Raw genomic sequence first — 259,008 nt, 5'->3', positions numbered from 1 at the left:
TGTGGTTCTGTAAGCTGCCTGTGTTCATACGTTTCGTCGCTGGCAATACGCAGCCTCTCACCTTCAGGTATCTTCAACCAGGCCAACATCCGCTGGCCAACCAGCACTCCGACAATGCCACTCATGATAGCCACAGCAGCCACGGTGTTCAAATCACCCCCCAGGTTCTCTGTTGCAGGTAGCGCCAGCGCGAGCGTCAAACTCCGCGACGCAAACGCAAGAGACCTCTCCGCGCTGATGCCGATAGCGAAGCAGATCTTGGGGTAGGAGAAGAGACTGCCGATCGACATGAGAATATTAGGCAATACGATTGCCACAAAGTTTTGCTTCAGCTCGCGGCGGTACTGATACATTGGTAGCGCAAGAGAAACAATGCTTGCGTCGAGGACGGTGCTGAAGATGTCGCCGGCGCCGGGGAGGCGGCCTTCTGGGTTCTTGGCGTGGAGCCAGAGGTACGTGTAATTCGCTCCCGTGCGGAAGGATCGGAGAGTTTCGAAGAGGCCGGCGCCTCGGATCGCTGCGAGGGCCCATATGCCGAGGACGGAGAAGAGGGAGGTGACGAGGACGGGGTGGAGGTATTGTCGCCAGTTGGCGGGAACGGACATGGCGGCGAAGTAGACAAGGAGGATGAGGCTTAGGTGGAGGGGCATGGCGTAGCCTGTTGCGTAGTAAAGGGGAAGGCCGACGAAGGCGAAGATGGAGGCGTAGAGGACCCAGTTGAGGTGCCCGCAGATCCAGGCTGCCCAGAGCTGTGAGCGAGGGAGGGGGACAGGCTCCTGGGGTGGGAGAGGCGGTGTTGGCGGAGAGGAGGGGATATCGACGTTGATCTCGGTTACTGTCGCGGGGGAAGAGATTGCTGATGGGAGAAAGTTGTGCGATGCGTTTTGGGAAGGTGGTGGCGGAGCGAGGGTGTTGAGGGAGAGCGAGGATGGGGCAGCGGAAATGGTGCGGGAGCCTGGGACGGAGTCGACTCGCGGAGGGGTGTCGGCGAGGGGGATCTCGTCCGTCTCGTTGCCCATTTCTTCTGCGCGTTCGGTCATTGCGCGTTTGGAGGAGCCGAGGAGGAGTTGGAGGCCGCGGGTGAGGTATGCGGCGAGGGCCATCATGACGATGAAGCCGATGACTGAGGGGTGTTAGCTTCTGCAATTTTATGAAACACTAGGTTCAAGATGAGGGGCTCACTGAAGACGGCGATGATCTTCATGACTTCGATGATGCCTATCGAGGGACTTAAGGGTAGCATGATGAATGATGGTGTGAAGAAGATATTGATCCAGCGGAGAGACCATCCCGCCTGCGATTCATTAGCGATAGACTTCCCACATTGTCAATCGCCTCGCAAGAACTTACCGGCACGTCAATAATCGCAACGATTGCTCGCGTCTTGTGGTTTCCCAGTACCAGCTCCGACAGCAAGAGGCCGAAGAAGAGCAGAATCAAACAGGCCACAGAGGCAGGGAATGAGACACCGACGGCGTCGAAGAAGACACTGACACCGAAGCAGGCGGCCAGCATGACCATGATGCCCGCGGGCACGTAGAGCCATGAGTTGAGGAGTTTCGGGGCCGATTGAGACCCAGCCTGTATTGACTTGGTAAGTTCTCTTCACAAAAGAAGGGTGGACCCTGGGAATGAGCTTACCAGCTTTATCGCCTGGAGAACATCGATAGATGTCTTGAGCCATTGCGGCTCGCTACTTGGGCGTTTGTTCGAAGTCGTCATCGTTGCTCTGTCTTAGGTCGAATCTCATTATATAGAGCAGGCGGCTTCAATTTTGCAAGCCAATTCAGTTCCGAACGAAGCTCATATGCTCAATCAAGAGTCTATCTTACAGAGAAGAAGATTCGCGCGAGGTGAAGTGCGCAACATGAGCGAGAGGAATAAAGTTCTTGGCCGTCAAGTAATCGCTGTTCGCGTCGAACGATATCGCCGTTGAAATTAGTCAGTCCCCCTAGTCGCTTTTTCCCCAGCGAAATGCTCCGATGCCGCCCCAAGACAATTAAGGCAAGGCTTTGAACCGGAAATCGAAGCCACCGGGACCAGCATTCGGCGCCGAAATCTTTTCGTTTCCGGCGGTGGGATTTGCTCGTGATAAGACGTTTTTCGAGGGTCCGCCGATCGGAAGCCGAGCCGAGCGGGCGGATCTCACCCGAATGACATGACGACGGTCCACTTTGCTTTTGGAACTGATTCATCCTCAGCTTTCACTGAGTTCTCTGATCCTTCGTTCAATATTCTCACACCACGATAGTTTACTAAGTCAATGTGAAGCTTTCATGAGGTCTCATATCATGCACGTTCAAATGCACAGCAGTAAGTGGATCGTATCACCGCCTGGCAACAGCAATGGCGAATGCGACTTAGGTAATACCATGCATAAGAACCAAAAGGGTTCAATCGCAGCGATATGTACATGTCGAAACGACGATCAATGGCACCATGTCACTGACCGCATCATGAATACTGTGAGTTCCTCGAATTGCAATGATACGGATTTCTGAGCTAAGGTAATTGCACTTCCTGCCTCCTACCCTTTCTCAAAACCGAACGCACATGAGCTGAGGCCTTGTTTATGAACTGCATTATTCATTTATGAAGCCGATTCTCATGAAAGCCATGACCCTACCGCCGTGTTCCTCCTTGACTGCCCCCTTGGCAAACACTGCACTGCCTCAAAACCTTTAATGCAAGCTTGTTTGCGCACGTGACGGGGTTTAGTCCCAGAGTCCCAGCGTCTTGTTCTTGAAGCGCGAAGCCACAAGAATGCGGAAATGAACCTTGGGGGATCCACCGCACATGGTGCCAATTGCATGGTACAATTTGTCGGTCCGTCGGAGAAGGTCGCCGGCAGCTTGCACGGGGGTGCCGTACTGTCGTCTAGCCTTGTTCTGAGTGATCTCCACCCAGGTTCGATCCTTGTCCTCAAAGACCATGAGATCCTTGCTGCAAAGCTTCGCAATTGCTGTATTCCTGTTGTTAGTACAAATGAAAGTTATAATGGGCTGACCAGCATATCCTCTACGGAGCTGCCGTAGTACATACCAAGATGAATCTTCATCCACTTCTTCTGCTCAGCTTGACTGCCGTGCAACTTGACGAGAAGGTAGAAGTTCTTGACGGCACCGAGGTTGGTGACTAACATGCTGAGATCCTGGGAGGAGCAAGGGTGAATGGAGGATGACTGAAGACCAGCGCCCAAGCCCAGGCCGTAGAGGCGGTCACGATCGTACATGACGCCAATGTCCTCGATATCCGGAACGAAGTACTCGCGGTTATGCTTACGCTGAGTAGCGCCGTACCAGTTGAGGTGTCGGTCCATCTTGTTATCGAAGACAAGAACCATGAGATCCTTGCCCTTGCGGACGCCTTTCTCGGGGTGATAGGACAAGTCGTGGAACGAGACGCCAATCGTGCGCTTGACGTAGGCCTTGAAGCCGGGGATGCCCTTCATGAGCTGGGCAAGGCACTTGAACTTAGAGAGAGCGCCGTCCTTGCCAGTGTTGACGTCGATGAGGCCCGGGACTTTCTTGTTCGCCTTGCAGCTTGCGTAGATAATGGAAGGCTCAAAGTCGATATACTCGGACAGTACCATAGCCTTGATCTCATTGGGGAGACGGGGGAAAGGGTGGAAGGTGTCGAAGCGAGGATCCTCCTTCTCCTTGCCCTTCTCAACCTGCTCGGCCTTCTCGGCCTTCTTGATCTCCTCAACTTTGGGTCCGGTGGTCAAGCTGTTCGATCCCTTGGTGGTAGGGATAGCGGGGTCGGTCATCTTTCCGACAGTAGTGGCGGCACCGGAATCGTCTATGAGAGTCTGGCTCTGGAGGTGAGTGCAGCGAGCTGGACCCATGGCCGGCTTGAAGATAACCTGAGGAGCCATGGTCATGGATGCTTATGGCAAGAGGTCTAGCAGAATATTGATGATGGTTAGCGGAGATGCAGGCAAGAGATGATATCTGAAAAGTAAGAGTAAAACTGAGATTGAGTGAGACACTAGAGGAGAGCTGTACAGAGGGCTTGTCTTTCTGGCACTATTTGCTTTCTCTCTGCATACTTTCGTTTGGAGACTGAGATAGAAGGCGTAAATGACAGCTGCTATCCGAAAAACTGAGAAGAAATGAGGGAATTTTAGGGAAGTTCAAGGAGAGAAAGATGGCAAGAGTCAGAAAACACTTGTGTCGCTCGCTGCCTCGGATCGGGAAGCCCGATGTCGATAGTCGGGGAGAAAGAGCGGTATCGTCTCGCGAAAGCAGACCAGAAGAGCCGACATTTGCAAATCGAGAAGAAAGCTGATATGAGTGAAGAAAAATAAAGCAGCCGACTTACTGTTGTGATCACTGTGTATCGTTTGCGAAGTTTCTGCCAAGATTTCTGTCGTCTGTAAAATAGTTAGTCAATATTTGCAGTCAAGCGGCTCAAGCACCGGCGGACGACTGGTTTTTGCAGACCAGTTCGTGGTTTTTGACCTCCGCCCAACGCGAGGGCGCCGACAGGGAGGAGATGAAAGTTTTGGGAGCAGAAGAGGGAGAGACTCTGAATCGTATCGTGGTGATATGGGATATGGGAGAGATGAGTTTACTTACCTAGGCGATGGTTTTGAGTTTTGAATATTGCGGAAGACGACTGAAGAATGTCTACCAAAAAGATGTCTGGTGGAAGAAGTTGTATGAAGAGAAAAGTCTAAGGGAAGGGAATCTGGAGGAGGGGAAAAAAGGATCCATTGGGGGTTTATGGGCTTCAAGAGGCCGGGTCGATCTCTTAAATTCTCATAAGGCGGGTAGGACTGGTGAGATTTCACAAGGCGAGTGCAATCTTGGAGACTCCATGAGGCGGGTGCAACTATCCAAACATGGAGTTTACAAATAAGGCGAGTGCAGCTGTGAAAAATTGAAAAAGGCGGGTGCAACCCTCAATATTCGAAGAGGCGAGTGCAACTATACAAAGTTTACAAACAAAGCGAGGACAACTGTTAAGACTTTTAAGGCAGAAGCATCTTTGGAACTACGAAGGAAGGGTGCGGTCAGGATGCCTTTGCGAGGCGGGAAGGACTATCAAGATTTTGTAGGGTAGAGAAATTCATGGTTACTGAGTCTTCTTGGTCCTTTCAAGAGGCAAGTATAGATAAGGAAGTTTCACAAGAGTATAACTTTCAAGACTTTGTCTTATCAACTACTACATCATTTATCACTACGTTCATTCATTCTCTTATCGGCTCTATTTCCCTCATATTCACTGATTAATGATCCCGAAATAGAGAAACGTTAGTAAAAGGCTAAAAATCAATACAGTGACGCAATTTAGGTGCTGATGTATAGAGCAAGTATAGTTGTTGGAGGTTCATGAGGCGAATTTAAGTAAGGGAAGTTGCAGATTCAGTGGCGGCAGGACTGTTACGAGCTTTTGAGCATTTGGAAGACTTTACAAGGTGGATACAACTATCAAGGCATCACAAGGGCTGGAAATCCAAAGCTCTATGTGGCAGCCTGGAAGGTAGAAGTGTCGGGTCTTTGAGAAGCAGGATGAGTTGTCAAAGATTTTAGACGAAAACAAAGGGGAACCGATATTTGAAGCCTCACAGGATATGATCATTTGTTCTCAGGGCAGATTTCACCCAATAATTTCAAGTGTAAACTATGGCTCTTTGATTGACAGAGCCTTAAGGGTTTATGCAGTCCAACAAGAGCAACTCAAGGCTAGTTTTGTTATTCAGTCACTGGAGCCAGGTTCATCAAGTTCACAGCGTACCTAAGAAAGACGCCAATGGCTGCTGATGATAGACTGTTCCATTCACCAACCTGTTTCAATGGCATTAGACCTGTCTTTCGATTCTTGAAGATGCCTGTTCTGAAGAACACTAAATCGGTCTGTTACAAGTTTCACTCTGGACGGTGGGTCGAACCGTAAATGTAAGATGAAGCTAGGCCTTCATCGAAGCAACAATCAATCTCAAGCCCTGGATGAGATCTGCTTGTCTCGTACCAATCACATGTTAGAGTGACCATGATGTGTATTTGCCTTGAGAGGTCTCTTGCCATTTCTCAAACTGGCGTTGTCCTGCGGTTGCAATGCCCGTTGGCCAAGTCTTCATCGAAGAGTGTCTCAGCGGCCTTTGAATGTTGACAAGCTATCATATTAAGTCTTTGATAGTTATGATCACTCGAGGTGGAGAACTCTGAAGCTTCTAGGAGAAATTCCTGCGCCTGATACCATCATCGAGGTTACCGAGACCTACATGTACTCAACATCATATACTAATATTTCGACAGAGGCAAAGAGTTATGAATTCCCAAGAGGGAACCTCTCATTGTATATGACTTCATCATCCAGGTTGTTGTGATACGTCGTATGCATGTGGCTATCGCTTTGCAAATGCAGTCAAGACTCCATGTCAAGAACATGTTTTTATTCCCGTCTAGGAGGTGTCTGTATATTTGATTGACTTTCTGTGTTCAGCGGAAAGAATCGCTCGATATCAGCCAGTACACTATGTCTATCCTTTTCCGACACTGGCTCATAGTTATGCCTTGGTTTATTCGCGTCACTCTCCATTTCAAGAGTCAGATCTGACTTCATCCACCTGTCAACTTCCTGAAACACCTCGTTGACATCTCTGCAGCCAACGATCCTATCAGAAGAGGACAGCTTCCTTTTGGAACTACAAAGATTCTGGGTAAACTTCCGTGGTTGATGTCTTTGTTCCGACAGACGGCTCTCCAAGTTCTCTAGTCTCTCAGACTCGCCCTGATAATCTGTTTCACCTCTCGAAAGGTTTGATGCGACGCGAGTACTGCAGTACCGCAGCATCTGTCGGAGTTTCTCCTTGCAGAGAGTATGCAGTGCCTCCAATGTTCTGGCGGCGAGACAAGTGTCATTATCTTCTCGAATTTTGATGAAAGCCTCGGCAGCGCCGCAGATGATTTGATAGTTTCTTCCAACCGCCATGAGTCTTGTTTTGTACTCTCCAGAGTATTCATCCTTCAGTCTTGAGAAAGTCTTCAGAGCTTCCGTTTGCCCGTGTACGCAACAGAAGAAGATGAACGGTTCTAGGCTCGTACCCGCCAAGGTCGGGGTAAAACACATGTCTGCGAGCCAATGAACGGCTACCCAGTCTCTTGGTGCCAAACCCTCTAAGTCGGCCATCATCAGTGCTCCAAAGATGGCCTCGTTATCTGGACAAGACTTCAGGATGACATCTAGGGCAAACTTCGCAAGCGGCCGCTTCGTTGACTCTACGTATTGCTTAGTGGCCAGCAAGCTCGAATCTCGAAGCAAAGGTGTCAAAGCCACTTTCAGTGCTAGAATTGGGTCCCCCTTACCTTCTGCAGTGCTTCGGTAGCATATTTGCCCAGGTGATGAGGCTCGGATGCCAAGGTAACGGCAGCTTTGGGTTGTGACCATTCTTTCGGCGCTTGCTGGGTCAATGTAAAATTCTCCACTGCGGCCTGGAGTCTGTAAGAATGAATTGGCTGTTTGATGAGACAGCTGAATCGTCCAATCTTGTTTCGCGTAGCCGATCTCATGCCGTGAGTCCAGTCTGAACCTTTGCTGATCATCCAAGATCTCAATGAACGGACCACAGTACAGCTCTATGCTGCGAAAGAACTTGGGCCAACAGTTCTCTAGAACTACCATCCTGTGCGGTTCCAAGGAATCATGGCTGAATTCTCCATGTTTTCCCATCTCCAGCTGGTCGGATATCGCAATTATCTCCCGTAACTCTATTAATCGCAGGGATGACCTCCTCTGAGACCCGACGATCCATTCCAAAATTCTCTTGGTCTTTGCTAGTTCTTTGGTCGACCTGGAACCTCTAAGACTCTCAAGGAACTTGATGTAGAGTTCTTCAACCTCTGGTGGTGATGCAATAAGTGAGTCCATCAGATCCTGGGTTGAAAACCCTATCTCATTTTCGATTATGAGCAAAAGTTGTTGAATAATCCGGATGACCCAGAGTATCACACCTTTTGCGTGAGTTTCCAAGTGCGCGCGTATCTCGCCCAGCGTTTTCTCCTGTGTCTCGAGATCATTATTGGAGGACGGATTCTCACGGGAATGTGCGTTAGTTGATGCGTTTGAGTCCTTGGAGAAATTCGTCGGACCGGTGTCAGAGGCACCCCGCCAAGCCACGCGAAGTTTCTCGATACCGCCCTCAATCACGATAGAAATATCCCGGTCATTGTACTGCTCCATTCTGATCTGTGAGCAGTGACTGAGGGTCTTGGAGATGACAAACTCAGGCCTGCTTAGCAAGACGAAGCGGACGCGGCTGTTCAGAGAACCGCCAACTTCGGTAAACATTTCAAGCAAGTCGAAATTTTCATGCGTCGACTTCAGACTTGATAATTGCGTCACGCTCTCTGACTCGTCCAACGCGTCTACCACTGCGAGTGTTCGAGGCGTTGAAGCACTGAGTGCGAGTGCTGTGAAAAGATCTGACAGCTCCGACAGCACCCAGTCGTCGTTCTGCCGCCCAGCATCAAATCGTGCGCGATAGATAGCTCTTGCAGGCTCAAACGTTTTCTTGCCTGAGCTGAGGATGCTGAGAGTCAGGGCGCGAAGCATTGAAGCATCTTTTGCGCCAAAGGTAGGCCCTCGGGCCGAGTAGAACCAGTCACAAACGAAGAGATCGTCACTGGGATCGCCGTTTGAAACCTTCCTTTGAAATTGTTGCTGGATGTTCTTCGCTAGAACCGACTTGCCGCTTCCCGCTCTGCCCGTTATCCACAAGACCTTGCCAGAAGATTCCCATTGTTGGAACTCTTCAGTCTCCGAGAGCCACTGGTTGGTGGCAGGCAGCGGATCTACGATTTGATCTCGCCTTGTTTGCATGCCATCGAATTTCAGGCTTTCAATGCACTTTGTATGTTGTTAGTGCTCTAAGTTCTTTTGTAACACTTAAATACCCAGAATGCCTACCTCGCCACTCCGTAGTTTCGTCCACAATGGGAGCATTCAACATGACCTCTGACCACCTCGGTTGGCCGCCGGTGGTAAATTCACGGGTGTCATCAATACAAAGGAGGGCTCTGACTCCATGGCCAAGCTTGTCGATCCAAGTGACCAGCTTCGCGCAAGCGCTTTGATCTTGATGCTCTAGACCGTCGAAAACCAGCACAACACATTTGCCATCTTGCGTAATATCCTCGAGACAAGCGCTCATGACAGTAGTAAGCTCTGATATATGGCTCCAATCGAGACCTCTGGTCTCATGATACCAGGAAGTGACGGATCCCCACAATAGCGAAGCAGGATCATTGCCATCAGGGGTAGTAGGCGTGAAGGGACACTTCGACTCCCCGATTGCTGAGCAGGTTGAAATAAGAGCCTCTCTTGCCATTGGAGGAAGCCGTAAAAGAGTCTCAGCGAGTGAAGACTCGGGCCCATATTGCCGTCGAAGGAGCTGAGCGACGATGCACCAAGCAACTTGCGCTTGAAATGTTTGCTCATGGAAGTCTTGACGAGATGTTGGGGACTGATTCTCGCCAGCCTCGAATGTCTCAAAGGAGAAAAACGCCACAATCGGTGACTCTTCCTTGTCGAGGAGCATGCCTGAAGCAACTTCAAATCCAATAGCATTTGCTGCCAAGGATGAAAGAGGGCCTTTCCGAAGCCATAAAATTCTTGAATCATGTTGACTATCTGTTGGCCTTGCGTACCATGACTGTGCTGGCTTGCAATAGCGAAACCACGATAAGTCGTTATTGACAAAATGTGCTTGAGCCATCACGCCATGTTCCATAAACTTTCTCCACACTGCTGCTGTCTTCATTATTCTCGGAATGGCTTCTTGGAGTCCGAAAGCTGCTGCGACATCACTGGCTTTCAGGATAATTTCAGTCGTATCCGCTTCTCTTCCTAAACCCTTGAGTCGCTCCCCTAAGGAATTTGAAAGTTTTCCCGTCAAGACCCATTTCGTACGGGTTTTCGGGTGTTCACGTTGAAGCTTCTGGATGTGCCGTATAAGGTGAGACGCATTACTTGAGTCCGTATGATCCCCCTCGGTGCCTTCGAAGTCTATCCCGTCGATTGCGATCACAAGAGGGGTTTCTCGTATCTCAGCAAAACGTCGAAAAATTTCATCTAGGATGCGATGAAATAAGCCGGCTCGGTCTATTTCGTCTCTGTATGTTTTGAGCTCGTGCCCAAAGGTCCGATTCTGTTGCGTAAGGAAGCTCGAGTCAAAGCGCCAAAGCAGCCTAAGCAGGACACGGGCCAATCCGCCGAGGATGGTAGACGTTGTGACGAGTGGTCTTGGATCTCCTCCAGTGTCTTTACAAAAGAAGTAAGCCGTGGCGCAGTATCCGTCATTGAATGTAAGACGATTGACCATCGACAACGTGAACACGGAATGGCCCAGTCCAGTCTCATCGTCAACGAATATAAATGGGTTTCCTTCTCGATCTTTCAGATCCCTGGCAAGTTGCCGACAATCAAAAAGGCTTGCCGAGGTCTGGCATCCAAACAGGCGATAATGTGCTGCGTCTAAATCAGGATGGATGGAAGATAGGTTGTAGAGGAACTCGAGGTTAGTGAACTCCGACAAGCTCGCTATATTCGTTGAAGTCAGCATGTCAGCTCCAGCCAAAACGTGTTTCGCAACCAGAATTCGTGCGTACTGTCTTGGTGCAGTTTTGAGTCGATGCCCTCAAGGAGCTTGACTGCTTTCCCCGTCAAACCTACTTGGATGACATTAATTCGAGTGTCTAGCTCCGCTGTAGCATTGGCTAATCGGTTCGAAATGTAAGCCACCTCAGTCTCGTCCGCATCTTGGGTCACCAAGGCTTTTGTAAACCTCGGAAACTTGCGTCTCCGGCTCTTCTCCTGCAGGTTTTTGAAAAGCTGATCGAGCTCTCCCACGATTGCTTTCAATATCTCGAGCTGATCAACAACCGCAGGTGCCTGTAACCTGGGCTCCTCTCCGACCTGGCTAGCTGTCTTCAACGTGGTTTCGAGCACCGATGAGATGTCATCGAGTCTTTTGGGCGCGTTCTTCACCCGCTCTCGGGCTTTTCGAACCTCTTGAACGGTTTTCAGCAGTGCACCAACAAGGCCGACAACGCTCGCGGCAGTTCCAATCGCGTCTGCCTATTTCCATATGTGAGTCTGCAGTCGCGCGAACTGAAGTCGTGCCTAGGCCCTTTTTCGGTGAACGGGTACTTCACATATCCCTTGCTGTCACTGACACTCGTTGTGTTTTCTGTTGTTTTTCATCAGAGAGGAAAGTTTGACCAGAAGCAATGAGAGAGTTGGGCACCTTTCGCTCGGTTGGACCGCACTTCGGTTGGGCCCTTGGCGGCTAGAGAAGCATTCATGAGGCGCACAAGGCATACTTCTCGCCCAGCGAATCACAGCTGCAGATCAACAAGAAAAGAAAGCCTGGTTGCCCAGCATAACGCGACACCATGGCAAGATCTGCCCGTCGCCTGTGGTCTTCCACACATGGAGCACGTCCTAGCAATCTTCTCACGCCGTTTTGCCAAGCAAGACCTCAGATTGGCGCAGTAATACCTACAACATGGAAGCAGATCAGTGCTTCCACAGCCCATCGCAGAACGGCCGTGAGACAGCCATCCTTTCTATCCGCGGCTCTAGCTTCGGTGGCAACATTACACCTTGGCCTATATCATGGTGAAAAGAGCGCGTATCGTGATTGTTGAGATACATGGAGAATCGGCTCGGGAACTTCAAAATCGCTCTTCAGATGACTGCGGGCGACGATAGAGGCGGTTAAACATATCGAAACCGAACTATCCAGCCAGCGAGATACAGATACATTGACCATTAATACCTTTCTTTTCTACCCTCCTCAGACAGACGTACCGCTGATAGCGAGGCCAATGATGCGGAGCTTGACAAATGCAGTGGATTCAAAGACGTCGGGAAAAGAGCGAGGCTAACCGGTACGGGAATCAGGATCAATTGCATCGCCTCCTAGAATTGCCAGTGCGGATTAACCGGATAGATGCATATACAGATAAGCTATGGATACCAAATTTTCAGGCGAATAAATATCGCAACGGGTCCCCAAGCTTCTTCCCGTCTTCAATTTTTTCCTTCGCGCAAAGACCGTGTTCAAGGAAGAACACCAAGATCTCCCGCTCTACGAGCACACGGAAAATCCGAAGAAAGTTCCGTCGAGCGCATCAGAGGTAAGTCGCTCGCGCTCGCCAACAGCGCCAAGCCATCATCTACACCAGTCTTCCACCGTGACCGAGACCATGATTGTGACTACCGTGACCTCCCAAACCCGGACTTTTTTGTGCCACTTTGACCTCTCAAATGGTTATTTGGCTTTCACAGGGTCCGGAGATTGACAAAAACGGCGTGCAAAACACACATATTTCTACCCGAAATACGTGCGTACACACGCCGCGCGCTTTTAAAACTAGATCTTTTGCTTTCGAACACTGCGGCTCTTTCTTGAGTTTGGTGTTTTTTTGTGTAGGAGATCTAGGTAGCGGCGCGTACATGTATTGACTATGCTCTGATTCAATCGTTTCGCCTCTCTTGTATTCATGGGGAGGAGGGTGCCTGATTATAGTGTTGGAGGATGACGCTATCCACGCAGTCTTGAGACCTGGATCCCTAGACTGGGAGTGAATACTTTTGTTTGCCTTTCGTTGCCATCCATGAGTCTTACCGCCTGCCCCAAGAATGCGTCTTCAACTGGTCTTTCGACTGTGAAGTCGACTTAACCATGCCTCCATCGGCGCTTCCAGCCCAACGGTGCTTGGAGTTGCTGACACTACGTACCTTACCACGTACCATCTACCCGGCGCCGTGGCTTGTCTCGGCCCTGCAGCGGCCGAGGACGGCACGGCAGGAACATCGGGCGGACCATCCCGGCGTCGCAGCCATACAGACCAAAGATCAGGTAGCTAGCTGTAAACGAACCGCCACCAGCTAGGAAACCAAAGAAGCCAAGGCACCGCGCCATGGATCGATATCAACTTGGTCGGGAATGAGCTGGCTACAAGCATCCTTCGGCTTGTCACGCCACACCCGGATACGACATCACATTTCTAGTGAGGTGCTCTAAAAAGAGCAACTCTTAATCCTCAGATCCAACCCCAACCAGGCCCATCAACTTATGCATATACTACCTCAATTAAGCTCAAGAAGACGACCGGAACCAAAGAACGCACCGAATCGGGAAATGAGACTCATACCTGAATACTGGCGCGGATTGCCTCTCCCGTGGACGTTGACTTGCACTCGACAATGGTGTCTAGCGACAATACCAAACGATCACCGGGAGCTTACTTTGCTTTGATCCTGGCAGCCTCATCATTAATGGCACGAATGGTGCCATTATATACCAACCGCCAGCGCTCGAGACACGGGCCCCAGCTACATCAGGCAGGCCCCCTCTCTTGACACTATCGATGGAAGAAGCCCTCCCGAGATCGCCTCCTTGTGTGGGACGTAGGACCTATGCACCATCGATATAAGCGTTTCTTCATGCCTTGGGGCTTCATCTTAGGCCGCAGCCGTGAACTTTCTCTCCAGGAGTAATCAACAGCTCTCAAGTGATGAGACTGGTGACTTGAAAGCCCCGATGCTCAGCTGTGGCAACCCCCATCGCCATCACACAAGTTAACTGACAGCCTGGGTCGCCGGAGACATGATACTTAGGCTTCGTAGCCGTAATCATATGAAATGGAATCACGAGCTACACGCACAACCAGAACAACGTCAAGCAACGCATAGGAGATCACAGAAGAAATGGTTATGAGAGAGAATTGTGTCTTGATTGCCACTCCAAATGCTCAGACAACTATCTAGCCCACCAGTTCTGGTCCATGACACCCTGCCCATCAGCTGAGCTGGGTCATGCCAAAGACCACACCGGTCCGAAAGCCTTCTAGCCCATCCAGCGATTCTCTCCCAAAACGGTTTTTTTGCGTTATTTTCTTGTTGATGTGAGTACCAAAAGAGGCCGCTCGCTCTCCCGGCAACACCAAACTGAGCCAACACACCCTTGAGGCCTATGTCCACGCTCAAGGCAGACGAGACACACAAAAAGCTGGGCCAAGATGGTTCCAAGAGAGCCGATACAAGCATAATGATACTCGGGTATTTCTGCGGTCGTTCGTCGAGCCTGACTTCTCGCAAGAAGCAGGGCATAGGCGTAGAATGCGTAACGGATCATGTCGAAACCTCCGTTTTGAGTTCGGGCGCCAAGAAGCAATATCTTGGCTTTGTCAGTCGACCGACGACAAACGCTCCTCCTCCTACCCCGGACGGAGGGCCTCCAACCATATCTTCCCCTGCCAAAGAAATTGCACGATGATGAATATCGTGCTCCGACAGACGCCGTTGGATGCCAGCCGCCCCGTCGCCCTCCGTGTCATATCCCAACATCAGTCGTCTCCGCGATCAATTGATTAATACTCAAAAGACACCGCGGCGCATAAACCAGAGATGAGCTACCGAACCGCCCTCATCCCGTAGTATTGCCGCCCTCGACCACGAGGGCCAACTCCCCTTTTGTCCACCAGAAATCAAATGTGGCCCGCCATCCATGCGAACGCCGTTCCGGGCTGATACCGCTCAGCCGCTTGTTGACCCCTCCAAACGCCGTCGTTAAAGAAGCACGTGACATGATACGGTGGGAGCGGGTTATTTCCATGCCCGGGGTGTGGTGAATCGTCCAGGATCAGACGTCACGTCCCATGGTTGATGATATTGTTTTTTTCAATGGCTCAGCCTGTCGTCTTGCTCGTTCTGTCGTCTCCAGACAGCATGCATTTCCATTACGGGTAGAAAGTGCCCGTCATCAGAAGGCCGAAGGAAAAAGAAAAGAAGCCAAACAAAAGACCAGTAAGATCCGTTGGGGGTATGGTACAGGCCAAAAGTTTGCGAATATGTGACGAAGCTTTTGTTTCTTGGCAACGAGCTGTATAGGTCTGATCGAGTGTGTTTTTCGTGTTTCGTGATCGTGAGTGGTGAGGGGGACCTAAAAGCTCATGTTGAGCATGGATGAGATGCCCGACCCAGTCTAATCGTGCCGTGTCGCCTCCAAAATCAGGAGAAAAAAGAAGAAGAGGAACTATGTACAATCCAAACAAGACGCAGTCGCGTGTTCCGTCGCGACCGCATACGCCGTAACGCCTTTCTAAAGAGAAGAAATAGGTGGAACCCTAGGACGTTTGTCCTTGGGGTTGGGGGTGGCCCTGGCCTTGGCCTTGACCACGTCCCCGGCCGCCATAGCCGCCACGGTTCTGACCACGGTAGCCACCACGGCCACGGCCACGGCCTCTGCCGCCGCCCTGGTATCCATTCTGCTGGCCTTGCTGGGGCTGCTGAGTCTGCCAGTTGCCCGGTGCGGGGCCACCCTGCAGAGGCAATTGCTGGCCCTGGATCTGACCAAGCTGATGCTGCTGCTGCTGGCCTTGACCAGGCTGGCCGGTGCGGAAGTTGGAAATGGGTCTCGGGATGGACTCGGGGTTCTCGTAAACGTAGAGGGACTTGTCGATACTGGCGGGGATGGGCTGGATCTCGGTTCCAAGGTCCTTCTCAATGTTGTAGAGGTTGAACCTGTCATCCCAGTTGATGAGGTTGATAGCCAGACCCAAGTGGCCATAACGACCAGAGCGACCAATGCGATGCAGGTAGGTCTCGGCGTTCTTGGGGAAATCAAAGTTGATGACGACATTCACAGCCTGAATATCGATACCACGGGTGAGAAGATCGGAGCAGACAAGGTTACGGCACACGCCGTTGCGGAAGTCGTGGAAGACGCGGTTTCGTGCTTGTTGGGCCATCTTGGCGTGACTATAGAAGCATGAGTAGCCCAGTTCAGTGATCTTCTTGGCCAGCAGCTCGACGCGATTGGTCGAGTTGCAGAAGATGATGGACTGGTTGATTTGAAGCTTGGAGAAGAGGGTGTTGAGGCAGTGGACCTTTTGCTTCTCTTCGACAAAGGCGTAGTACTGGGTGATACCGCGCAGGGTGAGCTCGTCCATGAGGTTGATCTCGTACGGGCTGACCATGTTCTTGTCGGAGAAGTCCTTGACAGAGAGGGGGAAAGTGGCGGAGAAGAGCATGACCTGGCGATCCTTGGGGTGGAACTGGAGAAGCTGCTCAATGACAGGAGTGAATTCGATGGAGAGAAGCTTGTCGGCCTCATCCATGATGAACATGGGGCATTCGCTGAGGTCGGCGACGTTCTTGCCCGCGAGATCGAGGATTCTGCCAGGGGTACCGACCACAATATGAACGGGGTCCTGGAGGCGGATGATATCGTCTCGGAGACCAGTACCTCCGGTAGTGACCATGACGTTGATTCCAAGGTGCTTGCCGAGGGTCTTGCAGACTTGTGATGTTTGCATGGCGAGTTCGCGAGTGGGGACGAGGATGAGGGCTTGGATTTTGGAGACCTTGGGGTTGATCTTTTCGAGGGCGGGGATGACGAAGGCGGCAGTCTTTCCGGTACCGTTCTTGGCGCGGGCGAGGATATCACGACCGGTGAGGGCGACGGGGATGGCTTCTTCTTGGATGGGCGACGGCTTCTCGAAGCCAGCCTCGAAGATGCCCATCAACAAGTCTCTCTTCAATTGGAAATTTTCAAACTCCAGACCCTTGGTGTTTGTGACATCCTGGGAGCAAGCTTGTGAGACGGTGGGCAGAACAGATGAGAGGGGGAGGTTGGTCTTGCCGGTAACATACCTCAGTCTGGTGTCTGTTGTCCCTAGCAGGCAGGTTCAAGCTCTTCTTCCAGTCCTCTGATGCGGCGCCATCGCTGCGAAAGTCAGTCTACCGAGCCTTCAAACATGGGTTCCTAGGAGGGCAGTGAGGGAGGCAAACCTCAAGTTTGTCGCCCTGAGCTTGTCTGCGAGTGCTTCCGCCATTTGAATGTGTGTTTATAGAGTATGTGCCTTATGGCAGAGGAAGAGGGTGCGATGCAGTCGTTGAGGGGTGTTGCGCGAAAGGGCTTTGCTTTCCCCACTTCGCGATGTGAATCGAGGGGCGAGTCGTGCTCGGTAGGTATTAGGAAGCAGACAGGTAAAGCGGGAGTCGACGACAACAAAAAAGGGCAATTGTCGTTGAGGAATATTTGATATTTGCGGGATTGTCACTTGGGGGCGAGCAGGAGCGTCGCGTGGTTCGTCGTTGGTTCCGTGGCCGGAGGATAGCGGAGTGGAAGCGTGGATGACCGAGACTCGGGCAGAGTTTCGGTGCAAGAAAGTCGAGGGATGTGGTTGGTGGGTGGAGGTGGATTGTGGTTGTGGTGCGTTCGTGGGTTTTGCGCGATTGCGTAAATTTCAGGTCGTTTGTTGATGACTCGGGCTACTGAAACAGCGTAAAATGTGTTTCGTCCACGAGATGCAGCGCGAAGATGATTGTGGGATGGTTGGGTTTGCGTATGGTTGAGAGGAGTGTGGTTGTGTGTGTGAGTGTGGAGGAAGAGTTGTCTGCCCGGGACATGCAAGCAAGTTTGTGGTGGTGAATCCCCGTCCCAGTGCGTTCGGTGCGCATCAGCTGTGTCGTCGGGGCGGGACCCCTTGCCTTCCTGGTCTAGTGGTGTAGGTGGGGACACGTGACCTCTCCCTAGAGGAAGTACCTCCCTCACTTAGGCAAGTAAGGGAGGTAACTTGTGAGTTAAGGTAAGCAAGAGCCCAAGAGAAGCTCTTGCTAGCATTTCATAGAAAATCACGAGATCACGTCTAAGGAGAAACATGCAAAATAAGCTTAATATGCTACATGTCTCTCAACGCAATGATCATGGTGCTGAAAGTGTCAGGGTAGGTCTTGGATCATGGGTGGTGACATTGGCCTGAACCTGCTCACCGAGAGCTCCTCGCCTCTTCTCATTCGTTCTTTACCGAGCTCACCCCGGTTAGCTCTCCATCAGCCGATTGGTCTGATTCAATCCCTTTCTTCCGTCCCCGCTCCACTCGTTTCCTGCAGCGGAGCTATCGGATCGGCTTGGGGAGGGAGCACGGGAGGAGGACCAGCTGGGAGCCTGAGCACTGAGCAGGAGCACTGAGCACGAATGCGTCAATTGGACGAGTCACTGGTGCCTTAGCCACTGGCAGGTGCAAGTCGAACCACCGGCGTCCAAACTCTCTCACTCCCAGGCCACTTACATCGCCGAGCACTCGCCCGTCTACTTTAAACAAACCCCGACGACGACACTTCAAAAGATGCTCGTCCTCGATCCTCTCCCTCAACCTCCTTGAGATTCTCGTCCCACACGAACTACACAATTAAACCGCAGCCATGGTCCTCAAGACATCCTCAGCATTCGTCATCTGCTCATCCAACAACGTCCTTAACCTCCTCGCCGTCCCCGCACACCACACATCAATAACGTCACCACCCACACGACGACCCTCCTCCTCTGACCACCCCGCATCACAACACAAACAACCCTCAACCTCACGATCCTACGCAACAGTAAGCAATGGCCCAAAAACCAACCCTGGCAATAGGCTCTGGCCAACCTGCACAAATCCAACCCCCTACGACATCTTCGCAATACACAAAACAGCACCCTACACCAAATCCCGCTTCGCCGAGCTCGTAAAACAATACCACCCAGACAAACACCACGCCACAGCCCTGGACTCCCTCCCCGCCGCAACCCGCCTAGAACGCTACCGCCTTATCGTCCTCGCAAACGAAATCCTCAGCTCCCCGGATAAACGCCGCGCCTACGACGCCTGGGGCTTCGGCTGGCACGTCCCCGGCACCGGCAAGGAAGCCGCAGAAGACATCAACGAAGTCTACCGCCGCGCCGATAAAGCATGGCGCCACGGCTACGGTGCCGCCGGCGGAGGGCGGGGAGGTGATTCCCCCGCCATGAATGCGACATGGGAAGACTGGGAACGCTGGCACGAACGGCAAGCCAATGGCGGGAACGAGAAACAAAAGCCAATGTACATGTCCAACGCCAGCTTCGCGGCGCTGGTCCTTGCTGCGTTGGCGGTGGGCACAGTGGCACAGACGACGAGAATGGATAGTAGCACGGCGACGTTCCTCGAGAAGAAGAATGCGCACGAGGCCAACATCAGCGAGACGCTGAGGCGGCAGGGCCAGGCTGTGGCTGGTAAGGGGCGGGAGGAGCGTATTGAGCGGTTTGTGAGGGAACGGGAGAATATTAATTTTGGGTTCATGCCGAGTAAACTAGATGTTCGACCGGCGGCGTCGACGAGTCCAAAGTAAAGTTTCTTGGGACTGGGAAACAGGAACGTTGGGAATGCCATGCTATCTTGCACTCGTGTTATCGAGTTTTACTTATGATGTTATGATACATTGTACAATACAGCGTGCCTAGATGCACGTACACGGGTTCATATAGCCCCCTCCTGGCAGGGAGAGAAGAAGAAAACCAAAAGAGAGAGGAAATCAGTCCTGATGCGCGCCCGTCCGCTCCGTGATGAGCTGACGCATGACCTCTTCGGCGCCCGAGGGGTCGATCCGCTCCGTCTCGCCGATGCGCATCATCTTACCAACGAGGTACATGAGCTTGCCCTGGGGATACTTCTTCTTGTCCATGAATTCCCTCAAGACCTTGTCCTCTCCTTCAACGACCTCTTCTGCGAGCTGTCGGTACTCCGCGTCCGACATTTCCTTGAACCACAACCCGTGTGTCGTGATGGCGTCCGTGACGGAATCGAATTCGTCGAGGTTGCCGAGGTACTGGGCTACTAGGAGCTCCTTGGCGACTTTGCCTGTGATGTCCCGCTTCTGGAGGTGGAAGAGGATGCCAGCTAGTGCGGAGTGCGGGACTGTTTCGCAGGAGCCGTCTGGGGAAATCTCTAATGTCCGCTGAGCGGCTTCCGGATCGGCCTTGTCCGTCGTCAAGCGACCTAGCTCATGGAGGATCCAGTTGCCGGCGAGGGAAGCGTAGTCGTGTAGCTTGGTCTCCAGCCCCGCACTTTCCAATTGACCCCGGAGCTCATCGATGACCTTGTAAAAGAACTCTAGCCTGCCGCCGTCGTCGAGTGCCATGAGAGAGACCGCATCCTTGGCCGTCAAGCCGTAGTTTTCAACCAGCTCCGTTAGCTCAATGTCAGGTAGCTCCTTGACGGAGGCCCTGATATGGTCCACGAGATCTTGGCCGATCACGAGAGGTCCCAGGTCGGGGTCCGGCATATAGCGGTAGTCCACCTCGCCTTCCTTGCCTCGCAGACGGCGGGTATGCTTGGACCCCAGAGTCCAACCTCTCGTCTCGCTGGCAATCGTCTCACCCGCATCAAGAGCCTTGATCTGCCTGTCACGCTCTGCAATGATGGCGTCCTCGACAGCCTTGATAGTGCTCAAGTTCTTGATCTCCGTCCGCGTGCCGAGCGGGGTATTCGGATCACCTGTCCTCCGCACCGAGACGTTGACATCGGCACGCATACCGCCCGTCTCCATCCCAGATACACAGGCATCGACAGCGTTAAGCAGCATCTGGATCTTGCGGACGAACACGGCAGCAGTACGAGGGTGATGAAGCTCCGGCCTCGTGATGATTTCAATCAGAGGCATGCCGACGCGATTAAAGTCGAGCCAAGAGACGTCATTAGGCTGCGCCAGCGTCTTGGCGGTATCCTGCTCCATCTGTATCTGCTGGATGCCGATCGTGATGCTCTCCCCGTCTTCGGCAGCGATGCCGTCCCGCGCAGTGAGCTCGATTTCGCCGTTGCGGGCAAAGGGCTCGTAGTACTGCGTGATCTGATACCCCGACGGCTGATCCCACCAAAAGTAATGTTTCCTGTCGAACCGGCTGACGGGTTGGATATCGCAGTTGAGAGCACACGCCGCGCGCAAGGCCGGTATGAGGGTTTCCTTTTGGAACCTCGGCTGAGAGCCCGGCATAGCGACATCAAAGAGCGCTACGTGGGAGTTTGGGTCATCATTGAAGGATGTCGCGGCAGGCGAGAAGAGCTTTCGTGCCGTGTTGAGTTGGGCGTGGATCTCGATGCCGACGGTCAATTCCCAGCCGTCGACTGTCTGGTTGCTTCCCTTGGGCTTTTGGCCTCTTGTTTCCTTTTTCAGTTGTTTCTTCTCTTCCTTGAGTTTCTTTCTTAAGGGTACCGGCGGCGCTTCATGCGATGCTGCTGTTGCGGGCTGAGCTGTCGCGTATGTCGCCCTCGATTGTCCAAGCCGGGGAGCGGACGGCAGGGCTGGGGCGGAGCGGGCCGGTAGGCGGGTGTATGGTCGTCGGGTCGAGGCCAAGCAGCCTTGGCGGGAGAGCTGGCCATTGAAGAGGTAGCGGGCCAGCTCGCGGGTCGGTACGCGCGCCATGTCGTGGAGGAGGATCTTGTGTGAGGTGTTGTCGGTGGTGGTGACTGTCTTTTGCAGGTCTATTCGGGAACTAGCAGGCTTTGCGCTTTCGTGGGATTGGTCGGTCGACAATTCAATGTGATAGGAGTTGGGCAAAGTCTGGTTCCTTGACTTGTATGTTGCACACCCTCCAACGAAAGATTCGTGTCTGTCAACCAGTGGCTACGAAGCTACTGTAGGTTGGCGTGATTGGAGGGGTAGGGTCGGGCGAGCAGGAGGTTCAGACTGATTGGATTACGCCACTATCTGACCATTACAGGTTTGCATATTGAATCTTCGGTGGCTTAGATGGTAGTCGTATTGTATGTGTTTCCCAGACTGATCTTTGGGATAGCTGTGGATAGCTTCATGGGCAAGGTAACTCCCGTCGCATCGAAAAATGGAAGCTACCAGAGATACGTACCTGTTTTCTCGGGCCGCATGGGCTTCCGGGCGTCTTCGGTCCACTGGTCCGTCCCGCAACGGAAGTGCCAGGTTCTTGGGGATGAGGCTGACATAATGGTGCATTGCATCCCCTAAGGCAAGGCAAGAATGGCGCACATGCGCTGGAAATCAGTGGAGTGCCACGCAGTCCGCCATGCAGCTAACGGGTGCCCGTCCGTTGTGGAAACGTCCCGCGGCACTGGGATCGTTTTGGCCGCCGTTTGCTCTTCCAATTTCATGTCTTCTGTCTACTTTGGTACTTGGAGATTTACGTACAAGTTGCTCCTTTTCGCCTTTACCTTACGGTAGTCAAATTGTCCTATCTCGTGGTATCAGGTAATTCGATTTGATCGCATCTCATCTCCATACAAGTTCAGTCAATATGGAGTACCCCAACTTTCCCATCCCACCACTCGAATGCCACCACATCTTTCAGCTCAGCCCAACGCCGGTGCCCGTCCGTCACACACCACTCCTTGGACCTTGGTGCTCGCTGGTCCAGTCTTCCTGGTCATCTGAAACAAATCCGTCAACGGCTGACACACTCTTCACCCGATCATACGGCGCTGTTCTTCGATGTTTCCTTACAGTTCTCTTTCCTTGCCTCCCTTCCCTTACAGTACCTACCCCCTAAGAGAAGCAGCCCCTCCAACGATGACATTCCCATCCCTCCATGTGCCCTCCCTCCCTCCCATTCCGCTCTTCGGGAAATGATCCTTCAGATGCCAGTCGCCGTCGCCACACCACGCCACACAGATTCGATGCCCGCTTTCCTCACCGCGATGCTACTGCTGCCGCTGCCGCTGCCGCTGTCATCCTGAAGCCGCTCCCCCAGAATCTGAACTGAACATCCCGGGAGTTCCCCAGCCCGATCCCGTCCCTCCCAAACTTCCGAGCAAGCGTTTGAGGGCACACCCATTCTTCGACTCTCCTTTTATTTTCATCTTCTGCTGGAGCCCGACACTCCCTTGTGCGCTTCCCACCTTCACTGCCGACCCTACGACCTTCTAGTAATGTGTATTAAGCTATCGCTGCCTCGTGTGCGACTCGCAGTAGCCCTAGATCTACTAATCTGAGACATTCTTCGCCATACAACGGGCCACATTACAGCTCGTGTCATTCCGAATATCCGTACTTTGCTATACCTACTCAAGCAAGCAAGATACTCAACGCGAGGGACACCCCGACTTCGGATCGGCGTCCCGTTAAGCTTAACTCAAGGGAGACAGCATACTCACCCAACTCCTGATCCCAACGTCCATCACTTAATCCAGGCCGTACCCTCGAACACCAAAATGTCGACGGCTTATCACCCTCCTTCGGTGGCCGACGTCCCTGTCACCACCATGGACGACTGCGACGCCACAGATCAAGGGTGGCTAGCATCAGACCCGGTCGACGGACTCATGCGCGTCGTCGACGCCGTCCCGACGCCGGCCCCCTCGTCGCCGTTTGCCCAGGCCACCAGCGATAAAACTGTTGCGCCTAGAGACCATCCAGACCATCACATGCCGGCCGACGACACGTCAACGCCAGTTGGACTCCCGCGATCGCGCCCCAGGAGCGCAACTGTCCGGAGGCACTCGTCCATGCCCGCCCCCAGCCCAGACTCGCCGACGCGACGTCGCATCTTTGGCATGGAACCTGCACGATCTGTCTCCGATCAACTCATCACCACCGCGGATCAAGAATCTTCCTCAGATGAAACTGTGGTCCCTGCCGAGAAAGAGCAAGACGAAGAAGCATCAGTCCGCCCAGTGTCACCTACAGAGTCTACCCTCACCAGCTTCACAGCTCTCAGTGAAAGAACTCACGGCTCCGGCAGCTCCAGCGGCAGCGGCTCGACCATCACTCAAGCATCGTGGCCTAGGCGCAGAGGAAGTGAAAAGTCGCGAGCCCACGACAAGTCATACCTCAAAAGCCGTCGCCAAAGCCGCTCACCCAAGACCCAGCAGCAGCTGTCCTCTTCAAACGTTTTGAGCTACCTCGAACCAGACTCACCCAACATAACCCCGGAAGCCATCCAGCGCTCCGTCGAGCAGTCGTCCTACTGGAGGATGCCCGACCCCGCCGCCACAAGCTACCAGTCGCCCTCGACGCGGAGCACAACCTCGACAGCCTCAAGCAGCTTCCAGAGCGATGTCTTCTCCGAGATGGGTACCGCCGATCACGAGACCGACAGGAGCAGCAGCCCGGATCACAGTGCCTACGGCGACTCACCTTCCATGCCTGGCAAATTCGAGGTCCCCATGCCCCCCGGACACGGACACGGTCAACGGCAGCGCGACTACCGCCACTACGGCACCCCCGAGATGCCGCGCGGAACCGCAAACCTGCCTCACCTACCGCCCAACGCACTCCAGCCCCGTCTCCCCGGCACGCACCACGGCCACCCGAAGCACCTACCCAGGGCGGAGAAGCTCCCGCTCACGGGGTACGAGCTGATTGCCTCCAAGCTGTGCGCCGGCGACGACACAGAGAGGTCGAGCATCAAGCCCATCTACCGGCGGTTTGAGGCGCTCAACCACCGTCTGCTGCTCCACCTGCAGGACGAGCTCGCCGAGTTGGAGGAGCAGCTTCACCGCCTCGACACGGCTGACACGCAGACGCGCCGGATGCAGAATTGCTTCCTACCAGCGTCCAGGAGGCAGGATTCACTCACCGCGGGCGAGCTGCAGTGGCATAAGACGGATATCCTAGGCAAGGTTGGCTACAAACTTAGTCAGTACAGTAAGTCCCCTCATCTACCTCACCTCACATGTTCCGGTCTCGTCGCTAACACGCCGCAGACCACGTCCTCTCATCTTTCAAAGAAACCCAGCACCTCCCCAACCCAGACCCCCAGGACGTAGACTTCTACCGCGCCTACCTCGCAAACCACAACCCCATAGCCGAAATCGAAACACGGTTCCTCGATCCCCAAGACGACCTCGTCTCCCTCGCCCGCCCAACCTCCTCCTCCTCCTCCACCACCTCAAACTCCAGCTTCTCAAGCGACGATCTCCGCACCCCTCAACCGCGCAACGCAAACCTACCTTCGCCGTCCTCCCCTCTAACCCCAGAAAATCAGAGCGCAGATAGAGCAGAGCGTGTCCGCCGCTTATTAATCTCTGCTCTGACGGGGTACCTCCCTACCCTCGCCATCGCGTTCGCTGCGGCGTTTTTGCTGCCGATACTAGCGTTTGCTGTGATCCCGGGCTTCGTGGGGCGGATGGCTGTTGTGCTGCTTGTTGCTGTTGGCGTTGCTGCTGGTGTGGCACAGGCGGGGTTGTTTAGTAGTCTTGGGGCGGATCGTCCTGCGAGGGTGGCTGCTACGGAGGGGATGTTGGCTTCGGGGGTTTATGTTGGTGTTATGGCTGTTGTTGCTGGGATTTTTGGGTGAAGGGAGAAGTTGGGGTGGTGTTGTCTGATCGGTTTTGTGGTAATTATGATGTTAATGATGAATGATACCCCCTTATAAGTCGATATCGCTTCTCTCTGACCTCATCTATGTTGCCTGAATGACTTCACGATGACGACTTGTATTGCTGGAACCATCACACAACTCTTGAACGTGTATACTAAGTTGATGATCATGTGTTTCTGCTTCCGAACCACCGGTTTCTTCTGATTCATTGGTGTTATCGTGACTCCACATTTCTGAAACTACACAAGCATTTCCCTTTTCAATCATCGCATCTACACATTTAAGTTCGCCGAGGAAGACGATTCAACTCCAGTAACTCGTAGCATTCTTTCCAATAAGTACTATCCTCGTCAATTGCGGCATGATGTTATCTCGTCTACTTCCTCCCCCTGAGGTCTGCACTCGCAGGCAATCTAGTGTGTAGTTTACCTCATGGGCTCGGACAACAGCATACACATACAGGGCCTTCAAAGTCGTTTCGTTGCGCTGAAGATCATAGACAGAGACGCAGCCGTCATCGAGAACTTCTGGCCTTGGGGACTCTGCGTTATAGATGGAAATGTATGAAAACTATGGTGGGACCATTACCTCACCTTGTGTCTTTTCTTTATATACAGGTCTCAAGAGTGTGGAAATCAACAAGTCAATACTCCTCTGGTAGAATAGCATGATGCTTATTGAAGATTGATGGCATTTATGTTTATTTCCAACTTTCTAGCTTGAGGTTGAACTAAAGCTTTTTTTCTCAAATTAGACCGAGAGAAGAAACACGCATTTCCACAACGCGGCATATCAAACCACAACAGCTTGATGCTCTTATGAGATGGATGGATTCCTCAGGCTCAAACAATCAGCCTTGTTGACCATATTGCCAACCACAGTGATGCCCAAGCAAAACGTCCATCTGCTGAAGGCTTCCTTCGCTTTCTTACATACCGCCACTTCGCTCATGTTTTCTCAAGTTTGAGGGATAACTCAACACTTCTCTACCATAGAGGGCCTAGACGCTAGTTTGACATTATCAAAAACTTTCTGCTTATTCGCACGGCATTCAATTCCACAGTCGCACCAGAAAGCAATGGGACACCGCTGAGTTGGCTTTACACGATTATAGAAATGCTCTCAATATTGAAGCCATCACAACAAATGAGATACTTCTACCCTCGAAAAGATTTCCAAATGGTCTCAATTAATCCCAGAAGCTTCTGTAGTCTTCTGGAGTTTCCTGCGCTGAAGTTGAGTTGTCGGCGCTGAAGGGGAGTTTTGTGACCTCTTTGATAGCTCCCGTCTCCGCACAACTGCGTTCACCCAGAATATGAGCTAACGAAACTGCAGAACCCACCATCGCCCTGAACACTGCCTATTAGAGAAGCATTGCACAATGCCATAAGAAGATACCATAACAATTTGATCAAATGCACCCATTCATGACTGTGGCCACCCCCAAGCCTAGCTTTCCGTAATATTTCTGTACCCAAATTCCTTCATTGATCAAGCATTCACCCAACCTTCCACAGCTGTATTTCCTGTATTTCGTCTGTTTCTACTGCTCTTTCTCATGTGAGATATTCTTATCACATCTGACTAAACATCCAATGAAGCATTCCATCCAAACACGCCTCTAGTTGAGCTTCGTCCAAAGCTTAGGCCATACAATGTCCCATCTTGGAGTGAAGAAGTCATCAGAGGATTCCTTCTGTCTATTTAGAAAAACACAGGCCTAGGCAACCTAGTCAGCCCACCAATCTCTCCATGTTTTCTGTCTTCATAAGAAATAAGCTGAGGCAAGCAGTCCAGGAAACATGTCACTGAGTACTCTTACCAACCGAGGAACAGCCATTTAATGCTTTCTGCTTTCGCCTTTTCAGAATATGAGGCAGTTCATCTCCCCATAACCGTCTGCTCTCACCTTATTAAATTCCTCATCCACTGCTTTCTTTCCAACGAAACTGCCATCCCTCTCCATCTGCTTTCACCTTTTCGTCTGTTCTCGCCTCTTTAATCCTGCGTTGCCCAAAATCCCCTCAATGGGCTAGCTCGCCCATGTCCAGACTCACTGAAGCAAATCCCCTCATTGACATTCGGGCTGGGGATTCTTGATCTGCTCTCGCCCCTTTGAGACGAAAATGCCGCTCATAACCAACTGCACTCGCCTTTTGAGGCCCGCCTTCATTCTCCTTAGTTCTCGCCTGTTCTGTGAGCTAGCTGCTGCTGTGACCATCTCAAAAAGGCGAGAGCAAGTCTGCCCTACCTTGCAAAATTACCATTGTGAACCAGTACTTCTGCTCTCGCCTCTTTGGGAGGTCTTCCTCGCCCATGGTCCTTTGCTATCGTTCTTTGAGGATTGCAGAGTTTAGGTGCTGACCTCCGATGCCCTCAGCTCTCGCCTTACTTGTGAATTGCTCAGTCTACCTCTTGGCTCACTCAAGCAAGATTTCTACAGCCATAGTATGATGATCATGTAGCCCACATTGCCTACCCTCGCCCTTTGAAGCTCGCTCTGACTCGCTGGCTCTCACCTTATTTGTGAGCTTCTGTGCCCTGTTCTTGGGTAATCCCCATCAACAATTCCATTATCATGGATTCCAAGTGGTCTGCTCTCACCTTTCAAGATTGCCTCTGACCCCTTGGTTCTCGTCTTGTTTGTGAGCTGATGTGCTCTCTTTTTGGCTTATCCCTTTCACTAATTCCACAACATGTACCACAACCATTCAATCAATCCATGTCCTCTACTCTAGCCCATATGGAGGTTGGAGAACCTCTAACCCCTTGGCTCACGCCTTTTCTGTGATCTACTGTCCCAAGCTTTAAAGCAAGCTGTACACATCACCAATCTCATGGGCATGTGCTCCAGTTTGTCTGCTCTCGCCCTTTGTGTTACTCTTGACCCGCTGGCTCTCGCCTTGTTTGTAAACTTCTGTATCCCCTGGCTCTCGCCTTTTTCTGAGATCTGCCTCACCCGCCTCCAGACTCACTAAATCCGCTTTTCACATCTTGAATGTGTGACTTGAGCAATTAGCAATTAATCGGTCAATGAGAATATTGCAAAGCACTCTTTCCATTTATCACACCCCGTCCATAGCTCTCGCCTTCAAAAAGAAGATGATCAACCCGCAAAACCACCCCAATCGGCCAATCACAGGTTGACCCAGGGGTACGTACGTACCTCCTACTATCACGAACTTCCTCCTCGATGGCCTCATGGTTCACACGGCCTAAGGTATCGAGAAGGGTGGTTCAACCACCCAGGCTGCCTTGGGTGATCTATTCGCTTTCCCTTCCAGACTGCCCTCTATAAAAACGTCTTTTCCCTGCTCTCCCTCTTCCAAACTTCCTCTCTTCCACACACACACTTCCCACTTCGCTACCCACACACACACTTCCTTGCTCATCAGCATCTTTCATTCTTGCTTTCTGTATCAACAGATTCATCAATACAAACACACACACTTCCCCAATCAACTCATCCAATCGCAACCATGCGTCCCTCTACTATCGCTAAGGGCTACACCTTTTACCTGGGCACCAGCCCTACCTTCACTCCTGAGCCTATCATCGGAGGCCATGATGGCGATGCTTCCAGTAAGTTTCCCAATCTCGTGTTTCGCGCAGCATGGTCTCAAGGCTCACACACATATCCAGACACTGGCTCCTATGAGCTCGTCACCCTGAGTGAGGATCCCAGCAAGGGTCACCCTACCGGCATCATCGAGCCCTCCGTCTCCAGCAAGTTTCATTTACAGTTCTGCTTTGAATTCGCAATTTTCTAATGCGTTTGTTTCTTACAGTTGGCACCTCTTCGATCTGCTCGCAGGTCACCTCCGAGGTGTGCCAGGCCGTGTACATCACCGAGACCTTCGCCGTCTCTATCCCGGTTATCACCACTGCCATGGAGACCTCGTCCGTCGTCTCTGAGACTGGAACTACCTCCTCCACCAAGGAGTCTTCCACCAAGACTGAGACCTCTGTCTCCTCCACTGGAAAGGAGACCTCCACCACTGGCACCGCGACTCAGACTGTCGCCACTCCCACCCCTTCCTCCAAGGCTTCTAAGACTGAGGTTGTGGTTGTGTGCGCCATCGCCGGAGCCATTCTCATGTATTTCCTTTAAGGAAATCAAGTCTAGCTATTCGGTCACTGGCAGTTCTTCACTTGAAATAGCCGGAATGGGATGGATGGCTTAGGGAATTGGTATGGCTAAGGAATTGGAACTTCATCAAGGACTACAAGGGTTTCAGGTTCTTCAAGGCACAAGGTTTCGGATGCATCAGCTAGCATTCACTTGACCCAGGACTCAGTACAGAAAATTGACATTACCTCGTCACCAACTTCTCTCTGTTTTCTCATTCTGTGACTGTACTCTGCAATGCGCTTGATGTCTTGCTCTTGATGTATCTCATTCTCTTAAAACGTGAGGTGACTGTAACCCGCCATCGCGATGCTAGTTCGAGTGTTGTTATGGTGTTTTTCCTGAAGGCAGAGATGACGCCGTCACGCCGTTGCTACGATGTAACGCGCTTCTGGATTCGCAGTACGTCGCCATCATTCAAGGGCTCCCCTAAGTGATTGTACTTCGCTCGGTTAATCCTATGATGTATCGTCAAAGGCAGCCTCGCCTCGACGTATCGAAAGCGATGAGAATGAAACGCCTCTCAGTACAGCTTGCGGCCTTGAGGCTGGAGTCACAAGCAGGACCATCGCCGTTATTGAGACTCAACACCATACACCAAGAATACCTTGAATGAAGATATCCAACGATCAATACCGCAGAACTTCAGCATCCTCTAAATCCAACAGAGCTATTGCGGTTTTCACGCAGGACTCGTGAGAAAAAGTATAACCACTCTAGAGCTTCAGGCAAAAAAGGAAGTCGTAAATGGAGAGACCCATGGCTTAATATTAAAAGGCTCCAGTATCACTTCCAATTATCCACAGCCGTCGAAGGGACACGAAAACAGCGCTCACCGCGCGTCAAAACACCAAAGACGCCCTTGGTGGGATCCCCATACAAGCTACGCCCATCATGCAGAACCAACAGCCAGAAGATCGTCCCCGCGCGGACGGCGGTTGGAATCGCCATCGCCATTATCATCACCAGAGAATTTTATCATTGACCAAAGAACTGTTGTCTCTAAGCTTCCATCATCACGTATCTACATTGAAGAGAATTACGGAATCGCAGTGCCACTGGGGTAGAACCCAGCGCTGACCGCGCATCAGAACACCAAGGAAGCCTCTCGTTGTGACATCCACTCGGTCTGCTACTGCCCTCATCACATAGAGCCAGCCGCCAAAATTAAGCTTTCGTGTAAACGGCGGATAGAGGTTCAATCAACATCGTCATCAATGAACCGTCCTTTCACAGAGTAATCAAATCAACGTCTTATCTGCATAGAGAGCTATTTCGACATCGCAACATCACCAAAACATCCCCCATCGCCCACCGCGGGCCAAGAACACCAAAGGAACCCTTATTCCGCCCCCTTATTCAAGCTCCCTAAAGCACCCCCGGGAGCACCTACCAAAGCACCTACCAAAGCACCTAGAACAACCCACCGTGATCTCGCTCCTTCCACTTTCTCTCCATGTGAAAATACCTTCGTTCCCAAGGCGATGGATTCCCTTGTGGTGTGCTGAGCTTGGTGTGTCGTTCAACTGTGGTTGGCCCGGTGTGGGTCCACGGGGCCGAGAGCCCCGAAAACTACGGTGCACCACCGGCATGTCGCTCCGAAAGTGGCCGGAGTTGGCCCGGAAGGTTCCTGCCTGTTCTAGTTGTGTCAAATCTTGTTGCGCTTTTGGGGGTTATTTATCATTCTATGAATCGCAGGTCAGAAGCGCCGAGATGGACAGAGTCAGGCTTCGTGGAGATGGTAGAGGCGATTGTCGGCGCTTAGCGACAGAGGTAGGGGGGCATCAAGTTGGTTTAATGTCGTTCCCGTAGTAAGGGGACAGACACTTTGAAGGCTCGAAATTCATACTCGTAGTCTACCCCATGTATCGTGAAAGTATGGTGCCCTCTTGTGTGCCCAATATCATCAGCCTCATAGCCTCATGTCTCATAGACGCCGCAGAGCACAAGCTCACGATGCCCTCAAATCCTCGCCTCAAACAACCCCTCCCAAACCACCAAGCGCCGCCATCACCATCGTCAAGACCCTCAGTTCGGCCTCCCAACACCAACCTCAACCCTCCCCCTCTCAACAATCTCACAAACCCACCCTCCACACCCCCTCTCTCTCCCCTTCCCTTCCCCCGTGCTACCGCCGCCACCCGTCCCCTCCCAAAACCAAATGACCTCCAACCCCACCAAAGACCCCCTAACCTTCCGACTACAATTCCCAAACCCTTGGATCCCCCGAACACAAACCTCCCTCAACACCCTCCTCTGCGCAATTCCCATCCGCCTCTCCACAAGCAAATGCCGCTCCATCAACCCAGGCGTAGCCCAACTCCACGCGCACTCGCGGTAGGGTATAAGTTCCGTCTCGTGGTAGAGTTGTCTGCAGACTAGGACCAGAAGCGTCAGACCTCGTCCGAGGACCGATCGTGATCTCTTCTTCTTGGTCTTGGGGCTTTTTCTTTCTGGTTCTAGTATCTGCCTCGTCGGGGACGTGGTCGTGGGGACACAAGTCCAGGGATTCGCGCCGGCTCGGAGGGAGAGGCAGTGGAAGGATCCTGTTTTCGGATCGTGGAGGACGTGGATGCCCATGTTGGAGAGGAGGAGACGGTAAATTTTGTTGCGTATCTCTGGGGGGAGGCGCAGGAGGGGAGATTGTTTTCTATTTAGCTCCCATCTATTCCAAAAGCTCAGTTAGCGTTCGTCTTTGGTTGAACTTGTCATTCTCCTGTCCCCTGAAGGCATGGCATTGTAGGGGACGGGGGGCAAGGGCAACTCACAACTCAGCCTCTGTTGAGCCCGGCTCCGGTAGGTATCCCAGTACGCCATATCGTTTCCCCTTTGCATACGTCGTGGAATGCATGAGTTGGGGGAGGAGAGGTTAACGCAACACACTCTCCAAGCCGAGGTTGGAGGCGTGACGTGTTGTGGCGGCAGCACCAGGGGGAAATGGGGACGTGGGGTTCCTGGAACGGCGTGGGGGTCGGGGGAGAGCGAGACACCTAAGTAGATGATCTCCCGACCGGCCCGTGCTCCCTTTCCGCCAACCTAAGCACCAAGGTTATTGACAAATGGCGGACAACGACAGGGTTATATATGAGTCGCCCATTGAAGGATGGGAGTTTCTTTGAATTCTAACGTCAAACACGTAGAGTTAGGCGTCAGGCCCCTATCGTACACAATGGGCAGCTTCTGCAGCTACACTCGGGCTTCGCCACTGTGGCCAGAACTCCTAGTTAACACCTAATAATGGATATCCCACCACACGTATTTTCGATTAACATCCGGTATCGGATATCCAACATCTTCCAGAGCCTCGAAATAGTCCCCATATACTCCTCGATTTACCAATTCCAAGCAATCAGGTCCACCTTCTGGAAATCTTGTGACTCGCCCCCCTGCTGAGAACTCTTCAAGGATCCAGTTCACAAAGTCTTCCTCATCCGCTTGATTCCTTAGGGTGCAAGTGAAAAAGTCTGGGGTTAGCCCCCCGGAGCTTTCATTCCGTGCCAAAATTGGGCGCACCATGGCATGCTCCACGCCCTGCAGAAGGGAGATGATGAATTCTGACGGCCTAGACATCCGATTGCACAGCTGCTACAAGATGAAAGTGTCGTCAACTTCAAGAAACAGTTTCGCTTTGTCAGGCATGTCAATTTCGGTGAAGTTGCCAGGCCCAAATTCAGCGACTTGGCGAAGACTTGGTATCCTCCACATGTAATAATTTTCAACCAGGACCAGGTACCTCGGCGGTGGCTGTCGCTGTAGAACACCAGCTGTTATAAAAGACTCTATTACCGCCAATATGTCTTCTTCCCTTTTTACACCCTTGTCAATCGCATCTTCCAAATTGCTCAGTAGAAAACAACGCCATGCGATAAGAAGTTGACTGGAATCGTCCAAGTCCATCTTCAACACGACTTGTCCTAAGTAGAGGTAGTCTATGCACATTCGCATGAAACGATACCTTTCAGATTCATGCTCGTCGTCTTCATGCATATAGACACAGCAGCTTGCCCCCGCCAGAGCGGTAGCCGTCGTCGTAGCACAGTCGTCTCCCTCAAGCCGAAGGACTTGCGTAACGTATTTATAATACATACGACTTGAAGCGAGGAGTATGAAATAGTCATGACTGCTGAAAGATGGAGGTCCCGTTGAGAAGTCGTCAATTATGTCAGCGTGTTGATGAGCGCGACAAAACAAATCATAAACTCGATTCGAACGCTGCGACCAACCCCCAAGCCCATCCAGGACTCTATGGATCCCGGAGAACGGGTATACACGATGGTAGGGCGTGCATCCAAGGATGATAGCGGCATTGATGATTCTCGAGTGAATTGTGCCATCGCTTTTCGTGTATTTTCCGAATAGCTTCTGTCCTTCGACGCTGTCAAGAAAGTCCATCGCAGTTCTGTGTGTAAATGTGACAATTGACGCCTTGGAGTCCCATCTTTCCATTGCAAGATACAGATCGCTGACGTCGTTTGTTTGAAGGAGACTCAAATTGCCCCGATCGTCGCGATTGCCCAATTTGCTTTGGTGTGGAAACAAATCTGAGAAAGAGCTTTGGGTCTCCAACATTCCAGCACAAATCGAAAAAAGAGTCCTATGCATGTGGTTGCATCTCTTTACTAGATCCATTGGCGTAGGCAACTCATCCCGTTCCGTGAAGCTCTCCAGGCTGGCGTTGTCCGTGGCTACGGCAAGATGGGCAAGCGTCAATCCGGATCCTCCCCAACGCGTAATGTTGAAGTAAAGAGCTGCCATTTCGACATAGTTTTCCTTCCTTTGATCTAACCTTGACCACATGTCTTTGTACAGCTCCGTGAGTTCCGGCGGTAGCTCAAGGATACGTTGGTAAACATCATCCCAGTCTTCGTCAAGCTCTACAACTCCGTTTCTGACGTTTTGAAGCGCTAGATGGACCTAAAAGAAGACGCTATCTACCTTATCTAAGATTTAATATGCGATCAAATGCTGCATTCTATCATAAGGTATAAGGCCTAGGTCATTAAGGGATTTCATAGTGAAATCGTAAATATCTTCGAAGTTCATATCGTATATTTGTAGGCGTTGATAAGAAGAGAACTTTGTCAGGAAAATTCTTTCGGGACGACTTAATAGGCAGACTTTTACCCGCTCGTATTTCATCAATTTACTTAGGAAGTCGAAAAGCTCTTTTAGTCCTCGGTGTGGTTTAGCTATCTCGTCCAGTCCATCTAAGATAATGAGGTAGGAGCGATTACTGGAGCCAAGCGTTATGAGAAGAAGTCGTTTTAATTCCTCTGTATCCTAGTTAGTCTCATTATATTTACGCCTCAGTTTAGGCGTCTTGCGGAGAAGCTGGGCATAAATATCGACGTTTATATTTAGAACTTGGTGGGGTAAGGAGTAGAGTAAACTTTAAAAGTTCTGTTAAAGGAGTATCCCAGGCTTCTAGAAGAAATACGTAATTATCTCCGGTCTTGGACGCTAGTCACTTAAAGAAATCAATGTTCGCTTATCGGACATTATAGACTTGATAAATGTGCTCTTCCTAGATCCGGGTTTCCCACTAATCCAGAACCTGCCAGATCTATGTCCCTAGAGCCATCCTAGCAGATCGGCGTTTTTTTGATTTCGCCTGGCTTCTGCGACTTTCTCGCGTCTCTGGCACCTCGGCCAAGACATGTATTCAGGATCATTTATATCGCTAGTGGTCTCAAAGTCCCTATAGTCGTGGGGCCCAGAGTCAGAAGTTGAGTATTCACTAGAATCCAGCCCTTCGAATACCCATTCAAATGTGCCGTCGTGCTTCGACCCCCGATATAATGAGTCCGAATCGATATAAGCCGATGTGAGATGCGGATAGATATCAATCGAGATGCGGATGAAGCCTAGTGACCACTATAGACGGAAGAGTTGAGGGCTGGCCTGGCTGAGCGGTATGAGAAGTTTTCCTGTAAGGGGAAAATTGAAGGCGAGGTGTGGAGAGGAGCAATCGTCGTCGCGATGAACTGCGGCGTAGTAACCGCAGCGGTAAAATCATTGGTTGTGGTCACAACACGTGGAACGGGCACTTTGGATATCGGAGGCGTCTCATCTGCATGTCTGATTGATCAGGATCCTGGATAGGTGAAGCCCGGGTTGCGCCCCGATTATTTCTACAGGACAGTAACTGTTTCTTCAGTTACACAGCCTGATATTCCCTTGCTTGTGATCTCCTTCTGCCAGAGCTACTCAGTAGCACGAAGATCATTAGCACTTAGATAATCAAGAATTAGACGAGAAAAAGCTTACGCAGGAAACGTACTATTAAAGTCGGCCCAGGTTGTTCAGAAGTGGAAAGTGACCTAACTTACACCGCCGTCACCAAATGCATTTCATCGCTGGATATCACGACCTCCTCTACACCGGTAATTCCGCCCCATGCGTACAGACAGGACAACCTTCCCGCACTCGGTCCTTGAGCAAGCGCGCATGCGTAACCTTTGAGCCAACGCGGTACCCGCTCCGGATCGACTCCTCGCTAGCCATCCCAAAATCGGCCTCTTGTCGCTTGCCGGGGTAAAGCATCTCCATTAGATGGGACTGGTGGAAGACATGCCCGCAGGCAAAACCGACCAAAGTTTCCATCTCGTACTCTGTAAAAGACTCGAGGCACTGAGCGCAGTGGCCTGGCTTCGGAGGCTGATGTGTGTGGCCCGGTTGTTCCACAGCCTCTGGTGCTTTGAAGAAACTCTCTTCCACCTCCTCCGCACTGACTGGCGGATGTACGACATCTCTCACCTTGACGTCGACATGATCCGTTGATTGAACCACGACTTCAAACTTGATTCCCTTTCGCTGCCCACTGCGCAGGTCATTCTGGGCAGCCGCGACCTCGCTTCGGAGCACTCGCGCAACACCCGAGCTGATACTGTATTGAATCTCGTGTTCCTTCATGATGTGTTTCAAGCCCTCTCTTAGGCCTTCGATTTCGAGTCCTTCGGGGATACGCCTCACAAGCTTGATGGGATTAATGGCCGTTCCGACCTCTTCGAGAAGACCGCGGATGAAGCTCGGCTTGTCCATGCTGTAGTTCAACAAGTCATCCCAGAGATCAGGATCGTCTTGTTGCTTCGCGAAGTCGATGGCTTTCTTGACATCCTTCAGGCGATCAATGATGAGATAGAGGGCTCGCTTCATCTCGCCCGTCTTTGAGTACAAATGTACTAGCTCGTCGTCGTACCTGTACTTCTCGCACTCTTGAACAGCCTGCGGTCGTTAGTCTACAAACTGGACCTCGGTAATGCCAGTGCATCGCCATCAATAATGATCAACAATGATCACTCACCTTCTCGAATTTGTATGATGTCGACGATTTCAAGAAGCTCATCAGAAGGCCCCGATCGTACTTGGCGAACAGTTGAACGGCCAGGTCCGCGAATTCGTTAACTTGGGATTGGCTGTCCATCAATAGCCTGTCGCGAGTCTCCCCGGAATGCTCTTCAATGCCCTCACCCTTGTACAAACCGCGCAGGTAGAAGAAGAGGTAGAGATTGAGTTCCTTCTCTTCAAGCTGCGATACAACCACAGAAGGCTTGACAAGACCATGCTGTGCTTCGTCAACGAGGAGAGTGATGGCCTCCGAGGTGGCGGCTTCGAGCTCATCTGGTCCCATGGTACCAAGCTTTTTATTCGGCACGCGCAATCCGATGAAGCCGGGAATGTCGTCAGTCACTGCTTCGGCGAGATGGTTATCGCGAATCAGGCGGAATGCAGAGTCTGCATCTTGAAGCTTGATGTGGCATTTGAGCGATTCCCGGAAGCGTCCATTGGCCTCGTGCAAACGTGCCAAGGATTCCATCACGATCTTCCAGTCGCGACCCTTCTCGCCCCCCTCAACGCTGTCTTCTCGCACATCGCGGTACTTGAGCTGATTGTCCAAGGCTGTGGTAACCGTCTTGATGTCGAAGAGATCGGGCGACCAGCGGTCTAGCAGTTCTCTGAATCTCAGTTTGTCTGCCTGAATGTAGTGATTCAAAACGACTTCGTAAATTGTGCCTGGAATCGGCGGGTACATCGGCTCCGAAGGGATGTAGTCCGTGATTTCATCAAACTTGTCCGCGCCAGCAAATGTCCAAACCCATTTCTCCCATCTATCGGGGGAGCCGAGGACTCTGCTGCAGATTTTACCGGCTTCGGCCCAACTACCTGCCTCGATTAACTCTCGGATCCAGAGCTCGCCAATGCGTCTCTTCTCCCTCTGCGCCGAGGAATTAGGGTGTCTTGCCAGGCCCGTAGATCCCATGACTGACGAGGCGTCGTCAAAGTCCTCCTGGCTACTGTGCTTTCTGTCTGGCGTTGTTGGGACAAGTTCGTGAAGGTTCTCTGGTGGTGCAGCCATGATCTCGGGATGCTCGTCAAGTAACTCCCATGCTTTCTGATAATCCTGGTGCTCCAGCAGCCAGCCCAAGTGGTCGCCGAGGTCTCTCTTCGTTCCGAGAATGAAATCGAACGGGCTGTGAATGAAGATCTTGACACCAGGCTTGATGAGGTTGGGATGGATTGTAGGCGTTCCTGACCTTCGAGGGCCACCAACCGAACTTGGGACTTGCGTGCTCGAGACGCCATCTCCGCTGTGTCCACTCCTGATGCTGGCACCAGAGCTAAATAATGTCCTAGGGTTGATGGCCGCATTCCACATATCTGAGCCAAATCCAGTGATTGCTTCCAAAGCACCCCGGGAAGAAGCCACCGCCGAGGCTGCATTTTGTGCAGGGAGAACTCCGAGATGATAGTCACCTGATGAAAGCCTCTCATATCTGCTCACACTAAGGCCATCTTTATCGACTTCGGCTTGGGAGCTCAGGTCGATCAATCGAAGTTCTGGCGGTAGATTGTTCTGGCGGCGCCGTATCCCACCAGATGGCTCGCTGCTCGCGGATGTCGTTGAGAGTTTCGACTTGTGGCCCTTGGTAGCTTTCTCATCCTCGTCGTCTTCGTCGTCGTCTGGTAATACATATGCGAGTACAAGGAGAAGATTTTGGGTATATAACGAAATTCCAGAAATGATGCAATCCATACGAAGGCTGCATAGGTGTTAGCTACGAGTCTCTACGCAGCGCATGGAGAGTGTACGTACTGTTTGGCGATTTCGGCGCGTCCGATCGACTTTTCGCCATGCTTACCTGTACCGACACTGCCAGGGTGGACATGGATGATCCAGATCGTGCCTCCCCAGCCAACCAGGAGCCTTTCGATCTTCTTGGTACTCGAGGTTCCTTGTTGCGTTGAGCCCTCGGATGCTAGCGTTGCGCCAACGTCTTTGCGCCCGGCTTCCCCATCTTCGGTCTCGACAGCTTGCTCGTCAATCCACTCGACACGTCCTTTCCAGACGCTTGCCATGGTCTCCCACTCATCTGTTTGAGGGCGATCTACGTGACCGATGCGTTTCCAGGCATCGTCAGCGTCGGCACTCTCCAAGTGCAACTTTGACCGCATGATTTTGACGCCGTGTTCGTTTAGCCAGACTACGTACTTGCCGGAGAGTGACCATTTGATATTATTGATTGTGCCTTCGCCAGAGTGCAAAATTGTGTCCTTGCCCGTGTTGGTACCCAGGCCCATGCTACCAAGCCAGCCAGAAGCGGTGGCAGCTGCCGTTCCCACGGTCGTTGAGGTACTTCGACCCGGCTGACCGCCGGATGTTAGGATAAGTTGTCCAGCGAGACCACCCGAGAGGTAAGTCCGATCATTTTTGTAATCAGGGGAGAGTGCCACGGCTTGTACAGGGCGCGCAAAATTTCGCAGCTGAACGTCCTTTGTATCTACGAGGGAAAAGACGCAGACATTGCCGTCCATAGACGATGTAGCGATGTGGACGTTATTAGAGGGTGTATTTGAGACGGGAGAAGGATCCTTAGGCCTTCTCGAGGCTGCGGCAGGGGAAGCGCCCGACTGGCGGGAGGGTGGTCGTTGTTTTGCGACACTTTCGGCAGCTTCTGCAGCGAGTCTTTGCACTGCTTCCGATCTTGCTGTCGGTAAGGGAGGCGGATTCGGGGAAATGGAGATGCTGGTGATGGAGGCGGAATGGGCATGGTATACGCGAAGAGATTGGAACATGGGCAGTTGGATGACATGGATGTTGCCGTTATGCGTTCCTATGATCTATTGGCAGTCAGTTTCCGTTTGGAGTTGCACCTGACGTGCGACCTTACCATCTTGTCACCCGCGACGAGGAACGCGCTGGTCGCATCACCATTGCGGTAAATGGGCCCCAGGTGTTGAGTGAGCCTGGCGTACTTCAGCCGGGGCTCCTCGTCATCGTCTTCATCTTCGTCGTCTTCATCGTCGTCGTCATCGTCTTCTTCGTCATCATCATCGTCCTCGTCTTCTTCTTCTTCTTCATCCTCTTCCTCCTCTTTGTCGTCCGTGCCATCACCATCCTTCAACGCCTTCCCGGACTTGTTCGCGACCAATTCCCCCGGCGCAGTCACAGCCTCGGCCGTCTCAGGCCCTTTGCCTTTCTGTGCAGTGGTAGGACCATCGCGATCGGGATCGGAAGCGTCCGTCATTGTGCTGGATGTACCGTCAACTCGAAGCTCGCATTGGCATTGTCGTGTGGTCGATGAGTAGGAGAGAGAGGTGGCGGGTTCGGCCTGGAGAAGCGAAAGATGCAATGGAGGGATTTGGCGCAAAGGTGGGAGCTACCCTGAGCTTCGGATCGGGTTCGACAAGCTCCTTGGGCTGTGTCGGTCTGGTGAGGTCGAGAGGATGGGGAGCTTAGCTGCTCTTCGAATGAGTTGTCGCGCAAGTCCGCTACGTCACGAGGCGTGCTCGGTACGTACCCGAAGAGCTACCACAGCGGTGGGAGCTTCCACAGCAGTGCAGGTACCCTGGAAAGAACTGCGCTGCGGTGCACCTGCGCCTGAGGCACGGCGGAGAGCTTGTTCCTGACGAAAGGTACCTGAAGAAGTACCTGGTATCTTGGTGGGCCCTCTGTGAGCTTCTCCTCCAATCGCGTAGACACCGCTGTAGGGATGCCCCTCCCCCACCCGTCAACCCAAAATATAGTGGATTGAGCCTGCCCGTTGAACCTGTGGTCGCTGGCTGCAGTGCCGGAAGCTTTGATTCGCGTTCTTGGGCTACTGGGACGCGACTCCAACAGAAAAAAGAGTGGAAGCATCACCACCACCACCGTCTTGTCGCGAACTTCCAGCACAGCAAACTTCACACCGGTTGCCAAGGCTGTGATGGCCAACCCGCCCTATTCAAGAACTCCACCTCTCGGAATGCTCTGATTAGACCTCCGACTCTCCTCACAACTCACATGGGGGATCACAATGGCGTCCATCAAGTCTCTAGGCCTGCACCAGCCTAGCGGCCTCCAACACACAGCTCACGAAGATGCCCCGCCGTCGACCTACGCATGGGAGATATCAACCGATCCCGATCATAACGAATACGACGATACCACCGAGGTCGAAGATGAGCTACTGGTCACCAAGAACTGCGTCGTTTGGAGCCGCGGGGGCGTCTTTCGCAAATCCTACAAATTCGACCTAGAAAAAGAGCCCGTCACTCAGGCCCTACTCGCTTCCTTTCCCACTTCCGACTACAGCAAAAAGACGCCGCAGCATACCCCGAAGAGCAAATCTCCAGAAACACCGACCGAACCCCGTCGTCTATCCCGAGCCTTAGTCGTCTTTCTACGCACACAAGCACACGTTTACTTCCTCTCCGGCACGAGCCATGTTGTTCACATGCCTTTTGAGGTCGAGGCAGCCTGCGCAGCACCCCAGGGTGTCATCATCCAGCGCAAGCAGCGAGGAGATACCACTGCGCCTGTCTCCCTCAAGTTTCCGAAAGTGCCGCCCAACTCCTTCGTCTCTTCGCAAATCACCGTCACTTCCCCACGAAGCTCACAACATACGGTTTTCTCCGTAGAGGGTCTAAACAAGCCCAAGTCGTTACCCTTGAGGCTAAGCTCGACGCTCGGAAACATGTGGGAGGGACCATTGGAACAACCAGACTCACATTGGCCCCGTCTGGTTTGCTTGTTGGATCCTTTGCAAGAGTTGGGGCTCATCGTTGCTCGTCCGGATGGTGCCGCTCGAGAGAAGAGGAGGAAGAGTACGGCAAAAGCGCCGTGCTTTCTAGATCCAGCAGAAGAGATATTGCACGTGGAGGAAATCAAGCATCCCGGTGCACCCAATACCAAGAACGCCGAGCCACTCATTCTCGCCGTCACCATTAATCGAGAAGCCAGTACATACGCAGTGTGGAGAGTGACATATGTCAAGAACGAGGACCCCTTCATCGGCCGCCTTAAGAAGGACAAGAGCAGGGCAGAGCGGCGCCGTAGCTCCATGCAGCCGCACTTCGCCGCCAGTGGTGCCTCGACGCCAGTTCAGACAAACTTTCGGGAGAGCTTTGGTGCACCATTGCCGGGAAAGCGATCCAGAAAGAGTGAAAAGATCGAAAAGCCGGACAGAGTTGAGAAGCCGCTGGACTTGGTGTCGTCTTTCGATCTGGACAAGGAATCCGGTGCCAACCGGAGGCAGTCACGGCGAGTGAGCTCTATGCTGGCTCGCGCCGATCTCTCTGCTTCCCAAGAACGCTCCGTCTTCTCTGAGCAACCCTTGGCTGGCCCAGCACACGGTGGACCCAAACGAATCGAGTCTTATGGTAGTCAGGGGCCTAGACTTAGTGGTGGCTACAGCTCCTTCAACCACAATCAGACCATTCATCCAAGTCTTGGCAGCTTACTCGAGGCTCCCATCGACGGTGTTTTGGAAGAACTTCGAGCCGGCGGTGACTTTGAGGGCTTCCACACCATGGGCCTTGACGACCACGTCTTCGATGGGTTATCGCAGGAAATGATGTTTACAAAGATCCAGTCCATTTCTCTGGATAATTCCAACGTGCGATATTCCTTAACCAGGCAGCCTGCTCGTGAGCATTGCAAGGTCTTCATCTTGACAGCACCACAATTCGCCGTAGACGACCCCCTCCGCGGTGAGCTGCTCATAGGGATCCAAGACTCCCTCGATAAGAGACTTCAACTCCTGACAATCGACCTCCAACGAGGGCCACGTTTTCTTGTTCCACCCAAGCCGGGCAAAAGCTCAACCTCGTCAGAAGATCCAGTGAGGTTAGCTTGCGGCGCTCTTCGGCGGGCTCACCACGTTGTGGACTCATGCAAAGTGACTGACGGCGACATTTCGGTTATACTCATTCTATCTGAAGGGCACGAGGGTCGCAGGGAGCTCAGCATACAGGCGCCATGGAGTCAAATCACACCCATCAACCTTCCCCCAATGTCATTGGAGAACGTGAGAAGTTTGCATTACCGCGGCCGGGCTGTCGACAGAGATGTCCGGCATCGCCAATCTGAAAACATTGAGGTCGCAAACGGAAATGTCGGAGCTCTCAAATACTCCAAGGCGAGGGGCATCGTTGACATGGTTGATGGTGATGGCAGGTACCATCAAATTCAAATCCAGCTTCAGCCTCGCAATCACCAGGTGCGAAGAGTGCTCGACGCTTGTCGGAGCATTCTCCCTGCTTCTCACGCAGAGAAGATGTTCCCTGGCTGGTGGCATATCATGATATGGTTGAAGAGCGAGGAGATCGAAGCCGCTGATGCTGAGTGGTCAGCGCTGGTCATTCAGCTTCTAGCCATCTATCTCGCGCTAGGCAAGGCCAATGCCGCACAAGAATCTCTCACAAAGCCTTCGAGGGGCAAACGAAGACCTCAATCTGGCTCATTCGGGTCAATCCAAGACATTGAGGACTGGACCACTCTGCATTTATACGAAACCCCTAATGCTTTGGGCTGCCCCAGCTGGCAGCAAACAAGAGGCTGGGATTGGACTCTCGGTGAAGACGGCAGCGACGATTTTGCCAGTTCGCCCAATCCTGGTCTTAGAGACACCAAGTTCATGTCTACTCACATCCAGTACGCCAAGGGCTACTTGGCATCCCCGCTTGGCGAGAAGGCCGTCGGCGCCAATGGATACCTGCCGACTGGACAACAACGTAGTGCAGAGAACCGTGGCAATGCTGCCTGGAACGTATTCGTCGCTCTCCATCTTCTGCTCGAGGAACAAAAGTTGGAGATCATGACACCCGAATATGCTTCTCCGGGCACGGCGCCACTTCGGGTGGTCATGTGTCAAATCGCCCGTTGGTTGGGATGGCACGACTTCGTCGCAGTGTACGAGCTGGGAATTCAGGAAGAATGGGAGTCTCGCTACGATACAGGTTAGCAGTTCGTATGAGAGGACCTGGAGAGATACTGACCAAAACAGAACTTCGCCTCGAAGTCCCCCTTACGCAACCGTCTGGCGTTGACTTTGACATCTTCCACTGGATACAGACATGTCTTGCCGCCGGCCAATACCACCCTTACCTCACACTGGCGAATCTTTATCACTCACAAAATATGAAGGCGGATCAAGAGCATCTCAAGGATTCCAGATGGGCTTCTATCACGCCAAGGACACTGATGTTCAAGCGGCTCTTCGAAAAGCTCACACCAAACAGCAGTGCTGCTAACATGGTCGAAGTCATGCACTCTGCGGGCATCAGCAGTCGAGTGCTCGAAACCCTTCCGGAGGCTGTGCTTGCACCGCTCAAAGACTCAATTGCTAGATGTCAAGCTCGGCCACCTGCTTCATGGCCGAAGGACCTGTTGGAGCTCGTCAACCGTGGTGATATCAGCATGGTGCTGGCGCCGATCAAGAAGTTGCAGAAGAGCGGCGCCAACATTCTTGTCAGTATTCTATGATTTCGGCCTCTCTGACACTCTTTACTAACAAGTCACAGACGCCCACGCATAATGCGTCATGGGACTACCGAACTATCTGTCACAGCGTCGATGAGTACAACAATAATGGGTACGACGAAGGGCAGGGAACCGAGCGACAGGCTGTCATCCGAGCATTGTTCAAAGAAGACCGTCGCCTCAATGAAGCCCAGAATCTCCTCTCCACTCACAGAGCTCGTGTTGTCCGTCTGGAAGCCGATGCAGCGTGGTCAGAGAGTGAATATCTCGAAAGACAGAAGGAACTCGTATCCAGAATTGCTACGGGCACTCTGGCCATCCCTGCAGGTCGAGCGCTCCTGTATTACAGCTTACGATACCCGCTCTTGACGCAAAAATTTCACGTGGCCGGGTTCAACCTCAATTGCGTCGTTCGTCCAACAAACGTCACCGTCGGCGTCGACAAGGCACTTTTCACGGAAGAAAAGGTCTGCTGGGGTTTCTTCCACCAGGGCGTGGCGGCCGGGCTTGCCATTTCCCCAGAGGCCAAAGGTATCGACACCTCTTGGATCTTGTACAATAAGCCTGGTCACGATCTGAGCAATCGACACGCGGGCTTTCTACTTGCTTTGGGTCTAAACGGACACCTCAAGGGAATTGCGAAATGGGTTGCTTTCAAGTACCTCACTCCAAAGCACACCATGACCTCGGTTGGTCTCTTATTGGGGCTTGCCGCATCCTATAAGGGCACCATGGATTCTCTCATCACTCGTCTTCTCTCGGTCCATGTTACTCGCATGCTGCCTAGGGGTGCTGCAGAGCTGAACCTGTCTCCCTTGACCCAAACTACAGGTGTCATGGGAATTGGTCTCCTCTATTGCAACAGTCAACACAGACGCATGAGTGAGATCATGATGTCAGAGATCGAGCATATGGATGAGGAAGACGAAGACGAGCCCCTTCGAAGCGAGTGTTACCGTCTCGCCGCCGGCTTCTCCCTTGGCCTCATCAATCTCGGCAAAGGCAACGACCTCCGTGGGCTTCACGACCTGAGGCTCACCGAGAGCCTTATCACTATTGCCACGGCGACGAAGAAGGTCGAAATGGTACACGTTCTTGACCGAGCAGCAGCGGGTGCAGTCATGGCACTCGCCTTGATTTTCATGAAATCAGAGGACCACATCGTAGCCAGGAAGATTGACGTGCCAGAGTCAATCGTCCAGTTCGACTACATCCGGCCTGATATCTTGCTGCTACGTACAGTCGCCAAGAACCTAATCATGTGGAACGAAATCGAACCAAAGTTTGAATGGATCTTGGAAAGCCTTCCCAAGGCGTACCGTGGCCGGTACAAGCTGGTCAATACCACCAAGCTAAAGAGTACCGACCTACCATTCTTTAGCATCGTTACTGGAATCTGCTTCTCTATCGCGCTGCGTTATGCGGGCAGCGCGTCAGCGAGGGTACGAGACCTCTTGATACACTATCTCGACCAGTTTATCCGTATCTCTCGGATACCCGCCACGCCACGGCCACCTCCGCACGACTATCCCATGTACGACGAAGAGCTCGCCCGATCCAATGCGCGCATGTGTCAGGACGTTCTCGCGCTCTCCGCCGCCATTGTCATGGCCGGCACCGGCGACCTTGTTGTGCTGCGTCGTCTTCGTCTACTACACGGCCGCGACGATCCCGATACTCCGTACGGCTCGCACTTGGCTGCCCATCTCGCCATTGGGTCTTTGTTCCTTGGATGTGGAACAGCCACCTTTGGCACGAGCAACATGGCCATCGCCAGTCTCCTCATCGCGTTTTATCCCATCTTTCCCACGTCGGTTATGGACAACCGCTCTCACCTCCAAGCCTTCCGCCACTTCTGGGTCCTGGCCACCGATCCTCGCTGCCTGGTAGCAAAGGACGTCGCAACAGGCCAACCAATATCTGCCCCCATCGAGATCCGCAGGAAAATGAACGGGGCTCATGATGCAGAGGACGTTGCCGTCATCCGCAACACGCCCTGCCTCCTACCTCCCCTGGCCGACATTGCCAGCATCCGCACCGACGCAGGCCCAGCCTTTTGGGACCTCGAAATCGATTTTGAAAAGAACCCCTCACTCGTTGACGCCTTCAAGGAGAATCAGAGCCTCTACCTCCGCCGGCGCCCCGCGCAAGAAGCACCCTTCACGTCGACGCTCCGCGCCCTCGGACGGGATGCGTTGGCCGACGTTACAGACAACGGCACGCGCGATCCGGTAGAATGGATATTTGGCCTCGATGCCCTTCGCGACCTCACCTACGCCGAGCGCGCCACCGTTCTGGACCGTAGCACGAGCTCCGAGGGCGCTGCTAGCGAGACTTCAGGGTCCGCCGTTGACGCTCGTCTTGTGCTGGAGCGGAGTATGGACGGGTCTTCGCGGGAGAGGCTCCTCGGGCTGAAGATGCTGTTTGAGTGGGCGGATCGACGTGCGCAGCTTGATGGGGGTGCTTGGGCTAAGGGCAAGGCTGCCAGGGCTAGCGGCGGTGTTGGTGGGGGAGGTGGAGGTGCAGAAGGGGAGAAGAATCAGGAGTGGTGGATGCGTGATAGTGTTGTTGAGGAGCTCAAGGGGCGGGTGTTTATGGCTGGTCGGGAGGACGGGGTCGGGCAGAGTCTTAGGAGTATTTGAGGTTGTGTATGGACAAAGTAGAAGGGAAGGGAGAAAGAGGATGAGGTTTAAATTATCGTTATGAAGAAACGTCTTATGAAGAGGAGTTTATCCTGTTATCCTCTCCTCCTATGAGATTATGTTTTTCGAAAAGGGTCTTCCCTCGCACCCATTGTTGACCTCGATGTTGGTCCATGCGTATTCGTCCCATGGTGAGAGGCTTCATAGCCACAAGAAGTTAGAGTCGCAGGACCGCGCGGGAAGTGCTTGGTGAGGCTAGATCTCGGCTATCTAATGTTGTGATTATATGAAACTGTTGAGGATACGGCGTCCTTTTCGCACGTAGCTTCACATCGTCACGCGTATTCCATCACAAATACAGACCACATTTAATAACTTTGCGTCTCAGTGAACCCACTGCAATCACTACCCATCATCATCACAATCACCCACGACTAGGAAGAGTAATTCCTTTTTCAAACTGGTAACATTTCAATAAGTGCGGTGAATCTACTTTCATCCCCTATCTCAGGCTCTCTCTCTTTCCGCGTCTCGAGCCTTCACCCGTCTTCACTAGCCCTTTTGGGGGGTGTTCCCCCCCCGGTTTTTGCCCTGAACGCCGTGCCAATGCAAAAAGAAGCCTCGGGGATTCCTCTCTCTGTGTGTAATGTGTGTGTGATATGACCGGGATCCTCGATTATTTTCCGAAAACCGCCACACCATCCCTTTTCCACCAAATATCGTTGCCAAGAGAGCTTCATCACCCAGAGAGATGAGAAGCTTCATGGATGTCGTAGATTTGGCGGTGTAGGTCTATCGTGTCATGCAAAAGAAACCCGGGTTTCTTCCCTTCTTCTTCTTTGAATCACCAAAATTTCCCCATCTTTTTGTGCGGTAATCGTTTTTTTTCATATGTGATTCGTTGTGGCCATTAAGCTAGCGTCTTCTTCTGCTTGCCCTTCTCAGAAATCCCAAGGCATCTGCTGCTGCTTCTGCTTGTGCTGCTTCTGCTGCTGCAACTGCTGCTGCCCCCGCGTCGACGAAGCCAAATCCTACTTGGAGACGGCGGCGGTGAGCACCTGCGTGCGGAAGAAGCCGCCCTTTGTCTTCTCGATAACCTGCTGGTAGACATTGTTGGGCGGGTGGTTCATGATGACGGTGCCCTCCTGGCTGTCAATCTTCGCGTCGAGGCGGGTCTCGCGGATGAGGTTGACGATCCACTTCTCGCCGTCGTCGGGGTTGAGGCCGAGCTTGGCGGAGAGGTCGCGGATGTTCATGCGGGAGAAGATCTTGCAGTAGCTCTCGCAGATGAGGTGTCGCGCGGCGTCGACGAAGGCGTCGGACGACGACATGAGGAAGAAGTCGGCGCGGCAGACCTCCTCGGCCTTGCGGAGGGCCTCGCGGGCGGCGTTGAAGTCGTGGGCGACGTACAGGGCCGAGACGAACTCGGTGACGGGGTCGGCGTACTCGTAGGCCTCCTGGCGGACGTAGCGGATGATGTCCTTCATCTGCTTGGCCTGCAGGGAGGAGCTGCGGGAGCGGGAGCGGCCGGTGATGACGGCGGCGATAAGGTAGCGCAGGACCCACGGGCAGGCGGTCTGGATGGTGTTGATGTAGGCGGCGGAGAAGAAGAGGTCCAGGATGGGCTCGCGGGCAGCCTCGTGGTTGAAGAGGGGGAAGAGGGCCCAGTGGACCAGCATGGTGCGGTGGTCGAGCTGCGCACGCGGGTTGTTGAAGAGCTTGCTGTCGATGCTCTCCTTGACCTTCATAATCTCCTCGACGGCGGAGTCCCAGTTGGTGGTGAGGATCTCGGAGGCGAGCTTACCCCAGGTGGCAGAGGCGACGCGGTCGTTGTCGGTGGACAAGACACGGAACTGGTACAGCAGCTCGGCTGCCGCGCCGTAGTTGCCGCAGCGAAACTGGAACTGGCCAAACTCGTACAGGGCGTTGACCATCTCGATGGTAACCTGTTTGGTAGGATTAAAGTCAGCACATGCGCCCGCGTGTGAAGCTTTGGAAAAGTATGAAGGACACAAGGCCACTCACATCGTGATCCTTCTTCAAGAACTCCAAGTTGGCAACCTTGTCGCTGCGGAGGGCGCCAACGACGTCCTCGCGCGTCAACAGCTCCGAAATCTTGGCCGTGTCCTGCTCGTACTTCTCAAGCTGCGCAATAACCTCGTTGCGCTTCTTGGCGTACTCGGCAGGCGCCTCGGCGCCGCCGTTGAGGTCCTGGTACAGCTGGGCGACGTAGTCGGCCATGTTGGTCTCCTCGAGAAGCTTGATCTTGCCGGCCAGGATCTTGCGGGCACCGGCATCGTCACCCTTATCCTCGGCACGGCCAGCCTCGAATTCGATCAAAGGGAAGACAAGGTGGCGGGACAGCTGCGACGCGAGCTTGGGCAGGATGCTCTCCTCGCCGAGGGCGGCGTAGACTTCCTCCATGATGGGCGAGATGTGTTTTTCGGGTGGTGAATGGGTGGGATTTTTGTGTTGTCGGTCGGAGGACGTTGGACCTTTGGTTTCCTTCAGTGTTGGAAAATACCGGATTCGTGAAAATCGAGGTATGGAGTCGTCGCCTGAGGGGAGGAGGAGGAGGAGGGGGGGTGTGGTGTCGTCGGCCGTCCGGTTCGGGGTCTGCGCGATCGTCTTTTGCTCAATCTTTTCCTTTCCGCTGAGGGGCAGAAAGAGTTTTGGGCATTTTCGCCAAAGGGCAGGTTTGGTGGGGGGCTTTGTGCCGGGGTTTTCCCGCTCCCGCCTAACACGCTGAACCACTGGGAGGACAGTTTTGTGGTTCATTGGCTACCTGGTGGCCCACGGCAGCTTACCTAAGAACATCTGCACCTCTGGAAAGCTGTGGGGAGTCGGTGATTTCAATGTCTAGTGCACGGTCCATCGACACGCTCCCAGTTGATCCGAGCTTCAACCGGCGCGAATCCCTTCACCACCAGAAACCTCTGTACCAACTCTCCGTCACAGCTAAGATCCAGCCAACGCCCACCAGAGCCCTCCCCATACCGAAACCTCGCTCTCCCTTCGCCTCAAACGATACCCAGAGTTCCGAACCACGTACTTCAAAATGCGCTCAGCACTCAGGAGCGCCGCCCTCGCCAGGCCTCAAGTCACCTCCCTCCTGACCCCGAGAACATCCGCCTTCCTCCCCTCAATACGCTTCTCCTCCACATCCTCTGCCGCCAAGACAACGACAACGACGCCGCCCAAGACCACAGCGAGACCATACGTCATCAGCCTCACCCCGGCGAACCAATTCCCCGTCTATGCGCGCACAAAGGCCGCCGGCTCGTCCAAATTCACCATTGTCAAGAAGATTGAGGGAAACAAGAAGGCGTTTGCCCAGGACCTCGCCCGCGAGGCCGGCTTCGCCGAGGAGGAGGTTAAGCTGAACCCTATCACAGGACACGTTCAGGTCAAGGTACGTCGAAAATCTTCCTTTCCCTTTCCCTGTAGCTCGAGAGTGGCATGGGGAATGAAACAGTTCTTCCACCTTCAACTACCCGCAACCGTATTTGGCCAAATTCTAACAGTTACATAGGGCTTCCACGTTGAAAAGGTCAAGGAATGGCTAATCACCGCACTGGGGGACCCTGCGAAGTTGGCGTAGATGTTTGGGAAATATTGGGTGCGGTTCGCTATACAGCGAGGCCGAGTTGTATAATCACAAGTTGTATCATACCACCTGGAGCAAGAATGGCCAGTTGGTCGTTGCTCTATGCTGAGGTAATGGATTGAAAAGTTTGGTACGATACTGCGCCATTGACATAGACATATGGCGATGTACTATTTAGCTCTGAAGAGAGCCACATTTGACTGAAGGCTCCTTTCTCAACGCGTTACAGCTGAGGCATTGTGAAAACTGGAATGGTCCCCTCAATGCTTATATACCTGAACTCTTATCACAAACTCGTTATCGTCACATATCCCATCACTGGTGCCACTAGTGTTTGGATGTGATCCTTAAGATATTCTTGCATTTCCGCGTCATATATACACCTATGAAAGACGGCCCTTGGACCAAGTAGCCTCGCTCCATGCTCCCAGTAAACTCCCGTCAACTCGCCAAAAGTCTTTTTTGGTTACAACACTTATACAAAGACGCGTCATATACATCTAAACGCCTTGTTCGGGCGCACGCACAGGTCCCGAGCCTCGAACTTTTCTTCGGCCCACCAAATCCATCTGCTGAAGAGTCCTGCACCGAGCTTGCTTTTCCCCATCCTTTTGCTTCAATCTATACATGCCAAAGTCGTAATGATGCCTATGACTCAAGCGAGGCGTAGGCAGCAAGATTCCTCATCACCCCGTCTTTCGTCCATTCAGGTGATCGCATCATCATCATCTTGAAGAGGCTTTCTTCAGACGGTAGTGAGTCCGCGGGGACTAATGAGTTGGGGTCATTGGGATCCCGCGCCTTCTCTGCTAACCTGCGGAGGGTCGAGATGCCGGACGTAGCAATGTAGACCAATCCGGTATCTCTACCTGCGGGGTCTCCTTGGCCGCTCCGTGTTTGCCATGGCTGCTCAAATTGAGCTCCAAGCACTTGCACAAAGTGATACAGAGATTGAGCAAAGCCATTACCACTGGAAAGCCATGATTTAGCAATTCCTGTCTCATACCCGGGTGCGAGGGATGCGATGATATCTGTAGCCAATAGACCTTGCATCAGCCAAGGCTTCCGGTCTTCGACAAGCCTGAAGAACTTCTCCGGGGCCTCGATGTGTGCAACGATGGATTCTGGTGACTGGATGGGTATGACCGTTGTAGCCAGAGCAAACGAGCGTGTCAACAAGTCGTATGGCGGGCTGCTGTTGGCTTCCATGGCAAAGAGTGTCTTGTAGTGCGTCCTGTTCGGTTCATCACGAGCCAGGAACCTAGCCAACGCATCGACGGCATGGAAAGTGTAGGTGTGAACGCCAGGCTGATAAGGAGGAAAGTAGAGCTTGTTGTCCACCACAGCCGGTCCAGGTGCTGGTGCAAAAGCTAGCAAAAAGTGCAACAGACACAAGGCCTGCTCACGGCCAGGTATTTCGACTGCGCCTGCGATGTTGGAGAGTAGAATGATGGCGTCTTTCATGAACTCGAGGGTGTTTGCATTCGTTCGGAACAACAAGGTCCTCGTACCAAGATATCTGATGACGGCGCAGAGGAACTTTATGACTAGCTCGTCACCGAGGACTAGATGGTTTTCGTTTGAAGCTTCGGGGAAGGAAAGGTTGCGTAAGATGGTGATGACGCAAGAGAACCGGTCAACAGCACGATCGAGTTCGTACTCGGGAGATCCGAACTTGGGCAGCTCCTTCACGCCCATCTTATCGGTCCAGCAGGCACGAGCCACGTCCTCGTAGGGAGTCAATTGAATGTCTGAGGAAGCTTCCTCGGTGTTTTCGACAAGCAAATCGAGCTGGTCCTCAGCACACTCCAATAATGCTTCGATGAGCTCTTCGCAGTACTTGAGATGAATATGCAGGGCCTGGTGCTGGGTAGATGTGACAGCGGCAAGGGTATCAAGAGCAAGTCGTACTTCGCCGTGAATTCCAGACTCCAAGCTTCGTGTAAGAGCGTGCAAATCTACGTATCCAAGTTCATATGGGGGCGGGATGTCTGGCTTCAGGCCTTGAAGCTCCAAGCCTTTCAAGTCGAAAGCACGAATGTTGATACCACCGTAGGTCTCCAGGGGGCGAGCACTGGGCGTGTATTCGTCTGATTCTTGAGCCAGCCGCAGCATACGGGGCTTGATCGAGGCTGCCATGGGGTTCTGATCCAAGCCAGGAGGTGCAGGCATGGGCAATCCTCCGCCCTTAACTGACGCCGGAGAAGCTGCTGGGAACCCTTGAGGGTGGCCCGGTGTCGGTTCTACGCTGCGAGACAAGCTATTCCGAGCATGGCCTTGCTGCGCACTCGCTGGCGTATGTGGCCCCGGAGCTTGAGGAGTTTGGAAACCATTGACAGACGCAGGCTGACTGCTGAAAGACCCTTGCTTGACAGGAGTTTGAGCTTGAGGCGGCATTGGCGGTTGACCAGGTTGCATCATTTGCTGCTGCTGAGGCGGCATCGGCCCTTGAGGAGACATCTGCTTTGTGGGTGTTGATTGGGACTGCGCGCCTGGCGGCATTGGCTGGTTTGGCATAGCCTGCTGTTGTTGTTGTTGCGCCATCATGCGTTGTCGACTTTGCTGTGCAACCCAAGCCTCCTCAAATCTCAGGAGGTTCCTCTCGTATATCTCCTTCAACACCTGGGGCGCCTGGGGAATTTGGCCCGGGTGAAATCCAATGCCGTTGGAAACATGAGGCCATTGATTCCCAGCAGTCGTAGGCTTGTACCCTCCCTTGCTCTGCACGGCTTGGAACAACGTCAAGAGATTGACGGGCCGGTTGCCGATGACTGGGTTAGCATCGAGCTGTTGGCCCTTGGCAGTCATGAAAGTGGTGAGACTCTTCATAAACTGCTCTGGATCGGTTCGAGGCATCTGTCGCTGCTGGGGTTGAGGCCTCATGCCGCCTGAAGGCATTTGGCCGTTGGGCATCTGCATGGGCTGCTTCGGCATCATCCCACGGCCTTGCGCCATGTTCTGAGCCTGCATTTGGGCTGCCATTTGCATATTCTGCATATTTTGCATGTTCTGCATATTCTGCATGTTTTGCATTCCCTGCATTGTTCCTTGTTGCAGCTGCTTCTGGAGCCGTGCCTGGTAAGCTGCCATTTGTTGGTGCTCCATGGCATTGCGCGGTTGCATATTCGGGGGTAACATCTGGTTCGGCATCTGGCCCATTTGCTGGGGCATTTGTCCCATCTGTTGAGGCATCATGCCAGAGCCCGCCATCGCATTCGGGTTAGGTGAGGGTCGCGCAGGAGAAGGCGAGGGGTTAAAGTTCGGATTGTAGCCTTGAGGCATGTTGGGCATATTTTGTTGCATGAAGTGATTCGGTTGCGGTGTGCTGTGCTCGGAGGGATTCGGTGACGCTTGAGGCGCAAATTGTTGCGCACCGGGGGAGAAGGGATGTGGTGACGCGGTCGCAACTCGCTGAGGCACGCTTCCGGGTCGTAACTGGTTCGCCATGATGGGGGAGGGTGTCGCGTTCGCAGAGCCGTTGGCTTGGAGATGGGGATACGGCGAAGGTTGGCCTTGCGCCTGTTGGGGCATACCGGGCTGGTAACCGGGGAAGGTCTGAGGCGTTTCGGAGCGCGACGTTGGCAACATGCCGGGATTTTGTCGCGGTGAGCCGGCGAGGCTATCTTCGCGAGGACGAGGTCGTTTCGATGGAATAACGGGGTTTGTTTGATAGGCGGGATTCTGAAAGGATGACGGAGAGGCGTTGCGCATTTGACCATTTTGCATGGCAGCCATCTGCTGCTGCTGCTGCTGTTGCTGAACCTGTTGTTGCTGTGCCTGCTGAGCCTGTTGAGGATTGGCGAACTGGGCGGGATTGAAATGGGCAGGGCTGCCCATGAAGGCGGAGGGATCCATCATGGCTCCGGCCGCGTTAGGATCGTTCATGTGTGGGAAGCCGTTGCCATTATGGTTGGGGACCGCGGCTTCGTTCATCCAGGTGCTCATGGTTGAGGTCGTCTGGCGCGACCCATGGAGCGATTGCTGGGAAAATTAGCGACTGCAACGAAATGAGCCAAGGGCCATTGAGATGGAGCAGTAAATGGATGAGATGGGGAGTGACACGGCAGCGGCTTGTCGCGATGCAGACTTGTCGCGCGTCGCGGTTGTGTGTGGTGGATTGGACGTGGTGCGTGGTGCGTGGTGCTGGGGGGAACGAGCGAGCGGACGAGTCGCAGGTGTGTGGGAAATCAGCAGTGGAGCCAGCCGCTTTTGGGGGATGAAGTGCGCCGGGCTGGGCTGGGCACGACTGGTGCCGCTTTTGGGGGGAGGAACAGCCCGGTCCTTTCCTCAGTCGGGTCTGACTGTCTGAATCGGCTGGGAAGGTGACTCTGGCAGCTGGCCGTTTCTTCTGGGAGGGTACTGGGAAGGAAGGCTGTGGCGCGCAGGGAAGGGAAAGAGTGAGAGAGAGAGAGGCTGGGTAGGAAGGGAAAAAAAAAAATTGGGCAAGGCAGAGAGGGAGCATGAAATGAGAAACGCATCACAGCCAAGCCAAAAGGCAATCATCAGACTCACGAGACAGGCGAACAGAAGCCGTCTTGTAAGCTTAGATTATTCTCAAGTGACTAGCCATATATGGGCTGGGAAGTGCGCAAGGAACATAAGGCAAGGTAGTAGCAAAAGGGGGAAAAGGCAAAGAGAGGCCAGAGGCGATGTGAAGCCTGCAGCGCCCAGGATCGCGAACTCGCGCAACCACAGGCATCAGCAACCGGGTCGACAGGTGTCAACCATCAAAAAGGAGACATCATCGCATCAAATAGAGGTCACGAGATGATGGGAATAGCACTTACAACTCTATCGGCGGCCCGGGGATGATCAGGATGGGGGTGCGAGGATTGGGAAGGGAAAAAAAGGGTACGACTTTCGGGGCGGCGGCGGAGGGAAGCAGTACAGCTTCGGGTCGGGGCAGGCCCAGAACAGAGAGCAGAACAAGAAGAAAGCCTCAAAGCAAAAGCGATGGGGGTGGGCAAGCGACCGGCAGCAAGCAATGCCACAGAAAGGCTGAGAAGAGAATGAGATAGAGAGAGAGGGTGTGCCTGGTCTTACCTAAGAAATGCTACTCAAAAGCGATGAACAACAGAAAGCAAAGCAGCTTTGTTTGGCGGCGGGTGTCCCGAATTAGAGGTAAGACTGCTGCAGCTTGGAACACTGATGAGCGAGCTGGGCTGAGAGTCGTAGATTATTAGAAAGGAAGGGTGGATGAACTGCGAACTGTGAACTGAGCTGGCTTCGAACGCGACCTGACTGAGTGAGCGAGTGTGTGAGTGTCCTCCTTCCTGGCTGTGTCGTGTCTGTCTGTCAAGTCCTGCCTGCTGGTTCTTCGAACTCTCGACAAATCAGCAGAGACTTTGGGGGCTGTGCTGTTGCTCCATTGGTTTCATCCGCCCACCGCCCGGTAAATGCTCCCAGACGCGCTTCCCTTCCGTCTACGGACTAGCGCTGTTTGGACGAGGTGGGACCATAGCCCGGAGTGAACCGAAGAGCCAATGAGACATCTTTGTTACTGACCAGATACCAGACCAGTGACTGTTGTTAGCACTTTGGTTCAAGATCCTACCAGACACTACCAGATTGGTATCCACCAAGTATCGTCCGCGTATTACTTTCCTCTTCTTCCCTCCAGCAGATTTGCTGCTCATGGCCATGCTGCGGCGGGCGTGTGGAACGGAGCTTACCATTGTTGTCGTCGATTCCTCCTCCTTCGTCGTGATAGGTATCAACGCGAGTTCACAGTCACGGTGACCGTTTCCACCTCCCTCTCCGTCGACTATCGATCCGAGGTAGTGCCGTATGGCCGGGCCATCCTTCTCCTTCCTCTTGGTCGAGCCAGGAGTATCCTTCAACTTGCCCTCTCTTTCCAGTATCATTTCTCGTGTCCACATGCCGCTCAGAGAATTCACAGTTTCCTGCCTCCATGGCATTCCTGCACAATTCCCGAGACTTTGCCCAAGACTCCTTGGCATGCGATAATCAGCCAGACCATCGCTGGCGTAGGCTCCAGTATAACAGTGACGTAGAGAACGTGTCAAGTGCAATGGTTTCCGCTTTGAGAGAGAGTCCATGTGATGATCATGAAAGAACACCATGGGCTGATAAACGTTCTCCCGAAAGCTGATATCGCTGCCCCAGGAGATGCTCTCTTTGACCCGACGGTCTGCTCAAGGTGAAGGAGTATGAGAGAGGAGTAACAATAGAAGAAGCCTACCAATCGAAGGAGGATGGCGACAACGGTCCGTGGCCTCAACGTAGAGAGTAGGCAGTGCCGGATGCCCGGATGGGAAGATGTAAGGCGACGAGCTGCCTCGTGAGAGGAATTGTGCTCACGCCATTAGGCAATACTCGCGTCTGATAGCAATGCCAGATCACGGGGACCAGGTCGAGGAGCTGGAAGAAGGCCAGTGTGTAGGTAGGTATGTGAGCGAGAAAATGGTGATGTGACAGACTCAACTTGGTCCAAAGTCATGACAGCCAAGTTTAGCAAGCTGTAGTACGTCGCACATCGCTCTATCACCGTGCCGGGTTATGCGTTTCCCTATCACCATCTGCAGGGGGGGAGTAAGAACACGGCGTCTAGTGTAAGTGGGGAAGGCCTTGCCTTGTGCAGATATCAGAGAAATGTCGGAGGCGCAGACGTCTGCATGATATGCAAACTGAAGAAAGCAAACAAGTCGAGGAACGGAGAAGTAGACGGATTGCCGGGCTTGGTTGCTGTCGTCGTCGTCGTTCGAGTAATAAATGGTGCATCTCGAGACTGCCGCTGTCGTTCGTTGTTGATGGTTAATTGCTGCAGGATGCCCCGCCAATGAAGGCCCCAAAGAAGCTAATGCGGTTAAGGTGCATGCTTTCCAGTGACATGGCTCAGGTCGAAGCGGCCACCCCATCCCCGTCAGAATCGCCCAACATCAGCGCCAGTGGTTGTCGGGTCCGGGCAGCCCATCCTAAGACTGGTACCGTTACCTGGTGACGGTGATGATGGCATGGTCGTTGCTGTTTTTTTAGTTGGCTCGTCGGCAGACGCAAGAAATAGAAGCGTCGAAAAGTTGCGGCGGTCTCCGAATTGGCGTATAGCAAATGGACGGGACCAAGAGGTTTTGAGTCTCTCTACTGGCAAGGCGCCGCGGTAAGGTAGGTCGCAGTAGCAGTAGCAGTAAGGCAGACTGTAGCAGTAGCGGTAGGGTCCAGGCTGCTCTCAGGGTTGTTTCGTCATTTCTTTGGCGGGATCCCATGTCTGGCGCAGTTTGGCCTGGCCCGGTGCCGGCCCCGTCACGGTCATGGCCCGCATGGCTGGTCCTAGAAGGCTTTCTACTCGTGCCTGCGCTCGATAGTTTGCTGTTGCTGTGTCGCAGTGGTGCTTGGGTTTTTCGGGTCGATTGGGCTCGAACTTGTCCGGTTTTTCCTGGCCACTTTTGGCTTGTTGTTTTTTGCCTGCCGGTCAAATGTGTAGAGAGACGAAGGCTACCGCACTGAATGAAGCCAGAAGGCCTGGCCATTCATCGCAGTCGCTGGGTTGGAGACTGTCGCCCACTCGGTCCAGATACGGCCAAGCACCCCGGTCGACCCCGTCCGTCGAGTGGCCCCAGACAGGCCATGACTGTTTCGACCCTTTGTGGGAGGGAGTCTGCCCTCTGCGTCCTCTGCTGAATCGGCTTCTTTCTGGCGAGAGCGAGGTTTGCCCGAATTTCCCTCATTCTGTCGAATTCGTTTTCTAGCGACGGCCGTCTTTTTTGAGGTCGAATGATCTGTCGTTGGTGTTTTTCGGTCCAGCTGGTAGAACTTACAAGACCCCGACGGTAGGAAAACGGTAGTGAGGCCTTGTGAGGGGCTACCGTTTCCAGGTCAGCAAATTCCGGTGTAAACGACGTGACGGGCCACGAAAGAGCAGCAACGCAGAATACCGACAAATAAAATAACGTCAGAAACCAACGATGGACAGCATGAAGGGGAGCAGCAGAAAAGTAAGGGAAAGGTCGGAAAAGAGGAGGAAAGGGAACGGGGGCAGGTTGGGCGATTTATGTGAATTAAAGTACATGGCGGATGTACCTCCGTGCTGGTGCTGGTGCTGCGCTCCTCCCAGTTCGGTCCCATTACTTTACAGTGCCTGCCCGTCCCTGCTTCACGGTGTCGGACAGCTGCAAAACGGTAGGTAGCCCCTCCGATGAGCTGGGTATCTCCTGCCTTCCTAACCTTGGGGATATCTGGGCCCTGCTTTCCTCACTTCACCTTTGACTCTTTCCTCTGCTTTTGTGGCATCCCAGCTCTAGTTTAATTCATGGAAAGAAGGTGCAAATTTGGGCTGAGGAAGTTGCAGCCACCCATGTGTCATGCGGGTGCTGGTGGGAACGAGGAAGGAACGTTTGTGACCCGACCCAAAGGCGAGGAAGGTACCTGCCCACCCTAGAGAACTTGGCTACAAGGCGAGGCGAGAACGGGTGGTAAGTTGCTTCCCTAGGATACAGAACGCAGCAAGTTAAAGCAGGAAATACCGTGCCATCCTAAAGTGAAAATTGCCCTTCAATTAGAAAGAAGGAAATCCATCTTATGGTCGCCTTTCTGGCCGCGTTCTTTCCCTTTCTTTCCCATGGGAATGAAGTTGACGTCGGGCTTTTGGGGGGGAGAAAGGGAGGGGGGTAGGGAAGCCTCGGAAATCAGCCATCATCACCTCCCGTGCTCCCCCATTCTGATAGACGCCTCATTTAGTCCGTGTCAGTCGTTGTCGGTGTTATTTAGTTGTACGCACCCGTCAATGGATTCCGGTCCTGTTCAGCCGTCTATTTCCTTCTCCTCCTATCCTTCCCTTGCTCACGCCATCTCGATCATCCCATCGGGTTTCCCATCTTTCTTTACGTCGGACCTATGCCTCCACGGAAACTCTGTACTCTGGTGTACTTTCAGCAAGATCATCCAGCAGCAATTGGGGACCAGCTCTGCATATCCACGTGTGCCCCCTTTTCTCCGATTTACATTATTGCGAGAAACACGCCCTGTCAAATAGCAAAATGCAAATTCCTGCCTCATCTTATCTCATCGCTTGCTCCGGCCTTGCTTCCCCGCCGTTCCTCTCAATCTCGCGCCCTTTCCAACCCACAGCACAGTCCAATCTAAACCCCGTTCAAACGCACGGCTTCATCTTTCCCTTTGCCTTTGCGGCTTTGCCACGCTGGCTGTGTGGTAGCTGGTTGGTTGGCTGCTGGGCCCGGCCTGGCGCATCTTGTCTCTGCCACGCCGCTCATCAAGGATGGTAGCTTCGGATCCTCTTCTCTTTTCTATTTCCAATAACCTTTTGTTCCCTTTTTCCTGTCTCATTGCGGCCAGCCCCATGGAATGGATGTGTTGCTTCGCGCGAGAGCACCTTCATCTGCCTGGATTCCCATGGCTTGAACCCTCTTCGGCTATCTTTCCACTTTGTGTTGCCGTGCCTCAGTGCCTCAGGGTTCGGAGTAGGTATTGGATGGGGATGGAGGGCCAAAGTTCATGGATGTCACCAAGCCCAGCATCGGCCCCATCCGGGAGATGATGGGACGAGAGACGAGACGTGGATGCGCACACTGCACTACCCACACGAGATAGAAAACCACCATCAGCGCTTGCTTCGCATCCCTCCAGCTTTGCTCGATCAGGACGAATCCCTGTCAGCTGTGCCTCTGTTCGATCCTGTATAACCTCCATCAGGAAGAAGAACTTTCAAGTACGTATCAATTCCACCCAAGCCAGTGCAATTGCTACTCTATTTCGCTCGCATTTCCTTGCCCTTAGCTTCACCGCTCGAACCGATTCAGACTCACATCTCGACGGTTCCCATGTCTCCCCACTCTTGAACACCCTTGCTGTCATGGCCAAGCACCCAAGATGCCGGACCGCATGGATGGCCCGCCAGTCACATTTACGGATACAAAAGCGTCCCTCTATCTCGCCAAAGCCACCCTCATCAACTCTGAGGCAGTCAATGCCAAAGCCCAGGGACTGCTGAGAATGTCGCGGGAATCGGGATAGCTTCTCATTTCGCTCCCATTACAATGCAAGGAAAGCTTCAAGCTTTTGAGCACATTCTGAAACAAACCACCGCCACCACGGGCGTGTTCTGGTGGGTGCAGATCTACCCAAGAAAAGGCGCACCTTCCAACCATTCATCATCCTCCCTTCATCGACACCTAAATCTGACCAGCGAACGCCAAAGCTTTCGCGCCCGGCAGCCTTAATCTTGGCCCACCTCCCCTCTCCATGATGGAAACCCATGATGCCACGGTCTGTTTGTACTGTGGTGGTTTACTTCCCCAGGAGTAGACAGGTTTGCCGCTCTCCCGATAGAGACGAAGCCAGCATCCGCAACAAACTACATGAACAAGAACGCACTGGAAGGCCTGCCTTGGTCATGAAGCGCGATCAATACAGTTTCCCTCCCTCCCCTCTTAACGGGGTGGGTTCAGTATTTGACTAAGGCATCGGTGCGAGATCACAGATGACCATCCTCTTGACGAGCCGGGGGAGAAACTGAGTTTCTGGCAACACATGCATGGGCACCACACAGTGATGAGCAGAGTTCGTCAAGAGCATCCTGTCCTCCTCTTCCTCTGCAGTCCACGGATAGTCCACCGTCCCTCCCCGCCATCTCACCCTAGTGTTACCGTCCCTTTCCCAGCCCTGCACATCCATCCGCCCTGTGACCAATCTGCACTGGGCTGGTTCGAACGGAACTTGTCTAGCGTGAATGTCGGCTCCACTGCTTCTGTGGAGCACAGACCTTCGACGGCGCCGCCAACCTGGATGCCCGATCCTTGTTGTTGGTTCTGCTGCTCGTCCCTGGATCCCGATGCCCTTTCACTATGTAGATACTGTTATGCTGTGTGAGACAACATAAGAGTTGGAAGTACTGGTTCATATCATCCAACACTACTTCCGCAACTGGTGTTACGTTAACAATAGGTAGAACTGCGGTGTGATAGTGTAGTAGAGCAAGTGCTAATCAAGGTTCCTAAATGTGAATATGCCTTGAAACTCATACTCAAGTAGCCGGCTCTGCATCTAACATCGACAAATATGTATAGATCATCTTTCTCACAATCTTTTAGTACTGAAGTCATAGATTGTTAGAGGTCTGCCTCATGGTAGATAAGGTTACAGGTGAGCTAGACTAGACTTCACCACACGCTGGAAACGACCGTCTTCTGTTGTACTTTTTCGACCAACTTCTCGGTATTCAATTGAAGCATGGAAAACAGTTTCTTTTCAGTTCTGTTTGTATAATTCAGCTTGCTGTCTGACTTTTCCACTGATTGGACAACCTTCAGAACACGAGCCCGGAGAAGCGTCGAAGCGCTCAGAAATGAAGCTGTCATGAGATGCTACTCATTACTCACTGAAATGACTGGTTGGCGGTGTGATGTAATTCAATTGCTTGTTATCATGGCTACTCTGAACTTAGAAGGGGAACCTATGTTTGCCTAGTAATGCAAGGAAATTGTCAGTTGTACTAATGCGTTAAGCTATTCACTTCAAAACTACTCAAAATGCGACGATTTAATCTTTACCAATAGTGAGTTCAGGCAAAAGAGAAAACTGCAAGCACAATATTTATCATAAACGCCTGCAAAATGTATCTGAAATCTTGGATAGCATGTTACATCCTGTTGTGGCTCTGTGTCCTCTCATGACCAGTTTTACATGTGGCTCATGAGGAGGAACTCGGTGAGCGAAGAGATCACCTCGGTGTGTGGCACGTGAGCAAGCCTCGTTTCTCATCAAGGTGTGGCTCAAATCCACTTTACACGACTCACGGACCACCCCACCCCGCTACGCTGCCCGCTCCTCGTTGCCCTCCGCTGTGATCGAGGCACGCCGCAGACGGCAGGACCCCGGTCCCCTGAGGTCAAGTTCCGAAGGGCGTAGGCAGGCGGGCAGGCGGGCAGGCACGCCGCACGCAGAAAATAACCGGGCAGGTTCAGAGGCTGCACCGGCCATCATGCGTTATCGATAACCAAAAATTTCTTTACTTCCGACCGCGTCGCGTCCCGCCTTTCACTCTTGACTCTCTTTCTTCCCTCCCCTCCATTCTGCCAAACAAGAGTTGATCGCCACCAGACAGCCTCGCCCCCTCATCTTGAACGTATACCATACCCCTTACGAAAGATTTTTGTTGTCCTGTCGCCAAAAGTCAGCCATCATGCGTTACGTTCTCGTCTCAGGCGGTGTCATCTCTGGAGTGGGCAAGGGCATCATCGCCTCTTCCACGGGTCTGGTGTGTATCCGAACCCCTGTTAAAATTTCCTTATCTGCGGGCTGTGACTTCACACCTGAGAAGCTCTGCCACACCACCAAGCCATTGGGTTATGGCAGGGTGTTTTCTCCTTGGGATCTCACAGCCATATCATGCATGCATGCAATGCAGTCAAGCTCACGATGCATCATTGCTAACGGTTGAGGTTTTAATGAATAGCTTCTCAAGACCTTGGGACTGCGCGTCACTAGCATTAAGATCGACCCGTACCTGTCGGTGAGTGAAACTACCTCTGAACCCCTCTCTTGACTATGTGTTCCAGTGACTGACAATGACATGCAGGTCGATGCTGGTCTTATGGCCCCCGCTGAGCACGGCGAATGCTTTGTGGTTCGTACTCCTTGAACCCTGAAATGCTCTTCCTGGTCCGGAGGAATAGGGGCAAGTGCCCCTACCCAAGTCTCGTATATCATGACGAGACGTTGGTGATACCCGGAGCAATCTTTGATGTTATGACTCGACGGAAGAAGCTGACCATCATCAGTTGCACGATGGCATGGAGGTAGATCTCGGTAGGTGAACCTCTGGACGACATCTGAATCATGGCTTTTCCCCCTTTTTCGTCCCGGGGAAAAGGCCGTCGCCATTCGCATCAATCGCATTTCTCTGACACAGAGGCTCGCACATAGACCTGGGCAACTACGAGCGCTACCTTAACATCCGTCTGACGGGCGAGCACAACATCACCACCGGCAAGGTGTACAGACACGTCATTGACAAGGAGCGCCGCGGCGATTACCTTGGAAAGACGGTTCAGGTGTACGTTTGGCCTCCATAGGTCTACCTGCATCTTTCAGTTTGCTGACAGATTCTAGCGTGCCCCACGTTACCGATGCGATTCAGGACTGGATCGAGCGTGTTGCCAAGATTCCCACAGACGATTCTGGCGAGGAGCCCGATGTCTGCATTATCGAGCTTGGGTACGTCTCAACGGGTTCCCTTTGCAACTCATAACGACCTGCTTCGCACACGGATTCTTGGGTTCTAAGATCGTGTCGTTGCGGATATCAAGTGGTTTAGATGCTAATATGCTACTGCAGAGGCACAGTCGGTGATATCGAGAGCGTACGTTTTCCCAGAGACGTGCTCAACAAAGAGGACGTTCCACTTGAAGTAATCTAACACCATATCTAGATGCCCTATGTCGAGGCATTGACTCAATGTTTGTGCCATAAGCTTCTCCGGGCTGGTTCGACTGCTGACTCCTGATAGTGCGCCACAGAGCCGGAAGCGGCAACTTCATTCAGATCCACGTCTCCTACGTGCCCACCATCCACGGCGAGCAGAAGACGAAGCCCACACAGCATGCCGTGAAGACAGTCCGCAGTTACGGCCTGGTTCCTGATATGGTAGGAACGCATACTTCTGATGGTTCGTCCTACTGCTAACAACTACCCAGATCGCCTGCCGCTGCGAGCAGCCTCTCGAGGAGGCTACCGTGAGGAAGATCGCCCTCCTCTGCCAGGTCGATGTTCCTCAGGTCCTCGTCGTCCGCGACATGCCCACCATTTACCAGGTTCCCCTTCTCCTGGAGGAGCAGAACCTCATCCCCTGGCTGCGCAAGGCCGTCAACCTGGACGCCCTGTCCATCCCCCAGTCTCGTATCGCCGAGGGTGCGGCACTGTGGAAGACATGGGCTTCCGTTGTCAGCCGCCCGTACGATGGTGAGATCAACATTGCCCTCGTCGGCAAGTACGTCAAGTCCCAGGACGCCTACCTGTCCGTTGTCAAGTCTCTGGAGCACTCGGCGATGCACCTGCGCAAGAAGCTCAACATCTGCTGGGTTGATGCGGAGCACCTCGAGATTCAGGCCAAGTCTGCAGACCAGGCCCAGTACCACAAGGCGTGGCACGATGTCTGCACCGCCTCCGGTATCATCGTTCCCGGTGGCTTCGGTACCAGAGGTACTGAGGGTATGATGAAGGTTTCCAAGTGGGCGCGCGAGAACGGCACCCCGTTCCTCGGTGTCTGCCTTGGTTTCCAAACCGCCATCATTCAGTACGCCCGCGACTTTCTCAACGTCCCCAACGCCACCTCGGAGGAGTTCGACGCCCAGGCCGAGAACAAGGTCGTCATTTACATGCCTGAGATCAGTCGTGACAAGCTCGGCGGTACCATGCGCCTCGGCCTCCGCCCGACCGAGTTCCAGCCCGGCAGCGAGTGGTCCAAGCTGCGCGCCCTGTACGGCGAGGCCGAGTCGGTGGAGGAGAGACACCGCCACCGTTACGAGGCCAACCCGGCCTACGTCGAGAAGCTCTCCGAGGCTGGGTTGAACTTCATCGGAAAGGATGAAACTGGCGAGCGCATGGAGATCTTTGAGCTCCAGAATCACCCCTACTTCGTCGGAACCCAGTTCCACGCCGAGTACCAGTCCAAGGTCCTCAACCCCAGCGTACGTCTGCCCCCACATCCCTTCTTCCCGCGTAATGCTGACAAGCAGGACAGAGACCCTACCTCGGCTTCGTCGCCGCCAGCGCGGGATGCCTCGACCGCGTGGTCAAGGAGGAGCTCGCAGCCTCCAAGCAGACCAATGGCGTCAAGCACGTTGTCTAAGAATATTTCGTCCCTTTTTCTCTCGCATTTTTCTTCCAGTATTATTGAAAGACGGGATACACGATAAAAAATGTTTATTCCAAGGTAGACATGACATGGGCAGGCAAGGCATCCGAGAAGGCAGTTGGGATTTCTTTTACTCAAACCACTAGAGATTATATTGGGCTATCCAGAAATGAACCAACCAAAACAACTCATGAATGAACGCGCGTCTGATTAGATGGGGAACTTATCTTGGGGGTAAGGCGGATGGCATTCTCGGCGGCGCGGGCGTTTTCTTGTTTTAAAGAATGATCAAAGCTGCATATTAAAAATTCTGGGCTACAAATATAGGGGAAATTGCTCTCATTTTCAATCTTGACCGCATAATTACTCTCCCTTCTGCAAGTGAATTAGGACCAGCCTGTTTGCTTGGCTTTTCTCCATTCACTACTTGTGCGTTTCCTGCTTCGATATTCAAGCTTTGGTTTCGCCAAGCGGCTCCGGAAAAGGTAGACTTCAAGTGGTCTAGGAAAAGAATAAGTTCACGTAAATCTTGCCAATGCATCTGCCGAAGCACGGAAAAGCTACCATCCGCATAACATAATTCGACGAGGTATTTCCCGCCAATGAAGGTCTGGCGGTTATGTTTGTTGAACTGTTTGTTTGGATCCTACCTAAGATATGAATGCATGATACCATGGTCAGCTGCGCATGTCGACATATCGAGTAACACTACCAACTTGATGGTCCTGGTATTCTAGCAAGACGCGGTGATATGAAGTGCCGTCTTGGCGTGAACGTGGGATTCTCGTACATCTTGTCTATACCGTTGGTCTCTGCATCGTCACCCCGCAGTGAGAATGAGGGGTGCATGCGGCCACATGGGATGCTGTTGGAGTGAGGGATGAAGCAGCAGGGGGTGGGGGGTGTCGTATTACTCCGAACCGATCAGTTGGACTGCCCGATATTCCCAAAAGGTCTATTTGGGGGAAACGCCGTCTCGGCGACGGCTGAGAGATGACTGCACCTGCTGTAGAGTCTTTGATATAAAGTCGACGGGGGAGGACCTCACTTAGACGCTGCCTTGCCCGGCAAGAGACCACGACCATACCGTTGAGCCTCATGACTGCTTACGGGACTCCTTACATGGTATAAACTTTGAAGATGGCGAAACACGATGAAGCGACAGAGCACCGCGTCGAGGCGACGACCTCCGCCTTGGACGACGAAAAGAATAACGCCCTAACCCACCGCCACGCCAAAGAAGTCAACGTCCAGTCCGTCGCCCTCGCCGATGCCATTGCCAAAGACAAACCCGACTATAAATCAAAGTCGCAAATGACGCTCTATGCTATGATGTGTCTCTGCGTTCTAAGTGCGTATCCCAAACACCCTCCATCTCTTCCCAACGAGATGAGATATGTGAAACCAAGAATTTTACCCTAGCTAACCAACCCCACAGACGGCATAATGAACGGCTACGACGGCTCCGTAATGTCCGCCATAAACGCAATGGACCCCTTCCAATCCCGCTTTGAAATCGGCCTCACTGGCGAACTCAACGGCGCCGTCTTCTCCATCTACACTGTAGGCAGCATCATCGGCAGCCTCTTGTGCGGGTACATTATGGACCGCTGGGGCCGCCGCGCCTGCATGTTCTCGGGCGCGTCCATGATTGTCCTCGGCTCCGTGCTGCAGGCGAGCAGCTTCAAGCTGCCGCAATTTTTCATTGGGCGGTTCATTGTCGGTACGGGGACGCCCATGTGCGGGACATCGGCGCCGGTATTCTTGGTCGAGATTGCGTATCCTACGTGGAGGGGGTTGGCGGGGGGGTTGTATAATGTTTTGGGGTGGTATATTGGTGCGAATAGTAAGTCTGTTCTCCTTTGGGTAACTTGGTTAGATGTTTGAGACGGGGAGCTGACCGGTGGTGATAGTGGCTGCTTGGACATGCTACGGCACAAACTTCATCCACAACGACTGGGCGTGGCGTATCCCCTACATCGTTCAGCTCGTCCCGGCCACCATTGTCATCTCGGTCGTCTGGTTCCTACCGGAGAGCCCGCGCTGGCTGTGGTCACAGGGACAGACTGATCGCGCGACGGAGATTTTAACAAAGTACCACGGCGACGGGAACCCGCACTCGGCTCTTGTCAAGCTCGAGCTCGATGAGATTCGGATGTCGTTGGAGGCCGAGCAGGAGCTTCGCAATAATAACTGGAACTATAAGATCCTTATGAACAACAGGCCTAATCGGTACCGCATGTGGCTTATCATGCTTGTCGCCGTCTTTTCTCAGTTTATTGGGGGTTCCGTGATTTCGTACTATCTACCTGCGTCAGTAACACATTTCCAGCATTAAGTAGAATATTACTAATTGGATTTGCAGCATGGTGCGAGGCGTCGGTATCACGGACTCAAGCCGACAACTCCTCCTCAACGGAATCAACACCGTCATCTCCTTCGTCAGCGGCATCTTCGGCTCCTTCTTCGTCGACAAAGTCGGCCGCAGACCGCTCTTCCTTTGGGGCACCCTCCTCACGGGACTCGTCTACATCCCCATCAACATCCTCGCCGCAAAAGCAGAACACCACCTCGACGAAGGCACAACAGTCCCCAAAGCCCAAGCCTACGCCTTCATCGCCATGATCTTCTCGTACGGCATCTTCTGGGGCTTCTGCTGGACGCCGCTGCAGGCGCTGTACCCGGCCGAGATTCTGAACAACGAGATTCGGGCCAAAGGGATGGGCGCTAAGGGGTTCATTTCTGGTGTTGCGAGCTTTATTAATACGTATGGGACGTCTGTGTCGATTAAGCATATTGGGTGGAAGACGTATACGATTTTCTTGGTGTTGCATTTTGTGCATCTGGGCTTGATGTATTTGTCTTGTGTTGAGACCAAGGAGAGGACGTTGGAGGAGTTGGAAGAGATTTTTAGTGATGAGAAGCCGGTGAAGAGGAGTTTGCAGAAGACTACGGTTGTCGTCGATCGCGGGTTGGGGGCTAAGGTTAAGGATGATGCTTGAGTAGCAGGTTTCTCATGGACTACTACCTTGAGAAGAGAAAATTAGTTTACCTAGCTTGCAATGAACTATCAATATTTCTGCCTACATACTTTACGCAGAATAGAAGGCCTGTGGGCGTACTGACTTCTTGTCAGGGTACTTTCCACAAGGGTGCGGAAGCACTGAATAGATACTCCAACTATTCTACAGAATCCAAAACTTGTAAAGAGTAACAAGCACCGAGCCGATCGAGGGCCTACTTCGTCCCAAGAGCCGTTCCTATTCCTGAAAACCACTGAAGGCGTGACACAGCTAACTTAAAGGCCATGATAGTCGAATGAACTCATCGTTAAGTGCCTGAAAAAAGGGTTGAGACATTGATTTAAACTGGAAGCCGTCAACTTCGTGAATGTTTCGCCTGGGTTGATTCCGTAGAGTTAAGCCTCGCCCCGGCTCGCCAGCCCTTGACGCCATGGGACACGACTTGGGTAGCGAACTCGGGCGCTGGAAGTTCTACAAGCAGAAACTCTACAAGAGTCTTCAACACTCCTCCTCAACTCTGTGAGGGCTTGTTTAACTGGCCACAGATTTGAGACGTGTTCTTCATCTTCAAGCTTTGGAGTAAGCCGTGGATTTGCTGCTTCAACTGCCCGGTACCTATACGAAGCTCGGTTTCGGACTCGACTCAACTGTAAGCTCGGACCAGCTTTGATTTGATGCCGCTCATTACTTGATTCGGGTTGATCGTGCCCGTATTGGAGTTGCCTGAGGGTAGTAGTTGTGCCTGGCAATTAATTAGGTTTTTGACTCGTCCCATAGCTTCAGATTCTTCCAAGTGGCAATGCGTATTAACCATGCTCTAAATGGTTGAGACTCGCCGAGGTGTAGTTTCCCGATGTCGATGATTAGAAAATTGCCATGAGTCAGTCGTGTTTGCACGGTTATTGAAAGAACTGGTGGATGTTAAGCTTCAACCTGACGCAGCCAGTAATTTCGTATTAATTACAGCCATTTCGCGCATGCGGATTTGCGGATTATCTGAGCTCCATTTCCTTTTCAGGTCATCATATCCACGAACAAATTGGCGACAGGAATCTGAGGAAATGATTAGAAGGGCCTCTAGGATATCTTTCGTATATAAACAGTCAATTCTTGGCTTCAGTACACCTTGCTGCACTTGTCTTCCGCCGCTTCTCAAATCACGTACTCAAACACCATCCTGGATTTCTGCTGTTGAAGTTTCCATCAAGAGCTTTGTCCCACACTGCCAAAATGCAATTCTCATCAATCTTCGCGACGCTGATGCTCGCCATCACCGTCACAGCTATCCCCGCAGGCGATGGTTGCCGCAAGTCGGAGGGCACCAAGACCACCTGCGTCATGTCGAGCAACCGCATGGCCTGCGACTGGCCAGCGTCATGCCCCGTTGGTCAGAGGGTCAAGTTCTTGGACAACTCGCCGCAGTGCAAGGATAAACCGGCGGGTACGCCGTGTACCGGATACTGGAGCTGTTGCCCCCGGTAATTCGTCTTGCTCGACTGAAGTTACGAGGAATTGAAAGGTGAGTCTTCTAAAGTCTAACTTTGCGCGTCTACCCTTGAAACACTCAACTAAAAGTCAGCCTAGCATATATGTTTATCTAAGGACTATGTTGTCTAAAGTTCTGTGTACATGCATGTTCTGGGTCGGCGTTGGGAAAAGTTCATGATGGCCGTGCCTCCGAGGCATCGAGTCGATGGGACTTTTTTTCTTCTTTTCTTCTTTTTTTGTTTTTTATTTTTGTTTATAAGCTCTTACATATCAAGGTGTCTATTCTTACAAAGTCCCAGTCTGCGCTGTACTACTGGAAAAATACGAAGTTCCAAGGGCAACATTTCATTCAATATTATCGCCGTTTCCCGGCCGAGAACTTTACATCCCAATGGTTATAACGGACACCGTACCACTTATCGTGGAGAGGGTTCAGTGGACCAGTGAGCGCTAGCATTGGTGGCAGAGAGGAACCAATTTTTATGGATTTATCTCAAGTCGTTAAGCCGAACTGCCACTCATACTCATCCGTTTCCCCATTCTCTCCGAGGTGAGAGCACGAGCTCTTTGACGAACGATTTCCCAGCCCAATCATTTACCCGAGATGCTGACAATGGTTGGATCCGAGGAGTCGTAGTCAACGTAGTGGGTCTCAGACAGAGTGAGAACATTGAGCCTGTAGCTGTCACCGCTCTTGTCAGTAAAGCTGTAGTCGTAGGTGTCTTGGACGTTGATCGTCAATCTCCACTTGTAGATGCTGTACCACGGGGCTTGTTTGAGCTTGTACCAGGTGGTTGCCGTCTGGTTCTGGACATCATCGGGAGGGGCTCCTTCGCTGCCGACAGTCCAGTTGGCTTGGACATTGCTGAAGGGAGGTCCGCTCGCCGCACATTCGTCCGCCTCAACAGGATCCGAAATATCGTATTCATCTGCTTTGACGCGATAGGAGCCACCGTTATCAGTTTCCAGCTCCTGCCAACCGATCTCGGCATCAGGGGGTGCTTGCTCGTCGTCGGACATGGTGATATTGGGAAGTGAATTGACTGGAAGTATTTTCAAAATACAATACTTGTACTCCAGTTACACAAGAGATGTTTCTGAAGAGAACTTAGAAGGTGTGTTCTTAATTTCCAGAACTCCTCCGTTGGATGCGAATAACGCCTCTAAATATACGTGCTTTGAGGGTCTCTGCCCAGGCCGACACATGGACTGAAGAACCCCTCACCTGCCACCGTACTGACTTGAGGTAACTGAACCCCATACAAGCCAGCTCTGCTACTGTCTCAGGCTCGCAGAATGTGCCTACAAGTGGCATCATTCGTCGAGCTCATCATGCTACACGTGGATTGCATGCTCTGCGGATGGACATAAGTGGAAGTCATCATGCGGACGATATCTAGCGTGGCGTTCTCGGCCAGGAAACGGCGGTGACGTTGCGGGGGCGGGACGGCACGGCCTTTGCCGCCATTGGCTCACGTACGGCTGTTTCATCTCTCCGCAACCACTGTTCACGATCTATGTAGACTACTTAACTAGGGGACTTGCTTTAGATCGACAGAGTTTCAGCTCAGAGCTAGATAGCTCTCACAGCGATCACATATCGCTGCTGGTGAGAAGGCATCCATCCCGCTTTCGGGAAAATTCGATCCCGTTCAGCTAGAAGTTGGTCCCGGTGTTGTGTCTCAGATGGGCGGTAAAGCTCTGATAGCGGTGCTTGCTCTCCGACTAGCCCTCCGAAATTGTGTCCACATGTTGGCTTCGAGAGGCGTGATCTAAGCGAATTACAACATCTTGACTGGCTGATCGACACTGCACTATCGAACTGTGATTAGTTGTTTATGAGACAGCATCTCAGCCGCAATTAGGGACGGAAAAGCGCAGACTTCAAACATCTCGCTCGATTGGAAGAATTTCGAAGAACCAGATAAATCCCGACCACCAACTTCCCTTACAACCACCGCAAGCGACCCTTCAACGTTGGAGGGATTCTGACGGAGTGGCCGTAGGAAAACTCGCTATGGAGTGCACTATGCCGTTTCCAAGACCAGCAACCAGGTTATCACACTGCTGCTCATCTACGTCAAGCTCGTGGAATTTGAGGAACGGCAAGGGAGTATTTTTTTGCTCACATTTTCGTGGGACAGATAAGAGACTTCTAGCACCATTCCAATCTCCGAGATGCTCACACGGAGATGGAATACCCGAATCGCAAAGTAGCCAGTGCAACAGCGATCGACTGGTACTTCCAGTGGACCCGAGAATTGGACGGGGTTAACATACAGGATGGCCGTGATCTTGTTGCCAACTGTAACTTGCTTGAACACAAGTAAGTATTCAGGAAACGAGATCTCGGGACTGAAGCGCGCTATTCGAGCGGAGTTGCAGCGCTCGCTTACAGACTGATCCTTCGCCGGGGGTAAGCGTGCCACGTAAAATTGCTTAGTACTTTAACTTAGGTGACCCCATGACACCATCGACTACAAATCCATAACTCTCTCTCCCTTCCGTCAGCCAAAGCCCTCATCACTTTGTGCAGATTTCAGCAAGTTTTGCATCCCCCAATCTCTCAGCTCTGCCATGATACTGGCTACGATTTATTCGAGTCGACTGGCTAGCCGGTGTATCCGGATTTTGGTTCTGCAGCCTGGTCCTGACACTGACCCGATCCAGATTGGACTCCAAGAAGTCAGTATCGACGATTCCCCGACTTTCGAGGCCCTGTCATATGTCTGGGGAGATCCGTCACAGCGCCGAGAGGTCGACTGCTCGGGACAACCAGTCTCAATTACTGAGAACCTTAACGATGCTCTCCGGCACTTTCGGCGTCCAGACCGAGCATTGTTGATATGGGCAGATGCCCTATGCATCAACCAAGACGACATGGACGAGAGAGCTGAGCAGGTAAAACTTATGAGAGAGATCTATTCCCGTGCCGACAAGGTGGTGGTCTGGCTAGGCCTCGACGACGAAGGTCGGGCCCCCCGTGCGATATCTTTGATTGAGACTATCCATCAAGCTTGCGACGATCACGCACTCGCTAAGAATATTGAGCTCTTGAGCATGGCTCACTTTACACCGGCGACAGAGGCGCTGGAGGGACTTGCAGGGGTCTCGATCGAGAACATCTTCGCGGTCGGCGTGCGTTTGGGCAAACCGGATCCGGAGCCAGAAGATTGGGAAGCACTCAGCTGGCTACTGTCTCGACCTTGGTTCACCCGAGTTTGGTGCGTGCAAGAGATTGTTCTCGCCTGTTCATCCAGAGTTTACGTCGGCTCTGTATCCCTAAATTGGGTCAAGTTGGGGGTCACAGCTGCCTGGCTAAGAGAGCACCATCTCGCAAACGACTATGATGTATCGCCTGAGATCGAAGGTATGCCGTTTGACAATGCGCATGCAATGTTCGACACAAGCGATATACGAGAATCGACATTTTTGGAAATACTCATTGCGTTTCGAGATCACCATGCTACAAACTTGAGGGACAAGGTCTACGGGCTGCTGGGACTCATGCGCCCAGAAAATCTCGAGCTTTTCCCTAGCGTAGACTACCGAAAGAGCGTGGCGGAGGTTTACGCCGATGTTGTCATCACTGCTGTCAGAGACAGCGCGTCGTTGGCTTCTTTGTGTTATGTCCAACATGGTGTCGAGTACAACCGGATCGATATTCCTTCTTGGGTACCAAGATGGGATGTAAGTGGTGACATTTCAACTATCCTTGATAGCCGATCCCTAACAGCCTGGAAAGAGGGCGACAAGCACGGTCTTCCAGGACTGAAAGATTTCACGGCATCATTGGACGGCAAGCTATCCGTGCCTGGTGTCAGATTCGACACCATTGGTTGGATATCCCGCACTCTCGACGTTCAAGACTTCAGGGAAAGATCCACGGGAACTGCAGTATCACCTCACCCAATGATAGATCTCTGGAATCTTGCGTCTTCAAACAAGTCGTATCCAGGGTCTCAATTTGAAGACTCGCTTATGTCCGTGTTAATGATGGCCCTTACTCTGACTGCTGGGGTTACTGATGGATACGAGCGCGTCGATCAGCTCGAATCATCTGACGACCGTGAGCAGTTCCATGCAGACTATCTGACATACACACAAAACTTACTTGAAGTCTCTGGCCTAGAGTCTCCAACTTTCGAGCCTCTGAACATAGCGTTGAGTGATGGAAACGCCTCCCGGTTCAGAATCGCAGCGTCTCGTGCTTGCGACCAGCGACGAGTGATTAAGACTGCAGAGGGCTTCTATGGGCTAGCACCAGCTTGCGCAAGAGAAGGAGATGTAGTCGTCATGTTGTACGGTGGGCCGGTTCCGTTCGTTCTAAGAGAAATTGACGACGGATGGTGGCTATTGGGCGACTGTTTTATCGATCCGCTCATGCCCGAGACTGCCGACGACAAGATTAGAGCAAGGTTTGGCGAGGAGGAAGTCTTTGTGCTTGTCTGAGAACGACTCGAGGAGAACGCAGCATCGTGTAAATACATCATAGTTCAACAGCCTGATAATACTCATTTCGGCTTCCAATATCCTGGACCCCGTGAATTTAGGAAGTTCCCCTCAATCAAGAACTACCGAGGTGGATCTCGCTTTGCTGTGCCCCGGGGCTGCGTACCTTACCCCAACGAGTTACACACAGCCGATTACATCATTTTTTGGTAGGAAGAGCTCTATTTGAAGAAACCTGTTGGTCACCACGATCTTAAACCACGCGTATTGGCCGATGCCACGACCTATCATTTCCGGGCCGGAGCAGAAGGATCTTTGGAAAGCGGAGTTACTCACATAAAGTCGGGGAAATCCCAACGAGCCCCTCAAAAACGCTTTTAAATAATCTTTCTTCGGGACTAAAGACTAAACTTTGGACATCATACAATTAATAAGAAACAAACGACCTTTTTCAAAATGCACTCCATGTCAGAAACCCCCGAGATCGTCATCCCTCAGGACCAGGCGGGATCCACAGAGTACCAAGAAAACTGGAGCTTTATTGACGATGTAAAGGTTAGTAATCGCCTTGTACTGATTAATACCCAAGCCGGTCATGTGGATGGTGCTGATTCCCCCGACCAACATCTCAGCGACGCTTCGAGACAACTCAGCCAGAGGTTTATGCGGCCTTTATTCAGGCCTTGAGTAGATTCTACACTGCCACACAAAACAATACCGGAAACTCTGAAGGGGTGCTTTTTGAGACTCACGAGACCGTGAAGGCGTTGCTGCAAGGACACGATGACTTACTGGAGAGGTTCGAAAGCAGTCTTCCCCAAGATTATCTTTATCGGAGGCATGAAGCAGCCGCAACGAGGCAAAGCTAGGACCTTGCGAAGAAAATTATTTACTTTACCTATGGAGTTTCTCTTCGACAGCTGAATGATTGAATGAAACTGTCAGTGCCGGGTGATTTCATTTAAGTATACCTGGGTTAAGTTGTCTCTGATGAATCCTATTGACACACCTCAAGCTTGTTGGTCTCACACGATGATGTGAACCGGGCTGGGAAACTGGGAAGAGACATTGTTTTATAATGCGTCTGGCCTTTTTAGGCCGTCGTAACTCATCTCGTATCATGGCGACAACCTCCGGAAGCCTGTCTGAAATCAAGCCGCATTGAATGAACGTCATATGACAAGACAGGCTCGGCTAAGCTGTGCTTGCATGAGTCCGGGTCAATGGAGGCGCTCGGTACACAAGCATTCTGGTGTTCTGAGCTTATCCGGTCCAGGAATTGCATCCATGTTCCTTTTCCGTGCAGGCTGCCTCCATCGCCCGTGCGATATTTCTTTCTCACCCCAACGCCCCAACTTAACACTCCCAAGTTCTTCATGGAAAGCTGTTTCCAACTTGCGGAGATCCTCCGCAAACTCCAACCACACAAATCACTCAACCAACCGTAACTCGCCAATGCCGCTTTCCCCACAGCTCCCGGATGGTCTTGGCGTACTTCCCCCTCTTCCTGAACAATCCTAGAGTCTTGGTCCCAACGCTAGTCCGTGAGACATTGCTGTCGGCTGTTTCTAGCTTTCTCCAGGTTGGGCCTAAGAAGATCCCTGAGATTCATGTGCTTCCACTCATCAGTGACATCTCTGTGCATGTCAAATACGGGAATTCATATTGCCATCCAATTACAAGTCATACTGTCAGCCCCGGACTTTCGCAACTCTAGTCTGGGGTTGCGGGGTGGCTCAACCATGTGGGGGATCAAGAGCGAAGGTTTCTTGATACTCGCGCGACTCGAGAACCCTGTTATGTATCAATTAGGATGAAAGTACTTCTACCGGCCCGGTGACCTTCCAGGAAAACGGTTCGGATGCAATGTCATGCCGGTCGTTTGAAGAAATCCTAGACTGTGAGCCTGCTGTGTCTCTATATAGACCTGCCGGCAACCTTTTCGGTTCTAGATCCGACACCCCTAACTGACCACTGTGCCACTCAGAGCATTATTCCATCGCATTATTTCAAATAAGACCCAAACACCTTTCGGTCACAATGACCTCTAAGGCCGATCTTGAGGTCCGCCATCTGCGTAAGGCGGCCGAGAATGAGGTAGAAGAAAAGCTTGGGCAGTCTGCCATTTACGAAGCCAAGCAAGCTTCGGACGAGGAACATGCGCAGACACTTCGTCAGGCACTCAGCCAGAACCGCAAGGCTGTCTTTTGGTCTATCATGATCTCCATGTCCATTGTGATGGAAGGGTAAAAACTTTCCTGCTTTACTATTCACTATCCCGAGGCACGTGCTAATCAATGATTCCCTCTAGATATGATGTCATCCTGATTAACAACTTTTTTGCCTATCCGGAGTTCCAAAAGAAGTATGGTAGTTGGTACGGCGAAGAAATTGGTTATCAGGTCTCTGGGCCGTGGCAAACAGGCCTGACGATGGCTTCCACGGTCGGTGCCATCTTTGGTAAGCGCATGCATTCGGCTTTCCAAATCAACTAGCAACTAACATCAACAGGCGGGTTGATGAACGGATACTTCGCGTCCAAATATGGCTATCGATGGGTCATGATTGGTGCCATGTTCTTCCTGAACTGCTTTATCTTCGTCGTGTTCTTTGCGCACTCTGCCGCCATGCTTCTAGTTGGACAAATTCTCTGCGGCCTTTCCTGGGGTGTTTTTGCGACACTCAGTCCAGCCTACGGTGAATCTCATCTAAGATATTTGGTTTCTTGCCCCCTACTGACTAGTCATGCCATAGCCTCCGAGGTCTGTCCTACCAATCTACGCGGTTACATGACTACATATGTGCGTTGTCTCCAGGCTAATATGAGGTGTTACAACTAACCCGGCTCAGGTGAATCTTTGCTGGGCAACTGGCCAGCTTATTGCTGCTGGTGTTCTCCGCGGATGTCTAAGCATTGAGGGCGAGATGGCCTACCGGATCCCTTTCGCAATTCAATGGGTAAGTTTACCCCGACAGGCTATCTTCTAGACTTTGAGCCGCATCACCTAACAGAACACGTGGAACAAGCTCTGGCCAGTCCCTCTGATGGTTGTTTCCTATCTTGCCCCTGAAAGTCCGTGGTTTCTAGTCCGGAAAGATCGTCTTGAAGACGCTAGACGGTCCATCGAGAGACTCAGCGGGAATAAGACTCAAGACCAAATCAACGCTCAATTAGCAATGATGGTTCACACAACCAAAGTCGAATCAGGAGTGACCAGCGGTGTGACATACCTTGATTGTTTCAAGGGCATTGATCGTCGACGCACGGAAATTTGCTGCATAGCGTTTGCGGGGCAAGTCATGTCTGGCAGCAGCTTCGCTTACACCCCGACATACTTCTTTACTACCGCGGGAATGAGAACAGCGAATGCGTTCGAACTGAGTCTAGGAGCAAAGGGCATGGCCTTTATTGGAACCGTTTTGTAAGAACCTTCCGTCTGAATCATTCAATGATGATGATCGAGCTGACTTTAACTATTAAGATCATGGTGGCTCATTACTAATTGGGGTCGTCGCGCCATATACGTTACCGGGATTGGAGCTCTTACCGTCATCCTGTTCATCATAGGCATTCTTGATGTATCTGCTGGCGAGAAAGGCCTTTGGCCCTCTGGTGGCCTTTGTGTCTTCTGGCTATTCATATACGTGAGTGAAAACTCCTAATGCATCTGAAATACCAAAGTCAAGGGGCGAAGCTGACATTTTCAGTCTCTCACTATTGGACCTATTACTGTAAGTCACCAGGACTCAAGTCTCTAAACCCCGTCATCTTGCCTGTTGCTTTGCAGGTACACAAGTCCTAATAAACGCAACAGTACAGCGTCATCAGTGAGACTTCCTCGGTTCGGCTTCGCCCATTGACAGTCGTGCTATCACGAAATGCCTACCAGCTTGTCAATATAGTCTCTCAAGTCCTCCAGACTTACATGATGTGAGCACTACCTTCTTGGAACTGATAAATGTTGTGAAGACAGATGCTTATCGACGTCAAGGAACCCTACGGAGTGGAATCTAAGAGGCAAGGCCGGCTTCTTCTGGGCGGGTACTGCCGGGATCATCTTCGTTTGGTCATACTTTCGCCTACCTGAATGTAAAGGCCGTACGTACGAGGAGCTGGACATGCTGTTTGCCAGAGAGATCCCGGCCAGAGACTTCTCGAAGGCTCACGTGGATGCCTACGAGGAGGCTTCGGATCATGTCGAAGATGTTATGGAGGCAACGCCACGGAAAGAGGAACTTTAGATAACGCGCTTTGCTATGATAACTCGAGATAATCCACCCAAAGCTGCAAATGCCGAAAAGAGACCATCCAGCTGACTAAAGATTGTTGATCATTGCCCTAAAACTTGAAAAGGCTTCTGCCCAGTGACGACAACGAAGTCGAAGATGGGGTGAACGTCTCTCTTCCGTACTGCCGCTCGAACCCCAGCATTGAGAACTGTGACTTCCTCCGGACTCCACCCCAAAACGTCCTTGAATAATGCAGCAGTGAATGCCTCCACTCCTTCCAGGAAATTTACTCCCATAAGCGTGCCGACCTCCTTCAACCTAGCGTCTTTAGGCCAGCTGCCAATGGGCAGCTTGAATTTCTGCTCGCCCACCTTCTGGAAGCCAGCCTGTTCGGCCCAACGCTTGAAGGATGGTGCCGGGTCCATTGTTCTTCCGATCTTCTCACAGGCCTCCATGAGTCCGTCCATCATTTGAACCATAGCGTTGTCAGGCTTGAGCGAGCCATCCTCAGAGTATAGAGTGTTTGCAGATTCCTGGAACTCGACCCAGCCTCCGGGTTTCAGGTTCTCGTAGATCTGGTTTACCAGCCGAGGCCAGTCCTTGATGGAACCTGCCATGTAGCGGCAGTGAATGTAGTCGTATTGCTCAGGCTCCGCCCAGTCAAGCTCGACGTCGTCGATGATGAACTTGACGTTCGGTGGCACCCATTGCGGCTGGATGGGACTGAGGTCGTTCCCAACAATCACCTCTGCCTCGGGGTGCTCATCTCCAAATTGAATAGGCCAAATCCCTGTGCCGGTGCCGATGTCGAGAACCTTCAGCCCCTCGGTCTTGATTGGCGCAAGGTACAAGCGATCATTCATCAGCCTGAAGAAAACGTGATGGATCATATCAAGCCGGTCTTGTTCCTCCTCGTCGTTGGGAAAATTGTAGGAACCAGATTGATACCCATGGTACCGGCGACCGTGCTTCCATTCGTAAGTTGACGTGGCTGACTTGAGCGAGGTGCTGGCACGAGAAGCCTCATCGCCGCCCCAAGACGAGTCATTTTCTTCCCGATCGACTTCTACCTCCACTTCAGGAGCGGGCCGCTCGGGCTCGGGCTCAGCTACGGCTCCAGTCTGGGGGCTAGCCGGAGTCGAAGTGGCAGGAGTCGGAGTTGGTTCCGCCATTTTCCTTTCGTCGGGAGTAATGACAGAGCTTAAAGAAACAGATCAAAAGAAGAAGAAGCTTTGATGACTATGAGTCGGGAGTGTAAGGTGATCCGGGTACTCGGTAACGCCTCGTGGAGAAACAAAGGAAGATCAGAAGAAAAAAAGGAAAGCAACGCTGTCCTTCAACGGTCAGTCTCCAGTCTAGAGCCCGCTGCGGGGCACCGTAAAAGATGGTGTGGCACCCGACGGGGCATCGCGGACCTGTAAGGTGGAAGACTTGCGACGTCGGCGTCGGTTGTAATCTTGATGGAGCGCATAAAGCGGATCGTCCGGTTTCCCGATTCTAAGAGGTCGATTGACCGCTAATTCGCCGTGCTAAGTTCAGACTAGAGTTGCTGACGACAAGGATGCTCGTGGTGCAACGTCCCATCAACTGCTGACCGTTTAGAATATTCGGGAAATGATCGGCAAACTTAGGATGGAATGGGGGCTTCGATATGCCCGTCAACCATTTTTGGGGGATTTTTCAGAGCGACTTAAACCACTTCAATACAACTTATTCCACGGAGCCATCAAGTAGGTGAAAGAACGGGTTGTCTGCCGCTCAATGGATTCTGTCAACTTCTTTCTGTCTGCGACTAGTATTGCAATCGGGACTACAATTACCTTTCTCGATTACAGTGTCTCCCGGCAAGTTCTGGATGTGGCACGGCCACGCGGTACATGAAACTGAAGTACCTTATTAGTGGTGATGCGGAAACCTGCCGATAGATTCGCGGTAGGTTTTCTAGTGAATAAGTATTCCTTCCTATCTGACGGTGGATCCGTAGACAAGCCTATGGAGAACCACATGGAGATCAAGCGTCAGTTGCCCAGTGCAGACTAGAGCACTGAGCACAACTTTAGAAAGAGCCTTTCAGACAAGCCGAAAGTTGCAATATAAGTCCGCGTCGAATAATCGAGGATACACTAAGCATTATCAGCATACGAACGGCCCCAGTCATGCATATGTGGGTATGTATGAAATTCAGGAACTTGATATCTAGATTCTTTCCGGGCGCACTGGAGTCTGTGATTGAACTCTTGTGAGTTACGTTACTTGAATTATGGTCAATTACTTTGAAATTATTGGAGACACCAGTCTCATAGGACCGGCACTACATTTAATCCGCGGGAAGCACCAGCCCCAGCCTTACATCGCGATGAATTTTCATAAGTACATTTATGATGCATGAGATTTGACAAGTTAATGTGCATACGAGTCATCAGGGAAACAAACTGTTGGAAATCAACACACTTAGCTTCATCAAGAACCAGAAGTGGCCTCAAGATCCAGCGGATGCATTCAATGTATTCTAAGTAACACACAATATGAATTAGGCTGCAGACAACCACTGTGTGAGACAGCCGTGGACTAGCAAGTCTGACCCAGTCATTCAGCCAGCCCCGCAAGGGTTCCTCGAATGCAGCTAACGCGTGAATCAGCCCACCCTTTTGAGCGAGGACTAGCCACAAGCACGTATGTCTCAGGAATCATAGTTGCTGAAGAGAAACGGCTGGCGAAAAAGCGGCATACTGACACATCGCAAACTCTCCAATAAGGAGTCAAAGCCACAGTGTGATGGATCCGAAAACAGAAGTTCCAAAATAAGGGCCTGGGCCTTTGGTGACAACTGAGAGTGTCATCGAGACTCCGTCAACACGCATAATGGCCGAAGCCAAGGTCCTCTGGCTTCAACTCGTCTTATAAAACTGCGAGTCTCGACGCATTTCGAGGTTCCACCTTCCACCCTTGCTATCAAAAACACCGTTTCCACGCACAAGAACCATTGAGATTTTCTCGCACTTGGCCCTTTCCCTTCAACAAACTTTTAGTCAACTCTTATCCTGTCAGCCCAACCTTGGTAAACGATGCATCTATCTGGAACATCCTCGAGATTACCAGCTTGGCATCATCTCAGATTGTTGTTGGTGCTGGCAAACTTTGTTTCTCCGGCCATCAGCCAACTTGTGGCCAGCAACAGCTTGGCGACTCCTTTATTCCCACTCCTGCAGAATGAAAACACCACGGAACTTTTTCCCATGCCGGTTTGCGCGGGCACCTTCAAGTTAGAAGAAGCAACCATCGACCAGATGCAGAAGGCCATGACGGATGGCATCTTGACTTCTCAGCAATTGGTCATGTGTTACATGCAGCGGACTTTCCAGACCCAGGAGTACATCAGGTGAGATTCTATCCATTGTGCTGACTCTCCAGATGAAGCTTACTAACTTACCCTTTACTCCAACAGTTCCGTCATGCAATTGAATCCGGACGTCATGACAATCGCGGCCGAGAGGGACAAACAACGAAAGGCAGGCCAAGTTCTCGGTCCGCTCCATGGAATCCCCTTTACTGTCAAAGACAACATCGCGACGAAGGACAGTATGGAAACAACTGCCGGGAGTTATGCGCTGCTTGGAAGTATTGTCCCCCGCGACGCCTTCGTTGTTGCTCGTTTAAGGGCTGCAGGAGCTGTGCTATTTGGAAAATCCACGATGAGCGAGTGGGCCGATATGCGAAGTACCGGATACTCAGAGGGCTACTCCCCAAGGGGCGGGCAGCCACGAAGTCCTTACAATCTGGTATTTAATCCCATGGGAAGTAGCTCTGGGAGTGCAGTAGGAGTAGCTGCCAATGCGATCGCCTTTTCTCTCGGTACAGAAACGGACGGCAGTGGTAAGACTTTGTTTCATTCACACCATATAGACACTGCTGACTCGGTGCCAGTCATTAGCCCTGCTCATAAGAATGGCGTAGTAGGCATCAAGCCGACTGTCGGACTGACTTCACGAGACGGGTACGTCGGTCACACATCTGACTAACTAAGCTCACTTGCGGAGAATACTCGATTAACACGTGAAATCTTACATAGAGTCATACCAGAGTGCGAACACCAAGACACGGTTGGAACTTTCGGCCGAACTGTCCGAGACGCCGTCTACGCCCTGGATGCTATCTACGGTATCGATCCAAGAGACAATTACACCGATGCCCAACGCGGAAAGACGCCACCATCAGGAGGATACTCGAAGTTCCTCACCAACAAGACTAGTCTGTACAAGGCAACATTCGGTATTCCATGGTACAGCTTTTGGAACATCTCAAATGCAGAAACCAAGGCGCAGCTTGACGGCCTGATAACTCTGATCCAAGAAAATGGCGGCACCGTCGTTAACTTCACTGAGATTACCGATCACGAGAATGTCGTGAACAAAACAGGCTGGGATTGGAATTGGCAAGGCAAGATAGGTCACCCTGAAAAGTCAGAATATACCGTCATTTTGGTCGACTTCTACAACAACATCAAGAAATACCTCTCTGGACTCCAAAACACGAAAATTCGATCACTCGAAGACATTATCAAGTTCAATTATGACAATGACGGAATCGAAGGGGGCTATCCCTTCAACGGAAACTACACAATGCCTGGACGCTATAGGGTTTACCATGGCCTTCCAGCTTTTCGTACCGGTCAAGATGGCTTTCTAATGTCTAACGAGACTCAAGGAATCCAGAATGACACTTACTGGAAGGCTCTTGACTACATGCAGACCACTGCACGTGTCGGAATCGACGGTGCACTAAGTTACAATGGAACCCGGCTTTCAGGCTTGCTTGTGCCTGTATCAGTAGCCCAGACTTACCAGGTCGCGGCGCAGGCTGGGTATCCCATGATCACGATTCCTGCAGGAATATATACCGATACTGGCATGCCCTTTGGGCTTGGAATCATGCAGACTGCGTTTGCTGAAGGAGAACTTGTGCGATGGGCCAGTGCCATTGAGGATCTACAACTGCAGTCTGGTACATCGTTCAAAAGAACGCGGCCGAAGTGGTTGAGACACCTGGAAAGGCCTATCCCCATCGACCGGGAGCCAAAGGGTAACTGAAAATTTGAAGCAATCACTAGGGTATTCATTGTATTGTATAGAATAAGCAGTAGAAGACATCAGGCGACGAAAAAGAAGAAAAGAGTAATGAGGATGGAAATGGTCTTTGAAAACACAAATATCACTCCTACTTGCTGCTGCCTTTGCTGCCGTCACCAACAGTCTCTGCCAGGCCTTATTCGGACTTGTATCAAGCCTCCGTACGGTGTCGAAGATCTTCAGTCATACCAAGGATATGATTGTGCAGACCCCCCGTACCTACTCCCATTGTTTCAAAAACTCCGCAGCCGCACCGAAACTTTGTTGGATGACCTCGACATGCTTCTTGCTTCTCGGCACAAACTTCACCTTGTATTTCTTAGGAGTGTGCAAGAGCCCCTCCACGTATCCTTCAGGGCTCGAATCTAGTTCAATATCCTTTCCATCGGTCCCAATTGCTGGCTCAATCTTGAACGCCCAGAGTATCTGAGCTACCATGCGCCATTGGGATCTCTCGGCAAGATGTAGACCAACGCACATACGTCGCCCTGCACCGTACGAGTAGTGATCACGCTCTTCGTACTTGGGTGAAGCGGCGAGTTCAGGTGCAAGTTTATCGGCAACTGGGATATAACGGTCTGGGTTGTATGTAAAGGGGTCCGGCGACGAGTCGCTATTATGGTTAAGTGCGTATGCTGGTATGAAGATGGAAGAGCCAGCTGGGATGAACATTTCACCGTACCATCGGTCTTCCTTGGCTGCATGAGGTATGCCGGTAGGTACTCTGAGTGCACAGCCTAATATCAGCACCATATCTGGAGAGTTTGATCGGATTGCTTACACTGGTTTCAGCCGTAACCCCTCTTTCACAATACAATTTATGTACGGCAAGTCCTTGAAGTCGGTCCAATTGGGAAACCTCTCCACACCACAGACTCTGTCGATTTCGACTCTTGCTTTCTCCTGGGCCTCGGGGTGCTTCGCAAGGAGCATGATGTTGGTGAGTGTTGCCGTAGCTGTCGTATCGGCAGCTGCCATCTGTAGGCCCCCAAGGAAATTATTGAATTCTGTGTCACTGAGTGGCACATCGCACTTCATCTCCTCGTCGAACAGTTTATCAATGAGAGATTCTCTCCTGATACCCTTGCTACGCCGCATTTCCACGTCTTGGCGAGCCTTGGTCCAGATGTTTGTGATAGTATGGTATAATTCCTTCCCTTGTTGCCTGGACTTGGATAAGCGATCCGGAATCCATTTAAGAATTGGGAACTGCTCCACAGGTAGGTAAGAGCCGGGCTCGAGAACGGTCGAAACCTTCACAGGATCAGCTCAATCTTTTCAAGCTTCATAAAAATAAGTCTATGGTGCAGATCTTACCCCATCCATGGCAATGTAAACCGCCTAGTTTGTATTAGCTCTTGTAAGATGATATACTTGATTCAAATTGGAATAACTTGCATATGCCCAAAAGCTTTCCCAACTGGGAGCACGCTGGCCGAAAATTGTGACTGTTGCGATAGAAGCAGTGGTACGTTTCACACTCTCCATAAAGCCATCAGGCCTCTTCAGTAGATCGTGTATCAAGACAGCAGTCCTGCCTACATTAGACGCAATGATTCTAGAGGATACGTGCAAATGTTTCGCAGTTGTGACCGAAACTTACTCAGACTCTTGTACTTCCCTCAGTGCGCCGTCGAGATTCTTTGGAGAGAAGTATGTGGCTGCAATCTTCCGCTGTGCTCTCCACTTAGGACCATCATGCATCAAAGAAGTGTTCTCTTGACGCATGGCGAGGTCATACTGCTGATCGATGGGTCTGTCGTTGTAATAAGCCCCTTTTGATGTCAAGAGTTCGTGAACGGCATGTCTGTCGTTAAGCACAATCATGGTACTTTGCCCGACCTTGAGAGAATAGATCGATCCGTACTGATCGGCCCATTCTTTGAATCTGTCTTGAGTTAGCGAGAACGATAATTCCCATGAGCCAATTTACTTACTTGCTGTACATGCCTTTCGAGGGAATCAGATGAGCATTTCCAAGGATGGGAAGAGTTGGTGGACCGGGCGGAAGATGTTTCTCTCTACTACCAAAGGTGAGGATTTTGAATGCGAGGAACACCGCTGGAACGATCCAAATGAGTGATGGGTAGCTACCCAGCACGGGCAGATCGATTGTTGTCACGGTCATGGTGAGTGTTCTGGCAGGAACTGATTAAAATCGACGATGAAGGATCACGGAGGATCTAATCTCAGCCTTAAATATTTCCTTTAGAGAGAGGCAAATACGTGTAATCAGAAGCTTCATCCACAAGGCCTGATAACAACTGCCGACATTCCATCAGGCTTTGCACATCAGATCTGCCTTGCTCGGTCTAAGAAGCCTACTTGGCGCATGCCTGTCAAGGAGTGGGGCACAAATAGTTCCCTTGCAATCGCGTCCCGTCCCGTCCCTTGTCTTGGCCCGTCAGCTGTCTTGCTATAGCGGAGATAGATTGACGTGATTGTGCAACACTGACTGCATGTTTCCCTTAGTCAAATGGATGTTGCCAGGCTCGGCAACTAAATCGTAGAAAAGTCGTTTTTGGATGGTCTCTGCCGGGCACCGGGCCGAGAAACGTATAAGTGGGCTATCGGATATCATCTTGCTGCTTTTTGTTGAAGTGGCTACCGATTTACCTGTTATGGAAATGGATAGACAGAGCTCGGTGTGTAAGTTCGCCATAATGGATCACTTGCACAACGTGCTTCCTGCAAGCTGACGTGGTTTCGAGACAGCTTGATGAGAAAAGAGCCTGAACTGTTGTGAGGGTCGCACCAATTTTGCGATTTGACTTGATATGACGAAACGAGGGAGTAAAACACACTGCAGGTGAACCACGCGGTTCAAAGTATGTGGCTCTTATTGCCTTGTCACTGTTACCAAGGGCTTTGATGCAACGTCTTGGAAGCCACGTCTATCCAATCCAAGCGACTATCTGTGTTTGGGTATCTTAGAAGGGAAGCATTCGCTGAACCGCAGCTGGGTCGAGATACTGGCGACCTAGAAGTGACGTGTGGTGGTTCTTGAATGGTCAAGCTGACTGCAGCCGCCGTAATTGCTGTCAACTCCATTGGCTCCGCTGAGAGGAGGCAAACCCCGTATATGCTGTAGGAAATTTCCCTTCAGGCATCATAAGCGAAGCGACCTTCTCAGGGCAGAACCTCATGTGCATACGGCATTCAAGTGGTGACATAATAATTTACCACTAGTGTACCTTTAGATTTCATTTCCATTACCATTATTATTGCTGTTGCTACTTTTAGTATCTTGACCTTTTCCCAAGTAATAATATACTCTAAGCAGCCTAGGAAAGGGACAGTAACGAAGGTAGATGTGACAGGAAAGGGAAGTTGCTTTTGTGTCTGCCGGTATAATACTTTGCCATCCACGTCGCACACTGATTGATAAAGACGATCCAGTAAATCATGCAGGCGATGGACCGTGACAATACTCGTGCGAGTAACCTGCCTGTTGGCATTAATCTGCCAGTCACAGTGGGGCGACAGCACCACCTCTCTCGTTTTGAGCTCTACGTGCAGCACCGAGGACTCAGGAAGACTCTGTTTGTGTGCCTTGTGACTCGTTTCTTGACTCACCACTGGGTTGAGGTATCTTTTTTCCATGCAGTGCGGGCTTAGGGATGCTGTATGTTTGATTTGATCTCCTTCATTTCACTCAAAACGGTTTTAGGCGGCATGCATCCCATGATTACAAGCCAAGTCTCTTGACGACCAAGGTATAAGCTTTGTACGTGTTGGGTGCCAATCACTCAGAAAGACTCACAAAAACTAGGCCTAAGTTTAAAGAGCTTCAACAAGCAGAAAAGGCTCTGAAGTTTGTTGATCAGTGAGGGTATTAACCTAAGACCAGTGATCGGGCCGTGTCCGTCCGGCATTTCCGGCCCCACTTCGGCCGTCTGTGCTCTCATGGTCGCAGTGTCAATGTCATGACCGTTGTGAAACAGGGGATGAGTGCTTCAAGATGAGATGAAACTGAGCTTGTATTATTGTATTGATTACTTGAGACGACAAACTGTTCAGAAACAAAACGCGGATCCTGCGCCGCGCGTTCTCATCATGGAGAAGCCGGTGTCAGAAGAGTCAATCTTCCGGAGGATGGCAATTGTCAACACACGTCGTTGAGAGGCTCGAACCCTTGCTCAGAATGAGCTAGCGAATGCGCCCAGAAAACCAACTGCCATTGCGCCCATCAACACAGTGTTTGAAAGACTCGTTGACTTAATTCCTGAAGAGATGCCGGAAGGAACCTTGGACGGTGTCACAGCACCGGTGGGAGCTGTGGTGGTGGAGTTGCTCTTCTTTGCGTTCGCTGCAGGGCCGGGGTTGGTCACAGTAAAGAAGTTACCAGCCACCACCTTATTGGCCAGTCCGGCCGTGGTGAGCACAGCGTTGACATCAACGCCCCCGCGAGTTGACAGCGTCTGCAATGCAGCAGTTCCGTCCGCCGTTATGTCGCTGGTGTCAACAAGCAGCTCGATATACCGGTGCGAAAGAGGAACTCTTGCTGGTGGTGCGGGGCCCTTGTAATCCGCGATCGCGTTTGAGGTGGTTGTCAGAGTGTGGATGACACGCTCGCCGTCGTTCAACTTGACTGTGGTAGTCTGCGCGGCTGGCGTCAGGTCCGCCTGAGCCCAGTGCAAGAAGGTGCCGGTAGTCGGAGGGCTCGCCGTAGGAATATCGATGTCGACCATGATGATAGCATAGCTCTTGCCGGTCAAAGGCTCGGTCGTACCGACTGTAGGCTCCGTTTGTGTGACTGGAGTAGAGGATCAGCCTTTTGTCTTTCCTCGCAGCGAATAATTACTCACGGCTCTTGGCCAGGTCCACGCCGTTGAGACCCGACGTCTCACCGTATGCGACGATGAGATCGACGTTGGATGCGGGCTCGAAGCCCTCGGGCGTCTTGGCCCATGCCACCAGGGCACTGCTCAAGGAGACTGCAAGGATATGGCGATGCATTGGAATGGCGATTATTTGCCAGATTCTGTTCGACCGAGAAGCAGAAAGTCTGAAAGAAAGTTGGATGGACTGTCGTCTTATAATATCGAGCATGCGGAGTCGTGAAACGCCTATCCAGTCAGCAGGGATGCGGCTCGAACACGTTCCACGCGTCTGATCCTCAGACATGAAATTTTCCTTCTACCCAGACCACAATGGTGGTCGAGCTCGAACCTGACACGGCGGAGTGGACTTGTTACGCAACGAAACTATGACAACTTGATTCAAGTATTCTGCCTTTCCTTGCATGTTCATCGGATCTGAGCTCATTGTGAAATATAGTTATGAAACCTACAGTGAAGAACGGCAGGTGATGACCAGTGCTCTCAAACCTTCTGCATAGAGAATTCATAGTCACGTTGTCAGTTCCTAGATGCCTTCACCTCACTATAGTTTCGCAACTTACTGTATAGATGTGGGTTTAAGACAAATTCAAAGCAATTCGATGATCGGAACTCAGCATTGATACTTGTCACCAGGTTAGTCTGGCTGGAAACTGTGGTGAGAGTGGGCTCACACCACCAAATGCAACGTGTTAGGGTGCTGATGCTATCGGCGCATATTTATAAGGGCTGCTATAACAGTCGTACTTACCCATGGCTTTCTGCCAATACAGACTGATATTAGTGCTACGGGTACCATGTCGCTGGAAAGGCTTCGCATTTTTAAGTAGGAGACCTGTACCCCAAAGCCATGGTGACCTGTGAAACCTTGGGTCTGGTATGTGATCGAAACAGCAACAATCGGGATGCATGCTGCTAGGAACCATGTCGAAATGAAGTTAGAACAAGCCTAGAAGTAGTAGAGTTTACTAACAATAAACATGGACCACCCTCTGAACCATAGTCCTATATAAGCTTCGATGCAAGTAGCAAAGATACGGACACATTGCCATCATATTGAGCCGGCCTGATTCGCCGGGTCGTTTGGATCTGTCACCCGTGGAGAGTAACTCTGCTCTGCTCATACCTCATAGTCCTCGCTAGATCACTCTTGCCCAGGTTTTTCTTCTTGAAATAGTTAAATAGAGTGACGCAGAGAGCTCGAGTCCTGCCTCCATCCTTCCCAAGTCCACATAGACCGCTGGTGCAGACTTTTCCCCCTATCAACATGAATGGGAAGAGCCTCATTAGACACTTCGTGGTACACCTAATTCATAGTACTGCCTCAAATACTAAGCAAACCTAATTGCCTGAAAAAGATCGATCTGTTGATCCAATACACTTGCCATAGAGTGATCAGTTGAAATATCTTCTTGTTTCAAAATCACAGTTGCTCAATATGTGCTGCGGGCGCAGACGTCACTGCATCAACAGCATAGGCATTGGATCCGGGTCCGGGTGCTCCGCTCTTGCGAGTCGCCAAAGCAATCGACTCTAGATTCAGCCTCGAAGACACAGACCTATCTGTGGCAGGAACGGAGAAAGACTCGACGTGATGTATCGAATGTCAACATAGCAACAGAAGGCTCTTGCCGGCAAAAAGCCCTGGAGCGGTCACAGTGACTGTTGATCCTGGAGTAAATACTTCAGATGGACAACATGTACGGAAAACAAAGTGCTGCGCTACCTCGATGAGTAACATTATATTGCACCATACGGGGGCGGGTACAAAGACGTGGTGTTTGCGAGCTCTTCACCTGCTGTCCTACCTATGCCGACAAAGGCTGGAGCTCAATGGTATGCATCCACCACACCGACGTACAAGACATTGTCAAGTGTGCTAAGACATTGAGAGCAGGACCTTAACGTTGCGTTGTTAGGTACGTACCGTTAAACTAAAGTTTCCACGGAACCATTGATACAACCCAGGGCGGCTTTCGCCGGTGTGATTGGAAAGCAGAACAAGTATGTTGGTTCTCACAGTCTGCTTGCTCGTTGCAATCAAAGCTTTTTACATGTTTAAGACTGGTCCAGCAGTCTGAGAGCATGCAGTGGGCAGCGCTCAGCTATCCCCACTGAAGAAGACATTCGTCAATCTACAAGTCGATCGCGGCATCGCTAGACCACATCACTGGGTCGGGCCCAGCGCTTGGTTTCTCGGCGCGATCTCGACCGCCTCATCCTCCATAGATCACTATAGGAAGTTGTCTAAAGAAACCTCCAAAATCGAGTGCCATGCCTTTTAGACGTTTGGGGCTGATCGCATACATGAAGTCGAGGTTCGCCGCGGACCACTTGGTGCTCCGAGTCTACGATAAGCGCTGACCTGTAATTTTGTCAGCTGACAACCTCCAAGATTACAAGGGGCATCGGGTCCGGGGAAGCTGCCGGCTCCCAGGATACTGGCGTATTCCTCGGGAAGAGCGCCCCTTGGCGATAGGGTGCGAATCCGATTATTGAGCATGGAATAGAGTTACACTAAGAGCATCGCTGTTCCCGGTTTTCCTTGCGGCTGGAAATAAGCCACGCGGGACGACTTAATCTATTCGAGCGCTTTGACCGTGCTGTTCGACAACGTCAGGCCACCACGAGCGACTAACGACTCGCTGAGTGGTAGGTCCTTTGGTGTCCACAATCCGACGAAGCGCCAACGTTTGACCTTTTTGGTAAAGGATTGTACTTCATCCTTGCTGCTATCGGCTTCTCATCAACACTTATTAGCCGAGGTAGACGCGGCCTTCACTTTCAAGTTTCACTATGTGCCATATCGTCGTCTACGGATACCTTACAGAGTCCGAAGAGGAACGAATACTACTGCCACGACTCAATAAGCGAGCTTCGTATCCATAGCAGCCCACCGGCTTGCTTTTCTCGCCTGTAGCGCGGAGCACTGGCTCAAATCCGTTTTATGCCGAAACCTGCCCAAAGCGGCCTGTCAGAAGGGGAGTACGAACTACGGAAACCCGGTGAGGAGCGGAAATCATAGTTTTCCCATGCTCATCTCCTCCGCGCCGCTCGCGGTCCGTTTGCCGGCCGCTGGGCGGAACTTCCGGGGAATTTTTACCAATTACTAGTTCGCAAGTTTGACTTGGAACCAAGGGGAATGGTAGCATATGACGAATGGACGATGTAACAAGGTCTCGAATGTTAAACAAAGTTCAAAAAAGCTTGGTCTTAAAGACCGACGAGGAGTGGGTGGAATATCTGTCGGGTCACCCAGAAATCCCACCGTCCAGCGAGAGAGCGATGCAGGCTTTGAAGCATGTTCTGTGCTCTGTACGACACATCTCGCAGCCAGCCACATTGTCTCTATCTGGTCGACAAAGTCCAAAAAGACCGTACGGCTGAGATAGGCGCCTCGAACGACACCTGTCAGACAAGCAGGCCTGCAGATCTTACTCAAGGCCACGTGTGTGGGGAGATAACGTCAGACATCCGCCGCGGAAGCCGACATTGACATGGCCTTTGACTCGAGTCCGAGTCTCGTTGAAGAACTGTTGTTGTTCCAACACCTGTTTTGCTGGCCCTTGGCAGGCGGACAGAGCACGATGCTTGAATCATAACCGTGGTCCCTCCACCTGCACCACTACTAATCAGGCCAAGCTAAACCAGGGACCGCAGTTGCTGCGACCCTAACTTGGCGTCGATGATCCTTGCGTTCATCCCATTTTGACCTTTTAATCTTGTTGATCAATCTAATTGAATTTCTGTGCGCATCCTTCCCGAGGCATGGACCGAGTAAGTTGATGACTGCTGCGATGGAACTTGAGATGCGCGCGGTTCTGCGACTGAGGCACTTGGCGGCCCTCATCCGGCCTTTGTCCGTCTGTCCGTTCCGTCATATCTTCCCCATGTCATCAAGTTCGATTCTTTCATTATTCGTTGGATAGCTTCTCCCCGTCTGGATCTTCGTTTCTTTTGCACCTCTTTGTGCGCTTCTTGGCGCATTGGACCTCTTCTCAATGTCGTCGGATACTTCGTCAGCTCGGGATGCCGAGAATAAGGGGCCAACTGCTCTCGCAATCGTCGTTTGTGTATCAGTTCTCAGCACAGTCTTTACCGCGGCGAGACTCTTCACAAGGGGGAAGGTTCTCGGAAAAATCAGTCTGGATGACTACTTCATTGTTGCGTCTGTGGTCAGTTCTACAACATTTCATCTGTTGCCCGGCCATGCCAAACGCGACTCAATCCACCCTGCCATTCCTCCTTCCACTTCGGCGTTTTCAAAGGGCAAATGCCGTCATGACGGTTTATTTCTAGAGGTTCAGCTGTTAGATCGGAGAGTCTTGTTAAACTGACTGTGAAAATTCTAGGTTTGTGGTTGGATGAACGTAGCAACTGTAGCAGTTGCTGTGTCTTATGGATATGGACGCCACGCCGATACCCTTTCCATCGACGAGAAGTCGGGTGCCATGCTTTGGAGCATCGCCGGTTATCCGCCCGGACTACTTTCATTCGGCATTCCGAAACTCGCTGTTGTCGCGTTACTCACCCGAATTCTGAACCCCAGTAGATGGCACAAGAGGTTTCTTTGGGCCTTGTCTATTACCTGTGTGGTCAACTTGGTTGGCTTTATCACAATCATCTTCGCCCAATGTTCACCAGCACGCTCTCAATGGGACTCATCAGTGTCTGGTAAATGTTGGAGCAAGTGGATCCTTGTGTCGTTCGCGACGTACTCAGGAGGTAAGTTGCTTATTCCAAAGCTCTACCGACCTTTCAGCTAACGAAATCAGCGTTCTGTGCCTTTGCCGACGTCTACCTCTCCGTTTACCCTGCCGTTGTTTTGTCGAAACTACAAATGAATCGAAGAAAGAAAATTGTGCTCAGCGTAGCTCTCGGTTTTGGGTCGCTGTAGGGCTTCATATTTGAGTCGCATCCCCAAGACAGTTGACTAACATTCTAGCAGATCGGCAATTGTAGTCATCTACAAGTGTCTCAAACTCCCAAGCCTCACAAGCTCGGATTACACATGTACGTTCTTGATCTCGATCAAGCAGTTTTACAACAGCAACTAACCCTTCATGATACAGATGACACCGTCGAGCTTGTGATCTGGACAGTGTAAGACGAAGAAACCCCATACTCAAGATTTACAGCAACTAACTTGGACTCTATAGTGTGGAAGGCAGTATCATCATCATAGCTGCATGCATCCCTGTCCTGCAACCCCTTGGCGAACTTCTCTTTGGCAAACGCATCTTCTCCTCGCGCAATGGCAAGTACTTGTCTGGAAACTCCAAATCGAGACTCAGTGGCAGACTGGGGACAACCAAGGGACTTTTCCGAACCCCCGTCAAGAAGACTTCTCAAGAAGGTTTCGACGCAGATAGTTTCAACAGCATTGCCAAGACAACTGTTGTTGGAAGGGGAAGTCAAGAGAGCATCCTCGAGCAGCATGGCTCTGATGGGAAGATCGTACGAACAGATGCATTTACCGTTACTATCGAAATGAACAAGATGGACAAGTCCTGAGCGTCTTCGTGGCTTAGGTTACTTCGTTGGAGTTCTGCTGGGAGAGCACTCATTGCTTTACGGGTACAAGAGCACGCAAACAAGACTTGCCGTTGTTGATGTTGAGACTTCGAACGCTATGCCGCATTCTCACGCAATACTGATTCAATTAAACTTCCTTTCATGTGGCTCTCTCCGTCAAATCGTGCATTTCACATTTTCGTGAGGTAAACATATACTTACGTTTACGCTCGCAGGTCTACAACTTCGAGGCAATAATTTCGGCGTCATGTCGAATCCCAACATTTGCCGTCAATAACTGTTGGTATCCCTATCACAGGGTAGTTGGTTCGAACGGTGGGTTGACGAAGATATCAACTGGAATATATCAACTTCTGCGTAAGGGTGTAAAAGGGAGGTTTCAACCGTCGGTTGGGTAGCCCTCGAGTCTCATAAATATGGGTTGCAAGTGGTCCCTGCGCAGCCCCCTGCCTCGAGGTCGAATTGGACCTCCAATCCGACAATAACTTTTAAACGCCACAATAGTAGTATAGCCGCCAACTTTGTGTAAGCAAATACTCAGCGTGCACACTTTAAGTTTTGTATAACCGGACGTGAAGCAGACCGGCAGCTAGTAGCCAAATTTCTCAGTGCTTTTTGTCTCTCTGACATTGCATACACACATTAAGATTTCAGTCCTTACTCGGTTAATATGAACCATCACGAAACTAAAGAATGTGTTCCGCTCCGCTAGCAGTCTCCGCGCCATAAGAAAGGGGATGCGCGAGTTTGATGGCATCATTTTCCGCTTTGATTTGATACCAATGCGAATCTTCGTGCTTTGGAAGGGTTAGACTGAATGAAGGAGAAGGCCTTTGCAGAAAGATGGCTTCCCGGTGTCTCAGCCAGGTATACTCAGTCATATAGATGGTGCAACGGCACCCAGTGGCCGTTCGATGACACAACGGTGTATCCTGAATCCTCTGGATCTGCCATGACTCGAGGACTCTTGCTCAAATACCCATGCAAAATGTTCCTGTCATCGTTGTTGGTAGGTCTTTTGGCTGACGCCCAAAAGCCTGCGGCTCTTGGGCGGCTGATCCCGGGCATGCAGTCGCAGATGCTCGGGTCGAACGGCCTCTGTAGATCTTTCCTTCTGGTGTGAGGGCAGAAAACGTTCCCGTACTTCGATTCCAAAGCTTGTTGCTTGCTTGATAAAAATGAATCTGTGACGACTTGACTTTTTGCGGTTGAAATCATTACAGGCAAAATCCACTCGAGTCCGAACCAATTGTGCATCCGAGTGGAGGAAGTCTTTCGATTGAAGTTCGAAGGTCGGTGCAACATCCTCGAGTTCCTTGCCAAGCATATGATTGAAGGTGGTTTGATCATGAAGTTATGTCGTTCATCTATAAATCGGCTGCTTATCTCTTTACAGCCGGAACAGCTTTCAAGGTCGAAGCTGGAATGTATACATGTATTCAGGGAACGCTTACGAAAACGGTGCAGCTGCACCCAGCCATCGCGAGCTCCAGACAGGCCTCGGCGTATTTTCACGAGAAATGTTGTCTTCTGGAGACATGATTCTGAACTTTAGACACGAACCTCGGTACTTACGCAACCATGCTATGGAAGAGTGCGAAGGCAACATAACGCTACATGAACCCGAAAAATCGTATTTTAGATGTCATTTGAAGAATTCCTCGCCTTAAGTCACGGTTTACATGCTATATGGTCATCAATCCCATATACCGCCCGAAAGCTGACCGAAGAACTTCATACTTGAAACGAGAAGCTCTACTCCTAGATGTCCCTGGCACGGGAGTTTTCATCCGCCAGGTATCGGGAATACTCACTGAGTGATGTATATCGCTAGGAGTGATGGCAGAAATTGAAGTAGAAGTGATACCGGATGAGATGATTGGATGCGGCTGGTTGAAGATGGGTGGTTAAAGATAAGTGGTCAGACCATGATATTGGGTATGAACAGTTGAGTGACCAGTGCAAAGGTCGGATGCAATAGTTAGATGTTGATGGATGTGGCGAATGTAAATACTGGAACAGTATGACAGCAATTACAAGATGAAACGTATGTAGGCAGCGATATAAATGTAGCACATACGGGAACAACGCCGTGTTGGCAAGAATCCGACATGGAACTCACATAGATTAAGATATGATTTGTTGAGAACGATGCTTTTAGACATTTGAAAAGTACGGGCAGATTGAGATTCAAGTGTCATGGGTCTCGATGTAGCTGATGTCGTCAAGTATTTGCTTACTTAGATAGTATGCCTTGGATATGTCGGATGTTTCCAGCCGATAATCATCTTCGAGCACCCTGCTAGATGGTACTCATGTTTTGGAAATATCATTGCATGCAAGTTCGGCTTGCTGAATTGTACTCAGTATGCGTAAATTGACCGCCAAATTTCACAGCAGTGTTCAGAAACTCGGAAGAAGAACCAACACAGAGAATCACCATGATTTGATCTGAATGTCGGAAGACTTGGAGTTCCAGTATATACTACCAATTGTGTAAAAGAAATACTACCCTAAGCGATAACGAGGCCTATAGAGGGCTAGTCACAGTCGCCTGATGTGACAAACGGCGAAGTCTCAAGATGTAGACATGTGTGAAGCTGCCCCCTCACATTCTCACCCAGCCGGTATCAACAATCGACGAGGGCAACTTATTCTTCTTTCAGATATGTCTCTCAATCATGAGGTTTTTGCACATCCCGCGTGGCAGAGAGCGAATTTTGCGGCTGAATTGCGCCAGCCGCAAGTGTCTCAAACCCTGATAGTCCGCATGCGGCGTTCATTCTGGACCATGCCAGAGGGCTGCTGCGGGAGCACCCTTCCCCATTCCTCTGCCGGCGCACATGGCCACATGCTGTGACACAGACTATACCATGTTCAGGAGCTTTCGACATGTTCTCGACTGAACGGTTGCATCCATGGCCATGAGAAGCAATGCGCTAAGAGCGGCAGCTGAAGGCGGGCCGCCCTAGTAGCCCGCCCTTGGGCGCGGGGGAAAGTATGGCCAATGGCGACAATTGGGGGAATGCCGTGCCATAGGCGAGGCGCCTCGGAACGCCATCGTGGACTGTCTTGGCTTTCGTGGGTTATGGTAGCTTTGAACGCCGCCGCCCACCTCCCAGTGAGATGAAGTCTTCGGGCCGCCATTTCTGTTAGCTGCAATTGATGGGCCGTGATGGAATGCTCTGGGAGTCCTGTCCATTGCTCCAGCTTCATGTTTGCAGCTCAGCCACGTCTGCTGGCTATTGGCTGCTGAACGAAATATGACTTCCCTTTACAATCTTTGAGCCAGCCACCTAATTCCAGAATTGTTTATGATGAAAGTATAGAAGTCGTGATCGGCAGGCATCGTTACGTCTTACCTTTGCTACGTCTGTTTGATGCCAGCCTCCAGAGACCGTTTCTGCCATTGCGATCACTGTAGCTTTTGGGCTTTGTAACTCGTTAGAATGCAGGGTAAAATAGCAAACCGTTAAAAGTAGACAGTATCACATACTTAGCAATATACCTAAAGTACTTATGAGGAGTTAGTCGCCAGTACGCACTGTCATGGGATGGACCTCGAGATAAGATCAAGAAAGCAGCATATTGAACCTCACGGCGATTCTTACAGTACGGCTGGAAAGCCTAGGACTTTTTAATTAGATAACGAATACTTTTCGGAAGGAGAATGAGGCGATATCCAAAACATCCTTTCCCGAAGCATGTTTACCAATTTCAGCTAGAGAATCCACCGGCCAGGTTACCAACAGAAGAATTCATTCCAGCCGCAGGACATGGTGATTTGCTGCTTTGGCATGTTTGTCGTTCTTCTGTCATGTTCCAATCCAAGTTGGGAAGCGGCTGCATAGTGTGAGGTGACGAAGCAGGAAGGTCAATCATGCCTACGCTTCAGGATTTGTGGTATAAAGGCAGCGATATTCTCGCAGAATTAATGATCTGGACCTCCTCATCATCAGCATCAGCATCCACATTCTCACTCTTCTCCCTCATCTTCATTAAGTCTCGACTTCTCAGTTCAACTTTCTCCTCCTTTAACGAACGACCAATCTTCACAATGGCTTCTATCCTGTCCGCAAACGATATCGGCGCTGTCTACGAGTCCAACAACCAACAGCTCGTCCTCACGGCTCAGGCTAACGGTCAAATCATCGGCGCCAAGTTCGCACTTGTCGAAGGCTTTGTTGGTGGCCTGAAGTTCGCCCTGCAAGGTATTATCGGCGGCCCGGCCCCGTTCAAAAAAAAAGAGGACATCACGCCCGTCACTACCAATTTCCCCATTCATCTTCCTCAGGCTCACTTCAACAATAAGTCTGTCCTTGTTGAAACCGCCGAAGGCCCCAAGACCATCGATATCAAGTACACTGGTCTCGTGGGCCCTGCCCCGGCCGACTTGACCAAGGATCTCAAAGTCCAGAACACCAGCATCGGCAGTGTCCTGCCCCCCATCAACCTCTCCCTCCTCGCCGAGGGCGAGACCTCATTCACCGCTGTTATCCCCAAGCCCGAGGGCGACTATCAGATTTCCGTCGTGCCCTCTTTCAACGAGCAGCTTCTGAGACTCGTCAACGCCACCGTTCGCAACGGCGTTGTCACCTACACTTTCCGCTGGGCCCAGATTCCCACCGGGGATCAGAACCCCCAGCTCATCAACCTCACTACTACCTACTACAACGGCATCACTGGTCCTACTGCCCACACCACCAACATTGTTCAGGGCTACCTTGTTCACCTTGTCGTGCTCCAGAAGTAGAGGATAAACAGGTCCATCTTCGCGTATCTCTAATCAGCGACCGTGATCATCCGAGAAGTCAGCCTTTCGCTATGTCTGGCGGAAGTTGGTGAGGCTTTTGAAAAGAAAATGTTGAAAAGGGGACGATTTCAGTTCTATTGCCTCACAGAAGGTTTTCTTTATTCTAGCTAGCTCCGTCTTCAACAACGAAAATTCCATTTTGTTTCTAACTCCTGCTTCACAACGCTTATGATCACTCCGAACATGAGATTGTTTGTCTGCTTCGTGCTACCAGCCAGCTGAACCCCTGAAAGCCTCCTGGGAAACACTGTCGATGCCTGTGATAGTTAGCAGACCATTGTAACTGTTCAGACTCTGATCGGACAAAAGCCCTCAAGAACCCGTATTTGCCGGATGGCAAACGATCTACTTGGGAGTAGAGAACAGGTCCCCATTCAAGTACTTCAAACCTGAGTCACACGCGATTGTAACAACCCTCTTGCCAGCCCCCATCTCCCCCGCCAAACGAATCGCAGCAACCACATTCAGTCCCGTAGATACACCGGCAAAAAATGCCTTCATCTTTAGCTAGACGCCGACACATGGCACGCGCTTCGTCGTCCGAGACAGCCCGCGCCTCATCATACAGCTTCGTATCCAAAAGCGGCGGGACGAAGCCGATGCCAATTCCCTCGACACCATGAGACCCAGCTTGACCTCCTGTTATGACAGGTGTCGACGCGGGCTCCAGTACGACCACCCGCGTCTCTGACCTGGCGGCCTTCAGGACTGCCGAGACGCCCATCGGTAACCCAGTGGTACCAACAGCAGCGCAAAAGACGTCGACACCCTCTGGAACTTGCTCAACGATCTCACGACCCAAAGCCTCGTATCCGACCAACGCGTCCCGGTTATTGAACTGATCCGTCGAATACACATTCCCCTCCCCCGCAACCTCCTTCGCGCGCCGAATCATAGAAGGAATCAAATCAGCCGTAATCCTTCCCGTCGGACTATCGACAATATCAAATTTGGCCCCAAACGCCGCCATAGTCTTGAGCTTCTCGACCGCGAAAGCGTTGGAGCTAGCCGGTTGAAACTTGTAGCCCTTGACCGCGCAGACAAAGGCGAGCGAGAACCCCGTGCTCCCACCGGTGGCCTCGACGGCCTTCATTCCCAGCTTGAGGGTGCCCCTCTTCTCGGCCTCTTGGATGATGGCGGCGGCCCTGCGGTCTTTGTGAGAGCCTGTTGGGTTGGTGCACTCCAGCTAGAGGTAGACTTCTGCGTGATTTTGGGGACGACATTGCGGAGACGGACGAGGGCTGTTTTGCCAATTGCGGCGAGTGTTGTTTTTGACGCCTTTAACACCTTTGGTTTCTTTCAGAGTATATGCTCGATATTATCGTGTACGGGTTTGGATGAAGATGATGGCGTTGGGGGTTCTACTTTGATGAGGGGTCTTGAGCTTCCAGCCGTGTGGGTCGGTCCAATGCTCAGTCAAGTGCTCCCTACGCCGTTTGGAACATGATAAACATTTAAGAGACCTAGGCAATGACTCAACATAGCCTTGGCACAAGAAAATCGATGTAAGTCGTTCATGATTGCTCTGATAGTCCCAAAGGCCTCAAGATAACGTCGGGATAAGGCCCAAAAGGCAATTGTGGTCCTTGGAGACAATGGTGGCAACCGGACTAAGTGTTGATCAGGTTAACACATCCTAAAGACTGCCCACTCCTACTCCGTATATATCTGGGGCAGAAGTGTGGACCAAGTCTGTAGTTCAAAAATGACGCTTAATGCCAGAGCTTGTGCAAACCAATGGATAATTCTATGATCTCGATCAACCAAACTTAGAGTTAAATACGGATACCTTGACGGAGCGGGTTGCTGAGTAGATTTCGCAACTCCCTGAACCGTCCAGGCCAAAGCGATGAAAATGTGACCGGTCACCGCGGGACGGTGGTCGAGGCGGCGATTACGTGATCCGATTGAGATCCGTGCGTCTAACGGTTTCGGCCCCAATGCTGCACTGTGCTTCTGAGACCCATCACAGCTGCGCGTCTCCAGGATGAGCTTGCTGCATCGACTGGCACGCACCATAAGCCAGACGACCTTCATCTACGGGCCAAATCGTTCGTTGAACGTGTTCATATTTGACTACTCTCTAACCGTAGCTAATCAACTTGCCTTTCAACCGTGCGTGGCTGTCCTCACAATGCCTGCCGTCACCCGCAGTCTGCGGTCATCGACGCGCCTGAACAGAGCCCCAGCAGCGGATGAGAAGAAGCCATCGCCAGCAAAATCCAAGCCCAGCACCAAGACAGAAAAGAAGACCAAGAAGCCAATTTCGCAATCTCCATCTCCGCCAAAGGCCGCTGCAAGTCTCAAGAGAAAAGCACCGGCGGCAGCCGAGGAAAGAGCTGAGAAGGAAGAAGAGACCAAAGCCAAGGCTGTCGAGGACGAGGACGAGCCCAAGCCGAAGCCCGCCAAGAAGGCCAAGGTAAGCCAACTGAAATTACCACCGACTATCACAATACAATGTTCCGTTAAGTTTTTCGTCCCATTTACGGAGTACTTATGCATGAACTAGAAGCCAGCGGCAGGGAAGAAGGAAGCGCCGCCGAAAAAGACAAAGGACGAACTCAAGGCCCTTCGCGATGCGCCTGTCCCGGACGTCAACTCCGAGGCGGAGCCACGGGATCCGCCGGGCCCGCGGTACTGGCTCATGAAGTCTGAGCCGGATGTTCGCATCGAGGACGGTTATGAGATCAAGTTCTCTGTTGATGATTTGGCTGCCAAGAAGACGCCCGAGGGCTGGGAGGGTATGTTATGCACCACGCCTCGTCATCTGCGGCTTCTGTGTAAGTATGAAGCAGTGATTGACGAAAGCCGCAGGTATTCGGAATTACGTCGCGCGGAATAACCTGCGAGGTATGAGAAAGGGCGACAAGGCTTTCTTCTATCACTCGAACTGTAAAGAGCCTGGTGTTGTTGGTATCATGAGTATAGCCAAGGAGCATTCGCCCGACTGTGTGTTTTCACCCTTTCCGCTCTTCAAGGTAGCATGACTAACATGGCTGTCAGGGAACGCCTGCATCAATGACAACCCGTACTACGACGACAGCGCCCCGCACGACGGGAGCAAATGGAGCCTCGTTCACGTCAAGATCGAGCACAAGTTCCCGCGCATCGTGCCGCTGAGCCTCCTGAAGGAGTCGCGGAGTCACGGCCCGCTGCAGAACATGGAGCTGCTGAAGCAGTCCCGTCTCAGCGTAAACAAGGTTACGCGGGAGGAGTGGGATGAAGTCATCCGCATGGCGAAGGAGCTCGACGAGGACAAGGAGTGGGATCAGACTGTCGAGGAGTCGAAGAAGTTTCCTAACTATTCGGCTGCATGAAGGGAGCGGGAGAAAGGTTATGTTGTGTGACTTTGTTCAATTAGGCTGACTGACTCTGCAAGTGGTATCAAGGACTTGGGATACTGGATACATCCCGCCGGGGGCCGCTTCTATTTCCCAATGTGTTGCGTCGAAAACACTTTTATAATATCCATACTTCTTTCTTCCACCTTTTTTGTACCAACACCCATCTATAGCAACAACCACATGGCCCACAGCAAATGCCAGGCTATGACTGCAACTGATCCCTCGTATGCTCCAAAACCGTCTTGATACCCTCGTCGAGACCCTTGAAGAGGAGAACCAGCTCGATCCACACCAGCGACTTGCTCTCCAGCACAGCCCTGTCGCTCGTCTCGTCCAGGCCCTTGCCGAGACGCGACAGAACCTCGCGAAGGCCGAGCGGGAACTCGGGCGTGTCGGGGCTGACGCCGATAAGCGGTAGACGGATGTAGCAATTCCATGTCGCCGGATGCGTAGCGTCCTGCTCCCTCATGGCGTCGACGACGTGCTGGACAATCTTGGACGCGGACGAGACCTTGGTGAAGAAAGCAAACATGTCAAAGAAGCGCTCGGCGACCTCGGGGTTGAAGAAGGGCTGTTTTCTCGAAATGTCGAAAATGGCCGTCGGTATGGCACCGTCCAAGGCCGGGTTGTGCTTGAGCGCCTTGCTCTCCTCGTCGTCAATGGCCTTCTTCTCCTTGCCAGGCACGGGGAGGCTCAGAACATCCTCGTTCTCGTCGTCGTCCTCATCGTCATCAATGAGCTTGATCTCGTCATCATCGTCCATCTTCTCGCCTGCCAACGGGTTCTCCTGCTCCGCCTTCTTCTTGCTGCCGCCCTTCTTGGCCTGCATCTTGGCCAGCCACTCCATCTCGCACCGCGCGTACTCGATCCACAACGTGCCCTCGGTCGTGCAGAAGCGGCACCCGCGCATGAAGTAGCCTCTCGCGCCGCCCATGTCTCCGTTGGACGCCGAGCGCCGGCCGGCAAAGATCCACAGGTCGGCGTCGGTGGGCATCATGCGGAGAGCGCTGGCCATGGTCCGGCGCCAGCGCTTCGTGGCCTTGACGTCGGCAGTGTATTTGAGGTACTCGAGCCAGAGGTCCTTTCTACCAGGGTGTCTGCTGACGGCGCGGTCGTAGATGGCGAGGACGCGCGACTGGGTGGTGTGCTGGGACGTGACGTGGCCAATCTTCATCCGCTTGCAGCGTTTCTGGCGGAGGGACTCGAGGGATTGCTCCCATTTTGCGTAGGCGGTGAAGTCGTCGGGGTTGGAGCGGGGGGAGAGGATGCGGTGCTCGTAGTCGCTGCGCTTCTGCACGATTGTACGGATCTCATCCTAAGGTGATTGTTAGCCAATGCCGTATTAGAAGGGTGGTAGTGATCAGTGGTCGAGGAGGGGTTCTGGGGGTTGATGGTGGCGTACCTTGGTAAAGATCTCCTTCTCCTCCCACTCCCGCAATTGGGGAACAGAACGCTCCAAGTAGAATCGGGCTTTTTCGGCGACCGACATGATTGCGGATGTGTGGTATCAAGCACGGATTTCGAGTTTTGTCGAGTCGCCTGGCTGAGATGTGCAGTGCGAATACTCTGCCTGACGCTGCAGATCGAGAGAAGGAAAAAACGGTCCAAAAAAAAAAGTTGACGAGGCTGAGAAATACGACCAAACTTTTAAGCGGGGCATCTACCCAGATGTGGATCCCTCGATCCAGAGTGGGCTCTAAGTGGCCCGTGAGGATGTGGCTGAGGAGAAGAGTCCGAAGAGACGGACGTCACGGACTTCAGCCTTGTGCCAAGCTCCCCCCTGTCACGCCTGGTCCTAATTGGGACTAACCCCCGATAGCTTTAACCCCGAACTGGACCCGAATAGCTTGCCCTTGCGTGCATCAGCAACCCAGCATCCAGCTGCCCCAGTGGAGAGTCGGCCTCAGCGTCAGGATCGCTGCATCAGTGCACCAGTGCACCAGCGGCAAGTTCAAAGCTCCGTCACCTCCCGGCCGTGTCCCACGAGTGCCGCTTCTGTCATCTTCCCTGTCGGCGCCAGACACCTTGAACTGTCGTGACTGTTTATGTCCACAACCTTAGCTCAAAAGACTCCGTACGGTCACGGAAACCTTGCAACTTCTTCTCCAAAGGCTCCACGGTCAGGGGCCGCACTGTTGCAAAAGAACCAGACACACCCACAACACCCAACCACGCGATTCCCTTCGATCCAATCGATCCCCATCCGCGGGCCGCCGAGGCATGCTGGTTAATTAGTTGTGCAACTGCCTAGCACAATTCTTTCTTATTTCCGCCCTTCTCTCGGCCCTCCCCCTCCATTCATCCTTCTAAGTTCTCTCCCCCCCCCTCGCCAGCTCGTGTCATTGCCTCCCCGGATCCCCCGGATGAGCTTCTTTTCTCTTTCTTTTTCTCGTTCGAGTTGAGAGAGTGAGAGAGAGAATCCATTCCCCCGAGAAAGAGAGAGGTTCAGAGCAAGTAGAGGTTCGCGATGGCGTCAAGGTACAAAGACAAGGACAGCGGCGTCGCGCTGGTCTTCAATGGCCGGTGGATCAGCTACCTACATACTGCCACAGCTTACAGTAAGTCTTTGCGCCCGGGGTTGCTGCCGCCGTTGGTCGCGATGTTGTCGCGGGGCACTTTTCATGGTCGTACGACCATCCCGAAAGCCCCCAAAGCTGACTTTTCACGATAGCTGCCTTCATCAGCGCATTCATTGTAGGCGTCTCGCTGCATTACCATAAGATTGTCCAAAATGAGTGGTACGGATACCCCGACGAGTGGTTCCCCTCCGTTTCCGCGACAATTGGCGACCGATACCCCGAGCGGTCCTTCTTCATGTTCTTCATCGCAATCACCTCGGGTCCGCGATTCGCACTCGTCGGCCTGTGGTACCTCTTGACGAGGAGACCCGGACAGACGCTGCCAAAGTTTACTCTCGCGATGGGCATCTTGCGCACGTGCATGTGCGGAGGCTTCACCTACGTAACCTCGACCGACGACCACGACTGGCACGACATCTTTATGATCTCCTACATTGTCGCATCTCTCCCGTGGACTATTGGATGCGTCATGCTGAGCCCGCCGAACCCCCAGGCCATCAAGTACCGCAAGCTGATTGCCAGCTCGTTCTTCGGTACCCTGGTGCCCTTGATCTACTTCTTCATTCAGCACAAGGTCCACCGCGTTGCGGGAGGTAAGCTTTTCGGCCTCGGAGGGTTGCGCAAGACTCTGGTAGCTAACCGCGCACAGCCTACACGATCTATGCCTTCTTCGAATGGGCCCTCATCCTCTTCGACGTTGCCTTTGACGCTGTTACGGCTCTCGACTTCAGCACTTTCGAAGTGGTAATCAAGGATGTCAAGGGAGCAAGCAAGGGGTACGTCCAATGGCTCCCAAAATAGTCTTGTACATACTGTACACCAGGCAAAGCAATAGATCCAGTTGAAGAGCACAATCTAAGTCTTGCTATAGTGAGAATCGGTCATCCGTTCCGTCCGCCGTGCTTGAAAAGCAGTAAGTCTGTGGAATTTCGTGATCAGATGTGCAGCAACTGACTTGCTTCAAGAAAGGAAAAGGGGAGCGCAAACCTATTGACTGGCCGATTCACCTGGGCCGAGGCCCTCGACACCGCCGCCGATGTCTACCACGGCTTCATCTTTTGGTCCATGTTGACCAGCTTGGGAGTCTTGGTGTGGTACTTTCCCCTCTGGCACATGGGCATCTCTGGCTACGAGGCCTTTGTCATGTCAACCATCTTGCCCGCAATCTTGGGCATTCGCAGCGTTCGCTCCCTCGTCGTCAACAACCAGCGTGCGATCCATCTCATCTCGCTGGTCGGACTGCTCGCTTACCAGGTTCTTGACCCTGCCTACCGTCTCTTTACCGTTGGCTTCGCCGTGGCCACGTCTTGCCTCGGCTGGACTGCTGCGTTCTGGTCCGAGAGAGCCCACCAGAGCCGTCTCGAATCCCGAATCATGGCTTGGACCCTTGGCCTTGTCGCCTCTTCCACAGCCAAGTTCATCTGGTGGACCAACAACCCGCTGTGGCCTGTTATGCACGCCGCCAACGGAGGCTGGAATGCGACTGGTTTTGCCATCGCTGTTGTAGCTGCCTTGCGATTCACGCGGAGGGCCCCCCTGACTAGCGGCGATATCCCAGAAGACTCCAAGAAGGGCGGTTCTTCAGTTCTCGCTGCCTTTGGCGTTGGCGGTCTTTTCTTCGGCATCCACTCCCTGCTCTCTGATACCAGCACCATGATCCTTTGGGTCTGGGACGGTTACCCGATCCGTGGACCTACCTCCAACACCTACGGCTGGATGACGATTGTCGCAATGACTGCTGGTCTCCTGGTCGGCCTATACCGCCCCTCCGTAATGAGCTCGTGGACCGCCTACGGTGTTGGCTGCGTTGGTGCGGCCGTCTTGACCTCATACCACCACTGGTTCGGCTACTATGGTGCTCTCACCACAGCCTTCTACCTGATGGGTCTGTCTGTGCCCTTCCTTTCCACCGCGGCCAAGAGAAGCCCTGGCACAACATTCGGTCTCGGGTTCTTCATTTACAACATTATGGTTCTGTTCCACGTCTGGGTCGTTGCCTATGCATTCGTGCCTGGTGGCCCCTTGGTTCGGGAACACACTGACTGGGTCATGATGACCACATTCATCCTCATCGGCGCCGGTGTCTTCGACCTCACCTCCTCGCAGGCCCGCCGTCGCGATACCCGCCGCGCGTCCCCGTCGCAGCACAAGAAGTACAACACGATTGCAGCCGCCTTTGTCAACGTCGTCTTCCTTGCCGCAGCCTTCATGCGCTTTCCCACCAACGACTACAAGCCATACCACCCTGAAGATCGCATCATGACGGCCGGTATCTGGACCATCCACTTCTCCCTCGACAACGACATGTGGTCTTCCGAGTACCGCATGCGCGACCTCATCAAGGAGCTCGAACTGGACGTCGTGGGTCTCCTCGAGTCTGACCTGCAGCGCATCATCATGGGCAACCGCGACACCACGCAGTTCCTCGCCGAGGACCTCGGAATGTACGTCGACTACGGCCCAGGCCCCAACAAGCACACCTGGGGCTCCGCGCTGCTCTCCAAGTTCCCGATTCTCAAGTCGACGCACCACCTGCTCCCCAGTCCTGTAGGCGAACTCGCACCCGCCATCGCCGCCACCCTCGACGTCTACGGCCAAGAGGTTGACGTCTTCGTGTTCCACTCTGGACAGGAAGAGGACCCCGAAGATCGCCGTCTGCAGACCGAGTACCTCTCCAAGCTCATGGGCGAATCAAAGAACCCCTCCGTTCTGCTGTCCTACCTCGTCACCAAGCCCCTGCAAGGTAACTACAACACCTACGTCAGCAGCACATCCGGCATGCACGACGTCGATCCGACCGACTGGGACCGCTGGTGCGAGTATATCCTCTACAAGGGCCTCAAGCGCACTGGCTACGCGCGTGTCAGCCGCAGCACCATCACCGACACGGAGCTGCAGATGGCCAAGTTTGTCGTCCCGCAGTCCAAGGACGAGGCACTGCAGGTCGAGGCCGTGGACGACAATACGCGAAATAAGCGCGTTACGGAGGAGGAGGTGCCGCAGGGCTGGCGGTTCCCGGCCATGTTCCGGGGCCAGGGCGTGCGGGATCACCGGTACCACGTGTTCAACGAGCCGAGATATTACAATCATTGATTTATGGAAACGGAAACGAGTTTATGGGGTAGGAATTGGATGAAGACCGGGGTGTAATGTCAATGGTTTTCTTATGTTGGTGGCGGAGGTTGGGGCGTATATACTTAATACAATGAGAGTTTACCTGTTCAATGAGCCTCTGGGTGTTTGCATGTTTGGTGTAAGAGCATGTTGGTTGCTGCCGAGACACTGTCCTACCTTTTATTGCTACCGTTGCTGTCATCCTATCTTGCGTTTCCTCCGTATCGATATTATGGGTGAGGCCACCACTCTCTATGATCCCACCTTGTTCAGAGCTTCTTACTCTCCGATCCCGCTGCTTTCAAAATTTCTGAGGCTTCTACCCTGACCTTTCTACCCTCTAGGCGTCGTCGTTCACGTACTCGTTCGAATGCCTCCGACACGGACGAGGAGTAAAGAAAAGTATTGGTTTTTTTATGTATCTATGTATGCACCCCCTTGATACTTAATATACTACTAAACCATAACTTACTATCACCAGACACCTCTTGATCTAGGAACGGCTCGAGTACAGACACCTAACTAACTCACGTAGACTTGCTTGAAAAATGTTGTAGATTCTAGTTGGTCTTATACTAGGTACCTTGAATAGTTCATATATAGTCACGTGCTTACCTTGGCTGTTAGGTTTTTTAGGTTTCAACACCTCCTCTATTAAGACGCGACGGGCTCGAACAGCTTGCGGCAGACTCTGGAAGGAGTAGGATCAGGCTCGTCGTTTCCGGTCATGTCCAGATACTGTCGCTTCTTGGCCGTGGCAAGGCGGGCTTTCTCCATGAGCTGAATCGCAATGTCTGCGCCGGAAATAGCGGTATCGGGGAAGGCTACCTCAAGGGCTGCGTTTAGGATTTCAAACTTTGACTTCTGTCTTCTCTTCGCATATTACAAATAGAGTATATTTGAATAGGCGGGAATGGAAAGGCAACGCTGTGGCCGTGACAGGAACTGTGTAAATGGCAAATCGTGATGTGCTAAACTGGAAACGTCACTCTTCGACACCCAGAAACGCTGGATTCCGTACTCGCCGCTCGTCCCGTGCACTGTTGCGATGACTCTAGAGCGTATAGCTATGGAGATGGAAGGTATTCAAAGAATTGCTATCTAGGTAAATTGAGCGCCCTGGTCTTGTCGTGTGTGCACGTACTGAGGTGTGGCTAATAGTGGCGTAGCTTCATAGCTGCTCAATGACCAGGTACCTACCTGCCTGGCAATTCCAAACCCTCGTGTACGTCTCCACAAACGAGCCCACAACAACTTGAACTATTCGAAGCCCTCGAGACCTTCGAGCCGTCGCCAAACGAGTTCACAAACCGCGGACCTGGAGCGGAATTCCTCCCCGCTATCCACGTTTCTCTTCCCCCGTCTTCTCCGCAGGACCCGCAACGGTGCACGGTGTAAAGCGGGGGAAGAAGGGAACTCCACCGCCGAAAGCCGATCCCGTTTATTCTTTGACCAAATATCTCAAATCCTCGGGAAAGAAAATCGAGTTTCGGGAATGGATCTATTCGGGAAAGATGTAAGACAAGGTTTCTAAATATCGGGAAAGATGCGGACGGAAAAGAAGCACTTGGTGCCAGGGCTCGGCAAAGAGACAAGAACAGCAGGAGGGCACTGCGACCAAAGGGGGTTGACCCTTACTCACCGCGCATGGAGTTTGTAATCGCAATGCCTCTGGTTGGCTCACATGCACACTTGCGAAACCTTGCTGCCGGGGGGGGGGGGGGGGGGGGGGGGCGGTGGACTTTGGAGGACGCCATCCACGCATCTTGCATTCGTGGGCGTGGATTGGGGCGGGGGAAGCTTGCCGGTGTGGGTATCAAAGATGCGAGATCTTGGGGTAGCACCGTAGCAAGTATCGTCCATGGCTATCTACGGGCTGAACGAGCCGAGGAAAAAGAAATTGGGAACAAAAAGTCTGGGGTAAGGTAAGCAGGTATTGCGGCGTCACTAGAGGACAGAGATCCCCAAGTCCGCGTCCGTTCTCAACCACCTCTCTCCCCGCGAGTAGCCGCGACGTTCCAGTGTCCCCCCTTCAAAGGTCACTCCCGAAACAGGAAGGTTGGGCGGGCTTGCGCAAGCGTGATAAGACGGATCTGCGCCTTTTTGCGGCTTGCCCGCCGCCCTCTTTCTTCTTACAGCATTCCCACTATTAAGACCTTGTTGCGCATGGGGACTGTGTCACTTGTTACAGCTGATATTTTGGCACATCCTGCTAGGTATTGCACTTCTCCAAATTTTGGTGTCCAAAGGTGTGTCCATGGATTGCCCGCCCGGTCCTTGCGGCGTGGGGTAAAGCGCACCGCCAGCGCCCCGTCATTCCCGTCTTGGACCGTGGAAAGCCGATGGGCCACCGGGAAAGGGACAAGAAAGAAAGAGGAACGTGTAAGACAAATAAGAAGAGAGGTGCGCCCTCCTTCTCGCCGGGAAACACGGATAGGACGAGGTGAGATTGCTGCGAAAAAGACCTTACCACTTGAGAACTTCGTATTTGGGGGGAAAAAAAACAAAAAACAAGAAAGGGTGAAAAGTGGTGTTTGGTTACCACTTACACCGGACTATATCCTCGGCTTCGCGTGTCGAGACATACTGTTGTGTGACAACCATTCGAAACGAAGAGAGACGACACCTCTGAACTCACGACATCGTTGAAAACGAGGCAGAACAAGTGAAAATGGAGACGAGTCACCTCTGGGCCTGGCTTGGCCTCGCCGCCGTGGGAGGCGTGCTCTACGTAAGTCCCAGTCCTCAACATTGCCAACAATGAGGGCTTGATGAAGCCGATCAATGTTGGTGGGAAATAAGAGGAAGCTGGTCTGACAGCCAACGAAATAGGTCGCTGGTATCGTCGTATACCGCATCTTCTTCCACCCCCTGGCAAAGTACCCAGGACCGCTCATCGCAAAGTTCACGGACGGATACCAGCTCTACCACGCCTGGAACGGCGATAGACATCTCGACTTTTACAAGCTTCACAGGCAATACGGTATGTTACCTACTCATCTTCGGCACTTGTGCCAACGCATCCTTCATTCTCTGTGAGATCGGCAAGGAGGCATTGCCAGAGAGGGGGGAAGATACTCTCTCTGAGAGAGAGAGAGAGAGAGAGAGAGAGAGAGAGAGAGAGAGCCACGGCAATATCACCACTAACAAACCTCAAGGCAAAATCGTCCGCTTCGGCCCCAACTCAGTCTCCTTCAACTCCGCCACAGCCCTCAAAGAAATCTACGGCTTCCGCTCCAACGTCGGCAAAGCAGAATTCTACAACGCCTTCGTCCACCCAGCGCCCAACACCCACAACGCCCGCGACAAGGACGTCCATGCCCGCAAGCGCCGCGTCCTCGCCCATGGCTTCTCCGACTCGGCCATGAAGGAGATGGAACGCTACATCATCGGCAACGTGCGCTCCTTCACCGCAGAGATTGGCCGGGGCGCGTCCGCCGATACCAAGGGCTGGTCGACGCCCAAGAACATGACGGACTGGTGTAACTACCTCGCCATGGATATCTTGGGAGACTTGTCGTTCGGGAAAGCGTTTCATATGCTGGAGGCGCCGGATAACCGGTTTGCGTTGGATTTGATTGCTGCGGCGACAAAAAGGCACCTTCTTGTGAGTTGACAAAGTCTTGGGATGCGGCCCTTGAGAGGGTGATTGTAGAGAAACGTGGACTGACGGGCCCCCAGTGCGGCACCATGCCCATCGTCGACAAGCTCAAGCTCGACAAACTCCTCTTCCCCACTATCGCTGCCGGACGCGCGCGGTACATGTCATACAGCAAGGCGCAGCTGACGGAGCGGACGAAGCTCGGTGAAGACACGGACCGACGCGACTTCTTCTACTATCTCCTCAAGGCGCGCGACCCAGAGACGGGAATGGGCTTTTCGACGCCCGAGCTCTGGGGCGAGTCGAACCTACTGTAAGTTCATCCTTTCCTTGTCCAGCTTCGACACACGACAGAGATGTAAACCAAGACTAACACGCAAATCAGCATCATCGCCGGCGCCGACACCACGTCAACAGCCATGGCAGCAACCCTCTTCTACCTCTCCCGTAACCCCGCAGCCCTCCAGCGCGCGACCGCCGAGGTCCGCAGCAAGTTCTCCGAAGTCGAGGAGATCCGCCAAGGCGCAACAATCAACACATGCACCTACCTCCGCGCCTGCATTGACGAAGCGATGCGCCTGTCCCCCTCTGTCGGCGGTCTGCTCCCCCGCGAGGTCCTCACGGGCGGCATGACCATCGACGGCGCGCATATTCCCGCCGGAACCGTCGTCGGCACGCCGCACTACACGATCCACCACAACGAGGACTACTTCCCCTCAGCGTACGACTACGTTCCCGAGCGGTGGATCGTCGGCGCGGCGAACCCGTTGTTCGAGGGCAGGGAGACGACCGAGGCAGACACGGCGAGAGCGCAGAGCGCGTTTTGTCCGTTTTCGATTGGAGCCAGAGGGTGTATTGGCAAGGGTCTTGCGTATGCTGAAATGTCGACCGCGTTGGCGAGGACGCTCTTCTTATACGATATGCGCAAGGCGGTGGGCGTGGTTGATCCGGCTGAGGGACGCGCAGATTTGGATGAGGGCCGGAGGCGGGTCTCGGAGATGCAGTTGTACGACACGTTTACGAGTATGAAGGACGGACCATTATTGGAATTCAGAGCGAGGGCATGAGGGTGGTGGTGCTGGAAAGGTTGTTGGTGATGTTTCTACCGAGCTGGGCTGGGCTGAAGCTGGGGTTAGAGACCCCCTGCTTCACCTTCGGTGCCGCGGATTCGGATCCGTGTGAAGTTGTCGTCATCGAGCGTCGAGAGAACTTGTTAGCACGTGCCAATTGATACATATGCTTCATGAGAGCCAATAATGGCAGAGAACCCAACTCCTCGTTCCAAGGTACAGCGGTGGAGCCAAATGCTGGTGAAAGCTCGTCGCGAGAACTCGTCCGTCCGAACTTGCGCGCCATTCAGATCGTTCGAAAGCTCTCCCCGCTTGTCCGTTTCCCCAACTGCTACATTTAAGTCTCTGTGGTTCGGCTCTTGATCGGCAGCGGGCATTTCCCTGTCAGGCACGTCGTCTCCGCTATTGTCCGTTTTCTTTCGTATCTTTCCAAACGTTCTTTCGTTCGGCTTGCGGGGATCACGGAGCCGGGTCGTTGTGAAAGCTATCTTCTCCACTCCCATGCAACGTCAACCATCCAGACTAGTATCTTGTGATCGCGCAGAACCGGCCAATTTGGGGATGCTTGGGCCGTTGAACGGTTCGATGAAGAGGAGGGGATCGGAGTGTGGGGAACACCAACACTAAAGAAATCAGAGCTCGGGAGCCGGGATCCGTCGGTTTCCCCATCGGCATATTCGACAAGCGATGCGGGGGCGGGACGCAAGAATCTCTCCATAGACTCCAGCTTGTCTCGAGACTTTGCGGGAGCCGATCTCACGCCGTACGGCACAACCTTGCTGTTCCTGGCGACAATCATCGCCTGACTCCCTAGCATCCACTCAATGGTCAATCTTGGACCCTTGGCTTCCATCCCCAAGAGGACGCGGGTCCCGGCTGTGCTCGTCTTCTCGGGCGAAAGCCGCCCCCGAGGTTCGTCGCTACCCTGGCAACTTGGGATCATGACCTGAGGGAGGACCCGAGAGATGCCCCGCTGCGGGCTGGAGGACATGGTCGACGACTACACTAGTTATGAAAATGGCGGCTGTTGATTCAAGGAACGTTGCACCCTCCAGAGCACCGCTACTTCTGCCAATGCTCGTGATGTCAGTTTCGCGTTCCTGGTCCAGCTGCAGGTCCCGCTCTCGGTCCGTGGGATGAGGTAGCAACGGCGAGTGCTCAATTGGAGCGGGAATGCTTCCGAACTGCATGCTCTATGAACTCTTTGAACTCTTCGGGTCGTATAAGAGCCCACAGGCTCCCGCAAGATGGTGCCATTGCGACCTTCTCTGTAGTGATAGCCCCCATCTCGGACGCGTCGGTTTCTCAATCAAAACTGCCCGACACAATGAAGTTCTTCACCTCCCTCCTGGCCGTCGCCAGCTCCGTCGCGCCACTTTGCGCCGCCCTTCCTCAGACCAGACAGACCAGCTGGCCCAATGGCCCGCTTGTGACGGACGGTCGCTGGGCAGTCGATGCCGCTGGCAACCACATCCAGTTCGCCGGCACCAATTGGCCCGGTCACGGCGAGGTTATGGTTCCTGAGGGCCTGCAGTTCCTCTCCGTCGAGGGCGTCGTGTCCAAGATCAAGAGCATCGGCATGAACGCCATCCGCCTAACCTACGCCATTGAGCTCGTCGACCAGATCTACGCCAATGACGGCAAGGACATTGACATTAAGACGGCTTTCATCAACGGCCTTGGTGAGACCAACGGTACTGCCGTCCTTGCGCAGGTCCTGGCCAACAACCCTTCCTTCACGGAGGCGACCACTCGTCTCGAGGTACGTCATTTGCTCTCCCGCCCATTCGCGTAGCTCGACACCCGCTAACATACGAGCCCATAGGTTTACGATGCGATTGCTGCTGAGTGCGCCAAGCAGGAAGTTTACATCCTCCTCGATAACCACATGTCCACCGGCAAGTGGTGCTGCTCTGGAAATGACGGCAACACTTGGTGGGGAGACCGCGAGTTCGATCTCGCCAACTGGGTGCGGGGCCTGACCTACATGGCCAACCATGTAAGTGAATCGAAAGAAGGGAGGATGCTGTAGAATCCATGCTGATAACCATCGTCAGGGAAAATCTTGGACTGCCCTTGTCGCCATGTCCCTTCGCAACGAGCTTCGCCAGGCCACGGATAACGACGAGCTGGTCGCTGCTTCGTACAACTGGCAGGATTGGTACAAGTACATCCAGGATGGCACCAACGCCATCAACGGCGCCAACCCTGACCTGCTCATCTTCCTGTCAGGCCTCAACTACGACACGACCGTCGTGCCTGCCTTCGCTGGCACGGCGTTGACGCCCGGTAACGGCACTTTCCAGCTCTCTGACTTTGAGGGATACACCAACAAGCTCGTTCTTGAGATCCACAACTACGAGGGCTCCATCGGCAGCTGCGCCAGCTTGAGCAACAACCTGTACACCAAGGGCTTCCAGGCCATGAATGCCTCGGATCCTGCGACGGTCAATGTGTTCCCTGTGGCGCTGACCGAGTTTGGCTTCAACATGAACGACAACACATACCTCAACACTTACTCAACGTGCCTGGCATCGTACTTGCCCCAGATTCAGGGCAGCTTCTTCATCTGGGTTCTGGTGGGTAGCTACTATATCCGCCAGGGAACGCAGAACTTTGAGGAGTCGTGGGGTCTGTTGAATGCGGACTGGTCTGAGTGGAGGAACCCCAACTATGTTAGCGAGCAGCTGACGCCCATGGTTGCTGGTGTTATTGGATAGATGAATTCCATAGAGTAGTCGTAGCTGATTTGGAGTAATGAAATCATGAACTCAATCCTTGATTAGCCATCGAACAGGTGATTTTGAGAAAGAGAACCATGGCGTCGATAAGCTAAGATGACTCTGTGTATGTGCGAAAGCCATAGTAAGAAGCGTTATTCTCAATTCATGGTGCCGGTTTGGTCAATCCTTGGAGAACATTATTGAGACCCCGAGGCGGGATATTTCTACATCCCCCAAACTTGGTAAAGCCAAAATCAAGATGATAGTGATTTTTCTTTGGTAGACTTGATTGGTTTGATTGATCAGCTGGAGAACTAAGAGATGGATGATGTTGAGTGTTTGTTGGAGGTGTAAGTGCAACTATTTGGGCAAGAAGACGCAGGGACAGTGCTTGCGACCGACACACTGTCAGCGCACGGTACAGATTTCCTATTGGCTCACCACAGCGCGCTAGAGCCATGCGCCGGCAAGGCTGAGAAAGGCTGTCAACGATTTCTTTCTCGACACCCAATCTCCGCGCTCTTTTTGGAGTTCAACAGCTTGACCCTTTGTTCAGCCTCGAATCCCTGGCATATCTCGAGCTTCCAACGGTTACGAAATGACATAGTCGCTGTCACTACGCCATTTTCATTGCGAAATCGCCCGAACATCAACCAGAATGGTAGTCTGCAAGTTCTACGAGCAGGGGAACTGCAGGTATGGACGTACGTCACTCGCTGTGCGCCCACCACCCCTCCCTCGAGGGGCCTCAATCGCATACTCGGACTCAAAGGGCTGACACGTTATATCCAGAGAACTGCCGATTCGAGCACCCACGGTCGCAATCAAACAATCGCTTCGCAGCCTTTGGCCAAAACACTGGAGGAGGATTCAATCGAGGCGGCAACAACAACGATGGTTCGTCCAGCAACTGCGGCTCCTAGTAGTCTTCAACGACTCATTTTACTCACCGATCATCAGGCCTACCATATTCACTATCAAAGGAAGCCATTGAGAAGGATCTGACATCAGAAGCGCCGCAATGGATCTTGTCCGCTTACGGCCCCGGGAGGGATGCTCCGGAACAGCTCTTCGGTGGTAACCTGCGCGAGCAGAGTTTTGAAGAGATGAGACTCGTTCACATGATGGCGACAGCCTCTGGAAATCCTCAGCAAGCCGTAAGTCACCTTGTCTAGGCCTGCAGATCCATCAGCTGACGGACCCCCAAAGCTCAATCAAGCACAAGAGCTATACCAGCAAGCGCAGCAACAAATGAAGACGGCAGTGGGCAACCTTGACGGAGCTATACAATTTGTCATCTCAGCCGAACAGACGCACCCCAACAGGATAGATATCTGCAAGCAAGGCACGTTGTCAGGTGGGACCACAGGGGAGTTTGCAGTTGGAAAACGGGCCGCTTCTTCACAACAGAACCCTTTTTCGTCAAACTCAAACGCAGCATCATCGAACCCATTCTCCTCCAACAACACCAACACGGCTTCTGCCTTTGGTGGCGGCGGTGGAGCTTCAACAGGGAGCGCCTTTGGCCAGCCAGCGGCCTTGGGGCAACGTGCGAATCCCTTTGGCACGCCAGCTTTTGGTCAGACTTCGCAACCGTCGCAGCAGACTTCAGCATTCGGCCAACCATCACAGCCCACATCTGCGTTTGGTGTCGCAAGCAGCTCAGCACCGGCCTTTGGCCAGACATCGCAACCTACATCTGCTTTTGGACAACCCAGCGCGCTGGGAGGTGGAACATCAGCATTTGGCCAGGCTTCAGCACTGGGCCAGAAGCCAAATCCTTTTGGCGCGCCTGCGTTTGGGCAGCCAGCACAACCAGCAGCGGCAGTAGGCGGCAGTGCTTTCGGTCAAGCATCTCAACTCGGCGGAGGCGGCAGCGCGTTTGGCCAAGCAAGTGCTCTGGGACAAAAGCCGAATCCCTTTGGTGGCGCGACGAGCGGTGCCAGCCCGTTTGCCAGCGCCGGAGGCAGCGGCAATTCACCTAGTCCTTTTGGTCAGGCTTCGCAGAACACTGCCAGTCCCAGTCCCTTTGGACAGCCCGCGCAAACTACGACACAAAACGCCAACCCTTTCGGGGCTCCAGCCCAGGCGAAACCAAGTCCGTTTGGTCAGCCAGCACAGCCTGCGACAACAAGCGCGTTTGGACAACCGGCTCAACCTGCATCTTCGAATCCCTTCGGACAACCTTCTCAAGCGCAACCGGCGACCAGCAACCCCTTTGGATCGAAACCCGATGCGCAGCCCAGCGCCTTCGGTCAGCCGGCGGCGAATGCTCAGCCAGCACAGCCAACGCAGCCCGCCAGCGGATTCGGACAACCAGCTCAGCTCGGCCAAAAGACGAACCCTTTCGGACAGACCAATGCGTCTCCGTTCAGTCAACCGGCTGGTGGTATCGGAGCGGGTGGGTCAGCACCAAACCCTTTCGGAGGTCAGACCGCTGCTCCAGCTACGCCCGCCGCGCAACAAGCGGCGGCGCCTGGGAACGGACCGTACCCGCCGGGCAGCTCGAGGCAGCATCCACCCGTGTCGAGCTACAGCTCCAAGGACATGAATGGGCGGCTGTCCAACTGGAAGGGCAAGCCCGTCACCTACCAGAACAACTTGCCCGGCATCCGGGCCTTCAACGGCGCGTGGTCGAGGATCTGGTTCCCGGATGGCCCGCCAAACTACTACAAGGACACTGAACTACCCGACGAGTTATATGACGACAAGTCGAAGCAGCAGTGGCAGGCGTTTACGCAGACGGGCAGGTTTGAGGGCCTCATGCCCGAGTTGCCTCCCAAGAGGGAGTTTTGCCTTTGGGATCTGTAAAACGGGGGACAGGGGAGAGGAGAGACGAGGCGAGGACCAACAGTGGTCTATTTGTACTTGTGTCAAGGGGGCTGGCATTGCACGGCGTTGTTTCCAAAAGGGTTCCGTTTGTGACCGGGGGTTTGGTATCTGGATGGTAGCAAATTGGGGCATGTGATATTATGGTGCTAAGTACTGCACTCAGAGTGGGCGCCAAGTGCCCAAACATTCAAGATCTCTCAAGAGTTGGTTACATCGATTACATGTGACTATGGCCTTTCACTTGACACCCGCCATGACCTGGATCACAATCGTGACTTCAGTTGGGGCGTTAAGTCATAGCACGTCCGCACAACACATCACCAGCATGGGAAATCACATGGGTGGGGGTCATCAGTTGATTCGGGTGGTATCTAGACCGCCTCACTCGTCCCGCCGCCTTCGCACAGCTACGCGCCGTGGTCAAAACCTTTCGGCCCTCCCTCATCGCGAGCTTCAGCGACGCAGCATTTCCAAGTCCGAAGCCCATACCGTTTCGTCCCTCCTACAACAACAACTCGTCTTTACAACATTTTTTCGGGCATGGTTTTCCAATTCGCTTATGCGGCAATGGTGACCTCGACCTCGACACCGGCCTCGATGTTGATGATGATCTGCTTGACGATCTCGGTGGGGGCGTTGAGGCTGTTTTCATTGTAAGTAAATTTACTCAAAAATCTCGATTCATCGTGGGCGCGCTCAATTGCGCAATAACTGCGCTGATAGCTGGGGGGCAGAAGGAGTACTTACTCAATGAGACGCTTGTGGATGCGCATCTCGAAGCAATCCCAGGTCTTGGAACCCTCACCGCAAGGGGTCTTGCGGGTGGTGACCTTGAGGGTCTTGGTGGGGAGGCGGACGGGGCCGGAGACGCGGAGGTCCTTTGACTTGGCGCGCTCAATGAGCTCGGCGCTGACCTTCTCGAGGGACTGGACCTTGCGGGAGGAGAGGGTGATGCGGATCTTGTGCGTCTTGGGCGCCTCGCCGAAGTCCTTGTCCTTGTTGTAAGACATTTTGATTGTTGTTGAACGAAGAGGTCCGGTTGTTGGGTTTTGGTGATGGGTTAGGGAGAGATTGAGTTTCCTTCACGACTCGAACGGCTTGGTTGCGGCAAAGTGATGAAGGCTGATGATCTTGTCGGCTGGTGAGCTTGTAGTCGGAGGGAATTGCGATCGCGAACTTTTTTTCGTGGGGTTTGGAAAGTAGGGCTTTACCGAGTGGTGTGACTAAGCCTAGGTAAGTTTAGCGCAAAAGCGGAATTGCGAAAAAAAGATACGTATCTTTTCGAGCAGGCCATTTGCGGCGGCAGGAAGCAAAGAGCAAAGAACCCCACCATCCAATAGAGGTACATGGCCCACTTCCGCATTCGAAGCTCCGCCGAAAGCTCACTCCATGGGCCGGCTGGGGAGAGGCACCGACGTCAATGAATGAATCATCCGGCGAGAGACAACGACGTCTTCTTTGAGAGCAGCCTCACTTCACCTCATCGCCACCTCAAATCCATTGCCAAAATCCTCTGGATGCGCAAGAACAACCCGACGACGAGTTCTCCCTAAGAGCACACCATCCAATTCTTGCATCCCGCAATAGAAACCCTCACATCTGGGCACATCTTACCCCGCCAGTTCCAGCGCTCATCTCACATCTCACTCACTTCACCTCACTCACCCCAGAGCTCCAGCAACAATGGCAGCCTCACTCCCACCTCTAGCCCCCTTCCCCACGCCATCATGGCGCGCAAAACTCGCACCTCCAGAATGGGAAACCCTCCTCGAAGCCTGGACGACCCTAACGCAAGCCTACCTCGCCGTCCCAGATACAGACCTCGCCCGCGCCGCCGCCAAAGAAGACGCCTCCATCCCAGCCTTCCTCTCCTCCTTCACAATACAAGTCGCCGAAGCAGGACCCTCACCAATCCTCGGACCGTCCTCATCCACGACATCAAAGGCTTTACTGAGGTCGACATTCACACTCACATCCCGCCTCCTCACAAATTCCACAGCACCACCGCCAACACCCCTAACAACAGCCCCCTTCCTCTGCGCCTTTTCAAAACTCTACCGCAGAAATGCGCCGCTCACACTCTCAAAAGCCTTCACCCTCCACGCCAGCGTCCTCGAGCACCCACTAGCAGGCCTCAAAAAGTCCCTCGCGCAGTCAATGGAAGCAGGTCTCAAAGCAGATCTCAAATCCCTCGAGGCCCGCCTCGCGAACCTGAACTATCTCCTCCACGCCTCCCCGCACGCAGCAGCCTTCTTTCTCGCCGGCTCAGATTTCTTCGACGGCCTGGTGACGGCATTCAAGATTATGAACCCGCCGCTGCGCAAGGTCCTCGTCGCGACGATGTACCTGTGTCTCATTGGCCTTACGGAAGGAGAGCAGCCTCGTTTCGGGATGCTGGCCGACGTGCTGTTTTCGCTAAAGTCTGCTGCTGAGACCCATAGGGCTGGTCCGTTGAATGTGAATGATTCGCTTGTGGCGGAGTTAGTCACCGTCACGCCGGTGCTGAAGCAGTTATCAAAGAGGGCCGAGGAGAAGGGCGCGGCGTCGACGGCATTAAAGTCACGTATTTCGGCGCTGGAGGGATTCAAGAAGCCTGGTGGCGGGATGATGCGGCCAAAGAGGCTCGTCAAGCGAAAGGTTGACAAGGGCAAAGGGAGAGATGTCGCGGGGGAGGGACAGGTTCAAGCGGAGATGCACATGCACCGGCAGAGTCAGATTTCACTCATACAAGATCTGTTCCCGGATCTGGGGTCAGGTTTCATCTCGAAGCTGTTTGATGAGTATGGCGACAATATGGAAATTGTCACGGCTCATTTACTGGAGGATTCGTTGCCTCCGCACCTGGCGGCGATGGACCGCTCTGCTCCGTTGTATGTTTTCTCATTATCATCTTGGAACCATGTAAAGGCTAACAATATCTTAGATCCCCCACGGTGGAAAGAAGGAAAAGCCAGCTCGAACCAAGACCAACGCCCCCGCAATTACCCGAACGCCACAATGTGTTTGACGACGATGAACTCGACAGGTTGGAGCTGGATGTTTCTAGGCTCCACTTTGGAAAGAAAGGACCTGAAAAGACGGCCGACGATGTACTCAAAGACAGATCCACTGCGCCGAATAAGGCGGCCATCTTGTCTGCACTCGCCGCATTCGACTCGGATGACGACGAGCGTGACGACACCTACGATGCAGACGATGTTGGAGGCACGGTCGACAACGCCAACGAGGAGGCAGATGGTTCAAAGGATGCTAGCGAGGAGACGCTGTACAAGGCGTTCCAGGCCGATCCTAGTGTATTCGACAGGCAGGCTACGACGAGGAGAGGCTCGGCAAGAGGAAAGTTGAGGCAAGAGACGGGCATGACCGACGAGGCTATCGAGGGCTGGGCGCTGATGCTTGTGAGGAACCCGGGCCAGAAGCGACGACTCGACGCCAAATACAGCGGAGCCGCTGCGTTTACTGGCACCCAGACCGAGATTCTGTCAACGGCGTGGCGAGCCAGTCCGGCTGGCTCAGGTGCCGAGGATTCTGAGACCGGCGGTGGCAGCTCCTCACGAGGCGGCGGAGGCGATCGTGGACGAGGAGGTCGCGGACGTGGTGGAAGAGGAGGTGGAGGCCGGGGGGGTGGAAATGTGGCCGGTCCGACTGGTGAAAAGGAGACGGAGGCTGCGCGGAGGAGAAAGGAAGCTAGCAAGAGCTCCCGGGCGAACCACAATCGCCGCGACCAGAGAGCCAAGAAGATGGCGAGAGGTGGATTCCCTGGCTGATATCGGATATCTCACTCAGCCTAGGAATAGCATATTCAATGCAACCTTTGCCTCTTGGCATTTTGACTTGAACTGCGCATTAGTGGGACTGCGGCTGCTCGCTTGCTGGGGCCGCTTTCGGTCGTGCGTGTGAAGGCGGCGTCGTCGTAAAGATCCTCTGCGCTTAGGGTCAGGGCGTATGGGCTTTTGACGTCAACGATGCCTGGAGTGCCGGGCTGTGGAGTGAAGCAGAACGGGTGAGCGGCGGACGGTGACATTATGCTGGTGAATGAGGTGCCGACTTCCTCGACGCCGGAGGCCCGAGTCCAAAATGCGTGGTCATTTGGTGTCGCCAGCTCTGATGTTCCACCGATTGAGGTCATGTCTCCGTGATCGCTTTCGTTGCGCCCGATCATGGATCGAAGTGACTCTCGGGAACTCCGCCGGCTATCGAGGTACGTCCGCAGGTCGTAGCATTGTCGACAAGTGGGGTATACCGGGTAACATTCTGATTCATCCCGATACTGCGGGAGCTGGGGTCGAGCTTGCTGGTCACATCTCTCCTGAATATCATCAAACAGATCGCCGATAGGGGTGAAATAGGTTATGCGGGAACCGCTGCCCCAGTATCTGTTGCGGCCCCAAAGCTGGCCGACCAAGGTGTTGGTCTCGGCGTCAACAATGGCGGCGCCGCTGTCGCCCTCCACGCCAATGCCTCCGCGGATCCACCCTTCTTCGTCGTCGTAAGGGCACGGCTCTTCGATGAACCACTCGCGTGTAGCCTTGCCAGTGCCGTTCATCTCGGCGCTAACGTAGTCTGGGATCTCGCAGACCTCACCTCTTTGCTGGCCAGATGTTCGGCCCGTCGAGAACACAGTGGCCCCTGGCACGACGGCGCTGGTCGTCTTGACTGGGGTCTCCTTGAGAAGAGGCATGCTCTCCGAGGGGAAGCGACGGAGGATGTTGGCCTGACGGGTCTTGGAGGCGATGAGAACCCAATCAGTCGCGACAAGAGGGGGCTCCTTGTCGCAGTCTTCCCAATACGGATGATGAGATATGCGAGTCGTCTTCAGGTCAATTCCCGAGGTGGCGGTGAGGCTACCTAGAGCAAAGTCTGTATCGGGTAATGTGTCGTGCCTTTCTTCTATGCAACGGCCTCGGTCGCTTGGTGACGGGTGTTGGACGCTGACTGATGCTAAGCGCTGGTATGCTTCCACGAAGGGATGGAAGTTGGCAAGCCAGTAGCTGCCGCCACCAATTACTAGGCAGGGTCCTAATGTCGATGTACTCTCTTCGAAATCTGCATCGCCTTCGATACCAATGCTATCGCCCATGCACGGGTCTTTGAAGTAGTATGGGTTCTTGGCCATGCAGATTTCGTCAGGCATCTCCTTGCTCAACCCTCTCGCCCAGACAAGACGGTCAATAGAGCCCTTGACGAACAGAAACTTGACGCCGGCCCGATGGCTCTCGGGTAATAGGTCTCTGACATGTGCTGCAATGATGATTTTGCGAGCTCGCGAGGGCAACTCGTCTCCAACCGTGATGCGGATTTGCCACGTGCCTAGTGATTTATTGCGAGTGGCGGCGAGGATGTGCCTGGGGCCGCACCATTTTGGGATGAACTCGGAGAGGAACGGTAGAACTGCATGCTCCCACACTATAGCAAAATTCGCATTGTTGATCAAATGTGATGTGTGAGGTCTGGGCAAATCACTTGGGCTGTCGGCTGCGAGAGGAGTTTGACCTGGCCAAGTCAGCATGCGGGCTCTACGAATCGGCCTTGGTAGTAGTTACCTTTGTCTCCCCTCTGTCTTCTATACTTTTTCTCCACGACATCCCTCAACTTCTCTCGGCACTTCTTCTTGGATACCGTTACGGATAGTATCTGCTTTATGGCTCGTTCCTCCAGGTTTTTTTTCTGGGATGATGCTGGGACACTGCTGGTCTCGTGAGACGAGGATGGCGTAGTCATGATTTGGGCGAGAGGTTTCGACTTCGAAAGTGGCTCCTTAGCTTTCCCCTTGTCGTTGACCTCGGCATCTGGATGAGCACATCTTATATGACTCTCAAGTATCTGCTTGGTCTGGAATGAGCTCTCGGTACATCCGGGGGCTGGGCAGATGAGGAGGTGCTCCAGCTTGACGTGCCATGTGAGACCGTCTTTTGAAGAAAAGCTGGGTTGTTCGCAGCCTGCCCAGTTGCAGGTGTAAGTGTGGACCGTCTTGAAATGGTAAGCCAAGTCTTTTTCTTGGTCAAAGGTTTCGTCGCATTGACGACCCAAGCAGATAAAGCGGCTTTGAGCCCTGCCGGTAAAGCCATTCAAGTCGGTAGACCTTTTCGTGGCACCCGGGGTGGACCAGATTGTCGAAGCAGTCTTTGTTGTCGGCCATTCATACGGAAAATCAGTTTGTGTGGGTGATACCCCAGAGCCAGCAGACGACGGCTGGGAGACAATTGAAGGCGACGAGTGGGTGATACTGGACACTGTGCTCAGGGCTGGGGGAGGAGGGGCCTGCGCAAGCGACGAGGTAGGCTGAAAGATGTTGAACCGAAATGGATCGCTAATGGGTAAAGGCTTTCCAGATCGCTGGTCTACCTGACTGATACCATGGCTTTGGAGCCAGGAGCTCTCGCTATAGATGGATGGTTCACGGTAGACGTCCGCAAAGGAGGCGTCCTCGGCAGGCGTCCAGTAGGGCGGAACTGAGGCAAAGCTGTCAGCATCCGATGGGGCGACGGCTGTAGCGAACAAAGCTCCATGATGGGTAGGTGACCGCCGGCGGATCCGTCTCGGTGGCGGCGAGTTGAAGGTATCTTGAGGAGTCGTCCGCATGGTGAGGGGTGACTTTGGTGTGTCGTCTATGGCTGGCTTACACCGGTGGCCGAGCCAGCGGATCTTGGAAACGATACGGGAACCACTAGGGATGGTCTCAACGGAAATCAATTCGTAGACATTTGGCGTTGAAGATGGTTTTGAGGCAGAAGAATCAAACGGCAGTAGTAAGAAGGTGGCATGGGGGAGGGAAGCGGCCTCCAAGAGGCGGCGGCGGCAGGCGGGTGCGGCACAGCTCTTAGTCTGGTTGCCTGATCCGACCACCGTCCGACGCATCGTTATTGGCACTGTTTCATGGTAGTGGATCTGGCACAAGATACAGTGTTCAAAATCTTCAGCACTATATGGATCAGATCACCCCTCTCTTTCATGAAGATGGCGAACCACTCATCGTCACTGGAGAACGTCGAGAAGTAACAGATTCATCATACTTATCGCCAGACAAGTCAAAAGGGAGTTTTACTTCTTTTTCATTTGAAAAAGTCTTGGAATCTACATCTGCCTCATATAGCCTCATCTTGTCAATGCTGGTTTAGTTTCTTGCTAAGTCTCACTTTTAACCCGAACCTACAAGGCGCCGGGAAACGGGTTGAGAAGAGGCAACGATCTCAGAAACGCAGACCGTATTCCTTCTGAATTTTGAATGGCTTTCATAGAGGATTCAAGAAGTATAAGATGCCGTGGGTTTACTCGAGTAATACGCGCTTGGCTTGGGTCTCATCGGGTCTTCTGCTTCATCCGATCCCCCACCTAACAAGCACATGGATTGGCTTGCTCATCGAGTATGATCATATTCGAACGATCAAGTGCACAGTCTTATAGAGACGATGAATAGTGGATTTACACACGAGTTCTGCATGAGATGATTTCGTATGAACTAGCTAGTCTCCGAGATCCTCATGTTCTCAGTTTCACTCATGCTCATCTTCGTCCATCAACTCTCATGTGAGCCAGGTGATTACCTTACCTTTATTTCTCTGTGATTCCATGGATCCAATGCAAGCTTGACTTCACTGCGAGACATCCTGACTAGCTTCTTGATCTGAGCGCTCCACACTAATATGTGAGATGACTTGGTCATGTGTAAACATGGGGCCCACTGGTCCCTGGACATCCCTCGAGTCCCTCCGAACCCATGCCAGCTTACAGTCTTATGATTAGAGATCACAACTCAAAATCGTTTGGTTGTTTGCTAAGCAAGATCATTGGAGGCTGGAATAAGCCCGACTTCAATTATCTCTGGATGCTCGACGTTGAAGCTAAACCTTCACTACGCCATTCGATAGAGACTCGCATGGCTCGACTCTGCTTCCTCCGAAACTCGAAATCCAGACTCAAATGAATTGATACCCCTCATTTAGAGAAGCAATTGAATGAGGCCTAGAGTCTGGACCCTACATCCACCTCAGACTCCTCAGTCAGAGTCCACTCTCGGAGCTCGGAGCATCGCCGATAATGGCCAACTAAAGTCACATCGGCCCTCCGAGTTGAGCTTATTTTACCACAGGGCTAAGCGAATCCAGGCAAAATCTCCACGGCCTCCCACCCATCCCACCGCAACATACAGAAACACGAAAGTTTCCATCTCACAAAGCTCTTAGCAATGGCTGCAATGCATGGTGCCTGCATGCCGAGCTCCACAAAGATTGATTAGATGAGCTGATAAAGTTCGCGACCCCGGCCACCAAACGAGTGAGTCTTTTTCAACGACCTGCCGCTTCCGGGAATACGGGCAGAAGCCAACGAAAACACGGTGCCTGTCAAGTCCTCGGAGTTACATCCGCCTTTACGACCCTGAAGTCATCCCGTTGCGTTCCGGTTATCGGTTGACTGGCCCATAAAACTGTAATTAAGAGGCAATTTGGATGATCACTGTCGTCTTGAATCTGATGGGTGCGGTTCCAACTCGTATCGAGGGACCCTGCTGCTGCTTTGAAGCCCCATCCCGTATTGCGAGATCGTGAACGATGCTGAACAGCATAAATAGAAGGGAATGGGCCCTTGGGAGCTTAGATGTGGAAAGGGAGTTTAAGCAACAGTCCCCATCTGCTTGTCCCTCGTTAGACTCCGAGATCGATTGTCAACTTGCCGATCTTAGTCGAGCTCGCTACAATGGCTCGGCTTTCCGGAATCCTCCAAGCGGCCCTCGCCGCAGCCGCCGCCGTCTCGCCGGCCACGGCAGCCGAGGGTGGCTTCGCCAGCGGCCGCACCCGCCTCACAAGCCCGGCCTCCGACGCTGCATCGGGCCGTTACATCGTCGAGCTCGAAAACTCGACGGGTCCCAGCACCCGCCAGGACTCTTCCGTCGGCGACTCCATCGTCGGTCAGATCTCATCTCTTGGCTACGAGGCCACCGTCAAGGAGGACTTCTCGACCATCTCTGGTCGCTTCAAGGGCGTCTCCATCGAGATTGCAAACGATGATTCCTCTGGTATCGTCGATGACATCAAGAGCCTCCCGGGCGTCGCCAACGCCTGGCCGGTGCAGCCCATTACCTTAGATGTCTCTTTTGAAGTCACAACCGGCACGAAGAAATGGAACCCTCACATCGCTACTCGCGTCAGCGAGCTCCACGACCGCAACATTACCGGCACCAGCCAGCGCGTCTGCGTAGTGGACAGCGGTGTAGATGTGTCGCACCCAGCTCTGGTTGGCAAGATCGCTGGCGGAAAGAACCTCTTCGAAGAGAACTCGACCGCCCTCACGGACTGCGCTGGCCACGGCACCTTCGTCTCGTCCATCATCGCCGCTTCTAACCAGGACTTTACCGGAGTCGCACCCGGCTCGGAGATCTACATGTACAAGGTCTTTGGCTGTGAGGATGCGACATCCAATGACATGGTTCTCAAGGGTATGCTCGCTGCCGACTCGGATGACTGCGATATCATCTCCGTTTCGATTGGCAGCAACACTGGCTACGTCAACTCAGTGCTTTCTCGTGTTGCCAGTGAAATTGCCCAGGACAGACTCATTGTCATTGCTGCTGGCAACTCGGGTGCGATGGGACCTTATTTCGCAAGTTCCCCCGCTGCCGGCCGTGGTGTCGTCTGCGTTGGCTCGGTCGAGGCAGCGCAGACCTTGGGATGGCCTGCAACGATCGTCTCATCTGGTGGCCAGTCCCTTAACATCTCGTACGTCACATCTGATGGCAGCAAGTTCAACAGCACAATCGATGTGCCCATCGTTCTCGACAGCGGTGACTCGTGCAACATCGCCGGCTCTGGCCCTGACTCCACCGCTGTTCTCGCGAAACGTGGTGTCTGCGAGCCAGCTGGATCTTACTCCTCCATTGCCGGCGCCGGATTCGGTTACGGGATCCTGTACGACTCTTACAACCAGGGCGCTTACTACATGGATGAAGTCGTTGCTTGGTCTGATACCCTCAAGCTCATGGCTGTAACTACAGCTTCAGTCGGAGACTGGGCAGCCGCGCAAACTGCGAAGAACTACACCCTTCACTTGAAGATTGAAGCTGATGCTCAACCGGCCGCCTTTGCCGCTGAAGTCCCCAGCGCTGGTCAGCTCTCAACCTTCACATCGTGGGGTCCGACTTACGAGAACGACTTCTCCCCCATCATCTCCGCGCCCGGTGGTGTGGTCTACGGCGCCTTCCCTGACGGCAAATTTGCCATTTCCTCCGGAACATCGTTCGCTACACCTTACATCTCAGGTGTTGCTGCTCTGTGGTTTGCGTATGCAAAGAAGGACCGGGCCGAATTTGTGCGCAGACTGACATCCACCGCTCTGGCCCTGCCTGCTTTCGAATCCATCGACGGCAAGGTCCTCAGCCAGGTTGCGTCGCTTGCTCAACAGGGCGCCGGTCTTGTTGATGCTGCGAAGTTGTTCGACTTGACCACTGTGCTGCTTTCCGAGCCAAGTCTGTCCCTGAATGATACGGACAACCGAGTCAGCACTCACACTATCCGCATCCAGAACACCGGTTCAGAGGAAGTGACTTACAACATCACTCACATCGCCGCTTCGACTGTATCATCCAGGAACAGCCTCTTGTACCCCAACACCTACTACCCGCCTTTGGTGTCCGCTGCCGGATCCTTGGCCGATGGCAAGACTATCACAGTTGCCTCTGGTGCAACTCAGGACATTGAGGTCACCCTCTACGCTCCCGATGTCGCCCCCGACAGCGGTGCTCTGTGGAGTGGAAAGATTCTTCTCGCCGGTTCCAATGATGACTTGCTGGCCGTGCCCTACATCGGCATCGAGGCTTCAACTTACAACTGGACTGCACTGCATCACGGGCCAGAGTCGTATCGTTATGACGATACTGATGGCATCCTGTACCCAATCGACTACCAAGGCAAAGCATACCACCCTGCTGATGGTGACTCGCCTGAGACATACTTCGCCTTCCGCTACGGCACTTACGAGTTCTCCGTCGACTTGGTCGGCACTGACTGGAAGACGGAGCAGTTCGCGTATCCGCCGCAGCACAGTTCAGGCTCGCAAGCGTGGCTTGGCTCGGTCAGATCCCAGCCCCTCACTGATGGAGGTTACTTTGACTTCCCCATGAGAGAGATTGTACGCTTCAACCTGGGTAGCTACATTACTTTCCGCTCTTTTGCAAACGGCACTGCTATTCCATCTGGACGATACCGCATCTTCACCCGTGCTCTGCGCATGTTTGGCGATGCTTCTAAGTCGGAGGACTGGCAGCTGTTCCTCTCTTATCCGTTCTCTATCCAACTCGGTAGCGATCCTATACCGGGCCAGAACGCCACATGGACCTCCAGTCTCCCATCGTCAACAGCTGCCGTGACTACCGCTACTACCACTGTGACAACCACAACGGCTCCCCCGACAACGACATCCCCTATTTCCGTGCCAGGCACAACTACGACGCTCACAGCCACCGCCACGCCCACCGGTCTCGAAGGTGCCTTTACCTCCCTCAAGCTCCAAAGGCTGAAAGAAGATACCGCCTTCGTTATTGATCCGGCAGCATGGATGGAACTCCACATCCAAATCTCGATGCCATCTCCTGTTGCGGCTGACTCCGTTCTGACATTCGCCGTTCCAGCCGAGATCACCGACATCGCAGATGGAGTCCAACTCTCGGCGTCCGGCGCCCAGGCCGGCGATACATCCTTCGACCCGGTGACTCGGCTGTACACAATCGCGCTAGGAGATTGGACAACCTGGAACAAGAACATGGTCGGCGATTTCTTCCTCATGTGCCGTTTCACGCCCGAGTTTGCCGCTTCCATGAAGCAGGGAACCTACGTCGTGCAGTTCCCTACCGTCGGCAAGGTCTGGGAAGCACCCGTATACTACACCGCCGTCGACCGTTCTGTGGTATATGAACGGCTTTCTACCGCTCCATACGACGGAACATCGTTGTACACTGCCGAGGTAGAAGTTCCTGCCTCCTTGGGACCTTGGGACTTTGTTCGTCTGACGACGTCTCACTCGGCTGATTCCGACGGATTCGTCTGCGCCAACTCTAGCGTGGTGATTGGAGAAACCCTTGACGCCGAAAACCGCATTGAGAGTTTCACTGACGTCACGGCCTCGGCTACGGAGGTTTGTAATGTCAAGAACTTCAGGGCAATGTACAATGAGACATTAACAGGCGATGATGTTCTTCGGTTTACGATGGGCAACATCCAAGGTAACCGCGACCAGTGGACACTGAGTGTGGTTTACTTGCTGGATGTTCAACTGTCCAATGGAACCTTGGTGTTGTATGACCAACGGACGCTCGAGTTTGAGAAGAACCCGCGCTTGAGGACGGTCAATTTCAACGCTTTCACTGGCGAGAGGGCCTAGATAGTTAATAGTTGTGTCTTCGGGCGCCCACACTAGATCCATCCCCTCGATATCTCATAGACGTAATCTGGTAATCAGCCTGCTATTGAACCTTCATTTTCTGACACATTTCCATTGTGAGGCCCAACTTCATGCTGCATATTATCACCCTCTTCGATCTGCCCTGCAGGGAAAACCAAGCTTAACCATAACCTTGTGTCATGAGAACCTTGAAAACCCGTTTGACATATGAGCTGACCTTAGCTGGGGCAGTTCCGAAAGCCAAGACCCAAACTCACCATTTACATACGGAGTAACAACCTCGTATATCAAACTTTGTGGGTCGCATTCGTGTGGTGGGTTCTCGGATATGAAGAGCCCCATTGAGCAGTCTCGTCCCGGCTCCCAACAGGGATGCTGATCATTATCAGATGATCTGATTAGATTAGATGGCATGAAGCACGGCAGCATGATGCAGGGGGCTAGGAGGACTCCGCTTTCAAAAGGTTCGGTCGGCTGTCGGCTGCCCCGCTGAATACGCTCGGAGGAACCCGCTTCTTTCCGGGCATCATTGGGACGGAAGGTTAACTGACTGTTTGGAAATCGCTCGCCAAGATCTGATCCTTCCAATAGCGCCGGCGATATCGGTGCGCCGTTACAGCGTGGGATGCCGTTGGCATCTGCTTTCGGATGAAGAGTCTGGGCATTCCGAGGGACGGGAGGGGAGATGGAGGAGAACTGGAGACTGGAGAGGAGCTTTGGACAGACTGAGAAGAAAGGTAGCATTGCCAAGCTGTGAAGTTGGATATAAAGACTCGTAGATATCCTGGATCGAGTATGAACCCCTCTTGATACCCAGTCGTCTCACATCAACTTCAAGTCTCACCAAACTCTTCAAAACCTCGAACCCACCTCTCAAATATCAAGATGCGCTTCTCCGTCGCCTGCACCGTGGCCTTCGTCGCCTCCCTGGCCTCCGCCAGCCCTCTCATCAACCGCAACCAGGGCGGCTGGGAGTTCCCCGAGTCGATGCCTCTCGTCACCCGTCAGGATGTCCCTGAACCCGGCACGCCCGCCTACCTCTGCCACGAGAACTGCGGTAAGATAGCGCTACAAACTGTTTGTAAGGTGATCTTCAGAATGCTGATAATGTCGATATCCAGGTACATCCATCACCCTTTCCCGCGAGGAGGGCTACTGCACCAACTACCAGTGGATCGCCCGCTACGATGCTTGCCTGCAGTGTGCCAACGCTCAGAACGTCTGGCAGTACTACGGAAACTCCGTCACTGCTGCGGCTGCTGCCTGCGGTCTTACCGCTGTGCCTGTCTAGATGTTTCCACCTGTTTGGCAGGTAAAGCGTGACTAAAAGGCTTGGGGTGACCGGGGAAATGATTTGAAGTTTTGAGCGAGTTGATGAACTTATGGAAACTTTCTAAATGAGTAAATAATTCAATGTACATATTGTGGTAGAAAAGATACTTCGTGCCTTTGTCCAATTGTTATGTAATTGTCTCGCCTTGACCTCGCTCAAATAGCCGCTTCTGATGTAAGTGAATTATTCCTAAAGAACAACTCGAGATGTTGGACACTTCAAGCAATCTGGTTAGACAACTCATGAGAGACTGCCTGAAGTAAAAGAAGAAAGGTCTTTCGAAAGCACACTCTCTCGAGTTCTGGGTAGTGCAGCTATACGTTACCGTGGAGTCTTGACTGAAAGTGGGCTGGAGGTCGTTGTCAAGCCTGCTAGACGAAGACCTAGATTTTGATCAGTTCAACTATTGTTTTACTTCAAGGAGATGAACCAGATCTTGCGCTGCGTATGTACATGTGCGACTCGGAAATTTTCGTTGCGAGCCATTATGGGTCGCCACCATTTGAACCGCCCAAAGTTTTTGGGGCAATATTCCCCTTCTTAACCTGTGGTTATAAGAACTCCGGACTTGAAATGGCGGCAGCAAGTGAATCTTTTGGACCGGCCTGGACCCGACGCCGGCCGGGCGGTTCGCATTCCTTGTACATGGGGATGCATGGGGATCCGGAGTGACTGAGCAATAGAAACTGCGATCGACATGAAACTAGGCTTTATGGCTGTCTGAGTAACATAGACATACTGGAAGACGATGAAATGAGGGATCATCATCGGAGTTGACACCCCTAGCCTTGAAGGCTGATGTCGAGTGACACCAGGATGGTGCGGAGAGGGATGTCAATGTAGCACAGTAGCAACTGACCACTCCGTCTGAGGGAGGGTATCCTACAATGTGCTCCTATAGGTCCAGGGTTAGCTCCCATCATCTTAACATATACTAGTGTCGATGCGTCTTGGGGCCAAGGATGCTCTGCGCGAAGCAAGCACGATCCTATGTGCAAATAGGCTGACGCAAGAGCCATCCGCTTCACCACGTGCCGCAACCTCAGAACCTGTGTATCCTTTCTCAAAAAGAAACTGTTCTCTCTAGCATGATGGCACCCAGGCTATGGCCTCAGCTTCGGACGCTCTGATATCTGAGCAGAAAAGGGCTGCAACCTCCCTTTATCTTGATTCCAGCCTGCTGAAACGGGATAGATCGTGTCTCATACCGAGCCCTCGTTTGAGGAAACGGAAGACATCGCCAGTTTAGTGACTAATATCAGAATCTGCATGCCATACACCAGCATGCTAACTTCAACTGCCGACGCTCCATTAGTGAATGTACCTACCGAAGCTTATATCAGTCCATGTTCCAGCCACATTAAGCCCTGTGAGACAGTGAGACAAGGGGAAGAGCTGATGAAGTTCCAGCCAGCCACCGACCGCTGGCCACGTTGTTCACGAAGACCACTCAGGTATGTTACAGCGCTTTTATAAGGAGCGGTAAAGATTGCATGCATACACTAACGACCACCGGCAAGAGGTGTGGCTGAGACAGTAGGAGGAGCTTGATGCCGTTGGCGCGGATCGAGAGGGATCTTCAGGGTGGCCAGAAAACTTTCGTCTGCCTTTACCAGGGAGGAAGGACCTAAGATTCCGAGTAGGAAGAATATAAAATAATGCTAGCTTACACGCTGAGTACTAACCATCGATGTTTTTGGTGCAACGATCATCGCCGCACCCTGCAACTGGTCACATATACACATAGAGACAAGGCTCGGCTAAGTTGATTCATTGCTGAACTGCTGCCCGTGTATGTGCTTCATTGACTTCTTGGTTGGAATAACTCGGGGATTGGTAAAGTAGTGAACATCATTGCTCCTGATATTGAGGCGTTGACCGGTTGGGGGACCAATGCTGACAAGCCTGACAAAGCGTTCATTGCAACGAGACGAGTGGTGCGTTGACCCCTCATCTTACCTGCTGAAGGTAACTGTACAATATATCCCCAACATTTCGTGCGACCCGACTGCTTGACCGAGAGGAAAGACTTGCAGATTTGGTGGGGGGGGGGGGGGGGGGAGATTTGCTTATCTATCCCTCTCAGTCAAGGAGATCATCATTTCTATTCAACGTCCAGGCATGTCACTGCCGTTACCCCGGCAAGAGTTGACCAATGACCAGCGCCGGAGGCTGTTCCGGACTCAATGCTCTTGCAGATCGTCCTCGGGGATATACCCATGAAAGGCCTAGAATGTGGCTAGACTTTCTTCTCGATGTGAGACGATGACCCAGAGCAGCGTTGTCACTGATAGTGTTAGAGTACCTCCCAGTACCACATAGACAGCAACGAAGTCCCTTGCACGCTCGCGTCAATGAGACTAACTTGCTAGCCTCGAGATCTCTGCCAACGATTCTTGGGCAAGGCCTAGACCTTTCCGAGGTTCGAATTTCTCTCAAAGTGATAGCGATCGCATTGGAAATGCGGTATGCGACCAAGATCGCTCTGTCGACCTTCTGATTAGGCTTTATTCTCGCTCAAAGTCGCCATTTCTTCTTCGTTGACCAAGCACCATGCCATCCCTCAAGCCATCCAAGGTACCGGTGGCACACCGAGCTGCTCCCCCATGCAACCTGAAAAAGTGGCAATACTAGCGCAAGGGTAGTTTGCGCCGGTGGTTGAGTACCGGAATGCGTACCCGTGATACGCTGAAGCTGATCTGCCCCCGCGAACTGTTCTTTCAGGGAGGTCCAGCCCGGCTTATCTGGAAGGCTACAAGGTCTGGTTGTATCTCTCTCTTGCGACACCTAATAGTCAATACTGATGGAGACCCTGGGTGAGAGTAGCTCTATAAGTACAGTAGGCGGCTTATAAGTCACTGTACAGCAGCAAGAGCAGGGTCTCACTGCATGTCCTCATGGATGCCCACCTGCTGCAGCATCCGAGTTGGGGCCAAGGGTCTCCCGAAAGGTTATCTGCCGAGAAAGCTTCTGAGTCCAAAAGAACAATACATATCAAGCAGCGGCTGCCTGAGCAGACCCCTAAGCCGGCAAGGAGTCGACTCCAAGTTAAGTAGCTCTCAATGCCTGCATTGGATCTCAAAACCACTCAGAGTTGATACAGGCGCGCCACGGGACACAGTCTCGCTCGACTAACACGATCGTGATGACTTTCGGACTATATAAGATTTGGTAGCACAACGCTAGCTATCAGAATCTTGCGCCAAGAAACATTGCACACAGTACGGACTCCTTGACAACGGGTTTACAAATCACAATTACACGCCGAATCCTGGCGAAAGGAAAGACCTATCTGCTGTTGCAAGTTATCCTTCGCTCAGAAGTTGACCAAAGCAAACGTCTCTAACCTGTCCAATTAGGCTATGGCCAGCACCATTCAACCGAACCAAATACCAAAGAGCAGACGCTACAGTAAATCTAGAACCTCTGAAGGAGGAGCTTGCGAGGTTGACCGACACGAGAAGGCTAAGGTTTATATAGAGGCAAGCTTTGCTTTCCTTCTCGTCGTATCAGACGTAGCCTGACTAGAATACAGTGTGATGGTGGAAGCACTTGCTCAAGATGCATCTCCTGCGGAGAACATTGCGAACACGGGACTCGACGGTGTGAGCCGAATCCTAAGCTTGAAGTCCGACTTCAAGAGCCAAGAGCCGTTGAAAATCGACCTGGCGCTGTGCTGGAGGTCTCTGCTGACTTCCGCGACGTCTCAATACCCTCGGATGTTTTGGAAATCGAACAATACCTCGGTGCAAAATACAACCCTTTCACGTTTTCACATCAGATTCTACCGAATATCCCACTGGATACCGAGCTCAGCCACTTTGCCACTTCACTTTTCGAGACAGTAGAAGACACACACGACCAGGCATCCGTAGCTTGCCAGGCTACTTTGTGGCATGAATCACAACCATACGAATCAACGGTACGACGATATCCCGCAAATATGTTTGATATGCCGGTATCGCCAAGGAATATGTCTTACTGCGATGAACCAGCTTCCAGCTCTACTACTCCACGATCTAAGGGCATCGGCAGCAATGCGACGACTTTAAATACAAACGCACTTTGCGGATACCCCAACAGTACTCAACCCACCCTAGAGTTCGGACCAGTCGACTGGTGGGCTTCAACCCACCTCCAACCTACAACGCCATACTTCTCTACACAGCCTGCCATAGCTTCGACTACCTGGAACTACCCCGATGCCTCTGTGGTGCAGTCAAACTTCCCCATAAGCTATTCTATTCTATCTGCCACACCGTCTCCGACGAACGTCGAATCTTCCTTTGGATCAACATCTTCTATGAGTGAAGAGACTCTTTGTCGCCATAGCATCACTTCGAGTGATGACGGACCAGAAGTAAACCAAGAGCAAGCACCTCCGCACAGAAAGAGGAAGTCTAGCAAGGATAACGCCGTCAGTGCTCACCAAACACCCAGAAAGCCAGCTTTGCAGAGACGCCATAGCAACGTCTCAGAAACGCAGTCACCTTTAGTAGGCCGGGAACGCCATAGACGAGCGTCGGCCCGCAATTGGCAGAAGCAGAAGCAACAGAGCGCCGACCTCGAATCAGCCAAAGATACCGCCGAGGCGCGCAATCGAGAACTTCACCGAGAGCACTCGCAAATCCTGGATCAGGTCATGAACCTCAAGAACGCTCTAATGGACCACGCCGAGTGCAATCACCCCGCTATCAACGGATGGCTCCGCTGCCAGGCGGCTAATTATGTTCTCACCAAGAGGGGATCAGTCGATATCGGATGGAATGGCGAGGGTGAATCAAGTGCGGGTGAGGTGTCTATGACAGCGTACCCTACGGGCTGGACTAGGACTCCATGTCCTTAAAGGCATTGGTGAAACACCTCAGAACTTGGAAGAGAAGCCTTCATGTAGTCATACTTAAGAATCTAAGTAACTAAGACTTCTTTTTGCACCTGATCGATCACTGGCCTCTCATTTCTCAGTCACTGGCTTAGTAGATCTCACATTCCCTTTTATTTCCCAAGAGGTGTAATATGTGATATGTGTGACTTCGTGCTTTTCAGTTTCCTGTTCAACAGTTGAACCAGTGTTACCTATTAAAGAGGCCAACATGCAATATCGTCGCCTCAGGGACCAGGAAAGACAAGGTGATCGACCCCCAGATCAAGCCAATACAACCTTTCGAATATAGTTCGAGTTATGGTTCGTGCTGATGTGGGTCATCTGGCCAAGACTACATTCCCGTGATAATTTCCATGGGCAACGGATATGGCGTCTGGACCATTCTGGCTTCCTGGAACAAGACTGGTTTCTGTATACCGATCTTGTTTACCGAAACTGATGTACATCCTTGTCAAGGTGATCTGGAGGGCATGTCTACTACCCTCATTATCCCTGTGCGGCCAATCGAGTGCAGCGTTTGCCTGATAGACTCTCAGCGGCTCCGTACCCGGCGATCCTGAGTTCGACTTGCTGAGCAGCGTCATCCTGGCGAATTGACGAGGCGTGGAGATCAAATCCTTGGACATAGTTCACTTCACATGGATGTCCCAAATTAAGACGAAAATTTTGATCGTGGACACACACTTGAGCAAATCTGAAGGTCGACGTGGTCAAGTGGAACCCAGTGCACGATAAGCCGACAAACATCGTCACGGCAGCGAGATGCATCTCTTCCAGCCAAACATGCAGATTTATCGCACAACATGGTAGGTCAGAAAGAACGAAAACAAATCCAGAACTCCTGGTATCCATTACCTGTCGTAAGACGTCTCTAAATAATCATAAATCTCGTAGCCCTTCATATGTCGGCAACGAGGGGGCTTTTCGGTGTTATCGCGCTTTCCACTGGTGCCTATGTCCGCCTGGTATATTTGTTTCTTCATTTCTTCCCAACCCCGTTTGCCAGTCGGTTCACCAGCAAGCCTCCCAACGTAGCCTGGATAGTATCCTTCTTGCTCCCACCGCCGTCTTTCGAGCCATGCTGCCCGTTGGTATTATTGTTGAAAGCCGCGATGGCAGCAGCACCCGCCGCAGCCGTCGCCATCCTCGTTCCCTTCTGAGACCAGGATGTCTTTTCCTTCCTCATCCTCCATGCCTCACTTGCGCCCGCTACGACGGCTGCAGTAGCAGCAGCTTGTATGATCGCGGCCTTGTCAGAGTCATTACGCTCTGGTACCCTTGAGGACCGAGACGTCTTGCTATCCTTCCGACGGCTGCTGCTGCTCTGTCCATGGCTTCGTCGACGAGGCCTGTCGTCCCCGCTGTCAGAGTACTCAGGGTATGTGTCGTGCCTTCGGGCAGGGGGCCGACCATAGCTTTCGGAACGGGCGCGGACGGGACCGGCGGGGCTGTAAGATTCGTGGCGGCGAGTGCTGCGCCGGTGACCACCGCTGGCTTCGTGCTCATGGGCGCTGCGAGAGACACGGCGCGAGGCCTTTGGTCGCTCATAGTCGTCATAGTATGGATCATCGTCGTAGACGACGCGCTCTTTGTGGTGACGTTCCTGGCGTGGCATGATGGGCGAAATCTGATTGAGATCACGATCACCACGTGGGATGTGCCTGGATTTCCTTTGACAAGTGCCGGAAACGGAAAGGCTAGTCACACGGGGGCGTTGCGGAGACGCAGGCTACCGATGAGGCCGTTCGCTTTGGTCCCTCTCTAGTCCGTATAGTGACGAGTTGACTTTGTTGCGCCCGGGAGCTGGAAATGCACGATCAGATCGATAGAAGCGCTGGAAGAGCCAGGGTGGGGAAGAACAGGACGGTTGTGGAACGTCAGATTTCTTGGTATTATTGTCGTGGATCATCCAAATGTTTTGTGTGAATAAGGAAGAAATCAAAGCACGGAAGTAAATGCAGCATTGCCAGTGGGGAGTTATCTGATTATGAGATAGCAAATTTGATTGCTCTTGAGCGCTGGAATTCACACCACCGGGGGAACCTTGTATCACTGGGCACTCGCTCTGCTGGCACTTGCTACCCGACTCGGCAGGCTGAATCTTGCTTCAAGGCTTGCTCCAGAGTTTCTCGGTTGCTTTTTGGTGAAGGGGGGTGATGTAAGAGTTTGAGACAGACGAGGATCATTGCTGTTTCGGTGCGGAGCTGAGGCGTGTTGGGGCGACGGGAGACGTCAATATGATGCGGCCCGCGCACCCGTTTCTGTTGCCCACTTAGGGTGAGCGAAACACGACATGATGTCAGACCGATCGTGCGCAGGGGAGTTTATCTCGGTGAGGTCTACGGTTGGTTCTAGGCCTTTGAGAGTCACGGTGAGCAGATTTGGCCTTGATCATCACCTATGCGTAGAGCTTCTGGTTATGCCAATAGCCAACTCTTGTTTACTTGAAAGAGTCTGCACGTAGCACAATTTCCTTCTAATAAGTGGCTTATAGTCGTAGTCTCTTTGATGTAGAAAGTTCTCGTTGCTGAACCTGACTTGAAGGGTTCAAGATTTGGGGCATTGATAGTGTGGTATCAGCCCTGCGAATCTAGTCCCCGCTCTCACCGAAAATATAGCCAGGGGCTGGGCATTCTACCGAACCCAGAAGGCATCATGACTCTCGTCCATTGTCCAATCGGGTTCCACGCGATCGATCAGGGACGATCGCTGGGGTTGGAGAGCCGGGAATGAGGCTGAAGGGGAGGGGACTACGGGGACTGTGGATAGTAACGTAGTCTTCTTTAGTCAAATCTCCATGCTAAGGCACTTTACTGAGATAGCTGGCATTGGTTGCCATGGGCTCTGGGAGACTAAATCTATCAACGCGCGCCGGGCGGCTGGACCATCGCTTTGAGATGCTTGCTGCAATCAAACGTGGCGTCTTTAGCTCAAGGGGGCCATCGGACACTTTGCTCCATGTCGCGTGCAGGTCGATTTAATTGATTTCTGCACGGTGGTTATGCGCCAGAGAGGTCAGGGCCCCTTTGATGCGCGTTTCTACGCGTAAATGACAGCGTCATAGACTTATACACAACCTGTGAACTCGACAATGATATCGACTTTTGTGACTATGGTATTTCCGGCTTAGAGTGCAATGATGAGCGTTGACAGTGAAGATGAGTTCGTATATGAACTGGGTGAATGCCGCTGGTCGCAGTCGTACCATCTAGCCCATTAACAAGAACAATACACAAAATCACCAGGCTTCTTGCACACCACATCAAAGTACATTAACTCAGATAATTTCATACTTCACCAACATCACAATGTCTTCCGAAGCCCCCACCGGAGATGTTCAGGACAACGAGTACGTGTCCCGACAGGGTGACCGTGAACCCATTGGCGTTCTCGGCGACGATGCCAAGGTCGAGGACCCCATTGATGCTGAGACTGCCGACTCAGATGCTCAGCTAGGTGAGTACCTATTATAATGAACTTCGAACAGTCCTGATGTGACGTATGTCCAGAGCGTGACGACAAGGAAGCTATCGACAAGAGCAACATCGTGGAAGGTCGCACCCGTGGTGCTAAGCCCACTGGCGAGTATCGTGAGCCTGGCGATACCGAGGGACTGGAGGACAAGCGTCTCGAGTAAGGGCCAGGCAGATCTGTGTTATGAATATTTGAGCGGCAAGGCGTTGGGTTAGAAGTTGTATGAATAGTGTTCCCGTTTTAAGATCAATTGAATCAACATGATCCAAATGCCGCGAAAATTTTGTTTAATCATATCACCAAGGGTACATTTTGCGCCACCAAATCTGCAAACCTTCATTACCAACTTGCATAGCTTTCATAGGCTAAATAGAGTCCCCTTGGTCTTTGTAATATGACCTCTTATGTCTATGTCTCATAGGGTATATGACCGATGGTAACACAATCGACCGAATTTCTAGTTGACGAATGAGAGGTTCATTTGTAAATTTGGGTATATGCTGGTAAGTTAAATAGTTCTAATCTTGTGGACAGCCACTGCTATGTGCAGTCATGGCACTCGGCATAACCTAAATGGTCAAGGACTTAATCGATCGGCCCCGAGTGACCATGCTTCGTGCTGACCTTGCGGTATCGGATAACCTCGTGACCTTCCTGGTCGTACGTCCTTTCAGCCACGATCTTATAGCCACCGATGGCGGGGAAGATCTTGGTCCAGAATCCCCAGTACACACCACCAAGAAGGAGCACACCGACGCCAACAATGGGGAAGACGTAGTACGGGTAGCCTTCTGCGGTCCAAGATCCTGTGGGTGGGATGAAGGGAACGATGCAGAGAAACACATTGGCCAAGACGTAGAGGACGGTGATAGGGAAGTAGGTGTGCCAAGGTGATGTCCAGTTCTCCCTCTTGTTCCATTGGAGGTAAAGAAGGCCACTAGTTGTAATGTCAGCTGGTGTCCAGAAAAGTGAAGTAGATCTTTCAAGTCAACATACATTCCAACAAATGCGTTGATCCATGCGCCGGGATATCTGCTCGTGTGTTAGCAAACTGTAGTTCTTCGATATGGGTGAGAAGGCGTACGTGTAAAGGTCTGTGATGAAGTTATAAGCAGGTCCCGCGGGAGGCGCAACGAGAACAATCACCGTAACAGTCCAGTGGAGGAAAAGCTACGAGAACATTAGCTTGAGAAGATGAGTTCTTGATTCGAGGCACGTACGGCTGCGGCCGGGGCATTGAACGGCTTGTTGGATGCCCAGAATGTGCTGAATGGCAGGAGGCCTTCCTTTGCCAACTCTTGGTTGAGACGAGCATGGGCGAAGCTGACAGCAAGCACATTTCCCAAGTTGCTGATGGCGACAAACGCCGGAAGAGCTCTGGCACCGGCACTGTTGCCAAAGACGTTGCGGAAGAAGACACCTGCGACGATGACTTCTGAGGTGGCGAGCTCGGTTTTGGGGATGGCGGCAAAGTACGCAACTAGAATTGTTGGTTAGTTGACCAGTGAGCAAGACCCAGGTTATGACTGTTGAAGTCATTAAGCTCACCATTGGCAAGGACGTAGAGAATAGTCACACCGCCGATAGCCAGGGGTGCAGCGATAGCCAGAGTCTTGCGCGGGTTCTTCAGCTCGCCCACAACATAGTTGGCGTTCTCCCAGCCCTTGTAACTGTAGATGATGCGAAGAAGAGCAGTCGCGTATCCATATACACCACCGTTGCCGTAGCCCTCTCCCTCTTCGATGCGGAAAGCGTTGTCAAAGTTGTGGGGGTTCGGCACGCGACGTCGACCGGCTAGTGCAGCAAACCCGGAAAAGACAATGAAGAGCAGTACGATGACCTTGAATACTCCGAGGACATTGAATAACCGGATACCCCATTTGGGTGTAATGGCGTGGATGCCAACAGCGAACGTGGCGCCGGCGATACCGATGCCGCGGGCGGTCCAACCATCCGGTGATTCGGATCCCGATGCGAAAAGGATGTATCGGCCGAAGGCGAGGGAGTTTCCGGACGAGAAGCCGAGGAGAATCATCTGCGAGGCGAGAACGCATGTCGCGAGGTATTTGGGGTGCTTGTAAGCACGCTCGAGGTAGTTCTTCTCGCCGCCGGATCGGGGGATGGCGAGGCCGAATTCGAGGAATACGCTCATACCGCAAAAGGTCAGAACACCGCCGATGACCCATAGCATGAGGGCGACGCCGACGGAGCCGGTCGATTGGAAAATACCGGAGGGAGTTGAGAAGACTGGGAAATGGGGTGTGAGTCTGGTATACATCGTGATGGGCCGTTTGTACTTACTACCGGTACCGATCATCTTGTTGAGGATTAGGAAGACAGCGCCGGTGACACCAATCTTGCGCGACTCATCGAAGGCGTAAACTTCCTGCTGTTTCACCACTCCTACTTCTTCCGTCGAGGCATCGTCCCGCACCACGTGTCTGTCCTCCCCAACATGGTGATCGTATTTGAGTGGTGAACTCATAGCTTGCTGTCGGCGCGAGAAGCAAGAATCGGCCGAGCCGGAGTTCCTAAGATGTACACGGCGTTCACGTGCTAGAAAGCACTGCCGGGAGAGTTCCAACGAGAGAGTGTGTAGAGCTCGAAGCTAACACAGGCAGATCGGCAAGCGGGTGGTTCTTCGAGAGGCCCACGGCAGCTTTATATGTGTCCCCCTGCCTTGAAGATAGCGTTGCTGCGTCGCAACCCAAGACAAACGGTGAAAGTGATCATCCCAGGCCTTGCTGCTGAGAGATCCCCGCACGTCATGGCACTGTAACGTCACGCAAGGTTCGACCTGCGAACCGCCTCGCTGCGTGGTACCACGAGGGCGGCACGGCGGGATACCAAGGAGTGAAAGAGCGAGGAAAAGAGCACTTGAGGTGGGTGAGAGCGACCTATTGAGATTCGAATAGTGATGAGCCTTGGAGGGTCACGGTAGCTTTGACGAACTAGGCGTTGCGGAAACCACAAAATAACCTCGTGAGCCAACATCCGCTACTCCACTCCACCAAGCCAAATCTTAAAAACTTTGCGTGCTTCCAGAAGAAAACAAGCATGGGTGTGATGTCGGGGGTATGTACCGCCGTGGCTGACACTCATACGAGGTGACGGGCGCGATTATAGCCTCTCGAGCTGCGCGAGTTGCCTCTTGAGGCTGAATCGTCATAAATGCCGGCAAGCTCGCGAGGATAGCTTCAACCAGTTATCAGTGCTGTTCTACGCCTTGAGAATGAGTATTTGCCCTGGAGTGGTCAGGTCAAGTGAGATGAGCATCGCCGCCAAGAGGGCGTCAGCAGGCTGGGCTGTCTGGGCAGCGGCGAAGGCAACCAGAGGTTTAGTGACTTCAGTTCAAAGGCCTTCCAGTTACGGAAGGTCGCTTGGGGCCTTTGCACACGGCCCATATGGAAGTTGCTTGGCGGTCCTCTGGAGTTGGCTGAGAGGCCCGGGGACCCCAACTAAGACATCAGTGAAGTGAATCAAGGGGGGCACGGGGGGCTGGTCGTTTGCCCTGCCGTGCGGCGCCGTTGCAGTGCCAAGTGAAGCGGTGATGAGGAAGAGGAAAGCCAAAGGAATTTTGTTGATGTCGTGCTCACTGGGGTGGGATGGCGACAGTTGTTGGACCGAGACGTGCCGACGGGCTGTCTTTTTGTTTCGTGCGCTAAAACCTCGAATACCCGCTGATGTGCAGCGTCTGCCCCAGCTAAGATCAACTCTAAATAAGTGCCTTATTTCTATCAACCGACTTGAGTAAGTTACATCCATGCTCCCTCCTGGTGTTACCTTCGTCGTGAAGTCTTCTTTCCTGGTCTGTGGATTTTTGTAAAAAAGCAGACTCCACTGTGTAAGTACTGAAGCAGTATGACTGTACCGTAGCAGGTAAACTTCCGACACATCTTGTGTCAATCGGCTCGAAGGCAACAACAAGTAGGTCTTAGTTACCGAAACTCTAGACTTCAGACAACTAGAGCCGCCTTGGACGACATCCACCAACATTCTCTAAATGGAAGTTGGACCGAAAAGCGCAAATATCTCCTGCTTTCTCGCTCGAGGTGGTGAAATGCCTATTTCCTCAATTCTCTATTTGTAGATGCCTGTGAAGCCTTCATGTTGTACTTGACTGCGAAAGTGCTTGCTCATCTCGTCTTGTTCCCAGTGCACTGTCTAGTTGCCTCAGCAGACTACCTTAGCCCAACTAAACAATCTGAACTAGGTGTCGGCCTTCTTCGTATTTGACGCATGGCAAAGTTCTCTCTTTTGCATTACGCACCAGCAAGCTCTCCCTCAACTCCTTGCCCCAACCGCGGGCAATCCCAATGCGCCGAAAGATGCCCTCTTTCCTATCTTGAAGCTGCAATAACAAGACGTAGATACTCCCATCATTGCCTGTTCTTCTTCCAGCTGGCACACAAAACAGTTTCGGCCGATGATTCTGAATGCTGGCCCACTCCTGGCTGTCATCAAAGTAGACATGGGGCTGATACTCCATCATAGCCGAGTCTGCACGAACACTGACTGGAACGTCGTTGACGACCATCATCAAGGAACGATGAATGTTGCCATGAATGCCGAGTGTGGCATCGGGCAGGAGCTCGACCTTCTTGAGGACTCCCCAGAGCCGTAGCCACCCCGCGCTGATCAGGCCCGTTGTATCGCTCGTAACATAGTCAAGATGTAGATCCTGCACCTCGATCAACACCTCTACCGCTTCGGGGTCCATAATAGCTGGAGTGATCTGTCCATCTACCGCCGCCCAAGACCAACTTGGGGCCCGATAGGCTGACGGCCTAGCTTGTGCCTCGTTAGGAACAACAGTCCACAGCAGTTCCCGCTCTAGATAGCGGCGCCACATCCCTGCAACGTAACGATCTTCAAGCAATTCCCTGACCGTCTTCGCAACAGCTGAAAGAGCCACCAGCTTGTCGCCAGGAAAGGTAAGTTTAGCTCTGGTGTAGGCTTTCACGATGTTGCACCAGTAATGATACTTCGAGACTTGGCCATGATCCCGAGGCCTCCAACCGACCAGGCTGTTGCCAAAACCCTTGATTCTACTGGGAAATCTGGATAGGTCGATTAGCAAGCCTTCAGGATAGATCTCGGCATCCTCCTTCTGCTGGCACTCCCACAGGATTTGACGTTGGCCAAAGTACAGCACTCTCGGCGATAGCAGTCTTTCCTGAAGAACCCAGGCTCTCGTATTTATGACTGCATTGGAGACTTCTGTTCTCCAAAAGCCGTAATCCTGGACCAGAAATCGTGTATCCTTGGAGTCGACGGGAAGGTCTATGGTATGTGAACAAAATGCATCCGGATTGCGACCATGGAAAAGGGGGTGATTTGCGTCTGGCGCATCGGCCGCTGATATATTAACAAAGGACCCCGAGTATATCTTATTCATATCCGCTGACTCCTTTCTCCAATCGACAAACTTGTCGCCTTGTTGAATGATGCAGAGCGAGTCTATCCATAGATATCGGAGATTAAGACGCCGAGTAGCCTCAATAGCATCCTGATATAACTGGGGCAACGTGTCGAGCGGTATGTCTTGAAGCAGTTGAGTGTAGTTGTCTGTCGTCAGACTGAAGGATTTAGCAACACCCCAACAATGACTCAGTGTCGCATAGGGACCTTTGACAGGCGTGATGTTCGGGAGGGTGAGTCGACAACCAGAGCTTTCCTCCTCCAGCGGTCCGGTATCAAGGAGGCGAGTAGGATACCACTGCGCTGTCGTGGTTAAGTGCGGTTTGGCACCGCAGTTTGAGTGTTCAGCTAAGCATTCCGAAATCCATCTCTGCGCGACGAGGAAAGTATAGTCGGATCTAGTACTACGGGAGTGGGATCCGACTTTATGCTGGGATGCGTAGACTTTGTGAGTTCTATTAGCGGTCATGTTCTCGAAACATTTACCCGGCTTCGTTATCAGGTAAACATACATTCTTGCGGAAGAAGAAGGATCTCAGCTCGAGCGAACCCTTTCGGCGGGCTTTTCTTCACTGGAGATGCCTTACTGTAGTCGAGAGCGACGTGTAGTATATAGGCGGAGGGATAAGCAAACTGTGCTCCATTGGTTAAGAACCCGGACGTGAGGGGTGGCTCGGTTTCTTCTGTAGATTCTCGTTTCGTCGACTCAGCGCTCAGTTGCCTGATGTCTTGTCGCGCATCCATGTCAAGAGCAGCCCAAAGTCGGTTGCAAATGTAACACCCGGCGTCCACGGAGGCGGTCAAACTCTTGCAGTCGCGATGATGTGGCTCTTCGGGGTCTTTCCAGCCTCGATTGCCAGTAATCAGCCCATAGTCTTGCTGTGTCCCAAGGACAAAACGACAACAAGCGCAAATCATCTTGAGCTTCTAAGACTTTGTACTTGTAGCCCCCCAGGGTGGGATTGAATAGTTTGACATTCAATGAGAATGGCTAAAGTAATGCAATCCACAAAGCCGTCGAGTTGTTTATCTAGTGTGTGAAAGTCTAGACGGCGAGTGCTTCAGTTCTAATTTTCTAATTTATGGGTGGGTTCTCTCCTACGCGGCCAAGTTGCTTTGCTTCTGCCTTGCGATCAAGTGACCTGCCGCGCTAGAGCTGGGAGCGACGCGCAGACAAACTTGAGCGAGTCAGACTGCTGACATGGCATTTAGGCAATGCAGAAGGAACAGGCATCTGGTGAATTTGTCTTCTTCTATTTTTTTTCTCGGAGAATGAGAACCCCCATGCTTGCATATTACGTTGGCAAAGAATCCTGCGTAGGCGCTTGGAGAAGAGCTAGGAATCCCACAGGCGCTAATCGATGCCGGAACAAGTTCAGCTGGAGCGACTATCTATCTCTAAGGTGGCAAGTTAGGTGCATGTTTGATTCAGTACTTGTAATACAGCAAGTCTGTCGTTGTTGACATGACTTGTTGAATGGGAATATCGACCGCCAAGCCAAGGGTTGGTAGCGTGTCGTTCAGAGACGCTGGCCGGGTGTCAGCTTCGCCGGAGGGCAGGTTCCTCTGTCCCGAAAAATCCAAAGCTCGGCTTGTTAGATCAGCCTGCTGCCAGAGCCACCAAAGTCTGTCAATTTGCACATGGTGCAGGAAGAATAAGGGATCTGCCATGTCTGTAAGTCCTTGGGTGGCTCAATTACGTGGTTGGTGAAGCTTACCGTTTGGAGATGTCGAAGGGAACAAGTCTCCTCCTACAGCTGAGTGAATCGCACCATGGGGCCCGTTTTCCAGCGCAGTCGCGAACGTTGAAAAGTTGCCAGAAGTCTCGATAATTCCCGAGATCTTTTCGAGTGAGTATAAGCCGCCTTCGTAGGGGCCGGCATTGACCCCGATGCCGTCGTTGAAACCGCGGTTCAGACAATGCGAGAGCGCTGTCGTTGTGTAGTACGAGACAGCAAAGTTGGCGAAAGCGCCGTCAATTACGCACATGGTCAACGGGTTCGGTCGCGTCGGCGGCACCCAGCCGCCGTTCAGGCCGTTTCCTCCAAATCCGGTGGTCGTGTCGTTGGAGAAGACGGGACTCTTGGACATGTCCTCTGAGTCGAGGGTCCAGTCCCAGTAGGTCATCGGGCCTGTGTACTTGCACTCATCTCTCAGTGCTGTCTCATAGATATGTACGAAGTACCGATGCCAGGGGAGAAATTGAGCGACAAAGTGAACTGTATAGTCTTGTCAGCATGGCTGCACAGATTGATGCCCGGTATGAACGTACGAACTTTCGTTGTTGAGCTGAGCGTGGACATAGGGAAAGTCATTGTAACGCGACGTCTCAAGACCAATCTTTGACGGCAAGCCATCCAAGCACTTTACTGCGCTGATGTAGTCTGCTTTGGCGGCACTTGACAGGGATCGCCACTCAACTCTCAGCGGCGCGTCTTGGACCGGCAGAGCTACAGTCTCGCTGATAAATGCGGCCAAGAACGCGAGACATCCGGCGCTATTAGTGAAACCTTTCATGATGACGAGGTCCTGAAGAACTGGATTGGAGTACGGTGTAAAGAGTTGGCAACAATCGGTTTCGGTAGTCAACCTACAAGTATCTAAATAACATGTTCATGTTCTCGTGTTGCTCGGGTTAACCCCTCTTAGCGCATGCTGCAATTTCGGTACCGCCTTCGTATTAGGGGAGCACCGAGCTAAAATTGCGGCTTCGCGGATGATCCCTCCTCCACTTGCTCCTCGTTCCCAGGAATACACGAGATCTTTCAAATCTCTCAGATGATGCTGTATATGGGACACATATACGGATAGAACCTTCATCAAGTTGGAGCTCAGATACTTTTTGAACAATGTCTCAAACCAGCAGCCCATAAACATTGCAGCGGATGTGACTCCCACTATACTGATCGGGTTACCTTCCTAGGTATCTAGTTAGAGACGTCTCACCCTGGGGTATTTCGTGTCAACTAGCACAATCTCTGCAAAGATTTAGTTCCACAAATGAATCCGTGCCGAGATTCCCGAAAGCATCGCTTTCAGGCGAGAATTTCCTCCGGGAACGTCGTGCGCTCCACTCCGGCTCGGGGACTCGGGCATCAGTCGAGTTCTCCGGGTCCGATTACGCACCACGCTAGACATCCAGAAGCGCAATCCAGGATTGTCAAGGTAGAAGTATCGATACTGCACCAACGGATTCGAACTGGATCGTAAGAGACTTAGTACTTCTGCATGGAGCAAAGAATCCAAATAACTTGATTAAATGCGCAAGGACATAAAGCTTGCTGAATCTCCATAAAAAAAAAAAAAACCCCCCTTGTGATCTACCCTGCGGATGGAAAGCTGCACACCCCAGAAATTAAACGGTCAGCATGGCTGAGCTGCGTCGCATCATCAATACACCGTCATCAGCCGAGATTCTAGCCGCGCTGCGAGATTGAGAGTCTCGTCGACATTCCAGTCCGCCTCCCAAAGTGTTTTCGAGAAGAGTGTCTTTTGCCTTTCCTTCCCCCGGAACTACTGAGTTAGCCATACTCTGTGCCAGGGTGGACTGGGAGAGGGATTCCGTTACGCCATCAGCACCGCCCATGGACGAACATGCCCGGCTCCGAGGTCGCGATGGATACAGAGTATTCTCGTCGGCTTCAAGTCTCGAAGGGCCGTGGGCGTCGTCTCCTGAATTCGCGTTACTCAAGGAGTGGCAGTTTGGCCTGAGTACGAGACGCGGGCCTTCCATGGATGGGTACCGCTCCCTGATGTCGTCAAAAATGTCCCAGTGATGTGTGAAGTATGTCACCCTAGGAATTTGCCGGTCATCGTCGTACACGTCCCGACCCCATATCTGCCCCAGAAGTTTTCCTGTCTTGAACTGCACTATGGCCGCACCAGAGTCACCACACACACCAGGCCCCTGGGAATTCCACTCTTCGGACGTCAATGCACCTTTGATGTTTTCCAAATACCATTCCCTGGTGGGCATATTTGGGTACTGGCGGACGTCGGCAGGTGTTTCGCATACCATAGCATACCGGAGCCCACTGCTTCGGCCAGTTGTCTGGACGATTTGCAATCGGGGGTGTTGCTCAAATACTCCTTGAATAGGGTCCGAGAAATCATCGACCTCGATTCCCGGCGGCGCATAGCGCAGACAATTCTGAGCTTCGTCGCTGTAGGCTTTGCAGAAAGCCCAATCTGTGACTACCTCTCCTGGCGTACCTGGCGCGTAATGCTCCAGAGATCTCGATGGACGAGTTGTTCTGTACATCCTTCCTGAGTAGGCTTGCAACTTTCCGATCCGCAAAGGGCTCTCGTTCTCGCGACAGTCTATATATGCTGGGTGGAACAGTCTGTGACGAGGGACTTCGGATGGATTGTCAAGATTCTCCCAATTTGATATGCCATGGAACAGGTGCCAGTTAACAATCCAGCCATCGTATCCACCGAGATTGATCGCTGGGCCCAGGGTTGCGGCACAGTCGCTCTGTTCAAAGCTGACAGAGTCCCCAAGCATTCTCTCATTGTGCCTGCCAGAGTTTCGAGGCCCCTTTGACTCGTCGTGTTCATCCTGTCTCGAAGCCACTGTGCCTGCAGCATATTTGACATGGCCCCGAAGGAATTGGACTTCGACTCGGAGCTCTTGGGAATCTGGAAAGCACGACGAGACGTGGCTCCGCATCTTGTCGCTGACTTCTTTAGGAAGCTCCTCGGGTGTCGTAACCACTACAAACCTAGTCATGCTTTCGATGTCACGGTCAACCGTGAGGCTGTAGTTGTCATCAGGGCCGTTGTGCTTAAGAATATCCAGCAACTGCGGCCGCACTTTCGATTCATAAGTCTCTCGGAAGGCAGCCGATGATGGCTCCCATCTTTCGGCACTCGCGAAGAGCGCCTTCATGTCCATAGGCGGTTTCGCCATAGCACGAACAGACCTCGACGCTTCTAGGTTCGAGGCAACGGATCTTGTTATTACCCCTTCGGATCGAGGAGGCACAACCTCTTGGCGGCTTTCTTCCGTGATGTGCCTGGGGAAGGTAGGCGATAGACCTGGTACAGAGTTCCGCTTTTCCGGCTGCCGTGAAAGAGGTGATGATCTAGATATTTCGGTGTCCGAATGCCGACGGTGGAAGAGAAATCTGATTATGGATGTGGCAGAGCTCAAAGAGGTTCCACTACTGCTCAAGATTGAATTCAAAGTAGATGACCGAGTCGGGTTTGGCGATGCGTGGCTTGAAGGCGGTATTCCCGAACCTCGATAACAGGATGCAGCTGAGTCGGCATAGAACGCGTCGTCTAGATGACTTGGCCTTTGCCACGGGAGTGGCTGTGCGAAGGTCTGCGGAGCAATGCTCGTAAAGCTCCAAGCCAAGTATTCTTCTGATACTTGCCCCTCCGAATCCTCATCCAACGATTGATGTTGGGCCTCATGTTGGTTTTTGGGCTCAAACTTTTTCTCCCTAAAGTGCCGAGTGTTAGCCCGAATGTTGATCCGAACAAAGTCTTTGTCAAGTGAACATGGAAGGGGAGCGCATGTAGGGACTGGGCAACACAAACTTATTTCTTTTGTTCTTCCTTGGTTTGCTGCGCTTCAGCTTCTTCTGTTCACGCTTGGCTTTTTGGTTGCCGCGTTTGGTTCGAACAATTTCTTTGATCGATTTAAACGACGTGAAGCTTTTGAGATGCATCTCGGCGTATTAGCGTCACACTACAGCTCTTCGTGTTTAAGTTATTGCCCGCAATTCTCGAATCGTACATGTACAGAGCGGAGCGTCGGCAATCAGGGCACTTATGCACTCAGGCCCGAGTCTTTTCAAGGCCATATATGTCACGTCTCTACATCTCAATGCTAAATCTGCCTGGTGCGCCCTTTCTGAATGGCAGGAAGCCTATGGCTGCCTCATGGCGTCGAGGCTGTGTTTCGTGCAAATTTAATCTGGAAAAAGCCCATCGGCGGCCTGAATTGGTGTGGTGTAAGCTGGTGTAAGACAGGGTGCAGGTTGACTAGGCCCAAAACCTCTAGGTGCAGAAGGATGCCTGGATGCTGTGTCTCTGGCACGTTCGACAGGCAAATCGAGGCAACCTGTCAGCTTTTCGGTGGCAACATGGAAGTGCGATTGGCTATCGGTGGAACCCATCTCATCTTAGTTCCTAGTTTGGAATCGCTGCTTCTTCATATCTCTCGTTGAGCATTTCCGAGTCAAAGAGCCTCATTCTCATCGTAACCAACCTGTGCCATTTGGTATACCGTATCCAGAGTCGGCCCACAGTATCAAGATCTATACCTCCCCTTTTCGTTAAGGTGGACGACTACAATTGGATGCCGCGTACAATGAGTAGGTCGATGAAGACCCCTCAATATTCTGGTATAGCCATGAGTGTCAGGCAGCAGCCCTCTGGATAGCTGCCCCGTGCCGTGAAAGGCCTGGATCGTGTCCTTTGCAAGCTTTGCGCTTAATGAACAGTGATTCACTGTCAAAAGGTGGGAAAACATTTGACCAATCGTAAAATTCTGGTTCATTTGTTTCCAGCCTCGAGGACTAGGCTTGCCAAACAGCAAATTAATTTCACATGAGGTAGACGCGACCAGATCCAGCCCCCTCAAAATCGTCGAATATTTTTTACAACAACCCCGTTCAATCCAACCATCGAAGATTCAGAGACTCAAATCATCAAAATGAAGACCAGACGATTCCTTCTCACGGACTTCGTCGTCATTGCAGTTGCGCAGCAGGCCAATCTCGGCTACGAGCGACTTGGCGAGCGTCGCGATGTTCTCCCGCTCATCCCTGGGATGGATTTCGTAAGTGTTGGACGCAAGTACCGTTCAGGAACATCTGCTAACGAGCCAAGATGACCACCCTTTTTTACGACACGGTCAGCATCATCAATGAGATCGGTCACTGGCTGGCGGCCAACGTCACCATCTCGGAGTGACTGTGGCCCGAATAGGCTGGAGATGGCGAGAGCCGAAGAAGTGGAGAAGATTCAGCGGAAGTAAGGAATAAGAACCAAAAGCTCGAAGCAAAAATCCACCCCTTACCTAAGTACAAGACTCGTTTCCGTAAAAAAAAAAAAAAAAAAGGCGGCCTGGGGCGGGTTCCTCGCTCACCGGGCTGCACCTGTTCCGACCACCACCCGCGTTGCATCTCTTGCTGCGTACTATTAATGATGTGGGCACTTGATTGAGATAAGAAAGTAGACATTTATTTATAGCTCTAACTACAGCTTGTACTGTATAACCCTTGTATCCAAAACTCCAATTTCACCGCCCCCAGCACGAGAAGAAGAATATCTTGGTGTCCACATTATCCTGATTTGCCTAAGCCTCAACTTCCTCCTCGACTTCAGCCTCCTCAGCATTCTCAACATTCTCGACCGCGCGAGGACCGTTCTTTCCGTTCTTTGAATTCTTAGAAGCCTTGGAGTTCTTAGAATCCTTGGAGGCTTGCGAGTGGTACGAGGCAAGCGAGTCCTTGCAGCCCTGTCCACAGTTTCCAACATCCTGCTTCTTGTGGTTGTCGTCGTGCTTCTTGACATCAGCTGGGGTGTTGGGGCCCCTGGCCTCTCTGGTCTCGATGTTGGTCTCAATGTCGAGAGCCTCAACTGGGGCACCGTCTTGGAGTCCTTCTCCAGCGAGAGCGGTCAGGTCGTGGGGCTGGGCGACAGGCATGGCAGTGACGACGCCGGTGGCGGTCAAGGTGGCAAGGAAGAGAGCGCTGAAGAAGCGCATTTTGGCGGTTTATTGGTTTGAATAAGAAGATGGAAGTGGTATTTGTGGTAGAAGAACCGACAGAGTGTTTAGGCAGTCTGGAAAGGCTGAAGTCTGATACTAGAGATGATAGTCAAGTGTGCTGATGGAGAAGAAGGACCTGTTGAAGAAGGGAATGGCTTCAACCTTTTATATCTGGAAGTCAGCCATAGTTCATCCCGCAGTAATACCTGGTCTCTAAAGACTGACGCGAGGAATAGTCCAAGATTTGCCGACTCATGAGGGTTCCCATGCTACATCCTCAGTCGGACGATACCCCCACTCCTCGATCAACAGCCTCGCACAAAGCAAACAGACAGCCATCATTAGATGACGCGGTTATTGACTTAAGCTTTGAGGCTGTTAGACTACCGCATTTGTGTTGCGACTAGTTGTTAAGGTTAAAATAGTGTTGTAGTGAGGTCCAGAGCCAAGTTCCATTGAACAAAACGGTTTTCGTGAAACGAAGAACTCTAAATGTTAACATGGACAGTTTACTCGGAAAGACCACTTACACTCGGCGTAAGTGAGTAAAGCGAGGAGCACTCTCGGCACGCCGAGCCGATGACTCGTGTTTCTTTCACGCCTGTGCGAGTGATCGCTCGGCTGATCTGCAAACCCCCTCAGTCGATAAGTGTCCGGACGAGGGGTCACCTTGCGTGTGCGCTTTGTCGTGGTACCCAACAACCTTTCGGCACAACCTTAATCTGCGCCTCATGTCATCTTTGGGATAGAACTCGCCGGCCAGTTCTGCCCAGCTTCTGCACAAGTCCACATTGGAGAATCTCGGTCTCGCCTCATCGGTCCAATCGTTCTGTCATTGCGAGGTCTGACCGAAAGGAGGAACTACTTCATAGCGCTGTGACCAGTCCACTGTCCGTTGACATCCTTCTCTCCGGCTACGTAGGGCCCCCACGCCCGCCATCTGGGTCGATGAGAAGCACTTCCGAAACTTGCTCATATGAGAGCATCTTGTTGACGGTGCGCCAGTGTCATCTCTTCCTAGTCATGGCACTTGAGATGCCAAGTTGAGAGCCAGGAGTCCATGATCTGTGAGCTCCCTGCCGATCTACGGCGCCGATACACCGACAGCGTCTGTGTCAACATGAGTCCGAATACCCCTCCTCTCCTTGAATCCCATCCTAAGCTATAATACGAATCCGATATATTGCAGTCACTTTTGCTGTATGAACTTGATAAAGTCGTGGAGGTAGTTGAACAAGCATCAGGTTTGCTTCAATGGCTGCAAGGTACCAACTTTACTCAATGAGAGTTTTTAGCCTCAACCAGTTCTATGGGATCGTCGCACCGTAACAGAGGCATTAAGTTACATGCAGGTCGTCGCACCATCTGTCTTGGCTGCCAACTTAAGGTCAGAGTTCAAGGGACTGGACAAGCTTGAATTCTTCGTGCTGTTCAGACGGCCGCACCATTGAACTCTACAACCTGCGCCCCAAATGGTCCGAAGGACACAAGGCTCAAGTTGGCCTAGCACAGAAGAGACCGTGTTAGAATCCCAGCTATTGGCACCATAGTCCAATACTTTGGATTCTGTCCGAGTACGCATGCCAACAAACTGTTGTCGCCAGGAAACATGGGAGGCCAAGAAGCCCAGAGGCCTATAGGTGAACCATTGCTAGAAACAAACTCCGCTTACTCCTCACAAACAAGAGAAAGAGCGCACGGCACGCATTATGCCAAGTCCATGACGGGCGCGCAATCAATCCCATCATTACGCGTTGTGCAATGCCATGAAACACGACAAGGAGCGAGACCCAGCAAATTTGCGAGGCAGAACGACAGTCTTGGCGAGCAGACAGGTCGAAGATACCGAGAGACGGACAGTATGATCGCTGGATAGACGGCCGGCAGCTGGGAACACCTTGTCACGTCCGGCTTCGAGCGGGCAACTATTTCTCGAGGAGCACAGATGACACGAGGAACTTTAAACCCAAGATGTGCTTCGAGGTGCCGAGTCGAGTGGGATCCGCGGTGGGCGAAAGACGCACGGAGATTTTTCTTGCCGGCTTTAGTAGGGCGTACGCGTGGCCGAGCTCTGCAAAATGGGCGCCGAGCTTTGATGCCTCGGGGTTTATTAGTCGACGAGCCCGAGTAGAATGTGTCGAGAACACACATTGTGGCCGGCGATGTTTCACGGAGGCCCTGATTCAACTTTGAAATCTTGACCGGAAGTTTCCTTTCTTGAATCGAAGAAGTGGCCATGGTCAAGTGTTGGTCCGGAGTTCCTCCTCGATTCAACGGAGCATAGCGAGGATGTCGCGGAGTCTGAGGTACCTCATGACTGAATTTCATTACCGCAGACACTTCAGTCCCCGAGAAACACCTAAGCTTAGTCACTTTCGCCTGAAAGGATGTACTTCAAGGTAGTCGTAAAGCTACAAAGTTCATGGCACGCTTGACTTTTGTCAGCAACGTTCAAATTACTCCCGGTAGTTGCCAAACTTGATCAAGAGTCATACATTGTAAAGAAGTTTCCGAAGTGACCAGTGACAGTTGCAGTCTAAGCCACCTTTTCTCACATTGCTTTTGCCACCCAGGGCGTTGTAATCAACAGACTAGGAGTCGGCGCGATTCAATAATCAATATAGCCTAGTACAGAAATTGTTCGAAACCCCTTAGAGAGCAGATAATTTTCGATTTGAACACATGAGACACACAACGGCTTCAGTCTACATGCGAGCATAGCCTACAACTGTTTGAGAGAGATGGCGCATTTCGTTGAAGTTTATGTTCCTTCGTGAGCTTCGTGATGTTGAACTCTTGGCCGAGGCAACGCAGCGCATTCAGATGCAATCGAAAGGCTTAGGGATACCTTTTCACAAAGCAGCTGAACATGTGTGGACCTCAGAGATACCGAAACAATGCCTGGATGAAGTCCGTACCTGAGCATTTGAGGTCACAGATTACACGTGTGTCTGGTCTTTGAGATAAAGCAAAACAATGAGAATCAGAAGGACAGTGTACTTTTTGAAAGCTGCTAAACCGCAACCCTGCATACTTGTACCTTTATTCAAATGCTATCCCGTAAGTGATTGTTGAGTTAACTAGGTAGCAGCGTACAAGTAGGCAACCCATGTTGAGACAAACAAGTAAATCGAAAAACCAAGTGCCGGGCTGGTCTTCGGTCTTCCTCTCCTCCTATACCAGCCTGAAACGTAACTTTGTTTTTCGGGAGGTTTAAATCGAAGCTCAAGATTCTGCTGTAGTCTGGTCTGCCATTCATCGTCCGAAAAAGAAAGGGGGATCGCCATTACGCACACAAGCCTCCCGGCGGGTTAAGCTTCTTTGGCCCGACGGTCCCGACCTGAAAAGCCTGCCGATTTCCACATTTATGTACCTACTCAGTCGGAAGCTTGCATGTTATTTCAAATCGGGAAGAACTAGAATATCATTATTGCATGTACATCTATACTTCGCAGCTTTGATTTTTGTGTTGCATTCAAAGATGGTTAGCTTCCATTGACCCAAGCAATTATGTAGCAAAGCGACTGGTAATGTGAACACCTCATAAGTTCGCTGCCAGATAACCTGAACCCCTCTTTATTCCGCCTGGGTGACTTGAACAGTCGAGAAGATCTAAAACCGCTTCACTTTTGAGAAGAAAACGCAAATCTGCCAGCGGGATACTCTAGGCCCTTTTGATTAGCCGACGAAGAGGGGTAGTTGTCGATTCGAGCCGGGCTTTGCCCACCAGCCCGGCGCTTCGGAGTATCTGGCGGCTATATAGACGACCGTTCATGTGACAGGATCAAAGTTACTAATGTGATAATGATGTGACAGGCAAAGTTTATGTCTAGAGCTCGGAAATATAATAGGAGATACGAAGCGGGCAGGGTGCTTTCTTGAAGGCCAAGTCCCGCGTCCGCAATCTAACGATTCTCCGAGACAACTTCATGTCTGACGAGTTTACTACCCAATTCACAGACAGCATGTGCGTGAATGCATTTACTTCTGCACCTTACTGTCATCCGAAATTTTTTCTTTTGAGTCCAGGGCCATCATATTGTGAGAAAAGTCACACACGGATTCCAACTGAAGGATTAGAAGGGATTAGCGAAAGACCAAAGCTTGAAAATCTGCCAGGCCGTGGAAGGCTGGCCTACGGAGTAGGCAATAGTTGCAACTCTCATAGCAGCCAATTGGACCGAGTCAGATCCTAACCTCAGCAGTTCACGTATGGTAGTTATTGAAATATCGGCGGGAAAGGGTCAATGTGGAAGGCGGTATCATGTTTGGGCCGTGCAAATGACCCTTCTGTCGGAGGAAGCGATGAGCTTCGCCCTTTTCCCCCTCATTTCACATACTACTGCGTAATTCAATCCCAGATTGTTGAGCTTCTTACCGGCCGAGAGGATGCGCTCCGGGCGCGTATATCAACACTGCTCGGGTTCATGATATGTAGTTTCGATGCGACCATACAACCAAGATAGAAGGTTGCTAAAGGCCATTCTGTCCAGGCCATATAACCAGACAGATCAATGATTAGACTGAAGCGATTGCCCGATGCGGACATACGAGTGAAAGCTCTCGGAAATATGGACATAATCGGATGTCGTGGCTTCCCCTACGCCCTAGTTCATACGTTTCTCTCCTCCTTTGCCTGTGTATTCAGGCTTGCTTATTTTCTCTATGCTAAATTTAGATGTGAATTCGGGTACATCGTAAAACAAAGACGTATCCCATTGTGTCACTCATTATCCTGACTCCCCAAACCTCAACATAAATCAACAAAGGCTGATTTCTGAAAAGAAAGAGTGTGCAACATGCTTCAATACGTCGACAATTTCAAACGTGGTATGGGGGTTAGAATTTTGCGCACCTTCATAGTCACCCTGTCTCGATTTCAATGACGCCTGACGCTAGAGAAAAGAGCTTGAAATGTAGCCTACGCTATATACATAATCACCTTGAAGTCGTGTCAGAGCAATACTCGTCGTGAACTTTTAACGTAGGTACCTAAAGGTATGCATGATGAAACGAGGCGTAACGTTGCATAGGAATAAGTATGCTGGACGCCGATAGTACTTTCTTCGAGAGAGCTTTCTTTTTTCCAATAGAGCAAAAGGGGGATTCGGCCTTGAACAAGTCTAGCTATTTCGATTGTGGAAAGTTGCTGTGCTCAGGTCCATACAACTTATCGAAGGCGTATACGATCTGAGCAGAGCTCAAAGAACCTGCTAATATTTTCTTTCCCCCGCTCATCTTTAATCAGCATACTGCACGAAGTGAATCCCGCCTACACGTCATGACAGAGCTAGGGAAAGCGCCTGACCGCTTCTTGCTGTTGGATGAGGTTTGCATGTATTGCCCTGTAAAATTAGTACAAGAAGAATGATACACATACTCATCTTCTTTTTCTGCTAATCCGGTTGGTTGAAGAACACTTGCTGCCAAGAAGAAAGTGTGAGGGGTATGCTACGTAACCATCAAGTGCATGAAAGAAAATGAGCTAAGTCTCCGTAACCACATGGCATCCAAGATCGACAACGACTTCTCAGCCCAACAGACTGTGTGCAATTCTCACCGGTATCTTCTAGCTGAAAAATGGCGTTGGTTGTGAGTTGTCGTTCCAGCCAATAGGTGAGCCGATCAGGCGGTGCAAGCTTGTGGGGGGCAGTCGTCAACCTAAATTCAGGCTGGACCTGCCGTCTTACCTCACCCCACAAACATTTCAATTGTCTGTGCCTATGCCTATGTCTGTGCTAAGAAGTGATCGGCACCCCAAATGCTGGTCTCAAGATGAAACTTGGCGTTGGTTTGTCTCCAAGGCGTCTAGATGATTCTACACCTGATTGATAGGCGGTCTTGAGTGAGCTTGTTCGAAAGGAGTGTGGCAGCGCACATCAGCCCGGACATTGACGATGTGACAAAAGTTGGATATTTCAGGGTTGCCACAGATCTCATGACGATGGTGTGTCTCAGTAGCCGCAGACTCCAGAGTCGGTACGACATCACAAGGGTCAAAAATTCAGGTTGGCTTGACAGTTTTGAGGACAATGGCAAGGAAGAAACAAGATGCGAGGTAAGCTGAACCACCCCCACGGCTGTATCTGTCCACTTGCAGAACTAGAGGTAGTTCAGGCTTATTTCCAGGCCAGATCCGGTTGATTGGGAAATGCGGTGTAGAACCAACAGCGCAACGTGTTGGAGACATGTAAATTGAGGAACAAAGAAATGGCACTGTGACGAGGGTGCCATGCGATCAGTGGCTGCGGCACAGCCACCTCTGGCTGCGCCGACGGCGAGTACGTACCGATATGCCATCGTGCGGTACGTTAAAATCCCGTGATCTTGGCCGATTTGGGAGTGCAGAACCACCGGGGCAGGCGCGGGTGGATGTTACCTTATCGCGCGAAGGAGGAAACAACACACCGCGGGCCTTCCCTCTCACATCGCATCGTTCTTTCCTTCTTTCCCGTCCCTGCGTGTGCCACAAGGAATAAATACGTACCGGCTTAGTCAGGCTGATCGTTTGCTGTCTCGGGGCGCGGCTCCAGTCCACGTCCACCCGACGTCCCCTCCCCCCCTCCACCTCCACCACTCTTCCGGCCGTGTCAATTTCAACCTCGATCTGCCCGTGTGTTCTCCTCATCTCATTCCATGTTTGATGTTTCCGATCCCTCCTCGGACGCCTAGAAAGAGAACCCCTCCTCCAGCAAATTTCAGCCCGGTCAGAAAAACCGCCCCCATTTCGAGGTTGCACAGAGACGGCATCCTCCCGCCGGTTGTACCCATCCGGACCGCATTCATCTACGTATAGGAGATCGGGCCTGCATTTCTTCAGCAAATCTATCCATTCCATCGGCAATTAGCACACGTGTAGCCAGACGGTGGATCTGCACATCCGTCAACCGTACCAGGGAAGAGAGAGGAGGATTCCTTGGGGTGCGCGGCCCCTCACCGTGGCTCAGACAGTAGGAAAACTTACCCGGTTTTCCCTGGCCTGTTTTCCCTCGTGTGAGAAAGATATCCGTACGGATATTGTATCCACCGCCAAACTCCCCGATTGCCCATTGTCCCTCGCCATCATCGCGCAGCCGGATGGGACTCCCGTGACCCGATTCGACGCGTCCGACGCTCGCTCGAATCATGGGCCAGAAACAGGAGGACGACGACTTGCCAAACGGTGATAGCAGACGGCACAGCGAGCCCAGCATCAAACGTCGCCGCATCACAAAGGCCTGCGATTTCTGCCATCGTCGAGGGCGGAAATGCAAGCCCGTGCCCGACGGAGGCGGGGTCGCCTCCGTCGCCAGCCCTGGCGGCACCCCAAGCTGTCTGACCTGCATCGAACACGGCGCGACCTGCACATGGAACCGTGTTGCCGCCAAGCGGGGTGTCAAATCAAGGACGTCGCCTTCCTCATCGGTGAACAATAACAAGTCTCACTCCTTCGATGATGCCGATGGCGATAGGTGGTTCTACGACGAGAGCCGCCACGGGAGCCGGGCCCTCATCTATCGACTCATCGTCATCTTTTTTGACACTGTATACCCAGTGTGCGTTCATCCCACCCTCACCCCTTTTGGTTTACGTCTTCTGCGCTACATTAGATAAGCTAATCTTGGCTGAAGATTTCCATTTTTCGATGAGGTGTCCTTACACAAGGAATGGGAGGCCACCAGCCTGTCATCCAGCAGGGCTTCATTTGCCCGGCTGATGGCTATTTGCGCATTAAGTTCGTGTCACGTCAGAGATGGCGCCTTGTTCAACCCGGATACGCCCACTCCTCTTCTCCCCGAGCATCATGAAGCCTACATGCAGGATGCAGAAAGGGCGATTCCAGAAAGAAATCGCGACATTAGCAGTTCCGAAGCTTTTGAGTATTTACAGGTCCTCGGCACTTTATCGCTGGCCGCCACACAGCTCAAAGACGACCCCCTCTTCCATGAGTGTATGGGCCGTTATCATACACTGGTAGCTCAACATACCTTCCATTTCGAAGCGCGCTGGCCCTCGCACCTAACATACCCCGAGAAGCACGTAAGGCGGCAGTTCTTCTGGTCAATGTACCGCTTGGAGGTTCACGCTGCGCTGATCGACGGCCACGTGGTACGGTGCCCCGAACTGCAGTGCGCCGTTGCATATCCGCAGCAAGTTGACGGCCTCGCCGGCATTGTCGACGCGTCAGGGCAAACCGAGAAGACTCGTTTCAGCCATGGCAGCTGGCTTACCGGCTGGAACTACATTACCGACTTATACCGCGTTCTGGAACACGTCATTGTCCGAATGCGCAAAGATCGACTGAAGACCCTCGACAGAGGGCCGATTCAACACGAACCTCTTATGCCCAACATTGACGACATGCTGCACCTGGTTCTTGGGAAGAAGAGCAATCTTCCACCATATGCCACAAGCGCTTATCCAGCGTCAAAAGATGTAGAAGCGAACCTATGTGGGTTCCAAGTAGCCAATATTGCTTGTACCTTCCAGGTGCGTTCACTTCATTGCATGCCCAGTGCTCCATTAACTAACTTTCAACTCATAGCTACTGCGGATGGCGGCATTCGCATGCCACAACAAATTTGAAGATGCTTGCGGTGCCGCGCTTGAACTCGTACAAGAGATTACTCTAGTGCCGGTAGAGTACTTGCGGGCAATCGGATATCCCATGGTATGCTTCTCTTTTTCTCGACACGACCATGTGCTGATATTGCTACACAGTTGCAAGAGTTGGCAGGAGTCGCTCACTTGCTTAGCAGCTTCATTGCCCGCCAGTTGGTCGACTGGCAGTACTACAAACTTCGCGAAGTCATGTAAGTTGTGATCAGTACGTCCCCTATCTTGCATGCATGCTGACTGTTCAGGACTTCCATGGCTACATTCCTCCAGAGCCTTGCACCGTCTCTTCCTTCAGCAAGTCAAGCAGGCGCACGAATTTTTCAGTATATTCACAAACTAGAAGAAATACTTCTTCGGCAGAGTCAAGCAATACCAACAGTGACAGCAGTACCGGCAGTATCGGTAGCGCCGATCATGCATCATCAGCCGGAGATGACAAATGACCCGCGGGTCATGGACTTGATGCCTCAACCGCCGCCACAGCAGCAGCACCCAGGGTTTCTCGAGCAATATGCGTTACCGAATACTTCCTTTTATAATTTTCAAGCAGATTTTATCGGGAACATGTGGAACAATGCATTTAACGATGGGGCGGAGATCGACTGGGCTGGCGCAATTGAGAGCTGGGGGACGACCTGATTTTGTGTTGATCCCTACTTACCTTATCACCATACAAATATATCAACATCATTTATCGTGGTTACCAGCCCTTGATCTTACATCCCGGATACTTCCAAGCTCATACTAACTGTTGCTCGTCCCTTGTCAATTCCGTGCATCTCACAGCAATTTTGGGCTTGGTAGCAATGTCAGGGAGAGAAAGTCCTGATTTGGTAGAGGCCTCCTCCTCAACCTGCCGCGACAAAAGCATCATCCCTGAACGAACACCGTCAATTGTCCTGATAGAAGGCGGAAGAGCCAAGAGTATATCCTCTTCCAATGCCGCCATACCTGCGCAGCCAAGGATGATGCTTTTGGCGCCGGCGTCGATCAAAGGCTTCGAAAATGTAGCAATACGGTCGACGACCACCCCCCGATCCAAACTCTCCAACTCAAGTGGACTCAGCCCAGTCGCCGCAATGCCAGTAGAATACCCGTCAAAACCGAGGTCACCAACAGAATCTGTCAGTGGCTTCTCCCACGAGGTCCCCGTCGTCACAATGCCGAACTTGCCTCCTTCCGCTGTTGCTTCCTGTAGCGCGGCTTGGAATATTCCCGTGACGGGAATCTTGTCCCTGAGCTGCTCGCGAAGGGCGTATACTAGCGGGTGGTCCGAGAAGCAGCATACGAGGACAGCATGCGGGCGGTGGGTGGAAGTGTACTCTACAGCCCGAGGGAGAACGGCGTTGGTTGAGGATATGGCCTGTGCGTGGTTCTCGATACACGGGGGGCAGTCGTCGAGATCGCGGCCGTCTATGAAAGTGACTTGGAGGGTTGGGGTGGAAGGATATATACGTGTGAGATCGTCTGTCATGCCTGTTGTTGAAATTGGGATGATGCATAGGAGCCTCACTGGCTGGTCTGTTGACGGCGCCATGTTGTTTGTCCGTCTGGAAGAACAAAGGGGACACACGGGTCGTAATGTTGCAGCAGGGTCTAGGTTTTATAGCGACGCGCATAAACGGGATGATTTCTGGCTGTTACCAACCCGATCCTTGATATTGTCTATCAACAGACGATCGTGGACGACTTTCGTTTCTGTGGATATGCCGTTTTCAGCGGTGATTGAAGTGGATGGGCGGTTAAGGTGCCCTGGCCCAATCCGCCGGGTTCCGAGTCAATTGATCTCCCACGGTCTGAATTCAGCAGCTCACCCGCCCTCAACCCCGCCTTTGCGCGTGGAACACCACGTCTTTTGCTTCTTGTTCCCTCCCGCATCGGCACTTGGGGACGATCTTCCATGCAGGGCTCGTACGATGTGGACCCTCTGGAGCTCGTTTGGGTCATTTTGCCCTCTTTGTGCTATCCCAAAGAATGGGATTGAGCAGGGGATGGTTCTTTGAAGTGGATGATGGCGCGGGATGGTGGAGGTGGATGTCACGGTTCACGAGACGAGATGATGAATTGGCGCATTGTGGATTGGTGGTTTTACTGGGGCTCTATGGGAGTAGGCACCAGGGTATTGATTGAGCTGGTGGTTGACTCCAATAAGGCTACAAGATGGCCACCCACTCTCTGCCTTGTGACATCTTGGACCTTCTCTTATCACCATTCTGGTGGTGTGAAATATGCACCCTTCTAGTATGAGTTGCAACCAATACCAGCGACACTAGGAAGACATGCAGATGAACTGTCACATTTCGCACCTTGTTCTTGGGTGTATCAATTCTTGATGGGCCAAAGGTGAACTGCAGATTGGGTCAATGGTACGCTACCGCTTCATCACCTCTTCCGACACGTCACATCTCAATTTCCTCACACTTGAACGCACAATAGAAGTAATGTTAAGTGATTAGGGCCATCATGGCATATTCTAGTCGAGTAGAGACCGCACAACAAAAGGTATCCCGCGCGCTGTAAGGAAAAGACAACAGTAGGCTCGTTATCATAACACACCACCTCACCGACCTATCCCCTCACACCCTCTTCTCATTAGCCTCCGCACGAATCTTGGTAGTCGAATCATCACCTTCAGACGCCTTGGAAGACGACGACGGAAGCTGCTCCCCGTCCAGCACCGGCCTCTCCGCCGGTCCAAACGTACCAAAATAGTCCGCGTCGTCAACCGCATGAGTGTCTCGAATCGGGAACGCAACATGCAGTAGACAATACGACACCACGGCCAGGGTACAACCCAACGGCCAAGCGAGGTAATACAAGTGCGACCACCCCGCCTTCTCAACCGTCGGATCCTGCACCCGCTGCACGAACCCGGGCAGCAGCGAGAACGTGCCCACCGTCCACGACACGCCGGCCCGCCAGTTCACGCCCCCGCGGTACCAGTACACGCTCCGGCTACTCGCCTCGTACAGGTCCGTCAGCTTTAGCCGCCGCGCGCGGACGAGGTAGTAATCTGCAAACATGACGCCCGTCATGGACCCCAGGAAGACGCCGTAGCCGCCCATGACTGTGAGGATCTTGCTTGCGCCGTTGAGGAGCTGCCACGGCTGCATTATGAAGGCTACGGCTGCGGTTAGGTACCCGCCGCGACGGAGGTTGAAGTAGCGCGGTAGTAGGGCGGAGAGGTCGATGCCGTTGGAGAGGGCGTTTTCAGCGACGGCGATGCCGAATTGGGCAAAGATAAAGGCGAGGGCCGCGAAGAAGACGGCGGCGCGGGCGCCGGCGCTGTTGTCGTAGTGAGATTGGAGGGCATCGAGGAAGCGGTAGGGTTCCCAGACCAGTGTGCCCTGTGTCTTTGGGAACAGCTGGGCGGCGCAGGAGGTGCAGACGATGCCGACGAAGGCGACGAGGATGGTGTTGACGGGCACGAAGACGAGCTGGGAGGCGAGCTGGTCGCGGGGACGGCGGGCGAAACGCGTGAAGTCAGACTGGGAGAAGATGTGGGTGCTGATGCCGCCGATGTTTGTGCAGATGCCGAGGGCGAGCATCCAGCCCAGGTGGGAGCCCGTTGCTTGCTGGACGCCGGCGGTGGAGGTGATGTCGTGGAGCATGGGGCCTGCGCCGCGGGCTGTGGCAAGACACCAGATCAAGAGGACGAAGACGGTGGGGATGACGGTGCAGGCGGCGATGGCGAAGGGGATGTGGTAGCGTTCTGGGCGGATGTAGATTAGGGGCAGGCAGAGGAGGGAGAAGATGATGAAGCCGATGAAGTCTGCGACGGTCATTGTGCCGTTTGCAAGGGGTGTATCAAGGTTGTTGAAGGAGGGCGCCATGGAGGCGATGAAGGTGCGTACGCATTGTCCGCCCCAGTAGACTTGAGTAGAATACCATATAAACGACAAGACGATGCGCTGGACGAGCGGAAAAAGAGCGCCGCGCATACCCCAGGAGGCCTTTTGGAGGATGGAGAAGCCGATATGCCACTTTGCTCCCGGCCCGCCGGCGAGGACGCAGATGAGGCCGACGAGGCAGTGGCCGATGATGACGGTCAACATGGCCTGCCAGACGTTGAGGCCGAGGGCGATGAGGGAGGAGCCTGTTGTCCAGCCGCCGATGTTGAAGGAGCCGGTGACGACCCAGAGGCCGACGAATTGCCATGGTCCGTAGGTGCGGCGTGAGGGCGGGAGGGGCCGAGTGTCGCGGTTCATGTAGGCCGTCGTTGCCACGTCCGTCTCGCGGGGGACTTGGACGCGGCGGAGGAGGGCCGATGCGGACGTCATCTTGGCTGTTGGCGGGATAGATCCGCGCCGGGGGTATTAGCCCGAGAAGGCACCGTGGACGCCGTCGATAATTCAGACCACGTCTTCTTTGCTAGTTCCTCTAGTTCAACTTCTCGATGCTGGGATTACGCTGGTGAAGCTGTTGCTGTGAGAGGTGTAGGTGGTGTTCAGCTTGAGGAATGTGTGATGTACGCCGCGACGCCGGCTCTGCGAACTACTGCGATGTATGCCCACCCGTTTAGCAAAAGGGACGGACACCAGGGCGGATGAATGTGGAGGGCGGGTAGATGGGGGTCCGCGCAGGAGGAAACGGGATGGGTTGGGGGCAGTATGGATACAATAGTGAGTGTGTCCGGCCCTCTTCAATGAGATATGAGACGGACTGGACCTTTGGGGATGAGGCGGTGCGGGAGAGATCTGGAAAGGGGAGACGGGGCTCGACGGGGTGGGCGCTAGACCAGACCGTAAGCGGACCGGACGATTCTGAGGCGGGCTCTTTTTTTTTCCTTTGGTTCTCTTCTTTAGCGTTTAGCTTGTCAGAGTTTCGTACGAAAAGCTTAGTTACGTCGCACAGATCGTGGAGTGTTCAGTTACTTGTAACGCGTCGCGGGAAGCGGGCAAAAGGCTAAAAGTTGGAGGCCATGAGGGGACTGGACCGGAGAGAAAGAAGGGGGCAGGGCAATGTTGAAGTTGAAGAGACACAGTGTGATTGGAATTTGGGATGTTCTCCTCGGCTGATATTTGTATCTCTCGAGCGTTCTCATTCGATTTCAATGCCTACGTACGGGATTCGATAGTACCGGGACTCTGGGTCTGAAGGAGCTGGATGCTGGACGCGGAACTTGTCCCGGGCAAAGGACTGGGCAAAGCGGGCGAGACAGGAATCCCAGAAATGTGGTTAGCGATTGCCCAACGGGCCACCGACAGGCTGACAGGGGAGGGAAAAGTAAAGAGGATGAGGGAAGCGGTCTTACTGTGTATGGATTCTCATACATGATGGAGGGTGCGCCTGCGAGCCCTGGCTGACCAAGTGCAGGGTCAGCCTCCACCGATGAGACCACCTCAGGGGTTTCCAATGACCCCAGGGCAATAGTGTAGATGGTGGCCGGGCTTGCTCCAGTCGTTTGAAACAAGATATCAGCACGTCGGTCTACGAATAGCGGGACTTGAAAGCTGACGGAGGCTACGGGAACATCCATGGCGAAAAGGGAGAATGTGGTTGGGGGTTGAGAACTTGGGAAGGGGGGGGGGGGGGGGGTTCTAGAGGCAAGGTTCGTATGAAGCAAGAGGAGGCGCCATGTAATACTTCGTAAGCTGAACTTCCAGGTTTACGGCAAATATCATGTTTGATATCATGCAGTTGGAAGAGAACCTAGACAGAAACACAATGAACACCCCCGCCATCCCTTTCGGACCCTTTCCCTCATGGGATTCGCGGTCAATTTCACGATCCACGACGTGCCCGCCCCTCCACTGCCATGCAGAACCTGCAGCGGTGACGATGATCCCTGGCCCAGAGTGTGGGAATGTGGATAGGGCAGAAGGGGTGCGGACCAGGCACTCGGTAGGGAGGGGAACAGAGAATGGCGCAAGGGTCTTTTCGGGTTCTAGTTCACGCCAGGGGTGTTTCTCTTTTTTTTTTTTTTTCCTCCTGCTTACGGGTATCCATACAGTAAGTATTATTACGTGTTGGATGATGGATCTGGACGGGGAAGGGGGAATGGGATTTTGTTTGCTCTTCAATTTCGCTTGGCGTGTTGGAGCAGGGCGGGTTGACGCCGACCAACCATACGAGACGATGAAGACAGGGTCATTGACCTGATTCTCTTTCAGATTCTAGTCTTTGACTGAGTCTACTAGGCTGCATGTTTTCCCCCACACCATTGCCTCAAATCCGCAATCACATTGCTAGATATCGCCTACGTACAGATACCAATCAGGCTTCATCACCATCATGGCACTTATCCCACATAGCAGGAAACAGGAAAGTTGAGGGAACTGTCACATTCTGGCACTTTGGCATTCTACAGCTCAACAGCTCAACAGCCACTGTCTCGCTGTCTCGGCCGCAAATTCATGTGGCTCGGGAATCGGCAGCGAGTCGCGATTGGCTCGAAGCAAGACCATCGCCCGCTCCATCACTTTGAACCCCTCTTTTGAGACAAGACTTTCGATGGCTTCAGTCAAGAATCGAGATCACGATTGCGCCTATCTCCGCATTCTGTTTCGTCGTTTCTGCGGAGACTTTTTGCATGGGAGCTGGAACCGGTCATGGGGCCACTCGCGCGGGCACTGCCGTTTCTTCGTCACACCTATTGATTGTCAACCGCGGCCATGAACCCCCCCGGCCCCTCTCCTCCCGCCGTACATTCTCCAAAAGAGATCAATTAACCCGGTTTAGGGTTGCGTCTGGCGTCTGTTCAGCGGTCACTCTCCCCTTCTCTTTGGCCCGTCGAACGCCTCGAGGACCCCGAAACCTGACGAGGCCACGTGTGATTCCTTGGCGGGGCTCCCTTGAGATGGGCAAAAAAGCAGAGACGAAAAGGCAAAATGCGCGGGCTCTGAGATGGAGAATCTGCCGCTGTTTCTTTGATTCTACAGCTTTAACCGCCTGCGAGACCGCGGGACCCGGTTCCCCACGAGGTTATCTCGAGGTCGGTCCGTCGGAAGAGGGGTTCATTTTGCTAGAGAGAAAGATAATCGTTCCATGAGTTGCTACTTAACTCGAGGAGCTTGGACACTTTATCGCTATCTGCTGTGAATGTGGCGTTCGCCCAGTACCGCATGCATCATTCATTCCATTCTGCATACTTTTATACCCGCGCTTCTTTGCCTCCTGTCGGCGCGCAACTCGGATCAGACGAAAATCTGGCAGCCTTATTACGCGCGATATTACAAGAAACCACATTCGCTTGCTTGCTTGTACGGATATTGAAATCAAATATCCACATCTGAACCCCCTGCGTAATCTTTACTCTTTGTTCTAGAACGAGAAGGGGGTTGTAAGAATCCCATTCCCCCGTCTTTCAACCCCGGTTTGCGCGTCTGCGCGGTGTGCCGGAACCAACGAGCCAACCATGACCGCGGCCGCAGCGGCAGCATCGTCGGCGGCGGCGGCGCTACCAGTCGTTGACCTGCGGTCCTTCGACTCGGTCGAGGATCTGGCGGCCGACCTCATGCGCGTCGGCAAGGACCCCGGTTTCTTCTACGTTGTTGGACACGACCTGCGCGACGACGTTGCAGCCGACATGTTTGCTCTCGCCGAGACTTTCTTCAGCTCACCCCTTGAAGAGAAATTGGCATACGCCAACGGCAGCGGCGATCTGGTGAGTTTCCTTTTTTATTTTGTGTTTCCTGCATCTCGCTCGAAGTGTCTTGCCTCTTTCCCGTTTGTCTCCCTTGCTGTATTTCACCAACGGAAACCAGGAGGGCGTGGGGAGTATGGGTAATACATGTACATGTTGTTGGACGAAGGTGATCAGCGATCTTTTGCGGTGCTGACTACGTGGTTTGATCTCGCTTAGGGTTACACCGGTATGAGAGAAGAAACGTACGTTGTGCCCAGCCCAATTTACCTTGCTGACTCGTTTTCCTCTTTCGTGAAGTCGTGAGATCCCAACAAGAAGTTAATGCTTGTGGTGTGGAACAGGCTTTCTGGAGCAGGGCCGGGCGACGTTAAAGAATCCTTTTACCTATCAGACCCCGGCAAAACGACGCAGCTACTTCCAACCGAGTTGGAATCCCGCCGGAAAACAATGGCAGCCTTCTTTGCGGGTTGCGATAGCCTCTCAAAGACTCTTTTGGAAGCGCTCGCAGTTGGATTAGGCGTGAGTGCTGCCATCATAACTCCTTTACATGGGATCTGGTTGCAAAGACACCATCAAAGCGAGGGGGTGGAACTAACTAAACTCTTCCCTTCAGATGCCAAGGGATTTTCTATCAAAAGCCCATACTGGCGAAAGTTGTCGTATGCGTCTCATAAATTACCCCCCGGTATCTCACGTCGCATCGTCCACAACTTCTTCCTCCACCTCCCCAGACGACGCCCCGACCTCCCACTCGGAGGATATCCGAGCGGGTGCCCACTCCGATTACGGCTCACTCACCCTGCTTTTCCGCCAGCCCTCGGACCAGGGCGGGCTCCAGGTCCTGCGAGGAGGAGGAGGAGACAACAACGCCGTTGCGTGGGCCGACGTTCCCTGCATCCCCGACGCCGTTGTCGTCAACATAGGCGACGCCCTCGAGTTCTGGACCGCAGGGAGGCTGCGGTCCACGGTGCACAGGGTCGCGTTCCCCAGGTCCGCGAGCGAGAATGTCGCGAGGTTGAGTATACCCGTTTTTATACAGCCTGACCGCCATGTCGTGTTGGCGCCGATCAAGGAGGATCGAAAAGATGGCGGCGGTGCGGACGCCGAGTTCTTGGAGGTTCTGAGGAGAAAGGGGTATGAGAGTGCCGAGCCTGTTACCAGTCTGGAGCATTTGAAGCGGCGGATACGGGCGACGTACGGCAAGGTTTGATTCGCATTTTCGTTGGATTCATCAGCGTCGTTGGTAAGCACGGCATGACAGCGAGCATTTTCTTTCGACACATCATATTATTCCAAGTTTGAACCTCTCGCTCGGTAGTCGAGTCTGCAAATATCTGTACATACTTTAGGTAGCACCAGTTAGTGTAAGGAGGTAAGTACGCCATGGGACGTATACGAGAAAAATAGCACACTCTTATTTCGTACATACTACATTTCACCAGCCATGCGTCCAACATTGGCACGCTTGCGGATTCTGGACACCCTGATAACCAACCCCCCTAGAGTGACCGGGAAATTTCTGCAAGCTGCATATAAAGATGGCAGATGAGACAACTTCGCCGAACTACCCCTACGCTTACGCTTTCCTCGGCGAGAATACCACATTGAGCGGTGCCACGGTCAGCGTACCAGTGTCCTTGTTGCCCTTTAGAAATGTTTCCCCTGTCTGCCCCTGTGCAAATCGCAAGTTGTACTTGTGCACGATTGCGCTGGTCACAAATCGCGTCTCCAGGAGGCCGAGCTGTTTCCCGATACATACGTCGTGTCCTTCCAAATGAAATGAGCAAAGTCGTTCAGATAAATCTTACTTGATGGCAAAGAGGCAGTCAGTAACTCACCTGTCGAGAATGGTACGTAGACTGCGGCGTTCTTGACGAGTTCTGGTCGGTGGATCCATCGTTCTGGGATGAAGTCATCTGGTCTCTCAAAGAACCTGGCGTCTATGGCGGGGAAGATCATATCAGTAATCCATCCGAGACTACGACTTTCGCTTGCCAACTCCTGTCATCAAATTAGACTCACCTCTGTACTGCGTATACGATGGTACAAAGACAATGGTGTCCCCAGGAAGCCAGACGTCGTCTACCTGAAGCCCCTCGGGCGGCGTCATCCGCTGAACGCCCGATGGCACAGGTGGATGGAGACGTAACGATTCGTCGATACAGGCCTGGAGATATCGCAGCTTTGAAAGAGCGGCATGCTCAGGCTTTTCGTGTTCTCTAAAGTACTCATCGACTTCGTCTTGAAGCTTCATGTACTCTTTCGGATGCCGGGCCAGCTCCATGAATAGACATGACAGGACAGCTGCTACGGTGTCGCTAGATGTTGTTATATCGAGTCAATGACTTGTCGCCAAGCAAACAAAATTGACCACGGCCAGGACTTTACCTTCCAGCAACTGTAATCAAGATACAGTCCCCGTACAAGTTAAGCATGTCCTGGAAGGAGTGCTCCTCCTTGCCCTCATAATCCTCCAACACCCAGGTAAAGATATCTGGACTCTCAGGCTTATTCTGGATCCGCTGCTGCACCTGGCCCGAAATCCACGTCTTGAACTTCTTCACGCCGGCGTTCCAGATAGCCATCTTGCGGTACAGCGGCAGAGCCCACATGGCGTGCGTGAAGCGCCCCACGGCCTTGGTCTCATCGTGCAGCGAGTTCATGTAGAAATGCGCGACGCCGTCCTCGAGCATGCGGAACCCGTGGCCAAGGGAAAACTCGCCCATGACGTCGAAGCTGTAAAAGTTGAACCAGAGGGATACGTTGAACTTGGTGCCGGCGCTGGCTTCGATGCCGGCGAGAAGTTGGTCTGTGTACTTGAGGACGCGGGGTTCGTAGTCACGAAGTGCTGCGTCGCGTTGTTGATCAGTCTCTAAGGCAAAAACCTCAATAATTCTACAGAGATCCCGAGGATTACTCACATTTCGAGGTGAAGCCATATTCCCAAGCCTTTCGGCGTCTAGAATGCGCCTCCTTATCGCGAACCATCTGCATTGAGACCATAGGATGAAGCAGATTGTACCACGGTCCCTTCATACAATCCGTATCCAGGAAAACGGCATCGATGGCACCAGGCTTATTGATAGAGAGCTCAGTCGGGCCGACCCTCACCACATCGCCGTACTTCTCGTGCAGCTTCCGCACATCCTCATGGAGGTGCATCTGGTTCCAGATCTTGAACGTGACGTAGAGGTTCGAAAACTTGGCGAAGAATGGACCGGGAAACTGACGCAGGCGGTGAAAAATACCTCGGTATACTAGGATGCTCGTGTAGATGCCTGCTGTGAGCGATGAGAATAGTATAGCCCCTGCTTTTGCAACTTGTGCCAAGCTTGTTGCTTCCATCGGGGAAATAGAAACTATGGGCGCGAGGAACGGCAAAGCCATGGTTGCTCCGACGGTCGCTGCATAAGCGATCATGAAGTTCGCGAGGATGTGTTGTGCCGAGAGATCCCATTCGCCGAATCGGAAGATGGAAAGATGGAGTGTGACTCCGGCGAGAAAGGAGAGCCCGCGGGCTTCTGGAGATTGAAGAACATCGCTTGCGTACATTTTGCAATCACTTTGATTAGTTTGCCCTCTGTGTTGATCTTGACTAAACTTACTGAAACCTTGGAGATGTGGGCAAGTTGTGAGTTGGTCATGGCGTATCTTGGTTCAAAAGCATTGCAAGATTCATCTGATTTTAATGACCATCGATACCCTTAACCTGGCAGGATGCCGTACTTCCCGCCGTACTTCCCCATCCTTGCGGAAACTTAAAGCCTGCCTGCGAATGACATGGCCGACTCAAGCTGGAGGATGTAAGAGAAGCATCAAGTAACGCATTGTAGCATCGACATGTCACACAGAAGTCTCAGCTGAAGCTCGCAGCCAGCGTATTCTGTTTCGTCTGGGGTGCCTATGCCACGGAACACCAGCCCGAATTTGGCTCAAAACTTCTCCGCGTCATAGGTCACGGACATCCGCATTTCGGCCGGCTTACTAGTCGGAGCTCCGGGGTAAATGCGGCGGTTGCTCAAAACACAACCAAGTTGTAGGTGAGGTATTTGACACGATGCTCGCGACCTTTGTATCCACATGATCATGAAAATGTTAGACGATGCAATTACCGCCATATTTTAGATGAAGATAGTAAGCCGGACGGACCCCTACTCTTCTGCCATAAATGGCAATATAAGGGTCAAAAATCGGAAAGCATGGCTCTTCCAAACGCTGTCATCATGATAATCAAAATGTAAAGGTCCATCCAGGATTCGAACCTGGGCTTACGGAAGGGACTGATTGGAGGAATCAGAATCCGACGTCCTAACCAACTAGACTAATAGACCAATATAACTGGTATTGCTTCCTTCACACCTTGGCGGCGACAAGATGACCATGTGGGTTCAAGGTAGGCGGGTGAAGCCCTCGTGTGGATACTAGACGCAAACATTGGTCGTCCACGACCCGCAACTGATATCTCTACCCCTTAGATGTGGGTACAAGGTACGAAACAACTCTGGAAAATCTAGGGCAATTGCCTCGGAAGATACATAGAAGATGAACCGTATGTTGGAATATGTGCTGAAGCTATGAATAACTGATGTGAACACGAAAGTGAAGTTTAACAGCTCCGAGAGATACATGTACGATTTTCCAGATGAAGATCTCAAGACCGTAGTTTCGCCTGTCCCCCATCAATGCGTAAAATCTTAGAAGCTCCTCCAGTTGTGCCCTTTGGCGAACTAGTAGCGAGGCCTCCTAGTCTAAACCTGAAGAAATTGAAATACGCGAACCCGGTGTACGTGACTGGAACGTATCGTGCTCCAGTTCGAATCCACCAAAGAGCCACCTTGGCGGCCGAATCAGCAGACATAAAGCCGCGTCCCATTCTCGAGGTAAATGCTGCCGGGACGATGTGCCGATAGTTGTAGTAATCTTCTCCATAATGCCTTCGGGCGTGTGGTACGAAAGCGCGTTTTGACTGTGTGTAATTCTCCATATCTTTGGACCAAGCTCCGTGGAGCTCGGCCTCACTGCCGATGTACCAGACTTCCGGAAGTAATCCAAGTTTTCGTCGTTCGCAAAATTTCTTGAATATCTCTATGATGGCGATAGGGGACTTGCAATTTGCCTCGTAGGCGTTCTCATCATCCTTGGATCCGTGGGCGAGGATGAGTATGTCGGTGTCTGCAAGGATAGACTCAAGGTGGGAGTAGTCATCATACTTCCAGTCGACTCCAAATTTGGGGGTATGAATGCATCGAACACCCTGAAGGTGAAGCTGCTTCGCAAGGGCCTGGCCGAGCGCCCCTCTGGACCCCGTCATTGTTACGCGCCGACCCTTCAGTGAGACCCCGGTACCGAGAAGCCAGTCTAGCAGGCGCACCATCGACCCAAAGTAGGCCAGAGGCTCTATGTGGTGAAGGACATGGTACTCAGGCCCAACGATAAAGGTGTAGGGGTCTTTCGGTAGCCGCGGATAAGGGACGTGATTTGAATCATTCCCAGCATTCCATGCCACGACGGCTGCTCTGCCGGCTTGGATGGCGAGTATGATGATCAGGTCCTGAAGTATCACAGGTGAAAACTTGCGCATGACCAAAAGGCTGAGAAGCCAGCTCATCGCGCTGCCGACCATCTGACAAGACACTTCGAGTGACAGATGCCAAATGATATTTCGATAGCGGAATCGCTCGTTGAAATTGAGGTTACGATCAAAGTACTGGTGATGAATTGAGTGAGCTTTGGCAAGTAGCCGTAGTACTCGAAAACGCGATCGGTTGGACTGGTGGGCAAGCCAGTGTATAACATCGAAGAATATTGTTCCGAAGACAAAGTGAAGAACGCAAAGCGTAATCCGACGTATCAGGTCAGACCCTGAGAGGGAACTGTTGAAACTGAATGGGAACATAGCGATGCTTCAGGCCTGATGCGGTGATGATTGTGATGTTGGATGGAATAATATTATAGCCATCCGGCCGGATGCTTCCATGGATATATAGTCGCTTCCATCGTACCTTGAGGACCACCGCCCATGAAGCCTCCCTTGATCTATGGGCTACCTCTTGAATCTTCATCACACCGGAGAGGCATTCTGCCCAACGACCCAGATGCATGCTTTAGGGGTAAGTACCACTTTCGGTCAAAGGAAAGTGCGCGCTGTCTTGAAAATGCCTAAACAGGTAATTCGTACACTCCACATCACGCCCCGAGCTCGTGGTTACAAGTCAGTAACCTATTCATTGGGCTGTCAAGCTCCGGAAATTTTCTGGCTGTCCCTATGGCGTCCATAAGGCTCAATTTCCCTGATCAACTAGACAGAGGCTGTGCTAAAAGTCATGCAGCTTTCCGTATTAACGTTTATGATGGAAATTCTCCTGCTGCGGATACGTTGTCTGCAGATGGGTTTGGGCTGACGATCTCGGGAACTAGGCGTTGCCAAGACAGCGCAGGGAAACAAACCCAGGCACCAGGAAAACGCAATTGGGCGATGACGCGTCGCCTGAAGATTGGGATGACTTGAGAAGTTCTTTTAGCTTTTATTGCCAGAACCTCACGAAGTGGACATGATATTCAAAACGAGTTAGTCATTGGAAGCTAATACACCAGGACTCCTGGTCCAGGAGTCAGGACAAGCACCCAGAATACGTCGAATATTAGAAGAAACTCCAAGAAATCACTCGGTTGTTCAGATCAAAAGACAGATTTTCCAGATAGCACGACAGCAACAAGTTTTTCCTCAAAGTATCCTGGTTCACTTGTTTTTATTTTTCGGCAAGAGTGTGCACTGGATGAGTATCAATAACCATTGAGGTGGTGAGGAATAGACTTGTTCTACCTGAAGTATTGGACAGCCTACCCACTAAGCCCCAATGTATGGTTCTTCCGAGGAATCCATAAGATAAGATTTGGTACTTGCAAGTATGCATGAAGCGGGCAGTATTACTTGACTGGTTTTTTAGAGCCAACAACACAACTTCGCCCACGCTCAGGGGTCCAAGCGCTCGCGACGTTTTCACTTGACAGCCTTCGCTTCATCGGTGTAACTTAACCTTGATCTCATGGAGAAATCACCAGGTTAATTACGATGAATCTGGTAACATGACTTTTTTCCAGAGGCCGCCGCTTCAGCACCGGGGACATCCCTTTTCGATGCTAGAGTGGAAGTCTCAGTAATGCTGCTGCCTAGCCGTCATAGATGGCCGTGCCGCAACCAAAATACGTCTAGTTCCACCAGCTCCACCAAGGCTTACTGCGGCCGAGATCTTGAGCTCAAGACCGGTAGAGAAGCTTTGAATGAATAGTTAAGGCAAGCTTGTGGGTTATCGGAGGTCCCGTGCCGAATCCCACCGGTTCACACGTTCGAGTGTTTTACTGGAACGGCGTCAACGGGACTCCCGAAATTGCAAAGTCAAAATCAACACAATTACTAGACTTGGTTAATAGAGAAGCGACCTGAAAGATATGCCATGATTCTGGAGGCTGGAGCGCAAGACTCTGTACACTGTCTAGCAAAGGGGCTCCCGGAAGCCACCCATTCGGATGACCGATATTTCCGAGGGCGAATGCAACGGTGGCTTCGTCTCTTGAAGATCTGCCTAGGTCATGAAGCGCGTTCGTAGAGAAGGATAATAAAATGCCTTTGAACGCCTCGAAGGCTTCGACGAGCTTTTCTATCCAGAGCTGTTCACAGGTCAGGTCATCTTCGAGACCGCTGGTCCCAGATCCGTGCATACACAGCACGGAGGAGAGCGTCTTGTAATTCTAGTCTTGCGTTTAAATTGGGAACGTCGATTTTGGAGACGGTGACTTACACAATACCAGAGAGCGAGTTCTAACTCAAGCTTCCAGCAACATCTCCCATGTCTCTTGTCCGCTCACATCTATATGCACTTCAAGGACTCCGTGGGAACACTAAGCGAAGATGGCGCGGCACTCTCGAAACTACTTTGATCATCATTGGCTCGAAATGCGCCCACGTCGACCTGCTGCCAAGTGAAGAGCTCAACTCACATCAACGAGCTACCTCAGTTGGTCTTTAGGTCTGGGCTTCTAACGCCGACTGAGAGCCGCCTGCCGGTTACGATGCCGACAAGGACGGATATGAGGGTCGTCCCAAAGTGCCATTAGTGTGTCTTGGGGGGCGATCGCATACCCCGAGGCTCAAGTGGGTTAATATGTAGGATACCCATGTGGAAGAAGGTGCAGAGCCAGGCGCGGTGGCTATGGGTGTGCAACTCATTCTGAAGTCATGCATCATGAAATAGTGTTGATCACCTGACCTGTTCAGACGCATGGCGAGTCAACAAATAGAAGTCCACAGTTGAGGCTGTGATAAACTCGGAAATTACATTGCATCAATAGGCAAGTGCAATTATGGTCCGTGTTAGGTGAACCAAAACCCAATCATCACCAGGAAGAAGTTGCCAAGAAGTACGCATGCTTCTGAAGTCAACGGGAACCTAAGCGTAGAGGCCCTGGGAAGGATGTTTCCGGACATAGCATAGGTTGTTGGTCCGACAAAATGTCAGCAAATTGAGAGCGGAGACAACACAGAAGAACTGATGCCTAAACGAGGGGTGAGGGGTATGGGTGTGTGAGGCTCCATGTGGTTAACAAGGTTTGATCACACCGACTACACGTACACCTGAGCCTCTTCAATTGCTCTTCTTTTAATTTCATCTGCATTTCAAACATTTAATCGATTTTTGCATGAAGTCCAGATAACCAGACATCTGATACTATTCGATATCTGGTGTTTCTGTTCAGTCCAAGATTGGCGGCGTTGACCGGCACTCAACGGCTGTGTGCTCGATGCCAAAGTATCATGCTACCTACGGGTCTGGAGGACCCTGAATGATCTCGCCTAGTGGGCAATATAACTTATATCTCAGCCTCGAGAGGAGCCTGTAGCCTTTGTATGATAATACATAGAGCCTTCTGTCCCAATACTGTCATTGGGGGCGAAGAGTGCTGGGGAAGCGTCATGATCAAACTCGTAAAACGGCCTAAGCCTGCGAAGATAAGATCCCACGACAAACCACCAAGGAAAGTGATCCTGAATGGTTACAAGAAGTATTTGTTGCTTTTTGACAGAGTGACAAAGTGGATGCAAACCCCATCTCGCTGCTGGAGCACACACCGGGCAATGATGCAGCGGGACAAGAGTCGCGAATTGAAGAACCACAGAGTATGAGTTGCGAGCTTCTGAATGGCAGCGGTAGGTCACATGCAACTGCAATGGCTATGAGCAACATTCCCAACTTGTTAAAGACCAAGCAGTCTTTAGCCATTGGCAAATGGCTCAACGAGAGATGCTCCAAGGCCAAACAGACCATGCTTGCTTCCCCGTCGGTGAGATATAACTTCCAACCCGGCTCATAGACATTCGTAACTACGCTAACAACTTAGGTATGATCAAAACGATGACCGAAACCAATAAGAAGAGTAGATACGTCGCTTTATCTTACTGTTGGGGTTAATCAAATACATTCACAACCACTTCGGCGACATTAGCCGACCGAGGGCAAGGGTTCTCTCCTTCGAAATTACCTCGTAGTCTGCAGGATGCTTTTCGAATAGGGCAAGAACTTCAGGTCCGGTACATATGGATCGATGCGCTTTGCATCCTTCAAGACTCCGAAGAAGATTGGTTGCACGAGTCTGCTAGAATGGCCAGCATCTTCAATAATTCTTTCGTCACAATAGTTGCAGCGAACGCCTCAGACTGCGGCGACGGCTTCTTTTCTATAGCTGCGTATCAATGCCAGCTTCCCGTCGAACCTCCGCATGAGGATCTCCGAAATACAGTCACTGTCCTAGATACTGGCGTTAGTTTCAAGAATGAGCCTATCAATCGCCGTGCCTGGAATCTTCAAGAATGGGAGTTGGCTCCCCGGCGGCTGGTTTTCACTTCATCCACTATTCATTACATCTGCTCTCATTCACTTCTTGACAGAGGCAAGATGACCCCTTTTTCGCATTTACGAACCTTGGATACAAAGAGAAAACATTACAGAGTCGTATTGGGACGGCCCTATGCAGAATTATACATCCCGAAGTCTCACCAACCCGGCCGACAAACTCTCTGCAATATAAGGAATGGCTAGGGCTTTTGGCACGCTACTAATTGCTGGGCAAGGTCGCTATTTGGCAGGTCTATGGGAGAAGCAGCTGGAGAAAAGTTTGCCCTGGTGGCAAGAGGGAGTAATGGATATTTTCTTGCCCAAATCTCAGAAGTCCCGGCCACAGGAGTGGGTAGCACCCTCATGGTCATGGGCATCGCATCCGTGCAGGGATCGGTTCACTTTGTCGCAAGAAATGGGAGGAGCCGCCCCCTCATAACTATCGTTGGTGCCGAAATCGCGTTAAAATCACCTCAGAATCCTTTTGGAAGAGTTAGTTCGGGATCTCTGACAATTTCAGGCCCATCTTTGGCGACCAGAGCTGCAGGCAGTCATGGTAGAGATTTTAACGGGGATAGATGGCTCAATTACAAGGACGAACGGGTTGGATACCTGTTTCTTGACGCCGACACCCACAGACAGGAAGACCCTTTGTATTTTCTTGGTCTCAGAAGCGAACAGGTGTCAGAAGAAGTGGGCGAACTGGTTTACCGGCTTGTGTTCATAGAATCATCTCCGTCCGTTTCTTTCGCATTGTGCTTTTCTCAAGTCGAATGAGTCATCATGGTTTGAGGGGTAGAGAAGAAGATATTGGTGATCGTGTGGTTACTTAAGAATTGCCATCACTTATCTGGTCTTTCTTAGCTAAGGAACAACGGTGACGTACCCTGAACTCTGGTACACTTCACTACGAATGAGGCCACTTGGGGTCATTATTCCCCGCTATTACCTCTTCAAAACAACCATACCTCCGTTGAAAGTTACGAGAATGTTAGGTACACGGGAGTCCGCGGTGTGTAAGTTGCATCTGGTGAAGGCTTCAGTGTCCAGTGTGGTTGGGTTGCTGCTAGGTAACTTGGGGAGCATCCGGCGATAAGCATCTCCACGGGGCCGACAATTAGCCGAGGCGAACACCGGGCCAGGCCGATCGCTAGAAGCATAAATCACCTTGGCATATTTGCACGGCGTCGAGTCCAAAGATCACGATCAGCCAATCTTCTACTGTCTTGGATACTTTCCGGGGGGTAAGAGCACAGATTCCAACGACAAATCCAGGACGAACACGCCCTAGGGGCAGATTTTGGGTTCACGATGGTCGCACCGGCGGACGGCAAGACATCGCCATTGCTCTCACTCACCGCAGGAGGCATCGCCGGCGGTGTGGAAGCCGCCTGTACGTATCCATTCGAGTTCGCCAAGACGCGAGTGCAACTCTACGGACACCAGAAAGGGACGAGAAATCCATTTGCAATCGTTCTGCGCGTTGCCCGCGAGGAGGGGTTGTCGTCATTGTACAAGGGATGCAGCACCCTGATCGTGGGGTCTATCGGAAAAGACGCGGTGCGGTTCGTCGCGTTCGACAGCATTCGCTCCGTATTTGAGGACAAGAAGATTCATACCCTGGGACCCTTGCAAAGTATTGCGTCAGGAATGGTAGCTGGGATCGTCAGCAGCACGATCATTGTCACACCCAGCGAGCGCATCAAGACAGCACTCATCGACGATGCTAAGACGACGCGACGGTTCAAGGGCGCGATAGACTGCATCGCGACTTTGACGCGAGAGCAGGGAGTTTTGAAAGCCCTTTGGCGCGGCTATATCACAACGACACTGAAACAGATCGGTACCACGGGATTCCGCCTGGGTAGCTACAGTATCATCAAGGACTTTGAGCGTAGCAAGGGGATCAGCCCTGAGGGCCCGATTATGAGCTTCGCAAACGGCGCGCTAGCCGGCACAGTCACGACTGTAGCAACGCAACCTTTTGATACGATCAAGACGAAGGCGCAACAAGCCAAGGCCGTGGGCACGATGGAGTCGTTCCGGGCGATCATGGCCGAGGATGGAGTCAGGGGTCTTTGGAGAGGGACAGTCATGCGGCTTGGTCGAACGGTTTTGGCTGGTGGCATTCTGTTCACAGCTAACGAGCAAGCCTTGAAGGGCTTGAAACTACTACTGGGAAAATAATGATGTGACTTGAGTACGAAACGAATACGAACCACCGAGCGGACAAGACGAGAGATCAACAGGCCAGCTATCCAGACAGACATAGAAAAGGATAGATAGATCTTAGACCTTTGTGTAGTGTACACAGAATCAAGCAGAATATCTGGCATTTATACAGTTGCCTGACCCTCCAAAGTTTGCGCAATTTTGTCCCAAAGACCTTCACGCAAGTTGCCGCCCCACCAAATATTGCCATCTAAGTCCTTGCCGATTATCGGGCCCGCAAATCTAAGTGAGAAGCCGCGCACATAGTTCGCATTGAGAATGAGCGAGGGTTTCCCAAGTTTGTGCGGTTGAGCAAGAGAGGTCCACCCAGGTTTGACTACGGCGGCAGAGAAGTCTGTTTCGAAGAACTTAGCTTTGCCCCAGTTTGAAAGGAGAATCTGATGCATGTTCTTGTCACCGAACATTATTGCAGAATGCTTCTCTTCTAGTGCTTTGCGAGCTTCAATCTGCTCTCTGGTCCCTTGCTCTTGGATTGATCGTCGAACCGCGGCAGCCGTGTAGCTCAGTGGCTTTGTCCGGAGGTCCTTTGCGGTGATGCGGGTTATGATCAGGGATGTGGCGTTTGATAAAAACGCGGTCTTCTCTGGGAGAATATCCCGAGCAAGCGCAGGACGTATATTGATGACGTTTCCGAGGATAACTGGTTTGCTGGAGTTTGCAGGGAGATGCTGCGACCATAGGCGGCCGATGAAGGCGGTAACGATGTCTCCCTCGCTGGCGAATAACTTGTCTGGGCCGGCATTTTGTGCGCTCAACTCTTCTTTGACCTGTTCCTTGAGTGCTTTGATGTGCGCTGCCGGTATACAAGCAATGCGGTTTTCTTCGGAAGGATGACGAATGATGTCCCAAAGATACCTCAAAATGAATCGGATTAGTCCCCAAACTGAGAGTTGCTGGTCAGCCAAAACGAAAGGCTCTGTAGGGTTCTTGCCCAGCTCTGTCAAGGGATCTGTGTCAAACCCATGGAAGGGTTTGACATCGTTGTCACGGCCCTCGAGGGTGGCAGTCCACGCGATCAGAAGCTCCTGCCTTCCCATCCCATCGAATAATGTGTGCAACCATGTCAGACTGACAAGCGTCGCGTCATTGAAGGACTCGATATGCAGACTAAGCTGAGGTTCATCGCGATAGATGAAGTCTTGCATCGACTTGGGGCCGTCCGGCCTTCGCATTAAGTCCTGGAACCTTTCCGGTGGAGTCCCTATCACTGTTGGCTTTGAAGTTGCTTTCGGCAGCTGTGAGGCAATCGGATGATTCTGGATGCTGTGCCCGTATTCGAAGTGAGAGTACGCAATAGCTGGCCTTTCCGGGTCGTATAGCTCAGGAATATGGTACTCAAGCTTGTTCTGAGACTGTCACATTTGTAAGTAGCTGTTCCAGCACATGAGCAAACACCTAAGACTGGGGCTTACGTTCAGCCTTAGTCTGGCACCGAGCTTTCGCCATCCCTCATGGCCTAATAGCTTCGTAAGCGACGAGCGCAGCCTTTCTGGGTCCAACACATCGTCGAAGCGCATCATGAAGCCCATGACAATGCCTCTATTCAAGGCACAGTCATCATTGGGGTTTAAGGGAATGATTGTGTCCGTAGCTACTGTTGCTGGTGCCACAGGCTTAGCTTTCGAGAATATGCTGCCCATCTTGACGACTATCAACGAACTCAAGATTGAAAGACATAGTCAGATTTCGAAAGTGGTCCGACCAGGGCGGAAATCACGCTCATATTTACTACAGTTGGAAATTTTACAAGGATCGAGCGGGCAGGGTCGCTTCCTTCTTCCGGACATGCATGACAGCCGTTGGAAGTCTGGACTTACAGTCCGGTGGCCCGGACTTACGGTCTTGTTGCTTTTGGTTCGCCAACTATAAGCGCACTCGCCGCCAGTGTCGTATCTACCAGTCCGTTGGAGCCCTTTACTCCGGGTGAGGTACATTTCCATTGTTGATCCTCTTACCACATTGAGTTGGGAACACTGCGTGATGCAATGCAGAAGAGTTCTAGCATGTGACTGTTTTAATTCTCGACAAAATCATTTCAAATGAACCTGAGTTGCTCGTTTGCTAACATTCTTCTCTGTCCCATGACCTTGACACGACAACCTTCCCTCGCAAATTCCGTTTCGCATTTTCTAAACACGACAACCACCTCAACGTCGAATCTCCCCTGTGCCGAGCATACTTGCCTGACAACGGGAACTTGCCAAGACGAAAACCGCTCCAGGTGCGAATCTCGCTTTGTTGGTCCGTCATCCACTTGGGCGGGGCCGCCTCGATCTTGGCTTGCTCCGTAAATCTTCCAACCAACAGCCAGCTTACGATTTCCGGGAAATCCTGAGCTGCAGTGACCGCACTCCTGCACGACCCATCTGTCTCATACCATATTCTTGCTCCTGCATGGACGAGCATTTTGACAACGTCCAGCCGACCCCCGTGAGCTGCTGCCATGAGCGCAGTGCCAGTCAGACCGCCCTCAAACTCAATGTTGCAACCCAGGTCCAGCAACAACTTGACCTCATCAACGAGTCCGAGCTCAGCTAGGAAGCACATCACGCCGAACGATCTTACGCTTTCTTTCCCGTCGGATTCCGTCATGTCTCGTATGGACGCGTGTCCACTTCGCCGGTACAGTAGACGGAGAGGACCCCGGGAGTGAACCCGATCTTTGACGGCTGTACCGTGGACGAAAGAGAGAGTCTTCCAAAGATCTGATGCAGTCATCCCGGATGCTATTGAATGACCAAAATCAGAATTGAAGATGAAAGTCGCAAGCCGGCTTTCGAAACACGCAGGTGCCCAGAGGGGTACGCCAAATTTCCCCACAGTCTGAAGTGGTATGCCTGATCTTAGCATCAGAACTGCCACTTCTGTCGACCTGCACACCAGAGACGTGTCAGCGTATTGAGAGCATTTGACACGTGCCCCATGCTCTAAAAGGAGGTCTACCATTCTTTCAAAGGGTAGCTGAATCGCTGCTTCGAGAGGGGTGCACCCGCGATGATAATCTCTGGTTGCAAGTGAGGCCCCATGCTCCAAAAGAAGGCGTGCAATGTCGAGTTCGTACTCTTCAACAGCTACGTGTAGTGCAGTTCCGTTCATAACAGTTTGTTTGTTGATCTCTGCGCCGTACTCAAGTAGAAGACGCACAAGCTCCATGTTGCCAGAACCGACTGCGATATGGAGGGGTGAGATGGCGCGGGCTTGTGAAGACCATCCAGTTCTATTCACAAGTTCATGAACCAGATTTCTATGCGTGGCATTCCTGATCCCAGCGGCGTGAGAGAGGAGTACTTTCAATGCCTTGGGGCACTCGCGATCCACAGCTACATGTACGGCTATGGAGTTGTCCAGCAGCCAGATCATGTCCTCGTCGGGGATAGAGCTTAGCCATGCCGAAATCTTCTCTGATAGATTGTCCTCCCACATGAGCATTTCGAGACTGGTAGATCCGAATGATGGCCATGAATGTTGCTTGGACGTCTCGTCATCATCGCTACCGGACGAGGAGGATGAGGTGAAGTTGTCCGTAGTGTTATCCCCGAAATGGCGAATCCCGTATCGTCTAAAATTTCCACACTTATGTCGGGCGCAGGTAGTTCCTCGGAAACTTGCTCCGTGTTCGACGAGAGCATCGACTATATCCGCAGACAGGTCGGTTCGCGACAAAGCGAAAATGAGGGCTGTGCACATATGGCAAGACCTCATCTTGATATCCGCCGGGCAACCGCTTTTAAGTAATGTAACGCAAGTTTGGGTATCACCGTCATCGATGGCCCTTTCCATGGCTTGAGAGAGAGCAGACAGCCAATGTCTGTCGAAACTACTTTCTGCGACTGTCTCCAAACTTTCACGAATCGACATTTCCACTCGTTGAGCAAAATATCGGTTGATCTTGGGTATTGCCAAGTCAAGCGGTGTTTCTCCTTTCTTTGTTTTCACATGACATGCGCCCAGTTCCAGCAGAAGATCAGTAATTTGTTCGTTCTCAAAGTGGATTGCAAAGTGCAAGGGGGTCCATCCGTCTTTGTCTTTGGCGTTGATGTTCGATCCCCGAGAAACAAGCTCTCGAATAGTGTCAACCTGACCAAGGAATGTTGCAAAGTGTAAAGGTGTTCGCAACTGTGCGTCAGTAATTTCGAGGTCCGAGACATAGGCACGATTCAGCAAAAAGGTGACTGTCTGTACTGAAGCAATTACCGCGAGGTGCAGAGCCCTGAGACCGCGGTAGGGCTTGATGAATGAAGGAGCTGCTTTGACACTCAAGGTCACCTCGACCTCGAAGTTCCAAATAGGTTTGGAGCAGGAGGATTCAACCATTTGGTCAATGAACTCATTGTAGCCATGCGCGCACGCCCATGCTACTGGAGTCCACCCAAAAGTATCAGCGGCGGATAGCGTATCTGGTGATCCACGTCGAAGCAAGAGCAGGGCCGTATCAAGATATCCATATCTTATATGGGTACTGAGAGCTGAGAATTTGCCCTTCTTACTGAGTAAAGCGCAGTCGATTTGTTCGTCGAGTAGTCGTTGAAGTAGGCTGAACTTTGGGTTGTCGCATGGCATCCTCAATGCTGCAAATCCTCCCGGTCCTAATTGAACGGATGAAGGTAGATGCGGCGGTTGACTGAAAGTACTCATCGGGACCATGGTAGGGCGGAACACGGGACTCTTAACGATTAGGCCTACCTGAGCGTAGGGCATTCCAAGTACGTGTAGAAGACTAAGGTGCTCTTCGGGATTCAGCTCGCTCAGCAGACGACCTCTTTCAGCTCGTTCCAAAAGGCTCACAAGCATCCTATGGCCAATGAGTCCAGTGCCGTGAGAGCAAACATATTGTAACAAGTTCACTTTTTTGTCCCTCTTGTGCACGTCAACGTCTATCTGAATGAGACGACGAAACAGTGGCCAAGAGTTATGAGCAATGGTCCATTTGATGACTTTGATGTCCATACTACTGCTTTTGTAATACTGTGGTAAAGTCGTGATATCATGAACCATGCTGAATATCTCTTCTGTCGCAAGCACAGCATCGTGGTCAAGTGTAAGTGGGGTAGGCGTCGACACGACATCAAAGAAAGAAAGCATCTCTTTCAGTCCGGATGTCTGTTTGGCCTTCTCATAATCACCTACACACCCGAGATCAATCATGAGCTTAACCAATTCGACGACTTCGCAGGCCTCTGCCTCTGCCGACTTTGTGAAATGATTCTGCAGTTTTTCGCAGAAGAACTGCCAGATGTGGCTGCTCTTGTCGCTGGGTGCGGTGACCAGCTCTTTCTGGGCAAGAAGCGTTATGATTTCTTTGTTGCAGGCATTCAAGTCGTCTCTGGACAAGTATGATCTCAAGGGTGTTCCATGCTCATTTGAACAAGGGTAGGGGAATATCTCGAGGAGTTGGCGAACCGCTTCTAAATTTGCGGAATCCTCGAGATGATTTAAAGGTGAGTCTTTAGCTGAGGTTTGGAATATTTCGGAGTCATGCAACTCCTTAAGCAAATGGCTATCCTGGATTCCTGCTATCAATTCAGATATCGATGGCAGGTTGCTCTGCAGGTATGCGTGATCCTTTCCACAGTATTTGACGAGCATAGACGCATTCCGATAACGCTTATTGACAAGCGCTTCGGCAAGCGGAGTACGACCACTTTTGTTCACCGTTCTCAAGGCATACTCTCGTTCGGTCTGATCGGTTTTCTTAAGTAAGACTCGAAGAGCCCTTGATGAGGTAGCCTTGGAAGCTGCGAGATGCCAGATGGTGCTTCCTCTTCCATCGGTCCTCTTAGTCTCGGCGCCGTTCTTCAATAATCGTAAGAGGACATCTTCCTTCTTGTCTTCAACACAATAATAAAGGACAGCCTTGCTTTTCCAATCATGTGGGCTGTTTGGTACGGGGTAATTTGCGAGCAAGTGGTCCAAGCAGGTGACAGCTGAGCACGTAACAGCAAAGTCGAGTAGTTTCGTCAAGACGTCACCCTTCAATAGGTCCTTGGTTCTTGTGTTGCTTTGAGATTGATCCTTGAAGGTTTTCATATTGTCTTCTTTGATTGACTTCCACATCTGTTGGACGAGCATGTCATCCGAGATACCTTCCGAAATGGGCAGCGGTATGTCGATGTCGGTGGTTTCCGAGACGGCCTTCTGGAAAGCTTTCAGGTATGCCAGCGACTCGCCCTCTTTCTTTAACACCATGTCATCCAGAATCTTCACGATAGTCTGGACGTTGCGCTTAGCTTTCGGGTCTCTGTGCTTAGACCATTTGCGGCAAATCGACCGGAACACTGCTGTATCGTCGTCGTGCATCCGGGTGCCTCCTCTGATGACGGCCGCAAAGCTCTGGAAATCATCAGCCCATTCTGAGCTTTTGAGTGCCAAGGCACCCATGGTGCTCCAGGGGTAGGCCTGACTAGGCAAATCTCGCGTGCAATCCGCTCCCGCATTGATCAGCAACTCAACCGTGCTTCTGCGTGACCCGTCATACCAGCCCGGCGGGAATGGCCTCATTAGAGGTTCGTGGTGACCGATGAGCAGAAAACCTCCAATAGCACATTGTAAAGGAGTACCTATCTTACTCAGGCAATTGACATTTTCTCCCAGCTTGATCAACTCCTGACATACGGCATCAATGCTGAGAAGAGCAGCCATGTGTAACGGAGTGTAATCGCCCCGCCTTACAACACGTGCGAGACGCCTTGTTTGACCTGCTACCCAAGATCGATTGGTATTCTTCTTTATTCCCCGAGGGCGGCTCATTCCAGGCGGAAAAAGGTGGCTTGGGGGGAGCCTTCGCCCACGAGTATCATCACCAGACTCGTTGTTTGACCATGCTGCGGCGGAAGAGTTGATTACTGTCGTTTCCGAGCAGGCAGATTCCGGCTTATTTGGCTGACTGCTGTCACCTTGACCTTTCCACTGGCACCATGGCTGGCTGAACCTGTACTGCCGGCAAATTTCGAGACACCAAGCCTTGAAATTCGTTGTCTGTTTGGGATCGAAAAGCGTCATGGCTTCCAAGAGTAACTTCGGGTCCCGCCAATGTCTGGCAGCGGCTTTGTACCAAGTCAGTGCGGCGAACCTATAAAAGGGGTACCTCTTGTTCCGGGTTCGAATGAAATCCGCCTCGGACAACGATAGGCTTGGAAGTCGAGCAAAATGACTCAAGGTAAGGAATTTCAACGCGCAGGTAGTTAGAAGCCGGTTCGATCCAGGTGTCGTGATGCGATACGCGGCAAAATCGCTGGATTTGTCAATACCTCTAAGGAATTGTTCGATGGAGTCGTGACTAAACACAAAGCTGTTGCCGTCCAGCGACTTCTTGATCATAGGACTGCATTGTTGGAGGATCTCTGTTTCGTCCACCTCTGGATATTCCAACATCTCAGGATCTAATCCGAAAATGCCTGACACTGAGAGCGCCTGGCAGAGCTCTTGGGCGGTAAGCTCGGGATGCGAACATGCCATCAGTCGTAGTGTCCTCTGAATCAAGCTTCGAGATGCCGGCGTCCGCGTTTTGAATTCTTCCAACGTAAAGCGGTAGGTGTCTTGCAGGGAGCATGGGAACCTCTTGAGGAACTCAATCTGCTGAGAGTGGGACTGCAAAGCGCAGAGATGGTCAAGTTGGTAAGCGATCTTCCAGAAACTACCTCAATTATTAGTCTGGAGAATTGCCGCAGAGTTTCGTAGACTTACACATGATCAGCCCCAACGCTGAGTTTGCGGATCACATCATCCTTCATCGCTGGCCTTTCGAGCCGGAGAGCACCAGTCCTAACTCGCCTTTCTGTCTCATTGGCAACAAAAGCTTTTAAGCTAGTAGCGGATGGCGTAATATCGCAATGGGTGACCGAATCACCTAAAGAATCTCTGACGGCCTTGAGGTCTTGAGAAACCACTGCCAGGCTCAAATTTGCTGCACGCTCCTTGGAGGTCTTGATCAAAGACGCAACTACCGGCATGATGCCAGTTTCTCTATTCCTTGCACAGTCTACTATGACCAGCACATGTGCAAAGAAACTTGACATTTTCCAAAGAACCTCTTCCATTTCTTCCATCGTTGGCCCGTTGTCTTTCGTCCATTTGACATCCAGATCGCGATGATATCGGCTAAGAATTTCGAATGCCCCCTGACTCTGGCGCGCAACCTGAGCAACGATCGTAGCAAGTAGGTTGGTGTTCTCAGACCATGTACCTAGAAGCTCTGAGTAGATAGGCACAACGATTGTTCCTGAACGGCGTCGCTGGAAGGTTTCCCGTACTAGTGCGCCAGTGAATGCGGTTTTCCCACTGCCTGGAGAAGCCGTGAGCAAAAGATGTGACCCTCCCTGACCAAGCCAAGTCTCGAACTCATGACCCTGGAAAAGTTCGGCCTGTATAGTCAAGTGCTTGTATCGATTGAGTATCTTGATGTACCCTTCTTCACAAACTTTGAGAAAGTCGTCGAGAACCGCGTAGATGCCATGGTAATGACCAGCAGATTGGAGAAAGTCGGTAAAAACTTCGGATATCCAGTCTTCGTTACTTATGACAACCGCAGATTTCCCTTTTGATAGCAATTGTAGCAGATCTTCGATTGACTCTGCATGCAATCCTCTCGAAATTGTCTGCTTGTGCTCGCCCAGCTCATTCAAGAGATCTGCCGTCCAAGCAGTCGTGAATGGCCACTTGAGATCGGTGCGCCTTTCTTTTTCATGTCCGTCGCCGTCTGATCCATGTGCTCGTTTCCTCAGCGATCCCTCTAGTCGTTCCAAAGTGCGGCGGCATGAGATCAGCGGGGTCGGGGCGGTGTTTGCGTCCGAACTTTGGTCCTTATTTTCTCCCAGTCCTGATAGCAGTAGCGATAGTCGGTGCAACGAGCCCGCAATGTCCTGTATCTCGTCGGCGACGCTCCGGATCTCAGACTTCAATCTGCTCTCACTTTTGGCGAAGCTGAAGGTTAATCGAAACGTGGCATCGGCAATGGCCCTCAGCCCATCGAGGCTGACGGCTAGCTGCTCCGTCTCCATGTTGAGTCGGGCAGGAGGGTTGGTCCACCGTATCGAAGCCCTATGGTGACCTTGACTCTCAAGACCGGATGTACTGGATGTAAAGTTTCTTGTGACAACTATGCTTTCCGACACTTTCAACCTGATTCTGGTGAGTCGAACAGTCTCTCGCATAGCTGAGTGTCTCGTGACGATGCACGTGTGACGTGGTGCTTCCCCGCTAGTGCCAGGCAGCTTTGCATGCTGACATGCAGATTCACGCACCCGAATAAGCACCCTGCAGATGTGGTGAGAATATCTCATGATGTTCTCTTAGAAAACAAAATGCCACAGCGAATCAACACAGTCTATGAGAAACAATTTGTTTCATTGCACCTACTAGTATTTAGGTGCGATGGCCAAGGCGACCGGGCTAGTTTACAATGAGTTCCCTTTCCCTTTTCATAATGGGTACTTACTGCAGCTAGACCACAGTGGCCACTTACTCGCCGGCGCGATCACGTCCATTCTAGTCCCGTGACTTCTTAACTTCTAGTGAGAAGGAAGTGATGGATCAAAAAAACCAGGGACATGAACCTTCGCTGCCTGGTGAGTTGACTGGTGGTCCAGTCTTGCCGCAATGCTCGCAGATGCCTCGCTTGAAAGAGGGGCTGCCCCAGCGCGGGCAATCTGTCTTATAGCCAGGCATTCTGAGCAAATTATTTTCTTAGGGGTCTTTGAGAATGTGCGAAGTCTTGGTGTTTTGGATTATGTTGTGAAAGTTCCTTTTTGGTCTGATGGTAGTTGAAATTGCCTCTTAGTATGAATTCGACAGATTCAGAAGCTGTGAACATATTGATGGTTCTTGTTCAAATAGATATTTTCATCGTTTTACAGGAACTTTCAATTTTACATATACACACAGAGAGAGATATTGATGAGATTCCGAATCTTAGACTGAGTTGTGAGCCAGACAAATAACCATGACTGGTTAATAATCGAATTGCAAACAGCGCTGGAAATCGGACTTAGACACATGAGTGGAGAACAACGACGCGACTGTCATGATCGTAGGCAAGTCATAAAAATCATTGTGTGTATGTAAAATCGGCAAGGTAAGTTTCCACCAAAGTGTGAGTCGCTTTTCAAAGTCACTATGAACCTTCAAGCACGCTGTATGGTTGCCTCTCACTCGCGAGGATGACTGTACGACTGTGGAGGAGTTGCAATGGTCAAAGCCAGGGTCCCACGTTTGACAACTTTGAAATACAGAGGCTGCGGCTCTTCTATTGAGCCAATTCCGCAAGATAAAGCCGCAAATCTGATTATTTCACGGATCCGTTCGTTCGGTGCCATTTGACATCCGCCGGTGACATTCGGCGTCCTCGGAAACCCCGGCGGACTCGGAGCCCGAGTGGGCCTCCCGTCGGCAAACTGGCGCCCTTGTTCGAGTTTAGTGAACAATCCCCGGAAAATGCCCACCATCCACATCTCTCAATTCCGAAAGCCGAAGGCGCGAGACCCCTTGAAAATGAGGTATGAAGTCCCATTTGAACTCGAAGAAAACTGTTCTCCGGAATTATGGGACGGATCGACCCGGAGAAATGGTTCTGGATTTGCACCGCGTACTTGTATCGTAGGAATTGACTTCTATGCCACGATCCCCGTTTTGTAGCACCCTTCCATCCATCTTACTCATCGTGCATGTTTCCCATTGTCCAATCACCTTCGTCCATTCCAGTACCTGTCAGATTCGCATCGTGATGGCTTCTTTCTTTTCACGGGCCAGGTTAGCGACCTTCTCCAAGTTCGCTGCAGGTACCGCCATCGCAGGCGCCGCTAGCTTTCACCTCTGGACGCGTCAGTGCGCGTTTGACGACAACTTCACTCCAGCCAACGATCCTCTCTTCAAACATCCTCTTCTCAAAAAAGTTAATCCGAAAAACAACCCCGACTTCCACGACTGTTGCTTCCGCACGGTCTCATTTGACAAGCTGCGGCCGGAACTGGTAGAGGACGCTCTCGGTGGGGGCTCAAAACTTGTAGAGTCGTATTCTGCCGGTGTTTGGGGACGATATGGTGAGCATGAGTCTGCTTTGATGGGGGGGAAATGAGAAACTTACTTTGATATTCAAGCCTTCAACATTCAAAGGAAAATCATGGAGATGGCTCGTAAGGATGAGTCTAATGCCGGAGACCTTTGGGAGAATGAGGACCTGTTGAAAAGCACCTACCAGGCCGGTATGTCTCATTCCCAATAGTGGCACTTGTCGCTCACTCATGATTCAACGTTGCCCTTACTGACTCAAACAGGCACAATCTTTGCTGATGACTTCATCGTCATTGAAAAGTCACCAAGCAGCATCTTGCTGCGGGGCGGACTCTCCCCCAGAGTAGCCCCTGATGGGCCTCGCGAGCTGGACAGCATCATCACGCTCGATGCAGAGCTCGACCATCAGGCTCGAGTCGTCAACTTCAAGCTCAAGTCGATATTGGTCGATGGCACGAGCAACGGTAAAGGTGTCCCACTTGTTGGACCTGGAATCTTCTTGCATCAGCAGTACGCCAAGTTGTTGGTGACTGCTGGTGTTGACCACTGTGCTGTGTGATACCCACGAAGGCGGTACTGAACCATCCTCCCTCAGGATGTATTATACGTGTATTACTACTATAGACTATAGAAGCAAGAGAGTGCCTTCTTTTGAGGGATACTCGTCTGTTCACGGACTCTCTTTGGTACCATGAAGCAGCAGAAATCATAAGCCGTACCTAGGTCTAGATGACATCGGCAATGAATTTGGGCACAACAAACTCCGCAGGGCCTCCGGTGAAGGCCTCGGTACCGAGCTGATAGACTGTGGATTCCGTTAGCTGAGAGTTCTCGCGGTCAAACATGCTAATTTGGGAGAGGCTTACCGAGCATGTACTGGTTGTGTTGAGGGAACTGGAACTGGTGACTCAAGAAGTTGAAGAATTGCTTCACATCGGCGTTGAAGTGCTGAATAGGGCCGTTGACGGGCAAGAAGCTGTACACCTTCATCGCGCCGCCATGGTTGTAACCAAAGTGAACCTCCCACTGATGCCCACAGATCTCGACATGCGCGATGGGCGCCTTTGACTCGCTAATGGGCCACACACCGCCCAGCTTGGCCAGCCTACACGGAATGATTGTAAGCTGGCTGACTACACTGACATGTCACTCACCAAACTTACCAGATCATAACCTCAAATTCTCCACTGCTGTTGGCGTGGTCTTTATCCGGGTCCGTAAAGATGTCATACGCCACATTGGCCCTCACATCCCACGTGCTGTAATGCCACTCCGCCTCCGTCGGCAGCGCCCGGATCTCACTCAAAAGTCGGCGCTGAAACTGCCTCGCGCCGTAGACATACGACTTGACGTTGTGCTCGCCGCCCTGCCACTCCCAGTCCGTTGACCACGAGATGCCCTGGGCGCCCGACGCGCCGGGCGGGCTGGGTCCGTCACAGTGCGTGCGTTGCGAGCCCGATGTCGCGCTCTCGAGGCCCCAAGTGTTGTTGTTCAGTTCATATCCGTCAATGGCGTGGTAACCCCATTTCTTCTCGAGGGTGACGATGTGGTCACGTGGCGGCGGCATGTTGTTCTGGTTTTGCGTTGACGGGGCGGGGCGTGCTTGTTGGAGTTCGTGCTGTGACGAGTCGTCCGATGTCGAGCAGCAGGATCCCATGAGGGCGAGTGAATGGCCTGCTTTGAGATCTCTAGCCCTAGCAAAACGTTGAGAAGCCTCGATGATGGGAATTAAGAATCTATCAGCCGACGAGATGGGATGAGATGAGATGGTGTGAGGGGTAGTTGGAGACGGCGCGTCTTTAGCACAACGGACGGGGCGGGAAGCGTTAAAGTTGGAGAAATCAGGGCCCCGGAGTTTGTTGTCAGTTGCTGACAAGACGACGCTCAGGGGTCCAAGGTTGCGCCTTGCGGCAGTGCTGGATCGGTTGACTCCACTGTGTGCGTCAGCTCTGGTCCCTACCAAGGCTTTACGGCAACTGGGCCGGTTGGCTGACGTCAATGTTTCTCTGGGGCCTGTTCCTCGGCGATGTTGAGGTGACGAAGAAAGTTGGCCAACAATTTGAGACATGAAGAAGGAGACAGGAAGATGTTGACTTCGTCATTACAACGGTTGAAGATGAGCTGGGCTTCCGTTGGGAAGTCAACTGAGATAGAGATTTGGTCAACAATGTTCCCAGATGGCCAGTGCGAATTGGGAGCACAAAGGCAACGGGAGCCTTGGCAATGGCCTTGTTTGTCTCTTGCCATAGAACCTGGGAAGAAGTAAGCCGCCTCCTATAAAAAGAGTGGGAGACTTGGCTCTAAGAGGGATGAACCAAGAAACTTCAATAGCGGTAGCCGGGAAACCGATTTTAAGTCTGAACAGACCGGAGATTGGGGACCGGGTCCGATGTACAAACTCGGGGAAAGTGGGTCACCGTCCGGACCTACCCGAGACGGAACTTTCGAGACGGCAAGGACTGTCTGCAACCCGGTAACTATCATGATAGCCGTGACTCCGTAGTTGGATTTCTTGCTGCGTTCCGGACTTTCGGGTACTCTTTGATCAAGGAAATCAAGACAACAGGGTGCCTTATCAAGGCCATCAGCTCATGGCTAATCCGGACAAGTCCATGTGCTTAAAGCACAATGAACATGCTGGCTGAAAACAGAAATCACGGCACTACGCTCTAAATCGACGACGCTAGACCCTCTCCGATTTCCCAACTTTGAATTCCTTCAAAGAATGGTGTGACCGTAAGCCGCCGCACATGTCAGCGTTCTGAGACATGGCACAGCTCTGGCCAGAACCTGTGAGCGATCGACGCGTGAAGCAAGCCACTAGTCGCGACGAAGCGGCCATGGTCATCAACTCCAAGCCACGTCACCCCTCAATGACACTGATAATACTCCAAGCCGCATCTCAACCCGACAAAAACAAACAGATTCTTGGTGGGTTGAATCTGTCTTGTATCCTGCTTGGCTGGCGGATTTCGTTGATCAAGTCGGAGCTTCAGCCCTATGGGACCGTTTCATTAATCACAATGCACTCACTACGCATTATGCTGTGGTGTCTCCTCCTTCTTTCCGGAGTCGTGACAGCCCAGACACCGTCGATCAACGACCTTCCAACATGTGCTGTATGCCGGGCCATCTGACTTCGAAGCCCCTTCCCCTTGGACTAACAGGACACCCAACGACAGCAATCATGCCTCGCTGAAGGCTTGAGCAGATCATCCTGTCGCACGGCGAATGACCCATGTCTATGTCATGACACGAACTACAGGAGCTTCATGAGTGACTGTGTTGCCAATAATTGCTTGCCAATCGACGCCCTGGGTAAGTAACAAAGACTCCATGTCCTCTGAGGTGGTATAAGCTGAAAGTTAACCTGGTTTCAATAGCTACTCAGAACAACACTTGGACTGTATGCGGATTTCCAGCAGTTAATGATTATGTCTCAACACAAGTCCCTACATTGACAGGGCTCTTCGTGTTGGCTTCTCTGTCGATCTTCATGCGGGTGGCAGTCAAGGCTGCAGGCGTCTCTTCGTGGGGAGCTGACGACTGGATGATCCTCGCAGCATACGTGAGTATGCACTTGATCCCGCTATTTGAACCTCATGTGACTTACGGAAGACAGGGGTTTCTCATAGCTTTTGTACCGATTAACGTGTATGGTAAGTACAATGATATACGCATGATAGGAGAACACTTTTCAAGTATCCTTAGTATTGCGAATGGCTGATATTTTGCTCAGAGGGCAGGAACGGCGCCGGTCAAAATATGTGGAGTTTGAGTGCTGATCAATCACCAACTACTTCAAAGTGAGCAACTTGATGTTTGATTCAGTCGTCTACAGTGGTGTCTGACAAGTCTATCCCCAGGGATACTACGTTATGCAAGCTCTCTACCACTGCACGATCACTCTGATAAAGGCATCTATCCTCTTCCTATATCTGCGACTCTTCCCTTTCGAATGGTTTAGAATCGCACTATGGGGAACGCAAGTCTTCAATCTGGTAATCGGTGTGTTGTTCCTTCTCCTCGGTATCTTCCAGTGTAATCCTGTCCACCTTGCTTGGACAGTATGGAAACATGACTCCAGAAGTCAGGGAACGTGCATGAGTATCGTCAACATCGGGATAGCCCATGGGGCCATCCAAGTTGGACTGGATATCTGGATGATCGCGCTACCTCTGCTGCAGGTTCAAAGCCTGAATCTAAAGTGGGAGAAAAAGTCTAGCCTGGTGGTAATGTTCAGCCTAGGTCTCTTGTGAGTTCTATATGATTGGAACGGTAACAGTTCTTTTGGAATCATCTAACGATTGTTTCCCTTATCGTAGTCTTACAGCTACCAGCTCAGTCCGACTGAAACTCCTCACCGACTACCATCAAGGAACCGACAACTTTACGGGTAAGCCCCCTAACAAGTCTATCATCTGGATTCCAGACCCTTACTTACGCGGCCGACTGCTAGTGAACTCGCTACCAGTCGCTACATGGTCGGTAATCGAGATAGGCGTAGGTATTTTTACGGCCTGCACGCCCAGCATTCGACAGTTCTTCAGAATCTTCATTTTAAGACGACGTGATGGAAGAGCCAGCTTGCACTCGGACTCCAGCCCTGGCAGGGCTTCTAGAGGCACCGTTGAGGAGGTTCCCTAAGCAACATTGTAGATGCAGGTGAACAAAAGCATCTGGACGATGGTCTACGATAAGATTTCTACGTACCATCATTCATCGAGAACCCCGTAAAATCATCAATCGAGGATTTGTTGTTTATTTTCTCAGAAGGTTCTTTCCGAAAGATGCATACAGGCCTGAGAATGCTGTTTTGGCTCAGTAATTATAGAGAAAGCGTCACCATCTGTGCCGTATCATGGCTCACTGTTTTTTGCCTGTCAACTCATTTGTTGAAGGAGTCAGAAAGCACATAGTCTGCTGCCAATGCCGTGATTAGCCGTGCGACGAACGAACCACTAGGATTGTGCAACATGCAGATTCTGGGGGAATTGTTGTCATGATGGAAAATTCCACTCATACCCCGTGCCGATGGGCATACCAGAAGTGAGTTCGCAAACCGGATCTTCATGCCGTTTCCAAGCCTCATGCCATCGGCAATTGAGCCGCAGTACACTTCATGAAAAAAACGCCGGATGATAATGATATTAGACCTGGGGAATTACCGGCAATGAGGTACGGAAATCTCCGACTCGGCACGTTCACTCGATGCCAAGAAATCAGCACCGCCAAGTGAACAAATAAAATCGAAAAAGTGAAAAGTGAAAAAAGGGCTGCCCCCGGGCCCCTCCACAAGATGCCAAGCCGCCAATGTGGCCGACTCGGCCGCGACGATTACTGCGCGTGAGTGCGTGGGTCTGCGCCCAGCATTTGGTAAGTATTTCCAGGTGTTCAATTGTCCTTTTTTCGCTTCCCTTGCGTGGGACGAGCAGCCTTGGCCGAAGCACCGCCAATGCTCTGGGCAAGGCAAACGACGTAGCGCTGCGTAACCGGTACCATGCGATCCCGAGGGGGGTTTGCTCCAAGAAAACACCAAGGCAGGCCGCCCGCGCCATTGATGAGAGCGTCAAGAACTTTGTATGACTGATTGTGGTCCGGTCAAGAAGAAGCCCAGCCGTGGCATTGAATAGGCATACCCGTATCCGTACTCACGCTTTGAAGGTTGTCGGAGCTACTGGGCACCGTTGTACGGGCCCAGCCGCTGATCGCTCTCAGTATTGGTCCTTTGGACGACCGACGATGATCCCCCGGAGCACCTAAAGAAAAGCTGAGTCAATGTGTCTTACTCTTGAGGCATCGTAGACTATGAAAATGATCAGGTGAGCGAGCACGCGGCATGGCGGTCGAAGTCTATCGAGATGATCCCCAATCTCATACCACCTTCTGGGGGATGGCTTCAAGCTCGTCATTTTCTGGCATGGCCTGCTTGCCGTGCCGTGCCAAGCGGTCAAGAAGATCAGCGCTGGCACGCGCAAAGGTGACCTGGACTTTTGAATGAGGCGGACAGATCTGAGTGAGTGAATGAGGACTCAGACAGACTCACTGAGCGAGTGAGTTGACCTGAGTCGCGCGCTGCCGTGATGTCTTGGCACGCCAAGAATGCCGTACCTCATGTTCCCTTGGTGTCTGGGCGTGCACAGTCACTGTTGACTGGCGTGATAGAGCAACCTTTTGAGCAGCAATTCGGCGCAACTTTGCAAGGTTTGGGGAAAGGAAATGAGTGATTGCGCGGATGTCCAGTGCCAATCATCCTCCAAAACCCCCTGAATGGACCCTGGAAATCTAGACGAGAGTTTCTGGGGAACCTTCGCCCATTGCTTTTTTGTTGATTTCATCTTTTTACTTTTCCCACTCGGCGACGGCTTGGTATCAATGGTTGCAAACTCACCTGCGTGATGATTTCTTTTCCCTCTTCACCGTGAGAGTTTGAGTATTGCCCGCTTTTCTGCCATTCCAGCAAGAAAGATGAGAAGCGGGAGAGACATGGCAACGAGCATTCGGTCTCGGTCTCACTCTGACAGCTAAGTCTCGAACGCCCGCGTCGTTGAGTGAGCCGTTACTGCAAACAGGCGAAAGAAGCCAATGTCTCGGTACTCGTACGCGCTGAGATGGAGCAAGCTGCACGACGGTTGCAGGGCGCATTGTCCATCGATGGCGGCCAACAGGATGAGAGACAGAAAGAAACGAACCCCCATGGGATGAGGTGGATGGGTTGCCATCCCCCAGGGCCCAGCCGTTTGCGCCGCCAAAAGTGCCCGCCCAGAACTTTGATGATCCTTTCTGTACCACCAACCCTTGCGATCCATGACTAAACGCCAATATCCCACATCACGAAGTGACGAATTTATGTTCTTGAAGCTTTCCACGCTGCCCATAAGCTTGGAGGAGGACAGGAGACATATGGCAATTGGCACGGCGGGATGGGAAATTGGACCGGTCACGGCACTGCTGAGGTATGCCGAGTCGGACAAGCGCGCCACAAGGCATGGCGAATCTCACCAGTCGACTGCCACCTTATCACTGTACGACAAGTCGAACTATCGCGTCCGAGACAAGAATTTCCAAGGCTCTTGGCAGCGAGCGTTTTCTCTCTCTCTCTGCCTGCGGCCCTGCAGTGTTCAGCAGCACCAGACACTAGGTATTATCAAGTTCGTGCTGTGGCGCTGGGTACTGTGCTGCTGTGCTACCTACTTACTGCACGATAACCTCAACTCCCAAGACACCACAAGGCCAATAGCGCCGGCTCAGCGAGCTGCCCAGGAGGCTAGGTGGCTAGGCCAGCGCATGCCACTCCTTCACCGTTCCCTCTCGGCGCCTGCGGACCTGGAGTCTGAGGGTTCTGCTTGGTGGGAGGGCGGCAGGCCGCAGCCTTCTTGGCGGGTTTGGCTGTAACATCTTCCAAGCGTCAGAACAGCCCCCTTATTCCGATAGTTATAACCGAATAAACAGCGTTTGACAGACTGACAGGCGTTGCTACTTTCCCCCCGTGCCCCCCAAATTGCCCCAACATGTGGCTCGCCGCGCTCTGTTCTGCTGGCGGTTTCTTGGCAAAACCCTTTTGCTGCCGCGGATGTGCCAAGGGATGAACTGGACGAAGTCAAACTGGACACGCCCCCCCCAAGGCCCCCAAGGAACAGTGTTGCTCAGGGCCAAGCCTGCCAAGACAACATCATCGTGAATTGTGAATGGGCATCACCCCCTACGAGCCTAGGCGGGCTAAGACGGCCTCTGTGGCCAATTCTGGAGTCAGTGAGCTGATAGCGCGACTTGGCGGGCAGCACATTTGAGACCTCTCCAGTCTCTCACAGAGTGCAATGCCAAGACCTCATGTGTGCTTGGTGTATGTATTTTTCTCTCTCGTACAGAAGTGAATTCTATTTCTCCTTGTTCCTCTCTGCCCAGGCCGAATGCCCAGACTTTGCCAGGCCACAGGGCACAGGCACCTTTTCCTTTTCTGCTGCCCCCCCATTTCCCTCCTTGAAGTCTTGACTGTTTTTTTCGCCCTCCCGTTTTGAGTTTTTCTCGGTCGTTTCTTGGGAGAGGGTCAGGCGCAATTAGAGCATCTCGGCGGTCTCTGGGCTTTTTCATCACTTCATTACCATCTCCCACCCCGCGCCCCTGGAGGACTAAAAGGGCCGCTGAAGCCCGCCGTACATATTGCCGTCTTATGAGCCTTCTTTTCAGTATCCGTTTCCTCAGCCTATTCGCCTTTCCTCCGTGCCCACTCGGAGCCTTTTCAGACGTCCACTCACTTCGCTCACCCTCGCACCACTCACTCACTCACTCACTCACTCACGTCCCCATATTGAAGTTCTCTCGTGCCTGCAACCTATTGCATATGGTGTTGACTTGGAGGTTCACACTGAAGAAAGATATCAAAGAACGACTTGCACGACTGAAGGAATTCGAGACGGAGTAAAAGAAAGGATTATAGGAAAAGGGGAAGAAGCTACAGAGCTAAACAACCGCTACATTGTCGCCCGCCATGTCACTCCAAAACGGCGCCTACACCCACCAAGGCTACTCCGCGCCGCCCTACAGCCAGGGATACAATCAACCACCAGGAGGTCAAATGTACGCCAACGACGAGCAGGTCACGCAAGTATACTACTACAACAACGACGACGCCGCATCAATATCATCGCGAAGCATCTCGCGTCAGCAGTACTGGTACGGTCAACAACCCGGCGGCGGCCGAAGCTGTCGATCCAGTGGCAGCGCAAAATCACCCGAGAATGAGCGTTTCAACCGCAAGAGGAGGCAGTGCACGTACATGTACTACGTCCTGCGCCAGCTCGCCATCATCGTGCCTTTGGTCGTTATCTTTCTGAATATCAATATCTATTGCTCGCGGAGGGGCAAGTACCTCAACAACTCGACGAGCCCTGCGGATCCTGTTTTTTACAGCCTGTGGTTGTCTGTACCAATTGTTAGTATTTGCCTTCAAGCATGTCTTGAGAGAGATGCCGGTATATGATATGCCGGTTATCTGAGATGGGTTTCTGAGGCGATTGGCTAACCATTTTGCAGTCGTGTATTCTTCTCATCTGGTCACTCATCACGGTCATCTGGCGCAAGAGAGATGCCTACCGAGGCGGCATTCCGAAGCATTTTCATTTTGGCATGGAGTTGTGTTTCACGCTCGGCACCACCATCTGCTGGATCCTGCTTGTCATTCAGATTGAGTCGAAGAAGTCCAACGGGTACTATGCGTATCCATACATCCAGTACGAGGCCGCTCTGGCGTTCCTGATGGGACTTATCATGTAAGTCGAGCTACCTTGTTTGATGCAATACCTTTGCTCTCACCCTCACTCCCAATCTCACTACAACTCATATCCTCACCCTCACTCTCACTTCATCTTACTCCTACTCATCTTATCGCTCATCGATACTAACATTTATCCCGCTAGGATGGCTGAGTTTGGTCTGCTTTCGCGAGCCTGGTTCGAATTCACCAACGACAGGACACGACATGAAAGCGAGATGATGCAGGCGTAATGCATCAAAACATTGTCCAGCGAATTTTTTTGTACGCTTTTGAGCAGTCTATTTGGCGAGGCGTTAAGAGCACAGGGACTAGATTACTGGATTGCATTTCGGGGACAGGGTAGAGAGGTACTGACTTCTGGCGCCCATTGCATTTTGCTTGAGAAAAACCACATGAAGAGATACCCACCAGCGGAAAAGAAGATACCATTAATCAAGAATTTCACAACCACTTTACACGGAATGCCCCGCCTTCACCTTGTTCATCACCTCTAAAGCAAAATCCCGCGCTCACTGAGTATTGACTTCCCCTGGTGGACTCTGTCCCTTCTTGCGCCGCCGATACTCGCCCATGAATGGAGACAGAAGTGCGAGCGTTAATAGTAAGGCCCCCGCCAACCCCGTAATCGCAACGATGGCCAGCGGGCCGAGCTGTCCCATCTTCTCCGGCGGCTGCGGGACGGACGGCCCCGCTGATGTGGCCGTTTCTCCGCTCGTGGCTGTTGCGTATGGGTAGGAATAGGTGGACGTCATCGGCGTATCGAACGCGCCCATGCAGTATTCGTTATCGCACCACACGGTAGTAGGCTTCCCCTCTCCAATGTAAGTTGTCTTGTATTCCGGTGATATACTGGTGTATGCTACAGCGTCGCGTACAGCTAGGGAGACGGTTACGCCGTAGGCGTAGATTGGCGAGAGTTGCGTTTCGGCCGGGTTGAAGGCGAGGTAGCCGGCTTTCGTGGTCAGGATGCAATTGGTTTCGGTCGGCCTGGGTCTGTCTGTTGAGCATGACCAGGGCAACGCGCTATTCAGGAATTTCGCGTTAAAGTTAGATCTTGGATGCGACGCGGTGGGCTAATTCTTTTTCTTTTCTCTTTTTGTGGCAACGGGTCGGTCTCTCACCCTGGACAGCATATTACTACGGAGTGACTCTCCATATATCTCACAGAAGTCAAGGATGTCTTCTTTCCGTTGGTGGTCGCGAGCGTTGAGAAGACCGGACTGGCGGTATCCCCCTCGGAGCCGCAGGCCGACCAGTAGCCGGAAGGGCATCCGCCCCTGGAGACCGCATAGTGCCCGCCGCAGTGGATGTCCATGGTGAGTGTCTCTTTGGGGGTGCGACATTCTGGAGGCGGAGTGTCCGACCATGATGTGTAGCTCGTGCGCGTGGGAGACGAGGTTGTCGTAGAGGATGATGACATCGTGAGAGTAGAGGCGCGTGCGATTGAAGCTGAAGGCGCAAGATTTGGCGTCGGCGCGATCTCTACTGGCTTGATCTAGCGGCTGGAACTCTTCCCTTAGTAACACGAAAATCCAATCCAGTTCATCTTGATTGTGGGCTGTGAGATTTGTATATAAGGCACTCGGTTTTCAGTCGAGTCTCGATCAAGAAGGAGAGAGGCCCGGAGACCAGTCCCCTTTGAGATCTCTACTGCAATCTTACGGCGCAGTAAAGGCTTGGCGTGCCCGGTTGTCTGGCCCTGGCCTTCGCCATGCCTGGGAAGACGAAAGGCCTCACTTGGATTCCAAGCGCACTTCGCGAGGCTTAGAAAGTGAAGTGGGAAATGAATCTAGAGATTGGGAAGGCGAGTAATACCGTGAGGTGTGTTTGAGGTTCTATGTAGTCTTGGCGTCTCGGTGAGTGACACCTACACCTCGATCGGTGGAGAGCGTAGGGCCGAATCTCGGTGAAGGGATCCACTCACCGTGGCGGGGCGATTATCGGAGAGACGTATCGGGGAAAGCCGCTGACCAAGAGAAAGTAGTGGATCTAAAATCAATGCTGAGGCCGACGATTGGTTAGAAGACCTTTAGAGTGGATCCAAATTCGCTCATGGGACGTCTCAGGCGCGTCACAGTTGGCCTTAGGGCGGAAAATTAGCAGAGAAGGTGCTGAAGAGTGGGGTCCGGTCCCGCGATTCCCGACTTTCCCGACCCGGCCGAAGCCGTTCCAGGCGCAGCGCCTGCGCAGCCTAAGTCACCTCACCATTGGAATGGTCAATTGCAAGCGCCGCATCCCAGCCATAGGACCTCAACAAGGCTCAAGCAGACCACCTCACGGACAGATAGAGAAGAGGCCCAGCCCGATCTCGCTATTCTCCTTCTCCACTAGCCCCCAGGGCGCGCAAGTTCAACTTTCTTCCGTCCCGCATCAACTACGGGGACCCAGACCAAGGCGCAAGCAGAGGGCAAGGCAGAAAATTAGCCCATGGAACATCACCATGTCCTCCACGAGGGCCATCAAGAAGAGCGCCTTTTCGTGCGAACCATGTCGTCGTCGCAAGGTACGTTTGTTCTGTTTCTTTCTCTCTTGTGTCTCTATGTCTTTCTCGCGCGCATTTTGAGTCCTTTCCGTCCCCCACCTTGTCTCTCTTCGGCACCACCCCTCCGCCGTGGTGCGCCTCATTTCCCGCATTCCGCGCCACAACCCGTACCCCTGCCACCACCCGGGTCCGTGGAGGACAGCGGAGGCTCGGTCAATGTTTGATGATCCTGCCTGAGGTAACCAGGCTTGGGATACACTACATGGCGGGGGATCGACTCCCAGGAGAACGGCGGGGAGCTGGGTGAGCAATGGGGGGACGGCATCACGGCACGGAAGAGCGGGGGAGCGAATCGGGGTGACGGACATCACAACTTCCGGCACGGCGGCATCGCGAACGGATCGGAGTACGACTGTATGAGCTGATGCTGACCCGGACTTGTGACGACAGGTGAAATGCGGCGGAGAGCAGCCGACATGTAATCGGTGTGCTGCCCGCGCGGATGAGTGCGTCTACAAACTGTGAGTTTTCCCCAATCTCATGCAGCCTGAATTCATCATGCGCTCCTCCCCTCACCTTCCATGCCCACCTCTGTGTAACATGAGAGACGTGCTGACCATGTCGGACATAAAGTAACCCGACGTTGTCATACACGTCACGGCTGGAGCATCGTATAAAGGAACTAGAGGCACAGCTCGCCGCAGCGAGGGCTCACGCGCCATCCGGGGCGGGAGCCGGAGCCGGACCATCAGAGCCCTCTCGAACATCATCGCCCAGCATCGGGCCGTCGGCAGGTCAGTCGCCCATGACGGATCCTCACCACTTTGAGTCGCAGGATGAAGAGTCCGTGAGCGAGAGCTTCAAGGGCCTCAAGGTCGACGACAAGGGCGCCATTACCTATCATGGCTCGACGAGCTTCTTTCAGCTGCCGAGTGATAGGCCGTCTGGCTCGAGGGACCAGCAGTCGACATCGGATCAGGCTATGCAGAGGCGTGAAAGGCTTGTGGCCAATGCCTGGCAGCAGAGGGCGCTCGAGAACATGTCCGATATACCGGTATGGTTCTTCCCTTTAGATCCCGGTCAACTGGCTGCGGAAAGGCGATTTGTGAGCCGAGCTGATACTCGTCTAGGAACCGTTCCAATATCTGCTGAACGTCCACTGGTGCTGGATCCAACCTCTCTTCAACTTCATCTACAGACCTGCTTTTACCCGTTAGGACGCCCACATTCCTCCTCCCAGCATCCCCAAACTAACCATCTCTTCCAGGTGACATGCAGACATTAGGACCATACTACTCCCACACCCTCATGAACGCAGTCCTCTCTCACTCCATCCGCTGGGGCCGAAGCGACCCAGCAACAAAAGAAAAACTCGACGAGTTCTACGACGGCGGCGCCCTCTTCGGCAAGCACGCGCGCAGCATGGTCTTTGAGGAGCTCAGCCAGGGCGTCTGCTCCATCCCCACCGTCCAGACTCTCCTACTCCTCAGCGCGCAGGAGTGCAGCGTCGGCAACAGCGCCCAGGCGTGGACGTACAGCGGCCTCGCGTTCCGCATCATTGACCACCTCGGTATCTGCGTTGATGGGCAGCGGTACCCCGGTTCCGTGCAGCTCGCTGACGAGGACGTCGAGATCCGTCACCGGCTGTTTTGGAGTTGTTATTTCTGGGACAAGATGATTAGTCTGTACCTTGGGCGTTCGCCTTCGTTGCAGCAGACGTCTGTGTCGCCACCGCAGATTATGTGTATGTCGTCCCTCTCTTGGCCTAGAAAGTTCTGCGTGTGCTGACTGACATGATGATGATGATAGTTGACGACTCGGCTGAGAATGAGTCGTGGACGCCGTTTGGCGTCGTACCGGAAGGAGGCTGGAAGTATCCCCCCGCAGCGGCGCACTCCACTTCGTGCTTCATGCAAATGTGCCGACTCTCGATAACCTTCAACGAGATCCTCGTCCACATGTACGACCCCGTGCGGCCCAACAGCCAGGCCGAGATGCAGGATTGTCTCGCCAAGCAAGAAGTCGCCTTACGGCAATGGTGGGACGAGCTTCCTCCGCACCTCAAGATCGAGCCTACGGCCCTCCCAGCCCTGGCGCCGCCATCGCACATCATCACGTTGAAGTAAGTCCGGTTCAGCCCTGCCGTCCACCCCAGTTTGAAGTTGAAATGCTGACAACGGGACCCTAGCGTGCTTTATCGCACCTTCAAGATTCTCCTCTACCGCCCCATGCTGTCCCAGCGAGGAAGTGTGGGGGACAACTTGCAGCCGGTGCAGCGGTACCTTGGCGAGTGCGTGACCTCGGCGACGGGCATCATCGCCATCTTTGACCTCTTCTGCCGCTCCTTCGGCATCAGCCACTGCGTGCTCTCCCTTTCGTATAGCGTGTACATTGCGGCGTCCATCTTCCTGCTCCAGGTGCAGTCCAGCGTCGAGGACACGCAAGCGCTGCGCAGGCTGGAGTACTGTGTCCGTATCCTGGCATCCGTGAAGCGTATCAACCCAGGTAAGTACAGACATCAACGCATTTCTCCTTCCCTCCGACATATTCCAGACGGAAAGGGGGGGCCAGATCCAACTCCGAACTCTGACTGACCTCACCCCGCCCCTAGTCATTAGCAGCGCCCTCAACCTTATCACCCGCGAGCTCGTCGGCCTAGGCATCGACATCGGCGCCCTCGGCCTCCCCAAGACGGCCGCGACGCCGCCGATGGCAACCTACGGCATCCCGCAGCAGAGCCGACACGGCGCCGGCGCCGAGAACAACATGCCCCCCGCTTCCGTGCCGCCCGGCCCCGAGGCCACCAGCTCCCCCGAGCAGATTTACAACTTCCCCTTTGTCGACACCCTCGGCCCCGAGGCCTTTGCCATTGATCCGCAGGTCTTCCAGACCATGTCTTCTATAGAACCGTTGAGCGTCAGAGTTGGCGCGATAGATGAATAGCAAAACAAGTAAAATCGCATCCAATTATGCATCAATTATACATCAAAGAGTCACTTACCAAAATGACCGAAAAATGAAAAGAAAGAAAGATTCCGCCACATTGGGTCCGCGACATTTCTGGCTTTTCTTATAGGCGTTGCAAGTCGTTGGCTTTCTGACTTGTCTGCGACGGCTTCATCAGACGCACCACTTGATCATAGACCGTGAACGTGATGCCGCTCGAGAGCTATACACATCCATGTTAGCCAAAAACCCCAGTCCCGTCATCATCCCCTTTTCCGCACAGCAATAGCAACTTACAGTCAATCTCACCAACCTCGGCGACGTGCCCCTCCAAAAAGCAGTCACCCCATCACTCTTCCAAATCCGCGCAGCGCAGTCCATCATACCAGTATACCGTGCGTCAACACTCTGCACGCTCTGCATCCTCGTCTTGATATTATCAAACGGCATCGACGCATACACCGTAAAGACACCGCTAATCCCGCCCAAGACAAGCGTACTCCCGACGCCGCCTTCCAGCTGAGGCCACCGCGCCGCAACGCGCTCCTGGAGCATCGCAAACGTCGTGAAGCGGACTGCGCTGTTGGTACCCTGTTTGCACAGCACCGGCGTCAACCCGCTCCACAGGCCTCGGATGCCTTCTTCTCGGACGAGGACCCTGACGGCGCTGACGAGGCCGCGGTTCGCGAGTCGGCTGCCTGCGGCTTCAGTGGAGGATAGGGACGAGGAAGAGGTGGCGGCGGCGGCGTGGATCATCTTGGTCTTTATGGCTTCGCCTGGCGTCACGACGGCGATGGACTCTGCTACGCCGGCGCTGAGACCGCTTACGATGTTGATCCACGCCGCGCGGGGCTTTCTGCCCGGTCCTGATCCCGAGGTGCCGGCCAACGCGTCGAGCTTTGAGCGCGTCGTTTCAAAGGCGAGGAATCGGATGCCTGATTTTGCGGCGTTAGAGGCTGCGAGGGCCTGGACGCCGGAGTAGATTCCCTTCACACCCGAGGTGCGGACCGTGTCGCGGATGATGGCGAGGGAGCTGGGCGGTGGGTGAGTTGTTACTGTCGCGGATGCTGCATTGTTGGCGGTTGCTTTGAAGTGTAGTTGGCGGCGTGTCTTTACGAATTCGGCTGGGTACTACATTGGGTCAAGAGATTTGGTGTTAGAGAGTTTTCTGTATGTGTGTTCATCTCATGTTCGTATCATTCACGCATGACCGATTTCTTGGTAAGATACATTGAGTGGGAAGGTGAAAAGTGAGTGAGTGAGTGAGTGTGTAGACGCAGGTCGCCGGGGAACATGGGTGATGAGACCGTCGACTCACAGTAACAAGCGTTTCTGAAACCCCCGCAACACCACCCGCCACGATCTTGGTCAAGACGCCAGAGTGCTCCATATTGTGGGCAATGATCTGATCAGTTCTGATGTAGTCTAGTCGGAGCTGAGTCTTCCCTCAATACCGAACGAAAGCCTCGGTGAATGTCGGCAATCTCATTCGCGTCAGCGTGCCGTGTCGTCACTCCATTTTCCTTTCCTTAGCCCGGAATGCCGTCATGATATAACGAGCAATGACCGTCCCTCTTTCGCTTCACCCCCCATCATTCGCAGCCAAAAGAAAGCCCCGATTTTTGGCATACCGGTCCTCATCGGCCCATTTCCTGCGCGCAGTACCCCATTCTTTCCCCCGAAGGCCCGGAGAGTGACCGTTGGAAAAAGTGGTTGAGAGCCTGCACGGTCACCGGGCCCTGGGCCTGGGGGATGGCGTTGAGGGGGCTCCACTCGGGCATGTTCCGAGCTGTGCAGTTTTTTGGGCAGCCGGAGAGCGATTGCCGTGTAAGGTACTCCGTACGTGGAGGCTTATCGTCTGATTGCGACGGCGATGCTTTTTCGGCTTCAGTGTCTGAGGTTCTCGGGCATCGTCCGTCTCGAGCTAAGGTAAAGAGTGCCAGTGTTTGACATCTTGGACAATCTTGTTTTCTTGGTTGGTCTTATCGAGGGTTTCGTGGGTAAGCAAAGAGACCAAGAGACCGCATCCGTGGAGATGGGTTCACTTTTCCGTGAGCACGACTTGCGTGGTTTTTGTCCTGAAGCACTGGTGACTGCACGGCGACTGGGGGGAGGAACTGGAGTCGGGAAGGCTGTGTAAGCTGGGCCCAGCCCTGCGCGTCCTCCGCCACGTCGACGATGATCACTGGCGTTTGATCATCGGTGAGGTTAGGCTCGGCGGGTTAGACGGGGGGCGACAAGGGCGGTGATCTGATGATATGCATATGGAGTCCAGATCTTCCCCCATGATGGTTCTCAAGGTTCGCGATTGCAAATGCTCTCGGTCAACTTCCGAGCTGTGTAACCATAGAGAATCGTGTACGGAGGTTCTTATGATGACGGACTGCAGTTCAGAGTTTCTCATAGGGGTGCGGGAGCCCAGGAGAGTGAATGAGCGGAGTAAGTGGGATAGAGGAGGAAGGCAAAGGGTTATGGATTGGGTTCTGGATTTCCGTTCATGGGAAAATCTGGGGGGACTAGCGCGTATATGCAAGATGCGTCCGGAGGTTACATGGGGAGGCCAGCCCAGCCTGTGAACCGAGCAGCCTAGGGACCAAGGGAAGAGAGAGAGAGATTTGGCATGTGGCATTTGCGGCATAGCGGTATGGGATCTTGGGACTCATTGGGCGAGCGGATGTCGTTCGGGGTATCATCAGAGCCGGAGGGCCGAAGTGCCGGGGTCCTAGGCTTGGAGACGGGTGTGACGCTGTGCGCATGTGCTGTTTCTTGCGCCCCTGTATCTCACTCTCGTTCTCACTCACTCGCTCCTAGCAATGAGTCGGATTCCATTTTTAGGAAATAGTCTGACGCGTTTGAATCTGGGTAGGGAGGTTGAGAAGAGAACCAGCGGTACCGAAACTGTGGTGCGGTGTCCTCTGGGTGAATGGATCAGATGGTTCCCGTAAGCCGTAGGACACACGGCCAGGGTCCGAGGTTGAATAAGTCGGAAGGACGTTCCGACGTTATGGGAGTTTGATACTTTATGGAGGGGAAGATGGGGCTTTACGGGACGTTTACCGAGGGCGGTGTTTCGGGGTCCCGGCCGGTTTGAACATTTGGAAGTATGAGTGAGTTTGCCAAGTTTCGTAGGTTGCGATGACAGGATAAAAATGGAAATCTTTTTTTTTCTCCCATTCCGCGTCCTAGTTTGGCTAAGATTCGTCAAGGGTAGGAAACAAGATTTTGCGCACGTGACTACGGCGCCGTTTACGGATAGTTCCATGGAATAAAGAGAAAGGGCCCGAAGAGTAGCAGATTTTCAGGAAATGCTCGCTGTTAGTCTCGCTGTAAAGTCTCAAGAGCGAGTCCATCGTAACTTTGTATGAGGTTGGACGGTGAGTAACATTTCCAGAAACAGAACCGCAAAGTGGACACTTTTCTGCGCAACTTCTTTTCTTTCTGGCCGAGACGCCCGTGGACGGATGGAGATTATGGATATCTGATTTGCGCGCCATGTGTTCGATGGTGCTGAGGATCTGTGGTGGAGACCCTCCGGTTTACCGGCAACGCCAACGGGGGATGGCCGAGGTTGTTATCGCGGACATGGACCGAGGGATTGAGGGTATTCGTGCGCATGTAGCCGATGAAATAACAAAAGCTTGTTCTTCCTGTGTAAGTTTCGGGGGGGTTAATGTCGGTGATGGTCCGGGGCCGGGATGGATGGAAGTTCACCGAGGAGACGGTGAGGCCGGTTGCTTGCTTTGGTGGTCGTGTCTTTTCGTTGCAAACGCGACGTTGAATGACTCTTGAAACTGCTTGCATTGGACCCGACTGAGCATAGCCGGCCAGCTGGAAATTGTTGCCGAAATAATCGCGCCTGAAGCTCCATTGTATCAGCTTGAAAAAGCCCCTTTGGCTCAGTGGTAGAGCGTCGCACTCGTACTTCGGAACTTCATGCGAAGGTCCACGGTTCAATCCCGTGAGGGGGCATGACCTTTTGGCTTTTGGCCGTAAGACAGATACATCAATATACAAGCGATCTGCATTTTCAATTTTTGAGTTTTCAACATGTAGGAAATGTTCCGCGCGGGTTTGTTTCCTTGCAGTAGGGAACTCATACGTCCGTGGGTAAAACCCTATGTGAGAGCTGACAATCAACTATCCAGAGGCACAGACCAAGCGTACTGGCAGGCATGCTGCCAGTCTCTTGAGTCTCTTTGCCAAACTCTATACGGAGTATTGTTATTAAATATCACCATAGAGTTTCTAGAGCAGGCTGTCAGCATAGCTTGCTGCAAGTCTCGCTGAGGCCACAGATTGAGAGGCCATCGGCAACCAACACCCTGAGGTAACCATGCCAAGATTCCTTCGTTCGCACGGCCCTCCTAGATGCTGTGATCAACGGGAAACCCGATGCTTTGAGCCTGTGCCCAAGTGCAGTCCCAGCCCGCACTTGCAGGTGACCTCTCGGCGATGGGCAGCTGCAAGGCCTGGGGTATGATGCATCAACGATTCGTTCGTGCCTCGGATGGAGGGGATCTACAAAAGGGTTGTGGAGAGGAGGGGAAACGTCTTATGGGACCCCTTGGCAAGTAGTTGTGGGATCCGGAGGAGGAGGGGTATCTTTAATTTGTAGTGGAGGCTTCAAGTAGTAGAGGGTGAAAATTCAACCGCGGTGTTTTGATATTCGTTATCGGACGTGAATCCAGGAAGAACATTTCCCTTGTATCACTGTTGCGGGTTGCCAGTAAGCACGATGAATACGGAGTACTTGATAGGGGTCGAGGAGTTTTTCGTCGCCTTCTCCAGATTCGACTTTGAAACGACGCTATCCCCGCAAAGCTCATACTACCCCAGGGGTTATGTGGTGGGTTATCAAGACACACGAGTCAAAACGGCCAAGAACAAGCCTTTCTTCCTGGGGAAAGCACATTAGAGTGTTGCACTTGTATCCCAGAGGCTATTGTTGCCTGATTCGACCACCTTGGATAATAAATGCCTTATGGTCTCTTCCAGGTCCTCTTCCCAAGAGACCGGAACTCGGAGAGTCCTTGTCAGACAGACATTCTGCGGAGGTCGGGCTTGGTGGCGGGCTACGCTGGCTGAAAGCTGGGGGACGTTGCAGTAGGATTCACCATGCTGAAATCCGTACATATCCGGCAATTTTGACCGGCTGCTTGGGAATCCGGGGTTCCTTTGCCCTTTTGGAAAGTCCCCCATGGGCATTGTGTGGGGTTTAGAGAGGAAGTTCGATTTTGTTTATCCGCAGTTTTTCCTTCGTCTCTATACAATTCTACAATTGGGCGTATATTACTGTGGTTGATAAGCTGCTTGGGAGGTGCCGGATATGTAAGACCCCGCGGGCAAGAATTCTGCACTGCCTGGACAAGCTCGGTTCCGCAACAAGTAGACGATGAGGATACATGTACAATCAAGATCAAGCTAGCTTATCTCAAATATGTCTGAAGATACTATCTGATCCCACCCGCCCACCGCGAGCCGTGCTATCCGTAGCTACACGTCCTCGGTCTAAATCATCCCGCCTAGATGTCACAAAACAACTCAGGTCGGTAGCCCACACAACCTCTGTTAAGCGGTGCGTATCCGTAATCCCGCTGGCCCATTATCCATGATAAGATCTTTGCCACGAAAGACGTGCTTTGAGAAGGACCACCCGCAAAAGTTCCAGACACCATGCCATTTCAACTCTAGTAGGCTCGAGTATCGGACTTGCACCAAAATCGGTCCCACGTCCGCGAGTGGAGCCGCCCCCGGACCCTACTTGTCACTGACACTGTCAGTCGTCACCGACCCAGAACCCTCCAAGACGGGCTGCTTTGTTGACCTTGCAGTCCGAAAGATGCGTCCGCCGAAGTGGCGTTTTCTTCTCCGCCGGCGGTGACGGGCAAGCGGGCATGCAATGTCAAATCTCGGTCTTTGGAGGCAATCACAAGGCCGCCAGTTGCCGGGATGCGAGTTGAGGGTTGCCTATCGACTTGAGCACCTCGATACTCACGTTGGATTGTCCCTATCGCAAACTTGGTAGACGGTATGTCATCGGATGACTAATATATATGGGCAATGTCGAGATTCTCTGATCAGTGTCTTGAACAATACTTCTTCCACGCCGTCCTCCAGAATTTCCAAAATGCGGCCCCACCTGCCCCGCGTCCGAGGGGTGCGGACACAACACCGAACTATCGGGCCGTCTCTTTCCAAATTCAAGGTTTGGCGGCGCTGCCACGTCCCCTCATGTTATCATTCATCTTGAGAGACTGGGGCTGCTGGTGGTAAATCGCAAGGGTCGGCATTTTAGCCTCCAAGTGGTAGGAAAAAGACTACCGGCTCATTGCCTCAGGGTATCATGGGCCAAGTTTACACATGTTGCTGTACCTAGTAGACTTACAGGGGTAAAGAGTTACCAATACGTAGGAAACCTTATTCCAGAGTTGCGGTGGTAGCCGCATTAGTCGAGACTATCGTAAACACGCACTTACACGAGCCCAAGAGACAGCACCGTAATCGCCCCTGTACCAAGTAAATACCACATCACCAGAACAGTGCAAAAAAGTTGAGTCGTAGCTAAAGCCATCATTACAAATTCTGTATCTCTTCATGATCATAAAATCGTGTCGCGTCGGAAGCCGACGTAATTGTTGCTTGGTGAATGAACCGCTCAAAAAACCACACAACCGCCATGCAGCAACGCTATGCTAGTAAAAGAAAATGCAGGCTATTCAAAGGGTGTAAGCCAAGCAAAAACATATCGCTGATGTAATGCATCATCTGCTGCGACGGGCACTCCATAGATCCTCCGCGTTACCCCTGAACAGCCTGTCAACCAGAACATCGTCCTTCGCGCACCAGTCGAGCACCGTCTCCATCCAGGGCCGGATATCTAAACCCTCGAACCGAGTATGGGGCCAGTCCGTCGCAAAGATGACTCTGTCCTTGCCCCGGAGGTGAAGCACCTCTCGCGCAATCGGTTCCAAATCACTATGGTCGGCCTTGGAACTCAACCGGTACGGCGCCGATAACTTGACATACGTGTTTCCGGCTCGGAGCAGCTTGGCCAGGGACTTGAATCCCTTCATGTCGTATGGATTGTGTGACGGCATGTCCTTGATGCTGGGATGTCCGAGGTGATCGATGCAGACGCGCACGCCGAGTGTCGGGACGATGGGCTCGAGAAGCTCGATCATGGACATGGGCATGTATACCTGAATCACCCAGTCCAGAGGCTTGCAGTCGTGGGCATACCGGCGGAGTAAGGAGTCGAGCTCCATGGCGTTGAGAGATTTGCCCGCCGAGGAGAGGTTGATCCGGACGCCTCTTACACCAAGCCTGTGCCACTCTGCCAGTGTGCTCTGAGACAGGCTGCCGGGTTCGAAAGCCACCACCGCCCTGCCGCGGCGGGGACCGAGGGCACGCAAAGCGTCGAGGAGGCAGGTGTTGTCGTTGCCGTAGATGGAGGGCTGCACGAGGACGATGTTGTCGATGCCGACGGAGGACTCGAAAGCGAGGGCGTGGTCGAGGCGGTGCGTCTTGGGGCAGTACACGGCATCCTTTGCCAAGGGGTAGGCGGCCGGGTCGACGACGTGCATGTGTGAGTCCCACGCACCGCGGGGGATCCGCTCCGGGAGAGTCAGCCTCCGCCGTGCGGTGGCGGTAGCCGCGGCGACAACTCTGGGTATCAACTTTTCGTCATTGTGCCGTGTAGTTGGTGCCATGATGGGCTGAAGGAGGGCCATGATGGATTTGATATGATGGAGGAGAGTGGAACGGGCCTGGAGGATGGGCTTGGTTTGTAGCATGGTGAGGGCGACCCTATGTGTAAGAGATGAGAAGGCCCGGGTGGAGGCGAGGAGGTGAGAGAGGCTGCTGATACTGCGGGCGCTGCTCCTGCTGCTGCTGCTGCTGCTGAGGAGAAGTTGACGAGACTCTAGAGGACAAGGGGTGGTTGAGGGCTGAGAGTGGTATGGAAGGGATGAATCCTTCTCCTCGCGTGAACAAACTGGCGACAGGACCGACAACACGGGGTTTCTGTCATCCGCAACTGTTACGACGACGGGGAGCGGCAGCGGCATGGGAGGAGGAGTTGCAGCAGGTGTAGGTGTGCGATGACGGCGGCGGTGCGCCTGCACATATGGACGTCGGCCCATTGCGCTTGGTGAGATTCCGCCGAAGGCCCGGCTCGTTGATGTGTGGATCATTGAGTTGCAGCATCCTCAGGAAGATGACCGGCCGTATAATACAAGAAGAGATGTGGTTCTCCAGTCGCCCGCCTCCGGTCTCCAGCAGGAAGCATGCAAGAGGTACGGAGTAGCAAGTAGTAGGAACGATAGTGGAGATGTGACCCGTAGATGGAGAGTTTGAGGAAGAGGAGACCGGAGTGGGAAAAAAAAAAGACCAGAAAAGATGGCAGACTTTGCTGTGTGGTGTTTTGGTGGTTGAGTTTTTGGTGGTGCGTTGGGCTCGGAGGATGACCGATACCACAAGGTAGCGCAGATGCGGCTTTGCGAGTGTAGTTGCGGACGGCGATGGGCGCGGTGTTTCCCCAACTACGGGATGTGTACCGTGTTACCGTGTACAGCCAAGAGCCCAAACTACCTTTACACATACATTATTTCACCTATTTTCGGCACACACCATGGAACCTGACCGACGACCATGCAGCGGTGTCAAGTCACGGAGTGGAGGGATGATTGGCCTCCAAGCCCTCGGGTTATTGGACAGCGGCCCTTAAACTTACCACGGACGTGGAGAGAGACTGCAGATACTACGGATACTTGCCGTAGCTAGTTGCCCTTGGTTGTGCTAGGTAGTAGAAAAGAGAGCAAAGCAAGCAGTGGCAGCGTCACTTTGCTCGCTGTTCGCCACGAGTCAGGGCGCGGACCACCGACGTACGGCTGCGAGGGCCGTCGGAAGTTGACCGAGAGTTGAGAGAGACTGAGAGGGAGAGAGCCACAAAGAAGAGCCGGTAGCAGAGAGAGATCAGCGGTAGGCTGGTCGCAAGAGTCTACACAGTAAAAGAGAGATGGGACGGATGAGTGGCCTGGAACCCGGCCGGAAGCCCCCCGGGAATACCGTTTCGACGCCAATGTACAGAATAGGCCAAGTCATGTAGCTCTACTGCGAACTTGACGTTGGGGGATACATTGGTCCCTTGCCTTAGCCCAAGTCCGGCACTTGGGCGGCGCAGCGGGAGGGAAGGGCTGTGAATGTGATGGGATTGGACTATTGGAATCTTGGAGAGTCTTGGAGAGAGTTTGGGAACTGGATGAACGCAACTCCCGGCCGATTGTGGGGTGACATTACTAAGATTGTTCCCCCCTCCATCATCTGTAGTCTCTTCCAGGCTCTTCTTTCACCCTCCCGGCCTCCCCTCCTGCGACCTTTTCGTTCGGTCAACGTCCGATGTCCTTCTGCGAAGAGGTCTGAAGTTCTCTAAGCCCATACAATCTACCCCCACTCTCTTTTCTGCACGAGATCTCCTCTCGCGTCTCCTCTCCTTGCCCGCGCGATCGCCCACCGAACGAAATCGTGGGGTTCGAAACCAGTCGAACCAGGGCGGCACACCAGGGCCCATCCAAAAATCCGGAGAACGTCGTGAGAGGTTACCCGTTGAGCCGTTTCCCATCGAGGGCGAGGCCCAGGCCGCGCACTGCAGCCGTCTTACCCCGTGGGATACGATCGAGTTCCCCTCACCCACACACCCCGCGTTTTCTGTCTTGAAGCAAACGACGACGGTTTTCCGTCCAACGGGAAACGAGATTCGGTGACACAGACTCTCTATCCGTACGAAGACCATAAGGCGAATTCGAAGAACATAAAGTGAGGCGAAGGATCGGAGGTGGGTGTTGGTGCGAGCTCGTCCCGTCTGAGATTGCGTATCGGAAAATAAGGGGCAAAAATTACGACTGGAACAAAAGAGCTTGAAAATTCTTCTTTTTGCATTTCAAACCGCTGGCACTCTTTTTCTTGGTTTGCGCCCGCAAACAAACCTCTCGCCCAATCCGTCAGAACCCTTCGTTCGATATCGACGTAAAGAAGTGCGTCGCGGGGGTTTCTAAGATGGTCCAATTCAACACTTATTATCTCCTTACCATCATCGTTATCTCGTGCGGGTCTATTCCCAAGGGTAAGTAGTCAGTTCCCGTTAGATCTTGCGGTCAACATCCGTCCGACCTTGACAGGCAATCCGTCCCTTTTTTTTACTCCACCGTCCACACACACCAAAAAAAAGATACAAACCAGCGGTGCGCTAACTAGCTTCCCGTAGGCTACGATGAGGGCGGGTTCAGCGCGTCAACGGGCCTTGCGTCCTTCAAGGAGGATTTTGGTCTCGTGTCGAGTCTCTGGAAGGGCAACGAGTCCGGTCTGGCTGATCGCAAGGCCAATATCTCGTCCTTTGGAGTACTCGGCGCCGCCTTCGGTTCAATCATCGCCCTCGCCGTAAATGACCGCCTTGGACGATTGAGGGCATGGCAGCTCTTCATCGCCGTTTGGATGACCGGGGCCTTGATGCAGGTCTTCTCGTCCGGCATCCTAGGCTTGATGCTGTTTGCCCGTATATGGGGCGGGCTCGGCGCCGGAGGACTCACGGTCGTTGCGCCGCTGTACCTCTCCGAGATTGCGCCCGCGAGGTCGCGCGGCATGGTCGTTAGTATCTACATGGTTGTGTTACTGTCATTCCTCACCATTGGTAAGGCACCCTTCCCGGAGTAAACCCTGGTATCACGATCCCGTTATTCCCACGTACTGACCTATCATAATCTAGGCTTCTTCATCAACTACGCCGCGAACGCGACCCTCGCCGCGACGAGGATGCAGTACCGCCTCGTCATCGCCATCCCCCTCATCCCCGTAGGCATAGCCTTCGTCACGTCCTTCTTCCTCGACGACACCCCCCGCTGGCTCGCCTCCCGAGACCGCGGCGACGAAGCCCTTGCCGTCCTCGCGAAGCTCCGGCACGCCGACCCGAGCGACCAGGCCCTTGCTCTCGAATACGACGAGATTCACGAACAGATTCGCATGCGGGACCAGATCCTCGCCGACTCGTCCACTTGGGCCATCATCAAGGACATTGCTACGATCCCTACTTACCGCACGCGCTTCCTCCTCGGTGCCGTCATGCAGACAGTCGCGCAATGGTCCGGCGGAAACGGCATTACTTACTACATACCTGAGATCTTTCGGTACGCCGGTGTGGTTGGCGATAACACGTCTCTCATTACCAGCGGCGCGTACGGTGCTGTGAAGCTTGTCTTCACCATGGTCTTCACGTGGGGTCTCGTCGACGTCTTTGGTCGCCGCCGGTGCTTCATGACAGGCCTGTTCCTGCAATGCATCACGCACATATACATGGCCATCTACATGGCCATCTGGATAGACGGCACGAACAAGTCCGCCTCCGACGCCGCAATCGCCTCGGTCTTCATCTACGCCGTCGGCTGGTCCATCGGCTTGTGCACGGTGCAATACCTCTACGGCACGGAAATTTACCCGACCCGCATCCGCAGCGTCTGCTACGCGAGTAACATGGCCCTGCACTGGTTCTTCCAGTTCGCCGTGGTGCGCGTGACGCCCAACATGTTTGTCAGCCTCGACGTATGGGGCGCATACGTCTTCTGGGCGTGCATCTGCGGCGTCGGCCTCGTCGTCCTCGGCCTCTGGGCGCCGGAGACCAAGGGCATCCCCATGGAGAGGATGGAAGAGCTGTTCAGCGGCCGGTGGTGGATGGGATGGAGAGCGAGCGTGGATTTGGATTCGAGCGAGACGAAGCCCTTTGGCAGAGGCGACTCCTCGGGCAAGGAATCAAAAGAAGCCCCGTTTCCGCATGACCGGAAGACGGATGTCTGAGTTGGGGCCGGGATGCTTTCTTAGTTCATATTCATGAGTCTGTACGTTTCTTTTAATAACCACTCGATACCAATTGTACAAATTCATCTTCACTGTCTGTGTGCTCGCCTTGTTGGGCTCTCAATTGAAGCTGAGTTTCTTCCGCCGGGCCACCCGGCCGAGTGTTCGGGGCCGAAATCGGCAATCATGGGTCTGTTCGGCCGATAGGCACACCCGCCAAGACGGGAAGGTGAGAAGGCAATCGTCACCTGAAGGATCGGGACCCCTCATAGGGCAGCGTCGTCGCGAACGCGTGCTCTTCGTCATCATTGCCATCAGGTAATTTCTTTCCAATCCTTCAATCCTGCTATACATCCCCCAATGCATCTTCCTGGAATTGTTTGTGCTTAACTGCGTTCCACACAACGAAAGCAAACATGGAGAAGAAGCAGGTCACAGAGATCCAGCCGCGGCCGGCACCCCCGCCTCCGTCCCGAAAGACTGGACTACCTCAACGGCTCATATTCGCCGGCGTCGTCTTGGCAGTTGGTCTGTTCAACATTTACCTCACAAGAAAACTCCGGTTAGACCAGAACCACGGATTGGATCTTGTGCCACACCCGGTCCCAGTGCAAGAATCCCCGTTTGGACGGTTCCCTTTGCCCAAAGATCCCTTCAAACTCATCCCTTGCACGAACGCTTCAGTCCCGCCGGCCCTCGATGACACTCATCCCGAGCAGACGTGGGCGAGTACTTTCGACCCTGACCCATTCAATTGGAGCTGGGGGAACAAGACCGTCTCAGTTGATCGCGACGATAGTGACTCCTTCACCAGCCGAGGCATCTACCTCTGCGGGTATCTGGAAGTACCGCTGGATTACACCAACAAGTCCGACGACCGGATCGTCCGGCTCGCCATCATCAAATATCAGGTCTCGGGCCTGGCTCGCGTAGGCGAACCCGACAACGGCACCAGAAACCCACCACCGGGCGGTAGAAGCGAGCGCACCATCGTCCTCGAACCCGGCGGCCCAGGCGGCAGCGGAACCTCGTACGGATGGAGAGTCGCGGAGCAAGTCACTAAGCGTCTCAGCGATGGCAAATTCGACGTGCTGGCCTGGGACCCGCGAGGCGTCAACATCACCCGCCCCTCCATATCCTGCTTCCCCTACGACGTCGACAGAGACCACTGGTCCATCCTGACGGGCCAATACATTGAGGTCGCCGCCGACCCGAAGCACCAACTGCAAATCGCCGATGCCATGAACGACGCTACCTTCAAGGCCTGCTGGGAAGTCCACGGCGACCTCGGCCGCTTCATGGGCACCGCCATCGTCTCGCGCGACTTGGAGGAGATCCGCAAGGCTTTGGGTGAGAATGAGCTGACGGGATACCTCGTCAGTTACGGCACGGGTATCGGACAGACGTACGCAAACATGTTCCCGGACAGCGTCGGCCGGGTGATCCTTGACGGGACGGAATACGTTCGCGACCATCGCGAACTGGGCGGCTTCGGATGGACTGCGCTTGACAACGGCACTCACGCCTGGTACGACGGGTTCCTCGGGGAATGCATCAACGCCGGGCCGGACCACTGCGCGCTAGCAAAGCTCAAGAGCAGCAGCGGCGAACCCGTTGCACTTAAGGATCTGGACAAGCGCATGATGTCCCTCATTACATCCCTCATCGACCGCCCTGCCATCGGGTACACGGAGGATAGCGGTCCGTCCCTCGTAACGTACTCTGTTCTCGTCGCCGCAATCTACTCGGCCCTCTACAACGCCCAGAGCTGGCCGGCCCTCGCCCAGATGCTATATGAGCTCGAACAGGGCAACTCGACCCTTGCCGCCGCCTACCTGGAAGACCGGGCGTGGCAATACGACCCAACCATCCCCGCGACGCCTAACAAGCGGCCGACGTCGGAGGAACTCGCCTTCATCGTCATCTGCGCAGATGCCTACGACGCGCCGCTGCCAGTCGACGGACTCGTCTGGTGGGAATCGCTCTGGGCCAACATGTCGTCCCAGTCCTGGGTCGCGGGCAACTCGCGCTTCTTTGACGTCTTCCCCTGTCAGCAGGTCCACAAGTATTGGCCTGAGCCGGTGGACGTGTACCGCGGGGACCTGAACCACACGCTCAAGAACCCGATCCTGTTGATTGCGGAGACGTATGACCCGGCTACGCCGCTGCGTAACGGGCGTAGGTTGCTGAACGAGATGGGGCGGAACGCGAGGTTGATTGCGCATCATGGGTATGGGCATGCGTCGAGGGATACGTCAGATTGTACGGATGGGATCGCGAAGCGGTATATCCTTGAGGGGACGTTGCCTGAGGAAGCAGAGACGGCGTGCTACGCCAACGAGAAGCCGTATCTGTATGGTGTCAAGGACAAGAGTGTGAGTGCTGCAGCTGATGGGGACTGGGATCCTGTCGCTGCGTGGCGGGAGCATCAGCGGGAGGTAGTTCACCTACGTCTTTGAAGAACTTGGGAGTGATGGTCTTTTGGTCAGTGTAATGTACTAGTCAGTAAACAGTGTATGTCCGTAGGCAGGGATTTGGAATAGGAGGGACTTGAGTCGATTCACATCTCAATCTTGACCTGAACTCTTTTGTCCATACCTGTCGGCTCAAGCTGTCTTGTAGCGTGGCCCCTGTAATCGATCGACCTCGAAAACTCAGAAATCTTGGCCTGGAGTCTTATGCCACCCTTGAAAGGGGCGCGGCTCGCAAGTCACCATTCTTCATCACCGTTTTCCGCGGAGGCTGCTGAGATGTCCGAGAATGCAATTGCGACCGGCAGGATGCATTTCAGGCTTGTCCAGAGAGGAGATGCCAAACAAATCCGCCTGTGATTGTTTCCAGTAGTGGGATCACCCAAGCATCCTTCGAACAACACAACAGAAGGGGAGATGAGGCCTCCTCTCACTTCCAATGACATTCCTCTTGAGTGTCGAAGTGGGGTTTCTCAGTAATGTATTCGCGAGAAACGTCATTGCATAATGTACGATCCCGATGGAGGGAACCGCAAAAGCATGGCTGCTGGACTTGATCCTTGATAATATCATGTGTTTGGGGGCATTTCTTTCTGTGAACCTTCAAGAGACCTCTATGTGTTTTAGAAGATTATCGTAAACTCTACACTTAGGGCCGATGTTGATAACAAAAGGTGGGGCTAAACTTTTCACTCTGTAGACTCAAAACCTTGCATCATGGATGCATCGAACCCGGATGAGAGGCTTAGGATACATCAATTAGCTTGAACAGAAAGCCTTACACAGCCGTTGGCGGAGAAAAAGACATGCTCCTGCGTTTCGTTGTCAGTTTCCACTTTGCAACTGCTTCTAGAAAGAGTCTGCTTCAAGATGAGCAACTGTTCACTATACACCTGCCGATGGTGATGACTGGATCCGAACACGCAACCGAGAGGTACAAGTATCTCACAACATGTTGAACGTGTTGGAGAGTAAGTACCTAGTGTTCGAAGCAGTCACGAATTTCGTTCATACTTACTCCAACTGGAACTGGAAGTTCAAAGGGTCCTAGTGTTGGCCTTTCTTCGGCAATTGCAAGACATGAAACCCCGATTGCCACGGCCCTCGACTTAATGGCCATCTACCACCTTACCTTGCTTATTTCCCCATACATCATGTGGACTCATAACACTTCATATCTGGAGCCAGAAAGTGAGGTGATGACCAGCTGAATGACTGCTTAGGAGAGCATTGGCGAGACGGCCGAAGTATTAGATGCTTGAGGAGTGCTGACTCGTCAACAATAACTGAAGATGCCACAGCCGCAGGGGAACCTGTGACCTCCATGGTCCTTCCGGCAAACCCGAATTCAAGACAAGATAGACAACAAGTTCGATAGATAGTTCAGTCCCTGAGCACCAGGTCTAGAGCGTGGAATAAACGTCATGCGGGCCAATCGGCATGGCCAATCGGCATGGAGCAACGCTTATTTGTATGTACAGTGACTTGTGTATAGAGAGTATATCATAGTTGAAGTCTTAGGTGGCTCGAGTACGCGATGCTACCTTACGTCGAGTTACAGCCGGATCCAATAATTATCGGCAGTTGCAGTAGACACTGACATTGAATGTTAGCAAGTCATAGAGACGTCTCTGAGGCAAGGACTTACAAATCTTGCGCAGTAGCGCCGCCTCCCCCTGAGCAACCATCATAGGTGCCAGACTGCTCTTTGCACTGTTTCTAATGATCAGTATCTGAGAGCCAATGATGGAGTTCACGTGAGGTTTACCTTGGCCGGGCAACCGCTGATGCAGTCAGACTGCGTGCCGTAGACGTGTCCCGTCCAGGCGTGTGCGGCCAGAGGCGCTGTGAGGGCGATGACGAGGGTGAGGAACTTCATTCTGTTGTTTGTGTAACGGAGACTAGTAGAGGATGTGGGCTCCGATAGGGGAAAAATAAAGCTGTTGGTCGTGGATATCACGGTCATCTTATAGTGGAATTCAGAGCATGCCGCATGCCGCATGCAGTCACACAATCAATAGTACCAGTGTTTATTTCTCAGACTCTTGTAAAGTGTCGGCTGTCGGGGCCCGAAGATTCTTAGTTCCGTTCCTTCAGATCGTACTACCTTACACAGTTGCGCTTAGCTATGAAAGCTTATTAGATTGATCTGGTAAATCAAAGTTTATTTTGTTGGCTTATGGGGCTAGTTGCCAGGAACCCAAGTCTGTTGTGTCATATAACCTGGCGGTATGGTGTGGTACGGTGCAAAAGATGTCTCTTTGGGCCATAGTAGCCGAGCTTTAACTCTATGCATATAAGTATAGACTTCAACTATATTGATAAAGCACTTCAACATGTTCATGACCAGCGGCTGATTCATTTGCGAATAACACAGAATGGAACAATCGCCCCCAAAAGGGGGATTGCAACGTCGACCGGTGGGATGCATCGACTAAGTCATGCAATCTTCCGGTACTATTCATATTCGTAACTAGCCTGAGCTATGAGTATCCACGCGCATTTCTCAAACTTTTACATCCCGATCCCGAAACCGAACCCCGGTTCCGTTGTACGGGTGAGTTTCCTGATGATCGAGGCGTGGTGGCTCACTACCGACCCATCCGATGCAGCTTGAGCATGACTCGACGAACGACAGTAGTCGAAGGCAATACGATATTGACCCATGAATGCCCTACAAATACTGGCGAGGCTGTGTCATCAGATCTTCTCCATCTCGTAGGGCCATCTCACCGCCCGGACCAGATTACTACAGTGGATACAGTCTTTGGGCGCCTTGGCGACGGAGTCTCCGGTCAACCAGTGTTCATACCACTGCGGATAACTAATGTTACTTCTGTGTTGCCCGGATATCCGGGGCCTCCGAGTCATAGTCCTCAACGTGCCGGCGCAAGACGGTCACTTGGTCTGGGCAAGGGAATTACCAACGTGAAATTTTGTCCATGAAAGACTCCAGCATCACTGATGTGCGATTGTTGCGCCTTTGGGAGACTGAGGTCTTGCTAAGCTGGTGTCCTCGATCGCGTTTTGACCTTGAGATGCTTTGATATCTGAAGCTAACGCAGAGATTTGATTCATCCTTGATTCCGCAATACATTATACACTTCTATCGGTCGCTTTATCGTAACTACGTGCATGAGATCACGATGAAAGACATGTGTCGTGAGATACAGTCGTCTTGGTTGGTTGCAGTATGCACTGGCATGAAACCAGAAGCAGGGACCCTGGAATAATTGGGACCTAATCCCTGCATGTATTGATTATCAAGTAGAGCAGGGGGTTACTTTTGACAGTTTGACAATTCATTAATATTCTATGTGGTACTAGTACTTTTATCGGGGACCGATCAAAATGGACAAGCTGACTCAAGGAGCGAGTAAGCTAATCTCTCATGGTGAGACCATGCGAGAAAGATTTGAGTATTGTGTGTTGGTTCATAGGCCAATATGAGGGCACTGTCCATCCTCTTCGCCAAGTTGGTGACATCCGAATAGGGTAGCCTGCGCTTGACTCATGTTGTAATAAGGCTCGAGAGTTTGTCTCCTTAGTCTCTCTTAAGCCCGAGAATAATTCGTAGAAGAAGCGCCAGTATAATTCGTGGGCTGATCTGCGTGTTGGCCATCGGCACCGTTGCTCAGTCCAGCTATACGTAGCTGGCGCTGGAATACGGATAGCATAGTGTTTTCGCTACTTCCGCGCGAGGAATGCCTTGTTGTGACGTTCACGGCTAGTTTCCGTAGCATGGGGATCGACGTGGCCATGATTGTGGCTGATATCTCAGCGCTTTCCCAAATGAAGAGGGTGCTTAATGTGTCTAAGGAGGAAGTATCAGCCTGAAATGAGTCCATCGCCTTTAATGACTTCTCGATCGCGACCAGGTGCATTAAAACTTACAAATACTTCCGGAGTCGAATATACTACGTGACTGTGGTCCGAAGAGATATAAAACTTTAACTATCCCAGTAGCTCCAGCGCTGCGAATGACGTCAACAGACGAACCCCAAACTCGAGTGTTGATACAACGGGTGCGAAATCGAAACTTACACGATACCCATACTCATCGCAACGCAGATGCCGACCCGTTCTCGTGTGCTAAGATGAAGGGGCCATATAATTTTCCACGGTAGCAAGGAAAGGTAAATGTCCAAAAAAGCCGAATATGCTGCGCGTGAGATACATGTAGTCAGCGATTCCAAACCTCGAATGAACCCTGGGTGACATAGATAGAAGCAATGACATTACCGTTAACAAATATCCCAAACGGAACGGATACTTCGCGTGGCCAGCACGGCTCCGGTCCGCCAGGGCCACATGGATTGAGAAATAACGGCAGCCACAGCGCAATGAAGAGGTTCATGGAGAAGATGATAAACCACAGCATCCACCGAAGCTTCCCCGTCATTAAACGCATGAGCGTGAAGGCGAATGATGTCTTGCTTAGCGCCCACGCTATGTTTGACATTATCCCGGCTGCCCCACTGATCTTGCTGTACTTGGGGACGGTTAATATCCCCGCAAACGTGGACGCACTTAGAAGCGCGACACGGAGCCATATCATAGAAGTGAAGAGAATCTAGATATCGTATTAGAAGAGCAACAGAGAACTTGAAGACGAATTGCGTGGAGGCGCATACTAACCCACGCAGTAAGTATGACATAGTCGTCCGTCCCTAGTCGCCAGCTTCTCAGCGCGACGACTCTCGCGTAAATCCTGAGAGCGAGAAAGGTCGTTGCCAGGACAAAGAGGACAACCAAGGACACGATTGCTCGTAAGGTTGTCGACGGTAACGTATTATCCATGGTGTCCTTTCACGACGCCATTCTGGCAGCGAGGTAATAGCCGTGGTAATATCATGGGACGTTGAGAAAGATGAAACACCAAGGACGGTAGGTCGGGATTCCGGGAAGACGGCGAGAACGGAAAAGAAAGATATTCAGTCACGGGCCACCGGAGGGGGCCAACCTCCCAAGCTTGGACCATTTCGTCACTGGTGTGGTTCGGTCCAGAAGGGAGGAAGCGGAAAAAGCAAAATGTTGCAGATGATAGAATCCTACATTTATCTCTTGTATTTTTTTGGCCAGTGGATTATGAGCGGTGACTATGCCCAACAACAGTGGATTACCGGTAGTCGGCTTGATCCTTTGTACCCCTTCGGTGGCTCTTAGCACTTTTGACGCGGATTGATACATGTGATATTGGGTGTCTTGAAGTTTCAAGCCTGGGCAGAAAGTTTAAAGGTTAAATATCTACTCTATCGCAACCCCTTTCTTTTCAAGCTTTGATAGACGAAGTTTGGAGTTCTTCTTATGTACATATTTTCGAAGTGATGACATCAATCGATAGATGGAGCACGTCGTAGTTGCGGTGTATTCACCTCGCTCTTGATGAGACAGACACTGTAGGATAAGAAGAAAGAGGTAAGCCTTCCGCGGTTTGGTTTCAATGCACCACTCAGTGGCCTGTCCAGGGCCACTGAATCGACTTGACCGCGTGAAATGCCGCAACAGGAGGTGCGCAGGCCATATGGTGGCACAAGCCGGGGTTCAGACTCACTTGACTGCCGGACCCCTTGCCTGTGGCTCAAGCTGCTGCGACAACGGCCAAGATGCTATGGATTGTCAATGTCTTTGGTACCGAAAGAGGATTGGATGTAGCTGCCGCGCAGGGAGATGCTAGGCCGAACCTAACGATCCTGTGGCGTATGTACATCTCAGCCAGGGGTCTAAGACAACCCGCAGCATCACGTTGACTTCAGGTGCAGGAGTCTGGACTCGCGCCATCATACCATAACGGTCGCAGGAAGTACGCCGTGCACCAGAGACATTGACAAGTCATATTCAGCCTCTGACAACTTGCTCCCAGCTCAGCTTATTACCGGAGTTATTGGTTCCAAGTTTTCTAGAACAGGCCAGTTGCACAAGACTTATCGTTCTGAGAGGCGCCAAAACAAAACCCACATGACTTCATGTTTCGAGCCCAAGCTGCTTGTGAAACGCAATTCGCTTTACGAAGCTCTAGGCTGGAATACCTAGGTACTAGAGTACCCAGTGACATATTGATGCTCTGATATCCCTGCTACAGTCAACTAGGATTACTCAGAAAGCCGGGTACCAAGTGTCAATCTTCTGGTACATAGTTAAGACCTAAATCCACTCAGCCGGACTCTTCAATCCTAACTTCTCGCTAACACCCTCTGTTTCTTGTGCTTTCTTGTTCACGCTCTCCATCTCAAAGCCAGCCACCTTCTTGTAAACTCGACCAATGTCTTCTAATTCGTCCTTCGGGACGACATCATAAACGTTGTCAAACCCATCAGGCGCTCTTTCCTCGCAAACTTGCAAGACGTGATCTGGTCCATTTCCTCGATTTGCCATTATAATCTTGGACGTGGCTGGCAACCGCTCCGACTCATACGCCTTCAGCGCCGCCACCACATCATCTGGGTTCTCGACAAGTTGCTTCGCAAGAGTCTCCGCGTCAATAATGGCTTGCGAAGCGCCGTTGGAGCCAATCGGGTACATGGCATGTGCAGCATCGCCAAGCAAAGTGAGACGGCCGAAACTCCAACGCTCAACAGGGTCCCGATCGCTCATGGGAAACTCGAAGACCTTCTCGGTAGCGTCGATGAGATCCTTCATCTCAAGCCCACCACACCGCCATCCTTGGAACGGACCCTCAAACACAGACTTGTCGACCGCTTTGGTCCAGTCCGTCTTTGGCGGAGTGAGATCCTCGTCGTCCTTGTCTCGTATCCTAAGCTCGGCGATCCAGTTCACGAGACTCTTGCCTTTGTCTGCTGAACGTTGGCTGATGGGGTAGGCAATGAACTTTTGATCGGCGTGACCGGCCCATACCATTGAAGCTCCGGTGAGGTACGGCTCACGCTCAATACAGCCGCGCCAGAGCATGCGGCCCGAGAATCGCGGCGGGCCTTCGTTAGGATAGAGAACCTTTCTCGCGGTCGAGTTGATCCCGTCGGCGGCTATGAGGACATGACCTGTGACGTTTGACTGTCCTGCTGGCGCACCATCTCGGCGCTGCGAAAATTCCGCTGTGATGGTCTTCTCGTCCTGTGAGAACCCTGTCAGAGCGTGGTTGAGGTTGACCGCCCCTTCGCCTAATCGCTCTTTGACGGCACTCAGAAGCAGCATCTGACATTCGCCGCGATGAACGCTAAATTGAGGCACCGCATAGCCTGCCTTGAGACCTCGCGGCTCGCTAAGAATGGGGTGGCCGTGGCGGTTGTAAAAGTTGAGCTCTTGCGTCTTGACGCCGGTCTTCTCGAAAGCTTCCAGGAGTCCGAGATTGCGAAGAATAAGAATGGCGGAGGGTTGCACGTTGATACCGACGCCAAGAGTTGTGAGTTGTGACGCTGCCTCGAAGATGTGGATGTCGGTGTAACCAGCTGCATGGAGGGACAGTGCCGTTGTGAGGCCACCAATCCCTGCACCGGCGATGATGATCTTGGGCTGAGGGTTTAGAAATGGCATTTTGCGTGCTCTCGATTGGTAGTTGTGAAGAAACCAATTGTGTCAAAGTTGAATAGACCGAGAAACGAAGAGTTGTCGTCACAAAGTCATGAGGTTGGGTCATAACATAGAAAATGCATAATAAAGCCTCCACCGGCAACTTCAAGTCTAAGTGGTTCCGAAAGTCGGAATCGGTGGAGTTTTTTGACTGCCGACTTTAGGTGCCGCGATTTCGCAAATTTTTGCAAGATCCACAGAAACTAGGACCGCCGATGCAGTTCCGCTTAGCACTCAATACCTGATCACAACTTATTCGTTGATCATGAACTATTGTCAGGTTGGAACTCAGTACAGACGTTCACGTTCAACCATGCCACAGGGTATATTCCGTAGCTCCGCTTCGTGTGCTTCACCCCGCACAACTACCCCAGATCACGATGCTTTGGCCCTCTTCTCAACCACGTGGGGATCTGGCCGAAGGTGGAAGATTCATGACCCTGGCCCCAGCCCCGGCCCCATTTCACGAGACTAGCGGCCGAGTTCCAAGACCGCAAGCACTCCACTGGAGTTTGGAGATGATGAATTGACAAAAGCCTCCGAAGCGCTTGGAAATGACAAGTATTTACGCTTCGAGTCAAGGCTACTTCGCCAAACATGACATAACTGGGGCTCACGAGCTTTATTCATCCGTTGAGCAACCGAATGTTCAGGTAGATCCCTTCGCCAGGCTGTCGTTGGTCGCGCCATCCTCACTTCAAGCAGTTTGAGCCTGCTCACTCTCGACTCAGTGTATCGCGTAGGTATCGCAAGAGATAGCCTTTTCGATGGTCGGGTGATACATAGCAGAAACTTCTCGCATCGTATCTGAAATTCAACAGCTCGTAAAGAGATGAGACAGCCACCTTCTCAACCTTCTCAACAATCACAGAATTGCAACAGACAGCTTGACGGCTGTAAGTCCAAAGAGAGGCGGAGACACAACTCCATGGTGCTGGACTGTCACACCACGAGGCATAATGGGAGGAAGTGTAAATATGAAGCGTCTAGTGCTCCCCAAATATTTATTCCATTTGGCACCAAGTTGAGTTGTAGTCAGCGGGATGTCAATGTTGCCTTTGTGCGGGCTGCGAACCGCAACTTGATAATGGTCCCTGTCGGCAATTCGCAGCTTGGTATGAGCCCATACTTCCATCCCGGTGTTAGACCAAATCGAAGATCTTGCTGAATCCAACTTCGATCTCATCGACAAATCCATCGCCATGAAGAGAGCCAAAGAGGATAGTTACGTGGCAACGACATAATTCGCTTAGGTGTGCGACTAAGAACACCTCATGGAAGTCGCACTTGCTACACCAGTCGTACCTGTGTTTTGCTGTAGGTTTCCAGGTACTTGATCAACATGTTTGGGTATGACACGTTGGGCAACGTTCGTATTCGATGATGAACGACTGTCGACCATATTGGACTTTGATGCGGCGTTCTGCCTAGTTGTTTCTAGAATAATGCTCAGAATGATTAAGTATGTATGCCAATTGGAAATCATAGTTCTTACATTGGAGAATTGAGCTGATCTTTCTACTCCCGGTGCTAGAGTATAATTGGGATGCGGGAGTGATCTCCTCAGAAGTTAGTTATTTTGCGATGCAAATAACAGAATGCCTGATTTGAGACTGGCTCACCGTACTTCAGCACCCCTTTCCTAGCGCAAACTTGACTGTCTCGTATTGATGTATGGCATCTGAAAGTGATACCATGTTGTTAGCCGCCGCGGCCACTATTGGCCGGATAAGAAATATGGCAGCTTCTCTTCACAGATGGCATTTCCAACCGAGTCACACGAATTTGATGCGCTTTGTTCAACACGTACAAGCACAAACGTAACACTGAATCTGTTGAGCATCAAAACAATCTCTCGGACCTTGCTTCCTACTGCCTGTTTCCGTTGACCGGTTGACGGCACGGAGGTTTTTGGGACTCCTAGTTCCAGCCACTAGCAAACTGACGGACGGACGCTAGACTTTCTATTTCAGATTTCCTGAGATGGGGGACTCTGGACCACACGTAAGTGGATGGCGTGGGGAATGTCCCGCAGACGCGGAGCGAGCCACGCAGAAAAGAGAGACCTCCCAGGCGTGAGCCGTAGGAATTTCACTCCTTGTCAACAAATCAAACGCGGGATGTTGGGCAAGTGGAGGCGGGCGCGCGGCCTGGCCGCTTGTCATCGTATCGAATTCGAAAGTGAACGGCGGCGCGCCAGATTAGGAGATTCCAGCACGTCTGCGGCTTAGAGCAGCTTCAAAGAATGCACCGATGATTGGGGGCGCCAGGCTAAATGTCTCACCATGGGGGTACCACTGACGTGCGCACCGCATCACGAAGAGTCATTAGAGCCGCTTCGAGTTAAACATACTCCAAGCCACACCCGTTGAGCTAAACCCCTGACGGAGGATTTCTGGGACGGCGTTTTGTGATATTCCTTTGTGTTTACCCCCTATGGAAGATTTTCCTCCATACCTAAAGTAGGTACAATGTCGCCATCATACATGTTCAAAAGGGTCCCCTCCCTTGCACTCGGATGTTTCTCCTTTCCACCCATGTTCCTTGATGGCAATAGCACCTCCAACATCGACGCAAGCAACTGAATCAGAAACGAGAGAGAGACAGGGAGATAGATAGAGGAGAGCTTAAAGATGTCGAAACCCCAGGACCGTCACCACGATCACGCCAACGGCCAGCACCACGAGATTCCCAAAGCCCATCTCAGCACCATGGGAGGACATCTTGTTGCAGCCTCCGGCGAGTTCGTTGGCACTTTTTTCTTCCTGTATTTTGCGTACGCCGGCAACATCATGGTGATCAAGCAGGGAACAGCCTCGGCCGGTGATGGCACACTCAGTAGCGAGGGCGTAGTTTTCATCGCCCTGTCATACGGTCTCTCTCTGCTCGTCAACGTCTGGACATTTTACCGTATCAGCGGCGGTCTCTTCAATCCCGCAGTAAGTTCATTGATCTCCAGGAGCACGTTAGCTCCCTTGCTTCATTCATTGAGCCGCATGCTGATGGGAGTGAGGATAGGTGACTCTCGGCCTTTCTCTCGGCGGTCAATTGCCGTGGATGCGGTCCGCTTTCCTCGTGCCGGCTCAGATGCTGGCCGCGATGTGCGCTGGCGGATTGGTCGAAGCCATGTTTCCAGGCCAAGTCTCTCAGGCAAACTCGCTGCTTGGAACTGGGACATCTGTCGCTCAGGGACTTTTTCTCGAGATGTTCTTTACCGCGCAGCTTGTCATCGTTGTTTTTATGCTGGCCGCCGAGAAGTCTCGTGATACGTTCCTCGCACCAATCGGCATTGGCCTGGCTCTGTTCATGATTCTCATCCCAGGTAAGATGAATTCTTCACTTAGTTTCACAAGACAGAAGTCTGACATTCGAGTAGGTGTCTGGGTTACTGGCGGTTCCTTGAACCCCGCCCGCAGCTTTGGATGCGCCGTTGCAGGTAGAGCCTTCCCTAATTATCACTGGATCTACTGGCTCGGTCCATGCATGGGAGCCGCTTTGGCAGCTGCGTATTACCGGTTCGTCAAATGGGCTCACTACGAGGAGGCCAATCCTGGCCAGGATTTACCAGCAGACCCGAAAGATCTAGCTGCGGTTCACCCGGGAAATCATGGGCTACCTCATAGTTTGATACCCCATCGTCACGAAGTCTAATGATGATCGTCTCATGTAAAATTGTTAATTATGTGTTGTCGGGCTGGCGTATTCTCTGTGTCTGGCGTTAATATGGACTTCGGAATGGCACTGGGGCATGAAGGACGGAAAACAGCATGAGGTTGGTAGCGCACAGGGTTAATAGCATTAGGGATATCTTTGTAGGAAGACGAAATCTTGAGTCCACATACTACGAGAACCTAGTAACAATACAACTTGTGTTTCAACCTGCTCTATAGTTTTGATCGAATACTTTGCTTAGACAACAACTCAGCAACATCATGCGCACCACCGCCCTTGCTGAACATCTCCCTTAGATCCTTGACCAATATCTCAGGCCTCTCATGAGCAGCAAAATGTCCACCATCACCATGCGTGGCGGCAAACACAACAGGACCCAGCGTCTTAGCATGGGTCATCGGCGGAACAATCAAGTCCATGGGGAAGATGGACAGGCCGAGCTTCACACGCGGTACCCATGTAATGTGCTCAGTATGCGGCTTGGGATGTGTAACCTCGTAGTAAATCCGCGCGCTAGCCTCGGGGCCAGCAGTCGAGAACTGGTAGATGGAAATCCAAGTCAGGAGCTCATCATCTGTCCATGGGTACGAATCGGTCCAGTCGTGCAGCTTCTCAAGGATCCAGGATAATAGCGCCACGGGTGAGTCAACCCACGCGAGGCCCACGGTCGCAGGCTTAGTGCTCTGCTCGAGGTTATATCCGCGACCCTCTCTCTGAAACCATTGGCTTCTCTGGATGCCTTTCTTCTCCTTTTCAGAGTAAGGGAAGAGGTTCTTGATGTACTGTAGCGGGTTCTTGAAGAAAGATGGCGGGCTCGCGGACACCATGTTGATGTGGGATGCGAGGACGTGGTCTGGGTAGAGCAGTCCCATGAACCTGGTAATTCCGAAGCCCCAATCGCCTCCTTGAGTAACTACTCGATCGTTAGCTCACATCTCAAGAGGTGCGAAAGTGCGAAGACTAACCATACTGCTCGTAACCAAGCTTCAGCATCACCTTGTGCATGACCTCGGCATACTGAGGCAGGCGGAAGCCTGGCTTGTCCGGACCCTCCGAAAACCCAAAGTTGGGAAGTGATGGTGCTACGACATCAAAAGAAAGACCATTCTTCTCCGTCGTCAATAGCGGAAGAATCTTGAGGACCTCGAGGAAGCTACCGGGCCCTGATATCAAGTCAGTCATGGGCAACATGCGTGCTTAGAGTACCTAATGAGGTGAAACCTACAGCCGTGAGAAAAAAGAAGCGGCACAGCTCCAGGTTGTTTGCTCTTCTGGTAGAGGAAGTGAATCTCGAGGTCGCCAAAACCGTCCACGGAGATGGTTGTCGTGAATTGCGGCAACTCATTCAGCTTGGCTTCAGCCGCGCGCCAATCGAAGCCGTTGCGCCAGCGCTGGGCCAACCTCTTCACCTCTGAGACCGGCGCACCATAGTCCCAGCTTTCAGTGAGCGCAGACTCTGGTGGGAATTTGGCAATATCGAGCTTGGCGTGGAGCTCTTCGATCTTTGAGTCTGGGATCTCGATCTTGTACGGCTTGATTCCGGTAGTCATGGTGATGGTATAGTCTCACGTCTTGACTTTTCGTGGTTTTCAATTCGGGATTGCGGCGTGAACTATCGCCAGCTGTAGATAGTGTCTTAAAACAGGGTTGAGTCAGTACTTTGTTAGAGGCTTGGATAAGTCTGGACAGGCTGGACCTCCGACGATGTTTTATCTTGACGCTCCACAAACACGCCCTTCTTTGGACGATCCGGTTGATGGCGTCACAATTGGGTGGAAGTAACTTGCTGCGGTCTTACTAATCCATGTTCGCTGTTATGGTGCCTCTAACACGCTGTGTGGCTGTCTTGTTGCATCGGGAGTGAGCGTGAGGGGTCTCCGAGGTCCAGCACGGTTGTTTCCACAGCGCTAAATGCACCAAAGTCCCAGACGCACTCTTGGAGGGTCTGACATCATAGAAGAGCGATCGTCGTGTTGCAAAGGCGCGATAATGACAATCAACATGAAGGGCGTGCTGATAAATTAAGGATTTCTTACAAATGGAGCGTTTTGGCATGAGTTTGGGCCGTCCCAGGGCATTCATGCGATTAGTTTGGTGCAGGAGTTAATGCATGTGCTTGACCTCACTCACGAACTGAGTGTTCACTCACAGATACTCACGTCACCCAAATCTCCAGTGAGTGATATGTCTTCGGAATGAACAAAATGACATGTTTCTGGTAGAAAAGGATTCCAACGGCTAGTTGTGAATTTTTCCTTCTCAAAACCTCTCATAACCATCACTTCCTGCTAGCTCTGAGATGGTCGTAGCTTACAACGGCTTCAAGCAGGGTCTGAGTGCCATTCGCACTGCAGCAAAGTTAGCTCACGGTTTTCACAACACGAAGGGCGCATCCACTGACCAATCTTCCGGGCTGCAATACTCCTCGGGGTGATGGCTCACACCGTCCTTGCAAGGGACAAAAATCATCGTAGTCGGACACCGTTTGCTCGTATAAACGCTGTCATGCCCCGCGCCGCTCGTCAACGGCAGCCAGCCGTCCGGCCCAAAAAGACCAATCGCCGCGCTCTCCACGGCCTGGATGCACTCCTTATCAAACTTGACCGCCGCCGAATCGGTATCCAGCGTCCACTGCATCTCGACCCCGCGGCCATCTTCCGCGGCGATCTTTTCAAACGACTCGATGCATCGCCTCTGCACCTCTTCGACCACTGCGTCTTTGGGGTGGCGGATATCGAGGGTGAATGTGACCTCTGAGATGATAGTGTTGGTCGACGAGCTTGGTGGAATCTTGAGAACACCTGTCGACACCAAGGCCCCGAGCTCTTTCGCGATGGCATTGGAGGAAGCAATCATCTTTGACGCCGCAAGCAACGGGTCCCTGCGGGACTTCAACGGCGTGGTGCCCGTGTGCGCGTCGCGGCCCGTGATGGTGAAGGTGAACCAGCGGTACGCCTGCGCGCCCTGCACGACGCCGATCTTCCTGCCGTTCTCCTCGAGGATGGGGCCCTGCTCGATGTGCAACTCGAAATGCGCGCCCAGAGGGTATCCAGCTGATGCGTCGCTTGAGCAGGCGAGGGGACCGATGTAGCCGTGTCGTTCCAGTTCGGATTTGACGGTCACAGAAGGGTCGAAGATGTCGCCTAAGTCCCAGGCCTTTTCCCGCGGGATTTCACCTGCCCAGACACCGGAGGACATCATCGATTTTGGGAAACGGGCGCCTTCTTCGCTGTTTTCTGTCAGACATCATGCATTTTCTCGAAGCAGTTACCGCACTCACTTGGTCCAGTTGACGATACCAACATCGAATTGCGTCTTAAAGTTGTTGTCCTTTAGTGTTCTCATCACCTCCACAGCGGCCAGAACGCCGAGAATACCGTCATATCTGCCACCGCGGGGCTGGGTATCAAGATGGCTCCCCATGGCTGTCATCGGGGCGGAGGACTTGAGCGTCCCTTGACGTTTCGCAAACATGTTCCCCATCTCGTCAATTGAAAGTTCACAGTCAAGGCTTGCTACCTCATCAGCGAACCATTTTCTAACGCGAGCATCATCGTCGGACAGCGCCAGTCTGGCCATGCCCGTTTCTGTCACACCCCTGCCATCATACATGTTAGCATTCATACCGACTCATCTGTTCAAGGAAATGAGAAATGGTAACACATACTTTCCATATCGATGTTCTGCACCCCATTGACAGGTATGATGAATCGTCTCTTGAAGCCTGTCGGTATTGATCTTGAGTCCAGATAAGGAACCCCGCGCGGTTGAGAGTGACCTCATCTGGCTGGAAACACACAGCACTGGCCTGAGGCGGGCGATCATGGTGAAAACGATGCCCTTAAGAAACTCAATATAACAACTACACACTGCAATCCCGTGTTCGTGAGAGCCAATGAGTCTCTGTCAATTGTAAATGGTGGCAGACGCAGTTGGGTTGATGTAGGAGGGTGAAGAGAGATAGGCAAAGGCCCTGACCCCGGACCTTGTCTCCGGCAAATGCGCCCGAAACCGGGGTATCGCACCGGCGAAGCGCAGCCGTGGATGAGGCATTCAGCAGCTATTATGGCATGTCAGCCAATCAGACGTCGTTCACACCCACTAATTGTCATATTTCTACGCCTTGAACGCCCTTCATGACATTTTCTCTGGATCTGAGGTGAGGGAGGATATTGGCTAAGCTGAGTCAATTTCAACCGATCTCTACGGACTAATTAGCTACCGCCCTATTGTGACACACCGACACTATCCGGCCTCCAAGTCTCCATCAGACCCATTTCTACCAAAAACGGCAGTAGAGCGAGCTTCTTCCCCATCAGTAACTTATCCCCAAGATTGTGACAATTCCTGTACTTAATCTCCTGTCTAAGTCGCAGTCGGTCGGCCAGGTATCGCAGTCGCCGATGAACGGACCGTCACCCCAGTCTGAGAGACGAAAGCCGCTGCGCCGGTGTACATCGTCGGCCCCGGGATCTTGTACGTCCCAGTAGGCGATTGGGAGATAGCATAGATCAACCCATCCTCCGCCGGCTTATACAAGTCTACAGCCGACGTTCCAGCGGGCTCGTCGCTCCCGCCGCCAGTAACCTCAATGTTGACACACTGCGGGTAGTGCTGCGCGCCTAGCCCTGGATACCTAGCAAAATGGAGAGCGATAATTTCATGTCGAAGTACGTAGTGACCCGACTGGATCTTGGGTGGAATCTGTACCACCCAGGTCGCATTATTGCGGATGAGGATGTCGCTCGCCCAAATACCCCACGCCGTTGCGAAACTCGTGGCATTAAGACTCGGATCAACCAGTCCAACCTTGTCAATCGCGAAAAAGGTCAACTTTGTCTTGTCGATGGACTCACAGGACCCTCTGTCGATGCCGCAGAAAGCGAGGTACGTGATGACCGGGCCATGGTGTGACTCGGGCCAGCCTTGCCATTGAAAGTCAACCGTGTCACCAGCAGCAACGGGTGCATGCCCCTGAGCGTTGGTCGCATTGACATGGCAGACGATGTCAGGTTTGCCGTAGCTCTCGGTGCTGATCCAACCATCGTTCTTGACTGTGGTGCTCCATGCTGCGAGGATATTGGGGTTTGAGGATCGTGTGTTGAAGCCTTGGTAGGATGCACCCTCGATTACGAAATTTGTCACTCGGCTGTGGGCGGATGCTAGAGAGATGAATCCAAGGAGGATTGCTGGGGTGAGAAGCATGTTCGTTCTTGGGTTGGCTGGGTTGCGTCCGTAACTCGTTATCCAGCCCAACTCACGAGAAGCATCTGGACAGCACTTGGCGGGTGCAAGTGCACCTCGAATTGATCATATACGCAAAGCATTAGACAGTCGCCTGCATCTGCGAGAAGAGTTTTCGCCGGCCACCTGATTTGGCTCTGAAATGGCCAGGGAGTAGCAAGGTTCCGGCCATGTCGAGATCAAGTTGCTGTAACGACGGGACGCGATGGTAGACAAAGGCGCAGCACAGAAGTTCGAACGATGTAGCATCTAAGGTAGCCGGGATATTACGCCATATTAATGAATCTGGTCGCCCGCCAAGCTTTCAAGGTCCATTTGGCGTCGGCAATCCGGGTGAAGTCTGGTCGTGTGAGCTAAACAAAAGTGCTTGTTTTCTAAATAAGAAAATAAAGTAATCTAGCCTGAACCGTGCCCCTTGCCCCTTGAATCTCGGAGGATGATGAGAACACGTCCCCTTCGAGATGCCTCCAAGCGCGGATGGGAGGGTGATCGACATCCGGCCGATTTACCCCACAGAATGCATTTAACCTTCCGAGTATGACCAGAAATGACCCTACTTCCCGTTGTGCCGTGCTTCCTTTCTCGTTAAAGAGATTCGTTGTCGCACAAAAATGACGGCCAACTAATGGCTATAGCAAAATGGTGGGATTTGCAAAAATGTGTGGACGATCTGGGAATCGAACCCAGGACCTACCGCATGCTAAGCGGTCATTATACCACTAAACCAATCGCCCAGTCATTGTTGAGAATCACCGTGCTGAGCAGCCCTCAGTACTTCTCCACCTGGTCTGCGTTTCTTGCCCCTTGTCTGCCAGCTAGAGACATGGCAAACTATTCTTATCTGCCATAACCACTACAAGAAGTCGCATCACCTCGCCGCTGTCAATTAGTCGCTACACTGGTGTACCTCTTATGTACACTAGACCTTAATTGAGCTTGTGAAAGTGACTCGGGGCCACTGTGCTTCCTAAGGCGCCTACATCGATCATCGTTGTAACAAAGCATCGCCGTAAGCTGAGACGGACGAGGATCGTAATTCTTCTGCTACGTTGCATCAATTCAAGCTCCGTATATTAGTTGCTGCTAAAGCTACCAAGCAGTTAGTACTGGATCAATTGATCTCAATCAATCGGCATTGCGACATTGTCGTAGTTGCACTTGTAATGTGTACTAGGTAAGGCAGTGCAAATTGCATAATTAACAGATTCAATGCACAATCTTATAAGAATGGTATTATTCGCATCTTCACTTCACACCATGAGACATGAAAAGCACGGCTGCATCGCGTGACGAGATTCCCCTTTGAGATTTGATGTTACCCCGGCATTGTGGCGTCGAGCTGAAGATGCTTTGCTCAGCGCCGCCACCGCAGTAATAGTGAGTCCTCAGCTGAACGCCTCACTACTTCAGGAATGCAATGTGGAGAGATATATCTTATTTCTGCATTGCGGCGTTGTGCAGGATTTGCTCCTCATTCTCAACCCAGGTTCTCGGAACTGAACAACTCAATGTCAATACCTTTGATCCAATTGAGTATTATGCCATTCCAATGGGTATTGAACGCTCCGAATACGGAAGAGGATTCCACACTGCGAGCTAAGCCGCCAACTTTGCATCTCAGGTGCTGCTTTAACTCCGAGATCCACTTCACGATGTGTCCACAGTGAGGGCTTCAGCCCCAAACACATTCAACATGAACGTCGCAAACGATTGCCCGTCCCAACGAGAAGCCATTCTCGGGCCTCATTGGTCTATTAGTCTAGTTGGTTAGGACGTCGGATTCTGATCTCCAATTCAGTTCCTTCCGTAAGCCCAGGTTCGAATCCTGGATGGACCTTTATTTTGATGTTCGTGACGATGAAGTGCACTGGGTTAATCTTTTTGCGCTCCATGGATCTCGTGGCATAAAATGAGCATCGAGGTTTGAACAATACGATTATTCATAGTCCAAGACCGGGTCAGGGGTAAAACACGGGGAAGTACGCTTGTGGCTTTTGTTTTGTACCATTCGGGCCGTGGCGTGGGATAGTTCGCGCCAGTTAAGATCGTAGCGCGGCGAAGGTTGTCTGGGAGAGGAGCAATTCCTCTAATGCTCGGCCTGCGCCGTCTTTCCGGGGAACGAGAACATTACGCTAAGCTTCTTCTTTGTACGATGGCTTGACCTCGAGAGCTTCCGAAAGGCCCGAATGGGCAGCTTTACGAAGGGCTCCATAGAGCTGAGATGTATTCAAGTGCCTAGCTCAGCCCTAGATGCTGTTGGGGAAGTTGCGGATTGCGGCCCGTACTACTAATCCACGTCAAAGATGGTAAACATGCTATGACCAATGGGGAACATCAAGCCACGGAAGCCAGTGCTTTGGTGGTATAAGGAGTCTGGGGTGCTCAGGTGGCAGATTGATCTCGGTGATACAAGTCTTGGCTAGATCTTCTTCGACAGCGATCCTATTCTAATTTTCAATGGTCCTTTTCTGTTTTTCGCTGCTTTTGCCATGAATCCTCAACAGGATCTTAATGAGGATGCCGAACGAATTCTTGGACCAGCTCTCTTCTCTTTCAACTCATTGACGACCTTGTGCGAAAATGAAGCCAACTTCAACCATAGCAGCGATGCCAAGGCCACGCCAACTCTGGAATCGCCCTCAACATCGGAATCTGGACTGAATGAAGGCTGCGATGGAAGCATTTCTGTACATCCCACTGTAAGCCTTTGTGGAGTATCTGACAGTGATCACATCAACTGACAGTGATTGCTTGTTTTAGGTGACATGGGATGGACCGGAAGACCCAGAAAACCCCAAGAACTGGAATCGAAGACAGAAATGGACTGTGAGTATTGTCCTGGAAGATTGCAAGACATTGAGCATTAGCTAATTGCAATCATAGACATCTTTGATCATATCTTCGTTTGCGTTCCTATCTCCCCTGTCCTCATCGATAGCTGCCCCAGCTTTAGGACCGATCGGCCACGACCTACACATCACCAACGACGTTGAACGTCAATTGGTGCTTTCAATATTCCTCCTCACGTACGCGCTAGGGCCTTTCGTATTATCACCTTGCTCGGAGATATGGGGCCGAACACCAATTGTACGGGTTGGGAACTTGATCTTTATCATCTCTACTGCCCTTTGCGGGTTTGCAGCTTCCAAGGGGCAGATCCTGGCTTTTCGCTTCCTTGCTGGAATAGGCGGAAGCGCGACTATAGGCGTATTTATATCTGATTCTGAATGGGTTAAACTATGCTGACATCTTTACTAGATGGGCAGTGGCGTACTAGCTGACTGCTGGAAGCCCGAGGAGCGAGGCAAAGGCATTGCGTTCATGCAATTTGCTCCCGTCTTGGGTCTCGCACTCGGCCCCATTGGTACGTTGATAACCCAAGATTCACCAAATCACTTCCTACAATGGCATCGAGTGCAGTTCTAATGATCTTCGGATGTGTAGCGGGGGGGTACATCTCTCAATATGCTAGCTGGCGCTGGACCTTTTGGACCGTGGTCATCTTGAACTTCACGGTGCAAATCGTCGCCTTTATTTTCCTCAGGGAGACATACGCGCCACGAATCTTGTACCTGAAGGCTAAGCGACTGCGCAAGCTCTATAACGATGCATCTTTCCAGACGGAGTGGGAAAAGCAAGATCGCACACTTGCCGTCGTCCTCAGGACCAGTCTATCTCGACCATGGATCATGCTGGCAACTCAGCCCATCATCCAAAGTCTAGCTCTGTACCAAGCATTCAACTTTGGGCTTCTCTATCTCATTATTTCTAGCTTTCCGAGGTTATGGGAGCATTACTACGGAATGCACAAGGGGCAAGCGAGTCTGAACTACATCTCTATTGCCCTCGGCGCGTTGATTGGTGTTTTGATCACCGCTCCAACAATGGATCTGATTTATCAAAGACTGAAACGAAGAAGCGGCATTAAAAAAGATGAGAAGGGAGTTCCAGAGTTTCGAATACCCTTAATGGTTCCAGCCTCTCTTCTTACCCCCTGTGGGATAATCCTCTTCGCTTGGACTGCGCAAAACAAGATGCATTTCATGCTTCCCAACGTAAGAAGTCCTCCCCGATCGCTGAAACCATTCAATTTGCATAACTAACATTGATCATCTGTAGATGGGCATAGCCATCACTATTGGCAGCAGCATGGTCTCATACCAATGCATCTCGGCTTACATTGCCGACTGCTATTCTCTTCATACTGCCTCGGCCTCGGCGGCCTGTTGCTTCATGAGATCCATGTTTGCTTTCGCATTTCCACTTTTTGTCCCCGCCTTGTTCAAAAATCTTGGCTATGGCCTGGGTGGGAGTTTGCTGGCAATCATTGCAGCGGTCATTGGTGTGCCAGCGCCGTTGTTGCTCTGGAGATATGGAGCAAAGCTACGGGCTCTCAGTAGATTTGGTGTTGCTGAATAGAACAGTACTCCTTCATTCCGAGTCTCGAGACTCACTAGTTCTGCGCCATGCTATAACTGGCTGGTGTAAGATACCTAACTAAAAGATAGACGTCTCTAGCACAAAGTCTGCAATCCCATTGCCTCAAGTATGATACCGATATACATGCAATGCAGAAGGAGAACCCGTCGACAACTGCCAAACAAAGCTCTTTTTCTATCAGCGAATCCCGCAATCAACCCCCCTCAAATTGATGCTACGTGTAACGAGTGATTAGCGTTGGCACAGGTTGGATATTGGCGGCGGTACCTGAATTCCTCACAACCCAATCAACAGGTGGCTCCGTCATATGCCTGCCCTGGCCGTTGTAATCAAATGCCTTGGATCGCAGTATCCTACTCTTTGTTTCCTTCTCCACGGCATGCTTCCAATCCTCTCCTATCCTTTGATCATACACTGCCCAGAGACGAGGAAGGTATTGAACATCCTGGATGCAGTATCGAAGGATTTCCGGAGACAAGGGCCGCTGGTTAAAGACCGCATAACTTCCGCCCGATTGCGGATCGAACAGGTTGTGTCCTATCGTCTTGACGGCTCTCCAACTCAAAATTTCCTCCGGCGTTAGCGGGGCATCCCTCTCTATGCATCTTGCCAACCCGCTGAGGAATCCTGCCTTGTTGTAACGTGAGGCGAACTCCATGAGCTGGATATCTTGAATCCCGGCCAGACTGATTCCAAAGTGGTGGAACAGAGCGTCCGAGTCGTTTCTAACATCGAAGAACACCTTCTTTACGTTGGGATTTTCCAATAACCATTTGATCGTCTTGCTTGTCGTCTTGCCCGGGGTAGAGAAAGCCTTTTCGCCGAGACTGTGAATATCGAGGAGGTAGGTGCGTTGTTTTGGAGCCACAAAAAGCTGGAGGATTGAAATGGTGCCATGCCTACTGAGGTTATCGCCTTCGAGGTCAACGTAATGCGATGGGATTGCGTCATTGGGTAGTTCGCTGAGATAATCAAGCAAGGTAGAAATGCCTTCTGTTGTATTGACGAGATCATATGCGAGAGGTGTCATTGGACTACTATGAGTAGTCGATACAGAGCTGAGGCTTGAGCCGGCTGGCTTGTTCTCAGTCAACACTGCCGCTGACATCTTGTAGTGATACTGATGTCTTGAACTTTGATCCAGGCAGCTTGCATTTACGGGGACTTTCTTGGAAGTTGAAGCCGAACCCAGTTTTGCTGCCAGCTCCCTTGTGACTTAGCGCCTCGTCCGCTTTTATGACAATTTTCTTAATGGTAGACGTCACTACCAAGACTAGGTAATTTGAAATTTCCAAATGCGTCAAACCTCAACCTGTGCGCGGATACTAAATTGGCTTAGTTCTTAACAACCGTTGCCAGTTTGGGCCCGCCCCTACCCTCTGTTAATACGTGTCTTAGTTCTACCGGAGATGTCTGAGAGATATAATACGATAGAAACTTACCGTCACCTCTCTGAACTTTCTTCTACTCTAGCAACACTTTTAGCATGTTGATTGAACGGCATGGATTCAAGTCGAATTCCATTGAATGAGATAAGAATTAGGAGGAGTAAGGTTAAAATACAGGTATCCTCTTAGAATGCGTATCAAGAATGAAAACCAGGACTCACTGCTTCTCTGTTATCTCTCTCAAGGAGTGTTGATTTCTACTACCTTAGAAGACTTTGCTGTTGATACTAAGGTAGCTCGTAGTGCTCGGGGCGCAAACTTGAGAGTAAGACGAGCGCTCAAATCTAGGCTCTATGTAAAAAGCTCTCAGTCTCAGGAATTTATTGCCAAGCTGCATCTGGAAAATCTTCTTCTGGTTGCATAAGTACGGAAAGCACATCGCAAAATGCGATCTGGTTGGCAGGTCCGGATCCAACGGGTGTGACGTGAAGATGTGTCTCAGCAACCATTACCAATCATCGGGGGTTGAGATATCACTACCCCGCCTGGAAGATGCGTGTCAGACAAATGCCTGCTGCCGGATTCAGAATTACCGAAGGCTGCATGATACATGAATACAGCTCGATAATTCTTCATCCTCCAAATAGAAGTAGCAATTCTGCTCCAATCGCAGCTCATCGACATAATGTCCAACAACAAGGTGGCTGGGGCTGGGGTTGGCAGCCCACCAGAGTTTACCCTTCACATTTTCCCCTTTTCGTTGTACTCCATTATTACTAGACTCACATATTTACTTGGGCACAGTGGCCTGAAGGAGGAAAAGTTGAGGGTGCAACTCAAGTTGGTTAATCTACATCGCAATGAGAACCTCTCTTCGGATTATCTCCTAACGATCAACCCCAAAGGCCAAGTAAGGACTCCGTCACTTTGTTAGTCTGATCCACAATGGTCATTCTCTTCAAGGTCCAGCGGAAATATGTGTTCTCACAAAATTCACTCAATAAAGGTTCCATCTCTGACGGGGAAAGGTTTGGCAAACTCGCTGAACAGTTCCTTGGAAATTTCGTATTGGTTTTGCGAACAATATCTTCATCTCTTGCCATGGGAACATGGAACACAGATCAAATCACATCTGGCCAAGATCTACAGCATCAGCTGCCGAGAAACTTGGTTCAGCCAGTGAAATCCCTGAAGACTACCGGAGAGCGTTGGGGTTCAAAGCCGATTTGTAAGTTGTCGCAATCGAGGTGGGGGACTTGAATGTATCTTGTTGAAGTTGACGGATAGTGCAGCCATAGAAAATACATGGAAAGTGCCCTAGAAGATGATCGAGTACTCTTAGCAGAGATTCGGACAAAAGAGGCTCTTGGCGAGATTAGCGACACTTATCATGAAGGTGATGAATCGCTTTTTGGCCAAGCTGTTGGTCCGACCATCTAAGACGCTCACTTGATTCCACTAATTACCCGTCTTGAAGATTGCAGAAGACAAGATTTGGTACCCGGCATCTTGGTGGCGTACGCGGGTCGTATCAGATCTACGGATACATGGAGAGAAGCAACGCATCGGAGACCAAGTATGTGGGATGTTTCCATGGGTCATGTAGCTGATATGGAGCTATAGAGATTTCGGGAATAGATTTCGCATCCTTCATTCAATTGGATCGAATTGTTGCCTCCCGATTTCGCAGAGACCGTCGTACAACAATTCACATTTCCCCTCAGACATCAAGACATCAATCCCCTCCAACCGGAACAAAATCCAGACCATCGTATCTGTATCCACTTAATAAGCCAGGAACAAATCTGCAGGTTCCCAGCATAAGATCCAATCGATCAGCACCATGACCTTCCCGATGAGGTTTAGCAAGCTACGGGTACACCCGTCATTAATTGCTTCAACGATCAAGCCGTCACACCAAGACATTTTTCTTTCTAAACCGTTGCCTAAACGTTTGCAGCTTGTTTATGAAAACCGTTAGTCCCAAAATGGGCTAGATAAACAGCTACACCGTGTCCAAAGCGGAGCTCTCAATCCTACCCCATGCTGACGACAGGGTTTCTTTGGGAATCTCACCATCACATTGGTGGGTTCGGTTTCACCCTGGCGTTTTCCACAATTTCTCTTCCGAGGTTGGTGGGCACAGATATTATCTCGGGCTGTCTCCGCTCGCATTCCTGCACCTCGCCCTCGGACTCCCAAAGTTCTTTCTCATCAGGCTACCCGTTCACCGCGAGCGTCCACGGTCATTTGCCCCTGACCGGCACGCGCACCACGTCAGTGGCTGGTTCGGACTCGAGACTAACAGACTGACAACAAGGCTGACTCGAGCCTTTACGGATATTCGTACCGCTTGTCTTGTCGTTTTTAGCGGAACTATGGCTCGGAAAGGCAGCCGAAAGGTGAGGACTGGATGTTTGACCTGCAAGTAAGTTCCATCTATTGCCGTCCGATTGGATCGCGGGAGGCGAACCCGAGAGTAAGGTTTTCAAGATGAGTTGGCGCGTCGTCTAACGCTCGCTAGAGTACGTAAGATCAAGTGCGATGAGAGCAGACCATCCTGCAAGCGCTGTACCGCGACTGGCCGCAAATGCGACGGCTATCCACACGTCGCCGACTTGACAGATGTCTCATCCAGTTCCCCGGGTTCGGGTCCGTCAGTGGTCCTGATGGTTCAGCCAAGTCGCGTCTCTCCAGGAGTCAGTTCCCCAAGCGACAACCGCGCTCTGCAGTACTTTGCCGAAGCCGTGGGCCCGCTCCTCTCTGGGGCCGTTGATCCGTACTTCTGGACGCACATAGTCATGCAGTTCAGCACGTTTGAGCCGGCGGTAACGCACTCGATTCTAGCTATTAGCGACCTCTATGAGCAGTTCCACACCGGAACCGACGAGATCGTTGCCCCGCGGGACTACAGTTTTGCCGCGCGGCACTATAATGCGGCGATGCGAGAGCTGATAGGCATGAAGACGCAGGACAAGCACCCCACGGTTCTTCTTGTCTGTCTCCTGTTCATCTGCATTGAGTTCCTGCAGTCTGGGCGCGAAGCCGCTATTAAGCACTGCAAGCATGGGGTCGCGCTCCTTCGAAATACCCACAGCGAGTTCCCCTGGACGAGAGAGCACCTTCTCCCACTTTTCCGACGCCTCACAGAGTACTCATTCTTCTTCAGCGGCGAAAAGGCCGACTTTCCGGACTTGAGTGGACTGGAACATCCTGTGCCCCCCAGCTTTTCCTCGTTCCAAGATGCCCAGTTGATGATTGACGACCTCTACTGCCAAACCCTCCAGCTCATGAAGCAAGGATATCCTTTTCGTTCCCTGTCGCCAACAGGAAATGGCGTTCCTCCGAAATTACTAGCGCGGCAAGAATACATCAATAGTATGCTCGATCGGTGGAGTATTCTCTTTACCCAGTTGAATAACCAGAGCAAATACTCATCCTCCCCGCCAACTGAGGCATACGAGACAAAACCGGACTACGTACCGAATATGCTGCGTGGCTTCCTGTCCACTCGATATGAGTGCTGCCGTATCTGGCTGAACATGGCATTTACCAACAACTTGACTGGCTACGATAAGTACGTGTCAAACTACAGCCGACTAGCGAAAAACCTCGCCGAAATGGTTGTCCAAATATCAGAACACTCGAAAATGGAAGGCGTCTACGCCAAAACGTCGAAGTTCATGTTTGAAACAGGGTACACTCCGATGTTGTTCTTCTTCACGACGACATGTCGTCAGCTGGAGACGCGGCTGGAATTACTCCGGCTGATGCCCATTCTCGGACTCCCACGAGAGAATCTGTGGGAGATGGCGACGTTAGTTGCCGTGGCGCGGAGGGTCATTGAGCTGGAACATGGCATTTCTCTCGACCTTGCAGGGCGGCCTACGGTCCCGGTCTCACCCACGGCGCCTTTGCCGCCAAACGAAAAGAGGGTGGCGGATATTTGGACGGAGCCCAAGACGGAAGAAAAGAATATGAACGGGCACATTGTGCGTGGGAGAGTGGTTGGGTTTTTCAGACGTGACAAGCCTGATGGTGGCACGTCTCTCCACACAGAGTTCGTGGAAGTAAGGAATGTGAAGGAGGAGTTAGGAGAGGGGATTGCAACGGTGGTAGTTCCATAGTATATGGTCTTTACGGTGCACCCAAAAGGGATGGTCACCAGCCAGTTAACACCAAAGTGTTTTGGGGCGACATGGATCTTCGGGATTCCGGCTGTCGCTTTTTCTTTCGTGTCAATCCAATAACATCAAGATCCTGCGACATTGTAGAAGCAGTTTTACCGCCACTGTTGTTGGTCTTTTGCATCTATCGAGGTTTTACTGAAAGGATTCAAAATTCTTCAACCGATATGGGCTTGTGACAGTGGAACCCACATTGACCAGGGGTATAAGAGCCCGATTACCCGTAGATAAATGTTGATCTGGTAGTTTTTTTTTTTGATTCTATGAGGCCCGCTTAGTGCTTCTCGTGGAAATCAAAGAACGTCCATGTGTGGTTTTCAATCATTTGTCGATGACGATATTCTCCAAGTGATCTTTGCATACCTTCTCGCGCATGTTCTCAATCAACGGGTTCAGAACGTATCTAAATGAAATCTAAGAAGACGCCGCCACAAATACTGGTCTGAATCACAGTGGCCATGTGTAGAATAAGCCAGATACCCTTGTCCTCTTTTTTTCTTCGTTGCAAATCTTCCAGCCCCTTTTTGCTGACGGCAGCATCGACCCCATCTTCGCGCATGATCAACCCCAGAGGCCTGCCAATTAACACAGACTACTCTGATCTGAGGCCGCGATGACAACTAATCATAGTATATCGGAATTGACTTGGGGGGCAGTTATGCATATCAATGTGTTGAAAAGCTGCCCCACGACAAGATTATCACAGGAGTCGACATGAAAGCCCATGTTCGAACGCTCTATGGCATTGATGCTCCTATGTGCTAGATGCCAAGATTAAGAGACACACATGCACTGCTACTTCCCTGCCTGATCTATGTGCCTCAAGAGGCCCGAGGAGGTGCAAACGCAGCCAAGCCATTTGCTGACTCGGGACACTGTGATTCTTAGAAAGACGACATAGATGTATCCCTGGAGTCCCAGTTCAATCGCCGAAAATCATAGATGGAAAGGAGTACAACTTCTACTATTCGATCTTTTCATCACCTTGAGTATTTCTGTTCAAGTCGATCCACATAATGGTAATTTTATATCTGTATTCGGTCACCATTGTGTTTCCTAATACGTCTAATGCCTTTGCCTCAGTAGTCAACTAGCAAACCCTGTCTTCTTCATGACATGTCGTCTGAGAATCTCAGCCTAAGTCCCCGAAAATAATGCAAAAACTTGGGGTACCCCAGATGTTTCCCCCGATGCCACGCGAGTTACTCGAAACCACGTGGAGATACATCGGAACTCATGTGGACCTTTTCCCCGTCAGCGTTTGATTGTCAGCACCACGCGCTTCAAAGCAGCTTCCACTTGCACAGATGCGAGTTTGATCGCAGTATCGAGAGGAGCCCACGTGGGACACTCTTCGAGACAGGTAAACTGGGCTGAATGAACCTTTTGCATCATTATGTCGCAAAGATAGTACGGACAGATGCCTCTCGGATATAAAAACATGAAATCCGCAAGTCATCCTTTGCTGATAACTTGTCTTGGGTCCATCATTCCTCTTTCAATTAGCCTTTTGGGAATCTTAGCAAATCGAACCACAACAGAGCCCATGAAACTTGACGTAAGATCCGAATAAACTCTAAGCGTAGTATTTCCACCTATCGGCTGTCCAAAATGCAACTCATCAGGACCCTGCTTGCGGTTGTCTCGCTCCTCGCCATGGCTGGTCCGTCACTCCTACGTTGCTGAAAACTATTCTTTTAATGCATCATCCTAACTTGTTGCAGAGGCCCAGAAAACATGCAAATTCGGCACTTGTCAGGGAAAATTGGGTGCGTGCTGTGACAGCTCCGGCGCATGTGAGATCTTGAGGAACGAGTGTCCGTAAGGGGATAATTCAAGCTGAACTTTGTGGGGGACGATTCATGAATTTTCTCGAGTCGCGGCGAACAAGTTGATGGGGAGTAAACATCGCATCACTGACCTAGGTGCAAGCTCAACTTAGAAGCACAAATTCAAACGGGTAGGCCAATGAAGATGCGGAGCAGACTGTAGCCATTTGTGTCGGACCCACGATCCGTCTGATGGGAGATGCCAGTAGAAGTGGTGCAAAACGAAATAGAGTTATTGAAATCTCCATTCCCGTCTTGGCTCCGACTGGGACACACCGTTCGTCATCATGATGCCGACCTCCATCTTCGGGCTTGCCCCACAAGCCAGCCTACAATACTTGAGATAAACTATTTCTACCTTCAACGGTGTCCCTTTCCGTCTCTTGGAATTCGTTCGCGTAAGGCTTGATTCCAGATCACATCCTCAGAACTACATACATGCTCCAGGTACCGTCGTTTTTACGTCCCCGGCGGTTGACTAGCTGGAGGCGGTCTCACACATCTTGCGAGAAAGCAAGGGCTGCTGGTATTAGCGTCTGCGAGTCGCTGTCAGAGACTCCCACATTGTGTCTTCTTCGCACTGTATTTCAACGTCCCAAATTGTAAAGCATCTCGATTTTGTGAGATCATCATTAGAATTTCGTCCGTATAGTACTCCGACGTACCAGAGTCGCGCCTCAAGTGTACCCGTAATATCATGTTGCGGTGGCACCGATTCCCCATCCCACATCCGTAACAAACTCCTCTCTATCCCATCGCCAATAATCTGTAGTTGAGACCTAAAGAACATAAACTTTTCGTAAATTTCGTCATGACCCGAGCACCCATCTCGCTGCTCATTTCTGGGCTCCTCGTAATTCAGCAGCGCTTATTTCAATGTCGTCCTCATCGTCCGAGTGCCTCGCTTCCCTTTCGAAAGTCTGATCTGCCTCGGCATCATCGTCGTCTCGAATATGGCGCTCGTCCAGTTCTGTATCACCATCGTCAAGCACCTCCGCTGATTCAAGGCCAATAGTTGTCGGTGTTTTTGATCGCCTTTGCTCCCACGTCTTTCTCGTGCTCGTGCTGTTGCCGTCGGGATCCAGCGGGATAGTAACGGCGTCGTCCCTCAGTGTGGATATACCGCGAGACGGTCGGGTTAAGGTTCGTAATGTTGACTCCTGGCCAGGCGATGTAATCCAGTTGATCACCAGGGCCGAGAAGAAGACTAAGAGGTCTCAGTAAAATTCACATACTTATGTGACGCTGTGCGCGAATACTAACTATCGGTATTGCAGCATAGCAAGCACAGCCATGCTACCTCCCCGTTCAAAGCCATGAGAACACTCAGGTTTCTGTACTTCTGATCAGCGCCACCTTTTCTTCAGAAAGTGAAAAGATACGTACGTTACGCTACTAACTAGGGTGCAACAAGACCCGATAAAAGTGCGTATCACGAGTCTTCTAAGCCGAACATTGGGTGGAGCTCTGGGAATACGACGATTCCGCCAGTCCAACGTCCATGGCTTCCAGAAGTTGTACTTTACAGAGTGCAGACCTGGAGCCCATCAGTGACCATATCACGGAAGCATGTTTGTGCTTAGAAACTTACTCAGTAAAGGAAGTAAAAACAAAATCGTGAGATAAACCTGTGCCAAGTTAGATCATATTCCCTGTCAATCAAGATCATACTTACGTTCACAGCTGCGTCAAATGAGATGAGGGGTAGCAACACAGGCTGTTCCATCCCAATAATGCAAATACCACCCTCGAAATGAGTGATTCGGCTACGGAGAATGTTAGAGGGATGAAATGCATGAAAATATCCCCACGTACAAGATAAAGTTCATAATAACAACCAGGACAAACACGCCTAGCCCAGAGGTCAGTTTATCAAGACTACATGTAGCTTGAGCTTGGAAACGTACCCAACATGCCGAATGAGTTGAAGACATAGAGTTTCGACTTTAAGCGTCTTTTCCTCGTTTGTCTAATGATGTGCTAGACGTTGATATGAGCCACATGAATCGAGACTGTTGCACGGATTGACTTACTGCCCTATCAACCATGAAGAGGTAGATGAACTTTTAACATTGTCAGAGTCCGCTGTAGTTCACTCCAATGACACATACTCACCAACTAGTTTCTCGGTTAGTCAAAGATCAATGAGAGTGAGTTGTGACGATTCCAGCTTACCTTTGTAGACACATATGCTCCCAAGCAGAAGAGGGTCGCTGCCGAGCAAGTGTCGAAGTTTAAGTCGGCTCCAAATCCGAATTGTAGGATTGATGTGCCGAAGACAAACAGAAATGAGAAGAAGTAGATGAGTACCACGACTTCAAAAGTTAGTCAACGTCAAGGAGCAAGGCTTATCATCGGGAGGATTCCTTACGCCACATCGTCCACGGCAACGCTTTCCAGTCCTTCACTGAGGTGAATCTCATGACTATCAATAATGTTAGCACATTAGGTCCGAAGTTGGGTCTGCAATCAAAGCACTGACCAAAAAGACTAGCAAGAAGACAAGCCGATATCATCGCGACTATGATGCTGACGACCTTTCCGGCGAGAGGCTCTGCTTCATGATTGAGGCTTAGGCGGCGCATCACCACCTCGACGCGTTCCAACTCCATGGCTCCAGCTCCTGCGTGCTGTCGCGAATTGCTATTGAGGCCCCATCAAGATAATCGTCGTTAGTTCCCAGCCCGGAGAAGCCGATTTTAGATATGCCGAGCGGAAGCGGAGGTGCGTGGGAGAAACTCAGGGCGAAGCGGAGACCCGCGATGAATCAACGTTTCGAGGCCCTTGACGACGACGATAAATTGGTCGATGCTTCCGCTGGTAATTGCTCGTATGTCCTTGTAGAGGATAAAATGGTGCGCTCTCTTCGGTACAGTGAGGCGGGAGGGGGTGATGGGGAATTCTGTGAAACGGCACGGGGCAACGGGGAAAGATGGGCATTGATTGGGAAACTTTAGCATTGGGCTTTGGGGGGCGGGATCAATCGGATCTTGTTCCTCATGTATGGAAATCTAGGGATTTTTGCGCACGCTCTCATGGATAGCTGCCGCACGTGGCATCCTAGTGCCGTGCGTGTGCGCGGAATGTCCAAGCGGTGATGAACAAATACCGTCAACTCTCGACGAATAGAGTTTTGGTCAAACGCGCCATGCAACGGTATGATGGTGGCTTACTGGCCAGACCTGACTCGTGTTGTGCCTCTTTTTCGTCCCCGACGTTGCCTACGGCAATTTTCTTCCGTCATGGCTCGTTCTCGCTTGGACCGTGAGCATTGGGTTTAACCAAGAAATTGACTCCTTGGTTCCGTAGACAATGGAACAATAGAAGGAGATGGCGCAGCCACGTGACACCGCCACGGGTCCGATCACTTGGAACCGGGCCTCTGCCTACGTCGTCCAAGCACTCAGGGTCTTCCGCGAACAAACGTTCTTCCGATTAGTGAAATCGCGGTTTCCGATTTGGGCTCACCTTCCAGACCTTGCGTCTCCCTCCTAGACAGCCTCGTTCAGAGTCGGCCGAGAAGTTTGCGTATATCCTCCCCGTCGGTCCTGTCTTCAGGGGCTTTACGGGGCGGCATGGATGGGCAGATCGAACCTGGACTCAAACAGTCGCGCGATAGTCGTCAAAAAGGTTTCGAGGGTCAAGGTGAACGCTATCGATTCATCTGGATTGCCTCATTAACATGGCATGAGGGTCTCCTTGGTGTTGTTAAAATGCAGTAGATCATCCACAATTCCGGACCATTCAATCGACTGTTCTCTCTACAACTCGACTGCTCTACGGCCTTCAGCTCTTAAGAAAAGAAAAAAGGAGGAAACATCTTTACAGACCTGCCAGCCTCTGCTTTCATCGGACTTCAAAATGCGTTCTTCAATGAGCCTTATGTCTACTGTGTTGTTTCTCACAGCTACTGTCTTCGGGTAAGTGTTCCCCCACTCGGCTAGATCTCCGTAGCTGGAGATCCGTCAGATCCTGCGTGCGCATGCTAATTTGTTTGGCGCAACACACAGACAGGGAACTGGAGAGTATGGGACGTACTACTGTATGACAGTGGAGGGAAAAGTAGCCCCGAGCAACAATTTCTGCAATGCAGTAAAAGGCGCAGTCCTCCCTTCCCCTGGCGTAAGTGCCTAATTCACTAGTGGTAGCGTGGTTTTCGTCGCTGATATTTGGCGCTTAGTATTGCTGTATTCGGTCCTCCGACTTTGACAGACTCCAAGCTCTTTCTAGAGGTTGCGGAGACAATGGGCTTGTACTTGGACAGAAGAAGGTTCCTTGTAGTCCATAGATTAGAGATGAAGGCCTGCTAGGTTAATGGATATGAGCGAAATATTTTTGCCTGAAGTTCTGTGCGGCGTGCCATGGTCAGTCGCTGGGTTATCAAGATTTTATCATGTGCCTTCTTCTCATCTCCTGGGTCTCTTGGTATTGGGAAGGGCGCTGTTCGTCACTAATCGTGTTCATGATGGACTCGTATCTATAGTAGTCCTCGACCCGCGAGACATGACAAAATGAGTGGATAATGACCCCGGATGGTATCCACTGAATAGAATTTGTTCCCGCTCCCTGAACCGCCTGGGAATATCCGATGAGAGTGGGACCCGGGAGATCAATGTCTCAGGTAGGGGCCGACAGCCGCCATAAGGTAGTGAACGGGGGGGTTTTTCGTTGAGGGCGTTGTTCAGCTGCATGGGTTTTCCAAGTACACCGCCAGTATTTTCGGGTTTACCGACGTGAAGCTTCGGCTGTAAGAGGGAAAGGCGGCAAACACTCCAACTGTGAAACTTCGTATGCGTAAATAAGCCTAAAAGGCGTGTGGCACTGGTCAAAGTCTTGGCACGAACCCCAGGCGCTCGGATATGAATCCGGCTCCAATTTTGAGCCTACATGCGGATCACACATCTTCACACCTCCATGGAAAGAAGATGTCGTGGTTCTAGAGCAACCCCAATAGAAGCTACGCAATAACGAACCGTCGCGCGGTTGGTGTTAAACAAGGGTCTAAGAGTGCCCTCTCACTGTACACAGCCTGATCATTGATAATGGGGTTGCCCCTATGACCACCTTCGGGTAGTTAGGAGCATTTCCGGAGGAGAGCGTCTATTACTGCCCAGTTCGTTTTGGTCTATTTGGGAAGAAACTCTCAGAGTGCCCCGAAGCTTACGTCACTTCAAGAGGTCCCTTGTCAATTCATACTTGGTCATGCCGTGAATGAGTGAAGCCATAGCTCCATCGTGGGCTGGATGCTGAACCAATGCTTCCCCACACGCAAACCCGCAGCTTCTTAATCTCTGCCAAAAGTAGGTGTTCATAAGTGCATGTGGTATTTCGCGAATGACTATCCATAATACGGCTACAGGTGAATGAAGTCATTTCTACACTGTTTGCACTGCCCGTAAGTAATCTTGCGGGTTGCTGGATTTAAGACGCTCCGGACAAATGGCATTATTGATTAAATGGATGATATCATCACTCAGCAATGTTGACACATGTTTGTGAACCACTTGCTACAGAGGGAGAATACTACGGTGGCGGCCATCTTCCACCTCATCTCTATGAGAACCCACCAAATGAAAAAAATAGTTGGCTTAGGTATTGTGAAGCGGGGACAAATCCGCGATTCACGACACTAGGTCCGAAAGTACAGAGGATCGATCTTGAGACTACTTAGGTTCTGCTCCTGCATGTGTCATTCTGGCGGCCCGTGAGTTGCGAAATATAGGTGCGTGGGCGCGAACAGACTCTCGAATCTTGGTCCGAAAAGGTCACACCGGCGTCGGCCTTGAATATTTCCCCATCAAGATACTCGATGTCTTGGTTGATTGGTCAAATCAGTACTCCCGTCCGAACGCGAACATCTTTGTCTGGATGGTGTTTCCTCGATCAACCATTCGTTGTTGCCACCTAGCATCCAGTGTTAAACTGACGACAAAGTAAGCAGTGCTTACAACTTCCGTTCTCAGACAGGATCGTCAATTTACCTTTTCGGTATTAGGACAATACTATGCATAATGCCATGCGCTCGTCTCGTTCTGATAGGGCCGTCTATGGATGATGTGAGATTTGCGAAATTTCACGATAATTCTCGATTCATACTAGTACCGAAAGTTTCACTTTCTATTTTGGTAACTTCATTGCCCTGAATCTCTCCGGAACTTTATGACGTTTTCCATCGTCGCTTCAGTAATTCTTTCTGTCTTCCTCGGCCGCCGATGTAACGATGCGCGAGGCCGAGTTTTCGCTTGAACCAGACTTGTCGAAGTAGGATTTTCGGGGAGAAGTCAGCTAGACATTGGCATCCATTCGACCTCTCTCGTCTCTTTGAGGTTTACTGGCCTGTGTTCTACTCCCGTGTTTATACTTCCTGACTTTGCTTTGAGTAATGAGACGCCCCAGATTTCTCAAACATGATTGGGGCATGTTCTGTTATGTTATTACTAAAGTCTGAAGCAGTCTGAAGCAGTCTCAACCTCCCAAAGGGTATTAGAGATTTGTGGACATAAGCATGGTTCCTTGGATCAGCACCTTTTTCTTGATAGCAAAAGTCTCATCCGTAAAAGTAGAGTTTGCAAATTTATCTACTAAATCAAAACTCAAATAGGATTCTAGTAGTCAATGACTGACTACCTGCACCCTGCCAGTGTGACTCCTGGTATCTCTATGCCAATTATCAAACGCGACATAACATACCCCTAAGCAAAACTGAATAGGTCAACAGCTATGAAACTATGATGTTATCCTTGCCCATGAAGACAGAGAAAAAGCCTAGTCAGGCACTTGTCTGGATCTCAGAGACGGCGATATCATTGGCAAGGTTCACTTTCTGAATTAAACAGCGGCACAATTGACTTGTAAACCCGAGCATCGTGGGTGAGGATGCTGACTGACGACGCAATGCTTACGCCAAGTCTCCCCCCTCCCGATGCTTGATCCTCCGGGAGCACCCGCCACTCACTTGCAGTCAGTCAGCCAATCCCGCCAGCCAATTCATCCAGATTAACGTCTATGCCTGTAATCCTGATTCGATAAACTACCACCGGGCGGATGCCGTCAGACACCACTGACAAAATATCTCCTTGTTAATGTTACATTCTGGTCAGACCGACAGCCTCGCAATCAGCCAACCTAGTTGATGGACAGTTGAACTTTTGGAAGGATTCAGCCCTCACTCCACTTGCTCTTCACTTTTGGTGACCACTGCAGGGTCAATATGTTGATCATGAGAATTGGCCTTGTATAAATCATCAACTGAGCTTCACAGCATCGGCACATCATGAAATGCATCCAGTGAAGCTCAGTGCTCACCTGAAGGACATTGTCAACCAAGGTCCACCGCAACAAGCCGCCCATCATGGCAAGCACAAACTACTCCATGTATCAGCTCAGCGCCGACCACACATTCCACTTTGAAATCCTCCGCGCCCTCAGCCAGTCTGTCTACGACGGCGCCGATCTCGGCGAAGTCCTCACCACCGCCAACAAAATTATCCCCGGCGACTTTGCAAGCTATGCAAGCGCCTTCTCCACCCTCGCCTACAACGTCCTCGACCGCGCAAAGAACATCGCAAAAACCAGGTTTCCCGTCTCCGCTCGCAGCGCCTTCTTTGCCGCGGCGACGTACTTTCGCAGCGCGGACTTTTACCTCCACGAGAATGCGTCGGATTACCGCATCTACGAGTTGTGGGGCAATCAGACGGCTGCGTTCGATGAGGGTCTCGCGTTGTTGACGGTGCCGAACCAGCGTGTGACGATTGAGACGGCTGACTTTGATATCCCGGGTATCTGGTTTACTCCAGATGAAGAGGTGACGCAGCGCCCGACAATCATTATGGGGAACGGGTATGATGGGTCTCAGGAGGAGATGTACCACGCCATGGGCGCCGCTGCTCTCATGAGAGGGTACAATGTCCTTACCTACGAGGGACCCGGCATGCCTTCCGTCCGTCGATACCAAGAAGTCGGCTTCATCTACGACTGGGAACGGGTAATCACCCCCATCGTAGACTGGCTCCTCGAGAAACCCGAAGTAGTCGAACCTACCTCAATCGGCCTCCTCGGATTCTCCTTCGGGGGCTACCTCGCACCCCGCGCAGCCGCCTTTGAACACCGCCTCGCCGCCATCTTCGCCGTCGACGGCGTCTGGGACTGGCCTGCCGTCGTGAACGCCACCCTAGGCACTGAAGCCATGGCCATCTACGACTCGGGCGACAAGGCGGCCTTTGACGAGTACACGAAGCGGTTCCTCCAGCCCGGCGTGCCCGCGCCGCTGCGCTGGGGTCTCGGGCACGGTATGTGGGCGTTCAACACCGAGTCCGCGTACGACTTTGTGACGTTGTCGCTGGATTATCGCATGGAGCCCGTGGTGGATCAGATCCGGACGCCTGTTTTTGTGGGTGATGCGCAGAATGATTTATTCTTCAAGGGCCAGGCTGCTGTTCTTGCGAAGGCGTTGGGGGAGCGGGCTTACTTGCATCACTTTACGGAGGAGGATGGGATTGGCGAGCATTGTGGGATTGGGGCTTTTAAGCAGCACAATCAGGTGATTTTCGATTGGTTTCAGAATCTTTTGGACTCGAAGACTAGTTAGCTTTGACAATCTTAGTAACTGCCAAACTAGTTGTCGAGGGCATTTGATTCCCGCTGATAACCTGGCGAGACTAGCCCGAGTCCAGTTTCATTTCCATAATGTGCCAGGTTCATTGGACGAGATTGGCCGCAGCTTGATCAAACATGACGGCTTGCAGCCGTCCGGTGGGCTGACAGCACGCCTGCCAATTGGACAATGGTCCGTCTGCCGACGTTTGCTACCTTTTTACACGTTGTACGTAACCGCAACTTGTCCTCTGAATTCGACCTTAGTTGCACTTATAACTACCGGAAGCCTTTGCCTTGAGGGGAGTAAGGCGACAACCGCTTGCCCATAGCAAATGGTGACATTCCCATAGGTAGAGCACAACCTGATCTTATTCACGAAAGTAACTCAATTTCAGATTATGTACCTGATCTGTAGTTTAGTTGCGTTCAGGCAGCCGAGCTCTCCCTAGGAGGTCTAGTCCGTAAAAGGAGTTCAACAGTGTGTAGACATGAACGTAAACAAACACAAAAGACAGGGGAGGGGTACACTACGGTTACACGGTAAATAACGCTTTGGGTGTTTCAGCTCCATGCCCAAGAATGGAGATCTCACGTATACCTGTGACCAACGTCCTATCTACATTCTTCCCGTCAGTTTCACTTGCGAAACTTAGACGAGTACTTAGGTTACGTCAGCTTCGTGGTTGAATTCAAGGTTGTGGGTCGTCCGTTGGGGGCCGAGTCGGCCGTGATCCTTCCTTATCTCGCAAC

The 259,008-nt window shown here is 52.1% G+C and overlaps 85 protein-coding genes and 4 non-coding genes across 89 annotated transcripts in view; 43 read left to right on the top strand and 46 right to left on the bottom strand.

Moving 5' to 3' along the window:
• Nucleotides 1–1,722, bottom strand: part of BDP55DRAFT_695561 (LrgB-like family-domain-containing protein) — a gene marked incomplete at both ends in the record, with an annotated part of 1,911 nt that extends 189 nt beyond the window's left edge. The window contains 4 exons of the mRNA XM_060577485.1: nt 62–1,123; nt 1,183–1,294; nt 1,351–1,581; nt 1,642–1,722. Of these exons, the coding sequence (XP_060427293.1) occupies nt 62–1,123; nt 1,183–1,294; nt 1,351–1,581; nt 1,642–1,722 (1,486 nt within the window). The remainder of the gene's footprint in view (nt 1–61; nt 1,124–1,182; nt 1,295–1,350; nt 1,582–1,641) is intronic.
• Nucleotides 1,723–2,582: 860 nt separating this feature from the next.
• BDP55DRAFT_749092 (uncharacterized protein) lies at nt 2,583–3,877 on the bottom strand (the record flags this gene model as incomplete). The annotated part of the gene is made up of 2 exons (XM_060580600.1): nt 2,583–2,962; nt 3,043–3,877. The coding sequence occupies 2 exons, from the start codon at nt 3,875–3,877 to the stop codon at nt 2,715–2,717; spliced, it is 1,083 nt and encodes a 360-aa protein (XP_060427292.1). The 3' UTR covers nt 2,583–2,714.
• A 2,507-nt stretch (nt 3,878–6,384) lies between these two features.
• On the bottom strand, nt 6,385–7,859 carry BDP55DRAFT_670751 (uncharacterized protein). The gene has a single exon (XM_060575406.1). The coding sequence runs from the start codon at nt 7,675–7,677 to the stop codon at nt 6,400–6,402; it is 1,278 nt and encodes a 425-aa protein (XP_060427291.1). The 5' UTR covers nt 7,678–7,859; the 3' UTR covers nt 6,385–6,399.
• Nucleotides 7,623–9,544, bottom strand: BDP55DRAFT_730734 (uncharacterized protein; the record flags this gene model as incomplete). Its single annotated transcript, XM_060579727.1, has 3 exons — nt 7,623–7,683; nt 7,736–8,853; nt 8,939–9,544. 3 exons carry the CDS (start codon nt 9,542–9,544, stop codon nt 7,623–7,625), a joined length of 1,785 nt encoding a protein of 594 aa, XP_060427290.1.
• Nucleotides 9,545–15,140: 5,596 nt separating this feature from the next.
• Nucleotides 15,141–16,850, bottom strand: BDP55DRAFT_556883 (P-loop containing nucleoside triphosphate hydrolase protein; the record flags this gene model as incomplete). The annotated part of the gene is made up of 3 exons (XM_060569636.1): nt 15,141–16,598; nt 16,669–16,741; nt 16,807–16,850. 3 exons carry the CDS (start codon nt 16,848–16,850, stop codon nt 15,141–15,143), a joined length of 1,575 nt encoding a protein of 524 aa, XP_060427289.1.
• A 1,372-nt stretch (nt 16,851–18,222) lies between these two features.
• On the top strand, nt 18,223–19,167 carry BDP55DRAFT_556878 (DnaJ domain-containing protein; the record flags this gene model as incomplete). Its single annotated transcript, XM_060569633.1, has 1 exon — nt 18,223–19,167. One exon carries the CDS (start codon nt 18,223–18,225, stop codon nt 19,165–19,167), a length of 945 nt encoding a protein of 314 aa, XP_060427288.1.
• A 183-nt stretch (nt 19,168–19,350) lies between these two features.
• On the bottom strand, nt 19,351–22,360 carry BDP55DRAFT_634225 (GatB/GatE catalytic domain-containing protein; the record flags this gene model as incomplete). The annotated part of the gene is made up of 4 exons (XM_060572642.1): nt 19,351–21,424; nt 21,680–21,791; nt 22,170–22,214; nt 22,327–22,360. 4 exons carry the CDS (start codon nt 22,358–22,360, stop codon nt 19,351–19,353), a joined length of 2,265 nt encoding a protein of 754 aa, XP_060427287.1.
• A 976-nt stretch (nt 22,361–23,336) lies between these two features.
• BDP55DRAFT_556851 (uncharacterized protein) lies at nt 23,337–25,081 on the top strand (the record flags this gene model as incomplete). Its single annotated transcript, XM_060569631.1, has 2 exons — nt 23,337–24,429; nt 24,489–25,081. The coding sequence occupies 2 exons, from the start codon at nt 23,337–23,339 to the stop codon at nt 25,079–25,081; spliced, it is 1,686 nt and encodes a 561-aa protein (XP_060427286.1).
• A 3,383-nt stretch (nt 25,082–28,464) lies between these two features.
• On the top strand, nt 28,465–29,430 carry BDP55DRAFT_770320 (uncharacterized protein). The gene is made up of 3 exons (XM_060581082.1): nt 28,465–28,687; nt 28,748–28,777; nt 28,894–29,430. The coding sequence occupies exons 1-3, from the start codon at nt 28,585–28,587 to the stop codon at nt 29,214–29,216; spliced, it is 456 nt and encodes a 151-aa protein (XP_060427285.1). The 5' UTR covers nt 28,465–28,584; the 3' UTR covers nt 29,217–29,430.
• A 1,572-nt stretch (nt 29,431–31,002) lies between these two features.
• Nucleotides 31,003–32,275, bottom strand: BDP55DRAFT_228904 (uncharacterized protein). Its single transcript, XM_060566135.1, has 2 exons — nt 32,003–32,275; nt 31,003–31,899 (listed from the first exon to the last, which is right to left on the bottom strand). The coding sequence occupies exons 1-2, from the start codon at nt 32,083–32,085 to the stop codon at nt 31,263–31,265; spliced, it is 720 nt and encodes a 239-aa protein (XP_060427284.1). The 5' UTR covers nt 32,086–32,275; the 3' UTR covers nt 31,003–31,262.
• A 3,334-nt stretch (nt 32,276–35,609) lies between these two features.
• BDP55DRAFT_556808 (WD repeat domain-containing protein) lies at nt 35,610–39,760 on the bottom strand (the record flags this gene model as incomplete). The annotated part of the gene is made up of 4 exons (XM_060569625.1): nt 35,610–36,458; nt 36,538–38,275; nt 38,329–39,353; nt 39,404–39,760. 4 exons carry the CDS (start codon nt 39,758–39,760, stop codon nt 35,610–35,612), a joined length of 3,969 nt encoding a protein of 1,322 aa, XP_060427283.1.
• Nucleotides 39,761–40,528: 768 nt separating this feature from the next.
• BDP55DRAFT_730727 (uncharacterized protein) lies at nt 40,529–46,616 on the top strand (the record flags this gene model as incomplete). Its single annotated transcript, XM_060579726.1, has 3 exons — nt 40,529–43,451; nt 43,499–43,962; nt 44,016–46,616. The coding sequence occupies 3 exons, from the start codon at nt 40,529–40,531 to the stop codon at nt 46,614–46,616; spliced, it is 5,988 nt and encodes a 1,995-aa protein (XP_060427282.1).
• Nucleotides 46,617–47,647: 1,031 nt separating this feature from the next.
• Nucleotides 47,648–49,040, bottom strand: BDP55DRAFT_634219 (eIF3 subunit 6 N terminal domain-containing protein; the record flags this gene model as incomplete). Its single annotated transcript, XM_060572641.1, has 2 exons — nt 47,648–48,562; nt 48,642–49,040. 2 exons carry the CDS (start codon nt 49,038–49,040, stop codon nt 47,648–47,650), a joined length of 1,314 nt encoding a protein of 437 aa, XP_060427281.1.
• A 634-nt stretch (nt 49,041–49,674) lies between these two features.
• Nucleotides 49,675–50,217, top strand: BDP55DRAFT_730725 (mitochondrial large subunit ribosomal protein-domain-containing protein; the record flags this gene model as incomplete). The annotated part of the gene is made up of 2 exons (XM_060579725.1): nt 49,675–50,028; nt 50,149–50,217. 2 exons carry the CDS (start codon nt 49,675–49,677, stop codon nt 50,215–50,217), a joined length of 423 nt encoding a protein of 140 aa, XP_060427280.1.
• A 654-nt stretch (nt 50,218–50,871) lies between these two features.
• BDP55DRAFT_695554 (uncharacterized protein) lies at nt 50,872–54,168 on the bottom strand (the record flags this gene model as incomplete). Its single annotated transcript, XM_060577484.1, has 2 exons — nt 50,872–51,593; nt 51,615–54,168. The coding sequence occupies 2 exons, from the start codon at nt 54,166–54,168 to the stop codon at nt 50,872–50,874; spliced, it is 3,276 nt and encodes a 1,091-aa protein (XP_060427279.1).
• Nucleotides 54,169–55,320: 1,152 nt separating this feature from the next.
• On the bottom strand, nt 55,321–56,516 carry BDP55DRAFT_228831 (uncharacterized protein). The gene has a single exon (XM_060566134.1). The coding sequence runs from the start codon at nt 56,304–56,306 to the stop codon at nt 55,647–55,649; it is 660 nt and encodes a 219-aa protein (XP_060427278.1). The 5' UTR covers nt 56,307–56,516; the 3' UTR covers nt 55,321–55,646.
• Nucleotides 56,517–62,215: 5,699 nt separating this feature from the next.
• On the top strand, nt 62,216–65,407 carry BDP55DRAFT_670710 (CTP synthase). Its single transcript, XM_060575405.1, has 11 exons — nt 62,216–62,452; nt 62,651–62,707; nt 62,774–62,821; nt 62,976–63,003; nt 63,121–63,250; nt 63,307–63,411; nt 63,532–63,556; nt 63,626–63,653; nt 63,704–63,840; nt 63,891–64,883; nt 64,937–65,407. Exons 1-11 carry the CDS (start codon nt 62,378–62,380, stop codon nt 65,042–65,044), a joined length of 1,734 nt encoding a protein of 577 aa, XP_060427277.1. The 5' UTR covers nt 62,216–62,377; the 3' UTR covers nt 65,045–65,407.
• A 570-nt stretch (nt 65,408–65,977) lies between these two features.
• On the top strand, nt 65,978–68,132 carry BDP55DRAFT_586605 (general substrate transporter). The gene is made up of 4 exons (XM_060570878.1): nt 65,978–66,401; nt 66,489–66,896; nt 66,964–67,363; nt 67,416–68,132. Exons 1-4 carry the CDS (start codon nt 66,191–66,193, stop codon nt 68,050–68,052), a joined length of 1,656 nt encoding a protein of 551 aa, XP_060427276.1. The 5' UTR covers nt 65,978–66,190; the 3' UTR covers nt 68,053–68,132.
• Nucleotides 68,133–69,303: 1,171 nt separating this feature from the next.
• BDP55DRAFT_730721 (uncharacterized protein) lies at nt 69,304–69,674 on the top strand (the record flags this gene model as incomplete). The annotated part of the gene is made up of 2 exons (XM_060579724.1): nt 69,304–69,514; nt 69,649–69,674. The coding sequence occupies 2 exons, from the start codon at nt 69,304–69,306 to the stop codon at nt 69,672–69,674; spliced, it is 237 nt and encodes a 78-aa protein (XP_060427275.1).
• Nucleotides 69,675–70,152: 478 nt separating this feature from the next.
• On the bottom strand, nt 70,153–70,581 carry BDP55DRAFT_634213 (uncharacterized protein; the record flags this gene model as incomplete). The annotated part of the gene is made up of 1 exon (XM_060572640.1): nt 70,153–70,581. The coding sequence occupies one exon, from the start codon at nt 70,579–70,581 to the stop codon at nt 70,153–70,155; it is 429 nt and encodes a 142-aa protein (XP_060427274.1).
• Nucleotides 70,582–71,987: 1,406 nt separating this feature from the next.
• On the top strand, nt 71,988–74,096 carry BDP55DRAFT_228578 (heterokaryon incompatibility protein). Its single transcript, XM_060566133.1, has one exon. The coding sequence runs from the start codon at nt 72,139–72,141 to the stop codon at nt 74,011–74,013; it is 1,875 nt and encodes a 624-aa protein (XP_060427273.1). The 5' UTR covers nt 71,988–72,138; the 3' UTR covers nt 74,014–74,096.
• A 238-nt stretch (nt 74,097–74,334) lies between these two features.
• Nucleotides 74,335–74,919, top strand: BDP55DRAFT_670693 (uncharacterized protein). Its single transcript, XM_060575404.1, has 2 exons — nt 74,335–74,568; nt 74,646–74,919. The coding sequence occupies exons 1-2, from the start codon at nt 74,470–74,472 to the stop codon at nt 74,880–74,882; spliced, it is 336 nt and encodes a 111-aa protein (XP_060427272.1). The 5' UTR covers nt 74,335–74,469; the 3' UTR covers nt 74,883–74,919.
• Nucleotides 74,920–76,058: 1,139 nt separating this feature from the next.
• Nucleotides 76,059–78,255, top strand: BDP55DRAFT_614451 (sugar transporter-like protein; the record flags this gene model as incomplete). The annotated part of the gene is made up of 10 exons (XM_060571241.1): nt 76,059–76,259; nt 76,325–76,473; nt 76,525–76,710; nt 76,768–76,814; nt 76,864–76,971; nt 77,041–77,435; nt 77,496–77,658; nt 77,722–77,745; nt 77,829–77,944; nt 78,006–78,255. The coding sequence occupies exons 1-10, from the start codon at nt 76,231–76,233 to the stop codon at nt 78,253–78,255; spliced, it is 1,467 nt and encodes a 488-aa protein (XP_060427271.1). The 5' UTR covers nt 76,059–76,230.
• BDP55DRAFT_670691 (S-adenosyl-L-methionine-dependent methyltransferase) lies at nt 78,225–79,672 on the bottom strand. Its single transcript, XM_060575403.1, has one exon. It carries the CDS (start codon nt 79,413–79,415, stop codon nt 78,345–78,347), a length of 1,071 nt encoding a protein of 356 aa, XP_060427270.1. The 5' UTR covers nt 79,416–79,672; the 3' UTR covers nt 78,225–78,344.
• A 1,807-nt stretch (nt 79,673–81,479) lies between these two features.
• On the top strand, nt 81,480–83,330 carry BDP55DRAFT_695547 (glutamyl-tRNA amidotransferase subunit A; the record flags this gene model as incomplete). Its single annotated transcript, XM_060577483.1, has 4 exons — nt 81,480–81,622; nt 81,689–82,116; nt 82,168–82,237; nt 82,313–83,330. The coding sequence occupies 4 exons, from the start codon at nt 81,480–81,482 to the stop codon at nt 83,328–83,330; spliced, it is 1,659 nt and encodes a 552-aa protein (XP_060427269.1).
• A 258-nt stretch (nt 83,331–83,588) lies between these two features.
• On the bottom strand, nt 83,589–85,497 carry BDP55DRAFT_556834 (cytochrome P450 2D18; the record flags this gene model as incomplete). Its single annotated transcript, XM_060569630.1, has 5 exons — nt 83,589–84,093; nt 84,151–84,637; nt 84,764–84,903; nt 84,973–85,257; nt 85,307–85,497. The coding sequence occupies 5 exons, from the start codon at nt 85,495–85,497 to the stop codon at nt 83,589–83,591; spliced, it is 1,608 nt and encodes a 535-aa protein (XP_060427268.1).
• Nucleotides 85,498–87,344: 1,847 nt separating this feature from the next.
• Nucleotides 87,345–89,030, bottom strand: BDP55DRAFT_717432 (phosphatidylethanolamine-binding protein; the record flags this gene model as incomplete). Its single annotated transcript, XM_060578375.1, has 6 exons — nt 87,345–88,125; nt 88,178–88,353; nt 88,663–88,702; nt 88,774–88,856; nt 88,885–88,916; nt 88,962–89,030. The coding sequence occupies 6 exons, from the start codon at nt 89,028–89,030 to the stop codon at nt 87,509–87,511; spliced, it is 1,017 nt and encodes a 338-aa protein (XP_060427267.1). The 3' UTR covers nt 87,345–87,508.
• Nucleotides 89,031–91,959: 2,929 nt separating this feature from the next.
• On the top strand, nt 91,960–93,843 carry BDP55DRAFT_228521 (uncharacterized protein). The gene is made up of 6 exons (XM_060566132.1): nt 91,960–92,385; nt 92,563–92,935; nt 92,986–93,103; nt 93,159–93,223; nt 93,283–93,313; nt 93,370–93,843. Exons 1-6 carry the CDS (start codon nt 92,212–92,214, stop codon nt 93,722–93,724), a joined length of 1,116 nt encoding a protein of 371 aa, XP_060427266.1. The 5' UTR covers nt 91,960–92,211; the 3' UTR covers nt 93,725–93,843.
• A 3,848-nt stretch (nt 93,844–97,691) lies between these two features.
• Nucleotides 97,692–98,696, top strand: BDP55DRAFT_670679 (uncharacterized protein). Its single transcript, XM_060575402.1, has one exon. The coding sequence runs from the start codon at nt 97,803–97,805 to the stop codon at nt 98,496–98,498; it is 696 nt and encodes a 231-aa protein (XP_060427265.1). The 5' UTR covers nt 97,692–97,802; the 3' UTR covers nt 98,499–98,696.
• A 207-nt stretch (nt 98,697–98,903) lies between these two features.
• BDP55DRAFT_695544 (tryptophan synthase beta subunit-like PLP-dependent enzyme) lies at nt 98,904–100,076 on the bottom strand (the record flags this gene model as incomplete). Its single annotated transcript, XM_060577482.1, has 4 exons — nt 98,904–99,053; nt 99,106–99,744; nt 99,780–99,845; nt 99,990–100,076. 4 exons carry the CDS (start codon nt 100,074–100,076, stop codon nt 98,904–98,906), a joined length of 942 nt encoding a protein of 313 aa, XP_060427264.1.
• Nucleotides 100,077–101,190: 1,114 nt separating this feature from the next.
• Nucleotides 101,191–101,875, top strand: BDP55DRAFT_556882 (PUA-like domain-containing protein; the record flags this gene model as incomplete). Its single annotated transcript, XM_060569635.1, has 3 exons — nt 101,191–101,299; nt 101,373–101,507; nt 101,562–101,875. Coding segments are annotated over 3 exons (558 nt in total), but the record flags the coding sequence as incomplete, so codon positions are not given.
• A 114-nt stretch (nt 101,876–101,989) lies between these two features.
• Nucleotides 101,990–103,622, bottom strand: BDP55DRAFT_228494 (U3 small nucleolar RNA-associated protein 6). Its single transcript, XM_060566131.1, has 3 exons — nt 103,305–103,622; nt 102,710–103,217; nt 101,990–102,673 (listed from the first exon to the last, which is right to left on the bottom strand). The coding sequence occupies exons 1-3, from the start codon at nt 103,389–103,391 to the stop codon at nt 102,105–102,107; spliced, it is 1,164 nt and encodes a 387-aa protein (XP_060427262.1). The 5' UTR covers nt 103,392–103,622; the 3' UTR covers nt 101,990–102,104.
• Nucleotides 103,623–104,716: 1,094 nt separating this feature from the next.
• BDP55DRAFT_556664 (Frag1/DRAM/Sfk1 family protein) lies at nt 104,717–107,574 on the top strand (the record flags this gene model as incomplete). The annotated part of the gene is made up of 4 exons (XM_060569610.1): nt 104,717–105,074; nt 105,131–105,257; nt 105,353–105,394; nt 105,447–107,574. The coding sequence occupies 4 exons, from the start codon at nt 104,717–104,719 to the stop codon at nt 107,572–107,574; spliced, it is 2,655 nt and encodes an 884-aa protein (XP_060427261.1).
• A 1,949-nt stretch (nt 107,575–109,523) lies between these two features.
• On the top strand, nt 109,524–110,450 carry BDP55DRAFT_717425 (uncharacterized protein). The gene has a single exon (XM_060578374.1). It carries the CDS (start codon nt 109,762–109,764, stop codon nt 110,242–110,244), a length of 483 nt encoding a protein of 160 aa, XP_060427260.1. The 5' UTR covers nt 109,524–109,761; the 3' UTR covers nt 110,245–110,450.
• BDP55DRAFT_228394 (cytochrome P450) lies at nt 110,008–112,358 on the top strand. Its single transcript, XM_060566130.1, has 5 exons — nt 110,008–110,326; nt 110,428–110,578; nt 110,754–111,202; nt 111,277–111,509; nt 111,582–112,358. The coding sequence occupies exons 1-5, from the start codon at nt 110,267–110,269 to the stop codon at nt 112,261–112,263; spliced, it is 1,575 nt and encodes a 524-aa protein (XP_060427259.1). The 5' UTR covers nt 110,008–110,266; the 3' UTR covers nt 112,264–112,358.
• Nucleotides 112,359–112,750: 392 nt separating this feature from the next.
• BDP55DRAFT_634198 (uncharacterized protein) lies at nt 112,751–113,257 on the bottom strand (the record flags this gene model as incomplete). The annotated part of the gene is made up of 1 exon (XM_060572639.1): nt 112,751–113,257. One exon carries the CDS (start codon nt 113,255–113,257, stop codon nt 112,751–112,753), a length of 507 nt encoding a protein of 168 aa, XP_060427258.1.
• Nucleotides 113,258–113,593: 336 nt separating this feature from the next.
• BDP55DRAFT_695539 (beta-1,6-galactanase) lies at nt 113,594–114,986 on the top strand (the record flags this gene model as incomplete). The annotated part of the gene is made up of 3 exons (XM_060577481.1): nt 113,594–114,028; nt 114,092–114,265; nt 114,324–114,986. The coding sequence occupies 3 exons, from the start codon at nt 113,594–113,596 to the stop codon at nt 114,984–114,986; spliced, it is 1,272 nt and encodes a 423-aa protein (XP_060427257.1).
• A 504-nt stretch (nt 114,987–115,490) lies between these two features.
• On the top strand, nt 115,491–117,800 carry BDP55DRAFT_614424 (uncharacterized protein; the record flags this gene model as incomplete). The annotated part of the gene is made up of 5 exons (XM_060571240.1): nt 115,491–115,693; nt 115,782–115,886; nt 115,950–116,146; nt 116,199–116,785; nt 116,828–117,800. The coding sequence occupies exons 1-5, from the start codon at nt 115,648–115,650 to the stop codon at nt 117,798–117,800; spliced, it is 1,908 nt and encodes a 635-aa protein (XP_060427256.1). The 5' UTR covers nt 115,491–115,647.
• Nucleotides 117,801–118,023: 223 nt separating this feature from the next.
• On the bottom strand, nt 118,024–119,046 carry BDP55DRAFT_670662 (40S ribosomal protein S20). The gene is made up of 2 exons (XM_060575401.1): nt 118,569–119,046; nt 118,024–118,463 (listed from the first exon to the last, which is right to left on the bottom strand). Exons 1-2 carry the CDS (start codon nt 118,829–118,831, stop codon nt 118,379–118,381), a joined length of 348 nt encoding a protein of 115 aa, XP_060427255.1. The 5' UTR covers nt 118,832–119,046; the 3' UTR covers nt 118,024–118,378.
• A 458-nt stretch (nt 119,047–119,504) lies between these two features.
• BDP55DRAFT_695536 (CUE domain-containing protein) lies at nt 119,505–121,588 on the top strand (the record flags this gene model as incomplete). Its single annotated transcript, XM_060577480.1, has 2 exons — nt 119,505–120,691; nt 120,745–121,588. 2 exons carry the CDS (start codon nt 119,505–119,507, stop codon nt 121,586–121,588), a joined length of 2,031 nt encoding a protein of 676 aa, XP_060427254.1.
• A 35-nt stretch (nt 121,589–121,623) lies between these two features.
• Nucleotides 121,624–124,403, bottom strand: BDP55DRAFT_695535 (uncharacterized protein; the record flags this gene model as incomplete). Its single annotated transcript, XM_060577479.1, has 2 exons — nt 121,624–123,314; nt 123,365–124,403. 2 exons carry the CDS (start codon nt 124,401–124,403, stop codon nt 121,624–121,626), a joined length of 2,730 nt encoding a protein of 909 aa, XP_060427253.1.
• A 2,112-nt stretch (nt 124,404–126,515) lies between these two features.
• BDP55DRAFT_730700 (alkaline elastase YaB) lies at nt 126,516–130,190 on the top strand (the record flags this gene model as incomplete). The annotated part of the gene is made up of 1 exon (XM_060579723.1): nt 126,516–130,190. The coding sequence occupies one exon, from the start codon at nt 126,516–126,518 to the stop codon at nt 130,188–130,190; it is 3,675 nt and encodes a 1,224-aa protein (XP_060427252.1).
• Nucleotides 130,191–131,036: 846 nt separating this feature from the next.
• On the top strand, nt 131,037–131,582 carry BDP55DRAFT_670654 (uncharacterized protein). The gene is made up of 2 exons (XM_060575400.1): nt 131,037–131,268; nt 131,333–131,582. Exons 1-2 carry the CDS (start codon nt 131,097–131,099, stop codon nt 131,500–131,502), a joined length of 342 nt encoding a protein of 113 aa, XP_060427251.1. The 5' UTR covers nt 131,037–131,096; the 3' UTR covers nt 131,503–131,582.
• A 4,385-nt stretch (nt 131,583–135,967) lies between these two features.
• BDP55DRAFT_505493 (uncharacterized protein) lies at nt 135,968–136,255 on the top strand (the record flags this gene model as incomplete). Its single annotated transcript, XM_060567662.1, has 1 exon — nt 135,968–136,255. A coding segment is annotated over one exon (288 nt), but the record flags the coding sequence as incomplete, so codon positions are not given.
• Nucleotides 136,256–137,321: 1,066 nt separating this feature from the next.
• Nucleotides 137,322–138,261, bottom strand: BDP55DRAFT_228232 (uncharacterized protein). Its single transcript, XM_060566129.1, has one exon. It carries the CDS (start codon nt 138,042–138,044, stop codon nt 137,409–137,411), a length of 636 nt encoding a protein of 211 aa, XP_060427249.1. The 5' UTR covers nt 138,045–138,261; the 3' UTR covers nt 137,322–137,408.
• A 1,207-nt stretch (nt 138,262–139,468) lies between these two features.
• Nucleotides 139,469–140,178, top strand: BDP55DRAFT_670649 (uncharacterized protein). Its single transcript, XM_060575399.1, has 2 exons — nt 139,469–139,885; nt 139,939–140,178. The coding sequence occupies exons 1-2, from the start codon at nt 139,738–139,740 to the stop codon at nt 140,064–140,066; spliced, it is 276 nt and encodes a 91-aa protein (XP_060427248.1). The 5' UTR covers nt 139,469–139,737; the 3' UTR covers nt 140,067–140,178.
• Nucleotides 140,179–140,378: 200 nt separating this feature from the next.
• Nucleotides 140,379–142,536, bottom strand: BDP55DRAFT_228193 (amino acid permease). Its single transcript, XM_060566128.1, has 6 exons — nt 142,205–142,536; nt 141,452–142,150; nt 141,124–141,383; nt 140,988–141,073; nt 140,900–140,935; nt 140,379–140,840 (listed from the first exon to the last, which is right to left on the bottom strand). Exons 1-6 carry the CDS (start codon nt 142,386–142,388, stop codon nt 140,489–140,491), a joined length of 1,617 nt encoding a protein of 538 aa, XP_060427247.1. The 5' UTR covers nt 142,389–142,536; the 3' UTR covers nt 140,379–140,488.
• A 1,438-nt stretch (nt 142,537–143,974) lies between these two features.
• Nucleotides 143,975–146,426, bottom strand: BDP55DRAFT_670645 (heterokaryon incompatibility protein-domain-containing protein). The gene is made up of 2 exons (XM_060575398.1): nt 145,837–146,426; nt 143,975–145,768 (listed from the first exon to the last, which is right to left on the bottom strand). The coding sequence occupies exons 1-2, from the start codon at nt 146,240–146,242 to the stop codon at nt 144,099–144,101; spliced, it is 2,076 nt and encodes a 691-aa protein (XP_060427246.1). The 5' UTR covers nt 146,243–146,426; the 3' UTR covers nt 143,975–144,098.
• Nucleotides 146,427–146,486: 60 nt separating this feature from the next.
• On the bottom strand, nt 146,487–147,900 carry BDP55DRAFT_228152 (uncharacterized protein). The gene is made up of 3 exons (XM_060566127.1): nt 147,601–147,900; nt 147,043–147,543; nt 146,487–146,988 (listed from the first exon to the last, which is right to left on the bottom strand). Exons 1-3 carry the CDS (start codon nt 147,839–147,841, stop codon nt 146,753–146,755), a joined length of 978 nt encoding a protein of 325 aa, XP_060427245.1. The 5' UTR covers nt 147,842–147,900; the 3' UTR covers nt 146,487–146,752.
• A 710-nt stretch (nt 147,901–148,610) lies between these two features.
• BDP55DRAFT_670640 (uncharacterized protein) lies at nt 148,611–151,453 on the bottom strand. Its single transcript, XM_060575397.1, has 2 exons — nt 150,872–151,453; nt 148,611–150,774 (listed from the first exon to the last, which is right to left on the bottom strand). Exons 1-2 carry the CDS (start codon nt 151,000–151,002, stop codon nt 148,680–148,682), a joined length of 2,226 nt encoding a protein of 741 aa, XP_060427244.1. The 5' UTR covers nt 151,003–151,453; the 3' UTR covers nt 148,611–148,679.
• Nucleotides 151,454–152,636: 1,183 nt separating this feature from the next.
• On the bottom strand, nt 152,637–153,047 carry BDP55DRAFT_634184 (uncharacterized protein; the record flags this gene model as incomplete). The annotated part of the gene is made up of 1 exon (XM_060572638.1): nt 152,637–153,047. The coding sequence occupies one exon, from the start codon at nt 153,045–153,047 to the stop codon at nt 152,637–152,639; it is 411 nt and encodes a 136-aa protein (XP_060427243.1).
• Nucleotides 153,048–160,175: 7,128 nt separating this feature from the next.
• On the top strand, nt 160,176–161,846 carry BDP55DRAFT_556811 (uncharacterized protein; the record flags this gene model as incomplete). Its single annotated transcript, XM_060569627.1, has 4 exons — nt 160,176–160,585; nt 160,661–161,519; nt 161,575–161,700; nt 161,751–161,846. The coding sequence occupies 4 exons, from the start codon at nt 160,176–160,178 to the stop codon at nt 161,844–161,846; spliced, it is 1,491 nt and encodes a 496-aa protein (XP_060427242.1).
• A 541-nt stretch (nt 161,847–162,387) lies between these two features.
• Nucleotides 162,388–163,185, bottom strand: BDP55DRAFT_556679 (Asp/Glu/Hydantoin racemase; the record flags this gene model as incomplete). The annotated part of the gene is made up of 1 exon (XM_060569614.1): nt 162,388–163,185. One exon carries the CDS (start codon nt 163,183–163,185, stop codon nt 162,388–162,390), a length of 798 nt encoding a protein of 265 aa, XP_060427241.1.
• Nucleotides 163,186–164,224: 1,039 nt separating this feature from the next.
• Nucleotides 164,225–165,928, bottom strand: BDP55DRAFT_695528 (NCS1 nucleoside transporter; the record flags this gene model as incomplete). The annotated part of the gene is made up of 1 exon (XM_060577478.1): nt 164,225–165,928. One exon carries the CDS (start codon nt 165,926–165,928, stop codon nt 164,225–164,227), a length of 1,704 nt encoding a protein of 567 aa, XP_060427240.1.
• A 2,717-nt stretch (nt 165,929–168,645) lies between these two features.
• Nucleotides 168,646–170,712, top strand: BDP55DRAFT_670629 (2OG-Fe(II) oxygenase). Its single transcript, XM_060575396.1, has 4 exons — nt 168,646–169,254; nt 169,453–169,478; nt 169,578–169,755; nt 169,850–170,712. The coding sequence occupies exons 1-4, from the start codon at nt 169,006–169,008 to the stop codon at nt 170,444–170,446; spliced, it is 1,050 nt and encodes a 349-aa protein (XP_060427239.1). The 5' UTR covers nt 168,646–169,005; the 3' UTR covers nt 170,447–170,712.
• BDP55DRAFT_586538 (benzoate 4-monooxygenase cytochrome P450) lies at nt 170,699–172,398 on the bottom strand (the record flags this gene model as incomplete). Its single annotated transcript, XM_060570877.1, has 5 exons — nt 170,699–171,003; nt 171,075–171,176; nt 171,259–171,554; nt 171,625–172,084; nt 172,158–172,398. 5 exons carry the CDS (start codon nt 172,396–172,398, stop codon nt 170,813–170,815), a joined length of 1,290 nt encoding a protein of 429 aa, XP_060427238.1. The 3' UTR covers nt 170,699–170,812.
• A 1,079-nt stretch (nt 172,399–173,477) lies between these two features.
• Nucleotides 173,478–173,567, bottom strand: BDP55DRAFT_t230. The gene has a single exon. It is a non-coding gene; the product is annotated as a tRNA-Gln (tRNA).
• A 205-nt stretch (nt 173,568–173,772) lies between these two features.
• Nucleotides 173,773–175,167, bottom strand: BDP55DRAFT_670622 (uncharacterized protein). The gene has a single exon (XM_060575395.1). The coding sequence runs from the start codon at nt 175,130–175,132 to the stop codon at nt 173,888–173,890; it is 1,245 nt and encodes a 414-aa protein (XP_060427237.1). The 5' UTR covers nt 175,133–175,167; the 3' UTR covers nt 173,773–173,887.
• Nucleotides 175,168–178,760: 3,593 nt separating this feature from the next.
• On the top strand, nt 178,761–179,330 carry BDP55DRAFT_556796 (heterokaryon incompatibility protein-domain-containing protein; the record flags this gene model as incomplete). Its single annotated transcript, XM_060569624.1, has 1 exon — nt 178,761–179,330. A coding segment is annotated over one exon (570 nt), but the record flags the coding sequence as incomplete, so codon positions are not given.
• On the top strand, nt 179,311–179,736 carry BDP55DRAFT_670621 (uncharacterized protein). Its single transcript, XM_060575394.1, has one exon. The coding sequence runs from the start codon at nt 179,323–179,325 to the stop codon at nt 179,563–179,565; it is 243 nt and encodes an 80-aa protein (XP_060427235.1). The 5' UTR covers nt 179,311–179,322; the 3' UTR covers nt 179,566–179,736.
• Nucleotides 179,737–180,437: 701 nt separating this feature from the next.
• Nucleotides 180,438–181,313, top strand: BDP55DRAFT_695524 (mitochondrial carrier domain-containing protein; the record flags this gene model as incomplete). The annotated part of the gene is made up of 1 exon (XM_060577477.1): nt 180,438–181,313. One exon carries the CDS (start codon nt 180,438–180,440, stop codon nt 181,311–181,313), a length of 876 nt encoding a protein of 291 aa, XP_060427234.1.
• A 149-nt stretch (nt 181,314–181,462) lies between these two features.
• On the bottom strand, nt 181,463–182,998 carry BDP55DRAFT_556780 (uncharacterized protein; the record flags this gene model as incomplete). Its single annotated transcript, XM_060569623.1, has 2 exons — nt 181,463–182,710; nt 182,771–182,998. The coding sequence occupies 2 exons, from the start codon at nt 182,996–182,998 to the stop codon at nt 181,463–181,465; spliced, it is 1,476 nt and encodes a 491-aa protein (XP_060427233.1).
• A 368-nt stretch (nt 182,999–183,366) lies between these two features.
• On the bottom strand, nt 183,367–189,637 carry BDP55DRAFT_227945 (uncharacterized protein). Its single transcript, XM_060566125.1, has 2 exons — nt 189,042–189,637; nt 183,367–188,991 (listed from the first exon to the last, which is right to left on the bottom strand). Exons 1-2 carry the CDS (start codon nt 189,401–189,403, stop codon nt 183,420–183,422), a joined length of 5,934 nt encoding a protein of 1,977 aa, XP_060427232.1. The 5' UTR covers nt 189,404–189,637; the 3' UTR covers nt 183,367–183,419.
• Nucleotides 189,638–192,075: 2,438 nt separating this feature from the next.
• On the top strand, nt 192,076–192,921 carry BDP55DRAFT_730682 (uncharacterized protein; the record flags this gene model as incomplete). Its single annotated transcript, XM_060579722.1, has 3 exons — nt 192,076–192,391; nt 192,449–192,553; nt 192,626–192,921. 3 exons carry the CDS (start codon nt 192,076–192,078, stop codon nt 192,919–192,921), a joined length of 717 nt encoding a protein of 238 aa, XP_060427231.1.
• Nucleotides 192,922–193,087: 166 nt separating this feature from the next.
• BDP55DRAFT_695521 (family 12 glycosyl hydrolase) lies at nt 193,088–194,019 on the bottom strand (the record flags this gene model as incomplete). Its single annotated transcript, XM_060577476.1, has 3 exons — nt 193,088–193,167; nt 193,229–193,467; nt 193,526–194,019. The coding sequence occupies 3 exons, from the start codon at nt 194,017–194,019 to the stop codon at nt 193,088–193,090; spliced, it is 813 nt and encodes a 270-aa protein (XP_060427230.1).
• Nucleotides 194,020–196,173: 2,154 nt separating this feature from the next.
• BDP55DRAFT_227797 (uncharacterized protein) lies at nt 196,174–197,130 on the top strand. The gene is made up of 3 exons (XM_060566124.1): nt 196,174–196,617; nt 196,688–196,758; nt 196,822–197,130. Exons 1-3 carry the CDS (start codon nt 196,241–196,243, stop codon nt 197,007–197,009), a joined length of 636 nt encoding a protein of 211 aa, XP_060427229.1. The 5' UTR covers nt 196,174–196,240; the 3' UTR covers nt 197,010–197,130.
• A 1,786-nt stretch (nt 197,131–198,916) lies between these two features.
• On the top strand, nt 198,917–199,757 carry BDP55DRAFT_717401 (uncharacterized protein; the record flags this gene model as incomplete). The annotated part of the gene is made up of 1 exon (XM_060578373.1): nt 198,917–199,757. Exon 1 carries the CDS (start codon nt 199,170–199,172, stop codon nt 199,755–199,757), a length of 588 nt encoding a protein of 195 aa, XP_060427228.1. The 5' UTR covers nt 198,917–199,169.
• An 845-nt stretch (nt 199,758–200,602) lies between these two features.
• On the top strand, nt 200,603–202,006 carry BDP55DRAFT_227587 (uncharacterized protein). The gene is made up of 3 exons (XM_060566122.1): nt 200,603–201,294; nt 201,396–201,631; nt 201,779–202,006. Exons 1-3 carry the CDS (start codon nt 200,851–200,853, stop codon nt 201,864–201,866), a joined length of 768 nt encoding a protein of 255 aa, XP_060427227.1. The 5' UTR covers nt 200,603–200,850; the 3' UTR covers nt 201,867–202,006.
• Nucleotides 202,007–202,145: 139 nt separating this feature from the next.
• On the bottom strand, nt 202,146–203,056 carry BDP55DRAFT_634169 (uncharacterized protein; the record flags this gene model as incomplete). Its single annotated transcript, XM_060572637.1, has 2 exons — nt 202,146–202,659; nt 202,758–203,056. The coding sequence occupies 2 exons, from the start codon at nt 203,054–203,056 to the stop codon at nt 202,146–202,148; spliced, it is 813 nt and encodes a 270-aa protein (XP_060427226.1).
• A 412-nt stretch (nt 203,057–203,468) lies between these two features.
• Nucleotides 203,469–207,018, top strand: BDP55DRAFT_670589 (fungal-specific transcription factor; the record flags this gene model as incomplete). Its single annotated transcript, XM_060575393.1, has 7 exons — nt 203,469–204,139; nt 204,569–204,639; nt 204,752–205,172; nt 205,249–205,330; nt 205,386–205,862; nt 205,928–206,240; nt 206,307–207,018. Coding segments are annotated over exons 1-7 (2,057 nt in total), but the record flags the coding sequence as incomplete, so codon positions are not given.
• A 170-nt stretch (nt 207,019–207,188) lies between these two features.
• Nucleotides 207,189–208,454, bottom strand: BDP55DRAFT_695519 (mitochondrial carrier protein; the record flags this gene model as incomplete). The annotated part of the gene is made up of 3 exons (XM_060577475.1): nt 207,189–207,287; nt 207,362–207,708; nt 208,415–208,454. 3 exons carry the CDS (start codon nt 208,452–208,454, stop codon nt 207,189–207,191), a joined length of 486 nt encoding a protein of 161 aa, XP_060427224.1.
• A 2,078-nt stretch (nt 208,455–210,532) lies between these two features.
• On the bottom strand, nt 210,533–211,238 carry BDP55DRAFT_634166 (uncharacterized protein; the record flags this gene model as incomplete). The annotated part of the gene is made up of 2 exons (XM_060572636.1): nt 210,533–211,179; nt 211,229–211,238. 2 exons carry the CDS (start codon nt 211,236–211,238, stop codon nt 210,533–210,535), a joined length of 657 nt encoding a protein of 218 aa, XP_060427223.1.
• BDP55DRAFT_t232 lies at nt 210,950–211,033 on the top strand. The gene has a single exon. It is a non-coding gene; the product is annotated as a tRNA-Thr (tRNA).
• A 2,587-nt stretch (nt 211,239–213,825) lies between the features above and the next one.
• BDP55DRAFT_556747 (amidohydrolase) lies at nt 213,826–214,794 on the bottom strand (the record flags this gene model as incomplete). Its single annotated transcript, XM_060569621.1, has 1 exon — nt 213,826–214,794. The coding sequence occupies one exon, from the start codon at nt 214,792–214,794 to the stop codon at nt 213,826–213,828; it is 969 nt and encodes a 322-aa protein (XP_060427222.1).
• Nucleotides 214,795–217,117: 2,323 nt separating this feature from the next.
• Nucleotides 217,118–218,905, top strand: BDP55DRAFT_556688 (general substrate transporter; the record flags this gene model as incomplete). Its single annotated transcript, XM_060569615.1, has 3 exons — nt 217,118–217,184; nt 217,326–217,748; nt 217,824–218,905. 3 exons carry the CDS (start codon nt 217,118–217,120, stop codon nt 218,903–218,905), a joined length of 1,572 nt encoding a protein of 523 aa, XP_060427221.1.
• A 106-nt stretch (nt 218,906–219,011) lies between these two features.
• On the top strand, nt 219,012–221,622 carry BDP55DRAFT_670552 (Alpha/Beta hydrolase protein). Its single transcript, XM_060575392.1, has one exon. It carries the CDS (start codon nt 219,322–219,324, stop codon nt 221,362–221,364), a length of 2,043 nt encoding a protein of 680 aa, XP_060427220.1. The 5' UTR covers nt 219,012–219,321; the 3' UTR covers nt 221,365–221,622.
• Nucleotides 221,623–224,655: 3,033 nt separating this feature from the next.
• Nucleotides 224,656–226,460, bottom strand: BDP55DRAFT_670550 (uncharacterized protein). The gene is made up of 5 exons (XM_060575391.1): nt 226,015–226,460; nt 225,619–225,949; nt 225,421–225,538; nt 225,271–225,350; nt 224,656–225,190 (listed from the first exon to the last, which is right to left on the bottom strand). Exons 1-5 carry the CDS (start codon nt 226,174–226,176, stop codon nt 224,931–224,933), a joined length of 951 nt encoding a protein of 316 aa, XP_060427219.1. The 5' UTR covers nt 226,177–226,460; the 3' UTR covers nt 224,656–224,930.
• An 856-nt stretch (nt 226,461–227,316) lies between these two features.
• BDP55DRAFT_227463 (uncharacterized protein) lies at nt 227,317–229,060 on the bottom strand. The gene has a single exon (XM_060566121.1). The coding sequence runs from the start codon at nt 228,865–228,867 to the stop codon at nt 227,521–227,523; it is 1,347 nt and encodes a 448-aa protein (XP_060427218.1). The 5' UTR covers nt 228,868–229,060; the 3' UTR covers nt 227,317–227,520.
• Nucleotides 229,061–231,536: 2,476 nt separating this feature from the next.
• Nucleotides 231,537–232,554, top strand: BDP55DRAFT_556879 (MIP family channel protein; the record flags this gene model as incomplete). The annotated part of the gene is made up of 3 exons (XM_060569634.1): nt 231,537–231,842; nt 231,922–232,225; nt 232,280–232,554. The coding sequence occupies 3 exons, from the start codon at nt 231,537–231,539 to the stop codon at nt 232,552–232,554; spliced, it is 885 nt and encodes a 294-aa protein (XP_060427217.1).
• Nucleotides 232,555–232,787: 233 nt separating this feature from the next.
• Nucleotides 232,788–234,125, bottom strand: BDP55DRAFT_634159 (epoxide hydrolase; the record flags this gene model as incomplete). Its single annotated transcript, XM_060572635.1, has 3 exons — nt 232,788–233,488; nt 233,541–233,738; nt 233,801–234,125. 3 exons carry the CDS (start codon nt 234,123–234,125, stop codon nt 232,788–232,790), a joined length of 1,224 nt encoding a protein of 407 aa, XP_060427216.1.
• Nucleotides 234,126–234,608: 483 nt separating this feature from the next.
• On the bottom strand, nt 234,609–236,817 carry BDP55DRAFT_670539 (hydantoinase/carbamoylase family amidase). Its single transcript, XM_060575390.1, has 4 exons — nt 236,243–236,817; nt 235,856–236,173; nt 234,977–235,804; nt 234,609–234,923 (listed from the first exon to the last, which is right to left on the bottom strand). The coding sequence occupies exons 1-4, from the start codon at nt 236,398–236,400 to the stop codon at nt 234,854–234,856; spliced, it is 1,374 nt and encodes a 457-aa protein (XP_060427215.1). The 5' UTR covers nt 236,401–236,817; the 3' UTR covers nt 234,609–234,853.
• Nucleotides 236,818–236,940: 123 nt separating this feature from the next.
• On the bottom strand, nt 236,941–237,780 carry BDP55DRAFT_556817 (family 61 glycosyl hydrolase; the record flags this gene model as incomplete). Its single annotated transcript, XM_060569628.1, has 1 exon — nt 236,941–237,780. The coding sequence occupies one exon, from the start codon at nt 237,778–237,780 to the stop codon at nt 236,941–236,943; it is 840 nt and encodes a 279-aa protein (XP_060427214.1).
• Nucleotides 237,781–238,481: 701 nt separating this feature from the next.
• Nucleotides 238,482–238,553, bottom strand: BDP55DRAFT_t229. The gene has a single exon. It is a non-coding gene; the product is annotated as a tRNA-Ala (tRNA).
• A 1,014-nt stretch (nt 238,554–239,567) lies between these two features.
• Nucleotides 239,568–239,656, top strand: BDP55DRAFT_t233. Its single transcript has one exon. It is a non-coding gene; the product is annotated as a tRNA-Gln (tRNA).
• Nucleotides 239,657–240,308: 652 nt separating this feature from the next.
• Nucleotides 240,309–242,238, top strand: BDP55DRAFT_730667 (major facilitator superfamily domain-containing protein; the record flags this gene model as incomplete). Its single annotated transcript, XM_060579721.1, has 6 exons — nt 240,309–240,518; nt 240,580–240,645; nt 240,703–241,026; nt 241,078–241,183; nt 241,264–241,874; nt 241,939–242,238. 6 exons carry the CDS (start codon nt 240,309–240,311, stop codon nt 242,236–242,238), a joined length of 1,617 nt encoding a protein of 538 aa, XP_060427213.1.
• Nucleotides 242,239–242,252: 14 nt separating this feature from the next.
• BDP55DRAFT_614344 (ribonuclease H-like domain-containing protein) lies at nt 242,253–243,289 on the bottom strand (the record flags this gene model as incomplete). Its single annotated transcript, XM_060571239.1, has 1 exon — nt 242,253–243,289. The coding sequence occupies one exon, from the start codon at nt 243,287–243,289 to the stop codon at nt 242,474–242,476; it is 816 nt and encodes a 271-aa protein (XP_060427212.1). The 3' UTR covers nt 242,253–242,473.
• Nucleotides 243,290–245,720: 2,431 nt separating this feature from the next.
• Nucleotides 245,721–248,006, top strand: BDP55DRAFT_586486 (uncharacterized protein). The gene is made up of 2 exons (XM_060570876.1): nt 245,721–246,075; nt 246,172–248,006. Exons 1-2 carry the CDS (start codon nt 246,026–246,028, stop codon nt 247,772–247,774), a joined length of 1,653 nt encoding a protein of 550 aa, XP_060427211.1. The 5' UTR covers nt 245,721–246,025; the 3' UTR covers nt 247,775–248,006.
• A 2,299-nt stretch (nt 248,007–250,305) lies between these two features.
• Nucleotides 250,306–251,711, bottom strand: BDP55DRAFT_705617 (uncharacterized protein; the record flags this gene model as incomplete). The annotated part of the gene is made up of 8 exons (XM_060578041.1): nt 250,306–250,870; nt 250,927–250,997; nt 251,050–251,200; nt 251,255–251,291; nt 251,339–251,429; nt 251,479–251,515; nt 251,571–251,643; nt 251,697–251,711. The coding sequence occupies 8 exons, from the start codon at nt 251,709–251,711 to the stop codon at nt 250,500–250,502; spliced, it is 846 nt and encodes a 281-aa protein (XP_060427210.1). The 3' UTR covers nt 250,306–250,499.
• A 5,303-nt stretch (nt 251,712–257,014) lies between these two features.
• BDP55DRAFT_730663 (2,6-dihydropseudooxynicotine hydrolase) lies at nt 257,015–258,250 on the top strand (the record flags this gene model as incomplete). Its single annotated transcript, XM_060579720.1, has 1 exon — nt 257,015–258,250. One exon carries the CDS (start codon nt 257,015–257,017, stop codon nt 258,248–258,250), a length of 1,236 nt encoding a protein of 411 aa, XP_060427209.1.
• Between the last annotated feature and the right edge of the window lie 758 nt (nt 258,251–259,008).

This window comes from Colletotrichum godetiae (genome assembly GCF_030913485.1).
Source record: "Colletotrichum godetiae strain CBS 193.32 chromosome Unknown BDP55scaffold_32, whole genome shotgun sequence".
Taxonomy (NCBI): domain Eukaryota; kingdom Fungi; phylum Ascomycota; class Sordariomycetes; order Glomerellales; family Glomerellaceae; genus Colletotrichum; species Colletotrichum godetiae.
The sequence above is the reverse complement of the archived record's forward strand: the minus strand, read 5'-3'. Positions and strand labels throughout refer to the sequence as shown.

Excerpts from the sequence above, each read along its gene's own strand:
- BDP55DRAFT_227463 (XM_060566121.1), bottom strand. The coding sequence starts at position 228,867 with ATGCCATTTCTAAACCCTCAGCCCAAGATCATCATCGCCGGTGCAGGG.
- BDP55DRAFT_670691 (XM_060575403.1), bottom strand. The coding sequence starts at position 79,415 with ATGGCGGAACCAACTCCGACTCCTGCCACTTCGACTCCGGCTAGCCCC.
- BDP55DRAFT_670710 (XM_060575405.1), top strand. The coding sequence starts at position 62,378 with ATGCGTTACGTTCTCGTCTCAGGCGGTGTCATCTCTGGAGTGGGCAAG. Across the intron at positions 63,654-63,703 it reads TGTCGAGGCATTGACTCAAT|TGCGCCACAGAGCCGGAAGC; the intron begins GTTTGTGCCATA and ends GACTCCTGATAG. Across the intron at positions 63,841-63,890 it reads ACGGCCTGGTTCCTGATATG|ATCGCCTGCCGCTGCGAGCA; the intron begins GTAGGAACGCAT and ends ACAACTACCCAG.
- BDP55DRAFT_670662 (XM_060575401.1), bottom strand. The coding sequence starts at position 118,831 with ATGTCTTACAACAAGGACAAGGACTTCGGCGAGGCGCCCAAGACGCAC. Across the intron at positions 118,464-118,568 it reads ATCCACAAGCGTCTCATTGA|CCTCAACGCCCCCACCGAGA; the intron begins GTAAGTACTCCT and ends CAATGAAAACAG.
- BDP55DRAFT_586605 (XM_060570878.1), top strand. The coding sequence starts at position 66,191 with ATGGCGAAACACGATGAAGCGACAGAGCACCGCGTCGAGGCGACGACC. Across the intron at positions 66,402-66,488 it reads GATGTGTCTCTGCGTTCTAA|ACGGCATAATGAACGGCTAC; the intron begins GTGCGTATCCCA and ends CCAACCCCACAG. Across the intron at positions 67,364-67,415 it reads ATTTCGTACTATCTACCTGC|CATGGTGCGAGGCGTCGGTA; the intron begins GTCAGTAACACA and ends TTGGATTTGCAG.
- BDP55DRAFT_670751 (XM_060575406.1), bottom strand. The coding sequence starts at position 7,677 with ATGGGAAAACATGGAGAATTCAGCCATGATTCCTTGGAACCGCACAGG.
- BDP55DRAFT_228193 (XM_060566128.1), bottom strand. The coding sequence starts at position 142,388 with ATGAGTTCACCACTCAAATACGATCACCATGTTGGGGAGGACAGACAC. Across the intron at positions 141,074-141,123 it reads TCAATGCCCCGGCCGCAGCC|CTTTTCCTCCACTGGACTGT; the intron begins GTACGTGCCTCG and ends ATGTTCTCGTAG. Across the intron at positions 140,936-140,987 it reads TTCATCACAGACCTTTACAC|ATATCCCGGCGCATGGATCA; the intron begins GTACGCCTTCTC and ends ACACACGAGCAG.
- BDP55DRAFT_228578 (XM_060566133.1), top strand. The coding sequence starts at position 72,139 with ATGATACTGGCTACGATTTATTCGAGTCGACTGGCTAGCCGGTGTATC.
- BDP55DRAFT_228152 (XM_060566127.1), bottom strand. The coding sequence starts at position 147,841 with ATGAAAGGTTTCACTAATAGCGCCGGATGTCTCGCGTTCTTGGCCGCA. Across the intron at positions 147,544-147,600 it reads CGCTCAGCTCAACAACGAAA|TTCACTTTGTCGCTCAATTT; the intron begins GTTCGTACGTTC and ends AAGACTATACAG. Across the intron at positions 146,989-147,042 it reads CCCTTCGACATCTCCAAACG|ATCCCTTATTCTTCCTGCAC; the intron begins GTAAGCTTCACC and ends CAGACATGGCAG.
- BDP55DRAFT_228232 (XM_060566129.1), bottom strand. The coding sequence starts at position 138,044 with ATGCCACGCCAGGAACGTCACCACAAAGAGCGCGTCGTCTACGACGAT.
- BDP55DRAFT_586486 (XM_060570876.1), top strand. The coding sequence starts at position 246,026 with ATGGCTCGGAAAGGCAGCCGAAAGGTGAGGACTGGATGTTTGACCTGC. Across the intron at positions 246,076-246,171 it reads ACTGGATGTTTGACCTGCAA|AGTACGTAAGATCAAGTGCG; the intron begins GTAAGTTCCATC and ends AACGCTCGCTAG.
- BDP55DRAFT_228521 (XM_060566132.1), top strand. The coding sequence starts at position 92,212 with ATGTCGTCGGATACTTCGTCAGCTCGGGATGCCGAGAATAAGGGGCCA. Across the intron at positions 92,386-92,562 it reads ACTTCATTGTTGCGTCTGTG|GTTTGTGGTTGGATGAACGT; the intron begins GTCAGTTCTACA and ends TGAAAATTCTAG. Across the intron at positions 93,314-93,369 it reads GAGCTTGTGATCTGGACAGT|TGTGGAAGGCAGTATCATCA; the intron begins GTAAGACGAAGA and ends TGGACTCTATAG.
- BDP55DRAFT_670552 (XM_060575392.1), top strand. The coding sequence starts at position 219,322 with ATGGAGAAGAAGCAGGTCACAGAGATCCAGCCGCGGCCGGCACCCCCG.
- BDP55DRAFT_670645 (XM_060575398.1), bottom strand. The coding sequence starts at position 146,242 with ATGATTTGCGCTTGTTGTCGTTTTGTCCTTGGGACACAGCAAGACTAT. Across the intron at positions 145,769-145,836 it reads CCTTCTTCTTCCGCAAGAAT|TCTACGCATCCCAGCATAAA; the intron begins GTATGTTTACCT and ends GAACTCACAAAG.
- BDP55DRAFT_670649 (XM_060575399.1), top strand. The coding sequence starts at position 139,738 with ATGTCTTCCGAAGCCCCCACCGGAGATGTTCAGGACAACGAGTACGTG. Across the intron at positions 139,886-139,938 it reads CGACTCAGATGCTCAGCTAG|AGCGTGACGACAAGGAAGCT; the intron begins GTGAGTACCTAT and ends ACGTATGTCCAG.
- BDP55DRAFT_670622 (XM_060575395.1), bottom strand. The coding sequence starts at position 175,132 with ATGTTCCCATTCAGTTTCAACAGTTCCCTCTCAGGGTCTGACCTGATA.
- BDP55DRAFT_228394 (XM_060566130.1), top strand. The coding sequence starts at position 110,267 with ATGGAGACGAGTCACCTCTGGGCCTGGCTTGGCCTCGCCGCCGTGGGA. Across the intron at positions 111,203-111,276 it reads CGACAAAAAGGCACCTTCTT|TGCGGCACCATGCCCATCGT; the intron begins GTGAGTTGACAA and ends ACGGGCCCCCAG. Across the intron at positions 111,510-111,581 it reads TGGGGCGAGTCGAACCTACT|CATCATCGCCGGCGCCGACA; the intron begins GTAAGTTCATCC and ends CACGCAAATCAG.
- BDP55DRAFT_770320 (XM_060581082.1), top strand. The coding sequence starts at position 28,585 with ATGCGTCCCTCTACTATCGCTAAGGGCTACACCTTTTACCTGGGCACC. Across the intron at positions 28,688-28,747 it reads CCATGATGGCGATGCTTCCA|ACACTGGCTCCTATGAGCTC; the intron begins GTAAGTTTCCCA and ends ACACATATCCAG. Across the intron at positions 28,778-28,893 it reads CTATGAGCTCGTCACCCTGA|TTGGCACCTCTTCGATCTGC; the intron begins GTGAGGATCCCA and ends TGTTTCTTACAG.
- BDP55DRAFT_670629 (XM_060575396.1), top strand. The coding sequence starts at position 169,006 with ATGACCGCGGCCGCAGCGGCAGCATCGTCGGCGGCGGCGGCGCTACCA. Across the intron at positions 169,255-169,452 it reads CCAACGGCAGCGGCGATCTG|GGTTACACCGGTATGAGAGA; the intron begins GTGAGTTTCCTT and ends GATCTCGCTTAG. Across the intron at positions 169,479-169,577 it reads ACCGGTATGAGAGAAGAAAC|GCTTTCTGGAGCAGGGCCGG; the intron begins GTACGTTGTGCC and ends GGTGTGGAACAG.
- BDP55DRAFT_717425 (XM_060578374.1), top strand. The coding sequence starts at position 109,762 with ATGGGGACTGTGTCACTTGTTACAGCTGATATTTTGGCACATCCTGCT.
- BDP55DRAFT_670539 (XM_060575390.1), bottom strand. The coding sequence starts at position 236,400 with ATGATCGCCCGCCTCAGGCCAGTGCTGTGTGTTTCCAGCCAGATGAGG. Across the intron at positions 236,174-236,242 it reads GCAGAACATCGATATGGAAA|GGGTGTGACAGAAACGGGCA; the intron begins GTATGTGTTACC and ends GTATGATGGCAG. Across the intron at positions 235,805-235,855 it reads GGTATCGTCAACTGGACCAA|CGAAGAAGGCGCCCGTTTCC; the intron begins GTGAGTGCGGTA and ends GACAGAAAACAG.
- BDP55DRAFT_228904 (XM_060566135.1), bottom strand. The coding sequence starts at position 32,085 with ATGCATTCCACGACGTATGCAAAGGGGAAACGATATGGCGTACTGGGA. Across the intron at positions 31,900-32,002 it reads GGCTCAACAGAGGCTGAGTT|ATGGGAGCTAAATAGAAAAC; the intron begins GTGAGTTGCCCT and ends CTTTTGGAATAG.
- BDP55DRAFT_670621 (XM_060575394.1), top strand. The coding sequence starts at position 179,323 with ATGGCTAGGGCTTTTGGCACGCTACTAATTGCTGGGCAAGGTCGCTAT.
- BDP55DRAFT_228831 (XM_060566134.1), bottom strand. The coding sequence starts at position 56,306 with ATGGTGTTCTTTCATGATCATCACATGGACTCTCTCTCAAAGCGGAAA.
- BDP55DRAFT_670693 (XM_060575404.1), top strand. The coding sequence starts at position 74,470 with ATGCACTCCATGTCAGAAACCCCCGAGATCGTCATCCCTCAGGACCAG. Across the intron at positions 74,569-74,645 it reads GCTTTATTGACGATGTAAAG|CGACGCTTCGAGACAACTCA; the intron begins GTTAGTAATCGC and ends CCAACATCTCAG.
- BDP55DRAFT_670640 (XM_060575397.1), bottom strand. The coding sequence starts at position 151,002 with ATGCATCTCAAAAGCTTCACGTCGTTTAAATCGATCAAAGAAATTGTT. Across the intron at positions 150,775-150,871 it reads AGGAAGAACAAAAGAAATAA|GGAGAAAAAGTTTGAGCCCA; the intron begins GTTTGTGTTGCC and ends TCGGCACTTTAG.
- BDP55DRAFT_228494 (XM_060566131.1), bottom strand. The coding sequence starts at position 103,391 with ATGTCGGTCGCCGAAAAAGCCCGATTCTACTTGGAGCGTTCTGTTCCC. Across the intron at positions 103,218-103,304 it reads AGAAGGAGATCTTTACCAAG|GATGAGATCCGTACAATCGT; the intron begins GTACGCCACCAT and ends CAATCACCTTAG. Across the intron at positions 102,674-102,709 it reads GCAGGCCAAGAAGGGCGGCA|GCGAGAAGATGGACGATGAT; the intron begins GCAAGAAGAAGG and ends ACCCGTTGGCAG.
- BDP55DRAFT_227797 (XM_060566124.1), top strand. The coding sequence starts at position 196,241 with ATGCAAGCTCTCTACCACTGCACGATCACTCTGATAAAGGCATCTATC. Across the intron at positions 196,618-196,687 it reads ATGTTCAGCCTAGGTCTCTT|TCTTACAGCTACCAGCTCAG; the intron begins GTGAGTTCTATA and ends CCCTTATCGTAG. Across the intron at positions 196,759-196,821 it reads AGGAACCGACAACTTTACGG|TGAACTCGCTACCAGTCGCT; the intron begins GTAAGCCCCCTA and ends GCCGACTGCTAG.
- BDP55DRAFT_670679 (XM_060575402.1), top strand. The coding sequence starts at position 97,803 with ATGGCTTCTATCCTGTCCGCAAACGATATCGGCGCTGTCTACGAGTCC.
- BDP55DRAFT_227945 (XM_060566125.1), bottom strand. The coding sequence starts at position 189,403 with ATGGAAGAAATGGAAGAGGTTCTTTGGAAAATGTCAAGTTTCTTTGCA. Across the intron at positions 188,992-189,041 it reads AGCGTTGGGGCTGATCATGT|TTTCTGGAAGATCGCTTACC; the intron begins GTAAGTCTACGA and ends TAATTGAGGTAG.
- BDP55DRAFT_227587 (XM_060566122.1), top strand. The coding sequence starts at position 200,851 with ATGTCACTCCAAAACGGCGCCTACACCCACCAAGGCTACTCCGCGCCG. Across the intron at positions 201,295-201,395 it reads TGTGGTTGTCTGTACCAATT|TCGTGTATTCTTCTCATCTG; the intron begins GTTAGTATTTGC and ends ACCATTTTGCAG. Across the intron at positions 201,632-201,778 it reads TTCCTGATGGGACTTATCAT|GATGGCTGAGTTTGGTCTGC; the intron begins GTAAGTCGAGCT and ends TTATCCCGCTAG.
- BDP55DRAFT_670550 (XM_060575391.1), bottom strand. The coding sequence starts at position 226,176 with ATGGATAATACGTTACCGTCGACAACCTTACGAGCAATCGTGTCCTTG. Across the intron at positions 225,539-225,618 it reads GTTTGGGATATTTGTTAACG|CATATTCGGCTTTTTTGGAC; the intron begins GTAATGTCATTG and ends TCTCACGCGCAG. Across the intron at positions 225,191-225,270 it reads ATTCGACTCCGGAAGTATTT|ACACATTAAGCACCCTCTTC; the intron begins GTAAGTTTTAAT and ends CTTCCTCCTTAG.
- BDP55DRAFT_670654 (XM_060575400.1), top strand. The coding sequence starts at position 131,097 with ATGCGCTTCTCCGTCGCCTGCACCGTGGCCTTCGTCGCCTCCCTGGCC. Across the intron at positions 131,269-131,332 it reads CCTCTGCCACGAGAACTGCG|GTACATCCATCACCCTTTCC; the intron begins GTAAGATAGCGC and ends GTCGATATCCAG.